General features: G+C 37.8%; 1 protein-coding gene and 1 long non-coding RNA gene across 10 annotated transcripts; both read right to left on the bottom strand.

Annotated features, from left to right (window-relative positions):
• Nucleotides 1-19,789: 19,789 nt before the first annotated feature.
• On the bottom strand, nucleotides 19,790-131,243 carry CHRM2 (cholinergic receptor muscarinic 2). 9 transcript variants are annotated; one of them, XM_068662684.1, is made up of 6 exons: nucleotides 130,387-130,712; nucleotides 47,053-47,173; nucleotides 31,932-32,153; nucleotides 31,186-31,256; nucleotides 27,263-28,698; nucleotides 19,790-24,015 (listed from the first exon to the last, which is right to left on the bottom strand). In XM_068662684.1, the coding sequence occupies exons 5-6, from the start codon at nucleotides 28,657-28,659 to the stop codon at nucleotides 23,991-23,993; spliced, it is 1,422 nt and encodes a 473-aa protein (XP_068518785.1). In that variant the 5' UTR covers nucleotides 28,660-28,698; nucleotides 31,186-31,256; nucleotides 31,932-32,153; nucleotides 47,053-47,173; nucleotides 130,387-130,712; the 3' UTR covers nucleotides 19,790-23,990. The 9 variants fall into 9 exon arrangements, with proteins under 9 accessions (XP_068518785.1, XP_068518767.1, XP_068518793.1 ...); XM_068662666.1 differs by lacking the exons at nucleotides 31,932-32,153; nucleotides 47,053-47,173 and adding an exon at nucleotides 130,730-131,243 and having other exon boundaries at nucleotides 130,387-130,561; XM_068662692.1 differs by lacking the exons at nucleotides 31,932-32,153; nucleotides 47,053-47,173 and adding an exon at nucleotides 130,873-131,243 and having other exon boundaries at nucleotides 130,387-130,561.
• A 56,951-nt stretch (nucleotides 131,244-188,194) lies between these two features.
• LOC137850254 (uncharacterized) lies at nucleotides 188,195-210,620 on the bottom strand. Its single transcript, XR_011092406.1, has 3 exons — nucleotides 210,586-210,620; nucleotides 192,327-192,467; nucleotides 188,195-188,631 (listed from the first exon to the last, which is right to left on the bottom strand). It is a non-coding gene; the product is annotated as an uncharacterized lncRNA (long non-coding RNA).
• Between the last annotated feature and the right edge of the window lie 50,755 nt (nucleotides 210,621-261,375).

Below are 261,375 nucleotides of genomic sequence, written 5' to 3'. Positions count from 1 at the left end.
CTCTAGTTTCCACACTGAGAAAATTCTTATTTAAATTGATAGGGAATTGACAACTCAGAGGTGACACAAGGAGACCCATAAAGCTACCTAGATGCAATACAGATAGTCAAGAATCAAGGAGAAGAGGAATTTAAGGCATATTGTATGATTTTAACTGACAGTATTCAAACAATTCCACCTTATTATTTCCTCTATCTCTCAAGGAAGTTGAAGTTCCCTGAAGCTCTAACAGTAGGCAAGAATGAATATAGTTCATTTGTCAATGTGTCAGTGACTATTTCAGGATAACCTGTAGAGTAGCTACAAATCCCAGATTTATTTCTCTGGTGAGGCAGTGAAAGTGGTTTTATTGCAGACAAACTGACACTGGAAACAAACTCTCTTTTTCCCTTGTAGCATTCCTATAGGCAGCAACAGTTTGCTTAAAAAAAAAAATAAAAAAATCACAACAGAACTGTGGGAGCCTCTGAAGGATTGTGTATAACTTCAAAGTTTCAGTGCATAACAGATAAACACTCATAAACTATCAGATACATTTCTTGTGCAAATGTAAGCCACTAAATGCACACTCACACAGTGTGCCCACATGTATATACATGTACAAATATGCTTACATACAAAATGTATATCAACATATAGACAATATCACCAATCCCATGTAAAATGAAGCCAAGGTATTTCTATTCCACTGTAACTATACAAGTACAAAAGCTTATTATATACTCAACTTCAGAATGTAATATCCAAAGAGGGAAGAATGATTAACCAAGTGTTAACCTCATACATTTATCATGTCAGTATTCAGGGCAACTTATTAACCTCAAGAGAGGATTAAAAAGGGGGGTAGTACATTATACAGACTTGGCAATTTCCTAGAGAGAAGGAAAGTGAGGAAGGGCTTAGCAAGCCCTTTCCTGGTAGATCCATGTAATTCATGATCTCCAGGAATGTAGAAGAGAGTTAGGAAAGACCTGGGACTTCCGGATCTGTTTCTTTTCCCCTGGAGCACACACCATTCCCAGGACAAGTGTAGCTGTAATTCTCTCATTTGCTCGAGAACCAGGGTCACTTATCAAGAGCAAACTGTTTCCCTGTGAGGAAAAAAAGTCCCTATTCTTCTCACATTTGGTAGGAATAAAATACTCCTAATAACCTGAAAAACTGCAGCTCACTCAGTTTAAAGAGATATTTTTATTTTATTTTTCAAGGGCCTTCTCTGTTATCTCCATGTCTTTGAATCTATCCACAGAGTAACAGAATGTGATTGTTTTCTAAATTCCTCTTGAAGTTTCATTAGATTTTGCTGGACCCTGCAACAAGATATGACAAATACTTATATAAGTGCACTTGTTTTTCTAAAGTTTATTTTCCTCTCCTCTGCTGCCTAGAGCTAATATTTGTTTTGTGTGCCAACATGTACAAGTATTAGTAGACTGTGCGTATGTACAGAGGGAGGTGACTACAGTTAAGTCCTAACTCTCCACATGTAAAGAGCAATATTTAAATTATTCTTGAAATCACAGGAAAAAAAAAGAAAAAAAATACTAGGGAGAAAGTGGTGTTTGTTAAAACCTTCTCCATTAAAGCCTACAAAGGAATTATCTATTACATCAGCCTCAATATTGATTGCATTTGTGATGCAATCACAAATTGTGATTTGTGAGTTGAAGCATTAACAATCAACCCCTTCAGCAACTTCTGTCAGGTGAAAATGGGGAATGCTGAAGTGAAGTTGTGGGGAGTATTTAAAATGTCTCGTGCTTGTGTGGTGCTTGGCTTCAGGAAGCCACCTGCTCCCAATACTTTCCTGAGACACACATGCATTACAAGAAGAAAAAAGTTCATGTTTATAGTCCCAATATCCCAATTTACCCATCTCCCTCTCACAGTGTACAGACAAAATGCAAAGTGAGCCAGAATCCAGTACCATCCCTGGGATCCAGGACATAAAATGGAAACTTTGAGTCCAAGTTTCTATTCGTCTATTTTACAATTAAACAAATAGGATTTAAAAGTTTTAAAGAGGTAAAATCTGGCTCTTTAGGCTTCATGTTTTCCATATTGGAACATAATTTAGTCATAGCAGTTCAAAAGGAATACAAAACAGACCCTATTTAGACATGACAGTAATTACATCTACCTGGTACAGACTTGAAAGCAAATTGAAAGTGTAAAGCAGAGCTGAGCGGCTCCTTGCCCTCCTGGACTGGGGGAAATTGGAAGCTGGACCCTTCTCTGCCTTTTCACTGAATTAACTGGGGATACAGCCCATGACAACATGACAATGTAAGGACATGTTATCGTCACAGGGATAATATATCTACATGTACCTTGGTGATTCACTATCAATTCTTTAATCAATCAAGAACTGATTTTATATTCAAAACTGAGCTTCTAAAATTTTCATGATTACTTAATGGAAGGGACAAAAGAAAAGCCGGCCAAAGCCTGTTGGCTATTTGGAATTTGAATATGCATAAATTTCCATTCACAATTAATGCAGCAGTGTGCTCTGGATGAAGAGCAAAATCACAGGTTTTGCCTGAAATGAATTTTAGATGACTTGGAGGCACCCTGTTTTGTACTTTGTCTACTTATGACATTAAAAGCCCAGAGGGATTCTAGAGGGGACATGTCTTGGATCCTTTATGCTAATTCAAAGTGAAATTCTCCTAGCTACACATTAGAAGCATTCGTTATATTAGGAATTTCTTTTAAAAAGTTAGTGTAATTTCTTTCTGCATTTTTTACTTAAAAATTCAAAGCCTTATTAGAGATGAATAGGGAATATATTTTAAGGTGGTTTTTTTATTTTTGGTTTTGTTTTGTTTTTTGTTTTTGCTTTTTTAATATGATACCGCAGATTTGCCAAGATAGCATTTCAGATAGGATGGATTTCTGGTCAAAGCAGCAGTAAATCACTGTTAGGGGTGGAACAAGATAAGAATAGGAACAGTAGTTTTTCATGAATGAGTAGCAATAGCTTAACTTTAATTAGTGTAACAGGAAGCTAGATAGCTGCAAAATTTTAGAGACAGAGGAGTTTGATCACAAAGCAGTGGGAAGATGTGTTTTATACCTTAGATTAAGATAAAGCACTACTGTAATATTTGATTACCCTATCTAAGATGTATAATGAATTATGTGAATAATTAAAATAAAATAAACACCATAATGGATAAGGTGTTCTCTTTTCACTAAGCTTGTTCTCATGTAAAGGTTTTCATCTATTGATATTTTAAAAGTACCCTTTTTGACTTTAGCTAATGATTGTAGGTAACCTCCGTAATATTTTCATCCTTATTAAGTCAATTTCTTTTAAAGGCAACTGTTGGCTGCATATCCTTTATATCTCTGTGTGACAGGATATGTACAAACTGTTATTTATTAGTCATTGCGTTGCATGTTTATAGTTTCAAACAAAAATTCTTTTTATCCACTGTTGTAGCTTGGGGTGGGTTGCTTGAACTCTCTTGATTCTCAGCTAATGTCAACATGTGAGAGAGGAAGAACCTATCTGGTTCATGTTCCCCTTTATGCATTTTTTTTACTTTTATTATTATTATTTTATGTACAAGGAATGTGCAGTATTGCCAAATGTATAACCTGATGGATATTGACATTATAGCTTGCTGTGTGGAGCTTGTGCTTGGGATGAAGCAAAATCCAAAGCAGCAGGGACCTGAGCCTGGTTCCTCTCCATCCTGTTCCAAGCTTTGAGCACAGTCTGTCTCATGTTACTGAATATCTTTAAGAGGTCTGGCTTTGAAACCAATATGAGAGGAAAACAAGTGGTAAAGATTCAGGTATTTTCTCAAAATACAATTCCTGCTTGATATTTATCTAGTCCCACGTATTTTGGTGATCAGGAGAGCATTGCCAGAGGAAAAGAACTACTGCCAGGCTGAATTCTACCCTCTGCTTAGCTCAATTGGACCAATCATTTCTATAATGCTTAGAAACAGCAACCAAGAGTTTTTTCAAATGGAAGGAGACCTGTATTCTTATTGCTAGTAAAAATCCACTACATTTTTTTCCACAGCCACCAGCTGTTCTCTGTGAAAGGTTGAAACAAGCTGCTTGAGTTCTTTGATTCACCTCAGCTGGAGGGTACTCTTCAGTTGTCATTCTCCACAGAAATCATAACAACTGGAAAAAGGTAAGCTAGTAGGTCTGTATGACTGCTTCCACTCTTCTGTTTCCATCTCAGCTTTCACAGGGTTAGCAGTATTTTACCCATGTTGTGTATTCACCCTAACTCATCCACTGTTCATTTTCTTCAGCTTCATCAGGACAAGTTTTTGTCTTTGTAAGGTGTTGCACAAAGGAGTCCATAAGCAACACTTCAGTGAAGGGAAAAAAAAAAAAAAAGGAAAATCAATTTTACAATTTTATCTGGTCTTGGAGCTGAAAACAGAGGTAAAGGGAATTTTAAAATGTTGTGAAGTCAATGGGGAGGTGGGAGGTGGGGGACAACTACAGATTGCTTTTGCCCAGAATAGTGTTCATGCTATCCTTTGAAGATTTACATCATTTGGGGATTGTTTTTCCCTCTTCCTCAAAAGTCTGGATCAGAGCTGTTAGCCATTGGAATCTAGTTAGCAGGACTTGTCCTCCCACACTCCTGATAGCTGTTCCTGGTGAGGATGAGTGAATTAAAAAACTGAAAGCACTAGAAATGTCAGAAATATACTATTTCTTGTGATATTTTAATGAGGTTGCAGCTTATGGTAATCAATAAATTCCCCACTCTGGAAACGAAAGGGGCTTATGTTAATCTGCCATGACACTGATTGTTTTTCCAGTATGAAATGGTGATGTGACTGCGTAGCTGTGCAACTACAACCACAGCTTGTGCCACCTTGTTGATGGAGGGCCTGGAGGCTCAGAGACAGGTTTGGGAAATGGGTGACAGAGAGCTACTGCTGTCCAATATGAGCTGTCTAGGTCTCTTTTAGGGACATTGTATTAAAGCTTCTCCCTTTGACCACAGATTTGTCTTCAGGGATATTAGAGCTTTTTGCATTTTCCTTTTGCATTTGCAGCGGTTTGTGAGGTCAGGAAGACACCTCATTTTTAAAACATGAAATTACAGTTAATGAGAGTCTTTCTCTGGAAATATATTTTTATGTGTATGTTAACTCTCTCCCTCAAATGTTGCTTTCATAAAAGCTGTCTGTTTTCACTGGAAATTGTATTGGTTTGTGTTTAGAAAGTTTAAAAAACACTAGGCTGGACTTTCATTATAGTTAAATGGTGAGAGTGTTGGCAGTTCAGGATTAAAACTTTTTAATTGCAGGATTTTAAACAAATTTCCCAAAGAACATCACTTTGAAATGTACAGTTGGACTGTACAAATAAGCAGGAACATATTTCAATAAGAAGTGGAAGCATGTAACTGGTAGAGACTGAGAGAGCCTGGATTATCTTTTAGTCACAACACTTGTATGTCCCAAACACATTGTCTTAATTATACATACAATGTTCTTTCATGCAGGGATATACCGTGCTCATTCAGGTAACGTGCAGGCCGTCCTCTATGGACCCTGGGAATGCTTTTGGGAGGTGAACGAATGGTAAAACAGAAAAGAAGTCTTATTGCTAAATGGCAAAAAAGATCTTTGCAGGTGGCTGTATTTCAAAGAAAAAATGTTTTTGATGTATATAAATGAAAAACAGGCAGAAAGATGTCTTCCGGATTGAAGGGGCAATTCAGGAGCCTCAGCAGTACACTAAAGGCTTCATGGATCACTCTCTCAAGAAAATTGAATCTCTTGTCTTGAGGTAAAAGTTGGGATGAGTAAATACCTTATGCATCCTGAGATAAATAGGAAAAACAGAGAGGAGTCCATTCAAGGTGATGGACTGCAAATAATCTATTATATGATTGTATCGAAAAGACAAACTCCAAAAGCAAACTTGTACATAAAAGGCATAGTCCTAAAAAACCACTTATGTACATCTTTGAAAATCTGTATTTTCTATGGGGTGAGTTGGGAATACAGCTTCACAAAGGACAAGCAAAACAGAAAAGACTCCTTTGAACATTGAATGGGACTAAGACAGTCACTTCAACAGTTCCTACCATTGTGGGAAGTTGCTCGCATTAGGAGGCTAGAACAAATACTAAAAAGCATCTCAAAAGTTAGCTAGTCATTAAAATAATAATATCCAATAATATCCAATAACATCCAGTCTGTGCTTCAGAAAAAGAAGAGACTGGCTCCCATGTGTTGTTGCGCCTGAAACAGTTCAGAACCGAATAATTCCTTTATCTGGAAGAGTTGTGCAGGACCTAGTTGAACTGTGAAGCTGGGTGCCTTTAGGCACAGATTTTTTTTTTTCTGTCTCTCTTTCTTTTTGCCTGAGGCCCAAGAATTACATCTGTATCTTGGGAAACACAGACATACCCCTCCCTCCCCTATTGCTCCCCCTCAACATACAAAATCTCCTGTCTGGACTGCCTTTTCACTGAGAGGGAAAAGGGCATGACTAGCTTTCAAATCTGTTTGTCTGTATGAGGAGCTGAAGCTGCAGGAGGCATGAACTGTATTAATGCCAATTTGCAGACGTAGAGAAGACTTTGGGAAGTGTAGGAGGCTCCACTTTTTTCAGAGCCCTGGTTTTCCTGGACAGATAGCTGGTAGGTAATTAGGGACTAAAAAACTTTTCACTGCAGTTTTCTGAGTTGCCTTCCTGTATGCAAGCAAGGAAGAATCTCCCCAGTTTTCTTATTTTTGTTCTTATTTTTGTTGCTCAACTCCCGCAGGCACATCTGCTGTGGAAATCTTTTCTCCAGCTGGAAGGATGAGACATATGGAAACTCTCCAAAGCTGTATGTCGATGTCAGTGTAGGGGGCTCAGCTGAACAACAAACATATTTTTTCAATACAGCTAAATGCAAGATCATTAATCTAGGAATGAAAACTCTATATCATATTTATGTAAGGAGAAGATTGTATTTTGAAAAGCATGATTGAGATAAAGGGCTGCAGGGTCAGGGTGGATATTCATTGCAACATGAGCTCTAAGGATGAGTAGTAGCAAGAAAAAAGTGTTTGTAGTCCTTGATTGTATAAACAGAGAAAGATCAATCAGAAGAGGTTCTGTTACCACTACGTGTGGCATGACTGAATACAGCTTTTGTATTTAAACCAAGACTATATAGAAAGCAAAGATTCTGTTCCACTTAATGTTTCAGGGTGTAACAATTCTTTTTAACCGTGCAAAACTGAAAGGGTTAGACTTCTGCATGCATGAAATGTGAGAAAACACATAGGAAGCCAAGCTAGCTGGAGATAAGCAGTGGCACTGCTCCCGTGGGCCACCATGGACTGAAATTCAAATGGCTGTATTCACCATGGGGTGATATGGGAACTAGGTACTTGATGTATGGTATGTTTGAGACTCCTCGGTGGTCACAAGCAGCAGCTGCCTACTTTTTCTGCCATGACAGAGCTCCTACAGAGGGACCTGGGCATGTCCATCCTGTCAGACAGCCACTCAAAAGGACAATCAAGATGATGGTGCCTCCTACCATGTCAGAGCTCAAGCTCTGTGGCATCTGCTCTACCTGGTTCAGATCAGGGATATGAACCTGAAATTTTTATGCCAGGAATGGTGCCAGGAGAAGGCTCTCACAGCACATTACAAATGACTGTTTTCTCAGTTTGGGTCTGCTGAGTTTTGAGTTGCAAAAACTGGAATAACTCCTCCAACTGGAGACAATCAACATAGAACACTAGAGTCAGTGATTGGGTCAATCCCTTGGATTATGGGAGTTAAAGATTCAAGATGCCTGCTTTGAACTGGGAGGATTTGAACATGTGTAAGCCATGTCCCTGAAAAATATTTTCATTGTTCATCTAATTCTAAGGCAGTTTAGAAATCTCAAGTAACTCAATGTTTCCATGAAAGTCAAAGCTTTACATAGAGAAAAGGTGTTTTAAATAAAACAGTATTTCCAATCAGCTCTACTTCACATTTTTATTCAAAAACAAAAACAAAACAAAAACATATTGGCAAACTGAAACGTCCAAAAAAGAGCTACAACAACTATTGGAGTCCTGAGAATCTTCTTTATTACAAATACTCATGACATTTAGTCTTTTCAGTTTATCTTTAAAGGTAAGTGGTGTCTGTTCACAGCAGATAAGTGCCTATATGTGGAGCAGATTTACTAGGAGACAACAATTTAACCTTCTGAAGGCATAAAAAATTGCAACAAGGCTCTCATGGCTGGAAGCTGAAGCTACTCAAATTCAGAACAGAAATCAATGTCAAATGTTTAAGATAAGGATAATCAATCTCTGAAGCACCTTTTAGAGAAATGGGTTGTATCTGCCAGCAACTGTAGTCATTAAACCAGGATTATTTTAGAACTGTTTCAAGATTCAACAAAAAGATATATATATTTTTTTCTTCCCTATAAAATAAGTTTTAATTCAACTTGAATTTCAGAACTTGCTTTAGGAATCACTTGATAGAACCCCATGGTCTGTCATATGCAGAAGGTCAGACAAGGTGATCATACTGCTATTTTTTTAGATAAAGTTTTGCAGTTACTTTTTCAGGCTCATAAATTACAGTGAATTATAATAAAAAATACTAGGTCAAACAAAAAGATTTCTCAATAGATTTCCCGTCAGAATCTATTTAAATGAAGCAAAGCTTTTTTTTTTTCCATTCCCTTCCTTAAGTTTTTTCACTTACTAAAATGTAATTTAGGTGATTTTTCAAAAATATTGCTTCCTTTTGACATTTTCATCAAAATATTTAAATTATTCAGTCTAAAACTTTGTCTTCCTTCTTGTCCAGATTAAACTTGTTTGAGAAACTTTACACAAATAGCTTGCTTGACTCAAATATTTATTTTTCACTCCTACACTGAAAATGTCTGTACCTTGTTTTCTGGGCTTGAATGACAGGACTTTGAGAAAAGACATCTGAACTCACTTTCTGGCACTTTCCCCCCTACTGAAGGGCATTCAGTCCCTGAACTTACATGCCAGCTTTCTCCCTTGAAGATTTGCTAAGTTGTAGTCTTAGTTCTACAGAGATGATGCCAGAAAATTGTAGATTCTTGTTTATATGGATGGTTGCAAGTTGTTTTTAGTATACAGTATCAAATTAGCACATTTATCAGAATGATAAAGGGAGATAAATAGCTGATGGGGCAAATAAGTATCACTTATTTCACATTCCTCACTGCTGGATGGAGTGGGAAAACTCACCAGTATTAGTGATGATTTCTGTAGAAGAAATATACATATTTTTTCCTGCCCAATTTTACTCTCTTTTCACTGAGATTTTATAGTACAATTCTAAAGGGTATGCTGAGATATACCTCTGCAACTTTCCCAAAGGTGAAAGAGATGACTTTTTTTTTTTTTTTTAAGTCCATTTTGTTTTCTTACTAAGCATGCTGTAGATGAGGAAAGCTCCCAGCAATATGCAGAGGTGAAGTACATAAAAACACAGAGATAGCATTCTGGAATGACATCTCTCACACACTGTTAAAAATATGTTTCTTTTGAACATCCCCTCATTTACTGTAAAATGCAAAGCTTACAAATGGATTAAGTTTCAAAGAAGATTCAGTACATGCTTTGGATTATCTGAGCTTCTGGCTGAACTGTTGTTATATTTCTAAAGTAAATAGTCCATCTAAACAAACACATTTTAGCTAGAAAACCACAGTAATCAACTAATCTCAATATATGCAAAATTTTGCATAGTTTGACTCTAGAAGAGAAAAAAGGTTCAAAAACCACCTTCTCTGGTTTTGTTATTTCACTTCAAATAGTACTAAAGGTCAACAGGCATATTATGACCCAAAACATAGTTTGAGTAAGGTTGCTGCCTACAAAGACATGAGTTCATGCTCATACGCAGCCTCTTATACATTGAGAGCATCACCACTGGCATCTCTGTGACTCCAGAAGCCTGTGTCCTTCAGCTGAAAGTGGTGGGTTATAACTAAGTTTTTCTCCAAGGTAAAAGCTGAAGGATGGGAAGAGAGGAAAAAGGAAGGGTGGCAGGGCTGGGGATGTTCAGGTGAGATCAATAGCTTAATTTTTATTCAACAAATGGGGCTGAGTGATGAAGCCTTAGTTGATTTGTTATCTCAGCTACCAGGCCTGATTCTGCTTGTAGTCCTTAATAGCTTTCTTTGTGCTCATGGTCAGCTGGGAAATGAGGTTATAAAGCTGTATATAAAATATCTCTCTTCTAGCTCTCTTCTAGGGCTGGAGAGCAGAACTCTTCTTGGATCCTGATCTGAAGAGCCTGATGCAGTGGACAGGTGGTGGAGCAGCCTGGGTGGCAGCCTGGGGTCCCCAGCTGGGAGAGCCACCTGTGAAACTCCTCCACAGGAATGCATTGCATTGCATTTCCCTCTAATTAAACAGCAGGCAACAATCATCTGCAGACTTAGACGCATTAGTAATGATGAGCATTGAAAGCAAGTGTATTCCCCCCCCTTCTTTTTCCTACTGCTATAATTACTCTGTTGGGTTTTAATTGCTCCCGTTATATGTCATAGATAGGAATGGATCTTCTGGGTTTTGGTCAGATGCAAACCTCTTAAACATCCATCTACCTCGTTAATAAAGTTCTTGGGTTAGAGACATAAAAGTAGCTGGGCACTGCAATGCCAGACATTTTTGTATGCTTCCCTTCAATGAAAGAGCCCTGAAGAAGAAAGAACCCATCTCCCTTTGTAAAGAGATGAGGGCCTTAGAGAGGGAGTCCTGAAAGCTTGCTTGCTGCAGAGGACCTGTTTTTCTCACTAGCTGGCAGTGAGGCAGTGTAGAAAAAAAGAAAGCTTAATAATATTGAATATTTTCTTCTATGTTGTGTTCACAGATGCAATTTTGCCCCAGCTTGCTCTCTGTTTCTTAGATTTAAAACAATACTTTAATGGCACAGGAATGCTTGCCTACCTCTAGAAGACCCTGGTTCGCATCCCTAACTGTCATGAAAAAAAAAGATTCAAGCATACATCTTCCATTTTGTTCTATAAGAATGATTGATCCAGATAAAACACTTCCGCTTATTGGACTAAACAAAGTTAGTCTAACCACATAGCCTTGTGGTTGGGGCACTGACAAGCAAGGGGGAAAGTAAGTGCTGGTTGATGTCCCAGCTAATATTGAGGCATCCACTGCTATCTGCTGCCCCATTTGAGTATCCTAATATCTTTATACGAAGGGATCACTGGGATCCAAAGTGTTTCTACTGAAAAGTAGGAGTGCTTCAGCTATGATATACAAGGAGACACTGCTGACGGTCTGGTCACTTGGCCAGTGTAGAGAATGGCTGGGAATCAGAGCCCTGCATCTCTCCAGGACACAGGAGCTGGGCTGGCATGCTCTGCCCAAGATAGGGAGGATGGGTCAAGGTGGGTCTTGCTGCTTTGCTGTGGTGTGGGCAGCAGAGACCAGCTGGTAGGTCTGCAGACAGACAGAGTGATACTTGCTTATGAGTTAATCCCAGCACAGCCTGGGGATGAACTGAGCCTTCTCATTCCGCACTCGGCAGGCTGAGGCAGTCTAGCAATGCAACTGCAAGTATTTAGGAACTAGGGGTGTTTTACCAGCACTCTGTTTAGTCTTCCACATACTGGGAGCCAGTGCCCAGCACTTGCATACTCAAAGTCCTTGCTCAGTTGCTGCCTAAGCTCCTTTAAGTAGTTTCTTTTTTCTCTATCATTTGGTATGACTGTTTCTCTGCCCTCATGGAAGAAAGTACGGGCATGCCGGGTAAGGTTTGTTACTTTACTGTATTATAATTCTTACTGAAACTTCTGCTCTGTTTGTTTATTATGTCAGAAGTGTGGGCACAGGGGAAATTAGACCTGTTTGGCATTACTGACTTCTGCTAAATATGCTTGCTCACTTTTTCCCCTTGCTGTGGGCTAGTGACCTGAAGTCAGTCACCCTTCCCTTTTTCCTTTGTTATCACAGACACAGCATGAGAAATGTGATAACACCAGGTTGGAAGTTACTTTACACTACAGAACATAGCTTAGATTGTTTAAAATAACTTGTTTATTACTAATACAAACAAGAAGGGGAAAAAAATCTCATCTTAGTTTTTCTGACATGACAATATTACGTCTATCCAACTCTTTTCTACCTGGCCTTAAAATTAAATAAATTTGCTCTGTGCTTTGCTACAATTACTTTAACATGCACCCAACAGTAAGATGTTAAATGAAGCAGTGAAAATGGGAAAGCACCTGTTTCCTCATACCTTCCTTCAAAGGTACACAACATTTTGGGATTTCCGGCCAGCAAACTGGTCTCATTCCTTCCTGGAGGTAATCTGGAGGGGCTCTGTGACCCTACAGAAAACTCCTGATTAAGACGCAGCAGCAGTCAACATCTGATTGCTTTGCGTGGGAGTTTTCAGTGAGACATCCTGAGAGCGTAATAACTTTTACAATTGATAGCACTTCTTAGAGCCCTTCTTGTTGTTATTTAATTGATTCCAGACTGGTGCTTGCTAAGAAAAATACTGTTTGTTGGGTCTTGAGCTGTTTATTATCCATTAATAACCACGTGGGTGGACAGCTGTATTGTGCTGATCAATACACAGAGCTGTTCTCCTGAGAGGGGTGCAAAGAATCTGGCACCCAGGCTGTGCAGAGAGGAAAGAACCCTTCTTGCCTTCCAAAGGTCCTTGACCTTGCTCAGGTGTCATAAAGCCTTGCAAGGGACAATTGCTGCTTGGAGTCTGGAGTGGCATGGGTGTACCAGGCACTAAGGAAAGGCTCAGCCACCTCCCCCCACTTGAGGAACAACACAAAAGTGAGACAGCAAACATCTGTGCTCTAGACTGGGAAAGAAAGATTGCTTTCCAGTGTTTTCCTGAAGTTTAGAATAACAGATTTCATTTTTGTTCTGTTTAAACCATACTCACTGCACAATTATGTTTAATACAGGTTTTAATATAAATATTGCAAAAATATTTATACTAAGGGAAAGGTAGTTTATACTTTAGCTTCTGTGCTTGCTTGTGTACAGTGTCCAGCATGTCAAAATCCCGGTCTTCAGCTTTTTAAGTGAGACTGAAAAGTATTTTCAGTTGTGTACATATATGTGTGTAAGTATACGAAGAAGTTATGTAAATATCAGACACTGAAATATGGAATTTCCAATTCATGGAGAACTCAGAAATTACTTTTCTGTTTTGTTTTGTTTAGGCTTAGAAAAAAAATAATTCTATAACTTCCCATGAAATGGGATATCCTGCAAAAAAATATGTGTTTAAAATTGTGTGTTATATGAAGCCTGACTCCCACTAACTTGTCATAACACCATATGGAAATATATACAAAAAAAATCATTGGATATATGATGAAATTGTGTTAAATGAAATTTTAATTTTTACTGATTTTTTTAATTTCTGGGTTTGTATTGCTTTTCTGAGTCATGTCACTAGAGGTATGACATTGAAATAAAAATTCACAGTAATACAATTTCCTGACAAATGTGTGGGTGAGATGTATTCAGAAACCGTTACTGGGCTCATATTTGGTCTGAGCTGAAGGTTAGTTTTGAATTTGTTTCACATGAACTGCTGACCTGATGAAAAATAACAGAAATGAAAGATAAAAACTATAGTCCTCCCTACCAAAGTTCTACATTTTCATCTAGGTTCTTCATTTAAGTACTTTGCTTGGGGGCAGCAGTAGTCACCACTATTAACATATTTTTTAATCAACAGATTGTGAACATGCTTAGCCACTAGGATCTAGCAATGATTTCAAAGCAGTGACCTAGACATGAGAGGTACTTTATCTCGTTAGAAGATAATCAGCACTTTCTGAGCCCCTTAGGAATTACTGTTTTATGATTAGGCCAATAAGTTAATGGAATATAAACCCCTTAGAAGAGGTAACTCTGAACAATAGGCAGAAGTTAATACAGCATGATATAGCTTTTGCAGCTGAAATTATTTTAAACTAAAGTCTCAGAGTTTATTCTGACAAATGAACAACCAAGGGTGGATTTTTTCTTTTTATCATTATATTCATTGCTTATAGCCATCACAGTCACAACCTAAGTGTCCAGTGTAATAGGAAGAACATCATCTTGTATGGAATTGAATCCAAATCTGTTAGATTTTTTGTCCCTTCTGCACAATTTGTAAAGGAGGGGAAGAAGGGAGGGAAGGATATGAATGGAAAATGTGTACAGAAACTTCCTTGCGTTTTGGGGTTTTGTCACATTAGTCACTTGCAATCAGATTATCAGTTTCCTTTGTAAGGCTTGTCTCATTTCACGTTAGTATTCATATGTAGTAATGTTATTGCAAAGTGACATTCCTAGCACAGTCAGTAAAATGCATGTTAATAAGGAGTGATGGAGAGAAGCTAATGTGTTGTGGATGTCAAATGGTGTTAGCAGAGAGGTGCTGCTCTGCCCTTTCCAGTTTGCATTGCACCAACCAGGAGTGGCAAAGACTGGAACATACTTGTTTTGTTCACTTCACCTGAAGAGCCTGTGTGTGGGGTGAGAAAAGCAACCATGTCAGCCATGAGCGATACAACCAGAGCAGGGCAAGAAGACTTTTAATATATCCTCAGGAAACTTATCTCAAAGGTGGCTCTGCTGTGCTCAAGAACATGCAAGGCTGGACATTGCAGCATCAGCAGTAGCCATTACAAAAACTGAATCCCCTCCCAGAGGGATGCAGACACTTCTGAATGCAGAGTAAAAGCATAAGTAATTAATTGTTATTTAATTTAATTAATTTTCCTTTATACATCCTTTGCAACATAATGGATTTCTCCCCTTTCCTCCAACCTCTAAATTTTATCCCATGTCTTGCACAGCCCAAATCCAAAGTAGTACATCTGAGATTGTGACTATAAGTGTGAGCACAAGTAATGAATTAATCATTAAGCAGCAATTTTCCCCACCATAATAGAAGTTATTGTAACTATTGTTACAGCTGTGTCTATAAAATCGCACAAAGACTGAAACACTGGGACCAATGCATACCTGTGTCAGGATTACTTTTGTTTAATGGAATCTGTTTGAAAGAAGGTTTTCCAAGCTAGTCCCCTTACCTCTCCCTATCTTTAATACAGGCAGAGACTACTCTATCCAAAGAAGACTTAAACCATTTTAATAAGGATCCTGTCCTAGAGAAAGTTATGTCTCTAAACTGCCTGTAGGAGTGTGCTTTACTATCAACATCTGAAGTGTGACTTACCTCATCGTCATTTCTTGCCTTTTGTAATTGTTCTATGCTGGCTTCATAGTTCTTTGCAAACACCATTGATTTTCCCTTTCTGACCTCTTCCGCTCTGAACTGTATCTGCTCAGGGATTAACACACATTTTAACCTTTATCTTTTAAAATATATATTCCTTCCTTTTGTACATAGTTTCTATTTACAGGGTCCAATGTTTTAGTGTAGTACTATGTTCATAATGTTCATAAATACATAAATGTTCATAAATACATAATTGTGCTGATTTTCTTTAGAGAACTTTGATGGACTTTTTAAAGAAAGTCTTATGGCAGTCTCTTAAGACAACTTGGACCTTTCCTAAAACTTTTCAAAATCAGGCAATACTTTGAAATTGACCCCCCAAACAAACAAACAAAAAATAATTTAAAAAATCAGAATTTTATAGTGGAAAAAGTTTCACTAAAACCAACCCCTTTATTTTGGACTTGTCTAAATCCAGGCTTCTCAGCATGATATGGGATCCAACACACAGAAGACATTTGCCCATCGTTGTGTACAATTGAATTTTTTTTTCCAAATGTGTCACAGAAAATATACCAACTAAAACCATTGAAACCATTGGAAACTTTTTATTTATTTATTTATTTATTTATTTATTTTTCCTGTTTAACATAACAAAATCTGTGATTTGATATCCATATATGAAATTTCACATCTACTATTTTAATAACTAAACCTGCATCCACTGAATTTTGTTCTCATCCTTACCATTGGCTCCTGGCAGGAGCGCTGAAGTCTAGTAGTTTAGCCCATGTTACCCCAAAAGACAGGTTGGCTGAAAGACCAAGGAGTTTTTTGTAATTTGTGCCCCAGAACGTGCCTTTCACAGAAAGAAGATCTTGCACCATGGTGCTGCTGGCATTCCTCTGGACCTATCAGTATTCACTTTTGCAAAGGGTGGTGAGCTGTATCTTCTGTGATGGAAGGATTTAACTTATTTGACCTTGCTCCGTTTGTTTTTTTTTTTTGTTTGTTTGTTTGTTTTTTAGGTTGGAGTTTTATCAGGAAGAATTTTATGAGGCTACAGATCTATTATTTCCATACTCACAGAAAATGATTTGGTGCAGCTACCACCAATAACACTTCCATTTATGAATATCACTGCTGGGCTGTATGCATTCAATCACCCCTGCTCAGTCCTGCTCCTGAGCATTTTTCAACAGCAGGTGAAATCGTAGTAGTGATTATGGTGGGAGGCAAGGAACTCCTTTGGTCTCTAAACTGCAATGAATTAACTCAAGAGCGTTTTGAGGCATTCTTCTTTGCCTCCTTCCCTCCCACATTGCTTCACATTTTTAAGCCAAAGGCTTTCCTTTCATAGTGATTTATTCAGCACCTTTAGCAACCTGTTAATGAGCGTGAAACCCACAGTTAGCTGAGACACTTCAGAGAAAAGAAAAAAAGGAAGAGGGGGCGGGGCGGAGAAAGGAGGGAGGAAAGAAAGAAGGAAGAAACAAAGGAGGGAAGAGGAAAGAAGGAAGAGAGCTATGATTAAGTACATAAGGAAAGGACTACTCTTTTTGCTCTGTTTCTTTGATATCTTTCTTGCTGCTTTTATTATTCCCCCTGGTTCTCTGTGTTGGTAGAAATGAAGTTGGCAAGCTCCATCGAGGAGAAGGCGGCAAAGTCCATATCCTGGCGCAGCCAAGTAGGTTCCCATGTCTAGACAGTGCATACAAAGGCTGGCAAAAGGCCAGAAACAGTTAATGGATTTACAAAATAGTAGCATTTCTCTGTATTGATTTTCTCGGGGTGTTTCCAGAACACAGTGAACAGAAAACAGTTATACTTCACAATCTTTTCTGCTAATAAAAGGCCTCAGAGAAAAACACTGAATAAAAACACTACTGGTCTGGGGAACGTCATCTGAAGTTCTCTCTCCAGAGGGGGGAGGATGAAGCCACTAGATATTACATTAACCATAATTACTGGCTATATAGAGAGGTTCAGATGGTGATATTTACTGTGACTGAGTGGGAGTCTATATTTTTAAAGAAAAAGGTAACCTCATCACAGCCCAGCAATGAAACAATTAACCTGAGTGACTTAGTCAGGGAGGTGAGCAGTTTGGCACCAACTATCCCCTTTTCCTTGTGTGTGATGAGTTTTCAAAATATGTGTGGTCAATGCATCCGAACCTTCTCTGAGAAGACAAACAACAGCTTCAGTGCTCTGGGTTTGCATGTACTCTTATCGTAGGCTTTATGTAATTTTAAATGAATTTAAAGCCTACATACAAATAAAAATAAAAAATAACAAAAAAGTACATTTTGGAAAAAAGGTGGGGTTGGATACTGCCCTCCAAAACATATAAAGAAGGGATTTAAGTCTTGGCCTGTCATGCTGCATTTCAAATAGGATTGGCAACTCTACCCATTTGGAAGTTAACCCTCATATTTGCAGAAACCTCTTCCATCTGTTACAGCTCTCACCATCAGCATCTTGAGGCCCCCCTGAAGCCATATGTTGGCAATTATAGATGGTATAATGTGTGTGTGAGAAAATTATTTGGACCAGAGTGATACACTGACAAATCAAGTTATGCATACGGTTCTGTGACATGCTGGTTAGCAAAGCAGGAACTGAAACTGGTAATCTGCTGGGTAGGAGATGGAATTGAATAGAAGAACTGGAATTGAACAGAAGAGATGATTCAGAATTAAATAAATGGTGGCTTGTAAAAAGAGTCCAAGTAATTATTTGAGTCTCTAGTTTGATCTTGACAAGTGTTTTCTGACCATTGGGATCTATGTGTGAAAGACCTGTAATAGTATTTTCCCACCTTGCAGCACTATCAGTAAAGTATATGGTTTGCAGAGTGCAAGAGATTTAAATACAAGAAAAGTGAATGAATATATTCAAACATAAATTTATCTGATTATTTTAAGAAAAACACAGATGAAAAAGTGGCTTTTCTGTCTTTCAGTGTAGAAAGATTATGGACAGCAAGATGGTGAAATGGGTGAACTTGAGCTTGGACTAAAGGAACAACAGAGGGAAGAGCAGTGGTGGGAAGTCTCAGACAGAGGGCAAAGATGGGTTTAAGGTCTTCATAAGATAGAAACAGTAAGAATATTAAAATATTTAAAAAGGATATATTTAAGAGGAGAATTGAACATCTTATTAAAATTAATTCTTTCTACTCTGGAGTTGATGAATTAATATCCCACCTGTAGCAGTTACCAAAGTCTGAAGTATCCTTACAGAGCTGATGTACCCACTATGCCCAAGAGACCCTCTCTTGATGACAGTCACAGAATCACAGAATCACAGAATTTCTAGGTTGGAAGAGACCTCAAGATCATCGAGTCCAACCTCTGACCTAACACTAACAGTCCCCACTAAACCATATCCCTAAGCTCTACAGCTAAACGTCTTTTAGAGACTTCCAGGGATGGTGACTCCACCACTTCCCTGGGCAGCCTGTTCCAATGTCTAACAACCCTTTTGGTAAAGAAGTTCTTCCTAACATCCAACCTAAAACTCCCCTGGCACAACTTAAGCCCATTCCCCCTCGTCCTGTCACCAGGCACGTGGGAGAATAGACCAACCCCCACCTCGCTACAGCCTCCTTTAAGGTATCTGTAAAGAGCGATGAGGTCGCCCCTGAGCCTCCTTTTCTCCAGGCTGAACAAGCCCAGCTCCCTCAGCCGCTCCTCGTAGGACTTGTTCTCCAGGCCCCTCACCAGCTTCGTCGCCCTTCTCCTCTGGACCCGCTCAAGCACCTCGATGTCCTTCTTGTAGCGAGGGGCCCAAAACTGAACACAGTACTTGAGGTGCGGCCTCTCAAATCACTTGTCAAATTACCAGACTGACTGTCCACCAAAAGCCCAATTTAGCTGGGCTGGAATGGTTTCCAGTCATTACCACTGTTTTTTTCTTCTACATCTGAACCCTGTTTTGTCCCATGTTGGGGGTGAGAGAGTGTTCTGAGACCCTGAGGAGCTAAATATATGCAGCCTATGTGCTTTATCCTGTTCCCAGATACTTGCTAGGATTGCCATGCAGCTAGGTTTGTATTCATAAAGTAACGGTAGATCAAAATATATTTGGGTGCTAGTGGTGCCATCTTCCCCCAAAATTCACTACAAACTTCTTTCATTTTGATTTCACAGGATGGGTACAAAAGAGTCATACCTATTCCCTTTCAATACTGTTAGATGGCAGAAATATATGGAGGAATGTCACCTTAGAGATCCTCATCAGATTACTGAGGAGATCTTGCAGTTAAAGGTAAAAATCTTCTATGGGAAGCAGAGTCACCAGAAGAGGTGAAGTGTATGGGAAAGAGAGATGTGGACAAAACAAGGACAAGTTAAGTACTTCTCTAGACATCTCATGAACTTCACACTTGTCAAGAAGACCAATGGAAAAGAAAGTTAGAATTATTCTTTTAATTACTACAGTCATTCACTGTTGTGGCTACTGTACGGAAACTATTTTTCTTCATTTGTTATGCCATTTTGCATTTCACAGGGTATTTCACTCAGTAAGAATAAAATAAAAGAAAACAAAACAGGTATTCCACATACAAAAACATTTTTATTATTGTTATAACTTGCTGTTTAATTTAATACTTAACTAGGAATACAACTCAGCAGAAGTACATACATATATATTGCATGTAATTTTAGTTGTGTCTTCAAGATATTTCAAACCTCTGTCCTTCATGAGTTGTTTTGGTGAAGCACCTTCTTCCTTCATCCTGCATAACATTTGAATGTTGCTGAATAAAACATATATTTTTCCTCCAAATGGAGTACAACATTACATCCAATTTCCCAGTTAATATGACTATCAAACTTTGCTTTCATTGTGTGAATGTTGTATATAATATGTATATATCTATACAGCATATAAATATATAATGTATATATATAGTCAAATTGGTCAGCTTTACACAGCTAACCATAAACTTGTGCTTATCTTATTTATATGAGATCAAATGTACAGCATCAAGAATTTGACCAGTCCCCGACTTGTAAGAACATCAGTTCCCAGTCTAACCATATGACTTTGGGTATCATATACATGCAATGCATTCCCTTCTTCTTTGCAGTATTTTTCACTTTTGAAGAAAAGAATGCAGTTATTTAAACTTTTTATTTTTAATATATATATATAAATGAATGACAGGTTTGCCATACCCTTAAGTTAAAAAAAAAATCTCAAGAAGAGATGAGGTTCTTCCTCATACATAGAGCTTGAAGAATAATTGGACATTCATTGAAGATATATTTACATTATAACCTAATCTGAATAGTAGTACACATACTGTATTATTTCTGTACATAGACAAGATATGCTGTTGGTCATGTTAAAACACACTTTCTAAAGGTATTTACAAACTGCTAGTCTCTAACTTACCAACCACCTCTGCAAAGTGCCACCAAAATTAAGGGACAATGTATAAGAAGGTCTGTTTATTGGAAACCATGGCACTCTCTCCAGTATTGTTTTTATTATTACTACCACTACTACAATGCTGTGCTTCAGAGAAGGGCTGTGTTTAGGGTAGAGGTGTAACGACAGAGCCTATGGTGGAGAAATATCTTCCCTTCTCCTGCAGCCTACATGAGCCAGGAAGGGTGGAAAAAAAAGCAATCCAACCATGACCCATCTATTCTTTTACAAAATTAGGGCATGCACTTTCTTTTGAGCTGCCAGGTGAACCTGTCCAAAAGCTAAAAACTCAGTGAAATCCTTCCTTCCCAAGTCCACTGTAATCATGACCTTACTGTCTCATACACCATCCACAGCTGGTTCTCTCAGAGAGTAAGAGCACTTTGGGGCATCTAAAAGAAGAAAGTTGCTATGTGCTTCTTTGCAAGTACTGTCCAAAGAAACCAAATCAAACCACCCCCCCGACTATTCCCCAAAACAACAAAAAACAACAAAACAAAAAGCCTACATAATAACTCTCTGTAAAAATAGGAAAAAGATGTAATTGCATCCCACCCAATTTCATCCCACCCAATTGCATTTTTGAGGTTAAAAAAAGCTTTGGAAGGGGAAAAGACACTTTTTTTTTTTTTTTTTTTTATTCAGTTGATACTGGAATGAAATACGTCTAACAAATCTACCCAGTATCCTGAAATATGAAACCCAGGAGGACTGATATGCATGTGTAAGCCACTAGTTTCTGTGATGTAGAAAAAGGGGCCATAGCAAAGGAAGAAAGCAAAAGTAAAGGAGAAATAATTGCATCGGCTGTGGTAAATGATTGATGTCTAACTCAGTCTTGCTATAATTACTTTCTTAGGCATGGTTTCTGAGTGAACACTCTGCTAGTAAGCTTGGGAATAAAAAGGGATTCAGTGGAAGGGAAGATTGCCTTACCATTGCACAAGGCATAAAATAAATCCATGCATGTTGCTTCTTGATATTCCACTATGAGAATATTCAGTCTTTGCTATCATCCACTGTTATTTCTCATACGGACATAATAAAACTGGGGAGGAAGAGAACTGAATTGGCTTTGTTTCATGTGAGGAATTTTCTTCTTTCCAAATCAAATCCCATGCAGAAAGAATTTATGAAACTTCTCACTCCACAGAGTATGTTGGACTTCAATGGAGAGAGATTTGCATGCTGGAGAAAGCAGTATTTTTGGTGGGATTAAATAATTTGAATACCAGCATTCACAGTGTCTTAAAAGTAAGAGAAACTGCACACCTGTAGCTAAAACACAGATGACAAATAGTAAAGAGAGGGAGAATGTAAGCATGTTTTTTTTTCAAGACTGTGTCAAAAGAGGAAAGAGGCAGGGCAATCAAAAAAGAAGCTACTGCAAATTGAGGACCATCTATCAGCTTCTCTCAGGGAAAGATTTTCTATAAATTAAAAAAAAAAAAAAAAAAGATTTCTTAGAAGTCTTTAATGATATGCAGGAAAGATAAATGGAATATTGTATAGAAATATATAATTTCATTAACAAGTGTTTCTAGACAAGTTGTATAAAAGATCTGTAGATCCAGAGGGGAAAAAAGGGAAAAATCTTTTTAGCTGATCAGTTTCTACTCTTTACCTTGCTGTCAACTGTGAGTACAGAGCCATCCAGGAGGAGAGATTTAAAAATATCTAAGGCTACTAGACTCTAGACCTGTCGGCAACCTCTCCCCCACTCCCCGACCCAGAGATGATTTTCCTGCTGTTTCTTTCACAATAGTTTGGCTTTGCACAGGAAGCATCCTGATTTGTCAAAAAAAAAATAAAGATGTTTAGGAATTTTTGTAAGGTTAGGGAAGGAAAACAATTCTTAGCATCATGTTTTCTGCCTCCCACCAACTGCATAATGCCAACCTTGCATCATAATGTGGCTGTGAGGATGCTTTAGAAACTTGGTCCTGCAAGGCCAGTACCAGAAATGGTTTTGGTAACAGGAGTGGCCAGGTGAGGTGCTGTTTTCTGAGAAGAAAAACTCAAGTTTTTCTTGAAGTGTGCCTCCTCAGTGACATTGGAGAAACCAGGTGTTCTCTACCCACGCAGCTGCCACATCAATAGGAATGCAGTGCAGCGATCAACATTAAAAAAAAATAAATCTGTGGAAGTGAGTTTAATAGCAAGCCTTACTGCAGCACAGGCAAGGGACGTGTTCAAATCCATCAGGAGATGAAACAAAACAAAGCAAAAAAGGGTCCATACTCTTCTGCCTCTTTCCGATTTGTGATGGTCAGGAGCAACTGTGACAACCGTTAAGTCTTCTTTCTCAATAGTGGGTGGGCTGTTCTCACTCCAACCACAAGAGGCCTCCTCTTGTCAACATGTTTTCTTCCACCAGAAAGATATAAAACAGGGATGATAGATTTAGCTGTTGCTTTTGTTCCCATTGCATTGTGGATAACCAACAACTGATCTCTGGGGTCCATTTGAAAACTCCTGCCCCCATGAGAATTTGAGAGGCAAACCAGAAAGAAAGAAAGACCTATAAGAAAGAAATGTGACCTATATAAATGTGTTTGTTGGCTTTGGACTATTTTTCATCAGGCAATGTTCAAACACTGCTGTCTCCAAATGAATCCCCATGATTTCTAATAAATCAAATGAAAAATCCAGACAAAACAGCTGACAAATTTTCCTCAGGTTTTGTACACACTGGAAAACAAATTTCTCAATATTGCTTCAGCTTCTTCTTTATCTCTCTCCCTTTTTGTTCTTCTTTTTCTTCTCTCTCTCATTCTCTCTTTTTTTTTTTTTTTTTTTTTTTTTCCTTTTTCTTTTTAACCACAGTCGTCTTTAAAACTCAGAGAAGGTGCCAGTTGGACTGACACATCTCTAGGCTGTTGTTCTCTACTTGGACAGAGAAAGAAGGGATGGCCCATGACAGAATGGTTCACCCCCAGTGGGCTGCCAATGGGACAAACCCTGCTGCAGCACAGATACTGTGGAGGATTGGGCCTTTTTGGTTTTAGCTGCTTCTGGAAAAGATTAAGAGGATGATAAGGAGAGGGTGAGAAGTGTTCGCTGCAGTATTTTTTTTTTCTTTCATGATTCATCCTCACATTTTTCTCAATTTCTATGTGAAACCAAAGTGGCCAGTGCAGCATACGGTGTAGATATGCTGCTGGGATCCTCTGGCCAAGCCCGGGATGAAGACGTGGCAGCACCAGCAGCGGAGCCACTAGGGGCCATAGGGTGGATGGGGCGCGGGTAACATCCAGGGAAGCCAGAAGAGGTACCCAGGGAGCGCTGCTCTTCGAAACCGACATCTACATCTTGCAGAACTATCTTTCAGAAGGGAAGTGAAACCTATTGAATGTTGTTTGGGACAGAAAGCAAAGAGATGAGAGCTTGAGAGATGTTCAAAAGGACAATTTCTTCTGTGGTCCTGAAAGATTATTCTCTGTTTTATCTTACTGAGCTATGACCAGCCACAGACCTGAGAAGTTCCCAGGCTCTGCCATCCTCTCTACCTTCAGGACAGGATACAGAAAGTCATTAGTATGAGCTGGCTCTGCAAATCCCACCTGCTGCCATCAAGCACAACGTAGACACAATAATCACATACAACATCTTGAGAGTTAGATGATTATTTTCCATGTATATAAAACATGTTGGTGTGTCTTTGCATGCCTGTCTGTACATGTGTAAGTACATTATTTCATGTATTTTTACATTTTCAATCAGATGAAAATGTTGATGTACCATAGAACAAGGTGGAAACACACAGGATTATGTCTCTTGCAAACATTTAAATATGCAATAATACACACACAAAGAAAGAATTTTGCCTTTCCAAAAGGATCAAAAGTATCAAAAGTGGGGGTGATTCTAAGGAAAAATTCCAGAAAACTTCACACTTGTCTGTCACTCTTTGTTTCATGAATGTTGGCCCCAAAATAAATCTGTTTCTGCATGGTGTGTTGAGTGTCATAATATCACATTAATTTTACACTTAACCTGTAGAAGGGTCCTCAGCTGTTGGAAAAATTCATCATTTATGAAAAAGTGAAAGCTTCAATGGAGAGAATAAATCATTTACACACCTGCTGGGAAATGGAAGCTATAAGGTGAAATAATAATCAAAACATTTTTCCCATTTTATGTGCCTGTGCTATTAATATCTTCATTACATTCTGAAAGGAACAGGTGAGTTTCTTTTGTGAAAATTTCTAAAGAAATGAGATTTAGAAAATTAACTCCCCCCCTCACCTGGATTTTTAACTCTCTAAGAGAATAAATGATGTAGAAATGATCATGTAACTCTTTCTCTTGACCTGTCTATGTAAGCCTAGTGGATTGAGTTTTGAAAGACAAGTTGCACTCAATTTTGCAAACCTTACCACTGAGTATTTTTTCCTTACAAGCAGTAAGTTGAAGTTTATGATAGCAAATGTGGCTCGATGTGAGTGAGGGTTGCAAAATTAGATCCTTGGCTGCATGGAGACACTTAGATGCATTAGGATGAAGTCACTAGATGTATAAAATCAATGAATGCATAGTAAGACGTATTAATCCTAAATTTAATGTGGCCTTAATTTACTGCAGTTTAATCTTCTTCATTTTCCATTTCTGCTAGGAACCTGTACTTTGAAACATTAAAATTGTCAGATTGCCAAAGTGCTTCAACACTCTCTTCCAATAAGCTTGTCAAATGTAAAACTTCAGCCTGCAAGATTAATTTTCCCACAATCTTGAATGCTTCTATTCTAAAGTGTATTTTGGAAGACTCTTATGTGTTAACATGAAATAACAAAATGCTTTAGTGTCTCAGTTGGTTGGTGGCTTTCACTCCAGAATACAATCTCTCAGAAGACTGTCTATGCAGCAAGCTACTTTTTGGATAACAGAGCATGTAGGTGTAACTTCACTAGTGCCTGGAAGTGAGAGTTACAAAGAAGGAGGTAACTGGAATATGTAACACTCACAGACAATATCTGTTTTCAGTAATCTGATATACTTTGACCTATCTACACAGTGCTCAGTTGTGCTACAATAAATGTCAAATATTGAAATAAAAAATTATTTGTCAGGTAGAAAGAATCTGGGTTTGAGTTGGTACAGAGTAACAGATAATATTTCAACATGGCTCTTACCAGCCCCTCTTCCAGACTATTTCAGTATCTGTTTTTTAGTAATTTCTGATTTCTTCTCTGCCTTTTTATTAGTATTATCCCTTGGCATATGGTGAAAATATTGCTCCTAGCTGGTACAAAAGGCGAAATAGCTAATATCTTTTCCACAAAGTAAACATCTTGTCCAGGATACACCTAGATAGGACCCTGGTTTCACACTAAGGTCTTAGGCAGAGCATGATCTATGCGGGCATATCAGTAAATCTCATTTTTTTCATCAGTAAGTGAATGAGAATCACCTTTTGGCTGGTCTAGAGCATAGTCATCTAATATCGACTATTCATTCTGTAGCACCTAAACATACATCCTCATCTGTACATCCAACTGTAAAGGATTTACATCCTTTAATCTCTATTTTCCTAGTAATAAGCTTGTTTCTATGCTTCAGCTGAGGCCCTTCATTTGGCCACCATCGTGGCTGATCTGATGAGACCTTTGAATTTACAACTTCTTTTGATATACAGTCTTTGCATCTTAAAGAAAGTACAAAAGGGAGGGGAAGGTTGATGGAGGTGAAAGACAAATCCATGGGCAGATTTCATATGACAAAAAAAGTGAACAAAATAGTCTCAGAAGCTTTGGTTTACATGGATGTTGAAACAATCCTGGGATTTAGCCATCTGGAAAGGATGTCTTTTTCCACTTTTATTTTTACTTGGTGGAGAGATCATGGGACAAAATCCCCTAGAAGGGGACAAGTAGCAGACTTTGATACAGATGTTAGGCAATGGTTACATGTTGAGCAGAATTATGCTTTCATAAATGATGCAGTTTTGGAAATGGGAGCATCATAAACAACATAAAATATCTTTCAGCATGATTTACATAACATTAAGGTTTTCAGATAACATAGACAAAAACTTTAGACAACCTTGAGCTTTGGAAACTTTTTGTTATGATTTGGGTTATGTAAAGTTCTTCCAAGCCTATATACTTCTTCCACATAGTTATTTTAAAAGTTACCTCATTTCTTTTCCATATATGAATACCTCTTAAACACACAGAAAAAAAAATAGATATTTTACACACAATGACAAAAAACAAAACAAAACAAAAAACACATAGATTCTAAAGCCCTTCTGCAAAATACTCTCAGAAAGTAACTGTGCCTCCAGACCATATACTTGAATAACTCCTCAAAACATCCCCATGTCCTCAAGATTTATTGTCAATAATTAAAAACAAAACAAAACAAAACAAAACAAAACAAAACAAAAAACACAAAACAGTTTTAAGTGTAGTTCTCAGGAGTGGAGCAGATGCCCCATCTCAATATTTCCACTAACATCCTGGATTGCACATTCCATAGTAGAGCATAAAGTGCTATGGCATTGTTATTTGTTTGCTTTATTATTTAATTTCAAAATTCTTCACCTTTTCTGTTATTCTTTTTATTCTTTTTATTATTTTATTATTTTTACCTTGTAGCTCCTATATTCTTGTAATGGCACATAAGAAGGTGCTTAAACGTCTTCTTGAAAGTAGCATTGCAGAGCGCATAACAAGCAGGGTTGATGGTGCTGTTGATATAACAGAGCCAGTAACCTATGGTCCATACAGTACCAGGGATGCAGGATGTGCAGAAACTGTTGATGAGCACCATCACGTTGTATGGGGTCCAGGTGATGATGAAGGCCAGCAGGATAGCCAGAATGGTCCTTGTTACTTTTTTCTCTCTAGAAGGAGGTGGTTTCTTTTTGGCAGGCTGCTTTGTCATCTTGACAATTTTCCGGGCTACACTATTCTGTTTTTCCTCTCCATTGGTGCCTACTATCTCCACGGTGGTGTTTGTGGGAGCACAACTGTCACCCTTTTGAGACTTCGTGACTATCCTGATGCATGTCAGCTTGGAGTTCTCGACTTTGAGATGGTCTTGGGAAGCAAAAGTCTGGCTGGCATCTTTGGCAGATTCATCCTCTTTCATGTTGGATGCAACCACACTGACTGAGGTGGAGTCATTGGAGCTGTCCTTCTCCTCCCCTTGAACACAGTTCTCCATCGCAGTTTCTCCAGTGGTTTTTCCGTTCTGAATTTTGTTGTGCTCCAATCCATCCCCACTGGTTGGGATGTTGTTATTGTTTGGTTTCACTATTTTACCTTGAACAAGGCTGGGGGAAACTGGATCCTGGTTTTGGGCAGCTTCTTTTTTCCCTTTCTTTATCCGACTCTTGCTGGCTCGAGAGATTTGCCAGTAAAGAACAGTCATGATGATAACAGGTAAATAGAAAGCTGCAATGGCAGTGCCAAAAGTGACAGCAGGGTTGGAAAAAAACTGGATATAGCAATCCTTGTCAGGGACAGTCCTTCCTCCTACTATGAACTGCCAGAAGAGGATTGCAGGGGCCCACAGGATGAAGGACAGCACCCACGCAGCTGCAATCATCATGCCTGCCATCTTAGTGGTCCGCTTTACAGGATATGTCAGAGGCTTGGTGACACAAAAGTATCTGTCAAAACTGATAATAAGGAGGTTCATTACAGAGGCATTGCTGACCACATAGTCAAGAGCCAGCCAGAGGTCACACACCACAGGCCCTAAGGGCCAGTAGCCTATCACAGTGTAGAGTGTATACAGGTTCATGGAAAAGATGCCAATGATCAAGTCTGCGCAGGCCAAGCTGAACAGGAAATAGTTGTTGACAGTCTGCAGGTGCCTGTTGACTTTGATTGACACCATGACCAGGATGTTCCCAATTATGGTGACTAAACTGAGAGATCCTGCTACCAGGACAATGAAGACCACCTCAACAGTTTTATAGGGGCTCTCCAGAGCCATCACATTTTCAGTGGAAGAGTTTATGTACGTTGAGTTATTCATTTCTGTGCTGCTAACAAGATACTCAATTATGACTTAATCCTGCAGAGGAAAGAAAAGAAAACATATACCAGTATGAAATCAGTCCCTTTACCTTTAGGAAATGGATTCCAGGAAAACTACTTGGAAGGAATTTAAAGGTAGAAGATTGAGTGCAGAAGGATCATTTTTCTCGTGCTAATGAAAACACATTGCAACATATAATATCCCCTTTGGAATAACATAGAAAAAAGGATTTCTGTAGAAGTGTGACAAAAGCACTATATTTGAATCCATGTCTAGATTTTTAAGTTGTACCATCCATTTTTCTCTTTGCCTAGTTATAAAACTAGGAATGACTTGAAAATTTTGTAACAAGATCTGCCTATTGATTCCTTCCCTACTAATATAAAAATTCAGTTTGCTCATTTCAAGCCACCTCCAAGTAAAAAAATAAAATAAAATAAAGATAAATACAGCCCTGAAGTCCTTATTCTTATAACCCAAGGTGAAGGTGTGATTTACCATGAGTTGAATCATGAGAAAGTGACTTATGGTTCCATCTTCCCTTCATGTTCCTGCTGGGTATGCTTTTTTAAGGTTCATGGAGCAAGTTCGTGTAATTTCTCTCTCTAATTTTCTTGCACTGTTGATACCTCTTTTTTTTTTTTCTTTTTTTTTCTTTTTTTTTTTTTTCCCATAATTTGCAAAGATTTTACCATTATGCCAAACTGAAGTTATTAGTCTTTTGATAAACAAAAAAGGGGCAGATCTATTAAAGTCAACAGAATTGGTAGACTGACCTCAGCTGTGGATCTGGCTGTCTAGATAGAGGTTTACAAATAATTTTTTCTTTTTCTTTCTCTCTCTTTTCTTTATTTTTTTTTTTAGTGAAATCAAAATGGTTTTGTACAGAATCACAGAATTGTCTAGGTTAGAAGAGACCTCAAGATCATCGAGTCCAACCTCTGACCTAACACTAACAAGTCCTCCACTAAACCATATCACTAAGCTCTACATCTAAATGTCTTTTAAAGAACTCCAGGGATGGTGACTCAACCACTTCCCTGGGAAGCCCATTCCAACCCTCTCAGTAAAGAAGTTCTTCCTAATATCCAACCTAAAAAACCCCTGGCACAACTTTAGCCCATTCCCCCTTGTCTGTCACCAGGCACAAATTCTTGATGCTTGCTCACTTGTACTTGCCTCATTTATTTATTTATTTTAAATCACAATATTTTTAATTTATATCACACAAAGCTATGACAAAAGGTATAAAATGGATAGCAGGGAAAGGGTAAAGAAAGAAACAGATAAAATCGGTTCTGTTCATACAGAACAACTGTATACCTAGCCCTGTATACCTATGGGCAGTCCTCAATAAATATTAATGAAAATACTAGCAATATATATTTGATAGAAGAACAACAAAACAGCAAATGCTTTTGCCTTAAGGATATGTACTATCCTTTTGTGCATCCCTTGGAAATCAATAGAATGCACTGGAATTGTACAGCCAGTCTCCTAGCTCTCATTATTTATGAGCTCTGCTCAAGGGATTATTGAGGCATGAAGGCCAGATGTGACAGAGAAGTTAGATTGTTTCTAATTGGAGTATTTTCCTTTTTTTTTTTTTTTTCCCACCCATAGGTTATCACTTCTTTAAGACTGAGATTCTAGAAGTGGGAGTACAATCTAATGAAGACTGGAAAAAAAAAATTATATTATGTTTGGCTCCTTTATACTTCAGGGAAATACTTCTCTGTTCTCTGTGACAAGCCTGTTGATGCACAGAAGTATATAATCCATGTCACTTGGAGCGAAGCATTTTCATTGTCATTTTAGAACTGCATACTTTCTTTCAGATGCAAAAGGAAAAAGATGATGTGAAATGTCAGCACAACAGCAAAAACCCTTTTGAACTCTAAGAAAAATAAGCAAGTCCATTTCTGTGGAAAAGTCAAGATGCTACACCAGGGTGAAGGTTCTCTGGTTGAGTGGACTTCATAATCTCACAATTTTTCCTTAAAGAGATATGACTGACAGAAGATAAGGCTTATGCATTTGTCTTTACTTTTAAAACAGATGAGATTTTTTAGCCAGTTCCATGGTGAGGTGGGCACATGATAAATATAGGAACATAAGGCTAGACAGACATTTTTTCCTACTAGTTAATCACAGGTATATCCCTAAAATCCTTGGGATGAGTTTCAAGGAAACAAAAAGCTGTGAGGAGAAATGCTTATTTAAATATGTGATTTGCAAGGTAAGACATTCCAAGGGGAATGCAGCAGAATTTATTCTTGGTACAAAAAATAGACATGAGAATACCCCAGACATCTTTAATCTATAGGACTGTCAGTTCAGCAATTCACCATATACTTTTCAGCCCCAGACTCACAGCTGAGCAGCTGGCTATCCAGCCAGATGTGTAAGCTATCAATTTTTGGGGACTTCTTCCAAATGTTTATGAACATTTTTGACCAAAAGCATTTTTGATGAAAAGATGAAATAACCCACAAAAACGTATTGATTTCAAAAATATTTCACCTGAAAAGAGTTTGTGATCCAGGGTTCGGCAGCTACCTCTGGTGACAGAGTGAGAGAGAGAGCAAGAGAAGCTGGAAAAAGAAGGGAAGAGGGTCAGAGAGAATCTGAGTAGAAAAAAAAATAAGCTTTATGATAAGAAGACAGATGTTTCTCTACAATTTCATTGTGACAAAATGTTAAGAATTTTGTTTTTATTCTGCTGGAGCACTAAAATTCATTTTAAAACCTTGAAACTTGTGAAATCAAATTACTACCTCCCAGTTAACTTTATTCCTAAATTTTCTCAGCTGAATTTTTTACCCAGTTTCAATGGAAATATTGGTAATTCCCCTGATTTTATTATCTGGGGTGCAAGGAGCTGAATGAGAGCTAAAACCTAGTTTTACTTGTCAAGAATAGAATTTCACTGTGTTCTTCTGAATGGAAGTAAAACAGAGGAATCCCTTTCCCAATTACTTCCTTTTGCATGAAGCTGTCCTGTCATAGGAAGACTGATGGTCCTGCACTGCAAATTAAATTGACTGCCATGGCTTTCCTAGGTATGGAAAAACACAGAGGTGAATTCTGCCATCACATATGACAGTAAAACATTTCTTTTCTTGTGTCAATATGTTTGTAAAGTGAATCACATTTTCCTGTGTATGCTCATGAGAACTTACAGAACATTTGATTTCAACCGACATCTCTCATCACTCTGTATAGAACTACCATTCTACACATATGAGCAGAGACAGGAATATTCTTACCTCCTAATGCAAGATGCCCTGAATCTGCTGGACTGTTTCCTGCTGGCCCCAGTAGGGTTTGAATCACACCTGTAAGGAGGTTTCTCTCCCTTACTGGGGCTGGGCCGCTTGCTCCCTCAGAACAGTACTGTAGAATATTTTTATTTTTGTCATGCCACGGAGTCCGTCTCTCATGCTGGAGAGGCAGTTGTTATGGGAACAGATGTTACTCATCAGGCAGACCTACAGGCAGAGGCATTTTAAGGTAATATGACCTCCCATTATGAGAAGTACCAGATCTTGTTCTTGAACAAACAGAGCTCTCTTCTGCAAGCCCATGGGTATTTCTATGAGTTGCACAATATGGCACTGACTCCCATGGGCTACCATAATTTATTCTTGTATACTAAGTGCATTCTTGCTAAACAGAGAATAGCCAGAAAAGGCAAGAAGCTTCTCTTGTGACCTGGAAAACAACCAAGTTCATTTTCTGAAATATATATTATAATATATGACTTTGTGGAATGTAAACACCATAATAATTGCATGGAAAATATCCAAGGCAGAGAAATCCACATATAAAAAAATTAATTGTTTGATATTTGATAAGTGGTTGGGAAACATTCTCAGTACAGTAGTTTCTCTTCTCTAAAGAGCTTTTTCGCACTGCTGAAAATTATTCCTGTCCTTTCTGTGGTTGGGGCTGGGGACAGAATGGGGGGATTTGGTGGGTTTCACAGAGTGTACACTTTTGACTGGTATGATGCCAGGTCTTTTTTACTGTTAGTGCCTTCCAGGACAGGCAGAAGCAGGGTACAGATGGTTTGACCTGGATCCCTATCCTCACTCAAAACACAGCCTAGGCTGGCACAGGCTGGAGTATACTTTCACAGAGCATGCTGGCAGCCATGGTCTGCTTCACAGTCCTTCATTTATCTCCCTAGCAGTCACTGGGAACAGCAAAACAAAGGTCTAGTGCATAAATTTATTTCTGTAAACCTTTTCATTGGAAATATGAACTGTGGTAAGGGTGAGGAACCAAAATGACGCCATTGGGGGTATTCAGACTAAAAAAGGGAAGGCAAAGGGAAGTGGTAAAAGCTAGATATCATCCTTCAGATTGTGAACTGCACACAGAAGGTACTTATCAATTACATCCTGCCGACTTGACTGTTTTCCACTTGCCCTGACAGGATCCATTCCCTTTAGTGCAGATGTATCTTGATGCAATCATTATAATTTTTTGTTGAGAACAAATCATCAACATCTGTCACAAAACAGACTATGGAGTTGTTTACACTGAAAAAAAATGACTGATACGCTATGGCTGTCAAGGTTTGTTAGATAAATCCTTCCTTTATGTTATGTTATGTTGCCAAGTTAAATATCATAAGGATTTAATGGCTTCTTTCAATCCTCTGAAAGTGTAAAAAGGTCAAGACATGAAAGAGGAAGCAAATAATCTATACCTGAAAATGATATTGAAGATTTAAATTGAATTACCCAGCAATCTATGTGCATTGTTACTTTAAGCATTTTTCAGCATTCAACTCTCAAACAAAAATAAAATATTTTCTAACTGTTATTCCCTTTTGATCCAGTTTGTCTCCAATCCAAACATATGCAAAACGGATTTTATTTTTGCTGTAGCAAGAAGAAAGTTTTGTATATTTCCCTGAGTTGATTTTGATTCTGAACTGCACTGGTTTTGATTCTAAATTCATTCTTGACTCCATTTAAAGCCACAGTGTGAAAAAAGAGAGAAACAAAAACCCGAAGCCCATGACAAATATACTATGCATGTTTGTCAGAATTTATTACAGACTTCAAGAGAAATGATAGATCTTGTCTGGGTTATTGGTAAAAAATACATTTCAGAAAATCCCCAAATATCAGAAGACTAATATCTTCACTGCATGGGTTACCTTCTGCAATCCATCTAAAACTAGAAACTGCTTTGGAAAATACTACTGCTTCTGTGTGGTCCTTCCTTCTAATTTTCATACACTTTTTTTTCCCCTCTCAATCAACAATCATCACATCCTAGCAGAAAAAAAAAAAAAAAAAAGATATTTTGTGGGACTGCCTGCATCTACTTTTCCCCATCTCATCCTAACGAGTGCTTCTGTGCATATCTTTAAACAATAAGGAAATCAGAGTCATGGAGCATTAACAAAAGCAAACTAATATTTTGTCAGTAACACAAAATAGCATAAATACTCCCCCAAAAGCAGTAGGGAATTTTACTTGAGTAGGTGGCAGTGTTGGCATCAACATTGCTGCCTCAGTGCTATTGTCAGGGCCTGAAGATTTGTACAACACTTAAACACATCTTGCTCACCGCTGTTCCAAGAGTCTAAAACTGGTGCATATAATGTCATAGGCCCAACTGGTTTGTATTCAGAATCACACAATGGAAAGTATAGGTAGCATACACAAAAATACAATTGCTCTAGTTTCAGGAAACAACTAAAAAGAAGCAATTTTTCCTCAAAGATCTGGATAACTATGTATTTCTACTAAATTTGTGCTGTTGTTACTATTACTATTGTGCTGATAGTCACCCAATGGTACTAAGACAATTACTCTATTATCTTCCTATAAGTATAGTTTTGGCTGTAGGTATGGCTTTATTTTTCAGGGCCTGGATAATCAAGAGAGTATTTGTTTTCTGTCTTTGGGCAGCTGACATTACTCCACTTTAAATCCTGAAACTTAATGCACTGTGCAAACCTGAAAAATAAACTTCACAGTCATGTTTTTATCTAACAGTTTCTGATTCACAAAAAGGGATTTTTACTTCCTGGACTAAAGACAGAGAGCTGAAACAAGGAAGGTTCAGGCTGGATGTTAGCAAAAGGTTCTTCGCTGAGAGGGTAATTGGGCATGGACTGGAACAGACTTCCAGGGCAGAGCCTGCCAGAGTTCCAGAAGTGTTTGGACAACACTCTCAGACACTTGGTCTGATTTTGGGGTGTTCCTGTGTAGAGGCAGGAGTTGGACTCAATGGTCCTTGTGGGTCCCTTACAACTTGGGATATTCTATGATTCTGTGACTAGAAGTGTGTGGTGGTTTTACCGTACTGGGCAGCTAAACCCCACAACCGCTCTCTCACTCCCCCTCCTTTAGATGAGGAGGGGGAGAAGTAAAGCAAAGAACAACTCACAGGTTGAGATAAGGATAATTTAATTAAAGGGAAATAATTATAATAATTAAATAAAGACTACCATGAACTAACAATTTAACTAAGGGGAAATAAAAAGGGAAAGGGGAAAGGGAGGGGAAAAAAGGAAAATAAAAAGAAGGGAGGAAAACAAACAAACAAAATAAATGAAGGCTATATGGAAGTGCAGAGGAAAGAAATTACTCTCTACTTCCCACAAATGAGCGATGATTGACCACGTCCTTGAAGCAAGGCCTCAACGCACGCAGCCGGTGTTCAAGAGGAGGACCGACCTCTTCCAAACGAGAGCCCACCCCCCCCCTCTTCTTCCTGTTTCCACCTTTTATTGCTGAGTGTGACACCACATGGTATGGAATATCCCTTTGATTGGTTTAGGCCAGCTGCCCTAGTGATGTTTCTCTCCTCACCTTTTGCCCACCCCCTAGGAGGGTTAGAGAAAGGCCTAATACTGTGCCACTGCTGCTCAGCAGCAGACACAACACTGGTGTGATAACACTGCTGTTCCAGCTACAAGTACAGAGTACGGCACTGTATGGGCTGCTGCTGGGAAAGTTAACATTCCAGCCAGACCCAATACAAAGTGCCGTCACTCAAGTGTCACCTTCTTCTTGCTAGGATTTTATATAAGTAATCCTTGGTCCCAAAGTGTGCAAAAAGCCAAGCCTTGTGGCAAAGATACGGCAAGGCTTTTCTCTGTGCTCCTGTGGAACTGTACCAAAGTACACATACATGTATATGATATGGTTGCCCATACAGTAAGAGGTACAGAGTACAGTAGTTCATTCCCTTTGAGTATCACCTTCAGTATTCTGCACCTCAACCTGGAAAAGCTATTTACACACTGGAGGGTATTTGCAGAAAAGCAATTGAAAATACTTCAATTTGTATTTGCTACATTTCAGGCAAGTAAATAGTTCAGATCCCTTTAGCTTTGAAAACTAAAAGGGACTTTTTTTTTTTTTTTCCAAGTAAGCTGGGGTGTGGGGAGCTGGAAATCTAGTTGTTGAGATCAATAGAAGTTTATAACACAGAAATCAGAGCACAAAGTCTCTGGAGTAAGAAAGACAATATGAATCTGTTTTTAAGGGGAAAGGAAGAGGTTACTGCTGTTATCCTCAGGTCCTTAACATTGTCTGGTTTCTGTGGCATTTCACCTGATGTTTACAGCAGTTGAAAATACAGTATCCTGGAACATGAGGCTGACACCTCAGTGCCTTCCAAATGGGTGTCACTACATGTCCAAAGTGAAGTAAGGAGTAAAAGAAGAAATGAAGAGAAGGAATGGGAAAACGTATTGGGAGCTTTATTAACATTATTTTCAGAACTCCTTTAGGGGGTTGGTTAGGCAAGAAAAAGCCCCTAGTGAACAGCCAGATGCCATGTCAACTGAGGATGGGGCAGGACTTGTAGGAATCTCACAACCCATAATGCCGGGCTGTGCAAAAAGAGATGCAGTTGTGTAACAATGATCCATAACTAAAAGCTATTTTTAAGCCCTCTCTGTATGATATCCATGCATAGCCTAGTCCACACCCCCAGTGCACATTGCCAATTAACTAGGGAACTGGGGTTCTCTACTTAAAGAGAGTGTTCAAAGTGTATCTGCAGCTGCAGAGAGCTACAGCTCTTTAACATACGTTTATATATAGGCAGTGTAAAGCTGAAACTGTGAATTGTATAGATCTCAGAAAATGTTATCCATCATTTGAGAGGTGGTATAACATGAATAAAGCATCTGAAAGTGGTGACTTCTTCATCCTCCATATAAAAGCATTCAGCAAGACTGCCCCCTGCAGTGTCCTTGTACTAAGATGTCACCACTCATCTCTAATCACTGAGTAAGGAAGTAAAAATTGAAACATAACAAAAAGCCTAAAGCTAAGAAATACGTCGATGTACCAGATGTCATATCAGCCAACTCCTGCAGTGGAAACTGTGCAATAACTCTGCTGATAATTGGCATCTTATGATAGTGAACCCCTCCTCTCCCATTCTCCTAGGTTCTGCCTGTTTGTGTTCATCATGTGCTTCAGGGTCTAGCTCAAAATGTGAATAAGAGACTAGAATATGCACTACACACAGACAATGAAACAAATACCTGGCATGGGGGGCTCATAAGGAAAAAAAAATAATAAAAAGATATTAACAAGTATCTGACAAATGTCAGAAAAAAATACATTATTTTTATTTTTTTTTTAATGTGGTCTGTCTACCTTCCTCATTTAATTTGTAACTTAAGCAGGTTTTTTCAAAGCAGCTGCCTACATTTGCTATCTACCTTTTGAAGCATCCCACTGCTCTCTCCAGAGGGTTGAGTTAAATGGATAGGATCTCCACCTAGAGGCACACAAAGGCAGCTACCACTCAAAGCAGTCATTTCCATCAGTAGTATGGACTCGGTATGTGCTGAAAAATTAGATGTAACTGAAGTATCTCAGGTGGAGAAGCCCCACATTTCATTACAATTTACATTCTATTACAATTTAAATTCTATTACAATATATATTTTATTATAAATAAGGATCAGAGATATATTTTGATAAAATTGGGAAACTATTAGAGTTTGATTTATTGTTAGTAGCAAACAGGCTGACTACTGAGGTATAATTAGACTGTGGTACCCACTACACAGACATATATGCTCAGGCCTGCACTTATGCACTACAACCAGTTTTATTTAGTCATCACTTTGAGCATGATTCAACTGCAGAGTAGGCTATAAAGAGTCCAGAAGAATTATTTCTCTTTCCCTTCCTGCACTGTACTACTGTTGGAATTTGACTGAAGTTCCTTACACCAGTCAATGCAAGCAAGGAAAATTTTATCTGACTACTACTATCTTCTTCAAGCACTTTGTTAAAATATCCATACCAGAATTCAGCCTAAAATTATAAATATTCATAGTCCTGAGAAAGGTTCCCTCGGTAAAAGAGTTGTTTTCTGTTAAGATTGAACTGGAGTTCATTAGATTCCAGAATTTATTCTCTGAAGGAACAGAGCCATTATAGGTAAGCTTTCTCTCTGCAGCCCAGTTTGAACTGGAGGCACAGCAGTTCATTATCTTCATATCAGCTATCATGCCTGTACTTTTAAATAGAAAAACCTTATGAGAGCTACACAAAGTTTCTGGGTGACAAGCAGCAAAGCTAGGGAAGAGGTGAGGGTTCAGAAGGCTGAGAGAAACAAGCTCATAATTTGTTCTGAATACCTGGAGCTAATGCATAACAGAAACGAATCCCTCCTTTAAAATTTATACAAGAAAAGAAAAAAAAAAAGAAAAGAAAAGAAAAGAAAAGAAAAGAAAAGAAAAGAAAAGAAAAGAAAAGAAAAGAAAAGAAAAGAAAAGAAAAAAGAAAAAAAGAGAAGAGAAGAGAAGAGAAGAGAAGAGAAGAGAAGAGAAGAGAAGAGAAGAGAAGAGAAGAGAAGAGAAGAGAAGAGAAGAGAAGAGAAAAGAGAAAAGAAAAGAGAAAAGAAAAGAAAAGAAAAGAAAAGAAAAGAAAAGAAAAGAAAAGAAAAGAAAAGAAAAGAAAAGAAAAGAAAAGAAAAGAAAAGAAAAGAAAAGAAAAGAAATGAAAAGAAAAGAAAAGAAAAGATTAAACGCTCTTTATGTTTGTGGGTGTTTGTTTTTTTTTTCATAGTTTGAAAGAGTTTTTTTCTGCCAAAGCCTGCAAAAATATTGATAATGAAAAAATAGTAAAGAATGATAAGACAGTAAATGGGGTCTATCAAAGAACTGCTGATTAAACCCCTCATCCTGCCAGTGTGTCCAGTAAAGATACTGTGACTGTGATTTCAGTGAATCTCTGCAAATCTCTCCAAGGTTTGGAGGTCCTTGTGGGACCCTGAATAAACTTATTTTATGTGTCTTAACAGTGGGAGTGGACAGTGGAGACTCTTACTGTTTGCTGCAAATTTTGCAACATTCAGCAGTGTCTCTGTCAGGAATATTAATATATTGTGGGCCCAAAGAGACTCTTACTGAAGTTAAAAACATAATAATAAATCTTTCTTTTTCCCTTGATTGGAAGTGGTGCTAGCATGCTGCTTTTATCAGTGATTTCCTTATTCACTCACTTAGATCTAGCAGGCTCACTTGTGAGATGTCTCTAGCTTATCCCAAAACCTTCTTTGGAAGTATCTTTGCTCAGCAAATGCCTTTTAGAGTTCTTATCAGTCCATTATGGTCACTCTTATATGAAGTACTCAAGAGCTTTAAAATCTAATCCCTTCAATTTCTGTGTCCATTAATCTAGGGCATTTTTACACATCTTCCATCTTACTTAACAGCTTACCTAAGACATAGATTAGAAGTATAGAGAAGAAAACTGACTCAAATATAAAAGGATTTGGCCCAAAATCTTTGCAAGAATTTAAGCATATATTATATTCTAGTTCAAACTTGTTTCTTAGAGGGCAACTAAATTTTTTATTTTTATTTTTTGGTCTGGATTTCTGCAGACCAATTTAAGGTAATGGTACTGAAATGGGAAAGTACATAATTAGTTCTATACCTTACCAGAAAAAAGTCATACTGAAATTCCCATAACAGAATCCATATTTCCATGTCCATTCTGCAGTCTGAGATTTTTTGTTTTGTTTTGTTTTGTTTTTGTTTTGTGAAAGAGATATAAGATCCAATACATACACAAGTTTGTGTTCCTCTCCTTTCTGGAAATATGGTAACAGTACTTACACTCATAGAATGCTTTAAAATCTCAGATGAAGTGCTTGATATAGCTAATTATAAACATAGTTGATCACAGCTATGCATGTTTACAGTGAGACTGCATGATCATCTCCCCTTTTGTGGACAGAGAACCTCAAAGATTAAATATTCTTTGCCAAGAGAGGCAATGTTTATTTAGAAATTTGTGTGTTTTTTTTTGTTTGTTGTTGTTGTTTTTTTTTTTTTTGTAGTTTTTATGTTCAGTTACTACATTATTATAAGCTCTCTAAGTCTCCGACTGTGTCACATTTCACTAAATGACTGCTACCTACTTTAATTACACTGGCCTGTTGCAGACTAATTGAATTTTTGCTCCACTACAGGTTTAAGAAATCCGTGTCTAATTCTAGCTCTGATGCATGGCTCCAGATATTGGTCTCAACACACTGCAGTTACACTTAACAAGGTAAAATACCTTAGCTTTGCCTATTAATAATTCACCATGGCATTAACAGAAGCCCCTATCTTATGTTAAACAATAATGTAATGTTTAACAAGGTTAACTTAATAACAGGAAACTGGGGGACTCGTCTCTGACCATGTACCTTCTGTTAAAATTATATTTAGCATCACTGGGCCAGGAAGACTGGAATGCATAAGAAAATAGTCTCAAGCTCTCTACTTATTTTGATTTTTAGAGAGACATTACGAAGCTTGATCATTTCAAACTTTGACCTCTTGCATGCTTTTAAAAACTAAAAAAAAAAAAAAAACAGGAACATTTGAAATGCAAGCTTTCAAAATTGCTAAATGTGACTATTTGAAAACAAAGCTATTCAAAGCCTGAGGGGTAATAACTAACACAGTATAGAGAAAAGCAGGCAATTATTGTGTAAATAGATTTGCAGATCTGCACTGTGAGGCATGAAAAGGTTTCACAGAAAACTATCCCCGAGTACTATGGCTTCAGCCTCTCTATCATGCAAAGCAGTAGTTTATGACTGCTAAGCCTGATACCCTATAACCCAGCCCCTGTCACAGGAGCTGCTTGGAAACAGGTATGTAGAAAAAAGTGATTTTCCACAGAGGATTTTGCACATTGCTCTTTTCACTTTAGAAAGGAAGACAAAGAGATACAGAGCTGCTACTGGGTCATGGTGATAAATGTAAATTACGTTCCTTCCACATCTCATTCTTATTCCAAGATGAGTTAAAAAACAAACCAACCAACCAAACAAACAAACAAAAACTTCTGACAAATTTTTTGATTTTGAAATTCAGGGATAGTGCTGTTATATTTTACTATAGGGCATACTTTACTTTCACGGCAGAAACACTATGTCAGCTTCACTAAGACTGTTGCTAGATTTACTTGACATGTATGAAGTCAATTGCTATCCCATTTCTGGTTTTGAGGATCTCAAACTGTTTTTATTAACATCCTGAAATTCCATAATTGTGCTGTAGGTTACTCACTCCTTTCCTTCAGCAGACTTATCTGCTGTTTTCTGCATGTTTGCCATCTCTGCTTCCTTACCTGAGATCAGCTTTCCACAGTGAACTTATCTGAGGAAGAAAAGACTACTCTTCTGCAATGTCACCACATGGCCCAGTTCATTCAATCTAATACCATCTTTCTTCAAAACTCTTTAAATCATTGCTTGATGGTAAAACAAGCTTATGGGAAATGAAATACTCTCTAGATAGGAGTACCATCTAGTAATATTCTTAGGGAACAATGTCCTCCATCAAACTGCTGATTCCCTGGGGTGTCATGTCTGAGATTAAATCCCTCCCATTGTGCCATGCAGCAGCAGAAGAATTGCTCAGTAAGAACTGCTGCATTGCAACATACCTCTGTGCAGCACAACCATATTTGATGGGCCTAAAGAAAGACCGACCAGGAAGTGTGGAGGAAGAGAAAATAAATGAAATGAAAACAAGAAAGAAATTATAGAAAAAAAAAAAAAAGCTGATGACCAGACTGAGCCGTGAATGCAGAAGAAAGGAAGTAAATGAAGAGAAAGCAAGAGTGACTGCAAGAGAAATGAAGAGTTCTGCAAGAGTGTTCACCTGGGCTCTTTGAAAAATATGAATGTATTTCTACAACCTCTGGATGTAGTGACAATTTACATGGTTTTCAGTTCTCCTGACAATTGCTATTTTTCAATGGAATAATTTTAATCTTTTCTGTTAGAACTGAAGTGAATAACAACACAAATGAATATTTCTAAAAATTTCTTTGAACACCAGTGCCCATTTTAACTCCTCACCTTCCTTTTCTCCAGAGAAAATAAAAGAAACCAAACAAACACATAATGTAAACCTCCTAAATAAAATACCCTCAATTCAGGGTATTGAATCAGGTCAATTTTAATTTTGTTTTGAACTGCTTCTTTGAAGTAGTGGAACATTTCCACACAAGTCTTATGAGGAGTAGCTAAGAGAACTGGGCTTGTTCAGTCTGGAGAAGAGGAGGTTCAGGGGAGAACTTATTGCTCTGTACAACCACCTGAAAGGAAGTTGTGGGGAGCTGGGCATAGACCAGGGAGGTGGTGGAGTCACCGTCCCTGGAGGTGTTGAAGGAAAAGTTGGATCTGGTGCTTAGGAACATGGTCTAGTGGGTGATATTGGTGGTATGGGGATGGTTGGACCAGATGGTCTTGGAGGTCTTTTCCAACCCTAATGATTCTATGGTTCTATGATTTCAAACAATAACAAAAATATTAAGAAAGTTTCACGCAGATTAAAAAAAAAACTTTTCTGCTTAGTTTCAGAAGCTGTGTTATTCCATGCCAGCCCATGGAGACATTGATGAGCAGTCCCTTATGTTTCTTGCTTATTGATCAAAAGTCTCAAAGCATTGAGTGACTTGAGGATCTGAAATCTCACCTCCAAAAGTCATTCAAACATTTCATTTCTTATATCCTGCTGTCATTTACTGAGACTTGATCACCATAATCTCTTTGGAGAATGAGGTTGAAATGATTTATTTAAAGTTAGACTTCATTCCCTAATTAGGAATAGTAATATATTCAGTTTTTCTATAGAGATGATTTTTCACTCTGTAGATTGCTATTGCTGTTTCCTATGCTGATATTTATGGTGTGGATATTAACTTACTTCCTTCTTTCCCTGTCATTCTTTTCTTGTTCAGTTCTGCAAAAAAGCCATGATTTTAGATCCAGGACCCCTGACAATCAATTCTGTGATGGGTCTGCCTCCAAAAGGTATGAGATTCAGATAATACCAGCAGGATTTAGGTATTTATCTCAAGGTAAAGCTTATTTCAGAGGGGCTGAAACCATTGCAAATTGCATTTTTTTTAGGATTTCTGTATTCTTGCTTGTGATCCCTTGTGAATACAAGTCATGCAAACATACAATGGAAAGAAATTACATGAAGTAAACAGTGAAGGAGATGTGTTACTGAACTCCTGGGACCCCTGGAGCCTGGTGTCCAGAACACTATGTCTCTGCTGTCTCAGATGAGTTGGCAGAGGCACAGCTCAGCACCACGGAACAGCTGCAGCTTTCCATAGAGTCACGTCCTGGGGATTTGAGTTGTCTTTGTGTCTCCATCCCTTCCCTGCCTGCTGTATTACTAAGTGCTGCCCCCACATCTCCTCTCCTCTCCTTAACATGGACACTTCTCCCTCAGATATGACTGTAGCCTACGTTCTGAGACAGACCCACATCACTCTTTTCTTGTAGCTTCCTTTTTTTTTTTTTTTTTTTCCTTTCATCCTAGTGCAGCACTTGGTTCCCCTTCAGCCTCTCTCACTTTTCTCATCATATTCTTTACTATTCTGCAGTTCAGATCAGTCTGTCACACTGTCATATTTTCTTAGGTTACACTGTATTGTTTTCCTCATCTTCTCGTTTTTCTTTAGCTTCTTCCTTTTGCTGGCAGTGCCCAGCTCCCATTCCTCTGAATAATTCCAAATGCAGAAAGGTGAGAGGGCTCATGCAGTCTTACAGAAACCTCCTAGAGGGTCTAGCAGGAATTGATGCTGTGATGACACACTATGGTGCTATCCTCCCACTTGAAATAAATATTGGGTGATGATGAGAATAAGTTCTTCCATACAGCTTATAGAAACTATCCTAACCTTTTTTTTTTTTTTTTTTTTTTTTTTTTCTGAATTTTGCAAGAAACTGTTACTTCAGGACTGACTGTTCCAAAATCATGAGAGCCAGTTTTGCTCCTTGTTTGATGACAATTAATACTAGAGCACTGTACCCTATATATTACTACCCTGTATGTTATGTAAGAGAAGTAATGGAAATTGTTTTGAATGAGAAATGCATCAGATCTGTGAGTGGAGCATCACATGTAGCCAGTCAAGACTGAGGTGCTCTGCCAAAACTTGTGTTTGACTCTGAAGTGAATCAGATCCATCTGAGAAGAAATTCTATTTAGTAAGTAAAAAGAATGGTGTATTGTGAGGTTAGATTGAAGGGTTTAATAATAGAACAGCAGAGAAGTGGCAATATTCAGTATTAGAAATGACAGTGCTGAGGGGAAAATAAAGTGGTATCCTTACCCAATTTATGTATATATAGTAAATAATTATATTAAATATAGAATGTATGTAATATATGTTCATTTTTTTCTCATAAGCAAATTACACCAACATAGCTGCTGTGCTCATTAGCAGTGATATGACCGGATGGGAAGGTAGAAACCGAATGTGAGGAATGAGAAGAACATCTACCTAATTTTTCTTTACAGAAATTTTTGTTTCTCAGCTTCTCTAAGAGTCTGAGACTGAACATAGCCTCAGTGACACCACACTGATTTGCAGATGTCATGTACCCCAGTCATATATGCTTTGTGGTAATCTTTTAGAAGTGTATGGCTTGGCTCAAAGGCACATTTCACAGCTTCTTGTTCTCAGTTACTCACATGATAAGACTGTGACTTCAAAGGGACATCTAAAGGAAATGTTTGGAGAAAAAAAGAGAAAGAATGTCTATTGTGTTGTGTCACCCCCCACCTTATTTTATTTTATTTTTTTCCAGTTCATGATATAACAGGCTTAGGATACTTTGGTATAGCTGCTTCTCAGTAGGTTATTTTTTCCTTCTTACTTGACAAAGAACACACACACAAAATTGATAGTCAGGGAGAAAACTGTGTGATCCTAATCCACAGGCAGTCATCTTAAAGTGGCTTGTCAAAGTGCAGGCAGGTGACTTTCATAGTATAAGCAGGTTCCTTGGGACAAGCTGGAATGATGTCCAAGGTAGTGACTCTCAGGCTTTTTCACATCAGGACTCATAAAGTAAATAAAGTCTCTGAGAGTTGTTGGTGTCCTTCCAGTCTTTAGGCAACATCTTAGAGATGATGTTTCCTCCTATTTCTAGGTGCAAATGATGTTCAGTTCTAATTCAGTCAATTTCAAAATTTTCAAGTTGTTATCCGTAATACCAATGTCCTTCACTTAAATGAAGTCCTAAATGGCTTTCATGGCTTTCATGAAATATCTCGAATATATATATATATAAATATTATATATATATATATATATATATATATATATATATTTTTTTTTTTTTGGGGGGGGGAGAGATAGGGGAAGGGGAAGACAGACAATATAAAAAACATACATACATTAGGATTAGATTTTTTATATATTTTTAATGAGTTTGGGATCTTTGTGTTTTAGTCTGAGAAATACCATACAATGATATTGAATGGTTGATACACAGAATGACACTGAATGGTTAAAACACAGACACTTTTGTTTGTAAGGAGAGGTAATAGAGAGGTTTACAGTCAGGTTAATGTTTAACCTCCTAGGCTTTTTAATGCTATGGTTAGAAAATGCCCTTTAAATTTAATTATCTGCTTCTTTACATTTACTATTTCACAAATGAACATTTTAAAATGTCAGTCATCTCTCTTTACAGACGTCTATAATAATTTTGTATCCACTCATAATGATGCTGGTCATCCTAAGTAAATGCCACTTAGCCCACCATGCCATTGACAGCATCATTTATTCTCTTCTTAATTGTCTGAGGTTTGCATAATCCAGACCATGTAATTCAAAGTATGCTTTCTTCTTTACCTCTCTACACATTATAAACAATTCAAATCTTAGCAGATTGTGATTTTTCATCTAAATGATGACCATTTTAATAAGCCAAGTAGTAAAACTCTTGGTAGCTATTTTATATTGTCCTGAGAAAATAATTATTCCAGAAAAAGATCTAAAGTAAAAGTTGATTCTATGCAGTTATTAATGTTTTGACAAATAGAAAAGAAATCTCCGGAAGTAACTTAGTTTGGATTCTGCATAAGATACAATATATTATCTGAATACCTCATCTTAATACCAGCTTAATAACCTGTTGCCGGTACATTTTCTATATTGTCATATCAGTTTCTTAGATATTTGGAAGAACATATAACATTATTATTATTACTATCATCATCATTATTGTTACTGTTGTTGTTGTTATTATTATTCCATGGGGGATTTTGTGAGGGTCTGCTGTTTCTGAAAACAGGTGCAACAGAAACATGAAAATGGCATTGGCTTGACTGTGTGATAAGGTTGGTCCTTACAGGAATAGATGGCAAGGAAATATTTATCAACACAGTATCCAATATTTATCAAAATGGTGTCCAACTTCCTGCTTCATGTTACCAGCTTACAGTCCATGCTGACTGTCATCATTAGCTAGGTGATCAATGGAGAATGACAGCACAACTAGGTAAAAAAAAAAATCCATGTCTTCCTAATTCTCATACTCCTGCATGAGATGATTCCTGGGGGCCTGGGAACCCTCTGCTGAGATGGAAAGGAAAGAAAGACTGGTACCATGGCTGCTTTATTTGCTCCAATGGTCTTGCTTATGTTTCTAAGACTTCACACAAGAGATGTCTCATTTATTCACAGAAGTTGGAAACAGGCAAATGTGGAAAAATACAGCACAATTCCTTACTTACACATTACAAAGAACTGCATTAATTCTCTCTTTTATTACCTTCATGGTAGGTATTACAAATACATAATCCATTTAGATCAAAGATAGCATAGTTGTATTATATTACATGTGCAAATAAGGTCAAGCACCCAAAAGATGGCTTTCCCAAATAACACTATTATTCCTGGTAACAAGATAAATGTCTTTTCTAGCTACTCCTGTTGGGTCTTGTGATTTACTTTATTTATGCCCCATACTTTTACACAATCTGTTTATAATGAAACATGGCAACACAGTTTGTGATTATTTTCAACTACTGATTTGGCAAAAAGACAAAGAGAACTGAACTCTTACATTTTTCCTGGGAAAATCTCTCCTTGCTGCCTTATAGTCTTCACAGGTGAAGGTGGTTTGATGCTCTACATCAATGGCTCAGTGCTCCAGACAGTGAGAAACTGATGCAATTTGACCTGAACTAAACAGAACCAATATGCTTTAAATTCCTGTATAAATACACATGGACTTCAAACTCAAATAGAAGTTTGAGTTTGAGGCATTCCATTGAATTTTTTATGTCCCTGTTGCCCACAGATTGAGATACCTTCTGTTCTTTCAATACTGGGAACGAGGATGATTTCTGAGAACAAGTAAATAGCAATCCAACGTATTCTGATACAAAGAGTGTATTGGTATTTGGCTAGGAATAACGGCAACATAGTAAAAGGAGGAAAAGTTCATGGCTTTCATACTAATGTTTGGTTTTCATAGTTATGTTTTGCAGTCTCCTGTGGTCAGAAAGTGGTTTAATCTGCCCGTGTTTGCTATTGTTGGTATAAAAGTCAAGCTTATAAAGTAAATGTGGATGGGTGAGCCAAAAGCTTTTATTTTACAAGGACATCTACAGGAAGTGATGAGGTGTTTCAGATTTTACTTTCTGCAAATGAAGCTCAGAAAGCAATGTTTGGGGCTTATAATCAAGCTGACACAGGTATTGATGATAAGGAATAACAAGAAGCTTAGTGCTTCATTTTAGATAAACCGTTCATATTTAGGATATGCACATATGACTGTCTTAAGCCGATGAACTCAAGAGCGCTCACGGCAATGTGTCATTTCTTGTTCCTGAACAGCCAAGACATGCTGTTTGGGGCTTCACCTCTTTCATCCCCTTGGGGCCCAAGAAAGGCAAGTAGAAAGTCTCCTGGGAGAAAAAACAGATGAAAGTTTTCTTTCATATAGAACATAAAAGAAAACTTGAATGAGAGATTGTTGTGAATAAGGTATGCTTGTCTCCCCCTGTCCAGGCAGTTTAAAATCAGGACTGAGGTTTAAAAAGTGTTTTGAATGTTTGTGAGTATATTTCTAAATGCTTTTGTCAGCTATGAAAGAATCATCCCACATGATTTGGCCTCACCACTTTGAGTGGGTAACAGTGTTCTGACTCTGATAGGTCTGTTTCCTTCAGAGTGAGACACTGGTGATACAAGGCAAGTGCTTGCAGGTGAAATTTCCTTATTTATAGAAGCCCTTTCTGTCTCCCTCACCAGGGCCAACAGGATCACTAACAAAGTCTGTTTCTGGCAGGCACCCTGCAGGGATATCTGTGGCCCAGAAGCTCTCTTGGTTTCCATGAAAATCACCCAAAAATGAACATCCATCTCCACCCAGGCACAGCCTTTCCTTGCCAGCTCAGTTCTTGAGACTGCAGTTAAGTACATCTTTCAGAATGTGGATTTACCCCTGTGTACTTTGCAACAGGAAGCCTTGGGGAAGGACCTCATTAACCAGATAGGCTCCTGTGTTCCATTCATTGAACTTCAAAGATTGGGTCTCATCCCTCCTGACATTAACATGGTTTGTCATTATCTTTGGGGCCAATGGGCACCTTCTGTCCTGTGGCTTTCTTTAGTACTTGCTAGCTTCTAATGCCTTAATTTGAACCAAGCATGGTATGATGAGCTACTGTGCAATTTCACTGAATTTATGAGTGAATTTCAGCTGGGATTGTCTCTTGTGCAGCTGGGCAGTGCCTTGCACAGCAAGTTCCTTACACTGTCTGAAGTCTTTTGCTATTACTGAAGTAACAATTAGAGAATAATAGTGTTCATAACTTGTAAGTCATAGCAAAGTTATACAAAGTGATGTAACCTACAAAAGAGTTTCATATGTACTTGTCTCAAACTACAAGTTTAATTATAGTTCTTAAAAACATCCATGACTTGTCTATTCAGAAGATACCTATGTGCCTGTTCCTCTCATAGGACACATGTAGAAAATCTGTGAACAAAGAGCAAATGCATCCTGATGTTAGAGATCTCTGGCATATATTTTTTTTGTTTGTTTGTGCTGTTGTTATTGTCATTGTTATTATTATTTATTTATTTATTTATTTATTTATTTTTCCCCACGTGGTGGGAAGATTCTTTCCTTCCTTCCTTCCTTCCTTCCTTCCTTCCTTCCTTCCTTCCTTCCTTCCTTCCTTCCTTCCTTCCTTCCTTCCTTCCTTCCTTCCTTCCTTCCTTCCTTCCTTCCTTCCTTCCTTCCTCTTACAGCCTTGTCATTTTTTTTCTTATTCTATTTTCTTGGCTATCTCCTCTTATCCATTTTTTTATTCAAAGACCTGCTATAACATCAATAGTGGCCATAGCTGCCCCAGAAAATACAAAAGGTGGTTACAGATAACAGCTATTAAAACAAATATTTTTCCTGCTTTCGTAAGAAGAACCTTTACAGCCAAAGATAGAAATTCAAAACCCCACAATTCCTGAAAAGTATGATCTGTGTGCATGTGTTTGTATGGAATGCAAATTTATATTCTGCTGTAGTTTTATAATTTTATAATTCCTTTTTGTCCTCTACTGATATATTTATTGATATAGTTTATCTGTGATGCATTGTTTTACTGTTTATATGTCTTCTTGTCATAATGAACAGAAGGGGATTTGGACAGAATTGTGAATATTAGACAAAGGATAACAAATCCAATGTATTCCAAATTATACTGGCTAATTAACAATAACCAGTGTTTCCATCAGAAAGTGCACACTTGTTGAGTGTGAAGCATCTCTGATGTCTGTTTCTCTGTATTGTTTATTTTTGAGATTCAGAGAATTAATCTGAGTCCTGTCTGTACCTAACAAAGCTCTCTTCATGAAAAAAAATACACAGTATTTGCTTGCATTAGATTCACCTAATCTAATCTGCAAACATGCTATTTTTGTACAAGTTTGTATTCTTAAAAATGAGTTAAATATCAGGGTGATTATGAAAACAGCAGCTGACAGGAGAATACTACAGAATTTTTGTGAAGTGAGTTGTGAATTTCTGCACATCAACATTGGCAATGAAAGCCTGCCTTGGAGAGTGCTGAGAGTAGGGGTCTACTGTATAGGCTACATTACTCATCCAAACACCAGTTTCAGAGTCTGAAGTCCCATGGTATATTGCCCTGAAAAAATCAATAAGTCAAAACCGCTGCGCATGCCAATAGCAAAACTTCTGTTGCTCTTGGTATGTTCAGGATTTTTCTACCAAAAAATAAACAAACAGACAAAGCAGAATCGGTATCTGTGGATAAGTCCTGGGTCATTGTTTTATTGGATCCAGAATTATATTCCTGTGTTCCTTACTGTAAACTACCCTGGGATCATGTTTTCTGTTCATCACTTAGTTAGGGGAAAAGTCTTTCTCTAGTACACTCTTTGTAACATTCATAGTGTTGAACCAAGCGCTTCCTGCTTCCGAAAGATAGCACTCCCCTTTCTCACCTTAGCATAAGGTCATACAAAACTACTGAGGGCCGTGACTGTTGTCAAGAAGTTGTCAGACATAAGTTCAGGCAAAACAAAACTGCAAAGCAGAAGGCTGGGTTGAGGGTTGAAGCTCAATGTGCTCCAGGGTATCCCAGAGCTGTAGATGCAGTCTACTTTGTAGGCTTCTTTTTTTCAAGGGTAGTTACTGGACAATGCTTGCCCACTTTTAAGCACCTGTTGCAGATCACCTGGCTGGCAATTGCAGTTTGTTTATGGTCAAATGGATCTCTAAGTATATAATCATTTTAAGTCATAAAGCAACGTGGAATCCTTAGCTGATAAAAGCATTTTGTGAATGACAGAGGATAGCAAAAACACCATAACAAAGGACATAATAATAACAAGAACAGACGTGATAAGCAGCAGAACAACTAAGGAATAAAATTCCATCTTTGTAATTCACCTGTTCTACGGAGAAGACAGGGAGAACAGACGCGCTTTTATAAATTGGGAATTAAAACTGAGGAATTAGCTGCAAGGATCAGAGCTACTGGAATTAAATGGAAATTTCTCATTTACTGCAAACAGAAGTGAGAAAAATTGCATAACTACCATGGGTAAATGTTTCTCTGAATTAAAATAAATAAATAAATAAATACTGAGTGAATTGGACAAAAGAACAAATAAATAACAGGAAAATATTCTGAACTCCTTCACCTCCCTCCTCCCCCCTCCTCCCCCCCCCCCCCAAAAAAAAAAAAAAAAAAAGCAGAAATAATATTCCCTGTAGTAGAAACAGATTCTGACTTTTCTTGTGTTCCTTTATGCTACCCCTGTGGTGTAAAGTAATGGAAAAGCTGCCAGGCAACTAAATATTCTTTCCCTGCTGGAAAATCTCTGGGTGGCATAGACCTGATGTTTAAAAAACACTTAAAAATATGAATAACTTCAAGATACCACAGGTGGCCACTTCTAATAGTTTAACACAAAGGGCACTAATTAAAGTCCTCTCTGTGTAAAAGGAAAGACACAAGGCAGTGGTATATATGTTTTACTCAAAATAAATGGAGACTACAGGAAATTTCTAAGACACTTGATGGATTGGAGATTGGGTTTTACACTTCAGTCACTGAACTAATACACAGCAGCAGAGGTAATGTAATATTCCCAGGGGCAGCTGTGCTTTGCTCTGCATCTAGCAGAGATGTCTAGTCCAAAAATGTTTTTGTCCTGTGGGAGATGCATCTTAGAAAGTAATTTGAGAGCAAGCCATAGGTAGGTCCAAAATCAGGAATGGAGGATATACCATTTGATATCCTGAAGAGCACAGCACATGAGGGAATGTTAAGGGGCTTGTTCAGCATAGAGGAGAGATGGCTTTAGGGTAACCTGATAGAAGCCTGCCAGTACCTACAGGAAAGTTACTGAAAAGGTGGAGCCAGACTTTTTACAGTGGTGCATGGTGGGATAATGAGAAATTGGGATAAGGTTTTAATGGGATTTAAGGAGAAATTCTTTCATCATGAGGACAGTAAAGCAGTGTACCAAGTTGCCTTGAGATGTACAGCCTAATCTCTGGAGTTTTTCAAGCTTAAATGAGTAAAATCCTGAGCATCCTGGTCTGAGTATGTCACTGACTTTGCTTTGAGCAGGAAGTAGGAAGTGGAGATCTCTAGATGCTTCTTCCACCTGAATTATTGCCTCTGTAGTTATGTGATTCTAAGATATGCTATGAAGTTCACAGGTACAATGAGTCAGGGAAGCAGGAACACATTTTGTCTTATTTAATATGGAGTCAGATAATACAAATGCAACCCACATGATTGTACATAAAACAGTCTAGGAATCTGACAAAAACATGCTACAGAGTAAAAATGAATCAGCATAATGCAGATCCTTGGCTTCTTACTCAGAGGGGACATAAAAATCAAGGCTCCCATAGTATTGGAGCTGCACTCTAACTGTTCCAGGGTTTTCTCAGAGGTACTTACCAGCCTTTAGCCTCCATTGCAGGATATATGCTAATTCCTAGGAGCTGAAGATAACAGATAGATCACAGAATCAGAAACAGTGTCTACTTGTCCTGATTTCCTTATCTCTGACCTGTTGTTGATTACCAGTTGCCTACTGCAACCAGTCTGAAAGAAAGGGACCCTCAGGATGGATATAAAGGCCCATGGAGGGTGATTTTAAGGAGCACAGATCAGACTCACAGATCTGCCTCACTTCCAGAATTTTCCTGGTGCAAGACACAATATGAGTGGGATATCTACAATGGCAGTGAATCCTTATGCTGGTGATCCTCAGCCACAAGAGTAACTCCTCAGGTACAACAGCTCACATTAATGTAAATTGTCTTTAAGCACAGGTGCAACAGACCCTACACTTGCCCTTAGCCCTTTTTTTCTTTCCTTGCCCTACTGCAAGTTAACATACATGTTGTAATAAAGCAAATGGGAAGTTTCTGAACTCTGCACTGTCTTCCAAACAAGCACTAGCTTATGTATAAACTACAGAAATGACTAATATAACAGGCCTAATGGGCTTACAGAATACTGGTGAATAGAATCAAACAGCCAACCCTCTCCATCTCTATTATATTATGTGTATCTTTTCCCTCCCTTCCAAATTACTTTTATCAGTAGCAATGACAGCTGTCCATCTCTGGCCCCAAACATACAAGCCTTGAAGGACCAGCTGTTTCCTCTCTAAGTATAATGGCCTTGACATGAATGCACTCTGCAATGATCATTTAGCTTAGATGCATTTTCCAGTGCAAAGGCTCATCACAGAACCATTGAGGTTGGTCACATACAGCTCAGCCACAGAGGCTTGCAGGAAAGTAGCCAGACTTCTTGTATTATCATCTCAACTGTTAACATGATTCTTCCGATTTTTATCCATCAACAAATTGAAAGAGGGTATACAGATTCACTCAATTTATATTGTAGTCCAAAAATGTTACAGACGTTCAGGGAATAGATACCTCCATAATTAGTTCAGCTCTAATTACACCAAGGGCAGATTAGAACTTTTTTTTTTTTTTTTTTTACAGAAATATAACCTGTAAAATACTTCAGAATGAAAGAACTTGCAGGGTGTCAGGACAGAACCATTATATTAGAAGGGATGATGATTAGAAGGCATTGACTACAATGACATAAAGCTTTGAAGGAACAAAGATTTTGAAACAAAAGCAAAGACAGGTTAAACTTGTCTGGAATTAGTTTCTGTCCCTGTTGGTTCAGCACATCACCTCTAAAACCAAAGTCACCTCAGGCACCCGAATACTAATGTCTATGGCAAGCAGCTTCTCCATTTCATTCCTCCTTCTGTCCATTTTATCTTTATCCCCCACTCTAAGTTTCTCTTGCAATTCAGACTTGAAAGATCTACAGGGCCTGGGTGGTTTCTCACTCAGAACTGCACAGTGCCAGGCAGAAGAGGTCTTCAAGACACTAGAACTTCATGGCATGCCACAGTTGAAGGTACTGGATGGAGTGGGAGGTATGTTCACTTTTTGTTTGTCTCTTTTCAGGCTTGACATCTAGTGAAATGGGCTTTCCTATTGATACACAAAGCCTCTGCTTGCTGAGATCTGGTGAGATTTTAGGACACATCTCTGATGGTAGGCATTACCATGCCTGCTTATGTAGGCATACATAACTTTTACTAAGGGAGGACAAAAATACTCAAAGATAAAGGAAAAAGCAGGGTTTGAGAAAGGAGTGAGGGAAGGTAAGAGGATTCATTTAACGCAGTGGAGCTGAGCTAAAACCTGGATCAAAGCCTTGAAATGATACAATGAAGTTGGTGTGAGTCTGGCAGAACTGGCTCAAGTAAGACTGTTAAATAAGAAGTGATTCATGCTTATCATTCTACTTCTCCTTCACCTTTATGAGTGAAAGGTAAGTGAGCCCTCATTCCATACTGCTATGTTCAGTGAAACAGTAAATAAGGAAGTGTTGAGCTTCACTTGTAATAACAAGAACTGGCAAGAGCCTGACAGATTTGCAATGTTTTCCCTACAAATGGCAACAAAAACCAAGAAGCCCCCTACTTCCATCTCCATAATCTCTTCAATCCTTACATACTAGTGCCTCACCTACTGTGAAATGAGAGACACAGGCACTTTGATAAATGGATTGTAAAGTTGTTGTTCTTCACTGTAGCTTCTTTAAACACCCTCGTATTCTTATCCAATATGCAGCTTTGTAACTTCTGCCTCAATTTAATTCCCAGTGAATCACCACAAGGGGAATTCAGTCCCCTGCAGAGAGGGTTGCTGCAGAGTTGTCTCTTTTCTCCCTGTCAGGGCAAAATTAGGCCAGTCACACAAAGTGTTTGATAAATTTACTGGAAGATAGAGCCTCACAAGTCTAGTTTTTAAAAATGAACTTCCAGCCTGTACCAGAGCTAGATTCTAGTATCTCTCAGCTTTTCTATGTGTTAGATATCTATTCTGCTTAAGCATTTCTGTAAGCACCATTGAATGATTACATACATTTTCAGATACATGTATAATTCAATAATATCTGGTCTTAAGCTTAAAAATAAACCTCGTGTCATCAGTGGATCTGCATATGATCAGAATCACATTTCAGACTGCCCCAAAGGACCTGTGTAACATATAGTATCTATAAAAGTGTAAAATGGACGTGTTCTGGGACATTTTCATTCAGTAAAAAAACATTGAGGAAGGGCATCAGAGGGAAGGCAATTTGGGTAAAAAAAAAAAAAAAAAAAAAAGACAGGAAAATTATCCTAGTTTTTCTAATCAGATTCTAAATGAAGACTTTTACCACATAACTGTGTTGTTTGTTTAATTCTCTTCTTAATATTTTAATTCATCTTTAAACTGTAGAACTAGCAAACAATATTTGCTTTCAGCTTTTTCTGAATAGCAAGAAAAGATTAATTTTGTGTATTTGCAGAAGAAGGCTAGTTAATTATTAAGTTTTAATTTTGAGGAGACATTTGAATATAATTGTAATAACAGACACTTGCAAACCCGGAGAAGATTTTTCTACCCGATGAAAGCACATCTCTGACAGTGTTTTAAGAGGTCAGCTCATGACTCATCCAGAAGACAATTTACCTCATTACTTTATGCAAGACTTTTCAATACTTTTTTTTTTTTTTTTTTTTTTTAATGAATCCTCCATAACATAGCAATGATGAAAACAAAGATTTAAATCTTTTTTATTTTAATTGTGTATTCACAGCTAATTCTATATGTTGTACAGGTATTTTAAAATGTAGTTTATTCTTAAAGCTTTTCCACTGCACTTTCATCCTTTGTCAAAATCGCTAATATGTATTTAAATAAATCTTATATTTCACTAAATACTTTTGAAATTGCCTGAGATATTCATATGAAGAATAAAAACAAACAAACAAACACTAAGGTACAACAATTGTATAAATTTTGATTTGAATGTTCCAGATAAGAAACTATAATGTTTTGCTATTCTGGTCCTGAAGAAAGGTAAAGATCATTGCCTCTAGAGGAGCTGCACCTATCCATACGTAGACAGAAACATGCAAGGGTAACCACCACCCTTCACCACCCAGAGTGTAAATGAATCTTGTCATACACTTCCACACCCCAGAAGGGGCTTATAGATTTAACACCTTGAAATCTTGATTTTGGATTTACCAGATCTCATTTATTTTGAGAAAGTGGTCTCTGCAGGGCATCTGCTGTGGGATAAAATGTCTTTCTATAACCTTAAGTGTTATCTAGAATGACAGCTTGCACAGGTGACTTTCTTTCATAGGAAAGCATCATGTGATCATCATGTGATCATTTTACCTGGCTTGCCTCTGTACTTTTATCACTGAAATGTTTGATCATAAATTATATTTGTTTGGAATGGTCTGGTGTATACTGAAATCTTTTTTTTTTTTTTTTTTTTTTTTTTTTTAACCAGTATTTTTATGAAGTATTCCTCCACTGCCTTCCTGACAAAGTTAAGTTTTCAGCTGCTATGCATAGTGTATGTGTCAAGCAGCCACTGGTGATGAAAGAATAGCATAAAAGATGAAGACAGGAACCTGATGGAAAGAGTGTGAAGAATGATTGTGTTTCTGTAGGGCAGAGAGAAGTTTGGGATGATTTAGTGCCAGATATGCAGTAAGGAGCCTGAACTTTTTGGAGGAGAGGAGCAAAGTTATGGTAAAGAGGTAAAGAGTGGTAATCTTGGCGTGAACAGAATAAAGAAATGGTAAGGAATATGCTAGATGACAGAAGAACCAAAGTAGGAATATAATAGAAGACAAAGAAATGAAAACAAAACAAAACAAAACAAAACAAAACAAAACCAAGAAATAGTGCAGTAAAGCAGAGCTGAAAGCTAGAGATGTTATGTTACATATCGCAGAAGAAACAGGTAGGGAAGAAAATAAAGAGTGAGACAAAGCTTTAAACTAGATTTTAAAACGATGTTATTTGTTTATGGCTAGTTCGTACAGCTAGCAGGGTATGCTGTTATTTTTGATTATAGAAAGGGTAGTGGATGATACTTGCACAGATAAACAAATGTTTAAGTCTTTCCCTTAAAATACAATAAAATAAAAATAATAAAAAAGTTAATCCCAACCCCCTAAATTATGTTATTATTATCAAGATAGTACAGTCAATTAAATAAATTAAGTATTTCTGGAATCAAAGCTACTTTCACATCCTTAAATCAGTCTATATGTAGACAGACACAGTGACATTGTGTTCTGCAGGTTTCCAATATGTTAATACTGAGGAACAGAGCAAACCCAAGGGAGCAAAATTTAGGTATACTGGAACTAGTACTGGGACAATAGCTGGTATTTATGTAACAAAACTCTAGGTCTATATCCAGTATGATGCTTGCATGGTAGAGACTATCAGGACCTAACTTCTCATCATTACTCATTCACAACATTTGCTGTCTTTTAGAAAAGATATTGCGAAGCATAATGAGCCACACAGAAGGAGAACAAAAATATCGTAAGGAATTTCTACTTTTCTTGATCAATTATAATATGTTTTGACAACACTGGGTTAGTAGTTTTTAACACAGATACCAGCTAGACTGTGTCATCATTAACACCTCTCTTTTGCTTCAAAAGATCTAGCAGGGAACACAGTTATGGAAAAACTCCCATGAATGTCTATACATTCTAACTCATTAATTCATCCATTTTCATAACTGGTCCTCTGATGACATTTGAAATAACTACTGAAAATATTCTAAACACATTTGCTTCCCTAAAGATTGTTTTATGCAAACTGCAGTATGTTCCATCATTTGTACCCAGTAAGCTGTGCACTGACTCTCTGTTCTGTCATTTGCTATCCTCCCTGGAGATTAGCAAAGAAAACGTATTTAGCATTTGAAGACTCCACAGGGCTGCTTTCAAAGTAGTTTTTTTTTTTTTTTTTTTTTTTTTTTTTTTTCTTTCTCATGGCCATTTTTTCTACTCACAAGAAAAATCTTTCCTTCTGGAGCAAACTTTTGAAACACATTCTGCATGATATTTGCCTTTCCTCTCAGTCTCTGCTTCCAATTTTGTAGACATTCAGGAAATAAAAAGGACAGTTCTGAGACCTGAATTACCGTGGTGGTTAAAAGGTGTTTAAGAATTGTCTTATCACATAGTTAGTGTTCTCTGGTTTCAGAGAGTTTTCCTTGCATTTATCTACTATTTCTGCAAATATTTGTACAAACATTCTGAAGAGCTCTCTGAGTCCAGCAAAAAGACCCTAAAACCAAGAACTCCTGTCTGTCTCTTGTAACTGATAGATGCCGTGTCTCTAGTTCCAGTCCTCCATAATTAACTAATGAACTAATTCCAATGAACTAAGGCAGCTTATTTATTTATTTATTTATTTATTTTCAAAATGATACTTGTGCCTTATATTTGTTGAACTTTCATATCATACCAGTTCTTTTCAGTTTTTCTACCTGTTACTGAAACAAGTAAACTGAGGCACCAGATATCTGAGGGAATCTATTACCTGCAACCTTCCATTATCTGCAAGCACATGGCTGCAGCATTCAGCAGTGCAAGTAGTGTTCTCTGATCACTGACCCACTCAGATCTTTGTCGCATCAAATAAAAAATGCCTGGTGGAAAACCATTAGGCTATTTCCTCCTTCCACCTCTGCAAGCCTTTCAGGTATTGTATGAGCCAGGGCTCTACCATTCCTTGCTCTCCTGTTATTGCTTGCCAGTCTACCAGACTGTGCTGGGAGTCTACCGACTGAAATTCCTCAACAAATCCACTGTCTACTTCTCATGTTATCTACTACTTAATATGTCAGAAGGATTTTAAACAGGTTGCCTTATCAAAGTGCTCTTTCACTTTGTGTTACATGTTCACATGTTCAAAAAATATTTGATTTCTGCATGGAAAAAAACTTATTGCACTTTTGTTTTAAAATCTTTTTTTTTTTTTTTCCTTTTTTTAAACACTTGGATTATTTCATTCCTTAACACTGTTATAAATACAAGAAATAGCAGACTATCAGGTTAATGTACATCTTAAATGGAGAAACTCACACCTTTACCTCATCCAGATACCTTTCTAGTAGCCTCACATGACTGTGTGACAGAGACTACTTTGTTTTGGTTAAAAGGATCTGGTATAAGTGCAGCTTCAGAAGGAACATAAAATGCATTAGAAACTCAATGAAGCAAGGGAAAAAGATAGAAACTGGATCACCAGACACCACAGTTTCTAATTTCATGGCAACACTGATGATGATATACTATGCGCAAGAGGGGAACATATATGGCAGGACATTGCAAGTGAGATGTGTGATGTATGTCAACTTAGAGATTTCCTTTCTGTTGGGAAGCATAACTAAGCCTACTACCTTTACCCTTTAAAATCACTTCTGCATTGAAGGTAACAGTGATGATAACTGCCTTATGGATATTTTCAAACTCGTGAAGGGTGAGAAATGAACAGTCTCCTTTTGTGATGTTTCATGAACCAACCCAGGGTTCTCTACTCTGGGATAATGAAAATAAATTATAAGAAATAAAGAAATAAAGAGTAAGGAAATTTGGAAGTTAAAGTGAAGAGAAATCCGGAAAAAGTCCTTGCCCATAGATAGAAATAAAAGCTATGCGTGTGGAATGTAATCATGACAGAGGAACACAAGCCTAGATATGTCAGTACACAGTTCAATATCTGTCTGCTAGCAACAGTTACTGGTTAATTACTGGAGAACAACAGAAGGATGGAAGAGAGAGGTTTTATAACTAGACTGGCTGAGTTCGGTAGTGGTACCTAACTTAGCAACCTAATCTTCAGTTTTATAATGTATAAAGATAAAGAGGTCCTTTCACAGAGATTTGTACTTCAGAGCTCTCAATTAACACCCTAAAGCCTTTATCTCCTCTCTCTTAGGGTTCTAACCCAAGGACCTCAGCTAGGTGTCTGAAGATGTGAAGCATGAATCCCCACCATGCCAGAAAAATAATTACAGAATGGTAGAATGGCTTGGGTTGGAAGGGACCTTAAAAATCACCTAGTTCCAACAACCCTGCAATGGAGATAGATGCCACCCACTAGATCAGGTTGCCTAGGACCTCATACAACCTGGCCTTTAACACGTCCAGGGATGGGGCAGCCACAACTTCTCTTAGAAACCTGTTCCAGTGCCTCACTGGAGTGAAGCACATATGAGTGAAGAATTTCCTCTTAACATGTAATCTAAATCTCCCCTCTTTTACTTTAAAACCAATTCCCCTTGTCCTATCATTTTCTGCATGAGCAAAAAGTTTCTCTTCATCCTTTTTATAACCCCCCTTTAAGTATTGAAAGGCTTCAATGAGGTCTCCCCCGAACCTCCACTTCTTCAGACTGAACATCCCCAGATCTCTCAGCCTTTCTTCATAGAAAAGGCGCTCCAGCCCTCTGATCAACTCCATCCAGGCCCTCTTCTGGACCTGGTTTACATCCTTCTTGTTCTGGGGGCCCCAGACTATGTCATTTAGTCTTTGCTATCCAGTTGTATCCTAGGGAGCATTTCAGGCTCTCATCTTTGTCTCATCTTCCTTCAACGACTTATTGTGCAACATCATCTGGAAGAAACTGACAGTCAATCAAGTATGTTATAAATACTTTGAAATGAATGGTGTAAACAATATGGCAATGACACTGACCAGCCAGCCTCCCTTGTGAAATGCTTTTTATTATGTTCAGCTGCAAGTGTCATTTCTCTAATGCTGATGATTTGTCTTGTGCTGGCTTGCAAATCATATCTGCATGCACTCATGGTCTCTTGGGGATAGAGAGACCAGCTCATGGCAAATAAACTGTGTCATAAAACTGCAAGGGTTCCCCTGTAATTTATTCACCCAACTTTTTGTTTTGTTGCTATGGAGGAGACAACTGCAACTGGATGTTCCTCAAACACATTGCCTTGGCATGTCAGGCTGCCATGCATCACTTGTTTGAGATGCTAGAGCAGTAGCAGAGGGACTAAGGGTAGGGAATAAAAACTATAATATAATCCAAACAGTGTGCAGTGGTGCCATAGTTGAAGGTAGATATGGGAAAATGAGCTTTAACTGCTGCTTAAGAGAGCAGTGTAAATTTGCTGGTATTCTATTAGTGTAGTAAGTTACACCAGGGATGGAGAAAGGTATATTTGTGTGTTTTGTGAGGGGCAGGGGAACAAACAAATGAGAAAAATTCAAGGCAATGCTGTAGAGGATAACAGTAGAAATTTCTATGAAAGCAGTTGCTCAATTTCTCACTCTGAGTCAAACTGAGGCAAGAGGTCAGTGAACACAGTGATGGCAGCTGTGGTGACAACTTAGTGTCTATTTCAATAAGAAGCGAAGTGACTTTGACCTGTTCAGTCTTTTGACATGAAGAAAAAATGCCTTGATTTTTAGTATTTAAACAAGTGCCTAGTTCTAGAAAGGTCAATAAACCTTTCTGGATAATGTATTTCAGAAACCCAAATCAAGCCATCTGTTTAATCTCAATTTCTAAAACAGATACTTCTAAAACTTCACAATATTTATATCTTTTAATCCTGGCACTACAGCAGGCAGAGGGTTTTTCCTATTTACTATAGCAGCTTTCCTTCTTCTTGTCTGTCTTTTGAATCATGAAAAGTTCCCTGTGAGAAAAGATTCAAACATCCCTCATTTCATACCCTGATTGAATTATGGTTTTCACTACCTCAAAAGTTAGCTTAAAAGCTCCCTGTTGTACAACAAGTAAGTGATCAAATAAGAAAATAAGTAATTTAACTAGAAAGGAAAGAAAAACTGCACCACAATATTTACCACAAAGTACGCTAAACAATTGTTTCCAATCTATATAGTGGCTTCACCAAGTTAATATACTTCTCTCTAAACATTCCAGATTGAAACGTTGTTCACCTCTTCTGCATCTACCAAGATTTATTTAGTTTACCTACTGAGAGATCAGAGACTGTCACTGTTTACCTTGGAGAAAAAAAAATATACACTGTGGTGTAGTGGTCACATGAAAGACACCCCGTGTCAGACAGAGGTCAAATTGAACATTTATTTTGCCCCATCCCTCCCAAACAGGGGGACTTTAGAGAAATTTGAAACTGCATGTATAAGAATGTGATACAAGAAGATGGATTTTCACATCCTGCACACACAGCTGCAGAGCTCACTGACACAAGACAGGTTGAACATATGTGCTCGTAATAGGTATATGCTAAATGATCATAATACAAGGTTGCAATGTGAAGGAGGAGATGTCATGTTGGCCTTCTAACTCACTCACCCGTGAGTGGATTTCAAGTTTTAGGATAATTTCTAAGCATTCTAACTTACATAGATTTTGTTTGTTTTTGTTTTTCATCTTTGTTTTATTTTGTTTTGTAATAGAAACTGTTCATCTCAGCATTTATTTAGGAGATTATGGTATCTCTGATAAGATTCTTTGAAGCACTATTGGACAGGACTAGAGAGAGGATTACAAAGTCATTGGGCAACACCTGTGTTCCCTTAGGCCAACAACACTGTTTGGCTAGCACAATGTGTGCTGGATCACCCATGACCATGCACATCTTTCAGCCTTCGTTACACCATTGGATTTCCCAAAGATGTAATTCTATGGAAAAAAATATACTTGCCCTCTGTATCCTTGAGTGCTCTAGGGACCTCAGAATGGTCTTACTATGAGGATGAGGAAAGAAGGCTTGAAGAAGGTAATGTACTGGCTTTGTAGCTAAGAGTACTTACACTGACATAATTGCAATTATCAAGAGCGCTGAAAGGATGTGTCCAATATATAATTTGAGGTAACGTTTGGCAATTTCAGTAATATGAATCATGAATCATTCATTAACTGAATAATGCTTTTTATTAGTTAACATTAATTTTAAGATGTTCTCTGTTATTTTATTGTGTAATTTAAGGTCACCAGCTTTATTTTATGTATATGGTCTGTTCTGAAAGTAGTAGGACTGACTTTTTCCTGGGCGAACGGGCAGACGAGAGTTGGTCTGCACGCACAGGATCAGTGGAGGGGGATATTGGGAATGCTGGGAAAAATCGGCAGTTGGCTGTCAGCCATTGAAGAGAGCAGGTTGCTTGTACTGTGAACACCTGTTGAAACGCCTCATAACGGAGAATCATGGAGCGTTTACTGGAGCAGCGATACGCGATCAAATTTTGTGTAAAGCTTGGTAAAACAGGCAAAGAGACTCACGACATGATTAAGGAGGACTACGGTGATGCAGCCATGGGTAGATTGGGTGTTTTTGAGTGGCACAAGCTGTTCTAAGAAGGTAGGGAAAGAGTGGAAGACGACGACCGCTCCAGACGCCCTTCGACCAGCAAGACCAATGAAAATGTGTCACAAGTGAAAAAGTTACTGAACCGTGATCGCAGGATGAGTATCAGAATGATTGCTGATGATTTGAACATTGCTCAAACCGAAGTTTTTGAGATGGTGAAAGAAAACTTAGCCATGAGGAAAGTGTGCATGAAGTTTGTGCCATGAGTGTTGTCAGAGGAGCAAAAGGCCAACCGGAAAACAATCTGCCAGGATCTTCTTCATCATGTGAATGAGGAGCCCGACTTTTTGGACAATGTAGTGACTGGTGACCAGACGTGGGTGTTTGAATACGACCCGGAGAGTAAGCGGCAGAGCACAGAACGACACACCCCTGCTTCCCCATGCCCCAAGAAAGCATGAATGATCAAATCCAAGCAAAAGTCCATGCTCATTTGCTGTTTTGATCAGCATGGAATCATCCACAAAGAGTTTGTACCACCCGGACGAACAGTTAATGCAGTTTTTTACGTGGAAGTCCTCACAAGACTGCAAAAATGCATTGCTCATGTCCGCCCAGCCATCGCCAACAACTGGCGACTACACCATGACAATGCGCCAAGCCACACAGCGTTCCACGTAGTGGAGTATCTTGCCCAGCACAAGGTGGCAACACTGCCTCAGCCCTCCTACAGCCCCAACTTGGCCCCGCCAGACTTCTTTCTATTCCCGAGAATAAAATCAATGCTCAATGGGAAACATCATACATCAGTAGAGGCACTTCAAGAGGCCGTGATGAGGGAGCTAAACAGCATTCCGGTCCAGGCATTCCTGGAGGTGTATGAAAACTGGAAAACTCATTGGCAGCAGTGTGTAGATGCAGAAGGGTGCTACTTTGAAAAATTCTAATTGTTTGTTCTATTCTCATGAATATTAAAAAAAAATAAAAAATGAGTCCTACTACTTTCAGAACAGACCATGTATGTTATAATTACATTGAGATTTATATACAATTCTCACTAAACACAAATACATTATTTGCTTTAGTTCAAACTGTTTTTATACTTGAAAAAGAGCCTGTGGGAATTGTGGAGTCTTACTGGTGCAGCCTGTGATGTCTTCCTTGTTTTATATGAAGTACCATTCCTTTGCTCACAGATCTGAGAGACTGAAAGCTAAGATATCAGAGGATGCAAAGTGCAAAGAGGATGCAAAGTTATTGATACATCTGCCTGCTTGATGTTTCATACCCTCTTTGGCTGTAAATTGGCATGCTGCATTAAAGATAGTAGAGTCTTACTGGCTTTAAAAAAGGTGACAATCTGGCTTTAAGCAAGTCTCTATTCCCCAGTCAGTAAATTTCCAGGCTGTCAGCACTCCTCCAGACACTGATAACTTCAAATTAATTGCAGTTCTTGCTGGTTGCTCAATCAAAGATTCCAAAGATTATGTGGCCCCAGAATATGTTCTCATTGTGTTGTAGCACAGAACAGAGGGGCTAAGGCAGAGGGGCTGATCATTTCAGAAGTCTGAACAGAGTATCTTTTTTCTGCATTGACTTAATTTCTATTTCTCTTCCAGCATATCCAAATAAATAATTGAGAAAGTTCCCTCTATTTTGTATAGTCTCATAGTTTCCATTTTAGTTGTATGTGATCTCTCTTTCTCCAGAGATAGTCAAACCCACACTTTGTCAACAGAGGAATGAAGGCAAAACTCCAGCTTCTCAAGAGAGCACTAAGACATCTTTAACTGCATAATAATTGATGCTTTTATGGAGTTCCAGATCATTTACTGATATCGAACACTTCAGTGGCTTAATCCTTCCTCACACAATGTGGAGACAAATAATAGCTTGATAGACTTCATCATTCACGAAAGGCAGAGCAAGCAAACCAGCATGAAAATATTTTAATTATATTTTGTCAGAAGGATATCACAGAACATGGAAACACTTTTCCTTCACTACTTTCATTTGGGGAATTTATACAAGTCTAAATTTGTTTATTATTAAAAATTGCACTTGGGTTTAAGGAGCAGGACTTCTAGGTGCTAAGAAAAAGAAGCAGGATAGGATCAAGTATAAGAATGAAGACTGACAGAACACCACAGACTTCTGACAGCAATTCATTGTCTGAGATCAGGCTTAGAAAGAAAAACCTCTTAGAAAACAGTAAGTATTATTGGAAAGAAAATGTTATATTTCATTAGCTCTGTTTTGTGCAAAATTAATATAGACTAAGAGTGTGCAGTAACACTGGATGAATACCAGAGGAAACACTTTATTACAGCAAAACTTTACATTAATTGATATTATCCAGACATCTAGATTTTCTCCAGACTTTTCTCCCTAGATTTCCCAAAATACACTTCTAAACGACAAACAGCCAGGGGTGCAAATATATGGCATCTGATATTGATTAAGAGTGCAGAAACACACACACAATATATATATATTTAACCAAAGAAAAAGGTTTGTCATAAATAAAATTTATTTGAGTTGAATGCGAGCTCTCTAAAGTCCACTGTGCTGCAATAGGTTTTGGACTGGGATCTTATGAACATTTGTATGATAAAATAAGGCATACTGCAAAACGAGTTTGCTGGTCATTAGAATGCTTAACTTTTGCTTCTGAACATATTATATATATATTTTTTTTAATGTGGTATAACATAGCACTTGTTAAGGGTCGTAAAAACTACGTTGTCTCCAGTGCAAACCTAGTATTGTTTTTACGCATGAGAATTTGTTACTGGTTATCTTCTAACAGTGTGTCATGGTAAGTGTTGTGACAGAGAATCACCAATATTAAACTGGGGCAAACAATATAAGCAATCTTTCTATCCTTCCTTCCTTCCTTCCTTCCTTCCTTCCTTCCTTCCTTCCTTCCTTCCTTCCTTCCTTCCTTCCTTCCTTCCTTCCTTCCTTCCTTCCTTCCTTCCTTCCTTCCTTCCTTCCTTCCTTCCTTCCTTCCTTCCTTCCTTCCTTCCTTCCTTCCCTCTGTCTCTCCCTCTCTCTCTCTTTTTTTTTTTTTTTTCCTTGCCAGTTTGTGTTACAGACTGTAGAGTCCCTGTACTGTTGAAGTGGATTGTATTGAAGGAATAAAGATAAGAAGTACTTAGCTGGCATTTGGTGCATGCTGGAAAAGGTCAATAGTTTGTTTGCCACCTTGGTTGCCATTGAATGTCTCAGACTGAGAATTAAATAAGGCATTTCCAAAAAGTGCTTAGAATTTGCTTTATTCTGTTGCCATGTAAAGCCTGTAACAAAGTGCTCTTGGCATTTATAGTAGCACAGTGGTGGCAGGACTGTCTTGAAATTCTTCCCATGTTAAAAGCTCTCCACATACTTTACTGAAAAGTATGAAGCCCTAGGTTTCCAGCCTGGTACCTTGTTTGACAATGATATGTCTTCTGTAATCAGCCTATTTCCAAAACATAAGAATGTACATTCCACGCAATCCATACAAACACAATCCTTTTTTAAATCTTGCCAAGCTTTTAGTATCAGTAAAATCCCTCTGCAGTGAGAAGCTCCAATTTAATTAAATGTTGCATGAAACTGTATTTCTTTTCCCCCGTTGTACATTTGCTGCCTATTAATGCATCCTGTATTATTGAACTCAAGGTAAACAGCCATCTCTCTTTGGTGTTCTTTAGGCAATTCATTTGTTTTTATAACTATCATGACTGATAGAACTCTCCTTTTTAGAGTCAGCTCTCCCAGCCTCTTCAATTCTTTCTTATACTGATGTGTTCCCTCAGTGCTTGTAGACACTAGGCAGTAATGCCTCCTGTTTCTGTTTTTATTTTATTTTTTCATTTCCTAAGGGCAAGAAAACTGAAAGCAAAAGTGAGAGGGCTAAAAACACTGTTGATGAAACACTTCACATTATGTTTTATTTATTTCCTCCCTCTTCAGTTTGTTGTTTCTTTTTTTGGACCACTCCTTGATAAAATGGACATCCTTAGTCATAAATTTCTTTCCCTAGCAAGGTTATTTTGATTTCAAAATCTGCCAATATACATGGACAGTCTCAGGTGGGTCTGTATTTAAAACCCTTGTATGTAATATAATTCATTTGGAGTACTTTGCAAACCTATGTATACTGTCTTCATTAACCTAATCATTGCCATCAGCTAATTTTGCCAACTTAACATTTCCCTTTATCTTATTGATTTTTGGGGGGTTCTTAATATCTGTAATTAATTAAGAGCAATTGATCCAGGAGGTAGTCTGACCTTATGCAGAGGTTCTATAATATTTTTATTTCTGTTGGCTTCCTGTCTTTTTGAGATTTTTCCTTAATGGGATGGGCTCTGGGCAGAGCTGAAAGACAGGTATGAGAAGTCCTTTGCTTATTCAGGACATACGTAAACCTAGTCTTAATGCAACATAAGGACATTTAGGTACTTCAAAGCCTGAATGCTGTAAAACTACACAGTGATCTGAATAGCTTCTCAGTCAGATAAATGTGGAAAATTAAGTTGTCTTCCTGTAAGGAATATTTATAATTTATTTTCAACCCACACTAATGAAATTTTGACATCCTAACTATTTCCACATAAAAGAAAGTGGAAAACAATCTCAAATTGTAAATATTTCACTGCAAAATGTTTATTCTTTTGATCAAAGAGAAGAATATTAATCTCAAAATGTTGATGTGTTTGATATTCCAAAATACATACAATATTTCTGACAAAGGTAAATATATGTATATATTTCTAATTACACATAAGATTATTTTCTTTGATATGTTGTACTAGAAAAATCCTATAACTGTTGCTGTCAGAAAAACACCTTTTTTTTAAAAAATAAAAATAAAAATAAAAATAAAAATAAAAATAAAAATAGAAATGGAAGGAACATCTTTGAGAGGATTCTCACTTGGTTTGTTAAAGCTACAGAGAACATTCATGCAAGCACTTTTCCTACAGCATGCCATGGAAGGGACATTTGGAGGAGATTTCCATTACAGAAAAGCAAAATGTTTTTATACACTAACACAGAAATTCACTTGATTTTATTTAAGCATTATTTTGGGCTAGGAATTAATGCTGACATTTTGGTCAACACTTTTTCTTAATTTTATCTAGTTTTCATTTTCATTAAAATACTTCTGATAAGTTATGATTTGCTGTTGTTGTTAATTTAATGCTGGGGAAAAGAACTGAGAATAAAATTATATTTAGATGTGGAAATGGAACCTATTACCCTGGTAATAGGAACTAAAAATCTGGTTTTGAGTAATAGGAACTAAAAATCTGGTTTTGAGTTCAGGTAAATATCTATAGAACTGGAGCATTTTTATTTATTTATTTATTTAAAAAAAGAGATTAAATTAAACATTTCAATTATATTGGTTTACATGGATGAGAGTTCTGCAGCAAAATAGGTGCCACCTTTTAGATTTCAAGCAAGCTTCGTCTCACTGCAGACACACAGTTTGCGGTGTACTAACTATTCAATGCAGGCTTGCCTACCTGGAGACATGCAGTAAGGCAAACTGAATCAGCTAACGTTGTGAATTAAAGTGTATTAAAAATCCTGGAGGTGTTCTCGTTCAAGTGTCAAGATGCTGTATGTCACCGCAGTTTAATCTTTCTCTGAGGAGGGCTTGTCCTCACTGAAGTGTTAACATAAGGTGCAACTCCAACATTGTTCTTGGCTGAACTTCTGCACACACAGAACAGACCCTACCATGAATTAAGCAGTGATTTAGATGCCTTTGCTGTGTTTTTCATTTGTGCTAGTGGATGAACTGTAGTGTCAGGTGTGTTACATATCTAGGTGTGACAGTTTGCTAATGGCTAGTGTGCAGTCTGCTGTACTGCAACAGAGTTGAATTAGCTTGTTTATCGCAGGCCTAGACAAAAGGTTGAGTAATGCTTATTTGCAAAACAGCAAGGGAGAATTCACCCACTCACTGCTAATCCCTGCACAGAACATGTCACTAGCCAATCTGTCCCCACAGCTTCAATGTTTGCAGCGTGACCATGTTTGCCCAGGGAATGCAAGCTTCAGAAGAGTCAAGCTGCCTCTGAGGGTACATACACATGACTGCAATTGAGTTACTGAAGCTTAACAAGTTACCTCTAATCAGTTGATGAGCTGTAACTCAATAAGCCACAGAGATTTTATTGCTTTTAATTGCATGTCTCCATCTTTGGTAACCTGAATTAACCTTGCACTAGCAATATTCCCTGAGAAAACACAATAATATATGTACAGAGGGACATGAACAGAAGGAGGGGGATTCATTTCTCCCAATTTCTGTTGTGTGAATTAGCTGGCTCATTGATGCAGTATTGTTCAGAGTCAAGGAAAGAGGAGCTTCTGGGAGGTGGCTCTGAGCACATAAATTAGGCGCTTGTTCTTGGTCTTTCTACTTTAATCACAGAAGCCATAAAATCATAGAATTATTTAGGCTGGGAAAGACCTCTAAATGACCAAATCCAAATGTAAGAAGGAAGAACAGTCAACCAATTCAGGCATGAATTCTTCCTTTTGATGTCATGCCTACATGAAATGCAAAGGGGCTTTGGAAGACATTGCCATATAGATGTTCTCTGCCAACAAGAGCCAATTGAGTTTTCCCCCAGAATTTGGTGTCTGGTGCCAGCCGAAGCTATGTATCTATATATTCAATGGTTCTCGTTTAATTACACTGACCTATTGCAGATGTTAGAAATTTAATATTTTAATTAAATATTGTACTTCCTTCAAAATCTTATATATCTATCTATTTGTTGGTTTATTAATCAGTCTTTCTAAATCTAGCCTGTAAAAATCTTAGGTGTTCCATATTTATTTTGATATCTAATATTGGGAGTGAATGTCCCCAGGTGAGGCACAGGGATTGCCCCACACTTGTGAGCAAGCAGAGCCCTCTGAGACAGAGGAAAGGGCGTTTTCATTTTGTAGTGATGAATTATAAATATTATGGAAATACAAAATATGTCAGATAAAGGAAAAAAGAATCATATGTAACTGAAGAATTTGACCACAAAGTAAGTTATAATTACTTTTTTTTTTCTTTCTTTCAGCTGCAGTTATTGCACTTTTAGATATTACCAAACTGCACAGTGAAATAACTTCAAAGGGACATTTAATTTTGAAAATTAACATTGGCTTTTCACACCTTTCCATTCTCTTGGGTTACCAAACCCAGTATTACATGTGTTTGTCTGCCTTGCTTCCATCCCCTTTCATTGTTTGTGTAATTGGAAGGAATAAGTACAACTGTGCTTTTTGTGGTTTGGTCTTAGTTGTTCTTACTGCTGACTGGGTAGAATATTGCTGTATATTACAGCTTAGAAAATCACTTGTATACAAAAGTTTTTCACAAATATATATTCTAAAAGCTCTTCTGTAAGTGTGTGGGATAAATGTGTTTAAATTTTTACATTTTGCAGCCAAGTTAAGGGAGGTTGGTGAAGGTTATAGAAATCTAGAATGGGTTAGAGGAATTTTAACAAGAACAGTGTAAGCATTTCCCTGCAAAGCTATACACACATGACATGTCTCTGACTGTTTCATAACATATTCAAAGCCTGATTCCTACCCATCATCTCTCATATCCATTTTATTTTATTATTTTATTTTATTTTATTTTATTTTATTTTATTTTATTTTATTTTATTTTATTTTATTTTATTTATCTTATCTTATCTTATCTTATCTTATCTTATCTTATCTTATCTTATCTTATCTTATTTTATTTTATTTTATTTTATTTTATTTTATTTTATTTTATTTTATTTTATTTTATTTTATTTATTTATTTTTCCAAATATGGAGCCTATTTAAACAAACTATACTTTCTAGTAAAAACTAGGTGAAATATTTAGTTCCTTTCTTATGCTCTGGGACATTTAGCAATTATCTCAGAAACTGAAGTCATATTTAATACAAATAGACAAGTTTGCCATAGATTACAAATGAAAAAATTGTAGACTTTTACAACTCGAGTCCCAAAGCCTCATTTTAGCTTTATCTTTGCGATAAAAAATCATATCTTTGAATATTTTGCCACTAGAGAAATGTCAGCTTTGTCAGCATAGGTAAAAAAGCTCCAGATACTTCAGAAACTAATGTCTCCCACTTCCCCCAATAAGAAATGAATTCATAATGTTTTATTATTACTATTATTTTTATGGTTCAAACTCAAGTTAAATTCTCCTTTATGGGAATTTTCTTGAGAGAAAACATTTTAAGTTGACCATCTATTGGGCTGCACAACTATTTTGTTCCCAAACCACAGTCTCCCCTGTTGCCTTTCTTTCCCACCTTAGAAAATTTCCACATAGAACATTACAAATGATAAAAATGTAGCACTGAAACAACTTCTACACAGATACTCAACAGTATGCCCTGAGGAGACAGATTCTTCTTTGGAGGTAAGTCCCTTCAATTCTACTTCCAGTGCACACTTGTTTACTGGGAGTAGATGCTGGGATTCATGATTTCTCTCCACAGGTTATCCTCGCTCCACTTTTAAAACCTCAAGTGCTCTTCCGCAGATATAAGAGCCTCAGGCTTACTTGGTCTGAGCCACGGAGGAATCCTGATTATACAGAACCAGATATTATATGTCAACAACAGGTATGGTAGGATGGAGGTGTATTTTTAACAATGAGCTACTAAACCGGTAAAGACTTCTAATTGAATTGCTGAAATCCTGCAAGGGAAGGCTAGTCAGTACAACACATTTCCTTCCAAAGCTGTCTTTCTGATCCTGATATTGCTCTTTTTAAAACCCGTTTTCATTTTCCTGACAGCAGTTCTACCCTCTAACTCTATTACTGCAGTTTCTCTTCATCAGTTATTCGAATTAAGCAGTTTGATTAAAATTCTTTGCTGTTAAGCTCCTGAGCTTTCAGCTGTGTAAGTGGAGGGAATACTGAAAGAATGAGAAGCTATTTCAGCCTCTAAATAAGTACCCTCTGTCTCATCTTGCTTGTACAGAAAGCAATGCACGTTCATTTTTCTATCCAGCACTCTTCAACATCTGAACTCTCTTTTGTCAGAGACCATACTGGAAATAAATTTTTGCTGGTCCCATTTTCTATAGTGTAAGTCTACAGTATCACAGCATTAGGTGGAATGACTCCTACCTCCTAGCACCAATTGCTGCTCTGGTATGTGCTGTGAATACCTGTTGGAACCATGAGTGTCCCCAGTGGGCACAAGGTGCCAAATTCCTAGAGGAAACCTAGAACTGGTATAAAGATATTCAGGCTCTAGAAGTGAACATCACTACAACTGTAGTCTGTCTTTGTGTCTATAGCATACAACATGTATTTTATATTGGTATTGTCTACATGAAAATAAAATACAATATAGCAACACAACACTGAAATAAAAGAGTGGTGAGCCAGGCTTCATACTTTGTAACTCAATTCACTCACATTTGCCCTTCAAGTATGTTTGTCTGTATGTATATATATCTACATTTGTATATACCGTGTGTGTTCGTGTTTTTGACTTTAGAGAGGAAATATATAGTTTATGAGTTTGAATACTTTATCCAGATAAAAATATGCTGAAGTTAAAGTTGGGATAATCTCTTTATACAAAATAATTATTTGTTATTTTTCTGTTGGGACCATTTGTTTGAGATGGGACCATAATCATTTTACCATACTTTCCTTTTTCCCTCTAGTTTAGGATGAGTCTCATTTTGTTCCTATATGACATGTTCATGTATCACCGGTAAAGATACCAGATAAGAGGATTAAAATATCTTTAATTTATAGTTCTTATATTTGAACAAAAAATACATTGTAAATATATAAATGTTAAAGACTGGTGTGAACTTAGGACACGAGCTTTAAAAAAAAAATATTTGTAGAATCACAGAATAGTTGAAGTTGGAAAGGACCTCTGGAGTTCGCTTGGCACACCCACCCTACTCAAGTAAGGTCATGTAGAGCAGGCTGAACATGAACATGCAATTGCACCCCCCCCCCCCCTTTTTTTTTTTGAGTTTGGGGGGTTTGGGGTTGAATTTGCAGGTTAACCTCAGAGTACTTAACTGAATTTATGTTGATGTTGACCACTTCTTGATATTTCTAAGAGTTCTTCCTCTGTTTTTAAAATAAATTCTGGTGAGAACAGTCATTATTTTGCTCTGCGGGTGTTTTTATGTATGGATAAATAACTAAGGGAAAAATGCACATATGAACTAAATCCTTTAATAATTGAAGATCAATGTAGTTTGAGCTTCAGGCTAATATTAAGTTTATTTCTCTTTTTGGATAAAACATTTATTCATTTCCACTGATCAAATGTCAATTTTTTTATTAAGACAAAACCTAAACTGAATGTGATTTTTTTTAATTTTTTTTTTATTTTTTTTTATTTTTCCTCCATAAGAAAAACTTTTCTGTGAGCCTTTCTTTTCCACAATTATTTTCTATGATTTCAGAAGGAGCTGCAATTCATTAATGTTTTGTATTCACAACCACAACTTTCTACAAGTTTCAGTTACTTACAGGTAACAAGTTCATAGCCAAACAATGATTCTAATAGAGAGTTTAATCTAAGCCCTGAATATATATAGACAGTACACTTGCTCCAAAAGTGAAGTAAGGTAGGGGAAAGGCATAGGAACTGACACTGTCTAGAAACTACATGATTGTCTTGACAGCGTTATTAACTTTTCAGAATCTAATGGAAGACAACAGGGTAAGGAGGTGCAGGATGACTGCAGATGATATTAAACACATCAAGAGTCTGGGAAGCACAGTTTTCAACATGTTGCTTGTCTAAACCGATGGTGTTACTTCTCATATCTGTTTCAGGACAAGTATCCCCTTCCTCTCTTTGGAATAAGAGATCTAGCAGGAGCAGGATATTTGAAGGGACAAAACAGCCATCCTTTAAGATTTTCAAGGCAAAATCATCAGCTAATACAAAGCAGTATAACTTTGTGGTTTTAATTCAGTTATGCATATATTACATTTTCTGAACACCTTGTCCTCGAATATTTGAAAAAAGAATCTTCACACAGATACACAGAATGGTATGTGTTGGAAGGGACCTCTGGAGGTCACCTGGTTCAACTCCTTGCTCCTGCAGGGCCACTCAGACCAGGTTGCCCAGGACCATGTCCAGACAGTTTATGAATATCTTCAAGGAGGCAGACTCCACAACTTCTCTGTGCAACTTGTTCTATTGCTTCCAATGCTTTCCTCTCCTAGTGAGTTTATCAGGGATGGAACAAAGGAAATATTACCGTCCTTAATAGAATTTACTTATTACAAGTAAGAAAGGGATAAAGTCATAGAGAGAGAGATTTTCTTCTTCACAATGCAATCTCTGTTGGGGAAAACAGCAGAGACGTGGTTACAGCACATGAATTAACATGGTTAGTCACAGACAAGTTGTATTTTAGCTTGCACTTGTCATCCCCTAAAGAACTTTCTGTGGCTGCAAGGCTGGCATAAAAGACATTTGTTGTATGTGTTTTCTCCTTGAAGTAGAGAAGGAAGGTGACAGATGCAAACTCCCATTGCAGTTAATTTGCACTGAGGAATTCCCTTTGGGTATGAGCAACAAGGACACAAGTCTTTTTCACAGGCAGTGTAAAGTAAAAGAAAAATAAGAAAACTTAGCTCTGAACTAAATTTTCCAAAGGAAAGCAGAGGAAGTTGATAACAGAATATGGTGTGGAGCCCAGTTTTGAAGATGAATCTAACATTCCTGCTCATGAAATTGGCCTTCCTCTTTATTGTATTTTTTATTATTTGCTCCTGGTTATGGGAGCACCCTTTCATTTCCCAAAACATTTTTTGTGCAAAATCAAAGAACACTTAAAACATTTTGTCAGTCAAAAATCAACCAAAACAAAAGGAACCAGATGTTGTAGGAATAAATCTTCAACACATTTAGAGATTTCTTAGCCACTACTATGTTTGTGCACAGATATTCTTCATTGCAGCTTCCTTTCAGTTTACAGGGACACAGATTTTAATTTCCACTGCATACTCTTCCTATCAATCTCTTGGCTTGTTTATGTCTGCTTGCATTTAAAAGGCTTAGACTCTTCTCTATGTAAATTCTTAAATTTCTTAGTTTCTCCTTTCCCCTCTAGTTCCACTCTTTGACCTTGTTATCAGATCAAGTTACTTCATGCATTCTTTACAGCTATCTGAAATACCATCACTAAAACCAAGTTTTTAGTATTTCACTTCCATATAAGGTAGGTCCTACAACACTATTTGTGTTGAAACATATGGACTTATTGTAAAGTAGATGACTCTTTCTGAATTTTAGTTTACCTGCATCTATTTACTGTAAAAAAGGTTTTGTGTCAGTCATGTTATTTACCAGCTGTCATAAGGAAACCATTCAGTTTGAGGGAAGCTTTGAAGGTCTCGATACTGTCTCATTGTGCACTGAAACAGAACTAGGACTCTTCAAACATTCCTACAGAAGTGAAACAGTGCCAAGATAGCTATTATCAGACCAGGATGCCTTTGATTCAGGAAGCATGCTAAGCATATTAACTATTTTTTCCATTATAATCTTAGCTGATGAAATTATGGGGCTATTATGTGACTCTGTGGAGTCACAGATAAAACACATTGTGAGCCACAAGGTATACTCCTTTTCAAGTATGAATATGTATGAGAACTGCAAAGTTATTTCACCAGACTATCAGAACCACTCACTGTACTTTGCATAGGAAATGATAGTAACAACACCACTGGGAGCACTCTTTCTTGTCCAGAAAGGTAGATTGTCTTCCTGCTATAAACATGGGAGGTCTTTGCCTATTAGTATGTTTCAAAAGATTTTGGTTCTTCATGTTGCAAAAATGACATGGCATCTAAGAAGTAACCTAGAGTCAAGTGGCAGTAGTTTGAGACTGTCAGAAGCTTGATCTGAGCTTAAATGGGGTGACGTAAGTACAGTTTTGTGTTATGTTTCATGCTGAAGGTGCCTCCCTGGGGCCAGGGTCAGGGACATTGCCAGAAAGCTTCCCAACCTGGTCTGCCCCTCTGACTATTATCCTCTTTTAATAGTCCAGGCTGGTAGTGATGACATTGAAGAGAGAAGCCTGAAGACCATCAAACGGGACTTTAGGGGACTAGAATGGTTAGTGGATGGAGTGGGAGTACAGGTGGTGTTTTTGTCCATCCTTATGGTATCAGGGATGGGTACAGAGAGGACACGGAAAGCCCACCTGATAAACAAGTGGCTCAGAGGCTGGTGCCAACACAGAAATATTTTTTTTTTGACCATGGGGCGCTTTATTCAGCACCCAGCCTGATGGCCACAGATGGGTCCCTATCTCTAAGGGGAAAATGGATCCTAGGCCAGGAGCTGGCAGGGCTTGTTGAGAGGGCTTTAAACTAGGTGAGAAGGGGGACAGGGCTGAAACAAGGCTTGTTAGAGCTGTGCCAGGGGGAACAATTTCAAGGCTGGGAGAGAAGGCAATGGGCCAACTGAAGTGCATCTACACTAATGCATGCAGCATGGGTAACAAACAGGAGGAGCTGGAAGCCATCATGCGGCAGGCAGGCTACAACTTGGTTGCCATCACAGAAACATGGTGGGACCACTCTCATGACTGAAGTGCTGCAATGTCTGGCTATAGGCTCTTCAGAAGGGACAGGCAGCACAAAGGTGTGGTGGTGTGGCTCTCTATATCAGAGAGAGTTTTGATGTCGCGGAACTTGAGGCTGGGAATGATAAGGTTGGGTCCCTATGGGTTAGGATCAGCGGGAAGGGCAACAAGGGAAGCATCCTGGTGGGGGTCTGCTATAGACCGCCGAATGAGGATGAGGAGACTGATGAGGAGTTCTACAGGCAGCTGGCAGAAGTTGCAAAATCGTCAGCGCTTGTTCTTGTGGGGGACTTCAACTTCCCAGATATATCCTGGAAGCACAACACAGCCCAGAGAAAGAAGTCTAGGAGGTTTCTGGAGAGTGTGGAAGACAGTTTCCTGACACAGATTAGTGAGCCTACCAGGAGAGGTGCCCCGCTGGACCTTCTGTTCACAAACAGAGAAGGACTGGTGGGAGATGTGGTGGTTGGAAACTGTCTTGGGCAGAGTGACCATGAAATGGTAGAGTTCTCCATTCTTAGAGAAGCCAGGAAGGGAATCAGTAAAAACGCTGTATTGGACTTCCGGAGGGCCGACTTTGAACTGTTCAGGACACTGGTTGGTAGAGTTCCTTGGGAGGCAGTTCTGAAGGGCAGAGGAGTCCAGGAAGGCTGGGTGCTCTTCAAGAAGGAAATCTTAGTGACGCAGGAACGGTCTGTCCCCATGTGCTCAAAGATGAGCTGGCGGGGAAGAGGACCGGCCTGGCTGAACGGAGAATTGTGGCTTGAGCTTAGCAGGAAAGAGAGGGTTTGCAATCTTTGGAAAAGAGGGCGGGCCACTTGGGAGGACTATAAGGATGTTGCAAGGCAGTGCAGGGACAAAATTAAGAAGGCCAAAGCTCATCTGGAGCTCCATCTGGCTACTGCCGTCAAAGACAACAAAAAATGTTTTTACAAATACATTAATGCAAAATGGAGGACTAAGGAGAATCTCCAGCTTTTACTAGATGCGGGGGGGGGGGCGGGGGGGGGGGAGGAGGAAGGGGAGAGGAAAGATAGGAAAAGGTGGAGGTTCTTAATGCTTTCTTTGCTTTAGTCTTTAGCGCCAAAACCAGTTACTCTCTGGATACCCAGTACCCTGAACTGGTGGAAGGGGATGGGGAGCAGAATGTGGCCCTCATTATCCATGAGGAAATGGTTGGTGACCTGCTATGGCACTTGGATGTATGCAAGTCAATGGGGCCAGATGTGATCCACCCAAGGATACTGAGAGAACTGGCGGAGAAGCTGCCCAAGCTACTATCCATCATTTATCAGCAGTCCTGGCTATCGGGGGAGGTCCCAGTCGACTGGCGACTAGCAAACATGATGCCCATCTACAAGAAGGGCTGGAGGGCAGACCCGGGGAACTATAGGCCTGTCAGTTTGACCTCAGTGCCAGGGAAGCTCATGGAGCAGATTATCTTGAGTGTCACCATGTGGCACTTGAAGAGCAACCAGGTGATCAGGCCCAGTCAGCATGGGTTTATGAAAGGCAGGTCCTGCTTGATGAACCTGATCTCCTTCTATGGCAAAGTGATGTGCTTGGTGGATGAGGAAAAGGCTGTGGATGTGGTCTACCTTGACTTCAGCAAGGCTTTTGACACCATTTCCCATAGCATTCTCCTCAAGAAACTGTCTGCTCGTGGCTAGGACTGGTGTACGCTTTGTTGGGTTAGAAACTGGCTGGATAGCTGAGCCCAAAGAGTCATGGTGAATGGAGTAAAATCCAGCTGGAGGCCAGTCACTAGTGGCGTTCCCCGGGGTTTGGTACTGGAGCCAGTCCTCTTTAATATCTTTATTGATGATCTGGATGAGGGGGTGGAGTGCACCCTCAGTAAGTTTGCAGATGACACCATGTGTAGATCTGCTCAAGGGTAGGAAGACTCTGCAGGAGGATCTGGATAGGCTGCACCAATGGGCTGAGGCCAACTGTATGAAGTTCAACAAGGCCAAGTACTGGGTCCTGCACCTGGGGCGCAACAACCCCAAGCAGAGCTACAGGCTGGGAGATGAGTGGTTGGAAAGCTGCCTGGCGGAGAAGGACCTGGGAGTACTGGTCAAGGCAGCTGAATATGAGCCAGCAGTGTGCTCATGTGGCCAAGAAGGCCAACAGCATCCTGGTTTGCATAAGAAGCAGTGTGGCCAGAAGGTCTAGGGAAGTGATTGTCCCCCTGTACTCGGCTCTGGTGAGGCTGCACCTCGAGTACTGTGTTCAGTTTTGGGCCCCTCGCTACAAGAAGGACATTGAGGTGCTTGAGTGAGTCCAGAGAAGGGTGACGAAGCTGGTGAGGGGTCTGGAGAATAAGTCTTACGAGGAGCAGCTGAGGGAGCTGGGTTTGTTCTTCCTGGAGAAAAGGAGGCTCAGGGGCGACCTCATCGCTCTCTATAGGTACCTTAAAGGAGGTGGTAGAGAAGTGAGGGTTGGTCTATTCTCCCATGTGTCTGGTAACGGGATGAGGGGGAACGAGCTAAAGTTGCGCCAGGGGTGTTTTAGGTTAGATATTAGGAAGAACTTCTTTACTGAGAGGGTTGTAAGGCATTGGAATGGGCTGCCCAGGGAGGTGGTCACCATCCCTGGAGGTCTTTAAAAGACGTTTAGATGTAGAGCTTAGTGATATGGTTTAGTGGAGGACTTGTTAGTGTTAGGTCAGAGGTTGGACTCGATGATCTTGAGGTCTCTTCCAACCTAGACAATTCTGTGATTCTGTGATTACAAAGAGAATAAGGAATGTGTAAGCCAAAATGTACAGAAATCCTATGGAAAATTGGATGTTCCAAGTTGCAGCATTCCCTAAAAGTGTTAGCAGAAATTTGGAAATTACAAAACCAAAGCCCTGGATGGCTTAAGGCCTGCATAAATTAAAACATTCTTTATTTGCCTTCTACTTGTTTTAATGATGTACTTTCTGAAGGCCACCAGAGGAACACAGAATGAGACTCAAACCATGGACCTCTCTGGCCATATTTGATTCATATTCTTATTCATATTTACAGGGAAGAGAAGAGCTGTACCATTGTTCTCTGGTGGACTACGATGGAAGATGAAATATTCCCAAGAAGAATATGCCACCAGTTTGCAGTTGTTTCCCTGAGAAAGAAACCCTGGGGTCAATGAGATATCTCATTGCCTGATTTAACTGCCTATATCACTGCAAATATCTGTTAAACTGCCTTTAGTTAAGGAGAAATAAAGAGGACGGTAATAAGAAGGAACATTTCCAAGCTCAACAGCACAGATGATATAATAGCAGAGCATGTTAAAGAGTCTGATTAAGCAAACTGGGTTGGATGATTTACCTATAACCTACTCAGTGAAAATTTTATGTTTATGTGCATGAGACAATATTAAGGTTAATCATCTGCAGTGCCTGTCCATAGAAAACATTTTTGTTTTGCATAGATACTTACATGTCTGTTCTTTAAAATTAAGAAACTGTAGAGTACAATCAAGGAAGAAGAATGAAAGTTCAGACTCTGCATTATATATTCAATAAAAAAAATAATTTTTAAAATTGGCACACGGTACTAATGAAACTGATAGAGTGTAAGGATGTAATCTCCTACACAAAGCTTACATTTTACTCTAGGGCATATCTTTACTCATAAGAAGCTTTGTGATACCTAACTGAAAGGAATTTTATAAATCAAAAGTGTTTCTACAGTATTACACTGGTCATTACAGATGCAAAATACTGAGCTACTCTTCCCGACTTCTGGATTTTTTGAAATCAACAAGCCAGGCATTTATGGCTAGTGTCATATTACTCAAGAAAAATATGATCAGAGGAACTGGCACAAATCACTTAAATTATAAAATTCAGTACAAGGCCAGACACTGTATCTGGTCAAAAAGAACAAATATATTATTTGGATTCTTGACAGGGTTAGAGAAATTGAGAAGTTTCACACAGCCCACAATAATCTCATTGTTTATGACAATCCTCAAATTCATTTCCATCTTACAAAGGCTTAAGCATTTGGAATTAATTAAGTGTCTATAACTAGTTAAGAGATATTTTGCAGCTTCTCTTGTCTTCATAAAAATGAATTTAATTATTGATATTCCTGCATGATTAATACTCTTTTTAGAAGAACAGCTATCTTGCAATAATATTTGAAATATTATTGTCTTTTGAAATATTAATTTATTGTATTTGAAATACTCACTGTCTTTGAAATATTCATTAGACATTAAGAATCAAAGAACACAGGAATGTAAGAAGAAACAAAGAGAAACCTGTATATTGCTATTATGCATAATCATCTGAAACTTTCAAAAAATATTTTGAAGTAATTTTCATATAGGGGTTACTGAAGGGTTTAATTTAATGGTTTAAGTGTATGTATGTAGGAATAAACAGAATTATTATATAGATTCCTATCTTAAAATCAAAAGAAACCCCAAACAAAACAACAACAAAACACTTTTTGATTTAAAAGATATTTGAAAAAAAAAATAAAAAATATTACGAACATATAAAGCAAAACTTCAGAGGAAAATCCACCACTGAATTTGATATAAATTAAAAACTCTTCTGCTTCTATTACATTTAAACTCTTCACCAAAACACAAAATTTAGGAATTTTTGTAATGCAGAATGATGACATTTGTTTTTCTTGTTAGGTCAGGGCATTTGAAGTCCCCTTCCAAACAATATATGAATAACAGAGAACTGTAAGAACACACGATGTATCATAATGTTCCCTGTGGAGGCTGTTTTTCCTGTATTACACAAATAATTTTTAACTGCTATGTCTTAAACACACATGCAGTGGTTGAACAGGAAGAAGTTATAAACGATAAACTACAAAAACAAGGAAGAAGTCAGGAACAATTTGTTCTTTAAGTCTTGTGCAACAGAATGTGACAGGATAGATGAATGTGGAGAAATTTGACAGCCAAGGATCCTTATACGGATTATGCCACATTTCAACCTTATTTAATGGACTTCTAGAAGCAGAGATTTGGTCCAACATACTAGTTTGTGTCACCCTCTCCATTACTGGCTTGTCTCTGAAATCATTAAGGGTGACCAGGCTGGTGTAGTTCAAAACAAGTTTCTGCCTGAGATTTCTGGAATAACAGTGCTTCATTCCAGCTGAATTATGCAGAGGGGCTTCATCTAAGCTGTTAAACTTCGCTGCCTGCATGCAGGAGGCTGAAGGCCAACTTTATGCAAAGCTTTGCACACTAGGTGACAGAAAAGTGTTTGTACCACAAAAGATATACTTTATATAAAGCTAAAGAAACAACCCTCTAAAGATGAGGTTTCATTATAAGCAAAGTGCAGTTCCTTTCTCCCTTTAGGTGTCTTCAAAAGTCATCAAAGAAAACGTGACTGTAATCAACACAAGCTTTAAGGATAGCAAAGAATTTCATTTTTAATGAATAATGACACCTGGAAAAAGTAGCTTTTAGCCATGCTCTAAGAGGGTGTTATGCTGCATCATAACTGAGCTCAATGTTTGTGGTCACAGACCCCTTTCTCAGGAAAGCTATGTGATTAAAGATCTAATTACATTGTTTTCCCTATACCTCGGCAGTATGCCCTGACCTGACATTAAAAGTCTAATTTGTTTAAGCAAATGAAAGATGTCTCTCCAAGCTAATTTATATTTGGCAACAGTGCTGGAGAATTTTTTCAAAGAAAGCATTGCTTTTCTCCTCTTGCCAGAGGCAGGTAAATGTGATGTGGGTGACAACCTGATTGTAGGTTGTGGGTTAAGAATGAGGTGGATGAGGCTAAGACATCATGAAAGCACAGGGGACAAAACAGCAGTAAGAAACATCACAAACCCTGCACCACCAACGTCAATATTTCAGGGCTACATGAAATTCAAGGTAAAAGGTTATTAGGATGAGCTGAATGCGGAATTTGAATGCCTCTTCCCTGAAAAAGTGATTTTCAAAAAGAAAAGAAGTTTAGGTTTTTGTTTGAGAGATTATGAGTGATATGAAATCAGGTTGTATGGCTGGCTGTTTTCCTCCTCCCTTCTTCACTAACAATAAATACAAGGAAAGTTTGTTAAATTCCATCATGACTTCTCTCTAATTGTGGCAGCTTGAATGTCTGCCAAAACCTCTGTTGGCAAAACTCCACTACACAGTTGGAGAAATCCACTGGTTATATGAGCAAAAATCTTGGATCATAATCAGATATATTCAGTCATAAAAAGATGTAATTGCAGTTTCTGAGGTTTACCTAGGGTGAGGGAAGTTATCAAAGCATAGTAATGTTGCCATGTTGTTCAAAGAAATAATGTTGCCTTTTTAGGTAAGAGTTTTCATATCTTTTGCCTATTAAAACTTTGTGGAGGCGAATAAATAAATAAATATATGAAAGTCAGAAAAAAAAAAAAAGTTTGTCCTTTTAATTTCATAAACTAGCACAGGACAAGGAGACCTTTCTGGAGGGAGAGAGAGGGAAATGTTAATTATTGTACTTAGAATTGGGAAATATCCCTCTTAAAAACAGAAATGTATCCATGAAAAAAAAGTCCTTCCATAATTTTGATATATGCTGAAAAAAAAAAAAAAAGAATTCTGTTTTAACTTAAGCTGAAATGCCAGCAATTATTTCAGCTGTACCATGAAGAAAATGTCTCATCTAGCTATATGGCATTTTTCAATATTAAAATTCAATAAAGAAAATGTTGGGTATCTGTAAATCGAAGGAGATAACGGGGATAAAAATATATTCCAAGTACTTTTTCTGCTATCCTTATATTACGTAACATCCTCTGAAAAGAAATAAACGTAAATAAGCGATATATTGTAGCTGTGTTTGCAGATGTAGAACCAAGTGTGTTTTGTTTGTTTTTTTTTGTTTGTTTTTAGGAAAATTTGGACTAGTTCTGTGCAAAGATACTTTGGAAGTTCTGACTGCATGACTACAATAAGACCCTGTTAGTGTCACTAAAAGGCACAGCACCTTGCACCAGCGTAAGACTGTTCCTGGAATGGTTATAATCATTTCACCTCCAGCTGATGATTTTCTGAATCATGTCAGCAACAGAAAAAGAGAAAAAAAAAATCAAAGCATGCCTGACTGTTTAAGGAAGTTGCAAGCTTAGAAGTACAGAAGCACGTTCTCAGGTCTCACAGATTTTCCAAAGACTAATACTCCATGACTAAGGAGTTGGGCTCATATGGAAATGTTACCCAAGTTTTGCACTAGAGTATAGCTGTTTTCCTTTAAACTGTAGTGTTAATCTAAAGAGGTTTCTAAAAGGAGAAAGTACAGCTAAGAATAGGCTCCAAAAAATGATATAACTGTATCACACCTCACTCCATGACACTTCTGAACTCTTTAGGACTGTGTTGCAGGCTGAGTTAGCTGCTGTGATAGTCATGCCCTGTCTAAGTAGGGATGTCCTCTGTACAATGCTTGAGCTACAGTAATGTTTTCTGCAGTAATTCAGTCAGATTATTTTGCTTCAGTATCTTTTAAAAATAAATAAATAAATAAATCACTGTTATACTCTTGTCTAACCAAAAGTCAAAACATATTTACCACACATCATCTACAAACCTAGAGAAAGAGATCACTTTTCCAAACATTGTTTGAAGTCTGTCTCTTGTATACAATGTTTTCTTCTATTTCCACCTCTTTTTTATTATTGACAACATCAGGCCAATATTTTTAAAGGGACCTTGTTTTGATCTGCCTAGCCTGAGACTGAACGAACGAACGTAACAAGTTTATCACTCTGAATCAACCATATGACTTTTGCATTAACTGACTGATGTTACTCGCTCAAACTTGAAAGGATGTTTCTCATCTAGACAGGCAACTCAATTAAAAGCCTCTTTCCTTGATAAATGTTTATGTGATTAAGACTCCTAAGAGAGGTTGTCCTTCAGCCTGTACTGTGGTTATCTGCTTACTGGTGGGGGCATTCAGCATAGCTAATGAACATGCTTACATCCTGTCTGGTAAAGAGATTCAGAAAAGAAAGAGACAGAAAAGAATGCTGTGAAGATCAGCTGAAAGGGTGTATGAAGATTACAGACTGAAAGCATAAGAAGTGCCGTAGAATATCCCAAGAATCATAGAATATCCTGAGTTGAGAGGGACCCATAAGGATCATCGAGTCCAACTCCTGACGTGGCAGTGGTTCCTTGCATTAGCTGGAATAGAAGACCTGAGAGCTATAGCTTGGCTTTAGGGATTGTCCCTGAACTAGCATTTATACCATGCTAGTCATGCAGTGCTGCTAAGCATGCAAAATCTTGTTATGCTGATAGTTATTTATGCCACGAGGCAGAGGATTTTGTTTCTTATTCAGCAGTCAAATAACTTTCATCAATACTAAACTACCTTGAAGAAGAAGTGCCTTTTCTTTAGTTAAAAATAAAAATAAAATAATTGTCACCTTCAGAATGTTAAAAGACAGTCAGTGTCTGCCTACTGAAGTCATCTTTTACAGGAGAAATGATGTGTCCTAGTCAGACAAACTATGGGGACCTGATCTTTTTTTATATCAAAACAATAGAGCGGAACTAGAAGCTAATAGAATGTTAAAGGCTATATAATGAATATATATACAATTGCAGTATAAAAATATTTTTTGTTGAAAGCCCCCTGTAGCTCCTGGAAGGGTTAAACTCAGGCTGTCCTGCAAAAAGTGGTACTTTATTCTGCAATTACATCTCTGGAAGTTTCTATGATTAATGAAACCTAACAGGAATCTGATGAGGTCACTGGTTGTGCCTTGATTGGTCTCCATCAGGGGTACAGACACTGAAATCACTGCGGGTCTCTGGGAGCACGGGATCTGAATTGCAATGAGTAGCTTTCCTATCCTGGCTGAATACTGGCATCTGAGTGCTTTTGCCTTGTAACTTGCTGGATGCCTCTAAGCTGTTTTGAGTACCTTCTGTGAAAACATATGTTCTTTCCCTATCTAAGGACTGAAACTTCAAGATAGAAGAGTGAAGGCAATGGGAAGAATATGATGGTAGAGAACTGAAAATGGAGAGAGAGGAAGAAAGGTAAAAGAGAAAAAGAAGAAAAAAGGAGAGGATGAAATACATGAAAAATGGAGATGAAAAGTGAAAACCAGGGAAAAAAAAATAAAAAGGAAAATGAGATGTTCTGTAGCTTTTACAGACATACATGTAGCACAAGCTTTCCTTGGAGGATTAGTCCAATTATTGTAGTTGGTGTTTAAAGCTTCAGAAGTCTCAGTCCATTTCTGGCCACACAGTATATGGAAGCAGTCTAAGATTAGTGAAATCCTTGTTCTTGTAATGTGAAGGAAGAAAGACTTCCACCTGTTCATAAACGAAGCCTAATATGATTTTTTTTTTGTCCCTTTGCCGTTTTTCAAACTAACAAAACTTTTTTTTTTTTAAACAAAACAAAACAAAACAAAACAAAACTGTTATAAACACATAATTAAATAACAGAGCTCTGTTATATATCTCTACTTTCATCAGATCAACATCAGTTCTACCTCAGGAAAGGTATACAGTAGATGTTGATAGAGGATATTGATGGAAGAATGAAATGCCATTAAAAACTTACTTTCTTGCTCTGCTTCAGGATGTTCTTGTTAATTCTAATGCTTTTAAGTACAATTGAGTGTAGTATCATTTTAACATCTGCTAACAACTCCAACAGAAGACTGCATCCTGCCCCCAGAGCACTTAGTAGTACTGTTTTCTATCTATAACTGATATGAACCAGCATATGACATACCATGCCACTGTGACACTGTGTTACACTACTATCCCTGCACTACACTGAGATGCAGTCCCATGGTGTTATCATGTTGTTTAGCTTAGTCCTGAAAATAAATGCTCTAAAGGTTACAGTTATAAATAGACCTGGTACTCTGCCTTATCATCTCTACAGCCTGAGCTGAGCCTGAGCATCTGGTACTTACACTGGAATCAGACTGATTGCTTATTCCCAACCTGCTAAAGCGTATCACAGCACTGCCACCAGGGCCCTGTCTTTTGCCAGCTGTATTAGAATTTGCATGTTTCATGTTCTGGAATCTGGCTGGATCCTGCCTTTACTAGATGGTGATATTGTTTTAACCAGCTCGATATGCATCTAATAAGTGTTTAGTGGTCAAACTCTTAAGGACAGGTTCAGTGACAGGCAGAACCACCCACTGCCTGTACTGTCAGATAACTAGAGCATCAACACAGCTCAGGTTTTCTGCCTGCTTTGCCTATGCCACAAATATGGAAATCCCAGGTTGCTGATGCTGTGGGAAAAAATAAAAGACACCTAAAACCAGTTACTCCCATAGTGGCAGTTCTTGACAGAAGCAGTAGCTACTCCCACTTTCCCAAGGCTCTCACCCTTTTTCTCCCTCTCCTAGTCATACATTTTTTCTCCACTTCATCTTAGCCCCTGTACTAGAGTAACAAATTTTGGTCTTAACTGGGAAGCCATGTACATTGCCACCATGTAGTTACACAGTTTATTTAAGGAGTACCAGAGCCTTGTTTCAACATCTACAGGTGGGGAGGGTAAAAGGAAACAAAAAAGATTTTGTATTACTACTATATACTATTTATATTCACATTATTTGCCTGATCTGCATATTAATTTTGCATGTGATGTTCTTGGAGAAACAATATCAAATAATTTTCCAAAATGGAGGCATAAATTGTCGCAGTATCTAAAATAGATTCCCACAAAATGTTGCTCTCCTCAGAAGCACCACTTAAGTGATTTAAATATGAAGACTGTTGTCAATGGACTAAAGGGAGACAAAGGACTGCAAATAAAGATGACATTTCTGTGATGTCTGATATGTGGAGAGACATCATCTAATGTGGCTCCTAGGAGTGCTGCTTGATTTAATTTTATTTAACATATTTATTAATTCAAAAGCACAAATAGCTTAGAATGAAACAATGTGAAAATTGGAAATAACAGAGCAGATGGGAAAATAATGCAAGTAGGCTTGAGCTTTGATTTGGGAAAACACTCAAGCAGTTACTTATTCAGGAAAACACTTAAAGTTACATGTCAAATTTTAGGAAAATATCTCTCAAACTGGCAGTGAACAGGATATTGATGGACAGCATTGTACAATGAGACAATTTTTTGTCATGTTTTCTGGTGTGTGCATTTCACCAAAGGAATGAGAGGACAGGAGGACTTATTTTCCCCTTAGCTATGAAATCTGACACTGTAAATTTGACTTAAAAGCCCGGATTACTATTAGGCATCTATTTAAACTCTTTCTTCAAGGGGATATTTTTTTGTGAGCTTTATTCTCAGGACATCTGGAGCCAGAACAGGAGAAAAGCAATACCAGTTTTCAAGTTTGAAGAAAAAAATATTTTTCTACTTTGTTGTTGTTGTTTGATACAAAAGCAGAAATAAAATGAGAAAAGAATATATTAAGAGAGGCCTGAGCATTAGGGAACATTAATGAGATAATATATTAAATTGTAATACAGATACTAAGGAACAGTGATTTAACACTCTCCTTAGAAAGATCAATTACAGAGGAAAAAGCAGTAGTAATTTTTCCACACTACTCTGAAGAATCCAACACTTGGACTTTCTGTTGGACTTCTTTCAGAGAGTCAGATGAAGTCAAACTACAGAGGGCTTCTCAAATATGACAATCCATCTATCCAAAGCCCTGGGAAATGCTAATGGCAATAGTCATATACTTATGACTATTTGTGGTGGTGTTCATCTCCTCTTACTATTATGAGGGATTAATTTTACCTCCTTCATAGGCCTTGATGACTAAGATGGATATCTATCTATATGATGGAGTGGATCTTGTTCTGCATGTGTCAGGGAAGGGGCTAGTATGACTAAAAGAAGGGAATGAGATGAAACCAAGAAAACTGAAAATGTGCATTCTTAGAGTCTGCTAAGAAGGCTTTGTGCCAAACTTGGAAGAGTGCATGAAATGGAACCTTTCATAGACCTCTCCTACATTGGACATATTTCAAATTATTTTTTTAGTGTTTTATATGTTTAAAGAGAAAGATCATTCACAGTCTTCAACAATATTAACAAGTGTATAAGAATGATAAACATCTAGAATAAGGATTAGAATTTAAAACAATCCAATACACTGAAAAAAAAAAAGTTTGAAATCAATAAGATAAAATTTAATAAAGACAAGGATGAAGTGTTATATAGAGGAAATGAAAAGCAGGTTCACAAATAGAAAATGGAGAATAATGGCCTTGTGGAGAAGATCTGAATATTAGTAAGACCAACATACATTGTTTCTATAAATAAATGAATTTAATTCTGTCCGTGAATGTGGTGGTAGTGGAGCAGTAAAAGTGAGAATAACAACAGCAACAAAATATGGTGTAGCTGTGATCAAGTTTGTGATTCATGTTGACATAGTCTGAGGAAGTTATTCATGGCATCATTCTGATATTCTAAAAATTAACTTAAATGACTTGCAGTCATTGGAAAAAAACAAAAAAACAAAACAAAACAAAAAACTCTACACAGGGCTCCCCATAATTTCTGAGCTGCTGGAAATATTATGGGATAGCATCTTAGCAACAGCAAATTGTCATTCTATTGATTGTAATGGAGCTGTGTCATGTAACAGTTACTGAGACTGATATTAGGACTGGCTAAGGATATAAAGCCTTTTGACTTAAAGTGATTTCTACTTATAGTCATTTATCTTTAGATAAAATCTAGAAATACAAGCATTCATCTATTTATGTTTTTAAATCAAGTCACTTTGTACTTTTACTGCACTGCCTTAATGCTTTTGCCAATATCAAATAAAGAGTTAAATGGGTCAAAGAGTAAAAGAAAATAATGTAAAACTTGCATAGATCTTTGGAATCTAAAGCCAGTTGCCAGTTCCAATACTTGTAAAATGCCACAGGGCATAACAAAGGTGAGTTATGCCCTATGACTTTTTTGTTCTTGTTCTCTCTTTTTCTCTCTCTTTTTTCTTTTTTTTTTTTTTTCTTTTTTTCTTTTTTTCTGACAGAACTTCTAAAATCATATTCATCTGGGCATTACACTCAAATATATACCCATTTTGGAAAGGCTATCATGAATACAAGGAATTCAAAACAATCATTCACAACAGGAGAACTGTGAACTCCAGAAATTGTTAGTATACATACATTAAGACAGTACATGAAACTTAACTACACTAAAAAGTTAAATCTGTCTGGCTTTGTAAGATGGAACTCACTTATTTTGGAAAGGAAAAAGACATTTTTTAAGTTTTTGTAATTCTTCAGTATTTTATATTATAGCAATTTTCTTTCAAGATAAACTAAAATGGCATGGAGAAAATACAGTCTGAAGTCTTAGCACTGAGGCAAACTTTAGTGTATTCAAGAGAAAAGATTGATAAAAATAGAGCCATACAAACTACTGGCCCAATTCAATAGCATTTAAAAAAAATCTGTAGCTTTTGAAAAGCCATTCCAAAAGGCCTTCCATCAGAAAAAGAAGTTAGAAATCTAAACTTCATTGCCAGAAATCATGTTCTTAGATGGATTTATTTTAAAATTAATATGTGATATATATTTATATATATTATTTAATAATTTGAAAGCTCACTTCTCGGTTGGAATAAATAACTCCTTAGACATATCAGACACTTTTATGCATAGGTAAATATAGTTATATCTGATAAACAATGAAAATTCAAATGCAGCATATCTTAATTTTATACAATAATGAGTTATGAAACAAAGTAAAAAAAAAAAAAAGAAAAAGAAAAATGCAAAATAAAAACCAAACAAACAAGCAAACAAACAAACAAAAAACACTAACACCACATCTTCTTCCATCTCCAGAAGATCAGTTTCCAAATTAAACATCTCAGAGGCACAGAGATCATTAAGTTGGAAAGGGGGTCTAAGATTACCAACAGCACAATCTCAGTTAGACATCAGTTATCTGCTTATTTCTGAAAATAATTTCCTCGTGGAGCTTTAATGTCCAGGGAACTAAGCTGTCTGGAGCTGAGCTGGAAGTGTCTGCTGGTTCAGCATCCAGAACAAGGGAAATTTTCTTTGGAACTTTGAATGCTCCTCTAGCAAGCACTGTGAATTAAACAGGAATTAGGTACTGCACTTTGGGTCATATCTTTATCTGATAGGGGGAATAAATAAATAAATAAATAAATAAATAAATAAATAAATAAATAAAAGCTAATCCAAACATGCACTTTCCTCTGTATCTTACAACTGAGACAGTACTTTAGCAAATACTGTGCAGGGTATTTGGATATGTTCCAGGTTTAAGGCTCCAGTTTATAAACATTTTATTATTACTTTTTTTTTTTTTTTTTCAGAAGCGGAAGTTACTGAAATGCTTGCCACTGTATAAATGTATAGCAAGTTCTTCATAGATACACCTAGACTTGCTGATAAAACTCCTGCAGAAATCAACTAATTTCCACTTAACACTTCTGCTGAAAAATTTAAAACCTCAAGAAATGTGGTGGGAAAAGAGAAGAACCAGCATGATCTCTTCTCTCCAAGTACCAAGGGAAAGATGTACATCCTGCACACCACCTGTTTCTTTGACAGTATCCTCTGGGAGCACTCCAACCTACCCGATAATAAAGTAAGCACTTGGCCTCACAAATTCCCGCTATCCATCATTATTTTCTGCTTAGGTTCTTCTCACAATTTAAGCAGTTAGGCAAGGCAAACCTTCCTCAGAAATCTATGTTTGCTGCCTAAAAGTGTATCCTTCTGTGTCAACATCCAAACAACAAAAATTCCTTACAGCTACTTGGGAATAAAATGTCTATAATGTAAACTCCAGTCCTAAAAAAAACAGATTGCTACGTCCCCAGTCAGCAAGCACAGAGACCTCTAAGGTGGAAGAGTTCTTTAGAAGTAAACCAGGCTTCTCCATTCCTATCAAAATCCATTCCTTTCTGAAGTAAGGAGACCTTCAGATGCCTGCAGGGACAAGCCATTAGAAAAAACAGCCTAACAAAGTTTCAGGGATGCAAGCCCTGTTATTTCCTTACTATGTAAAGCTTGAGTTAATCATGCTAGCATTTACACATTGACTTGATATGAGGCTTTTTGAAGGTACATAGAACAAATAGAAGCATTCACAAGAGATTTCAAGTCTTTTATCTCACACTAAAGATTGCTGGGTAAAATACAATGATGGATGGATATTCTGGCCTGATTTTTTGGTTTTTGAGCTGCCATTATTACCCATTGCCTGGTGGGCTAAAACCATCAGTATGTCTCAGTCAGTAAGGTGTTATGCCTATCACTCCTTGTTCTTCATTCTTCATCACAAACCTTATATCAAGGGCTATGGGAAGGTACTGCTCTTCAGGTGAAACAAATATTCACTGGGGCTTAGGGCAGGAAAGAGAAGGCATGCGAAGCAGTCTGAAGACTGCAAAGTCAGAAGACTGCAAAGCAGACAAACCCTGGTGAGATCTTATAGACTAGAAGCTTAACTTTTATGTGGTCTATAACACCTAATGGATGTCTTATTTCCATAACTAAACTGGAGTACCTCACTGGACCAAGTATATTTCAGTTGTGAAACTTCCCACTACAATCAAAAGACACCATCACAACTCTGTTGTGAAAGGCTTGGCATTTACTAAATAGTAAAGCTATTATTCATTTTCATTGACATTAGCAAGGGCTCTTAAAGTGCATAGAATTCTATGGCTATTATCAGGTAAAATGTCAATCCTCTATCCTGTGGTTAGAAAGCTTTCAAGCAAAAGGTTTTGTTTCCTTCTCAACATTACAAATGCAAGACAGAACTCACAGTTGGTGGCAATGAGATGAGAAGCAGCTCTAGAAACAAAGCACAGTTATAATAGGACTTTTTCTCCTCACTCAAAAGATTGGTAGTAACCACAATATCCACACTGTAAAAATAACAAGAGTAGGGTTCTAGTCCATATTTGCTGTTTTATGTGTAGTATTTGCTATAAACTTATTTGCTCAGAGTGCAAATAAAAAGACAGTCTGAGTGCTTGCAACCCCTGCAAACCCAGCCTCATTTCTAAAACCTCCTATAATAAGAGCACAGTGACTAAGATATAGCTGACAATTTTGCTGATGGTGCATACATCAGAACAGAGCACAGCTCATTCTTTCAGATTGTAATAGCTCTGCATTGCTAACAATAGCAAATCTTGGTTTGGTCAGTAAATGAAGCAAAAGTCTTCAAGGACACATACATAATGTGGATGAAGAAATGTTGTTTTTTTTTTTCACACTTTAGTTGCAGACTACATTTACTGTGTAGCATTATGTTTTGTTGTTCCTTTAGGGTAATGGTATTGCTCCATCACAGCCATCAAAAGCACTTGCTGAGGAATGCCTGTAATGAACATCTTTGAAACAGAGGAGTAACAAACCTCCTCTTGTACATCTTCAGGAAGGCAGCAGGCATGAGTAGACATGATTAGCTAAGGCTGGGAATTTAATGCAGGATCTCTACTGTTACCTAACCTTTAAAAGAGCAATCTGTGTCATGGATTCTGTAATAAGAAGTAGAAAGGAGCATACATGAGCAGGAGCATAGTCACGGCTATTTTCTGAACAGAAAACACAGCAATAAGATGGCTACTTTTCTAATGCAACTATAGAAAGAAAGGCAGAGCAATAATCCAAATTGTGAATACATTCTCTTCCTATTTAAAACTGGCTTTTCATCTTACTGAAGTCCTTCAAAAAGTGTTAATTTCCTTATCCAATAAAGTAATATTGAGCAACAAATAGAATTTTAATCTTCTCAGCAGTTCCAGCTGGAGGAAGAAGTCATTGCAGAGAACTCATCTTTATTTATGGTTTTTCTTTCCCTTCTGAAAATGATAATAATAATCCAGCATGAAAAAAAAAAAAATCTTTATAAATCAGATGCAAAATCTAGTACTGTCAGATCTTGCAATTTTAACATGAGTCATATATTCACTCTCCTCCTTTTCCTCCCCCCCCAGAAAAAGTCCTAGATCTGTGAATCAGGTAATGATAGTATCTAATATTTTGAAAGGAAGTTTCCATTCTTCATTCTGCTGTATCAAAGCATTCCAACATCTGGAAGGAATTGAGAACCACCAAAATGTTTTATTTTAAAAGATGCTTAGTAAGGGACAATCTTCGGCAAAACTAATTTTGAGAGGTTTCCCAGGCTGAAGTTAGGCTGATTTCAAATCTGATGTTTGTAAGACGCAATCAGAAAAGACCCTACCAATGCTAATATAAAACATAAATATTGTGTAAAAGTTCCTGTGTTGTTGTTTATTGTCCCGTGTGTGAAGTGGCTCATGCTTCTGGTGAAGAAAGACACTAAACCTTACTGTGGTGCTGGTTACATAACTTAAGACCTTTACTCTATAACCTGGAAGATGACAAGATTTCCTTCAGCTGATTCTACCTTTTCTCTCCATCTGTCTACAAGGAAAAGAGAGAAGAGGAAAAAAAAAAGGAATTCTAACCACTATTAAAGTGCTTTTCTGCTATTATGTTGAAAAGATTTAGAAGCATACTTCTTGCACTATTAAATTGACTTAGTCTGATGGATCACTTTTACAGTTTGGTGTACCCAGCTTTATATGGACCAGTTTCAGACAGATGCTGTACTATTTATTCAACAGTACCAGAAAGGAAAGGATGGATTTATAAACCTTATAAAATCAGTGGGTTGAAAAGGGCAACTTGATTAGTCAGTTTTTAGTATGCATTACACTTTGCAAACTAAACATGCCAGCTGGAAATACATAGCCTGCTAACGAATGTCCATATGCCATGTGATATCTTATAAACAATGAAAATGGTCATTTTTTTCCCCTTTAGTTAGAAATGTGATTTACTTTCTAAGTATGGTTACATTATTAACAGACCACTGCAATGAGACAGAGAGCAACTGGAGTTAAAGCTACAGCTATAACATGTGAATATCAGCTGTCATGGTGTATTGTAATTCAGCACAGTCTAAAAATAAAAAACATAAATAAGTGGGGAAAAAAAGCCCCAAACCCATAAAAGTTAGAGCTGAGTTTCTTAAAGAAACCTGAGGGAGTAGGAATACATTTTCTTTAGAAGGCAAGAGAAAAACAGAGGCAATCATTGCACCCTCTTGCACGTGTCTAGACAGATGGATACAGACAGACCTGAGCCCCTCTGTCTCAGTAAGATTCCACTCTGCTCCAGAATTTGTCTGAGGACAATGAAAGAAACATCACTGGGTGAACATTATTTTCAAAGCATCAGGAATCTGCTTGAGCTCAATCCACTCACACAGCCAGAATTTAACACAATGCATGACAAAGCTCTTTTGAATAAGTGGGAGCACTCATTTGTTCTTGATTAAAATGACTGTTTAATAATGATCTGGTGACTGCTAGTCTAGAAAGTTTCCTTTATGACATTAGGTCACCGACAGAAAAGTGACACCCCATGTGCTTTTTTGCTCTCCAACTGTTGCTGGCTAGTGGAACTATTGTACATTGCTTGGAGAGGGCTCTTACCCCTCTGTCAGCTCAGCAGTATGCTAATAGGGCACTTGACAGTGAGGAATACACTGTCTCTATCTCCCTGGTTATCAGCTTCCCTCTCTTCCCAGTCATTACCAAGAGCTTTAAGGGCTTGGGTGAAATAATACAACAAATGGATACTCAGCTGTGTATCCCATAGCAATTCATAACACAAGGAACAGCCTTAGCAAAACAGAGCAAGGTAGCTTGCAATTCCGTGGTAACTCGCAGCCATGTCACAATCAATACTGTATGATGCAGATGCATTGTTCATCTCTGAAAGTTTTTTTGCTTTGTTTTGTTTTGTGTGTTGTTGTTTTTTGTTTGTTTGTTTGTTTGTTTGTTTGTTTTCTCACTCCCCCTAAAGAAAAGAGGAAAGCCTTATGGAAAGCAAAAGGGGTCTAAAGGGGTCTGTGCAAAATCCATCACTTTTAAATTGCTCATCAGCAGCAGCCCAGATATATTTAAATTGCAGTTCAGTGCAGTATGCATACGGATACTTCCTGCTTTATAGGGTACTTGCTCATGTTTATTCTCTTCAAACCTCCTACTCAACCTCTCAAATAGAACTGCTGTGTAGTGAATACAGAATATATATAAATCCAGTAAACATGGGCTAAGTTTTACCATTGATGATTCCTGAGTGCAACAGTGATTTGCTGTAGTTCATTATCAACCTTCTTAAAGTGCCTTAGTGCTCCCAGGGACAACATGTGAATGATTCAACCACACCAATGTCTTTGAACGTCTGTCTTCTGCTCTGAGCTAATTCCCTTCTTCCAGAAAGACAACAACCGAGGAATCAGTATTGAACCAAACTAATGCATATAAATATTTGCTACCATGCAGAAGGCATGATCCTCCATAGGTATGTCTACACAGCTAGTTGAGAAGAGGCTTCAAAAATAGATACAAGGATGCCTATGACTTCAGAATTTTCCATCCACACTGGTGTTTATAACTCAAATATCCACTCTATATATGTAAAAAAATGTATTTCATATATCTTCTGGTGTTCTGGAAATGTAACATGCTCAGCCTCATCACATTCTGGTCTGTCTATATTACTTACACGAGAGTTTGAGTATGTCCAAAGGATGAGAATGAGTTTGGGATCATTCACATATTAATCTAAATCTATAATTAGTCTAAAATCATAGATTAATCTACGTATAAAGATCCTAACACCACTACAGGTAGCTGTGAATAGAAGGCAGGCATGTGCTTGAGAATAGGCTCATACCTGTTACTTTTTGATAGTGTAGGCATACCCTTTCAGAACATGCCAGATTTATTTGCTTTAGAAAAATATCCATATAATATTTTAATTTTGTCACAGAGGACATCATTTGCTCATTCAGCCTCTCCCTTTAACAGTGAATGGAAATTTACAACATTCACAGAAAAAAATCAAAGTCTATTTCAGAAGCAAGCATGCACGCATACACGTACATATGCTTGCTAACAATCTGGAAATTTCCTTATCTGTGTATCAGCTATATACATACATGTATGTCTATGTGTATTGATTGTATATTAGTCCTCAACAGAGAGATGGCTTGATCCTTCATGTCATTTGTAGAAAGCTTTTGGTTTTCTCCATGGGCAATTTCCTCCAAAATGTATGCAAACAATGCAGTCAGAAGTGCTCCAGAGGCAGACAGGGAAGTAACCTGGTAGCTGAGAAGATGTTATTGGCTTCCGCTGCTTGTGAACAGCTCAACAGCATGGAGTCCTCCAGGTTGGTGTATCTCTATAATCTTGACCCACCTGGAGATCCATGGTGTCGAACCATGAACTTATGAAGACAGCACTGCCTCCAGTGAGTGGGGGAGCTCCTCTTCATCCTCAGCATGCTGAAGAGTCCAGGACTTGATGAATCCTTTACCGTTTATTTTGTGACAGGCAAGCTTCTTTCTTTTACTAACCCTCTTCAAAGATTGTACAGCTTAATACATATGTGCAAGAAGTGTCATATGCCTTTCATTTCAGTGTATGATAAGTGGCAGTCACTTTACACTTTCCTTACTCAGTAGCTTCTCTGAAAATTGAAAAATCAAGGCAGAGACCCCCAGCAGGAATTACAACATTTCTGATTTCTTTCATGCGCTAAACGTATCTGAATAAATTTGATGGATGTCTGCTCTGCTTTGCAGGGATGCAGAAGAAAGTAAGAAATAATAATGAAAGGTGTTCTTGGTTTACCAGGAAAGCTTTATAAAGGAAGAAGATTTCACAGTTTGTCTCAGAGATGGTCAGATTCTTGTCTATGTGTTGAGCAAGAATCGTTCCAAACCCAAATCATGTATTTATTTCCTAGGAGGATTAGATGCTGTGAGAGAATGATGATGACTATCCAGTATAATTTCTTACCATTGCCAAATATGCAACCACAATGTCATAAACTGTTCTTTTGTTCCACTGACTGTACTTCTTTTTTTGTGTCCCTAATGAGACTTCTCTCCCAAGGTAGGGCTATTGTTTTCAAGCTTTCTGGCTTGCCTATTTCTTTCCTACAGCTTAGTTTTGATGTATAAATAATAAATGGCCAGCATGATGACTATAGGAGCTTTATATATATATAAAAAATAATAATAATAATAAAAAAGTTAAATCTTCTTCCTGTAAAAGTTTAGATAAATTAATTTCACTTAAAGACCAAATTTTAGTTGACTGCTTGACATTAATTAGCTTAGCTTTACAAAACCCCTGCAAGGCATTATATGAATTTTACAACATGCTATGCATTTTACAGATGGGTATGCTGAAGTCCACAGAGAAACTAAATGCCACTTTACTCTTTTATGCAAACAACTGACCGATGTGTTGATTAAATTGTGTGGTGATACACTCCTGGCAAGTCTTTAGCATGCTCCACCAGGGAGTGACAGCAGGACATTTTGAACAAATAGACATCTATTTTGGAACTCATCCCCCCCTACTGATTTTCAGCTTAAGTTTGTTAATTTTTCAGGCTGTGTGCAAAGGCAATCTGTTTAAGTTGTGCTCGTCTGTTAGTTTTTTTTTTTGTTTATTTGTTTGCTTAATGGGTAAAAGAAAATTAAAGAAAAATAATAACCCTAAGGCTTAATTCCTGGAGACATCATGCCTCACAGATATCTTTTGTGGTTATGGATACATGAGTGGAGAAACAAACCTTGACAAGTAACCTTAGGATAAGTTGTACAGCTGTACACAAACAAGTTGACTGCACATTGAAAAGCAGGCACTAGAAAGCCCTGATACATAAAAGTTGGCAAGTGGGTCAGCCATTCATTATTTTTTGACCTGAAACATCCTGAAACATTATTATTATTATTATTATTATTATTATTATTATTATTATTATTATTATTATTATTATTATTATTATTATTATTTTTCCCCTTTTTGGTGAGAAAAAAGCAGTCACCATTCACTCTTTCTATATAAAGACAGTGTGACAACCCTTCCTGTTAGGCAGAGAAATGGAGACAAGACTCCTCACACCTGCCTCACCAAGCAACCTGTCACAGGGAAGAAGCACACACACACAGACTGCTCAGTCTGTAAAATACTAGAAAACTCAGGAAATTATTATGCTGATCTCTTCTCTCTGGTGACCAGCAACAGGACACAAGGGAACAGCATGAAGCTGCATCAGGGGAGGTTCAGGATGGATATTAGGAGAAGGTTCTTTACTGAGACAGTAACTGGGCACTGGGACAGGTTCCCCAGGGAAGTGGTCACAGCACCAAACCTGCTGGAGTTCAAGAAGTGTTTGGACAATGCTCTCAGGCATATGGTCTGATTTTTGGGTGATCCTGTACTGAGCCAGGAGTTGGACTCAATGATCCTTGTGGGTCCCTTCCAAATTGGAATATTCTATGATTCTATGAAAAGTTTAAGATGAAATATTGTTTCCATTTAGATTCTTGTTCAATAACATAGTAAAAGTTACTCTCCTCATGTTTTTTTTTTTCCTAGATCTGTAGAAAAGTGTGTTATATTATAATTACAAGAAACCAGGATTTAACATTTGGCTTATATTATAAAACTTAAATGTTCTTTCTTGGGAATAATATAAAGAAAATATTTATCTTTGGTTTCTGCTTGTGTCAAATGTCATGGCTGGGGATGTATTCCAAGATATGCCTAATTATTCCTTTAATATGCCTAATTAATATGCCATATTCCTTTAATATGCCTAATTATACATAATAACTGCTAGCTGACTGATCACTGTCCATCTAAAATATTATGCAGAATTTGCTTCTATGGAAAAGGAGACAAAGGTCTTCTGTAGATCTCATAAGATAAACTCGTCTTAGTGTTTTTTCCCTCCTCAGAAGACAAACAAGAGTTTTAAGACAGTTTGCTCCTTCCAGAAGTATATTTTCTATTAGTTGGTTTTATTTTGGAGTAGAGAGTTCAGATGCACTAAATTCTCTTGTATTGCTGTAAAGTATCATCTGCAAAATACTAGGGCTCAACTATATATTATTGCAAAGTGTTTCAGTAATTGATTTAAAGTGATGTGAAGGACCTTCTCTAAAGAAGATTTTCTTTTATTTTTTTCTCTTATTCCTATAAATGGTTATGTTTTGGGTCTTTCTCTTTTAGCATTACACAGGCTGGATAAAACTGCCCCCAGAGACCACTAGTATCACCAGCAGTTAATTACCAGCAATTGTGTTTGACTTGGAAGTCTCTTCTCTCTAATGATAATGAGCTGGATTAAAGGAGATAAAAAACTGTTACCCTAATATAACTTGGGTAATTAAATTCCAATTTTTTAAATTCTACCTGGCATTGCAATGGGATACCATACTCTATTTTCTGTCCTTTGACAAAATGTAATTCTGCTAAATACTCTGAACCAGCTGGCATGTTTCAATCTAAAAGTGTACTGAATACAGTACAGTAGGGAGTTCCCAGTGTACTGAAATCCAATCATCTGGTAATATACTTTATTATTCCCTTAAGGTGATAGATAACATGAAAATATAAATCATTTCCAGCAGCATCCCACTAAACATAACAGAGCATCTAATTCAATTTTTGAAAGTGTTGAGCTCTAACAGTTCCAACTGAAGTCTATGAAAACAAGAGATTCCAAAATCTCATAAAATCAGCCCCATATGTTTCCCTAAAATGCTGCTGTGAAGACTCCTCTATAATTATTACCAGTATCATGAAGGATTGCAACACAGACAAGATAAAATTAGTGGTTAGGTTGTTTGTTTGTTTTTTAATAATCATTGCAGAAGTGAAAGTTACAGGGTGGATGTTACACATATAACATGAATGTTCTGTCAATTCAGGACATTTTCCACCTCTTTAGAGTAAGTAGTCCAAAGGACTTGTCAAATAAATTGGTTATCATTTTTTTATCATTGCTATTGAACTCTAATACAAAATTTCCGTCAATATCTGTGGTGAACTTGCTGCAAAGAAGATATTTACTTTATAAAGACACAGATTCTTCACAAGAGGAAAAAGGTCCTGTATTTCATAGGAGCTCTGTAGGCATGTCTCTGCTTGTTCATTTTATTTTGGAGTAAACTGTTGACTAATACTACCTGTCTACATAAATGCTAGATGAGGCCACCAGAACTGAAAGGAGACCTACTTTGTGTAAACAAGGTTTCACCCATGGAATCTGCTTGTGACCTGAGATTTCTGCCTAATGGGCAAAGCCAGCCAGGATTTATTTGATATGAACTGCATACCTTGTACTATTGAACTAATGAATAGTTGCTGATGGATATTGTATCTAGAGGGTATTTCCCTCTGCTGAGTCATATAGTTTTTGCAGTATGTCTAAAATGAAGTCATTTTTCTAAGGGCCAATATTTTTTTTTTTGAAGGCCAATAATGACTAGCACGCAGCTAAAATCTTTTTAAGGAACAATACAATCCATCATTTCAGACATGATTTTGACATTTTCCAATAACAGCAACTGACCATGCAAACCGCCTGTCCCCAAATACTGACATGTGACCTCTTCCATTAAACAGTTATAACCAATACTGAAATGATGAATTGTTTGGTCCCATTATTTTAATTGTCTTGTAAAACCAAGCAGCTATTTGGCAACATTGTGTCAGAAAACAAGAGAAAAGAGAGATCTGAAATAATTTCATGCACCCTGGGATGTGTAATTAAAGACCTCAGCATTGTGAAACAACTGCTTATCAAAAAGATCCATAGAAAGAGAAAAGAGAATTTAGGTCCTGAAGAGTACTAGATAGAGAGGTGTTCTAAAATATTACCAATGTGATTGTTATCCACAGAAAAATCAGAGGCTTCAGTCACGAGAGGAATTTGGGTGCAAAGAAGAGACTACTTATTTGTATCTAAGAGACAATATTGCTCCAGCCCATGGGTGGTCATTTCCTTTAGGGATTTAAATCAGACAACCTTTTGGAACAAAACAAAACAAAACAAAACAAAACAAAACAAAACAAAACAAAACAAAACAAAACAAAACAACAACAACACAAAGCAACAACAACAACAACAACTAGCTGTATCATTTTGTATTGAAAACAAATATCCTGCCTGGTAGGGGTCAGTTTCAAAAGCCTAACTCTTTGATGAGTTTAGTTTCTGCTGTGAGAAACATGGAATGTTAAATCTTGATCAAGAGGGACAAGGAACACCACTGTGTCTCTGGCCTTTTCAAGAGAGATTATCTTTCCTATTAAGATTTGTAACACTTTGCCAACCTCAACTTGCTTGTCATTTACTGAATTCAAGAAAATGATCCATCTCTGCGATTCTTGTATGGAAAAATTTCTAGCACAGCACAGGCCATTTTGCACACCAGAAGTCTGAACTTCAGATTCAAGGTAACTACAAGATATTTTAACAAAATGCACTCCATTACATGATCAAAAAAATTAACCTGGCAGAAAGAGTGCTTTTTTATAAACCTTCTATAGGAATACTACATTTTATAAATTTGTTTAGAGAGGACATCAATCCATATTGATGTCCTCTCTAATTGACAATTTTTCACAGTAAAAAAATGTTGTCGGAACAGCTAGCATTTCCACGAAGGTTCTGACCTCTTTTATAGAAAGTCATGATTTTGCCCAGAAAGCAAGTGGCTTTAACAATATGATTTTAATTGGTGGCTTTAGACTTCTGTTTATTGTGTTACTTTTGATTTTCTTAAATATTATTATTATTATTTATTATTATTATTGTCATTGTTACTGTTGTTGTTATCAAACTGTCCAAACAGATATGCTATCAGTAAGAAATTGGTGGAAGTGACAGGAAAGCAAGAGAACAGGTTACTCTCACTTGTGTCAGACTTGTGATTCTCCTATTTAGCCAAGCTCAGGAAATTAAGTTAATTTACAGAGGGGCATGCTGCTTCACCAGTGTCTGAAAGCTCCTAATTTCACCAAGTCTGCTATATATAATTCCTGACAGGTGGCAAAGAGAAAGAGCATTTCAGAAACAGAGGGTACCATCTTACTAGAACAAAGTCAACAAAACAAGGGGCAGTAGCTCTTTGAGTAAAAATCATATGCTGCTTACTACAGAATGCATGGAATGAAAAAATGGATGGGTAGAATATGGTGATCATTTTTCTTATTGATGGTACTGACCAAACAAAATAGAAAAATAAATACTTATCTAAAGAGAAATTTGTTCTTTCAAACAGAATTATTTCCAGCAAGTTGTTATTATTATTTGGAGACTTAATTGAAAATCCAGCTTTGGTTTGGCATATTTTTATTTTGGTTTTCCTATTTTGTAAAAATTTTGCCTAAAGATAAAGGGAAAAGACAGGCAGGCAGAGAAATGCTGTAGTTAGGCAGAGGATAAACTGATTAAAAGAGAAAATTAAATTACATTAAAGTGCTGTGATATGTTGCAGGACAAAAAGAAAAACAAAACAAAACTCGGGAAGAAGAAGGCATTTATTACTTTTTGCTTTGAGAAAAATTCGATCATTCTTCCTTGAAGATGAAACATTATTTTAACAGAACTAATTTTCCCAGTTAAACAGCTGGAAACTTGATTTCTTCTCTGACTGCTGAAGCTCCCAAGGAATATAATGGTTTTGGAATATGCTGTGAGAATATCAGAAGTAACTGGGTAGAACAGCCTGGTAGCACATTACATCCAGAAATTCAGAATACAACTCAGCTCAGTGTGCAACAACATAAAAAACAGACCACTGGTTCACTGGTTCTATAACTACAATGTTAGTTCCTAGAACTGTGTTGCAGAGAGTTAAGTAGTACCATAAAATATTTTGCATCTCATCACAAAGCAGGTATAGGACATCAAGAAATTTCAAGGTAATGACCTGAAACAGCAAACTCTTCAAAGATATTTTGATTATTTTTGCTCTTGTGAGGCTTTTTAATATCACAGGCTTTAGTTATTTTCTGGACAGACCCATACTTTCTGCTTTAATAAGGAGCAGGATAACATGTCACATAGAAGCTCCATGTACTGGCTGTCAGATAATATCCCTAAATACCACAAAGCAATTCTGGTCAGCAGAGGGCTCTCTGGAAATCTGTGTAGGTGTTTATATTGCCCACAAACTCCAGGTATTCTGAGAACTATTTTCCTTCTTCAGGCAAAAGAACAAACTACTTCTTCAATAATTTTAGGATAAACTGGCAGAGTTGTTCTCACTCTTTTAGGATAAAATAAAGCTATCTATAAGTAGCCACAGAAAGCAAAAATATTTTTATTCAAACATTGTCAACAAGGAAAACTCTCTTGAAAAACACTAATTATGCAGCAAGCAGGGCTTTACAATTAATCTTTTAATTTCTCCTATGACTTCCAGGACCTTCTTCAACAACAGTTGAAGAAAATCCACACACATATACAGAGGAAGAAAGAGAGGAGAGGAGAGGAGAGGAGAGGAGAGGAGAGGAGAGGAGAGGAGAGGAGAGGAGAGGAGAGGAGAGGAGAGGAGAGGAGAGGAGAGGAGAGGAGAGGAGAGGAGAGGAGAGGAGAGGAGAGGAGAGGAGAGGAGAGGAGAGGAGAGGAGAGGAGAGGAGAGGAGAGGAGAGGAGAGGAGAGGAGAGGAGAGGAGAGGAGAGGAGAGGAGAGGAGAGGAGAGGAGAGGAGAGGAGAGGAGAGGAGAGGAGAGGAGAGGAGAGGAGAGGAGAGGAGAGGAGAGGGGAGGAGAGGGGAGGAGAGGAGAGGAGAAGGAGATAGGTTTTATTTCTCCCTTTCCCTTTGCATCTGCTTATAAATACACACAAAAATATCTTTTGTTGTATGGAACATTAAGGCTTTATTAGACAAAAAAAAAAAAAAAAAAGACTGTGCTCTCCTTTATTTTCAAAGCAGCTTGGGATTTGAGAAGAACACCCCCATCTCAACAGCTTAAAAATGCTTCTTCTCACACCAGGATGGTGAAGACCATGACCAGGGAGGAATCACACTCTGTCAGCTCTGCAGTGGTAAAGTCTGAGCAGATAAGCCATTGATCTAAGTAGGCTAACACAGCAACACTCACAGAGGCAGCATGAGGTGGGTATAATATAAAAGGGCAGTCCAGAGAGCCTGGAAATACCCTGGACTCAAAAGCTTTGCTAAGGCAATGTGACATGAAGGGAGCAGACACATATATGTTCCTATATATATGGATATATATATAGGAACATATATATATATTCCAGGGCTCATTATAAAGTGCTTGATGTAGGAAACTTTTAAAGTCCTTCTGTCTAATTTAGTATTCACGGTATTGCTGCAATTGCAGCCACCACTGCAGAGTTGTTCTCTGGAGTTGTAAGGGTGTGGAAACAGGCAGGAAAAGGTTGTTCATCTGGAATCTGATGTCCTTGAAATAATTGATGTTACTTTTAGCACATAATGTGATGGAGACAGATTGCTTTTACACTCTTCTCATGTAGAGATATTTCTAAAAGGAATACAAATGAAAGTTCTATAACAGAGACTGCCACAACATCACAACCTCTGCTGTACAAATGACATGATGAACCTGCACCTTGGAGGTTAATAACATTAGAGGATTGGAGACTGGACTGTCTTTTCCAGCATCTACCTGTGGGTATAATGGAAGGGCATGATATAAAGTACAAAGGTAGTACATCTTTTCTGGGAACCAAAAAAAAAAACATAGTACTGGGATAAGTCTGTTTCAGTCAACTCATGTAGTAGGACCTGGAAAACTGAAAGGTTTGGTGGTGGTAGAAAAAAAAGGAAAACAAGAAAATGAAAAATAAGTTTGTATTGTACTTTCCAAAGTATATATTAAAAGTCAAAAATGCCAGCTACTTCATTCTGCCTTAGGACTCCTCATGTGACATTCATAACTTGCAAAAGATTAGGGGACAGGATCATGCTACTGTCTTCTATCTCATTCACTCTGCAAGATTGTTGCAGCTGAACCTACACCCATAGAGAAGATGTGAGGTAGGAAAGTAAAGAGAAAGTAGAGGGAGGAAAAAGGTGTAAAACTCCCTATGTATGAGTATAAAACAAAGCTCCTTAAAAAGTCTGGAAAAGAAACAGAAAACAGAGATGTAACAGATGAAATAAAAAACAAAAAGGGCAGTCTTTAGTAACTCATGTAACACATGCAAACTACTCATGAACCAGTCAAAAATGTAAGCTAGTTTAAAGAAAGACAACTGGGGTAAACAGGAAGACAGCTGATGAGCAAATGACTGACATCTAAGCAAAAAGAGTTTAAGAGGCAAATCAGAGGTTGACCCAAAGCACTGGGATGTTTCCACCCCTAATCTATTTATTGAAGAAAACAAGCATAGCTTGCTAACATGTCCTCGTTTCATCCAGGATAGAGTTAATTTCCCTCATAGTAGCTGGTATGGTGATGTGTTTTGGATTTAGGGTAAGTGGTGTTTCAGTTGTTGCAGAGCAGTGCTCACACAGAGCTAAGGCCTTTTCAGCTTCTTGTGCTGCTCTGCCAGAGAGGATGCTAGGGGTCTACAAGAAGCTGGGAGGGGACAGTCAGGAAAGCTGATTCAGACTGGCCCAAGGGATATTCCATGCCATATAATGTCATTCTGGACAATTAATATGGGGTGAGTGGCTAGAATGGTGGAGGACCACTGCTTGGGGACAGGCTGGGCATCAGTCAGCAGGTGGTGGGAAGTTGCATTGTGTTTCACTTACTTTGTACATCCTATAATTATTATTAATATCATCATCGTCGTTATTATTTCCTTTCCTTTTCTGTCCTATCAAACTGTCTTTATCTCAACCCATGAGCTTTTACTTTTTTTCCTGATTCTGTCCGCCATTACACTGGGGTGGAGGAGATGTGCAAACAGCTGTGTGGTGCTGAGCCTGGTTAAACCGCAACATAACACTGTTAATTTTCCGCTCACCTGGTTTGTCTGTGTGTTGTTGGAGCAATACAGTGGCTATCTCAAACTATGTCTTCTTAACGCATTCCTTTGTTTTCAAAATACATTCTCCATGAAATGATAGTGGGAAACATTTTGATGTTTCTATTTATTTTCCCATGATTTTTTTGCATAAAATCAAAATAAGAAAGGTGCCCGTTTCTCGTTTTAGCTCAGAACAAAATGACATAATTTATTGGTTTGGGATCAGGTTTAAAAAATAGTGTAGGCTAGATGACTTTTCTGGGACTATAATTTTATATATATATATATGGATGACCTTCTCTAGATCCTATAATGATTTTCTTTCAGCTGCAACTAGAAATTAGATTTTGAGACTGAGTTATTTCTTGAGAAAGCAGAGTTGATTGTTTCAGGCTCTCTCCCATCTTTCTCCTACCTAACTCCTGCTATTCAAGAGCTAGTGAGTTAGTAGAAACCGTAGACCAGTGACCTCATTAATAATATTTTATCCTCCCCACACCATGTGGATGTCTTTGGTTTTTGTCTACCACCCCGCTCCCCCCCCACCCCCCAAAAAAAAAAAAGTCTCAGACTAATGTCTCCAGTTCTGTGGTCTGTTCTGTTCATCTTTTGCAATGACATGTTCCTATTGGTATTGTTGTAAGCCAGCAATTCCTTTTCTTTGCCCCATTTCTCCCTGACCATTATTCAAAATGCCACTTTCCAGAACAGCAACACTGTCATCTCTTTGTGTTTTCATGCCTGTACCAAGGTGGGCATGTCCCACACCCAGTCTGACAACTGGCTGCCTGCCCACACACTCTCACTAGGTTTAGTGTAAGTGATGGTTTGCCAGACTTCTGTTTTCTCCTGCATTCACTAGTCACTCTGACTGAAATATATCACTCACAGAAACCCTGCTGCAGACTGTCATTTGAGCCCATTATTTAAGCTCAGTAGGATATAAACAGTTAGGATGTATTTGCTAATGCTCATGGGGAAAGGGAAAACATCGTGTAAGAAAATAACCTCAAAACACTGCCACTCCACCCCATGAAGTCCCCATATGGTGAGAGAAACTGAACCAAAAGACTATTTGAAGATCATCCCAGAGAATAATTTCCTTGTATTCAAAACCCCAATACAGGCCATTGCAAACATCTGTGACAATGGTTCATCCTTCACAAGTACTTATGTTTTTGCACCACTATTAACAGAAAGCCAGTCAATCTGCAGAATTTTCAACAGGAAAAAATTGAACGAGTGTTGCTTTCAAATTTATATACCCACCTTGCACAATCATATGGACAGCCCCACAGAAGTCTCAAAAAACTACTACTGCCCAAACTTAGACATACAGTTTTCAGGTTCAGGAAGTGTAGTTTTAGCCAATCAATTCAGTCTATTGTAGGAAAATCCCATGGCAGCCTATTCACACACACACACAATTAAATTACCTATTGTAGAGAAAATTACATGGCATTCTAAAAGTAAAAGAATCCAGGCAAATAAAGTATGTACTTTATTTTAGTAAAAATGATACTATTTTTTGGTCAGTTTCTTATTTTTTAGTAGGCTATAGCACAGAACTAACATGCATTTTTGTAAAATTGCCACTATCTCATAAAACATGTATGTTCTTATTATCTTCTGCTTTGCCTCCCCTAATTTGATCTCACACTGTTTGGTGTCTCCATATACACCTTGTACATTTTTGAGCTGGCACCAACATTTCTCAAAACAGTGTTAAACCAAAAAAGTGAGATTTAAAAATGTTACTAAGAAATTGAAGAAATTTAAATCAAGCAGCTGCAGCAAGAGGGAAAGAATGAGAAAATGAATAATTTTGAATTCTTAAGGAAAATATTAAGAATTTTTAAATCAATTGCTTTAATTAAGGCAGTTATTTTCTACTAGAATTTCTTAACTAATAGAAAATAAAATATTGTATTGAGAAGAGGTCTTTAAAAATAAATTTAGGAATAACTTTCCTGTGTTTTGGTGTTTTCCTTATTGATTTCTTATTAATACAAATAACTGTTACTTGTGCAGTTTAACTTTGATCTTTCTCTCCTATTAGGTGTTATCTAGTGCTTATACATCATAGTATATCTGAAAGGAAATAAAATCCCTCTGCTCTAAAATTCTTTCTTGTATGAGAGACAGCAGTAATTCTATAATAAATACAATAATAAGGAAGCATAATATGTAATGAAACACTAAAATGACTGAAAAAGAAAGAGACATACTGTAAAAAAGAAAGAAAGAAAAAAATTAAAAGACCAAACCTGATGTGGGAAGCTGTGGCTCTAGCTCAGTCAGTGAGTAAAAAGAGAAAAGGAAAAAATATGGACTAAAAAAAACCCTTAAATTAAGATCTGGACTCTTAGCAGTGATAAACATAGCTGATATTCTACTTTTTAATTCCATGTGGAGAGTGAGAACACATCTCAGGCATTATGTACACCAAACCTGATGAATTTTTTTGACGGTCATTTTTACCATGAGCTCTGAGTGTGGATGGGTCTATTCAAGACAACTACCTGGTCAATGCCATGTGGTCCTAAAACAACATTGTATCACTGCCTTAAAGTATCAAGATTAGACCATTTTTTTCTTTTTTAAAATATGGAATTAATATTTTGTGTTCCAATACTGGTTATTTAGTAAAAGTGCTATAACTGACAGGACTAGGAGACAAAACTTCAGCAACAGTGCAAGCCAGCGGAGCTCTGTTAACTATAGTGTCACCACACAAATGCATAATTAACCTACCCAGTCTGTTCATTACCTGCCTTTACAGTAAGCTGACACTGAATGCTAGCTGATTTTCTCAGGCTTGTGCATGTATATTTACACTATGCGTTTTCTAAAAATAATAATTCCTGTGCTATATCATTAAAAACCTTCCTTCACAGAGATGAAATATATGGGCGGGAAATGAGAATTGGATGTTGTTGTTTGGAGACAGGCACTGTTAATGCAAAGAAGCTCCTCATTCCCAGGTAAGGAGACAATCTCTGCAGTCCTCACTTAAACAAAGCTCTTAAACAAACTCCTGAAAATCTCCTACTGGCATCCGAGGGATACCTTGTGAGAGTTAGTCTCAAAATTCTGTCAACAGGAGAAAAACATTCACTGTACTTCAGGCTAAGGATGCTGAAGCTGCTTTAAAGACTTGAAAAGTATAACCAGAAGCATTTTACTATTTGCAGATCACAGGGAGAATAAGTCTTCACACTAATTTGTGAGCTATACTGCAAATGTTGATAAAATTATCTAAAGCTTCTAAATACCATGCACAAGTATACTGTGCAGGCTGTAGGAGCAGTGGGCCTAAAAGTTATAGTTGTTGTTAATATGAAGATCAATTACTGTTTTACACATAGGTATTAAAATAAATTTTAATATATATTTATTTTTATTTATTTGTTTGTTTGTTTATTTTTAACTCAAAAAAGGCACTGTGGAGGCTCTCAGTGAAAGTTCTTACCAAATAAAGGGCAGGCAATGAGGCAACCAGACTATTACTTTTTTTTTTTAACTCTTTATGTTCTAGGTATTTTGTTATTACCCTGTTGAAATCTGAATCTCACAGTGATAACTTGAAAACTTTCAGTTATCAAAACAAACAAACAAACAAACAAAACAACAAACAATATTGTGGACACGATAAGAAAAAGTTATTTTTTAAATACTGTCAAATGATGAAAAATATATTTAAAAATTCAGAACTGGATTATTTTGACCACTCATATGATTTGTTATTAGTGTCCAGATCTGACAGAAAAAAGAAGCAGTTGCCACTGAGAGCACAATGCATGGAAGTTCGCACCACAGTTTATCCTGCCTTTTGGCACAGGTAAATTTGTTCCCACCTCCACATACATCAGTAGGAGCTCCTGTGCAACCCCCAACTTCTCTCTTGTCATTTTACAATAAAGATACACAAGTATAAAAATATATTTTATGTGAAAAATGTGAAAACCTGTAAACATTAAATGCAAGTACAATGAGGAGATTTATAAAGAAAGTGGTTAGATGGTACTTATTTATTTCAGGTCAAGCTCTGCATCAGTCAGGCACTGGAAAATAAAAACAGCCTGTGACAGGCAATAACCTGTTCTGGTGGCACAATGGCCCTTATAATGAAGCTGCAATCACTCTTCTGATCTCCCACAGTTGTGTTTCTTTTTCTCCCTTTTTGAGGATCTGGCACTTCCAATCTATTCTAATTTTCATTATTCTAGGCTTTGATTTATGCTGCTTTGGATATTGTACATCTTGCCAGAGGAAGGAGGAGTCAAGGATTTGAGGTGGAGGATCTGACATGAGGGTGAGTTAACAGAGAATACCAGAGATTAAATTATTCTGATGGGTACACATTTAGCCTGTGTAACTCTGTAATTATACATAATATTTCTCTTTCAGTTCTGTCTGATATAAAAAACAAGGGAAAAAAATAATAGTAATAGTTATAATAAGAATAATAACACTTTAGAATAACACATTTTATGTTTAGAATAACATGTTGTTATTTTTAGTGTTATATATGATATTATTTTTATTATAAAATATAAAACATAACATGTTATTCTATAATAACAACAATAATAAATATTAATATTATAATTATACAATAATAATAAAAATAATTGTTAATATTGATACTTTTGTTGTTTTTGTTATAAAAACTCCATGCAAAAATATGGTCCAATACAAAGACCATGGTGCTGAATTTGTAGAATTGGGACATCTGGGTTCTGGTCCGTATGACATCAACATGACACCAGACAGTTTCTTCTTTATGCCTTTTGTTTATTCTTCTTTGTTAACAAAGTATGCCAAAAGATAAACAGATTCATTAAAAGTTATCTCAATTAAAATTTCTCTAACTGGGCTGAGACACCATTCCATCAATTTACAGGTTGCTGGTGTCCTGTGTGTATCTCATACTCCTTTTGGTCATTAATTTGTAAGGCCAAGGCATTTTTTAAAGTCTCCATGTAGGCAGAGATCACTGATGCCCCTATCCATGACTGCAATAATTACACATAAAACATATAGTAATTATTTATATTTCATGTTTCAAGAGAAAATTGTGCACTTTGCCCATCAATCATCTGTCTTTTCTTAAATGGAAGGATTCCTCTGAACTCTGACTTGGTAACTGGTGTAAAGGCAGACACACAGAGACTGGTATCAGCAGGAATTTTAGTCACAGATGGCATAGCAATATCTAGAGGTGATGTTTATTTTCATCTGACTGACCAACGCTTCTTAAAAGTGCTTTGCATTGCTTACTTCAGTAACAGCCCAGAGCCTGTCATCTCAGAACATAAAAGTCACTGAGTAAAATATCCCCTGTACAAATTTTCAAATGTGCTGCTCTGTGTTTTCAGCATACGTGATTAAATGTTATGTTTGAGAGAAGAGGTATTAAGAAATCTAGGCGAAAGACATCACAAAAGTTTTATCAGTCTTTGCTCAAACTGGATACTGTTTCATTCTGTCAGTGTTATACCAGATCTGGGGACCTTCACTCACAGGACGGAGCAGTTGATTTGGCATATATTTCTGGGGCAACTCTTCAGTACAATATACTACTCAGTATGAGTAAAAGAGCAGTAGCATCTGGCCCACAATGAGCAGAAGAGACAGCAGGTGCATATAAACAGTGATGTTAAATCAGCAGAAATGTCCTGAGGCTGGTAACTCTTTGCTTACATTGCAGGTCCAAAGAATTCAAGCAAGGGTCTGACAGAGCAGCCAGATGCTGAAGTAAAGGAAACCACAAGACAGAAAGTAACTTGCCAGGGAAGCCAGGCCTGTTTCAGGTTGGATTCACATACATTGTCTTAGAAATGCACATAGGTAAGCAGGATTGGACTTTTGCAGTGGGATAAACCCGCTGTCAGTGTGGAGGAGATGCCACACAACTTCTATCCTGTGTGGCAGTAGCCCTGGTGTAAGCAAAGAAAATATTTCCAAAGGCAGTTTCTGTTGCTGCCCACCATTGCCCATTACACAACATTGACCTGCAGCTGGTCTTAATGACTCTTGAGAATCATTTACTGTTAACTTTACATTTAAAAAGACAAATGGATGATGTGAAATAATGCCCTAGCTACCCTTAAACTTTTGTATAATGTGAGCACTAGAGGTATTGAACCAAAAGATCTTGTTGCAAGCCAGCATCAGGAAGAAGCTGAGGTATGGAGTCAGACATTTGCAATAATTATCTAACGTGGAAAAAAGGGACAATAAATACAAAAAATACAACAAATAATAAATACGACCTCTGTTGAACAGCCCATCCCTCTGTTTTTCTCCTTTCTCCAAGATCTGTCTGGTTTTATATCTGTCCCCTCGGCTATGCCACGCTTGTGCCCTTCCTAGCATAAAAAGGAACAGTTTCTGGACAGCTTAACTGTCTGTTCCACCATCTAGAGCACCTTTGGCTTTTGCTTATAAACACTGAGTCATTAAATTAGAGGTGAGAAGCTTTGTCACATGAGTTAGGTGAACACTCATGTGCCAAAAATACCAAATTCTCAATGCTGAACACAAAAAAAATGACTGAATCTTTTGACCTTGACATGAACATTGAAACTATTAATTAGACTGCTAAGCTTAGCCAGCACACTTGCAGATGGACAATTCAAAATTCAAAGGAAAAATATCCAGTGGACTAATTGTTGACAATTAACAAATTGTTCAGCACTGATTTTATTTTATTTTTTTTTTCAGGGATCTGAAAGCAGAAGAGAGCACGAGCTTTCTGATGGGAGCAGTGTCCAGTTATCACTCAGGACTGAGGGAACGCTTGTTCTCAGAAAAACCTGTCTTCACACAACTGTTTTGAGGCTATTAGAAAGCTTAAAAAAATCCTCCATCTTTTAGGTTAATGGGAATCAATAATTTACTGCCATTTTCCCACATAGAAGCCTACTAATTATGTCCCCATAATTACCATTTGTGTTGGCATTGCATTCCAGTACACCAAGCCTGATCAGATGACTTGCTTGCAAACAAATTTCTTCAGCATCACCCTGGAGAATGTCACAAGCTCAAAATGACCACACGGTAAGGCTGAGCAATGAGGACAGCAAACTGGAATATAAGGAAAATGTTTGGTTTTGTCCCAGATCTATTCTTTACCTATACCCTGACAACTTTTTGTATCCTGCATTTCCTTAGACTTACAGGTCAGAGGTAACAACCAGACAACCCCATGAAAGAAGATGACTTAAAAAATGTTCAGAACAGTAACACTATACAATGAATGTGTATAGCAAAACGGTACCTGTTAATGTGACCAGGGTTTTTCAGGTGATCATGTCAACGTGTCATTTGACATGATACGTTGACATGATCACCTAAACAACTTAAACATTGTGTCGTTTGATGACTGTCTGATCTGTTTCTTTTCAAAGAATAAGAAGTGCATGGTGGAAGGAAGAGGTTTATGGAAGAGGGAGAACTAAGAAAGAACCTGAATAAAAGAATCCTCTGTTTACAGGTTTCATTTGGATGGCAGCTGAAATTAAAGAAAGACTGAAACACAAGAAAGAAATTTGGAGAAGCTTTCCTCTCTCTTCTTCCCATCCTTCACTCACTTTCACTCATCGGTTTTGGTTACCAAAGTGTTGCATTGCCTAAATTAATAAATCTTTTACTTATTTTTTTTAAACAAAACAAAACGAAAAACGAACAAATAAACAAACAACAACACTGTTTCTTACAGTTAGATGTTTAATTGCAGCATTGATGTATTATGAAAAAAAAAAAAGTAAATGTGGAGCAACTTTAACAAAATCTACTCTTTGAAGAAACACTAAGAAAAGAATAATTTGATTTTCAGATTATTTCTTCAATTAAGCCCTTCATTCTTGTGTGTCAGATGGTATAATGAACTACGTATAAATAACAGTAATAGCAATTACATGACATGATCTGCTGTGTTGTGCAGAATGTGTTTTTATTTTTGTATGTGGACTTTTTTCTCCTTGAGGGGCTGTAGGTAGTAATTGCAACAAGTAACAAAAGAAAAAAAAAAATAAAAATTACATATAGGTATTTGTCACAGTTTTAGCTGGGATAAAGTTAATTTTCTTCACAGAAGCTCATATGATGTGGTGTTTTGGATTTTTGATGAAAATAGTGGTGATAACACTGATGTTTCAGCAATTGCAAAGCAGTGCTTACACAGAGCCAAAGACTCGTCAGCTTCTCATGCTGCTCCACCAGCGAGGAGACTAGGGGTGCACCAGGAGCTGGGAGGGGGCAGAGCCAGGACAGCGGGCCCTGGCTGGCCAGAAGGATATCCCACACCATGTGGTGTCATGCTCAGCAACAAAAGCTGGGATAAAGAAGGAGGAAGGGGGGGACATTTGGGGTGATGGCATTTTTCTTCCCAAGAAACTGTTCCATGTGCTGAGCCCTGCTTTCCTGGCAGTGGCTGAACTCCTTGGTTTGCTTTACTTGTGCATGTGGCTTTTGCTTTACCTAATAAACTGTTCTTGTCTCAGCCCATGAGTTCTTACACTTTTACCTTTACAATTGTCTTCCCCATCCCACCTGGGGAGAGCGAGCAGCTGTGTGGTGCTCAGCTGCCTGTCAGTGTTAAAACACAACAGTATTATATCAAATGCCAGGTATTCATGAGCTAAGCTGACTACAAAGGGTCTGGGCCCACACCTTTCAGCAAGCAGAACTGCGGGACTGAAATCAAAGCTGGGATGGCATATACATCATTTCCTATCAGAATGCAAATGACTATGTCATCATTTTTTAGATTTTCTTGGAGAGTGCTTACTTAAGTAAAGACCAGCTCTGGTTTTCTGTGCTGTGCAATTCACCTTGGAGTTTAAACTCAGCCCTTCTCCCTTTTCCTTTCAGTGCAAAGCAAAATAAGTAATGTTCTTACCTTCTAGCTAAGCAATTCTTCACAAAAAAAGTACAGGCATTCAAGTTGGGACCCTATCAGCAGCAGCACTGGAGAGACATCTTGGGTCTCTGCAACTGAGTGCAGATGGGTTTCTGGTGAGATCTTGCATTGTTTTAAAACATCTCCCACTCCTTTCATGCATTTCTCTTAAAGAACCTTCGAGACCCAGCTTGCCAGGCCCTGCTATCAGAGCAAACATGCTGCCAACTGACAAGGACTGGATTAGGCTGCTTCTGAGACTGCACTTTAAGCACACAGAGGGGTTGCTGTAGAGCAGCAAGAGGTCTGGCACTCAGGATACATAGTAATCTTCTCACATCATGGCAGGGAGGTTCGGGCTGAGCAAAAGACGGTATTCTTTAAAATGGCTGTTCCTGTACACACTAGGTGAGAACATGTGCTCTTTTAGTGTCCATAATGCAGCAAAATCAGAGTGGGGTGTGTGTAGCCTGAATATCTCCCTTACATACACCCATGGCTGATAGTTGCAGCATAGTAGAATGGGTTAAATCAGGATGCAGGAGAGAGTTGGCATGACGACTGCAGAAATCTTCTATGTGGCCTGTGCAATAACTAATCATTACACAATAAAGGGTAATAATTATTTCTTAATGCTGCAGTGCAGAAACGGGCTTCATAGCAAAGCACAGCAGGCTGAAGAGATGAGGTGCTCGCAAATTCAACAAAAATAAATTGGTTTGATCCCTATCACGGAAGTCTTAGTGGACCTTCAAAATGAATAAATGATTCATCTTTGCGTATTATTTCTTTTCTGTCTATGCAATCAAATGCAAAAATATCTTCCTTCCTGTCTGTTGTGTTTTTATTTGTCTTGCTTTCTGAAGGAGTAAGATGCAATAAGTGAAACATTTGTACTGAGCTCTTGTTAATAAATAAATAAATTAAATAAATATTAATTAAAACAACAACAACAACAAAAAATAAAACTAAAAACAGGAGACCATTTCTGTTTTCCTCCTTGTTGTCATCTCTGTGTTTTGTTAACATTTAGAGGGTTAGGAAAAAAGCTACCACTGCTACCACTTCTACCACTGCTACCACATCCTTTGAAAGAAAGAGATGAAGATTTTTGTTGTTGTTATTCTATCTACCACAGCTGGAATAAAAGTTAAATTACACTTTTTAACCTGTTAAGACATGCAATCAGAAATATCTACTACTCTCTTACAGGCATACTCAACACAGCATCTAAATGCAGGGAATGCATTTCTCTTTTGCTTTTGTGCTGTATATATTTTGCTATTATTCTTAGCATGGAATCACTACATCCCCAGCTGGTCTTGCCCACTGACCTGCAGTGAAAAAAAAAAAAAGAGAGAGAGAGAGAGAGAGTGGTGGTGGTAGGGGTCTAGGGGTGTAAGGGTTAGGGACTGGTTCTCTGGTTCTCATCCAAGTCACTAGCAGGAAAATCCTTTTGAGAGAGGAAGTGGCCAGCCAGGCTGTGATAAGAGCACATAAGAAGCAATGTTTGCAACAGCCTCTAGTGAGAGTGAGTCTTCAGAAACTGCACCCTTTGTTCAAAGCACATGGAGCCAATGCTTCTCCCCAAATAGAGGTACATTTGCACAAAGAACCTCAGATCGCTCCTTTCTCAAATAATGAAGTGGTCCTTCAGCTCCAGAGAAGTCCAAGGAAAAATCCCACTGACTTCTAGGATGTCAGTATATTACCTTGTCACATTTTTCCATTATAACAAAACTCTGTTGCTGGTTTGCACAGCTAAGAGACTTCAAAATTTTGCAGCCTGCCTTTCCCTCATATCTCTGTACCATCCTACCCAGGCTTCTGGGACAATGTTTTCAGAGCCCCTGGGACAGTATTTTCCCCTCATTGCTCTTGCACTGTTAATCTCATGCTGCTATCCTCATCATCTTACACCTGCACACCCTGATGGCCTTCCTGTGGTCAGCTCTCATGGGCAGTGATAGTTACCAGCCTGAGAATCAGCCCTTTTCCCACACTTTCATTCCATTTTAGATAAAGTTTTTAGTTTAGGCAAGTGACGGAATAATGTGCACATGAACATGAACAACTGACCATAGAGTCCCTGTCCCAATTAATGCACGCTCCAATCAACACCATCAGTAAGCAGTGACAGCCTCCCAGGGGCTTGAGTAGGACCTGGTGAAAGCCAGACAGCTACTGTGGGAAAAGTGTGGTGGGGGGAACCAGATGTTGCACATCAGAGGATGCCCAGCAGAGGTGTGAAAAGCCCAGTTACTCATCTTCCCGGCTAGCCACTGCTTGGAGAGCTTTCTTTTTCCCTTCTGTCTCTCTTCTTCCATTGTTCCCTGGTTTATTTTTCCCCTGCTTTTTTTTTTTTTTCTTTTTTTTTCACAGTTAGAGGCAATGAATGCCATCAGTAATGGACTCCTCTAGTAAATCTGCACATATGAACTATGTCAATATCAGTTTTGCAAAACAGCCACAGTGGGAAGGAATTTATAATATCTTAACATGCATCATGTGTTGTTTTACATTATTTATTTGGTTTATGTACTTATCAACAAATATGTGACAGTTTATGGGAATTGATAACTTACAGGCACGAAAGAATGTTAAACAGTGTTAAACTGCTAGAAACAGTGTTTTCCTGGCAAAACAAGGATGCATGTCCCCAAACTTAGCTTCTTTCCCTTCTCTCTCTTTTTTTTTTTTTTTTTTTTTTTTCCAGATTGGCTTGGAGAGTGCCACTGAAATATTCATCAAGAGAAAAATCCCAACTCACTGGGGCCTGCCATAACAGTATATCACCTATCTATAAAGTTGCCCACTAGTTTCTAAAACCCACAAAAACTGCCTCCAGAACAAAATGCATTGCTAATTTTTGTGGTGTGGGCCTGGCTCTCCTTTGCCTTCAGTGTTTTTCAGTCATCTATATGTATATAAAATAGCTTTGAAGTGTAGCCCAAGCAGAGCTACAGTATTTTACAGCCTTGTGGGTAACAAGGGAAGAAATTAGGTTCCAGATAGAATGGAACCAAGACCACATTTTCCTTGAGATTTATTTTGTTTTGCTTGTTAGAGATTTTGGCTTAAAGTTAAAAATATTGCACTTAAACTTGGATTGCTAAAACTGTAGCCAAAACCACACAGTAACAGCTCTATTTTTCAAGCAAGTAAAGCACCTAGAAATATTTTTTTTACAATTATTTAGTAAGAAATATGGGAGATTCTGCTATAATGAGTGGAAATCTTATTTTAACTCTGCTGTTGTGTGGGTTTCTTAATAAATGGAAAGCTTGACCTGCTCTTTTAAAGGTTGTTCAGCTTGCATTTAAGTTCATGCCTTTAGCTTGGCCCTTATTTGCAGTACAAAGCAATCCTGCATAGGTGGAAGAGCAATGTTGTGATTTGGATTGGACCGTGACCATGATGACAAAACCCTGACCTAGAATGCTTTGCAGTAATCCCCTGTCCCATTGCTTGCAGACATAAAAGACATTGACAAAGCAGAGATCATCTTCAGGAAGTGCCTCCTTTACCACATGTTCAGTCTTAGTTCTCTATGGTGTTTTTTTTTTTTGTTTTTTTTTTTTTTTTTGAGGACTCACTAGTTAAAAGACAATGGTCTAAATCCTGATATAGCACACAAAATGATACAGTTTTGAGGAAGGCTATGATTTTAGAGCTTTCAAGTGAAAAGGAAGAAGAAGAAATCATCTCTCTCTTTTGGCATTTGGGAGGCACAATTTCTTCTCTAACGAGATGAAAATTTATATACATGCAACTGCTGAAGGAGAATTTCTCTGTTATATTTATGGGGATGCAAAGGCCTCAGTGCCTGTCACATTCCTTATAATTTTTGGTGTATAAAGGCTGTTTGATCCATTTATTTTGTTGTTGTTGTTGTTGGAAAGAACAAACTGAATGAGAAGAGAGATTAAAACCTGAGCAGCAGCCACGTTTTCCCTTTGCAGACCCTCTGTTCCCCTACAAAGGGAACACAAGGACATTAGGCTGAAAGAAGTGTCTGCAAGGAGGTTATCTCAGGCTGTTTTATCAGTTACAGACAGTGGAGTAGGAATGTGCACTCTGTGGCTAGCATTGAGATCTGCCTGGAAACCACATGTATATTAAAATTCTCCTACTGTTACAATGAACAAATAAAACAGTATTTTTGAATGTATTTGTAGAAGGTATTTCTGGGGAGTCAGGTTAATTAAACTAATCTCCAAAGTGTCTTATGGCTGTTTAGATAAGCACCTAGCCAAGAAGGCAACAAATTACTGGTGAGCAGCAAAAGTAAAACAGTTTGAACATTATCCAATGAAGACAGCTACACTGAAAACTTGAAGTGATTCTTTGAGTTCGAGAGCAGCTGTCCCCAACCCGCTTGCCCATTGTCCTCTCTCAAAGGTGGCCTGCAGCAAAGAGCAGGATAAAAGAACAGGGATGCAGTGTTATCACCTCAGCATATTTTCCTTGGGTTAAAGCAATTAGAGGTATGAGGGGCTCTCTTTATTTGCATCACAGAGCTGTTAACAACATATTTTTTTCAGCACTCTGTCAAGTTTGAGAAAGAACTGTGTTAAGATAATTTTTATAAGTAATAAAAAGAAACCAAATGTTTGAAACGTTTATAATATGTTATATAAGTAAAAAATTATATATGTAATATAAGTAATAAAAATATAATTAAATTTGTAACATAAGTAATAAAAAGAAACCGAATGTTTGAAATATGTTACATCAATCATTCAATTCTTTCTATGGATGCTCAAATTTGGGTAAAGTTTCTCAGTGCAGACTGTTACATAGGTGTTGCCAAACTAAACAAAACTAAACATGGGCAGACAAAGTATATGAGAATGCAAACATTACTTTATACAATTTCTAGGTGAGAAGCTGAGTTTGTCCAAAGCCACATAATCAATCTGCAGTGAAACTAGGAATTCAGACTTCTCATGGTTGTCCAAAAGAGAAAATAACAATATTGTTCATCTCTTTCATTATGTGTCATTCCCACTCCCCTCTTGGATTTTTAAGAAAGTTTAAAGGAAATAATGTGGACTAGCAATTGTCAAATTTACCACTCAAAAGAATGACAACACTTGATTTGTCAGGGTTTTTCAAAACTGGATATTTTGCATTTCCTTGTGCTCCAAAGTATAGATGATATACAGTCTCACTCTGTGCTAAACAAAGAAAGATAGCTACAGTCTTTCTTCAGTCAAAGCAGACAAAATGGTTTTCCTCATCTTTGTTCTTTTGCCTTCATTGCTACTTTCCAATCATATACTTTTTTTTTTCTTTTTATTTTTTTTTTTTAGCCCTTTACTGAATTGCATTGCAAAATGTGAACAATGAATAATAACAGTAAGAGATTCCTTGTAGGGAACTGTTTCTGATGTCAAACCTTTCAGTAAAGGTCCTTACATTTACTCCCAGTGGCTAAGATTGTGAAAATGACTTGCAGACATCAGACATTTTAAATGAGAATTTAACAATGAACCCTTCATATGTTCTTTCAGTGACAACTAAGTGTGCTGGCTATCACAAATGTCAAAAGCAGAAGGGTAACTTATGTTACCTTCCTTCTTCCCTGCTTTTTCTTATATTTGAGAGCTTTTTATGTTTGGTTAAAGGAATGAACTTTAAAGCTAAGATGCCATGTTCATATTCTCACTACTAGGGCTCAAGGTCAAGCATGATAAGACATGGTATTGCCAGGTTAAATATAGCACTTTGGTGACGGTCTCCCTCTTTGTGTCACACATGTTCTGACAGATTTTGCCAGCTGAGAATTCACTGTTAGAAAAGTGAAATTAGTGTGGGTGAAACATACCAGCAACAGATCAGGAAATCAGTTTTCAGATTAATCTCAACATGGAAAAGCAGATAGCAGAGAAGACATCTTCCTGACTAGACCCCTTCTCATATTCCTCCAACATCCATGTTGAACAACAGTTCCAAAGTTCAGTGACAGTAAAATTGTCCATATGCTTACTTGCAAGCCCTTCCCCAAGGTTACTAGCACCAGCCCTCATCTGCTTTCATTTCCCACACATATATTAATCCACTTTCATGCAATATTATGTATGAAATGGAGTAGACTGAATTTCCCACCATGGCAGAATGCTGCTAGAAACATAGGAAAGTGAGAGGGTGAGGCAACTATTTTTTATACATTATATGGCCTATGTATAAATCAAAGTGTGAATCTACCACAGTGATGATGATGGAAATACTCAAGGACCTTGGATAATGGTGGAGGAGAAAAGAGTAACATTCCTGTCCACATACATATGTTGCTCAGTTCACGTGCCCTGCTCTCAAAGTCCGCTAACTCTGTTTTATGTCAGAAATGTGTACTGAGCTAAGGGATATAAAGAGAACCAACAGGTCCATACTATTTTTTTTGTGAACAACTCTGATGCAATGTATGATCTGAATGAGTTCATGGCATTGTAAACCCCACTTTGACAATTTTACACTTAACACTGACTATGCTGAAAACACAAAACTGAGAAAAGCCCCAGGACCACATCCAGCCATTAAACGTTACCTTCAATTTATTATTCTCTCTTCCCACCCTCACCTCAATACAATGAGAACTATTTTTTTCCCCTGTAAAACTGAACTTGTAAGTAACTTTATCCTTTTACTCCTCAACAAGATCTGAGGCAATTAGCTTTGGTAATCTTTTATTGTAGGGATTCTGAACATTTTAATTTGTCCTCTGTTCTAAAGAGAAACTTTTTGGATAATCAGCTCCTAAAAGCTCAGATTTCCAACACCCCAATGCAAAGAAAGCCCCCGTGGATGGAGTCTGTCTGCTTCTGTTTTCATGTGGCAGTACCACTGCCTAAGCTCAGTACCTGACTGCAGCAAGTAAATCCTCACATTGTCATGAGATCAGGAGGACTTATTCTCCCTACTGCAGGAAGCTGAGCCAAAGCCTACCTAAAGATAACAAGAGCTGCTCTCTGAACCCAGCAGGCTTTGTGTCAGACCACTGGAACTTGAGAAAGGTCAGACAGGAGGTCTGTGGCATGGTCAGGAGCTTGTCTACTTGGTCTCAATCCAATGTGCGGAACATAAAGCTTAATTTAAAAAGAATACACATTTTTTTAATTAAATCCTGCATTAGCATACTTTGCCCAGGAAACATGTGGGATATTTAATTAATTGAATGGAAAGAGATCAAAAAGACAACTAAGTAAAAAAAAAAAAATATATAGTAATTCTGGTTAACTTCACCCACTTGTACAGTGGTAGGTCAACTGGTACAAATGGATTAGGAAAAAAATAATCTAGGTGATTTCTAGAATAACTGTAATACATAACAGTACACGTTCTTAACATAGGCTTAAGTAGCTGAAGAAGTGATGCAGTCAAGCCACCAAATAGTAATGAACTTATTACTATATTAAAAGAGCGATGTCAAAACTGAGATTAATTAGAGAATCATTTTAAAAAGTACTGTAGGTAGAAACAGAATAGGAAAAAAAAAAAAGGAATAGTGGAAGAAAAAGTAAAGTGCATAAAATTCAAATCAACAGAGATATTAACGGTGTTTCTGATTCAAGGAAATCATGCAGAAAACAGACTGAAAGTAAAGAGAGGAAAAAAACAAAACTGTTTTGAAATGTTAAGATCCAATACATTGTTTGAACCAAGCAACGAGCTTTCAGGAAATTACACTTCAGCTCTGCTGAAGTCCCTGGCTAAGGGAGGGAAATCTAAATAATAAATAAATAAATAAATAAATAAATAAATAAACAAATAAATAAAGCCAGTTGTAAATGAAGATGGCAAAGGATGCATGGACAAGAGTTGGCATATGTATAGGGGCCGCTAGAGGATATTTTTGAAGGGTTTTAAATTCACACAGTTTGGGATGGAAACAATGAGACCTGTTAGACATACTTGTAACGGGAACAATTAATGGCCGAAAGGATGTTGCAGAAGTTCTGAATGATCCGTTTGGGTAAAGTATCCCCAAAACAGATACTGTGCCAATGTCCACACTGGACCTATTTTTTTATTTTTTATTTTTTCAAGACAAGAAAGGATGAGAGCTGCCAGAATGTGAAATGTTGAAAGGGGAACAAACTGATAAACTAAACAGCAACGTGTCACAAAGACCTCATGGTTATATATGCAAGGGTTTGGAAGGCATTTGGAAATGAAGTGGATGAGCTGATAGCAAAAATGTGCAAGCTGTTATTGAAGTCAGATATACTACAGAAGGATTAGAGAGTGAGAGCTAGCATACCTATCTTTAGGACAAGCACTGAAGTGGTCATAGGTATTATATATGCAAAAGTCTTATTTCAATTCCAGATACATTTATTGAAACTAATAAAAACTGGAATTACCTACAGCAGAGGAAAAAAAAAACAGTTTATTTCAATAAAATGTTGTGCCTTCTACACATTCTGTGAAGTATCAAGCTAATAGATCAGGAAATATAACCTGATAAATATATATGTATATATGTATGTATGTATGTATATGAGAAATTTCTTTTGAAGAAATTACATCATTGTAGAAATAGTTTATTACTACTTGTTGGAAATTGTCTAAGAGATACAAAGCAGGAACTACACATGAACAATCATTTTTCACTGTAAAAGATTAACAACTGGGTTGTCTATGATTCTATATCAGGTATAATTTCTTTACTGAAATTGCTGCTGTTAGAAAAAAAGAGTAAAGATGGAAGCATTTCAGAATGTGTTAATTAAGTTGGGTGAACTTGAGCATTCTGATAGCAAGTGGAAATAAGTGTCGGCTGATATAGAACACACACAAGTGGAGTAAAAAATAAGAAACTTTCCTAGATCCAAAACCATCTCTGACAATTCATGGAAGAATCTTGGTATAACTACAGACAACCCAGTTATAAATTTTTCTCAGTCACAATGGTAGTCAACAAAACAAAACAAAAATTAAAAAAAATAATATTTACTGTACAGATGGAGTAAAAAATAATAGTCCTCACCTAGAAAATAATGTCCACTTTGGCCAATACACCACCAGAAATGGAGATGGAAGAATTGGCAGTATTTAAGACATGCAAAATGACAGAAAAGCTTGAAATTGTCTAGGTAAGAGAAGAAAAGAACAAGAGGGTTCGTGACTGAGGAAACGAATGGCACCTATACAATGAACTGGGTTCTGCTATTGGCATTTCCACATCATATAACAGAAAGATAAGGATAATATTGAAATATGACTAATTTAAATAGATCAAAGGTTATCTGAAGTGTGGTTTTCCCAAGAAAATGTGTAATTAACCTACTGAACTCTCTCCTACATGCTATTACTAAGGTAGCAAGATTGCTGGGAGGCAAAACCAGATTAGCTGTTTATCTGGCCAGTGAGAATATCTGCAGTTCATTCAGAACTGCTAGAGGTTTCCATTTGATGAGGAAGGTGGATATCTGTTTTCATGTGGAAGTGGTCTCTGGGCTGTGAGCAACCACAAACTGGTAGGTATTAAGATAGCATTTTAATTAAGGACAGTAAATTTATCTAGGGAAGCATTTCCTGCACCTTCTTCTGAGGTATGTCATAATAGGCACAGATACAGACATAATACTGGACAAGATAAAACACCCGCCTGATCCAATGCTGCAGTCATTATGTTCTAATATTCTTTAACTAGATGACTGATGCCTTTTTGAATAGGAAAATAATGAGTAATGATAACAAATAACACCATTTCCATTAATTATTCATGCTAACATTCATGAAACTTTAGAGATGTATGAACATTTTCATGAATAAATCATTGGTTACTTGCTTGCACGAAATGACCTCCATAGTAGAATGAGCTTGCTGCCACTATTCATGAACAAATTTGTGAATCATTTTTAATATATGACCACTTTACTTTCTAATTGACTAAATATGAGACAGATGAGTATAAAATAGACTTCAGTATTTGAAAATGCAACTGCTGACTGTAACAGAAACTACTGCTGGCTGCAACAGAAACTTATTGTTTCCTACTGATAAGTTTTGCTAATTTTTATTTCTTCCATGCTGGAAAGAATTCAAGAAATGAAGGGTCTGATCTTCATAGTTTGAAGATCAAACTATGATCTTCATAGTTTGAAGATCAGACTGTCCCCCATGAAAGCAAAAGAGTTTTACATGTTCAGACTACCCTAGAATCCTGACCCAGAGAAATTACTAAGCAAGATAATTCTTTTAAATAACTAGGTTTATTTTATCTCCTTGGTTGCCAGCACTAATTGTCACAGTGATTCAGAAGAAAGATCTATGAAGATACTTTTGTGTTGTTCCACCTCTTTTTACCCACACCTGCCCATAGTTTACTCAGTGCTTTTTTTTAAGAGGGTGAGGAAAACTCTTGGAGTCTCTGGTTTACAGAAATTCTCACCTCTCTCTGTTGTGGCTTCTCTTACAGATCTTTATTGCCATCATTTTCAGAAGTGTTCCATCTTATTCCCAATGTCCATTATCACATTGCATATCCCTTTTGGCAATCAGACTCAGCTCTGTTCAATGAACAGCTGTCAAAACACTGGAATATTCTAATTACAACACTTACTATGTTTCTATGAAAGTCAGATTCTGAGCTCCATTGCACTAGAATAAAACAGAAGTAATTAAAGCCAAGGGAGTCACCCTTGATTTACAGGGATATAAATAAATCAGAGTCTAGGCCATGGAGTCGAAAGAGATGCTGGGATCAGAGGACCATCTCATCAAAAGGAAACAGGCAGAAAGCTTTCAGCAAAACAGCTGGCCCTAAATGATGGTACGCTTCATTTTTTTCATTATCATATTCTTAAAAAATGAATACATAAAGCACATGGACTACTGAAATCCCACTGTGCATTTAAGTTTCACTGGCAAGCATTCTGTAGGAAGTACTTGATAGAAATGAGATAAAACTCACTTCACTCTGCAACATTCTCTTGGGACTTAAAATCATGTTATATGAGAAATGTCTCTTTGAAACATCTGCTGATATGTATCTTTCTGTATAGGGAATAGACAGTGTCAGATATAGGTAATGATACAGCTTTAAAGGTAGGATAAACAGTCCAAAATAACTAGCAGCTCCACAGGCTAAAGCATTTTACTAGGAAACAAGCTCAGGGGTCATGGGAAATGGGCAAAGCCTTTTAAGACAATTCAAGGGGTGTCCTCATCTTTTAATTCTGTCCACTTGTTTAGGGAAATGTAGGAGGGCAGTGAGATAATTCACTAAGCATCCCTCACTCAGTGTGGTAGGGAGGGCTAGGTAATGCAATCTACTAAATACAGGAAGTTGGTGTTCAGCTGGTGGGATGAGGACAGCAGAGTAGTTAACTCTTGGATTTTCTTGGACAGCGACAGCTCAAGCCCAAGAAATGCTTTGGAGATTTTGGGAAAACTTGGCAAAAGCTGTCTGTCAAAATATAGAATCTGGTAAAGATGTGTTAACTGTCTTATTTAGATACAACTTTTTTTTTTTTTTTTTTCCCAGTTCTCTGTGCTCAGTCCTCCGTGTAGCCTGTTTCTTAGAGAAGGGAATCCACTTTTAGATTTAACAAGCATGGGCCCCTTCAGCTTTTCTTATCCTGATTACTATTACCCACCCATCCAAAGATCCCACAGAAGGTCATGGCAGCATTTTCACAAGTGGGTAATCCTTTTCCCTGCCTTCAAATCTCTGAAAATTAACTGCAAATTGCTGCAAGTTGTGAAGCTCAGTCAGAAAAGTCCAAAAACTGTGAATTAATGACTAGATATAGGCTCTAATTTCTTCCTACCAGTTTAACTCGTGTCATGGAACTTTCAGTGTTAGGCTGTGGGTGACTGAACCAGGATCAGCTGAATCCCAACATGCCTTCTTTTGCAGCTTGGGATTTAGAATAGGGAAGAGAAGGCTGGAAACAGACACTAGGTGGAATGTTCCTACCTCATACCACTCGTTTCTTTCTGTCCCCTCTAATTTTCTATCAAGCCTTGCATTCCCTGTGCCCGCGGGTGGTCTCCCTTGCCTGCCTCTGGCACTAGAGGGCGTGGAGATCTGGGCTTTGGGCCAGAAATCCAACTCTCCACGGATCACTACTTTCCCTTAAATTGAACTCAACTTTCAAAGAGGTTTTGATTTCACAGAAGGGGAATCTGCTTCATTATTACTAGTTTGTCTGCCTTTCCCATGCTGCATTGCTATGGAAACGGGACCAGAATATAAGTCTTTTGCATGTAGGTCATGATATTACTGGAGAAGAGGAATCCTGGGTGAATGGGTGAGTGGGTTACAGGAGCAATATGGGGCAGAGTAAACATCTGGGACTATATCAACAACAGTAGGGGAGTTCATAGTAGATGTCCCGAGAAGACTACTGAATTAGACACATAAAGGGTGAAAGATCCAAGCATGCTGAGCAACTGAGACAGAAAACACACACAGGGACTCAGTCCAGAGGTGGAAAACAAAATGACAGAAGGACATGGGACTGAACATGCAGGCAAAATAATGCTTTTTTTTTTTTTTTTCATAGATACATTTATTCAGTGATGGCCATGGTTTCTCCCTTCTTCTATCTTGATCTCCCTCCCAGGCAGTAGCATGGCACAACACTGCTTCCTACCACCTCACCAGGAGACTGCTGACCACGGGTGGTCCAGATCTCCCCAGGTTCTGGCCAGATGCAGAGTTACAACTGTTTGGGTATGAGTTATCACCTAAGTTGTTTTGCCCTCACCCCAAAACAACTGAACTGGGCCTAGCCCATACCCACTTGCCATGTACTAAGCCTCTTTCCCAGGTGGACTGCAATGCAGAAATCATGGGGTGACTTAGACCAGGGCAGAAAGAGTGCCTCAGCAGGGCATGTGCTTGCCAAATCAGTGAGCCCACAGCACATCTTTTTGCTCTCCTGATGCAAAAGCAAACAAGGCTGCTTTTGCAATCCAGAGGTCCTGCAAAGGGGAAGCTCAACCGAAGTTATAATCAAAAAGAGCCTAAAGGAGAGAGCATACTCTGCGCAGCATAACACGGTTTATAGACGAGTCATCGAAAGCGTCTGGTGTCATAAACTGTATAATTGAGGCTGGCACGTATTTAGACAGGAGCTGAGATTGCAGGCGATGCAATACCATAAAAGCAGACAGTGTGCCTACTTCTGATCTCCCCTATTAACCTTCCTCATTGCTGGTCTTTTTTTTTTTTTTTTTTTAGCTGCAAAAGCATGCTGTTAAACAGAGGTTGGCCCTTCTCCTTTATTCCCTTATGCAAAGTGAAGATCTTTTTCAAGTGAAGGAGCAACCGACATGCGAAAGCACACTGGCTGACACATAAGTGGGGAGACAAGCTATTTTGACTAAATTCTCCTTTCTCTAAAGGAACTTTAACACATGAAAAAAAGTAGGATAAAAAATAGATCTTACAAGGTGAGGGGAGAGTCTTTCCTCCTTTCCCCACCGAAGGGATGGAGGACTCACCCGTCGGCCCGTGGGAAGGAGTTACAAGCCCGGCGGCTCCCGCAGGCTCCCCGGGTCCCTGACAGCGTCTCCGTGCAGCTGGCAGCGGGGCCGTGCTACGGGGAGAGAAGGCGCCCACTGGGAGCACCTCTCCGGCGGGGCACGGGCCTTTGCAGCAGTCCGGAAAGAACTTTTCCCCCTCAGAGCCTCCGAAATGACTTGATTTGGATGGCGAGACCAGGACGTCGGTGCCCCGGAGCCGATTCTGGAAGGCAGTTGTTTTTTGTTTTTTGTTTTTTTCTCCCGCTGCCTGAGCTGAGCTCGCTCCTTCTGGCCAACAGCACCCACCCGGAGCCGGAGGCACGGAAAAGGAGACGGGAGGCACGGCCGGGACCGGCTGAGCCCTTCCAGCTGCTCAACCAGGCCGGGGGATCGGGGCGAGAAGGATCCGACCCTGGCATCCTCCCCGCCTCCCCCGGCGCCACCTGCCACTGGAGCCTAGGGGCACCGAATCAGAGAAGCGGGGTCGGAACCGGGGAACCCCCCTGCCTTCCCCGCCTCCGGGGCCGTCCGAGCCCGTGCTCCCCCTCCTCAAGGCAGGAACAGAGACCTGAGGCCGCGGAGATGGGCGCTGAGCCCGGGCAGGTGCACGCTCCCCGGGAGGGATGCTGGGGGCGAGGGACCGCACTGACACGGCCGAAGCCCCCTTCCCGTACAGCCCTTACCCCGTATGGATCCCGGCAGGGCAGGGATGCCCCCGGCTCCGGCTCTGCCCTCCCACCCGCCCGCCAGCCCTCTCCGAGGGCAGGCTCGGCTCCCTGAGCACGGCTCCGCTCCGGGCGCCCGGGGACATTTTGCAGGAGTCGCCAACAAATATGTGACATCGGGATTTGGGAAGGGGAGCCCGGGAGACGTCCCTGTGTCGGAATGCAGCGTTTACACATAAAGCCCTTGGACAGCGCTTGGAAAATGTGAAGATCTCTCCAAATCAGGTTACTGCGTCTCTCCTTCCCCGCTATACCATGCTCTATACCATGCCTGCCTCGATTCCGGGATAAGTATCGCAACCGTAACTCAACAGAGGAAGGCTTTTTGCCTTCTCTCTTCTCGCTGCCATCCCCAGGTGACCCGCACCGCGATGGACCCTTTCAGCAAAAGTTTCCCCGCGTTTTGTTATGTTCTTTCTATCAGGAAGCAAAACGTAAGCTCGTTTCTTGGACATTATTTTCTTGGCGGGAGCTTTCCTCTGACAACAGCAGATGAAATCGTAGGTGCGGCGAAGAAGGGGAGGAGGGTGGAAGACGAGAAATAAAAGGGGGGGGAAAGACTAAAAAAAAAATTAAAAAAAAATGGAAAGAACAAGAAAATGAAGGAAAAAAAAAAAAGCGTCAATAAAAAAGCAAAGATTTCCTACCTGTGCTCCAATCACCAGAAGTTGCATCCCATCCCGCTGCAAGCGGCTCGTTGCGAGCGGCGACTGCGGAGTGGCCCCGGCTCTGGCGGCGGAGGCATGCGGGCTGCGCGCATCAGAGCCCGGAGGCAGCCGCTTTATCTTTCTCTTCCATATCTTCCAAGAGGAGGGAGGGGGGCTGGGGTGGGGGAAAGACGGATTACTTGGTGCTGTGATAATGGGGGGAAAGAATAACAGTTGGAAAGCTTTAAACGAGAGGTGGCATTGTCCGGGTTGATGGAGTTTTTGTCGCTCCCTCGCTCGCTCTCTCCCTCCCACACGCCCAGGCACACACATATACACTCACACCCTCCGTGGCACCGGCCCCTGGGAGTCTCTGCTTCAGCTCAGCCAAGTTGAACTTTCAGATATATATATATATACGCACACGTATGTATGCATATATATACGTAGAGCGACACTAAACCTATCTTAACGGCTTCGACAAACCTGGAAAAATTAAAAATAGCGGATGCTGGGACTCGTAAGTGAGTTGGTAATAATTCATACGTCCCCCAGCCCTCCTAAGGAAATGAGGACAAGCTGCCACCTTCATGGGGGTGGTGGCGAGGGAGGGGAACGGGGCGCCTAGGGGAGCATCTCGAGTGGATGTCCTCGCCGGGGGCAGCGGCTGTGGGTCTGCTCGCTGCCCACCGGTGCGTGGTGTGTGCGGGGAGGGGGGGTGAGCGCGAAGTGGGCTCGATTAGCTGCAATGGGCAGGCAATTTCTGCAGAGAACATTTACAATTTTCTTTCAATATGACAGGATTAGTTGCTGTTGAAGGCTCTCCTCCAATAAGATCGGCACTGCTCTCTGATTTGGTGGCTTTGCTGAATAGAAATTACTGGTTCTTGTTATCTCTCAACACACTCTCCCCTCTTCCTCATCAGACACTCCCCTCGTCCTCATCAGAAGTCTTTATCCACAATTTGCACATCAGAACTGATTTTTTTTTTTTCGGTTACCTCTTCCACATCTTTCCCCGCAACGCCTTCTCAATTCCATGATAGCTGTAAGTCTCAAGCGATATATGGCAGCAGAAAGAGATACAGGTTTTACATTATTGCAGTTACTGGAGTCTCCCCTCACTGTGGAGAACACATTGCTACACTAAATCCAGTTTAGTTTTTTAAACTGATTATCGTGCTTAAATATTCATGGGATGTTGCTCCCCCGGCACAATGACAAACGAATTAGAGGAAAGAGATAGATTTTGCGAACAACGGTTAATTCTCCTTGGGTGTAAAACATTCCCTTTTAATTAATAGTCATTAGGCTGAGAAGTATTTACTTTGCTTAAGGGAACTTGCCAGTTTTAATGGAAATAATCTAGATATAAAGATCTTTTGGTTTGCTTAGTCTTTGTTTGCAGCTCTTCTGGACTGGAATTGATTTGTGGTCCGGGGTGGTGCTTTGTTCCTTGGAGTCAGGGCTGTCAGGGTGGCAAAGAGAATAGGGGTCTCAACTGATCTATTGTGTGAAGAATAATAGGGGAGAAGTGGAGAAAGAAGAGGAGAGAAGGAGACACTTTATGAAGGTGACCCCAGCTTCTGTCTGGGTGCTGCGTGCCCTGCCTTCCCCAGCCCAGCTTCCTTCATGAAGGGTCACCGGATCCACTGCCCAATCACTCCCTTTCTCTTCAAAAGACACTTCACTTTGCAGAAGTTATTTCTTGGCCTGGGCTTCCCCCAGAGAGAAAAGCTGCCTATACTATTTGCATACATTCAGCTATTGTTCCTGGAAGGACCTCAAGGATGGTTTTACCCATGGGGAGAGTGGTGTGCTTTCAGGGTAGCAGGACTCAGGTAGTAGTCTGCTGGGCCCTGGGATGAGTATTTCTCCTGCCCTGGGTGGCAGAGCTAATTCATAGGCAAGGAGCTCTGAGTTTTGGAGGAGCACATGCTTCAGTGTTACAGAAGTCTGTGTTTCTCTGCCTGAGAGAACTTTCAGAAGGTATAGATGTTGGATCACTTATAGCTCTTCAGAAACATCAGCAGAGCTGGCTCCTGACCTCTGCACCTATTTTTCTTATCTTTGCAGAATGTTTTGCCTGGACTTCACTGCTGTGGGGTCACCTTAGATGAGATTTCTGCCAGGAAGGGAACCTGGAATTGGCACTGGGAGGTTTGAAGCAAGCTGCAGGCAGGCTGAGGCCCTGTGGGACTGCTCCTCCAGGACAGAGTACGGCCACCCGCACAGCTCAGCCTCCCTTAAGCCTCCCACAGGCTGTCTCTGAGACCTTGGCACTTGAATGAATATTTTAACATTCATTAAGCAGGATCACCATCAGCTTTAAAAGGGACAATGTCCACCTCCTCATCCCCTTGTTGTTATTATTGTTCTTATTATTTTTCCCTCCCAGAGAAGTTGCTGGTGTTTGAACAGGTTGATTCCCGGAGATTTAATTAGAGCTCAATAACAGCCTGCACGGGTCAGCCCCTCCCAGAGCGAGGAGAAGGGAGGGGCGGCAGCACACGGTGGCAGCACAAGCACCCTGGCAGCACACGGTGCCCTTTGGGACTGTCCCTCGTTTCGTCGCAAAGAGGGGGCACAAGGCTTCGGCACTGCCCTCTTCCAGCACCTCGCCGCTTCCCACGGTCGTAGGGCAGGCGGGAGATAGCGTCGGGATGGGGACGGGGCAGGAGACGGGGATGGGGACGGGGCAGGAGATGGGGATGGGGACAGGCACGGCTCTACCCAGCTGCAGGGGGCCCCCCAGTGCCACGCTGCTCAGAGTCGTGCGGGCTCTCGGCTGCAGAGCTGGAGGGCACCCTCCGCCGCTGCAAGCGTCTGCTACGCCGGGAAGCATCTCCCTTCCCCGTACGCATGCCCCCAACCCCCGTCCGCCAAAATCTCCCATGGGAATAAAAGGCTGGTGCTGAAAACCTTGCCGTGTGCCGCCCCCTCCCTTGCCTTGTCTGCAGCCCTCCTGGGGAGAATGAAAATTTCAGTCACCCTCCCGGAGAAGCGTGGTGTGCGCAGGGCTGCCTCCCTGCGCCCCCGGAGCCGTGCTCATAATCTCAGCAGCTACATCTTGATGGCACCCGGTGACTCCGTGGTAGGCAGCGCCTTTAAGTTTGACAAAGCATCTGTTACCGGCTCTTCGTTTTAGAGCACTAAGCGTTAGACACACCTCCTAAGGGAGAAAAAAAAAATGCTGCTCCTAAGCTTAAAGAGTTTAAAACGCATATCCCACCCCGCTCATGCGAGTCTTTTACAGTCTGCTAAACAGCTGTAGAGATAAATCCATCGGAAAATCACTGAACAAAGCACTTAGCCCTTTGCTTTCAGAGAAAAAGGAAAGTGCATGAGGAAGTCAGTATTTGCTAATGATGATCCCCTTTTGCTGAGGGACCGAGAGACACTGCCTGGGAGGGGAAGCAAAGATAGCAGCTTTCAGCAAAGAGATTTCCAAAAGAAATTGCTTCCATATCCAGTGATGCCAAGGGATCTCTAGTGAGACTTCGCTGCAGGCCATGTCCCTGCCTTTAGCTCCACTTGTCGCAGAGAGCCCCTTTGCCAGGTGCAGAGCTGCCTCATAGTGGTAAACTCCTGGAGAACAAACACCGAGGGTGTCACAGTTTGGGTGGGTGAGGGTGTCCCCGGGGATCACTGGCACAGCGATCCTTTCTATTTTACTCGAGGGGTGTGGTACATCTTCTGTATGCCTGGAGACCAAAAAGACATCTTCAGAGCATCAAGGTCCCCTCAAGAGCCAGGGATGCTCCCGGGGGGCTGGGAACAAAACATCCGAGGCAAATCCCAAGGGAAAGAAACAGTTCCAAGAGCACAGCAACAGGTCAGAAACCCCCTTTTTTTTTTTTTTTTTTTTTTTTTTTTCTGCTCCTCTAGGCAAGCAGTCACTGTCACATTTATTTGGGACACCATTTCCTTGGAGTTTTTGCCAACAGTTTCAGGCCAAGGGGATTGGGAAGAGCAGGGAGAAGCCCTAATCTCTCCATGAAATAAGAGATGCCTGAAAGTAGCGACTTGACCTAAGGTGGTTAAAGGCCCAAAGTGAGAGCAGGAGAGAATGGCAGTCACCCAGCAGGGACCACAGCTGCTGCCCCTGACCCCTCCTGAGGACTCCAGTTTCAGCAGCACTCACCATGACCTGTCATGCTCTTCTGCTGCTATTTAGCCCTCTTTGGGGCTTCCACACTAATTTGCTTCCAGTGTTGTAACAAACAGCTGATTTGAATGGTTTTGCACATGGGCGAGGCAGGCATATGACAGGTGATTAGCAAATGCTGGGGAGAAACACACCAGCCTAGCAAATAATTTTGACAGTGTGGACCACAGAGCTAGAAGTAAAGAAGTAAAAAGCCCAAACTGAGGCAACAGCAAGCCAGGCTGCATGCAAATAAATCACCAATAGATGCTTACCAGCAGAAATTAAATGAGTTAAACAAACTGACGGTCAACCCTTTAACAGAAAAGGGCATGTAATCACTTAACTGTGTCCAAAGCAGTGAATCTGTAGGAGTATTATAAAACACAGTTAGGATCTGCCAGGGGAAAGCACTGAAACATTGACATATTGCAGCTTCAAGATCACTAGTGCTAGGGAACTAAGAGCATCCTTGTTTCTCCTTCCCAGGAGAAACCTCTGCTCCCTTCAACACAGCTAGAAAGGAAGTGTGTTGTTTTCACAGTCCAGCAACATCAAGTACTGACTTACTAACAAAAAAACATCAAGGTCTTATTTCACTTTTCTCTGCACAATGATGGTGTTTTCTGAGTTCCTTTGAGTCTGAAAGCCTGACATACCAGGAATTATTTAGAACAGACCACTCTGATGAAATTGAAATTCCCTGCAGGTTGAGGCGAGGGTCAGAGTCTAATTTTCAAAGCCAAACTGATTCCCTCCCATGCAGGGCTGGTAGGTGGCAAACTGGAAAATCAAATCTACTGCTTTATTAAGGTTAAACACAGTATTTGGAAGAACATCCCATTATGCATAATAAAGCTGAGGGGGCATATTTTAAGGTAAACATGCAAGTAATTTGTCTACCAATAAGGCCATAGAAATTGCAGATCTGCACTTTTGTGTGTAGGAATAAATGCTATTTGCAAATGTTTCAGAATTCCAGGTGAGCGAGTAAGCTTATAGCTTAGATCGGAAAGCTGTTTCAGAACAATCTGCAAAATGTGTTTGCTGGTAATCTTTCTCATTTTTGTTCAGTCCTGGAAAGACAGCTACTGAAAATGAAGAGAGTATGTTCACAGCTGTTGGAAATACTTCTGAGTACTGACAGATGTGTCGAAGGAGAAAGCAGACAACAAAGAAGTACATAAAAGCATACGACCTCAATTTATGATATGGGAGCTAAATAATATTAAAAAGGAGGCAATCAGTCGTACAATTATGTTTATAACAAGATATGCTTTATTGCAGTGACACAAGATTCTTAAAAGGTCAAGAGTTAAATGAAATACTCTCCAAAGTGTGTGCATGTGTGTGGGGAGGTGGATAGGGGAGCATCAACAGCATAAAAGTTTTCCTTGACCTTAAACATAAAAGAACAGAATGTACTTGAATGGAACCTCGGGGCTTTTTAGCTTGAATTGTCTCTGATTGGGAAAAAATGAAAATAAAAAAATCCTGCACCAGGCAGAACTGCGGGAGTCGCCCGAGGAGCACGGAGACGCCTCCTGCAGTACCTTGGAGAGTGTCCGGCACGCCGCGAGAAGTGTCTGTGTCTGTGTGTCTGTGTGTCTGTGTGTCTGTGTGTCCGTGTGTCTGTGTGCCTGTGTGTCAGGGTGCACACACACACCCCTGTGTACATATGGCTGTTACTTGTGTACGTTTGCAGCTGTTTAAGTAAATGCAAACCAGCTATCAACTGCACATCTGGAGTGTTGTTCTTTGAGGTCCCATCTGCTGTTTTTAATGCTGTATCCCTTGGAAGATGACTACTTGCAGCAAGCTGGAGAGGGCTGCTTCCATGCATTGCATATACTCATTAGCTGTAACCAGTGGCTTGAACTGAGGAGAATTTCACTGTGTTCTTTACAACTGTTAGGGAAGACTGAAAATACACCAATGAACACAGTAATCTGAACCTTGGGACTAATAGTTCCTTTCAGTCCAGGCTTCAAGTCAGTAGCTATGTAATTGCAAAACATATCAGTGGAACTTTTCTGCACAATCTGAGTCACTAGAAACCTGTGCACTTCACTCACATTATACACAGGGATAGAGTATGCTCACAGGAAGGCAGGTGTCAGGCAGGCCTTGCACTTTTTATTTTAATTAGCTAGGAAAAGACCAAAGGGTATTTCAAATGCAAGCTTTTATCAGATAAGCTAGATCCTGCCAAAGTTATGTGTAGAACTCTGGGTACTCCTAGGAAGTGCTGAGGACTGCTGGACCTGTGTACAGTTTTAAAGAGGGTCACAGTTCTGTGGGAAATATTTACACAACAATATTATTTAATGAAGAAACTCAAGATTGCCTGCCTTCCCTAGGCATGAATTTGAGGGCTCTGGTTGCCCCTTTAAGTAGTTTAAGCCCAGGAACCAGCTCTCCTGCAGTGTAAGTCTTTAGGTATTTCCCTTTTGTACTGGGACTCTGTCACAGAGCTTGTGCAAAGTAGCTCTAGTGCTGATAGTACTTACCCAAACACATGAAGAGTGAACGGCTGTTTGAAGTCCATCCAAAACCTAGGAATCCTGAAACAGAATTGCTGAAATTTGAGTTTCCAAATATATTATCCCACTACTTCTGCAGGTAGCTCAAACCCATCCTGCTGGAAAATACAAACAGGAAAATGAATGAAATTCTTCTGGGGTAGTGGGAATTGTAACTCACATATCCTAGGTTCACAATGAGCATTTTGCCTTGAGATGTTCATTTTCTTTGTATTTTTCCTCTTGAAACTGTTCTATTTTTTGCCTATTTTGTCACTTATTGAAGCAGTGACACTTATAGGAAACTTGAAACTTCATTGCCTGTTTAAATGGCTTAACTGCTTAGTGATCTCATATACTCAGCTGGGATCAGAATTCAAAAAATAATAATAATAAAGCTTATTTTAAAAGCAGACATAACTATAACCTTCTATTAGTTATGTCAGATAACACTTTCTTCTTAGTGCCTGATGAGCTGTTGATTTGAATCAGAGTGAAAGGAATCCCATTTGTCATATGTGCTGAGGCAAATGTCATGGTCAGGAACAATACCACACTGTCTTATACTTCTTTCAACCAATGGTAGTGACACAAGTGACACACTCACCAAAGCTTTGAGAGATGGAAGTGTTTCTGTAATGAAGCTCAAAATTGTCTAATTTGTTCTCCTATGGAGAAGGGCTTACTGGCTCAGATGAAGCTCTGTGTTGTTGTGGATGCTCTCCTTTCAGTACCCAAAATGGTATCTCCCCAGTCACTGGAGAGCATTGTGTGGTGTGCCAGATCTGAAAGAGTCAGCCTGGAAATTTCAGTATCACAGTCCACCACCCTCCTCTGTAGATGCGACCTTAGAAACAGATCTTTTTTTTTTTTTTTTTTTTTTTTTTTATCTTTGCTCTTCAGACTGAGTTCCACGTTTGTTGTCTCTACAATTTTCACTTATTTTCCTTTACAGCTGGAATTTCTTTAAAAATCTTTGGTGCTATTCAGACTCACAGAGCTAAGGAAATGAAAAAAAAATCCCAATCTGTAGACTGGCAATACAGCAGTCTTTCTCCAACAATGACAAGAATCAGGTGTTTCTATAGAAAGAGTAAAGTATTATCTACCATAAATGAGAGGTAATCTGTTTCCTCTATGAAGTCTCCTAATCACAGGGGTTTAGAGATGCATAAATTCTCCTGCATGTTTTTTGTTGTATTTTCTACTGTTTATCTTAGCATTAGCTACTATAGCTTAGAATATTGCAGATATGTCTAGAAATGCCCTGTTCTTCTCTGCACTTTGTGAAGTTTTCAATCTCAAGGTCATCCTTGACTTGAGAACTACTGTGTAATTATATGTTCTACAGTTCAATTAACTTTGTGAAAAATGTATTTTCTGTTATCAGTTTTGAAGTTGATACCCTTTAATTCAACTGATGGCTGCCACTATGTTTTTGTATCTCAAGTGGCAAGAAAAACAATTTCCCATCTACATATTGGGATTATTAATTGGATCTTTTCTTTACTTGTATTCTTTCCTATACATGGTCTTTCTTAGGATAAGGACTCCTTTTTCTCCTTCTTTTCTTTTCTTTTCTTTTCTTTTCTTTTCTTTTCTTTTCTTTTCTTTTCTTTTCTTTTCTTTTCTTTTCTTTTCTTTTCTTTTCTTTTCTTTTCTTTTCTTTTCTTTTCTTTTCTTTTCTTTTCTTTTCTTTTCTTTTCTTTTCTTTTCTTTTCTTTTCTTTTCTTTCTTTTCTTTTCTTTTCTTTTCTTTTCTTTTCTTTTCTTTTCTTTTCTTTTCTTTTCTTTTCTTTTCTTTTCTTTTCTTTTCTTTTCTTTTCTTTTCTTTTCTTTTCTTTTCTTTTCTTTTCTTTTCTTTTCTTTTCTTTTCTTTTCTTTTCTTTTCTTTTCTTTTCTTTTCTTTTCTTTTCTTTTCTTTTCTTTTCTTTTCTTTTCTTTTCTTTTCTCCCTCTCTGTTCCACTGACGGTCTCTGTTGTGTTTTTGTTGTTTTCTCCATACTTCATGGTGATTATTTTTCCCTCTCTGATCCTCCTCTGTTACCTTTCTTGAGGCAAAGTTATTTTATAGCTTGCATAATTCCAGATGAAACCACACCAGTCAGATAGATGGTTCTAATACGTTCTAATATGATTACTTTATATTATTTCATAAACCATTGTAAACCTTTTTGTTTAAGATCCTTCTGCCTTATTTGTTTTATTGAACAATGAGTACATCTTTGCTAACCTGCCTGGAATTATATCCATGTCATTGGTATGTTTAACTGAAAAACTTCAGCAAATTATATCATCATATATTTTTTCTCTTCCCAAGCATCTACTTCTTTGTATTTATCATCAATGATCTTCATTCATTGTGCTTTTGTTCAGCCACCAAGTTTATTAAATGTATACTTCTTTCTTCACTTTTACTGTTACTTCCAGTCCAATACAAAACACCTTCTCAATTCACTGAACTACTTTTTGAGTCTCCTTTGTCAGAAGTAATATGTAAACACTTTTATTACTAATGGTTAAGTGCTATATTCTAACTCTCATTTCCTTTATTGTAGTATATTATTCCTCTCTTATCTGCTTATTCTTTGAAAGAAAAATAAAACTCCACCAAATGCAGTTATTTAGTCTTTCCATTTTTCTTTCTTCTAGCACCTGCAAGAAGTACAACTAACCTGTAAGTTAGTTGTACTAACTTACCTGCTGTATAGCTACAGATTCTCAATCTTTAATTGAGAATCAAGAAAACATTGATAAGTTACCATCACATATTCCACAACTCACTTCTTTGCTCTTAAATGCTCTTCTATTTCTGTGCAATTTTAAATTGTAGTCAATAACAAATCCCCATAAAATTAATTTTATTTTTTTTTTTTCCCCTCCATCTTCATTACTGTCACAGAAAGAACTTAAATATTGTCCTAAGAATGCTGGAGAATTTAATTTTGTACTTTATTGAAAACTGCACACTATTCCCATCTATCAGGGGTGAATTATGTCTAAGAGACAGGATAATAAGACATTCTTTGTTTCCTTATATTGTTTTAGATTATTTCCTGACAATAAGATATGTTTAATAATGTAAAAATTAGTAAAAATGGCAAAATTAGTAAAAATAACAACAATTCCAAGTACAGTTTGAATCAGCAGACATAGAATGTATGGATCTTCTGGAACTATTTGCACTTCCTAAAATTACTTATTTTTACATATCTGCACAGCAACCCATTGGCTGAATTGCTTTGCAAGGAAAGGAACAGACTCTTGAGTAGATATGACAACAGCTTTGTAGCTCAGTCTGGTATTAATTCAAGCATAAGCAGCCTCTCTAATATGCCTTTTAAATTAGTAGTAAGGTTTTGGCTGAAGTTCTATATTGCTGCAATGATTATTAAGAGCAATGAATCATGTGTGGCCAAGTTCAACCAGCAAACCAAATGAGCTCTGGAGCACTCCAGAAATGTGTCATAAATGGCACACTTTTGATATTGTTTGGTGACCTCGGAAGACTCTACATCACAATATATGGTAATCTTACACAGAAATGGAGGCCTGGATCTGACAATGTCCCATTACTGTATGAACCTTTAGAATGAGTAATAGCTAAAATCTACTTATTTTCATACATTCTTTCACCTTCTAAGTTATCAGTGTGGGTTTCTGCTAGGTCAAAACAGTGTTTTTTCTTCAAATCAACTTGTCTACAAGCAATATCAAATTACCATAATTTTCACACTTCCTCACTGTACCACACACATTTTAATGACTTAATACCTTTGCTAGGAGCAATTCCTTCTTGCACCACTTGTAGACCCAAAAAATAATGTAGCAGATCTTTCTATAAGCTCTATGGGGAGTAGAAAGTATATGGGTTGGTTTGTTTGTTTGCTTTCTCCACAGCTGATAGAAAGAACCTTTTTGACACTAATGACAATTTTATGTTGAAGTAAATCTAATGATATTTAATCATGGCTGACTCTGAATATTTATGTCAGTGTTTTTCAGCACCTTTAAAAAAAAAAGTCACTACCTGATGTAAACTTAAGAAAGTATGCAGACTACTAATATTATACTCCTGATTTGTCTCTTCAGGGAACAATGAAACTTAGCCCCTTGAACTGCCTAGCTCAGTGTGTTATTCCAAGTGATTGTATCTATTTAATTTTGCATGACTGCTTCTGAAACATTATAGCTACCATTAAAGTTAAACCTGTGCACAGCAACCGACCCAAGAAAAAAGGATATTTTTATAAGTTTTGGGGGAGAGTTTTTTTCTCTCGTATTTCTATATGAAAGACAATCCTAGGTCTGTGCATACTGATCACTTTTGTAACACCCAGGGAAGTTCTGTGATGATTCCCAACGGTCGAATCAGGATACCAGTGTAAGAAAACACTTAAGTGACTACTCAATGTTCAGCACAAAATTGTCAATTTAAAGGTTAAGAGTTCTTCAGTTGTTCTCCTGGAAGGCATGTTTAATTCTGAACTGGACCTCAGGGACTAAAGAACAAGTTCAGGAGTCAGGGTTATTGCTTTAATGAATCACTTAAACTCCAGTCTTCAAAACACTGCCTTCTAGAATAGGTATACAGTATCTAGGCTCCAAAGATAAGACTGCTCTGTTGAACTGTTGAATGTTTAAAATGAGTGTGACTGTCATGCAGTAGAGAATCAGGGCTTTTAGATTTCAAGTTAATTGTTAAAAAGCTGAAGCACTTACAAAATATAGACTACAACCTGTCTTGGCTTTGCTTTCTAATCTATAAAATCACTACTGTACTTACCTCCCTCAGAGAACAGTTATGAGACATTATTAATTAAAGTCTGTCAAGTAACACATCAAAAGGTACAAGTGGAAAAGGTGCTGCAGCACAAATTATTAAGAAAGCAGAAACCAGGTAAATATCTATTTAATTTGATGCATGAGCTATTTGTTCCTCCTACTTATGCCACTGATTCAACAGTTAAACTTTATATACTTAAATATTCATGAAAGATCCAAGTTAGATTCAAGCACAATTAACAGTGCACCTCTGTGCTGGTATCTCATTGAATGAGGGTCCATGTACTGTACCAGTAACTAGAAAAATCAATAATGTTGCTTGGACTGTTCTTTAAAATCTATGAAACAAAACAAAAGAAAACAAAACAAAAACAAAACAAAAGAACAACAAAAAAACAAAAAATATCTATAGTTTATCCTCTGTGTACTACTTTTTTTTTTTTTTTTCCAAATATTTCTCTATATTAATGTATTTGTGAATATCAACATGTTTTATATATATATATATATATATATATATATATATTTTTTTTTTTTTTTTCTGACTGTTTTCTACTTCTGGTCTATGTTGATCACAATCTCCTTCTGTGATAATGTCGTCTGCTTAGTGGATGAACGGAAAAAGTGGTTGCAATCTTTCTGGATTTTATGGATTTTAGTAAGGCTTTTGATATTGTCCTTCATGGAGATCTTATGGACAAATTATCCAGCTGTGAGATAAACAGGTTGACATTACACTGGGTAATGAACTAGCTCAGAGGTAGAGCTCAAAGCATTGTAGTGAATGGGGCTACTTCTTTCTATCAGACGGTCACTAGTGATGTTCCCCAGAGCTCAATTCTAGGGCCAGTTCTGTTCAGCATTTTCATCAATGATTTTGATGCAGGAGTGGAATGCCCCATCAGCAAGTTTGCTGATACTAAATTGGGAGGTGTTGTTGATTCCCTAGAGGGATGAGAGACCTTGCAGTAGGATCTAAACATATTGGAATGTTGGGCAATCATCAATGTCATGAAGATCAACAATGGAAAATGTTGTTTGCTGCACCTAGGATGGAGTATTGCCAGACACAGGTACTTACTGGGAAATGAGTGGCTGGAGAGCAGCTCAGCAGACAAGAATCTGGGGTTTCTAGTCAACAGCAGGCTCAATGTGAGCCAGCAGTGTATCCTGGCAGTCAAAAGGACAAGATTAATTGTGAGGTGTATTAAACATAGCATAGCCATCCTGTCAAAAGAGGTGGTATTCCTGTTATATTTAGCATTGGTGCAGCCTCATCTTGAATATTGTGTTCAGCTCTGGTTTCCACAATATACCTGAAAGATAAGATGCTCAAAAAGATCCAGAGGGGGCAACAGAGCTGGTAAAAGGGCTGGATAGCATGTCCTGTGAGAAGAGGCCAAGGACACTAGGGTTTTCTAGCCTGGAGAAGAGAAGGCTAGAGGCATCCTCATTGCTCTCTACAACTTCCTGAGGAGGGGAAGTGAAGAATGAGCTACAGGTCTCAGTAACCAATAGGACGTGAAGGAATGGCACAAAGCTGTGACAGGAGAGGTTCATACTGGACATTAGGAAAAATTTATTTACTGTAAGTGTGGTCAAACACTAGAACAGGCTTCCTAGAGAGGTGTTTGATGCCTCATGCCTGTCAGTGCTCAAGAGGCACTTGGACAATTCAGTCATTAATATGCTTTGACTTTTGATCCATTAGCCCTGAAGGGGTCAGACAGTTGGACTGCATGATCTCTGAAAGTCACTTGCAATGGAACTATTGTATTCTAAATGATCTTTATATCAAACTCAGGATTTTATACACCTATTATTTGCACTAAGCCTAAACAAAATATGTTGGAGAACCAAGACTAAAATCTCTTTCTTTCCAGACAGGTAAACATATACAGAATAGGTAGAGCGGAAATTCTAATCTTAAATCAATTTCTGGGCCTCTGAAGGATAAACTGGCAGGTATAATACTGCAAAATAGACTGGTTTGTACCATATTAATTTGTGGACTGCATGGCCCATGGCCTTGAACCTGATACTTGGGCTTTTCTGTAGAAGTTTAAGACCTAAGATTCACAGAAGATATTTCAGTCATCAGGCAGCTGTAGTAATTTTAATAAGAAACCATAGGAAGAATGACACATTGAACTCATTCTTTCTGGCAATTTATATATCACTAGGTTAGGCTTTGGCATCCGTGTATGCCTATGGGTATGGATTTGGGACTTTATTTGTGTTAAAAATTCATTGTTGATATTTTAAAATCTAGCAAAAATTAAGTTGTTATAAGACAGTGTTGTTCATCGAAGATTGCTGTCATTGAAAAAAATAAAGAGTAATACAGATTAGTTTTCTTTTGGACAAAAAAAGGTAAATGACACTGAAGCCATCTGAGGACATGTTAACAGTCTGTGGCAGCTCATGGAAGAATGGCTACATAGGGAGTCACAGTTAGATGAATTCAGAAAGGACTAGGCAACATTCATGTGTGAGTCTGTTGTAGAAATTAGAGCTGTTCAGAGAATGGTAATTTCATTTAACACCTATCAGTGTTCCATGACTTATTTCTGTTCTGCACTGGAAAGATGAAAACAATGAAAAAAAGTTTCTTATTCTGAGAGCCTTGTGTCAAAACATCAACTTGTGATTCTAAGAAGTCAGCCATTCAGGAGGAAGAGGGAGGAAGGCTTTTCTCCCTAATCAATAGAGACCAGAAAGATTTAGGTTCTTAAAACCATCTCCTTAATTTTATGGTGATCAGCTAACTGGCATCTTTTCAGCTACTTTTGTTCACAGAAGAAGTTAAATAATCTTCTTATCTGTCCAGTTCCTCTCATGCTGCATGATGAACATGGATGTGGGATGTTTTATATCTGACATATTTTTTGTGGTCTGAACACTTATTCCCTTTTTGTCTTTTACAAGATTTATTCCACCTCTTTCCTCAACACAATGAATTTTCATGACCTCTTTGCTGAGTAGCATTTTTATCTGGACATCCTTTATTTAAGAACCCACCATCCAGGATTTAAAAAAGAATTTGCTGGTGGCATTGTTAGAGTCTCAAGATCCTTGTGCCTCTCTGGATCTCTGAATGGCCAGCCTCCTCTTTTCTCTGGGATAAAGATTCTCAAAAACAATCAGGTTCAAGCATGGTTTCAAAGAACTATGCTAGAATGAACTAATTGACCCTGCCTGAATTAAATATTAGGCAGCTTGTGTTTGCATCTCCGCTATACTGGGCATAGAAACCATTTAAGTAATATTTGCTCCTAATTTTAACCCATTAGGCCATACAACTTCTCAAAATAGCAACCACAGAATGACATTTGCTCTGAGAACCATTGTCAACAAGCTGACTGGTTCCACAGTTAGTGACTGTATTATATCCCTGACCTTGCTAGTGCAGTGTGTACTGCTGTTTACTAAAGTTTACAACTGTTAGGCAGGCTACACAACACTTAGGCGGGAGCTACAAAGCAATTCAGCATCAAAACATCCATTACTAGTGCACTGAGAAAGGATATCATTCCCACAAACGTTTCCGAGAGAAAATGGTAATTCTGGAAAATACAGCACAGCACAGGGCAGCAATCACTTGAAGTGATAAAGCATTCTGTGCTTCCATGTGAGTATTTGGGAGTAGAGGCAGAACTCACCACTGATTTCCAACAGAGAGAACCTATTTATGAACATGTTCAGACCTATCCAGTCTGTTCTTCCTGTTGTATAGTTACTGTTTACCTCACTGAGTTACATCCTTTCTAATAGGCAGTATCATTACAGTGGCTCACTCTCATATACAGTGAAAGACAGCAAGAAACAATCACCTGTTGTTTTTATTAAGATCAGCTCAGCTCTGAGAGAGTAGCAGAGGAGGTATTATGTTCTCTGCCAGATCTAGTCAAACTGTCATATGGAACATTTTTTCTGCGTTGATATTTTTCTGTTTAACTATTATGGTCTGCTTTTTAGGTTACTAATAAAAATAACACTAATAACAGTAATAATGCTAACGTCCATGTCACCGTCTGCAACTTCAGTAACATGCCCCTACAGATGAAGAAACCAACACCCTCCACTCTGAAACTCTTAGGAATTTATTTATTATTTTTATTTTTTTATCCTAGGGGACTGTAGATCTACTAATTAAATGGGTAAATGGCATTGATTCAAGAACACAACTCTTTTTAAGAAAGAAAAAAACTATGAAAATCAACAGTCTACTTAGTCACAGTACATTCAAACCTTATTAAATTGTTATTGTTGTAATAAGGACATGATAAACTTATGTATAGAATTCATTTGACAGAATGACTGAGAGATGTCCGTCTCTATTGTGAGAAATTACTGGATCTTCCTGCCTCCATCTGTATCCTTCCCCAGTTCCTCTTCCATGTATTGCTGAATGTCTGATGTCTAGATGTCTAGACTATAAGATTATAAGGCAGAAGTTTTCAAACTTTTGTATTTTATGTATCCTAAAAATAATAATAATAATAAAATCCTAATGGAACTGCAAATACAATACTAGTGAGAACAGATTCGGGTTTGAAGCTATATTTCTTGCATTCCATAGAAATAGACAAAGTATCTCCAGGGGGGCTGTGGACCTGAACCTTAAAAACAGAGGCATAAAAGATGAGTTTTCTGTACCTTGAGGCTACAGCCAAGAAAAATTTTGGTTGTTATCTGATCAGTAGAGATTTTGGGTTTGAGAAAGCTGTTCTGGTAGTATGAATGTAAGACTGTGGTAGCAAGATATATTTTGTAGAAGAGAGTAGATGCAGTCTGACACATAATGGAAAAAGAGAAAAACACTATTTTTATACTTAGGAGTGTAATAAGGCTTTTTTTTTTTTTTTTTTTTTTTTTAAGTTGGCAGTAGCATGTCTCAATGTCTCAATGCAGACAATGGGCAATAACATAATATACAAAGTTTCTTCTCTTTATTTTGAAGAGTAGAGCCTAAGACTCTGCTGAAAGAAAAAGTACACTCTCCATTGTGACTCTCCCTTCAGAAAAATATAGGGAAGTTGAATGCATGCATGCATAGTATTTTAACAGGTTGCACGACTAACACTTGATTAATGTAGTGTGTATTCACTCTTAATTTTTTTATTTTTTTTATATATATATATTTACAGATCTCAGGAGGATATTAGTAACAACAGCAGCTTAGAAACAACTCAGTGACTGTATTGCCCTCAGAATATGGCTCTTTGCCATGGTGAAATAGATTTATGAAAAAGACAATATGTATTGTTCCTATTTTGGCATATGTCTGAATATAAAAAGGCATTACTTGCATTTGTTTTTCAGAAAGAGGCCACACTACAAGATTAAATATGACTACAGCTCAATGGAAATTAAAGATGAGATTGAGGTACTCAATCATTGTTTATATTTGAAATCAAATTTATATAAATAATTCTAGTCTTATTTAATAATGGCTTCAGAGGAGCAAATTAAAGCATTGATGGGTCCTTGGACAAAATCATTGTGGGATCTGTCTATGGGTATCCATACATATACAACTAGGTGTCTGCATGAAGAAGGAGACTATCTATCTATCTATCTATCTATCTATCTACCTACCTACCTACCTACCTACCTACCTATAATCTATCTATTTGATTTCATCTAACAGTAAGTATATTTTGTGTCTTAAGGTCTTCTACACTTTTCCTAGTTCTGAATTGCTCTTGACTTTTCAGAACACATTTCTGAGGTTGGAACTTGTCTGAAGATCCCTTGTGAATTTCATAGGAAATTTAAAGTGTCCATGGGAAAGCAGTGCAAACAGTATGAACTTAAGGTAAAAGGAAACAGTAGTGAGGACATGCAGTGACTGGCACGTTTTCAGAAGATACTATCTCCAGCTCTTATGGCACTGCTCAAAAATGCCATTTGGCATGCTGGATACTTCTAGAATAATTTTCTATGTGCCATAACCAATTCAGATATTGTAACAGCTCAGGTGAGTGAAGGGGAAAGACTTATTGAAGATTTATTCTTAACAAAAATGTTTCTTCATCTGCCAGAAAGATCTTTCCTACTGAACTTACCAGTCAACTCATAAAATCCTAAAGTAGCCCATGATTAACTAGTAGGATGCTCCCATTCATTGGAACAACTACAGTTTTGGATTAAAGTAGTTTAAATATTGTGCACCTCTCACGGGTTGCACAGAAATAAAATAAGAAAATAAATAAATAAATAAATAAATAAATAAATAAAAAAATAAAAAAAAAGAAAATCTGCAGAGCACACATTCAGGAGTGTTCCAACTAAAATAGTGCTAAATTATATCTAATAAGGATTAGTCCTTTTCTTGCATCTTGCTAAAATACAAAAGGTATAGCCTCCCACAGTGAGTGAAAAACATCATTGGGTTGCTGAAGAGGAAAGTGGTTTCCATATGAGAGATGTCATCTTTACTTTCATTTCTTTCTGTGTGGTAGAAATGAAAGCACACTAACAGAGCTTCATGATCTACTGCCTTCTCCCTCTGTCTTAGCAGGTGATTTTAAAATGCTAAAGTGTCCAGTGATTTACTAGGTCCAGATGTCAGCCCTCAGAAAATAAAAATATTTCAACCAGCTGCAAGTTCTGCTGGAGGAATGCTGTTCCTAGGAGCATAGCCTTGATGGATGAACTGCTGCTGGCAATGGTGAATGGGTACAAAGCCCCTTAGGGAAGCACGCTACTGCTCATACCCTCACAGCAACTCTATGTCATAGAGGTATAATAGCTTCTATTTGGAAACTAATGGCTCCAGCTAGGATACACTTAAAATCTGTGCTTGAGGAAACAGTATCAACAGACACCATTTCAGTTATTTACCCTCACGGTAAATCTCACAACAGTTCAGAAAATTTTGACTTTGCATACACAGACCAGAGACTGGGGGGGTTTCTAGAACTCAGCAATTGCATGATCAGGAAAACTTTTGTGGCCTTTTCCCTAGGAGGAATGTGCTTTAATTTCAGGGGTCTACAGGCATCTTAAATAATATTTGCTTCACTGAATTAGATGTGCTAACAGAAACTTCCATGACACCTCCTAAGGAAGCAATGGGAAGGAATTTGAAAATTGACTGTTCATTAAAAGTAGTAAAGATGTTGTCCATGCCTACCGTGCATGCTTAATTACACTTGGCTTGAGCATATATGGCCATGAGTAAGGTGCACTGGAACACTGGAATCAACTGTTTGATACATTTATAACAGTTTCCTGGGAATTCCAGAAAGGGCATCAACACCTCACCCCAAATGCAAAGGGTCAAAGTGGCCTTTTTTTTTTTTTTCTTTCCTTTCTCTTTTAGGTTTTAATTATTTCTGGTATGTTAGATATTTATCTCCCAATGGATTAATTTGTTTGAAGCAGCTACTGAATGTTCCCAACGTCTTGCTGAGAATTCTCTGATGAATGAGTGTAAAACTTCTAAAGTTTGTACTAAAGGGCAGATCAATTTAAGAGGCTCTTAGTTGTGTGTCTGAGGAAATGTGTTGGGCCAATTTCATTCTAGTTTTTAAAACAGAATCAGAAATTGAAAGGAAATAAAGCAATTTTATTATCGAAGAATGAAAGCAAACATACCAAGCATAATTTCTCTGCTAGTTGCACTGGTTTTGCTCCAGGGCAGCTCCATAATAATTTTAAATAAATTATTTTGAGTTATTGCTAGTATTAGTGCAAGAAGAATCATGAGCTTTTGTCTGAGAAGATTGTAATAAGAAGTGCTTAATACTTGCCATACAAAATATTTGATGTAGTTTCAAACAAATTCTTAAGACACATTTGGTTCCTCCATTTTAGATTCTTAATTGTATCCACTGTTACTTTGATTTGCAAGAACATTTTTGCAAATTGCAAACATCTTATGCAGGTTCATGAAAATAATTCTAACATGCTGGACTGTACAATGGGAATTTACCCTTTTAGACTTTTACCCTTTTGAAAATTCTTTCACTTTGCCTCTTCATAAAAGCTCAATTCCTTCAAATACACAGGACAAAAATCACTGTATACAGTGATCATATTTTTATTGAATATAAATCATAAGAAAGACAAATAATCAATGATTAAATAAAAATAGAAACGTATGTACTGCTGAAAGTCTAATGTGTTTGGATAAATTCTTCAAATATATAGGTATATAGTAGGGATAGTTCTGTGTGTTGAGAGATGTGTGTTTCTTGTACTTGCTGTCATATCATTACTTACATGGACAGCTAAACAGCGTGGAAAGTCATTTGCAAGAGAGATGATCCCTGCACAAATTCAAAGCATTCCTGGAAATGAAACTGAAGGAAGGGGTATTCTGTTCAGAGAGAGAGAAAAACAAAACAAAACAAAACAAACAAACAAAAAAACCCCACTGTTGATCTGAAAAAATAATAATAATAGCAAACAATATTTGTTTGTCTGTTTGTTTTATTTTGCAGATACAGAGCAATATTTATCATACAGCAATAATGTGACAGACCTGTATCAACTTTTGGTGAATTTGTGGTCAGATGGTCAAATCCTGTCTCAGTTAATGTGAATTGTAAAGGTGTCATTGATTTATATAGGGCCAGCTTCTCATCCATAGTCATGGAAAATCCACTTTTTTTTTTTTAATTATTATTATTATTTTTTAGTTTTGCAGCAAAAGATTACTTTTGGCTCTGTTTCCAAATACAAGAGATAAATAGTTTTCTTTAGTAGCAGTATTTTTATATTTGTTTTGCATAGACATATTTTGGTACATAGAAAAAACAACTTTTCTATTTCTAATCCCACAGTGCATCATTCATACCAGGAGGGCTTAACATTTATATCTTTTTAGCAGTGTCACCATGTTTACTCTATTTTTACTCAGAATATTGCTACAAACTTTTCATGGAATTTGACTCACATTTTCAGAGCAGTAAAGTCACCAAGGAAAGCTGTTCACTTTACTGTGAAAAAAAAAAAATATATATATATATATATATATATATAAATGCCACATTTTTAGAATTCTTTTATTTTGTGGGGGAAAAAAAAAAAGAAAGAAACAAACAAGCAAACAAAAACTCTCCACTTTAGATTACTAATTAATCTTGTAAATCCAGGTATACGATGATAAAAGCTGGTCAAAAGTATTCATATTACAGACATTACTCTTGAGTTAGTCTGGGAAAGAAACTGCAAGTGCTTACTAATCACAGTTCTCATTAAGTAGTTTCTAGCAGTAAATTTCAGTATATGGCAGCTCCACACATAGCTGGCTTTATTTGCATATCATTTGTTCATAGTGTATGTGAATATTTTTTTAAGTCATGTGGTAAAGTTTCTTTTCCTTGATTAAATTAATGAACATGTTAGGTTTGGCAAATGATGCACAAGAAATAGGAAATAGGAGAGTGAACACTTTTGTTTGTATAAAAAGATCCTTTTTTCATGTTTGAATAGATATTTAAGCAATGCACAGCTAGAACTCAAGCATCCATGTGAAATGCATGAAGGACAAGAGAAGCAAATGTTACAGAACTCAGAAGCTTTTAATAAATAGATTGAATTATTTGGATGCTGTTTATATAGCCTGTGAACAGATCTAACACAGAGCTGCCTAGACCAAGAAAACAGAGTTAAGAACACTAGAAAGATCTCTTCTTATAGTTGCTGTTAACATATCTGGTGTCACAATATCCACACCTCTTCCCAAATATCAGAACTTTCCCTGAGGAAGTGGGATTGCTGTCATTGTTGGCGTAGAGCTGAAACTCTTATTTCCTTTAAGGAAATAAGCTCTTGAGAATGACTTTTGAGAGGCTGGGAGAATGCTGTAGAAAAGCATGAAGTTAAATAATGCTCATAATGTTGAAAAGGATGCGAGAGTTTCTATGGATGTTGGGTTATTTTAATATTTCTATATTTCAGGTAGGAGTCTGTGTCAAAATGCCAGATCTGCACATCCTTCGGTCTGAGATAAATATGGTTTTAGAGCCAAATATTGTTGCCAGGTCTTAGTGCCAGTCATCTAGGGTAGTGACTCATTATTAATATGCCCAGGGTAAATGAAGACTTTATAGAGGTGTGAGAATATTGATCCAGTACTTCCATGGCAGTACAGGTCCAGTACTGCCAATGGAATGACTTGCTCCCAAGAGTTTTAAATGAGACCATTCAAACTGGATTCCTGGGGATATTACTAATACCCCATTATATGCCTTGGGCCTTGCAGAAATGTAGCCTTCTGTCTACTTGACAAAGCACAGAGGTTTCTGACAGAAATATCTAACCTGATATTTGTATGTAGCTTAAATTCCAGTAGCTACTTACAGTGAAATATGCTGGAAACTGAGCTATGTTCTTGGAGATATCTCAAACAGATCAGTGATACTGTAATGCCATTTGCTCATGCTTTGTATTTATTTATTTAAAAGGACACACTAAAACCTACCTCTTTAATAAAAGAGGTTGAAGCAGCAACCCATGGCATCAGGAAGGCAGGAGGTATTTGCAGAAAGTGCATCAACTTTGCTGTTTCTGTTTGGTATGCAAAAAACATATCCATAACACCAAAATCTTCCAGCAGGAAAATAACTCAACAGAAAAACTATTTAAGAGAAAATTGTTAACAATTAATTGGATGCTTCAGAGCTCAGGTTCCAGATGTGGGTATAATGGCATTGAAAGCTGAATTTACAGAAGCAAATAATTAAATCTGAAAGCTATTATTTTTAAAATGCACAAATAAAGATGCCAACATCAGAAAGACATGGAAAAAACAATAGTTGCTTCTGCTTTTCAGTCTACACTTCTCTACTGTAAGGGCTGCAAATAAATAAACACAGAATTTTTCAAAAGGACTCATCCATTTCTGGGGTGATGCTAGGTCATTTGATGAAGATTGTTGATCAAATGAATTACATATAAATATGTACCATAATTCTAAAATATGTAAAATATATAGAAATATAAGAGAACAAGATGAAAGAAGGAGTGGAGATGGACACAATTTCATCATTAAAGAGCCATATTAAGGTTTAGGTCCTGACACTTTAATAAAAATATGTATATTGTTTTCTAAAGCATTTTAAAAGCTACCAATGAATACTGACACAGCAATAACTATTTTTAATAAAATAACTTGGAAGCACACTACTGAATTGTGGGGGCTTTATTAGCATTGATAATAAACAAGTCATTGACTTGTATGACTTCATAACGATTTATTATCCTTTAATAAACTATTTAGAAATAGTTTATTAACAAAACCATAACAGAATTGGACCTTAATGGAAAAATGCAACCAGTGAAATATTCAGACTACAAATTAAATGAAAAATAAAAACAAAATAAAAACACAAAATAAAAGAAATCCTCAGATAGTACGAATTAATCAGAGTCCATTTAAGTCAGGTGAGGTGGAGCAGTTAATGTCAGATGATTATGTACTTCTACAAATTTAAGTCTTCTGTCCTCTCATTAACTATATAAAAGCTAGAGATCTTAATGCACTGAACTGTACAAAACCTTTGCATAGTGAAAAATGCATTATTTTTTTTCTGGTATTACAAAAGGAATTTGGAGGTGTGAAGAGGTTAAGTGGTTTGTAAAGGTCATAAACCAAATAAGTGGCCAAGCCAGGAATAGATCTGGTATGTCATAACTCCTGTACGGTAACCACAGAACCATCTGGCTTGTCAGAATAAATTCACATTTAATTTTATGATGTTCTAAGGGCAAACAAAAATGTCAGCATAGGTTAAATGTCATCTAATAATTTGTCCTCATGGCAGTTCATCCATAACGAGCAATTTTATAGCTCTATTTCTTATTTGTTGCATCATTATTTCTGTTACATGATTCTTGAAACAAAACAAAACACCACCTTTGTACTTGAATGCAAATTCAGGTGTAGTGCTGATTAGGCTGTGCTTTGTCTGGAGCCTTTTCTTGATCTGTTCCACTGCTGCCCAAGCAACACTGAATGTGAATATCAGATCACTTGCCATTAAGGATCTTTCATTTGTTAAATGAAAATTACCCTGGGAAAGAAAGCCCACCTGATTTTTATTGAAAACAGTTCTAACTTGAAGTTCTGTTGGGTTGGGCCCCTCTCCAGCACAGACATGAGTGAGTGAGACATGCTGTCTGTAGGAAACAGAACCACTCAACCACATCAGGACCCAGTACCGACCAACTCATAGGGATGTCTCTCATTTATCTTGGCTTTGTTTGGATTTGAGCTACAAATCCTAAACTCCTTTGTTAATAGCAGACTCTTTCCCCACCTCTTCCCTGTTGCTGTCTCCTCTCATGTTGCTCTCCAGCACCACTTAGTACAACTAGCTGGATCTTTTCACCAGCCCTTAGCTGAGGAGTCAGCTTTCATAGCTGGCTAACTCTTACAACTCTTACCCTCTCTACATTAAAACAATAAATCTCAGAGCATGTTTTGCTGAGATATCCTCTTTGGTTGTAATTTGGCCTTTTACTCCTTTTTACTTTGGCCTTTACTCCTACACTTTCCTCTCTATAAATGTTACCTTGATGTTATTATTATTTTTTTTTAACATATATATATTTTAAAATTCCCTGAGCACCTTAGAACATCTCATTGCAGAATATGAAAGTGGCCATAACACATTCTGTAATATTAACAGTGCAGGAAAGGCAGTAGATAAAATTAAGGGAGCAGAACTTCAGACATTGTGACTAAGTTACAGTAACCCAAAGTTACAATGACTTGCCCCAGCTGAGGACCTGACTTAAAATAAACAGTAACAGCAGGCCTCTGGACTAAGGTGACCTTACTTCTTTTTTATTGTGAAGCTTAGACAAAAACTGTATATGATTTCTCAAGGAAGGGAGAGAACTGCAGACTTTTGTTGAGACAAGTTATCCTCACATATGCCAATCACATCCTGCCCAAGTGATAATTACCATACAGTATGAGAATGTACCTGTAATCACAAAGTGAATTAAACATATAAATAAGTTTCATGCAGGTAATTGCAGGCAAAATGAGAAAAAAAAAGAGAGAGAGCACAAGAGAGAAACAGAAAGGTAAAATGAAAATTAGAAAATTAGAATTTGATGAAAGGTTTTGAAGATTTTCTACCTTAATTGATAACTTATATTCATAGTTATGTAATTAGTGGAAAAAAAAAAGAATTGGAATGGAAATGAAAATAATAATTTTTAAGATATATTTTTAAATTAGTCTTCCTGCCTACCTTTGCTGTAGCTTTGTAATTACTCATCTGGGTTTTTGCAGTTGACCAGAAGGACAAGATTCATTCTCAACTTTCATTCTCATCTGCAATCTTTTTTTTTTTTTTTTATAAGACCTTTTGAAAATTTATTAAAGGCTTGGCACCATTTCCTGCTGTAGATAACTGTGCTGTGGCCAGCATTCTGGGCCTAAAGTCTTCCAGGTGACTGTTATGCTTTGGAGACACTGGAACCTCCACCACATCTCCTAAATATGACTTTCAGGAAGAGGGAAAGGACTTTTCCTTCTCATCTGTTCCTTGGTGCTTATTTACAGAGTCCAACCTTCTAGGTCATTCAAATGAAGCCTGTGGTACTGCTATATCTGCAAGTTAACAAATCTCACTGCCAGAGCCTCCTGCTACTTTCTTCTTTCTTGTGCCCTGCAGTGTGACTATGCACTTTGATTCTGCCAGGCCATAAACCCCTTAGAATTACTTAACATTCTTTTTCTTGTTTTCTTTGTGTGACCTCCATTTCAAGGCTTCATCTTTTCTTTGAGGCAGCCAGGACAGGCTTGATTTCAGACTCTACCAAACACACAGATTTAGTAGCATGAAGTCATCACTGCTCAACTAATAAGAGGTACATGCTGTAAACTCTGATAAAAAACATTTCTAGGACACTTGGTGGGCTTTAGCAATCCAAAGAGAGCAATATAGGGAGTATGAAACAACCAAATTGTCTTAACTAGAAATTGAGTTGTTAAAATTTGCATTCTTCACAAGTGAGTTGAAATCAGAAAGTGTATGAATGTGTGGGTGTATGTATATTTTTCTATATTTTGGCAAGTGATTTCTCCAAGGGGGCTACCAAAGGGAAGAAAATAAAATAAAATAAATAAAAGAAAAAAAAATAAAAGAAAAAAGAACATACATAGCTCTAGCACACACTTAGCTTAACAGTCTATCAATAATGCAAGACAACTTTTTTTTTTTTTTTTTGGAGCTTCCTTCTTATGAACTGTATCCCAAAATGCTTTACAAGTTTAAATAATACAAGACCACGGATATTACATTGTATAAATTACAGACAAACATGGCACAATATTGATGTCTGTAGAATACATTAAAGGCAGATAAAGGCCAATAACAGAGAGAAGAGAGTGAAAGAAATTAAGAGGTGCAGGCAGGGGAATGGAGAGATGTTTGCAGATGAGATCCAAAAAGAGACAGAGAGTTGATGAGGCAGAGATACTGGAAGGTTGTTCCAGATGGTAAGAGATTGTAATCAGCGACAGAGACGAGGCTTGTGTTAAGCAAGCAGGGGGAAGAGGCAAATGAGAGGAACACAAGGTCTGGAATGCATTAATAAGGCAAGCACTTCACAGCCTGTGCCTGAGATGGATGGGAGGCTCGGGGATTCCTCTGGAAATGGAAGAGATATGAACCAGTAGGTTTGGTACAAGAAGTACAAGAGAGCGGACAGCATTTCCTTGGCAGCATTGCTGCCAAAAAATGCAAAAACCTGAGAGAAGATCTATATTTAAATAAAATAAATGTGGAATTTGATGGGAAAGAAAAAGTAATAGTCTGTCTTCAGATATAATTTATTTACTAGCTCCAGGTGCAGATCCAAAAGAGGTAGATACAAACAACAACTAATTCCCCTTAAATTTTAAAGGCTGTTCATCTGGTGTGGTTCTTCAAATTCCCTTGTTATCTCTGTTGTGCCTCTGGGCTACTCTTGTTAGTGGTTTCCCTATGATAGTGTGTTGCCTACTGGATAGTAAATGTATTCTGGACATTTAGTATTATATAAACAACTTGATAATTATCATCAGCATTTTAAAGGGCAACACATGTTGAATATATGAATCTAGGTGTGCACAATGGACTTGTATTCACAAATATGACTAATATCTTCAGGCTTATGTTTTTCATTGACTGTTTCTGCAGGTGTAAAGCTAAAGAATGTTAAAAATTGGGTAGTTTTTTTTTTTTTTTTCTAACCTGTGAACCCTGACCTCACTATGACTCCCAACTCCCCCTCCCTCCCCTCCCCCCCCCCCCCCCCCCCCCTTTTATTTTTTTTTTTTGGCTTATAATACTAACTGTTGTACATTTGATTTGATCTTCACTCTGTCCTGATGGGATTATATCTGAACACTAAAGAATATTTCAGCCCTGTGATCAAAGGGTAATGGTATGGCGTATCACAGAGTCTGAGGCTGAGATCTTAAGATTTTTTTTTTTCCAGAAGTAGTAAGGTGCAAACATTCCTGTGCTACTTCCTTCAGTTCATCCTTACACCCAAGCTCAACAGGAGGTTATTTCTGTTCAAGAGAAGAACTTGAGAAGAGTTTAAAAGTGAATTAGTTTACCTAAGCAAATACTTAGAGAAATAGAATAGCTTCTCTGACAGCTGGTCTGGGTGCCAGTCTGGTGTTCACTAAGATCAAAGATGTTACTATTATGAAGCCAAAAGGCTTTAAATTAAGCCTTTGGTTTTGAATCAAAATAGAAAAGAAATCTTCTAACATTTAAGAAATTGTTAACAAAATACTCCCCAAATTTTCAGACAACAAACCAAACCTAGACTAACTGATCAACTTACTTGTTTTTCTACAGTAGGTTCAGAGATTACTCATCTGCTATTCTCAGACTGTTGTAAATGTAAAAGTAAGGCAAGGAATCATGTCAAAATGTACTGCAAGAAGATGAAAGTGAACAAAAGGAACAAGATTCCAACTGATCTTCAGGACCCCACCATGGCATTAGGTGCACGTAATCTGCACCAAAATGATTCTTTGTTTTGTCAGACACTTGAGCTTTAATGAGACTTTAGCTATACAGGTAAAACTGCTATTGCTGGGCCAGATACTTTTCAAGTGATTTTCCTAAAAAATATAGTAATTCTCTGGCAAAATTAATTTCCAAAGAAACAGCCAAAGTGTGGTAATCTTTTGAAAGTCTGTCTCCCTGTCTTCTTCCCTCCACTCCTCATACAGCAGTTGTCCATTTTATGGACAATTAGTTTTGTTTCCAAACCATGTGTAATAATTACTTGCAAAGTGTTAATGACTGACTCTTATTGAAGAAATCAGTAATACTAGCATTGATTTTTATCTAACAAAGAGAAAAAGAATAAACGTGCAATAGTCTATGTCATTTTTCCCGTATGTTTTAAAGCCAAACTGATAAAAATAAAGGAGGTATCTGATGCAGGTTTCATGCATGTGCAGGGAAATATTTCAGGTAATATAGAGATGTAAATATCTATCAGGGACATGTTAGGGAATGTCCACCTTGCAAAACTATATTTGTGTTTGCTTTTCTTTAAAATGACTTGAATGTGAATCTAAAATAACAGTTAGCTTGAATTCCCAGATCTACAAGCAGCACTCTGGCAAGAGCCATGCGCCTTGTAGTATTTCTTAAATAGTGTTTAACTTGGATTCTGTCAGGCAATGGGAAAGACAAATGGAAGAAATCAAATGAACCTTAGATGTTCGGCCACTAACTGAGGTTTCAGAATCCCTGATCAAGATGTGGAGGTCTTCTAATAATCAATTCTAAAAAGTAGAAGCAATGTCTGAAGTTACATAAATTAAATAAATAATTTTTTTTTTTTTTGAAAAAGAAGGCTAGTATGGTTCTGATGTTTAATTGATTTGGCATAAACAAACTATCTAAGCCAAAAGCCTGGTATAGCTCTAAAAAGTCTTCAGGTGTTGTTGTGTATGGATAACATATTAATCTGAGCCTTTGGACAGCTGGTTTCCACTTATTAGTGGAATTATGGATAATGATGTGCAAACCAAGGCCATAGCCTGCTACTCAGAGGATATAGAGGATTACTTTGTCCTGGTTTTTCTAGCATGATCACAGTAAGTTTAGGAAGAACATAAATTCTCCTTACTTGTGAATTTTACCTTACACAGACAACCCAGTAAATATCAAATCACGGCTTGAAGTGCACTTAGACTCTGAAAGTAGGATATAAACAAGACTTGATATCTACATTATTTCATGAGGGACTACTAATTTTGTCGAGGTATGTATTAAATATTCTGAGATCATTCTTTTCAGAACTATTTCCACACAGGAGCATTACAGTGATGAAAATGTAAGGAAACTACTGCTAAGCAGAACAGGTTGGTACACTGGAGAAGAATTCAGAGGATCTACACAATATTGAGCAAATCACAGTATTGCCCGCTTTTCCTTCCCATCTGAATGTCTATATTCTACAGGGATAATTAAACTGATCTGATATCTAAAGCACTTTGGAAAGCATTATCCAAAAACTCCATAACAAAAAGTGAATGTGATCACAAATGTTGAAAGTTGCATTTTGGGAAGAAAAAAAATGTTTCAGACTTTAAATATAGACCCATAAATTACTAGGCAAGTATTTGCAGAATTTTCCATCAAGGTCTTCAAGTGCATTTATGCAAGGAATTGGTTTATTTTCAATGAGGTTGTCAGAAATAAGTGTCACGAATACTCAGGGAGACATTGTACAATATCTCTGGGACAAAGTAACTGTTTGCTGCTGCCAAAATGAGAAGGTTCTACTCCATGCCCTGCATTTAATTGCTTCTCTCCCCCATCACACATTTTATTGTGGCAACTAACACTTGTGAGCTGCCTCAATTTGTAAAATAAAATAAAATAAAATAAAATAAAATAAAATAAAAAATTTTGCAAACTAGCACATGAGAAAAACTCTTGAGCCTGGAGTGTTTTCTGCTGGATTAGTGTGTTTTTTGAGATGAAATAAGGTCCGGCAAAGATCTAAAAATAGAACTATAAGTATGTTCTCATTAGTATAGGGAGGGGAGAGGCTAATTGTTTTTCTTTTTTATGGAGGTAGAGTTTCAGTTCAGCTTTCATCACATGACTTCATTCTTATTCACATCACAATGTAAAATGCTAGCCTTGTACATGGTGAAGCTGTAATTTTGAAACTTGTTCACAGACACAAGAAGGGTCTTATCACTGGTCACCAGAGAGCAGAGATCAGTGCCTGCCAAGATCATGCTCCCCTCATGAGGAAGCTGTAGGCTGCCATGAGGCCTCTCCTCAGTCTCCTCTTCTCTAGGCTGAACAGACTACTTCAGCTGATCCTTGTACATCTTCTCCTATGGACCCTTCACCATCTGTGTTATTCTCCTTTGAACACTCACTAATACTTTTACGTTACCTTCTGTTGTGGTACCCAAAACTGCACACACTGCTTGAGGTAAGTCTACACCAGTGGAAAAGCTGTAACAGTGAGGTCCAGATGGATATTAGGAAGTTTCTTCACAGAGAGGGTGGTTGGGCACTGGGATAGGCTCCCTAGGGAAGTGGTCAAAGCACCAAACCTGCCAGAATTCAAGAAGTGTTTGGACAATGGTCTCAGATTTATGGCTTAATTTTTAGGTAGTCCTGTGTAGAGCTAGGAGCTGGGCTTGATGATCCTTGTGTGTCCTTTCCAGCTCAGGATATTCTATGATTCTGTTAGTGCTGCTAGGAGACCAACAATCTTGTTGAATTCAATCTATCAGCTTTGTTTTATCCTGTTTTTTTTTTGTTTTTTTTTTTTTTTTCTCCTATTTTTTTTCCTGATATATCTATCCTCTTTGAGCCATTTGAAGTATACCATACAGACCTGAAAATAAACAGCAGGGAGAAAAGCTAACTTGCAGGAAGATGGAAGAAGTACATCCATGTCTTCTATAGTCTCCACAGGAGTAGGCTGACTCAGAAGTGACACATTTTTGACTCAAGAATAGAATATTTACATTATGTGTTTCAAGGATATTATAAACATCAAACTAAAGGCAGACCAAGTCAGTCCATGTTAACACTCCTACCTGAACAGGATCCAGCTGTGAGGAACCTAGCTGACTGAATCATCATTAGCTACCGGAGCTCACAATGCTTCAGGGCAATGTTAAGCCTGGAAAAAGAATAGCTTGACGTGGCAGAAAGAATTCCAACTCCAATCCTGAATTCGTGTCCATTAAAAGCAAATATTCAACCTTAAAACACAAATGAAGATCAAAAAGGAGACCAAACAAAAGCAGTAGCATCAACAGCTTCCCATAACCCTTTATAGCTCCCTGGAGTGATTACATCCTATTTACTTCCACTTCTTGCAGCTCTGTTATTATATTCTGCCACAGGGAGGAAAAACAACAACAGCAACAACAACAACAGCAACAAAAACTCCTTAATTATCCTTCCATGCTTTTTGCCAGCCAGGCCCCATGTCCTGGATTGAAATCAATGTTAATGGCTTTTTAGACTCCAGTATAGATATGTTTTTTAATTGATGTCTCCTCTTCCTCCCGCTGACCCAATTCTCATTTTCATTATATTCAAAAATACATTGATGATCCACTCAGATCTGATCAATTATTTTAGCTCCTTTCTGCAATAACTAAATTTAATAGTGCTTTGCTGGCACAATTTAATTACTGGCACAAACATCTGAAATTTGTGAACAACAGCTGAGCTGCAGTGACAGAAAGCAGGTGGTCTGGTGGCTGTTAGGATCCAAGTGGCAAGCAAACCAAAACAATGCAGGCTACTGGGTAGACTCATTACTACAACTCTGCTGTTTGAACCTTTTCCTTATCCATCAGCTGTAATCTTTATTTTGTCTGACAGAGCAATAATCATTACAGCCCGCCTCTGTGTGACTATTTATAGTTACGGAGAAGGCACATACTTAAGGAATTACCAGTCTAGGAAAGAAGGAATGGAGCAAAACTAGAATAGGTGTCTAGAATGACAGTAAAATGATTTGTGAAACTGGAGGTAAAACATACAGAGAACAGATGTACAAAGATTTCCCTGTAAACAGATAGTGAAGAAAGCACTCCAAGGGTCATTGCAGCTAAATAAGTTTCAATTTCTACTTCATTATGCTTTGTGACTATTTTCTGATGGCCATTGAGGGTGGAGCCTATGCTGCCATGATTTCATTCATTATAGTGCCCTTTTTATAATTTTACCTTCTATGGAAACTGATGTTGGTAAGAACTGGATTGTTCTGTTGCCTCTCTTTTTTCATCAAGTTTGGTTGAAATTAATCAGTAGTTTCAATAGTAAATATATGGGGGGGTGAGGATGTGGAGATTGCTGGAAACCTATACAAAGCATGACTGAAAGCATGAGACTTGTTTGTGTAGGTTTCAAATCTTCAAAAGGTTTCAGGAAATGATGAAAAGGGTTTGAACAGATAGCTAACGAATAATATAGGAACATGTTTTTGGGGTGCTTTGCCTTTTCATGCAAAGCAAGAGATTGAGTGATAAAGTCAAAAGGACTGCCAATTCAAAATGGGTAAATGCAATGGATATTTTTATGTATATAGAGATATATAGCATATACAAATATCCATATAACCATATATATGGATAAATAAATAATATATCTATCTAATGGATAGATACTATCAAACAACAGTTATTTAACCCTTGATCCTCACTGTATTTGGAGAGAGGTAGGGAATAGCTTTTTCTCAAAATAAAATACTAGGCAGTTACAGTTGGTAGTGTGAAGGAAACAAAGTTCTTCAAAATCATATCATAATATTTCCTGCAGTTTTGTTTCTTACATGGTCCTGACACTACCAGACATGGATTTACCAGGGTGGTTTCCACTGTGTTAGCACTGCCTCTTGTCCTGTTTCATGCAAAGCAGTATCGTGTTTCAATAGTGCCTCTTCTATGAGCACTGTGGCCCTATGCAGCTGTGCTCACCTGCCATTGGGCCCACCTGCCGTTGTGTGTGTGTTTTTTGTTTTGTTTTGTTTTGTGTGACAGACAGGAAGGCAAGGTCACTGAGATGATTTGATTCCCCTGATTTCTCCAGACCCAAGAAGTTCTGAGTGTTGCTAGCCCTCCAGCCCTCCACCTGCTTTTCCCTGGATAGTAATGCAATGAATCACATTCCCCAAGAATAGAAATATCCAAATGAAAATCATGTAGGAGTCTTATGAAAGATCTTATTTGCCATCAATACCAGGCAGAAAAGCAGGAGAATTCATTCCCGCCAGGTCTTTCCAACAAAGTTTGCTGACTACTGGAATAGGAATGCAGCCCACTAGAAGAGAAAACAATTTCATTAAAAGACTTCCTTTTATTCCACGATATGCTTTAAAAAAAAATAATTGTTACTGTTACTAATGGATTCAGAAAATGTAACTAAGGCTCAGGATGAGTTTATACCAGGTGTTGTCTAAGTACAGGACAAAAAATACCTGTTACCTAATCCAAGCAGTTTGTAGTCTGCTACAGGAGACAAGAGGTGAATTCAGAAAGACAAGGAAGCAGAAGGAAGCCCTGAGACAGCACTGTGACAATGTCATAAACAGTAGCTTCAATATAAAAGTCAGTTTGTTTTATTTTTATTTTGGCTTGATTGTTCTGTTGTTCACTTGGGATCTAACAGAGGATTTCTGGATAGCCATTTCAAAGTTTAGGAGATTATATGGGAGGAGACATTCATTTGTCTGAAGCATTAATAAAAAACTTTCTAGCTAAGTTTCTTCTCCCTTTATTGTTCATTTTTTAAGATTCCCATCCTTAATCTGGATTATTCTAGACTGAAGAAAAAGTCCACACATCAAAAATTCATCAAAATTGGTTCACTCATTGCAGCTGAGGAGGGCAAAAATCTGATTTATTAGTATTTTTTTTTTAATCTGGAATTTAAAAACCAGTAACACTCATGGCGGATGCAGAACCCAAGTCAAGGGTACAACACAGGAATACAATGATGGCTACTAAATGGAATAGAATAGTCATCAGAAAAAAAAAATAAATCAATATTATTAAAATGAAATTCAGATACCTGAATGGAAGTTTTGCCATAACCTTTGTGCATTTGAAAAAAATGAGGGGATGTTGCCAGTTGTTTGTGTACTGTTCAGCATTGCCTTTGGAGACAAGATGTCCTTGCTTGAGGAGATTTTATACATCAAATTCATGTTTCAAGCCACTAAAGATGAAGAGGTAATCAAGGATGCTAATGGTCACAGTGAGGTGTGATAAATCTGGACAAAAGTGGTGGTTGTGGGCAATAAATCCAGCAACCTACTGGGTCTGGCTTAGAGCCACTTGAGACAGGCTTATTGCCAGCAGTTTTGAAGGTGAGTGTAAAATGAAGCATTCTCCAAGTTAATAACACTCATATAATGAATATAATCTTTTATTAGTGCACGATATCTATGACCAACGCAAAATTAGTCTGCCTGAGTGCATGAACACGTGTGTTTGGATGGAGATCTGGAGAGAGACAAATAGGGTAATAAATGCACCTGCAGGCTTTTATTTTTCCTCTCTTGGCTTCTTCATTCCTTGTTCAGCAGCTATATTTAAGAGATGAAGAAAAGGCTGAGGTGCTTAATGCCTTCTTTGCCTCAGTCTTTAGCGGCAAGAGCAGTTGTTCTCTAGATACCCATTACCCTTAGCTGGTGGAAGGGGATGGGAAGCAGGATGTGGCACTCACAATCCACAAGGAAATGGCTGACGACCTGCTACAGAGCTTAGATGTACACAAGTTGATGGGGTCGGATGGGATCCACCCAAGGGTACTGAGAGAACTGGCAGAAGAGCTGGCCAAACCGCTTTCCATCATTTATCAACAGTCCTGGTTATCAGGGGATGTCCCAGTAGACTGGCGGCTAGAAGATGTGACACCCATCTACAAGAAAGGCTGAAAGGTAGACCCGGGAAACTATATGCCTGTTAGTTTGACCTCGGTGCCAGGGAAGCTAATGGAGCAGATTATCTTGAGAGTCATCACGTGACACTTGCAGGGCAACCGGGTGATCAGGCGCAGTCAGCATGGGTTTATGAAAGGCAGGTCCTGCTTGACAAACCTGATCTCCTTCTATGACAAAGTGATGTGCTTGGTGGATGAGGGAAAGGCTGTGGATGTGGTCTACCTTGACTTCAGTATGGCTTTTGACACCATTTCCCATAGCATTCTCCTTGAGAAACTGGCTGCTCTTGGCTTGGACTGGCATACGCTTTGTTGGGTTAGAAACTGGCTGGATAGTCGGGCCCAAAGAGTCATGGTGAATTGAGTTAAACCCAGTTGGAAGCTGGTCACTAATGGAATCTCCCAGAGCTCAGTATTGGGGCCAGTTCTCTTTAATATCTTTATCGATGATCTGGAGGAGGGGATCGAGTGCACCCTCAGTAAGTTTGCAGACGACACCAAGTTAGGTGCATGTGTTGTTCTGCTTGAGGGTAGGAAGGTTCTTCAGGAGGATCTGGATAGGCTGGACTGATGGGTTGAGGACAACTGTATGAAGTTCAACAAGGCCAAGTACTGGGTCCTGCACCTGGGTCGCAACAACCCCAAGCAGCACTACAGACTAGGAGATGAGTGGTTAGAAAGCTGCTTATCAGAGAAAGACCTGGGAGTGTTGGTTGATAGTTGGCTGAATATGAGCCAGCAGTGTGCTCAGGTGGCCAAGAAGGCCAGCGGCATCCTGGCTTGCATAAGAAGCAGTGTGGCTAGCAGGGCTCAGGAAGTGATTGTCCCCCGTACTTGGCTCTGGTGAGGCCGCACCTCGAGTACTGTGTTCAGTTTTGGGCTCCTCGCTACAAGATGCTTGAGCGAGTCCAGAGAAGGGCAACAAATCTGGTGAGGGGTCTGGAGAATAAGTTTTATGAGGAGTAGATGAGGGAGCTTGGATTTTTCACTCTGGAAAAGAGGAGGCTCAGGGGCAACCTTATTGCACTCTACCTTAAGGAGGCTGTAGCGAGGTGGGGTTTGGTCTATTCTCCCACGTGCCTGGTGACAGGACAAGGGAGAATGGGCTAAAGTTGCACCAGGGGAGGTTTAGGTTGGATATTAGGAAGAACTTCTTTACTGAAGGGGTTGTTAGGCATTGGAAAGGGGTTGTTAGGCATTCACCATTGGATGTGAATGCCTAACCACTTCGTGGTTGAGTCACCATCCCTGGAGGTCTTTAAAAGACGTTTAGATGTAGAGCTTAGGGATGTGGTTTAGAGGAGGACTTGTCAGTGTTAGGTCATAGGTTGGACTTGGTGATCTTGGAGGTGTCTTTCAACCTAGATGATTCTGTGATTCTCAGAAGGCTGTTTAGTCTTGAATCTGTGGTGTCTCATCACAAGATTATATAGTTCTACACTGTTGGCAGTGGGTGGAATTTGGCCATATTAGGATCAAGTACTGGGGCAAATTGAGGAGGTCGTGTACTAGGGGTAGTTTGGAAACCAGTGGCACATAAATAAGCACATTCCTCTAGGCTGAAGGCAATTGTGCTTATAACAATGGCTGAAGGCAATTGTGCTTATAACAATCAGTGTTGACTTTCAACACTGAGCTGAAGTTGGGAAATCACTGAATTTGTGATCTTCATTTTCAAGGATAAGTAACTCCTTCTCTATCGCTAGAGAACATTTGGGCACTATACAACCTGTGCAAGAGCAGCAGAAAGTTCTGCCAACACATGTGCGCACAACAAGACTAGGATCTCCTGAGGATCCTTCAAGAAATCCTCAAGGTAGTTTGGTGCTTAGCATGCCATGACAGACTAAAGAGTCATGGAAGGTTTGTACAGGGTGATTGCAGGAGAGACATTGTCCTTGTTTCCTGACAAACTTGCTGATGTTGGTCAGGGGAGGAGGAGAAGAAAAAATTGGATTTTGTAAAACCAAATCCAAAGCTTTGTTCTAAAAAACCCTTTGTAGGATAGCAGGGTTCGAATGCTGAATATAAATTTCTGTTGTGGTGCAACTAGAAGTCTCATGGAGCCATAGGCTCATTCCATCTCTACTGATTGTGTAAGTCTTACTGTTGCTGTGCTGTGATGAGAAGATACCCATTCACATGGGTGTGTAGATGCCTCACTTTCCTACTCTCCAAAGATAGCCTTCTGTCTGACATGGGGCTCACAGTATCTCAGGAGTGCAATTCTCTTAGTGATCTCTTTAAGTGCTCTGTGGCCAGGGCAGCAATGGCTTCCTGCCCCCCAAATTGGAGTGGTCATCATGTTGTAGGCCTTCTTCAATTTTTGATGTTGTTTTTAATTTTTAACCTACATTAGTGTTAATGTGGTGACAACTGAGCAACAGTTTCCTAATTCACGTGACTCTTTTGGAAAGATTTGATGTTTTTACCTCATACATATAGTGCTGTGAATTAGTCCTCTTCTGAGATTCAAAGTCCACCATGTTACCAACCGCTGAAGAGTGGATTAAGTGTCATGTTACTATAAGTGACAAAACTGCACATCCTACATGTGTTGAGGAATTTATGTAGTAGGACATTATACAAGATGATGCAGAAAGAAAAATAAACCAAAATCAAAACCATCCAACCGACCAACCAGACAAACAAACAGAAAACAAAGACACCTTGAATGCAATTCTAAGGGGCACTAATGCACTTTACATGAAGAAAGCTTCTTAGTGAGAAGGTTTCTGGGCCATTGGAAATCATTACCATAGTGATATATCTGTCAATTCATAGAACAATTTATAGGTAAATAATTATTATTTACATATCTCTCACATCTTTATTCTCCCTCATTAACAGCAGTGTAAATCAACTGGTTAATGAGATTACAATAATATAAATGAAAAAGAATGTGATCTGGGATTTCCAGGGTAGGAATGCTGGACATCTAACCTCCTGTTGAAGGAGTATGATCTTCTAATTAAATACTTGCTTCTAAAGTAGAGTAAAACACTGCATATGTTTAGAAAGGATCTTGGCATTCTGGAAGCATAGCTAAAAAGGTGAATGTCTGTAATGGACAGATAAAAATGGTCAAATGACTTCAGCTTTTCAACTGGGTTTTTGAACCACAGAAAGTGATTAATTAATCCACAGGCTACTAAGGATACTACAAGTGAGATCAATGGAGATAAGTAAAAGGTTTTAATGGTGGCATTTTTAATGATTCCCAGCTGCAACAGCTACAGGAGAAAGTGGGAAAAGATACACATTAGCAGACCAATGAAGATGTTTGGGGGACTTAATCACTTCAGTATTAATGCCACTTTCCCTTTTGCCCTGGAGAAGCATGCTGGCAGCAAAGGGAAACCCCAGTAGTTAAGATTGGAAGAAGATCTGGCTGATAAAGTTAGCTGTACTTTTTCAGTCTTGTCTGAACTGAGCTGTTAGTGGGACAGGTGGAATAGCAGCAGGGTCAAACAGCCTTTGAGATGACAGGATCAAGCCATCCCTCTAAGAACCATTGTTTAGGATCTCTGCAGGTAGGCATATGTTGCTGCAATATTTATATGAGGGTGAGGGCCAAGCTTTTCTTTAAATAAAATTATACTTGCGTCTGTGAAATAATGACATGCGTCTAGGACCTGAGGCACTAAGTGTGGCTCTGTATCATCTGAATCTTAGTTTATTTCTAAGGAAAACTAAGGACAGCTTACTGCAAGCAGGAAATTTCCAACATTTTATTGTTGACATACTCGGGGATAACTGGTTTGTTTGTTTTCTTCCACACCTACATTCTTCCAAGAGAATCAGTACTTAGGAAGCTGAACTAAACATCAGATGGAGTAAGCCCCCTGGGAAACAGTTTTAACAATTCATAACAGAGGATTGTTAAATGAGACCTTTGTTTGATTTTTATTTCTACAGTTTTTCCTTTTTTTTTTTTTTTTTTTTTTTTTTTTTTTACTGGACAGGCTTCATGTTTTTAATATCCCCAGTCAGAATTAGGAAGGCTGCTTCAAGAACCTCATTAGCATTCACTTTGGCAGCATACAATAGGATCTTACAGCTGCCCTCTGCAGTATTTACCAAGGCAGATGCAAGACTTGTTATCAGAATGCTAATAAAGCAGAGAACTGCCATATCTCGCAGTCTGAGAGGGAACTTTCAAAGCCTATGATGTCTCTTTCAAGTCTCAGTGTTTCCCAATTATTATCATTGGACCCTACTATGATTGTACATGTGCATTTTGCTTTGTTTGATGTGACATTTATATGCGTGCATTCATTTCCAACAGTTGCTCTCTGTCTAGCACTACTTAAGCCTTCTAGTTTTCAATTTAGTTAGACAGATAATCTGTTTCTTAGAAGATGGAGACATCTAATTCTACGTGTAAATTATTTTATCATGTGGAAAGCCTAAGAAACACACTAAATAGTGTCTTTTTTTTTTGTCTTTTTTTTTTTTTTTTTTTCAGAAATGACTGAAGTCATCAGGGATATAATAAAGGTGGAAAAAAGGGACAAAATGGATAGATAGGCAAACATTAGGCACATCCAGATGTAAATTCTCTTTCCTGGTATGATCATTCTTTGTTTTTGGGACAGTCTTCCAAGATTACAGTTGGTACAGATAAGGAAATATAATGACATTTCACCTGTTTCATGCCATACATAAAACAAAGATTTCAAACAGTGTGTCAGTATATTTTTTATGTTTTATTTTTAACATGGTACAAGAGATTCTGGCCTACCATCACAAATGGCATTCACTTCACAAATAATACTTAAGAACAAAATCAAATTATGTAATTTTTAAATTCACCTATCAGAGAGTGATCTCCTTTGGAAAGAACTTTGTAGAAGTTAGATAGTATTTAGAAAAGGACTACCTATCTCAAAAAAAAAAAAATCTTTATAAGAAATAGAATCATTTTTTTTCAAGTCCACTTTTCTGAATACATGCAGTTGGGCCATGACTCCTCCAAACAATTTGGGAAATCCACCAGATCAACATGGTTATTGCTGACCTTGCAATCAAAATGACACTGGGAAGACAAAGATGTGAATTCTATTGTAATGTCGAAACCACGAGGGACAAATATTTTACTGAAGTAGTTAGTAACAAGCCTCACACATCCACATCCACGTATATATAAACAAAACAAAGAGAAAATTGCTTAGTGCTAGGGAAACAGCATATATTAATTTCATATCAGATTAGGAGTGGGCTCTAATAACAAAATGCGTGTTGGAGACCAAACTCTTCCAAATACTTTGTTGCAATATGAGTATATCAGATCTAACCTCTAAAAAGAATTGTAGAGATCTGCCACTTTAATCCTTTGACTATACTTGTACAGATAATCATACCAATTATATCTTATTGAATTGAACTGAATTGAGGAATGAATCATTGGTTGCAAGCCAGATCCTAGTGTGCAGGTGTCCACTTCAAATAAAATATCTCTATAACATTTTGGCATCATACCACATTTTCCTTGTGCGAGTATAACCTGTCAACAGAAGACAGCTTATGACTTAAGGAAAAAAAACTATATATATATATATATACATATATATATAAAATTTATGTGAATTTATGTGTTAATATTATAAATTAAATTATTATTAATATATATTATATAAATATTATATATACATATACATATACACACATATATATATATATATATATATATATATATATATATATATATGATTATATATATATACATATTGGTCATGGGGAGATAAGAGCAAAACATGAAGTTAACCCGCTCCAAGCCCTCAAGGTGTTATTTGCTTCAACTTGTTTTAACTGAAATCCCACTGAAATCAATGGGGGCTTTCTGTTGCCTTTTGTGTGGATTGTTGTGTCCATTCTTAGACACAGCCCTTCTAAACAGAGCCATGCTAGAATTTAGCAATGTGTGTCTTCCAGAAAGCTAATAATTTGAACAACCAGATAAGCTGAGTGAGAATGGCACCTGAAATAGCCACAGCCAGTGACTTCTAATAAAGCTATTCATGTAAACTGTACATTTAGAGAAGCAAAATTCCCAATGTACTACAGCTGTAGTCTGGTCTTCCCAATTGGATGAATGTAATGTTAGACATAGATTAAAGGCTTACAGACTGGCTGCAAAGAACGTTTCATGGTACTTTATAGATAAAACAGCACATCTAAGTATACAGTGTAATTGGACGCCATTTCTACCAGTGATGAGTTCAGTTTGCAGAGAGAGGAAGTGTTTTTATTAAGGAAGTGTAAAACTGTCTTTGAATAATCTCTTCTGCGGAAGTTAAATAACAACTCTAGAAGGGAAACTTCTCCTTTATAATCTCTAACTTGTAATTTTGTAATTCAAAGTAATTTTAACACTAAATTAAAGACTAAATTTCTGATTCACATGTCAACTGAAAACAACAACAACAACCAAACAAAAAAACCACCACCCTTAAAATCTCAAAATGGTTATAACATGCTGTGGTGGTTTTACTCAGCTGGGCAGCTAAACTCCACCACAGTCACTCTCTCACTCCACCTCCTTAAGGGGAAAGGGGGAGAAAATAGAACGGAAACAGCTCAGGGGTTGAGGACTGAGATCACTCTACAATTATCATCACAAAAACAGACTCAGCATAGGAAGATTAAGGTAATTTATCACCTACTACTAACAAGAAAGAGCAGTGAGAAACTCCAAACAAACTAAAAACACTTCCCCCCCCCCTCCCCTCCCCATCTACCCTCTCCTATGTCCTGTCCCCAGGTTTTGCAGAGGAACAGGGAATGGTGTCTGTTGTGAATCCCTAACACTTTGTCGCTCCTTCACAGTCACTCTCTGCCCCTGCCCCAGTGTGATGGCCCTCCCACAGGATGCCATTCTTCCTGAATTGATCCTGCAGGGGCTTCCCACAGGCAACAGCTCTTTGAGAACTGCTCCAGCATGGCTCTGTACCACAGGGTCCATCGCCCAGGAGCAAGCTGCCCCAGCATGGGTCCCAGAAGGGCAGCAGCTCCCCCCAGACCCCCTGCTCCTGCGTGGGCTCCTCTCCATGGGCTGCAGCTCTGGCCCGGGACCTGCTCCTGCGGGGGCTCTCCATGGGCCGCAGCCTCCTCCAGGCCACATCCACCTGCTCCACTGGGGGCTCCTCCACCCATGGGGGGGCTGCAGCGTGGAGATCTGCTCCATGTGGGACCCATGGGCTGCAGGGGGACAGCCTGCTCCACAAGGGGCCTCTCCACAGGCCACGGGGGAACTGCTGCTGCCTGCCTGGAGCACCTCCTGCCGCACTGACCTTGGGGTTTTGCAGGGCTGGTTCTCACTCTTTGCTCTCACTGTGGCACAGCAGGTTTTTTCCCTTTCCTAAATATGCTCTCACAGAGGCACAAACAACCTCTATTAATGGCTCATCTCAGGGTATTGGCAGGTCTTTATTGGAGCCTGCTGGAAATGGCTCTTATCTAGCATGGGGCAGCTCCTGGACTCCTCACAGAGGCCACCCTTACAACCCCCTGCTACCGAAACCTTGCCACGTAAACCCAATACACATGCTTCAAAGTTCTCTAATGAAATGTGACAATGAGCTGCATGAAATTACACTAAAACAATTTTTTAAAAAAATAATAGTTAAAAAGAAAATAACAATAATTTCAATTTTGTATTCGGTTGTTGAAGTTTCTGAACCAGGGATGGGAAGTATTTTAAAGTTAACATTATCTGAAAAGTGCTATGCAGATACTTCTGAGGACCAGTATTACCTCTAGAAAAATGTATTTGGAAGCAAACAACTAGTCATTAGTGGGATTTCAATGGTTAGCACCAGATTCGTCTACTACTGAGTAGGCTACAAGCTGTCTTGCTTGAACCAGATCCACTTCCACTCACTCCTCATTCATCATGCTACATTCTCATTGCTTTCAGAATGTACTTAGTAATTATGCTGGTGTGAGCACAGAATTTGCATCAAAGGGGCTATTTATGAAGGAAAGTACTAATTGCACCATCCCTAGACATAATAGAACTATAGTGACCTCATAAAAAGATCCAGTCTATGGAAACAGCCAGGAACACTCTCATTGTGACCAGCATGTAAGTCCATCTGTGCCTTTGATGCACCCAGTTGGCCACAGACATCTTCTGTTCAAGATAACCTCATGAACTCTGGTTCTCTGCATTCAAAAAAAAGAAACAAAACAGAACCAATCAAAAACAAAAACAAAAACAAAAATAAAAACAAACCAGCAAACCTGTTGTGTTTACTAAGTCATTTTCAGTAGTCTAAGATGTAGTTTTTTGTTTGTTTGTTTTTTTTGTTTGTTTTGTGGAAAGCTATTTCTACTTGCCACAGTCACTGGTTGAGGTATCTGACTTGATTTCAAATGGTCATTGAGGGGAAGCCTACCACTGGGGATATGGACAAGGAACAAACCTTATTATCGCAAGTACCCTGAGGATACAGTGAAGGGAACTAGAATTAGAAACTTCTTTAACATGACTCGCTTTTGGTTATTACTGATGATGACTCCTGCTTAGTGATGCTAAGGCTTTTTTTTTTTTATTATTATTTATTTATTTTTTTTAAGCAAATAATGCTTGTTTTTAAAAGCATTAATTATTCTCAATTTTTGTATACCTACAGGTAGGCTGTTTTTCAGCTACCTTTTATGAGGTATTATTTAGAAAATAATCTAAAACTTCAGTTTCTTTGCTGCTTGAACAGACAGTTGACAGCATATAAACCTAAGTCTTGAGGAGGCTGAGAAATTTTGTGTCTGCCTCGGGGAATTAGAACACCAAACCAAAGATGCCTGCAATGGCCAAAAGATGAGAATTCTTGAACTTGACTTGAAATAAATAGGCTTAGGGCAGCCCATTCAAAGCCATTAGTTTGTATGAAGTATTGAACAGCACTTGCCAGAGGGACAGGCAGGAATCTCAACAGTTTCCTCAAGTTTGAGTTTAGGGCTTTCAGCAATGAAAATAAGAGGCAGCCTGAGTACAGGTTAAGAAGCAACGGAAATGCAATTTACAATGGGGTTTCATGCATAAATGTAGAGTACAGATACTTGCTTTTACAAACAATATGGAAAAATGATCCAGGAAAACTTCAAAAGATTCAGGATTGTGTCATTCATTTGTTCCACACAAAGATGGTAGGCACCTCCCATTTTATAGAAGGAATGAATGAGACACAGAGAAGCCAGGTAACTTAACCCAGCAAGAGAAGAGAAGAGTTTTTCCTTCTTTAGGGCTGTACTGCTTTTGTAAGCCCACAGACAGCCATTTGTACCTGTTTGTGTATCTTTTTCCATCCAGGCAGAGGTCTCCAGAAGATATGCATAATCTGAGCATGAGACAAGTTCTAAGCGAAGCCCGAATAAGGAAAGTAATTGCTTATCACCCCAGAGGCAATGCAGTGAAAAGAAAGGAAATATTTAACATACTGGAAAGAAGAGGAAAAAGCCAAATGTTGCTTTCCTAATTAAGACAGGTTGGTAAGACTATCAAAATATATAAATTCTTCCCACAATTTCATCTTTTTCATTTCAATAGCCAAAAAATAATAATTTAAGTAATTACAAATTATCACTGTTTCATTTAGTTAAGCAAATAACAACAACAACAACAACAAAAATTGGAGGCTCTTTTCAGTGCATTTTGAGGCATCACTTGAGGATAAGCAATGAAATTTTTTTTTGTTGCCAGAGTAATAACAGCTACAGACAACATATAAGTACCAACCACATTAGCTTCTCTATTAATTGGTGTCTTAACTGCCAACATTAATATTCTGGACTTTACTAGCAAAGTGTTTGCACTGGCTAAATGGTACATTGCATGATCAGAAAGACACAAGTGTGTTTGTTGTCAATAAAGAAAAAAGGGAAGGAAGGAAGGAAGGAAGGAAGGAAGGAAGGAAGGAAGGAAGGAAGGAAGGAAGGAAGGAAGGAAGGAAGGAAGGAAGGAAGGAAGGAAGGAAGGAAGGAAGGAAGGAAGGAAGGAAGGAAGGAAGGGAAGAAAAAGGTAAATACAATCTGTCTTCTGCCTAATGAGAAAAGCAGGGCATGAATCTGAATTTCCTGAAAATGATTAATGTGTAGGTAGTACTAAATACCTTTTTTTTTTTTTTTTTTTAATATCTTGGAGTCTATGTAGGCTGAAGTATCAAATGTATTGATACTTCAGAGAAACAGGGAAACAGTTTTCAATTTCATTTACTTAATGGTTTATAGATTAATTGAGTTCCAAACAGACCTGGACAGTAGTCAGTAAACCTTCAATATGTCGTCCTGCCTATACCATGTTTTACTCAAATCCTTTGGAGATGGCAGAGCATAGCTGCTGCACACTCAGGTCTCACCTTCTTAGGGAGCTGCAGGGATATGTGACAGTCTGGATCTTGGTATGCAGAGCACAAAGGAATAAGCAGAAATGAGAAAATGGTAATTGATATAAAGACAATGTATCATCCAGGTGCATAGATGACTTAAAATATATGGATTTTATATAAAGGCCACATCATTGTTAGCCAAATCACTTCCTTTCCTACATTTCTTCTTTTTTCTCTGCTACTTATAAAAAAAAACAAGTGACTGCAGCCCCAAGTTAAGGCATACAGAATTCAGCAGCAAAGTCCTTTTGGACCTCCTTGATCACTGGATTTGTATTAAAAATATCCTCCTTTAAAAATTATATATGTATATGTATATATAGTAATTTCATAGAGATTGCTATTCTGTCATATAGTTTCACCTTACACCAACAAGCTTTATGTCCATTTAAGTGCTGTTTTTCTTCCCACAACTGACATAAAAGAAGAAAGCCAGCTTCCACTCCTTATCTGTGCTTTAGTAATTTAGCAGAAACATGACTGTATTCCCTAATCTAGGCTAAATTCATGCCACATTATGATCCAATGTTATTACTGGAAATGTCACTTAAGCTTGGAACCTTGTAATGGAGAAAAACTTGAGTGAGAAGGGTTGTTGGAGGAGATGAAGAGGTTTCACTTATGAACATCCCACTGATTACAAGAAAAAGACTGCATTTGTTAGCAACAAACAAGGTGTGCTTGAGTGGAAGATCATTTAGATTCGTTAAGACCTCTTTATCTTCCCCAGAAAAGCTCTTACACTCAGGTGCTTTGGTCAGTGTGGGATTTATCACACAGGAAAGCAACTGCTGACGGTAGGCTGCATAGAGTTTTTCAGTGTTAACAGCTTTTCCTTTAAGCAGGTGTTTCAAGCTAATGAATTTCAAAAAGAGAAAAATATATTAAATTCAACCCAAAGAACTGAGTTTCTGGATGTATTTGCAAGGCTCATCATGACTGTTAGCCAGCAAAGAGCAGCAAAAAACTTCCACACTCAGAAATTCTAGGGGACATGTGTTTATTTATATTAGAAACAGGTGGGAAGAGAAATACAGGCTCCAAAACACAAATATACTCTCTGCTTATTTGCAATACTTCTCCTTGGTATAGCAAAGATACCTTTGTCAAAGACAGGTGTTTTACTAAAATGCACAACTGCTCTTTTTATTTGTTTGTGAAAATGCTATCTCCTTTGGTGCCAGGTTCAACTGTACAAATGCAAAATTCAGAAGTTTTAATTATGTCCCCATGTTTGAAAAGCGCATTTTATAAGGTCACATATTATGGAACTGAACAACTAACAAGTACCTAAGGCGGGGCCTGTGTCTATGACAGAACTACATTTTGCCCTGTTATTGTTCACTGTAAGTAGGCACAGCAGCAGCTCTTGCATTCTCCTAAAGACTGGCATATACTTACCCAAAAGACGTGCCCCTATCATCTTCAAAATCTTTTAATTTTATAAATAGCAAACAGAAACTTGGCAGTTTGTCTGTTCTCTGCCTGATGCATATACCTTAGGGCTTATGCAGGATCAATTCACACATGCAGAGACGAGCATTTTCAAGTCAGATTATGTTTTATTTTTTATATATATTCCACTTATTTTAACGGTCTCAAAGCATCCAGGTAAAGGTCTGACATGAAAGTCAAAGGTGTCTCAGTTTCTGCTGAAACTCAGGTCTATCATCTTCATGTCCTACTTGAACTTTCTTTCTGCTTACCCTGTATATTTTTGCTGCTACAATTCAGCTTCAGCAATCCTGTATGTCCCACAATTGTATGAATTAGCAGATATTGGTGAAAAAAATATATATATATACATATATATATGTATACATGTATATACATATATATATATGTATACATATATATATATACATGTATACATATACATGTATATATTTGATTTATTTTTTTTTCCATCTTTGAAGGAAGCTCAGGACTGCCCTAATTGAAGGAGAACAGAACTTTTCAGAAATACCTGAAGAAATAGTGTGATAGTCTGAATAGTCTGAAGAATTGCTTTCCTCATAGAGTTTCTTTGGAAAGAAACATGAAAAAAATCTCATATTTTCAACTCAATTTTCAGCATTTTAGCTGAAAAAAGTTAGTTTAGTTTTAAGTTATAGTTTTTTTTTTTAGTTTTCAAATCTTACTTTTTATTATTTATTTATTTATTTATTTACTTCTTTTCTAAAGCTTATAAAAAAGCAAGGGATTGCAACATTTTTGGTCTGAGATTTTATGAAGAGGGTAGAGATGGACTACAATGCTTGATCCTTTCTTCTAAATCTCTGTCTGATCAGAGGAGACCTACCTCATCCTTCTCCAACTTTTTTTTTTTTTTTTTTAATGTCTGTTGAAGTCTGTTACGAAAGGCCAATTATCCAAATCATAGAATCATAGAATCATAGAATGGCTGAGGTTGGAAGGGACCTTAAAGATAATCTCATTCCAATCCCCCTGCAATGGGGATGGATGCCACCCACTAGAACACATTGCCCAGGACCTCATCCAGCCTGGCCTTGACCATCTCCAAGAGATAGGGCATCCATCTCTAGGTTGGCAAACCAGTCTAGGCAACCTGTTCCAGTGTCTTACCACCCTCCGAGTAAAGAATTTCCTCCTAACCTCTCATCTAAATCTCCCCTCTTTTAATTTAAAACCATTCCCCCTTGTCCTGACATTATCTGACTGATCAAAAACTTGCTCTACATCTTTTTTATAAGTCCCCTTTAAGTATTGAAAAGCTGCAATCTGTTCACCCCAGCACCTTCTCTTCTTTAGGCTGATCAGCCCCAACTTTCTCAGCCTTTCTTCATAGGATAGGTTCTCCAGCCCTCTGATCATCTTTGTGGCCCTCATCTGGACCCATTCTAAAACATCCATATCCTTTGTCTGCTGGGGTCTCCCAGATTTGGGCTCAGTACTTCAAGTAGGGCCTCACAAGGGCAGAGTAGAGGGCAACAATCACCTTCCTTGTCCTGCTGGCCACTCAGGTTTTGATGCAGCCCAGGATGCAGTTGGCCTTCTGTGCTGCAAGCTTGCACTGCTGGCTCATGTCAAACTTTTCACCCACTAGAACTCCCAAATCTTTCTCTGCAGGGCTGCTCTCAGTCTGTACTCATGTCTGGGATTGTCCTGACCCAAGAGCAGCACCTTGCACTTGGCCTTGTTGAACCTCATTAGGTGCACGAGTCTACTTCTCAAGCTTGTCCAGATCCCTTTAGATGGCATCCTTTCCTTCTGTTGTATCAATTGCACCACTCAGTTTAGTGTCATCTACAGACTTGCTGAGGATGCAGTTGATCTCCCTGTCTTTGTCATTGATAAAGATATAAACATTATTGGTCCCAGGACAGATCCCTGAGGGATTACCACTTGTCACCAGCCTCCACCTGGACATAGAGACATTGACCACCACTCTCTGGCTGTGACCTTCAAGCCAACTCTTTATTCACTGAATGATCCACCCATCAAATCCATATCTCTCTATTTTGGAGATCAGGATGTCATGTGGGACCATGTCAAAGGCCTTACAGAAGTACAGGTAGATGACATTGGTTGTTCTTTCCTTGTCAACTGATGCAGTCAATCCATCATAGAAGACCACCAGATTTGCCCTTGGTGAAGCCATGCTAGCTATCTTGGATCATCTCTTTGTCTTTCATGTGCCTTGACTTTGCTTCCAGGAGGATCTTTTCCATAATCTTACCAGGCACAGAGTTGAGGCTCACCAGTCTATAGTTCCCTGGGTCTTCCTTTTCACTCTTTTTGAAAATGGGAGTAATGTTTTCATTTTTTTTCCAGTCACCAGGGACTTCATCTGACTTTCAGGATTTTTCAGATATGATGGAGAGAGGCTTGGCAACTACATCAGCCAATTTCTTCAGGACCCTGGGATGCATGTCATCAGGCCCCATCCAGAATGCAGATGTAACTTAATTGTTAACATTTTCACAATTTACAAAAGCTGGCTAGTACCAGTCACATTAGTTTGGTACCAGCCTTTTCACCTTCACTGGGTAAAAAGGTGAAATAAATTCCCCAATAAACTCAACAAAAGAAATGCAGAAAGCTAAATACTTCAGTCCCTGTACTTTATTTAGAGATGTGACTAAAATGTGAGAACAACTAAGGACTTCAAGTTTTAGCCTAGGACAGAATGTTTTCTGCTGCATCATTTTCATTTTGGACTCAGCAAGAGCACAATTGCCTATCGATTAGTAGATATCCACTATAGAGGATTCAATAGGTGTTTTTGCATATGCTGACTCCTAAATGCAGAAAACTGAGCTAAGATAAAGGAAATTAACACAGCCTTTCCCTATGTAGCCTTCCTTTTTTTATTATTTATTTTCTTTTCTGACGAAATGACTGCATATTGTACTGCTCTAAATTGCTTAAGAAAACAAACAAAAAAAACAAACAAAACAAGAGTATATGGTAAATTATATCAAATTTATGACAAATATGTATGATTATGAGTTATTTGTATTATAATATTTTTAGTGATATCAGCATCTTTGCATCAGGCAACTTTAGACTCAGCTATATTTGGAAAACAAGAGAGTTCTGGCTTTGAAATACTTACAATCAACATAGACAAGCTAGGAAAATAGATGAATAAAAGAACTCATCACCATCTAAAGACAGAGGCATGAAGTGAAGGGGGTAGAAAGTAATGTGGCTGACATTATGGGGAAAACAAATACAAAAGCTGAGAATTGACAGAAGTATTAGTCCTCTATTTCAAAGGAATTTCCATTGCAAAATAAGTATCTAGAAATGTAGAGAAGGAAGAACAGAGCTGTTTGAGGCCATCCATTAAGTTTCTGGAATAGCATTAAGTGAGTAAATTTAAATGAATATAGTTTATGTTGACTGCATTTAATGAACATTACCATTCATTGGTTCAAAAATATTCCATAATATCTTGTGCAAATATTTTTGAAATTCTTGGCATTAATAACTTTTGATCAGCAATTAATTTGTGAAAATGACTACGACAGTATGAAATTAGAACAAATAAACCCATTAATTCTATTCGAGTCTGTAGTTTAGTTGTTTTTACTTCTTCTGACAATGATATGAGCCACACTTCATCCTTGAATGCTGCATGTGTAAAACAACAGAAGTGATTGGTATTAGAAATACTAACCATGAAGCCAGTCCTGTGTAGTTTGTAACAGAAACAAAAACTATAGGTACTTAAATAACATTTTCCCTAAGGAAGTAGGAAAGATCATCATCAGGATACTTCTCTTTCTGTGTAATTGCTCTCTGTTCTTTTCTTAATTGTGTTTCAAGTATTTCATTATGCAAGAAAACAATTATTTGTTCTTTACTCTCATGCAGGAATACAACAAGACTTTTCTACTCTAGTCAGCTATTAGACTAAGTGCAATATCTAAATCTATAATATAATCTATCAATATCATGGAATATCTAAATAGGAAGTCTTGTCACATTTATAGAATCATAGAATGGTTTGAGTTGGAAAGGACCTCAAAGATCATCTAGTTCCAACCCCCCTGTCATGAGCAGGGACACCTTTCACTAGAACAGATTGCTCTAAGCCCCATCCAACCTGGCCTTAAAGACTTACAAGGGATGGGGCATCCACAGTGCCTCGCAACTTTCATAGTAAAGAATATCTAACTTATATCCAATCTAAACCTACCCTTTTTTTAGTTTAAAGCCCTTACCCCTTGTCCTGTCACTACACTCCCTGAGAAAGACACTCTCCCCTTCTTTCCTCTAAACCCCCTTTAAGTACTGAAAGGCAACTGTAAGGTCACCCTGGAGCTTTCTCTTCTGTCCATCTCTTTCAGCCTTTCTTCATAGAAGAGGTACTCCAGCCCTCTGATCATCCTTGTGGCTTTCCTCTCAATCTGCTCTAACAGGTACATACCCTTCTTGCATTGGGGTCCCCAGAGATGAGCATAGTACTCCAGATGAGGTCTCATGAGAGTGGAGTAGAAGAAAGAATCACCTCCCTTGACCTGCTCGTGACACTTCTTTTGGTGCAGCCCAGGATATGAATAGCTTTCTGGGCTGCAAGTTCACATTGCTACTTTATGTTGAGTTTCTTGTCAACCAACACCCTCAAGTCCTTCTCATTGGGGCTGCTTTCAATCAATTTTCTGCCCAGACTGTATCTGTGCTTGAGATTGCCCTGGCCCAGATGCAAGATCTTGTGCGTGGCCTTGTTGAACCTCATACTGTTCACATAGGCCCAGCTATCAAGCCTGTCTGGGTCCTTCTCTCTAGCAACCCTCCTCTTCAGCATGTCAACTGCACCACTCAGCTTGGTGTTGTCCTCAAACTTGTTCAGGTTGCACTCAATCCCATTGTCCACATTGTCAACAATGATGCTTCACTAGCTCCTTTCATAGGCTTCATAGATGCTTCACTTTTAAATAATGAAGGCATTACATTTGATGGTGTTGATGGTCTACTATACCACAGAGATCCTTGAAACTATGAATAAAAACTTGTCTGAGGAAAATTGGGTGAAATGTATACTTCAGGCAAAAAGGCAAAATAGGAGAGAAGGTAGGAAAAGAGTATGAGTTGGGAAATCAACCATGAAAAAATGAGAAAGTAGAAAAAGTGGGAAGTGATAGAAACAAACCAAGACCTTATCTCTGGCAGGTAAGAGAATAAATGGAGCAAGCAGATGGAGAAATCTGTGTTTTTACATGTTCAGACCCCAGATTTTTATGATGCACTCAGGCATCCATGTTTGTGTCTCCCAAATTACATTTAAAGAACTCATATTTAAAAAAATATTCAGAAATACTCGCAGTTTACAGTGTGTGGGCCCCACTCTATGATTATTTTGAAACCTGACTTACTTTTTGGCATCAAGGATAGACAAAACCATCATTATTGTTAAGCTCATCTCTACAGACCATCTGGTCTGTCTAGCATCCCATCTGTCTTTGCTGTTCTCAGGGCTGCACATTGGCAGAGTAAATCTCTGAGGGTAGTCTTGGAAAGCATGTTGAAGTTTTTCAGCAAGAAAGGTGCTGCTGGCTCAGGATAAACTCATCATATTTTATTTTACATTATTACTGTTTGTACATCTGATAGGCCTTCAAACTGCCACTGCTGTAACTCTTCTTCCTTAGTAATTCTTGACCAACAGACAGAGCTGGAAAGATAACACGTTGCTCTCTCAGTGTAGTGAGAAGTAGAACATATCCTTCCCTCTTTGCTAATTCACATGAAGATTTTAGCTTTAATTACAAGAGCAGGGAAACAAACAAACAAACAAACCTCAGTATTTGATGTGGATACCAGTTGTAGGAGCTGGCAAGAGGATAACCATAAACTAATCAGTTTCAATTAATGCAGAATCTCATTCAATTATACTTGTTTCTTTCCACAACATTGGACTCATGGAACTTCAGCATATGGTTATTTGCCTCCCCTGTAGACATCAAGATGTTTATAGATCAGAAAGCACATTATTGTCAATCTGTTACTGGAGATAGATTTTTTTCTTTCTTTTTTTTTTAATAATTCAAAATACCTATAGTAGCATCCCAAGAAAAAGAAAAAACAAAAGCAAAAACAAAATATTATGTTTTTTATAGCTTGTCCCTGATTACTGTTGCTAGAAATGAAGGCACTAGGAGAACTGTTATCATGACTCTAACATGAAACTGCAATCTATGTATGGAGAAAAGGTTAGTATTACAGCTCAAGTCTTCAGACGGTAAATTGTTTTACAGCACTTCAATCTAGGATTTGATCATTTCATTTTATTTTCTAAATGTGGGTCTTTTCCTTTCATTATTTAATTTTCAGGATTTTAAATATAATGAACTCATACTTCATACAGAGAACAACCTTTTGAAGGTAAGATTTTGCAGTCTTAACAGTCGCTGTAATCTACATATATTTAATGAAAATCATCACCTTTCTCATTTGTTTCATACTTTTCTATGTAAACATCATTCATAGCCTGTGACCTTCTGTTGCTTGTACAGTTCATCTCTAAAACATAGGCAGGAGACCGCAACCTCTGTAGAAAACAAAGGATCAATCAACATGGCATGACCTTGATTGTTCTCAGAAAACAAAAATGTAATCTGTTCAAATCTCTCAGTGTCTGCTGGGCAAAACTGATGGAAACTTCAAGTGTATGATGGTGTTCTCATCTTGTAAACTCACCTGCCCCAGGCAACGCACACTGACAACCCTGTGTGCACTGAGATAAGAAACAAAGTAAAGTTGTGGAAAAAAAACAAACCGAACCAAAACAAAACAAAAAACTCTATTGAGTTACACATTATAAAGGCATAGGGAATTTGTCAATTTGTAGAACATTGTATGAGAATTACACTCCGTCTACAGAGCTGGTAAATGCTAGTCTTACTGCTTCATTGCAAGGCGTGACAAGAATTCAAAGAGAGCAAATATTTCGTTTAGTGATACCAGAGGTCATAACAAACTTTAGGGAGGTTGAAATGATAATGGTGACCTGACTCCACAGGGAGGAGACCGAAAGAGAAGAATACAGTGTACATTATGCAAAAGAAATTCTCTCTTATGAAAAACCCAGGGAGCTGGAAACAGAATGAGATAAAGAATTGCCTGCATATTTGAGACTTTAGTTAAGACAGCCATGTTATCCATACTGTAAGACTCAGTATTCATTCTCAGAATATTGTTGTATGGAATGCCATAGTTAAGCATGCAATAGAAGATGTAGACATTTAGTATGCAGCCCATACTGGAAAATAAATATGTATGTTGAGGAAGAGAAGACATAAGTCACTAAGAAGTAGTTTTCACTTTTATTACTGTTCTGAGGAGTTTCTGTGCCTATCAGATAATAAAAAAGCTTCAAAATAGAGAGCATTTTGTCTTCTTTGCTGGAAGATAAATTATTAGCTTCTAACTAACATTACATGTTAGTTACTCACTAACATTACATGGGGTGCCTAATCACTATCTGGTACTACCTAGCTATTGTTCTAGATGGCTTCTGTAGAACAGAAAAAAAAAAGAAAAAAAGAAAAAAAAAAGTGAAGGCAACAAACCCTTTAGTGCATCAGCTTATGAAAAGAAAGGGTAAATGTGAATCACATCACTCTGCAGAGCCACAAATTACAAATAGCTGTATTGCAGAAAAGGAAAGGTTTTCTGACTTCCAAGTATGGCTAGGGCACTTACATTTTGCACTTCAGCAACCTTACCAACACTGATGTCCAGGGACTTGCCTCTGCAAAATATCAGATCTGGTAGCTCATACACAAAATAAAAACATCAGTTTTCTTCTGTGAAAGCTCATTAAAGATATCAATACAATGTATTATTTTAGTAATCTGGTGAATACATACTATAATATTATCCTTTGTGGTTATTCTGAATTCTTCATCCTTATATTCAATACCAAGTATTTAAAAAGAAATAGTGCTTTTGGATTTACGTATTTTCTTTCAGGTTCTATTTAACAAATACAGCCATGAAGAATAAGAAGCAGCACTCCAGCACTCCTGAGCTCATTTTGATGTCCAAGTTCATCCTTACCTAATTTTAGATTATTCTTGGTTGGATGCCAGTCTTCTGTTCTTAATAATCCAGCAGAGGAAAAGAAGAAACTTCAGAAGCAGTTCAGTTCTAATGTAATTTGTCTTCAGTGGAAAAATATACATGCTGAAATGCTCATTTACCAATATATGATGGACTTTCTTTTCCTTGCCTAATCAACTGCCATGAATTAACTTTTATATACCACTAAGATGTTATAAGGATAGGGGTGAGATTTCACTAGTGGTGTAAATGGAGATATCATTCAAGGCAAGGCAAAAACACATAGAAGAAAAAAAAAACAACTAATGGCGTAATGAGGCAGAAAAGTAATAGGGCAAGGATGTTAAGTTTGATGATAAAATAGAACATGGATTCATTCAGAAGTTGTGCTCAGAGAACTGAAAGAGGAGATGAAACAGATGAATTTTATGCTAAAATCGGGAAGATGCAATAAAGGAGTGTAGAAAGACTGTCTGTCCCAGAAGAGCAAATTTCTGCTGTTATCAGACAGATTTTCATTGTGGTTGCAATAAAAGATTCCTACTTAAGAATGTAACTTGAGTGCACCAAGTCCTTGACAGCAAAAGATGACCCCCATCCCCACTGCATGTGTCATCTGAGCAGACAAGCAGAGAGAGAGGTGATAATCCTTTCTAAAAGAAAATGGGAAAGAAGTCAGGGAGAGACTCAGCTGCAGTTTTTAAAGGGAACTAATGGCATGTACACATGCTCTTTGATGCTTTTTTATGACTTGGATGCAGAAGCTATCTTTCCCACACCTTGACCCATGCCTGAAATTTGAGGACATTGTGTGTTTTCCTTGTTTCCTTCTTACAAAATGGACTGCTGTGTTGGCATTATGGACATAAGGAGATCTAGAGTGTGGTGTTTTGTTTTATTTTTTTTTTATTTTTTCCATGTGAAATCCCAATTCACAGAGGGGATGTTAAGCTGGTTACCTTCAGTTTAGGATGAGAAGGCATCCATATTTCAGCTAATGTGTTTTTTAAACTTTTTAGTAAGATTCTGAATGTGTTAAGACTGGTCATGATTTTGATGTTTATACTGACCTACTAACATCTTGCTGAAGTATGCCATGAAGTTCACAGACCACTGTAAATATATTTTCAGATAACAACTTTCATTGTTGACTGACCAGTAAAACAAAGATGGAAGACTTTTGATTCCTAAGTTTTTGATGCATCATTTATACTACCTTGTAATGTTTTGGAGAGTCTCTGAATCTACACCCTAATTGTGTAACGAATCTGGATATCTGTATAGAAAATGCCAGTTGTTCGAAGACTAGAATAAATGCCAGTGAATTGAAAACTTGCAAGCTGTGAGGTTTTAATCCAAATCATAAAGTGATAAGGTACTTTGAAAATGCTAAGGTATTATCCCTGTAAGAATCCTTCAGAATTAAACAGGTTATGTTAAACACTTATATGTAACACATCCAGAAATCAAGCAAGAAACTTCAACCAAGTAAATTGAAATGAGGCTGAAAAACTCACATAACTTTTGATGAGATATAGAGTTTGGAGACCTTATTTCCAATGGTCAGATGTCATTGTTTTGAAGGTAGTCATTCAAATATTCAGGTTTGGCTTTTCTAGTGACCAAACCTGCTTCCCTTTCTCCCTGGAATTTCTCCTTTTATTGGTAGTGTTTGTATGAGTAGGCCACATAAACACTGAATGAAACCTGGCATGTTCCTGAATTATAGGTTCAGGTTGAAATGGTGAGAGATTATAAAAAAGTGTAGGGTTAGGAGGGTCTGGATGAATAATGTACTAGAACTTTTTTTTTTTTTTTAAAAGAGATGACACATTTTAAACCTTGAAAAAAAAAAACAAAACCCTAATGGATGATTTTAATTCCTTTGTATTTAGTATTTTTGACTTATAGCCTAGACTTGAAACTGTTTTTTTTGTTTGTTTTGTATTTTGTTTTTTCCTCCCTGCAAGATTGCTATGGTGTTATACCTAGTTTATTAAATTATAATGTTTTATATTTTTTTTCTTCTACACAAATTCTCCTCATTTCTCAGGTTTCACGTTTGCAGAATGGCCGTGACTTCCCACGTAAAGTGCTTTGAGATCTATGCAAGAAAAAGTAGTAAGAGGTGGCAGTCATGACTACAGAAGTAAAATATCTTTCAGAGGCTGTGAGCTATAATTAAATGAGAAGGGCCCAAGGGCACTCCCTTATGGATACTTATCCAACTTTTAAATAGAAAAGTTGACAATACCAAATATTTTGTGTCCAAGAGAACAAAAAAGAAAATAATAAAAAAAAATCATCGCCTTCTCCAACACTAGAATATTATTATTATTAGTTCCATGATACAATTGTCTTTGATACTGTGTTTTGCATGCATTGCATAAGCTAAACAATAAAAAAGTGCTTTGAGGCAAAATCTAGTAAGAAGTACTGGCCTGAAGGAACAACAGAAAAACAACAACTCTTTACAGACTGATAACTTATATGAGACTGAACAGTGGAGAAAAATGAACAAGGAAAATAAGAGCAAGTCAGGTGAACAGCTCAGCCTGTCAAATAGTAATAGAAATTAAAAAGTTACATAGAACACTTTGAATTACAAAATGACAATGACTTTTGCCAAGATGATCAGTGATATTATTTCTGATAGTAAAATAATGCTCCCATACTGGCTACAGGATCTGTGGAATAAGGTGAGTGAAATAAATTTTGTCACTGTCTTTTTTATTTTCATTTATCTATTTACTTTATTTATTTTATTTATTTTAATTTCTTTATTTAGGATTACTGGTGGATACTGAGCTGCTGCTTTTAACCATGGGGAGAAGAATCAATGCTTTAAAGAAAAGGTAAAAGACAGTTTTGTATAAACATATAGACAGATAGAATAATAATAATAATAATTAAAAAAGTCTATTTAGCTGACATTGAACACAGACATATTTCCCCTTATTTCTAGATGATAAATGAATGAGAAGACTGGAGATTGACTCTGATTGAAAGTCACAGTCAGCCACAGTCCAGAGTCTACAAAATTCCATCCTCTTTGAACAAAGCCAGTGTCAGCTCTGGGGACATTTGTCTCCTGAAGAGTTGTTAATATTAAGCCATGTTAACATAGTCATTGATTATTCCATCCATTTTCTAGGGAACAGAACCAATTAAGCAAAATCATTTCTCAGGAACCCCAGCTGATTTAAGCTGTTATGGCACCACTGATACTAATAGAGTTATGCTGAGTTGCCTAGGTTCTCCCCCAAAAACCTTGATAGTTTATGTGAAGAACTGTTGCTAAGCAGAATATAGGCCAAATGTTAAACAAATGTATATCCAAACAAATGTGTCCAAACCATTCCTTTCCGTCTCTTCAGGCAGAGTTTCAGAACGGATTCTTAATAATCTGTCCAGAATAAAGTACATCAGTGGTACTAAAAGCTGAGGCAACCTAAAGGTAAAGAATACTTTTTGCAAGTTCTGACAAACTCTCCCATTTACTTAAAATTAATGACAATATCAATTACAAAGGAAGACTTGCCTTGCCATTTATTTATTTGTTTGTTTATTTGATGAGATATTGTTTAATTAGCCTCAGGGAGATACAAGATAAGTTTCAAATACAGAGAATTCCATCTTAAATATGGTAGGAGGTTTTAAATGACCAAAATGAACCTTCACATCAGGTCAAGCTGAAGCCTGATGTGTTTTTTTTTTTTTTTTTTTTAGTTCAGCTCATCATAGTACAACAGACAACTTGGATACATAGTACTTCTTCAGAATAAATACAAGAAAAAGACTGTTCCTAGTACGAAGTGTTTACACAGCTTCCAGGCCCAGACTGAATGTTCTTCTTATAGTAATCTTCTTATAGTAGAATGACACTGATGGCTCGTTTTCATTTACATTTATTTGGTCATCAGGAAGATGCTGAAATTAATGCCTGCACTTATGAAGAAGAGAGGAGAATAATTAGTTCTACATGGGACAGGACAAGCATAAAGGTTCTGCTCTTAGCATACCCTAGGTGATTTCATCACTACTGGTGAATTGGCAGATAGTTTAACAGGAAGCAGAAAAACATCCAACCATGGTTGTGTCCCAGTAAAATTACTTCATAGCAAGTGAGTTTGCAGTTGTATTTCAATACTAGCTTAAATATTTGGGTTTCAAAATGCCTCTCCCAAACAAACTAACTAACAAAAACAATGATTTTTTTACTAGTACAAAATGATGATCATGCTAAATCTAACTGTTATTTCCCTTATGTAACATATTTTCTTTCTCATTAAAATAAACTGAATTTTATCATTGGGATCTGCAGATTGCTTTTGAGGGTGTGTGATGTTCCTTGCTGTGACAGACAGCTCTCCGCTGTTGCAGATCTGCAGAGGTGGAGCCTAGGAAGCATTCTAAAAAATATTTTCTTTTAATTCTGAAATGTGCTATGATTTTGTATCTCCATCTGTTCATGATCCATTTCACTTTGGAGATGATCATTTTGCCAAAGCCAGCAAGACTTCCACATCCTCACTTTCATAGTCTTCAGTCAGTAAGTGGCATATCACTAATTGTCAGAAGAATTTTAAACAGGCATGAAACCTTTTGGAAAAACAGCATTTTTATTTTTATTTTTATTTTTTTATTTTAACCAAGACTGAAGACAGTGAGGACTGAGGGCATACCTGATGCTGACTACATTTCACTTTGTTGGAGCTTGGTATACTGGCATAAATTGCTGGTAAGCTGTCATCATTCAAGATCTGCCACTCAGCTGTCATTGAATGGCAATATCATAGAGTCAGCAAGGTTTTATGATTATTACTGGAAGGTGATAATCCAGATACTTGGTACCCTTCATCTACAGAATGGGAAAAAAAAAAAAAAAAAAAGTAAAAAAAGAAATTCTGAACCATTTTGCTGGAACATACTGTTTTTGTATTTTACTGCAGATACCTTAGAGAAAAGAGGACTCAATTGAGAATGAAATAATTGCATTCAACTTTTTACTGTATTGGTAGTTTTGGAAGAATTCTGCATTCTTCATGCATTCTGGCACCCATAATTGACTGATTAAAGATTACATTTTTGTTGTATCGTCTAAAAGTGTGACTGATTCCCAGCTTTTCCTGAATGATCAGATAGACTCAGCTAGAAGCACTGAAGAGAGAGCAAACTTAGACCCTTAAAGGAGGGAGATATACACATTTTTTATTCTTTTATGTCTCAAAATTACATTCATTTCATGACACCTGTGAGAAAATGTAGCACTGACACTTGACTCTATGACAAATCTGATTATTAAGATATTCATGCTGCCATTTGTTTGGATTACCAATGAATTATCATACTGGAATAGAAATTGTTGGGAATAAAGAATGTCTTAAAACAGATTGAATTTTGCTTACAAATTATGTCAATTTTATCTCTCAGAAAATGTGATTGCACCTGATACCCAGGAAACATTTCAGATGGGGCTCCCTCTCTGTACTGAGGAGACTTTCAGAAGGGTAAGACAGATACTGGTCTACTTTCAGGTTTAAAAGTTAGTGTTTTAACCATTGTGCCAGGTTTGTTCTTTGCAGTTAGGTATTTTCTTTTGGGAAAGGAATTGGGAAGACCAAGGGGCAGTACAGCTTTTTATACACATTTACTGTCTTTCAGAATGAAAACTCATGTCAAGAGTGACAGCCTCTTTGCATTTCCTCAATGATGAAATAGAAGAAACATTAATAAATTGAGAAACCATCTATCCAGCTACTCATGATGACAGCATGCTTCATCACCCCTCTGTAATTTATATTTTTTAACAAGAATTTTAAAAATAGTCAATTTTATTTTATTTTATATCACAGGGATAACATTCTAAAACCTACAGTTTACACATAGTCTAACATAAGGCAGTTTTATGAGTTCAGCAGTCCTGCAAGATGTGTGGACTAATTCCACAGGCAAATCTGTTGTTTTTACAGGAACTGGTCAGGCACATTTATTTGTGAAATTGAAAATTGAAAGATAAAATCCTTTTTTTCCCGTAAGATTTAGTTAGTACACATCATATGTTTTGTGTTTTTTTTTGATAGTAAGGCTTAGTTAGTGTTCCAACTTTCTCATGCTTGTTGCTGACCTATGGTTAAAGGCACCATCCAAGCAGCAAGCTTCAAACAGATCCCAAATACCTCTATAACACAGAGGATCTGGAATAAGAACAGGTCTTCAATAAACCTTTATATGGAGTCATATGCCACATACACTTATGAGGCTGAAATTCACTAATTTATTTTATGAGCAGGCAAAGAACAAGTATTAAATACTGCTAGAATGAGACAGTAATGGGGCTGTGGATGTCCTCTGTGAGACACAGTTTACACATCATGCCTGTGACTATTTTCAGGAACAAAACTAATACCCCTTCTCTTACACTGGAAAAATATATCTAGCTCTAGCTTGTCTCTGGCACCATGTTAATGCTTTAATTGCACTGTGAAAAGGGCACTGTGCTTTCCAAAGAAGGCATATGTTTTATACATACAGCACCAACACTGTGGTCTGATTCTTTGCCATCTAGATAAATCCATGTGACTGGGCTAAAATTAGGACTGCATGAAATGTTATACTGAAACCATATTTTTAATGTTACACCACAGCTTTGTCAGTTTGAAAACATTACTCTCTAAAAAAAACCAAGATATTTAGTTGAATTTTCACCAGACAATGAAAACATTTGTTTCCAGTTCCTGATGGGGTTGCATCATGAGTAAACTTCAATGCATGAAGGAACAAGAGGGCAGAAAAGGGGCACAGGCATCCTGAAACAAACTGTGCTGAAGGGCTGCAGCTTTTCAGCTGCATTAATGTAAATCTCCAAGTAAATGCAAAATCTCTGATGCTTTGAATGTTCACATGGATTTTAGACTTGCTGTGACTTAAATAATAATAAAAAAAAAATCAGTGATGACATATTAGAATTTTCTTTCTTATTTGTATGTGTTCCTGGCTATGAATGTTTTCTCCCCAGATTGCGTCAAAAGTTTTAGGTTAGATGTTAGGAAGAGCTTCTTTACTGAAAGGGTTGTGAGGCATTGGAACAGGCTGCCCAGGGAGGTGGTGGAGTCACCATCCCTGGAAGTCTTCAAAAGACGTTTAGATGTAGAGCTTAGGGATATGGTTTAGTGGGGACTGTTAGTGTTAGGTTAGAGGTTGGACTCAATGATCTTGAGGTCTCTTCCAACCTAGAAATTCTGTGATTCTGTGAAAATGTATGTCCTCCCAAAGACAGTATTTCTGTGGGCATTTATATATGTATGTTTTTAAAGGATCTGTAAAGATTGAAGCAGTGACACTCTAAATGAGGTACCCCTTTACTTTCTTCGTATACTAGAAGTAAACAGACATGAACTTTGTCTTTGGAAGACAGCTTAGTCCTACAGTGCTACATCACTTGTTTGCTTATCAGAACTGTCACTGGTTTTTCTTCCATTCTCCCGGAGGCCTGTTTATGAGTTTCTGCTTGTTTTACTGAATATGTGAGGAGCATCACAGGTGACCAGTGAACAGAAAGGCTAATCACACCAATGTCTCTACATCATGCACCTCTGAGATTCTTCTAAGCACTGCTACATTTCAGAGCTCTGTTGCTTTACCTGTAGAGGGAATGAAGGATGAAAGGATCAGTCAATCTTGTCATGTCCACTTTGAATGAGAAAAGACGGGTCTCTGGTGTCATGAACACACAAAAGATGGTTGATACTGCTGGACAATCAGCAACACCCTGTTTCTCCAAGCTGCCAGAGAGGAGCAGAGAAGTTTATACTAAAGTTACCACCTACACACTAAGTCCTGAGACACATGCAGAAGAGCTGGTTCTTCTGATCACCATATTATATGAACATCTGTCTACAGGTAAATATTACAAAAAAAAAAAAAAAAAGAGAAGACTGAGGAGTTAATGCTAAGTATGAGTTGGCTCTAAGTAGAAAGCAGTAACAGTAGGTAAAATTTCTTTTATTTCATTCATAATGCTGTGAAAATGCATAGTACCTCTCCAGCACCTATCAGTCATCATGTAAGTCAACTCTCTTCACTGCCTTGTGATCCATACTGAAGTGCACTGTTTACTTCCTAGTATGCTCTTAGAGAATGTGTACTGAAGAAACAAGGAACTAATCACTGCTATTCTTTGTAACTAATATAAAGCTTACCCTTACTACAGGATCTTATAGAGCTAGTAAACACGATTACTTGGATTTTAACTACTTCTTTTACCTATTATTTTTCATTAGTGATTCAAGGAAGTCTGAATGGAAGTGGGAGCACACTTATGGATTTCTCTGATGGCATCACATTGGAAACTACCAATATTGATAAGGTTTGGCATATTTTAAAAAGCAATGGTTGCCCTTGTTAACTGGAATAATAGAAATGGATTGAAATGCTAACACTGCAAAGTATACAAGCATATGCAGAAGAGCTTATACTATGAATTTTGGCTACAAGCTGTGTCTTTTCAACTGGAACCACAAGAAGGAAAAAAATGGGCACACTGGTTGATTAAGGTCTGGCTCTAAGCCAGCAATGTGATGTAGCTCTGAAATGGACATTTGTTTGTAAGTGCTGGGGAATAGTTAGCAAAGATGCATACCACTGGGAAAACAATGGTGGAATTGTGTCCAATGAGTGTCACCTGCACAGGAAGTTTCAGTATGAGCTCAAATGAATGGGGTTTGTTGTGTAAGCATAAAAAAAAAATAAAAAAAAAATCTGATAGAATTTATTCTATCATAAGAAAGTGGGTGAACTGGGATTTTCAGCTTACCATACTGGTTGTTGATAGAAGATATAACTATTTTTAAGTGTAGTGTGTTCAAAATAAGTTAAAAAGGGCTTGCTATTTGAGCTTAAAAGTTATAGTAGTACAAGAGCAGGCGAAGATAAATTGCCAGTGAGTAGATCCAGGTTACTTTTAAAGTCTTGTTAAGCAAAGGAAGAGAGATTCAAGAAAACTTTTCCTAGAGGAGCAGGGCAGGTAAACACCTTATTCTTTCAAAAGTCGAGAGAATTACTGTGGCTCCAACTGCCTCAGAAAGGAGGAAGTGAACTTCTAGACCCCTCCAAAATCAGCTATCTTTGGTCTTATTCATGGAGGTCAATACGCAATAAAAACTTCATTAAGATGGGATGGGAGATATACATCTGTCTTTAGGGGATGGCAGCATATTAATGGTAACCTGTTTAGTGGTGGTATTCTGTGCTTCTGCAGCATTCAACATGACTTTGCAGCGAATAGCTAAGTGTTTTCATTCATGCTCTGTCTCCCACAGAAGATTCTAAACATTTTCTGTGGCAGTGGTGGTGGATGTGGATTCACAGACAAACATCTGATCAGCCACTGTAGGAACTTCCTAACAATATTAACTTAATCCAAATAATCATGAGTGACTGAATTTGTTTTTTGCAGGAGTGCTCAATGCAATCTTAACACTGACTTTTTGCTCTGATGTTAGCTGTGGTAGCAGCAGTACTTGTTTTGAGTACGAGTCCTCATTCTTACTTATCTGCATATAAGATAAGATGTTTTTACTACAAGAAGGACATTGAGGTGCTGGAGCATGTCCAAATAAGGACAATGAAGCTGGTGAAATGTCTCGAAAACAAGTCTTACAAAGAGCAGCTAAGGGAGCTAGGGTTGTTTAGCTTGAAGAAAAGAAAGCTCAAGGGAGACCTTACTGCACTTTACAGTTACCTTAAAGGAGGCTGTAGCAAGGTGGGGATCAGGCTTTTTACCCAAGCACCAAGTGATGATGGGAAATGGCTTCAAGTTACACCAGGGGAGGTTTAGGTTGGGTATTAGGAGAAATTTCTTTACTGAAAGGGTTGTGCGACATTGAGATAGAGTGCCCAGGGAAGTGGTTGAGTCACCACCCCTGAAGGTCTTAGAGAAACATGTAGACATACATGTAGAATGTAGTAGCATGGTTTAGTGGCGGACTTTAGTACCAGGTTAAAGGTTGGACTAGATGATCTAAGTTGTCTTTTCCAACCTGAATGATTCTATGATTTTAATAGTGCCATAGGCACATTGTAACTGGTCTAGCCTCATAACAACAGATACAAGTTCTATGAACACATTTCAACTAGAATGGCTAATTTACAGTGGGAGAGTATTATGTACCACTATTATCTTTCATTCAGTACCACAAGGGGTCATAAACCAGCATTTACTACATTACAAGGTGTGTGACTTTCAGTCTGGAAGCAACACGGTCACTGCTGTAATAAAAAAAAAAATCCTGGATCCTAACTCAGAAGAGTAACAGGAGACACATTAGCCTGGAAAGCATTTACTCAGAAATAATGTTTGGTGTAAATAAAGAACAATAAGAGCATGTAGGATCTTATATTCTCTAGATGTTTCTATTAACAATCTGATATTATGGGTAATGTAACAAAACAAAAGTATTTGTCAAAGTAAGTGAGAAAAGATTAAATAGCAAATAGCTGAAAATTCACCTAGCTCGAAGACTCAATTTCTATGGTAGCTTGACTCCAAAGTAGTACCCTTTCCTTATTAAGGAGACATAGTAATGCATGAAGTATTTCTATTTGAAACAAAATCACTATACAGAATAATGCAAATATAAAGAAGTTCCTTCCTAAACTCTTACTTCTGATCATGTATAACATATTTGTCCTATTTAAATCAGTAGCAGGATTTCTGCTTAGAAAGCACAATTACTATTATCGATTTTTCACACTTGGATGGCATCCAAGTTTTTTATTTGCAGTATGGCAATTATTTAGGGACAGAATTTAACAAAAATTAGCACTATCTAGCATATCTTTCTTGTACTGTAAATTTCACTTTGCAAAAATAATCTGTAAATTACATTCTAATCCTTTAAATACCGTGCTTTGTAACGCAAACATGTGAATTTGAATGGTCTGCTACTATTTCCTCGATGACAAGTAAACAGCCATTGACATTCACACAGTCATGTTTTACAGATAAACCCGAGAAGAGAGGAAAAGAGAAGAATTATTCCATAAAGTTTTCATTCTAAAGTCAGTCCTAAACACGTTGAAAGAGTAGATGAGAAAACACACTGTGCTGTATAATATTTTCTGTTTGGCATTTTTCAAGGAGTGCAGCTCTTTCCTTTCTGTTACTGATTGCAAAATCTCATACCTGTATGCCATAGACCTTTGCCAGCAGACTTTTTCATACTGTTAATAGAATTTTCTCTTTTCACATTCAACTTTATAGCTTCTGTGTGGCTTCCTGCTTCCTGAAGATTAATATAATCCATTTGAGTGTTTTCTCCAGATTCTCATCATGTTAAATTCTTGTTCCAGTCTCTGATTCTAAGTAGTTATTGTTCAGTTATTTCAGAGAACCTTCTTCCTTTCTTCCAAGGCTATTACAAATGCAGCTTCACTCCCTAAGGAAGGCAGTGTCATCATATTACATTTTATATGTAATAGAAACAATTATTTATATGTAATATAAACAATTAAAAAGGACATAACTGAAGTAACAAACTGTTACTTCAAATGTAAGTATAGAAAGCATGGGGATTGTAGAAGACAGTGCCATCATACCAAGTGTATCATCTTCCTGTGTTTCACTGAATTTCTTTGAATTGCATTTGATGTTCTTTGTTTGTCTTTTTATTGCTATTATTACTTTGTTTGTAAGTGTTAAATGCAGTGACTATTTTACTACTTTTAATATTATGGAACCAACACAGTCCTAGAAGGCTAAGCTGGATTCAGTTTTGATTCACACACTATTGATAAACCTGTCAGCTCAGTTCTGACTACAGGACACCTATTTCTGATGATGGAGAAAGATAGAAGTTCAATTTCCCACTCTGTTTTGGGTTTGCTGCACTGATATTACATTTTGATTTGAAAAATTAGCATTGCTGAGGTGGAAGCCTTTATGAAACACAGTGCTTGTGAAAACCAACATTCAACTGACGTGTGTCATTCTTAGTTAATTTAAAAACCTTTATAATGACACTTTTATTTAGGTTGGATCACTAGCTTGCAGATAAGATGTATGACAGAAGCAATTAGATTTGTCAAAGAGGGAGAAGAAGACCCCAGCAGTACAGTTATTTACTTATTTCTGGCTTTTTGTGGGAGGTCCACGGGAAGCAAACAACTTGGCATTACAAAACACCCCTGGTTCTGTCAAGTACACTGCCTGACATTAGTTATATGTTAGCATAATGTACTTTTATTAATAGGTACATAGAAGGTTGTTGTGAAACAAGCAAGCGAGAAAGCTCATGTTGCTACTTGCTCCAGCTAAGAGACAAGAATGTAGCTGAGAGGAGAAAAAACAAAATAAAACAAAACAAAACAAAAACAAACAAAAAAAACAACACACACACACAAACAAAACAGAAAGACATCAGAATGATGAAGGATGTTCAGAAATGTAGATTCATGATTATAATGTAGCTGGTATCTAAGGAGAAGAAACAAAGAGGCATGGCATGGAGGAAATGGCACTTCATTTATCATGGCTTCTCATAAAAGTGGAAAAGCATTCCCACAGCAGCTTCCTGATGGTAAAGAGCATCACATGATGTAAGAGCCGTTACAAACAGAGGTCCTGCATATTACAAGGAAAAGAAGTTATTGAGCCATGCTTTGAATCTACAAAGCAACAAACACTCTCCACAGATAACCCTCAGTGAGACACCATTCACGTTCCTTGGTAGATTTAATAACACAAGTGTCCAAACAAAGCTGGATTCAAATGAAAGAATGGATTGAGGAAACTCTGTCCTGGCAGAAGTGAGGCTTGCTTGAATATACCTCTAGTCAAAGAGCTGAATTGTTCATTACTTGAGGGAAAATTTTCACCTCTCAATTAAGAGTGTAGTGAAATTATTAGTGTATTATTTTTGTCTCTTTAGAACCCTGTAAATGCTGTAAATAGGTGCTTAACTTCCATATGATCTAGTGATCTCATTCATACCTGGTTGGGTAATCAAATAGAGTCATATGAGGGTCAGACACTGGCAAATCACAGTCTTTCTCTGTGAATGTCATGTCTGTCCCAGGCCAAGCTGATGTCCTTGGGACTTGGTCTTCACATGGGATTTCCTGAGCTTTAACTTGGACTGGCTAGGGAAGACATGGCAGTGTTATAGGTCATAGTGCACACCACCTCCATTGGTGGTTACAGTCAGTCTGCATTTAGTAAGCAGTACAGGGAACCTGAAAACAGCTGATGGCATTGGGTAAAAAATCCTTGTTATGATAAACAGCTGGCAAAGAGATTATAGGAGACACATTCCTGGAATAATTACCACCCATCTTTCAGAGCCACCTCACTAATTGATTTTCCCCGTAACTCCAAAATGTTTCGTATTCCCTCTTTTATGCCCCCAAGACTCCATTTCTTCCTATCAATCACCTTCTGGAAGCAGTTGTGACAATGTTGTTAGATGGTAACAAGCTGAAGCAACCACAGCACAGTGAAAACTTGAGGACAATGTAAATAAAATTAATTGAGCTTAATTTCAAGCCAGACAGCTGTGAGGTTATTGTACCTTGTATGTAAGGTCACAGTACCATTGTATGTCTTCACAAAAGACAGCAGTACAAACTTCTACTTAAATCTTCAGATGAAGTCACTGCAGAATTTACAAGTTGTAGGAATATAAAGACAAAGAATCCAGATTCCAGGTGGTGAACTGATTGCTTGCCAGAGAAAGCCTGAATTCATTAAATGACTTAGCTAAAATATTTGGTAAACTGAAAACAAACCTGAATTCAACCACTGCTTGTTGGATATCATTTTTCAGTATACTGAAACTCACAGAAATCCCAATTAGTATGCCAAACAGTTTGGAATGTGCTGATGGAAACAGGTGTATTTCAAGTTCTAGTGCAACAAGGGAGATAAATCACAATATGCAGGTCAATTCTAAGGGTTACTGGTGATGTGGTTCCCAGTAGCTTGAGTCTTAATGTTAAAGTGTTAAAATGTTAGCAGCAAATCACTGGATTGCAGCATGGAAAATTCTGGATATCTAACTGTCGTTTCACAGAACATGGTCTGCCTTGTACCAGAATTGTTTGTTTTAGTAATTATCTTTTTCACCTTGACTTCAGTAACATCTGCAGTTATTATTGGTATTTCTAAAAGATGAGATTATTTATTTTTCACCAGCCACTAGGAGCTAAAGAATTGAACTCACCAATTAAAGGCTTTTAACAGCTGGATGCTTCCTAAATGCTTAGCAGAAACATTAATGACTTTCCAGGAGGAAAAAAAAAAAAATCCTCACAAATTTGAAGAGGGCTGTGCTTCTCAAAAGCAATGGATGAGAAACTTGTTGAAAGTGGAGAAAAAGAAACAGTTTAAATTATACATTGTTCTGCTTTCAGACAGCCAGAGCAATTAACTTTTTATGATTAAATGCATGGCCCCATTTCCCCCTGTACTAATTATTCCCAGGAGTGGGTGGTGAGACTGTTTACAGTCCATCTCATTCCCTTTACACTAATACTCTACAGTAACTGGATGATCTCCAACATACAGAAGTCATTAGCCGGTGGCCTAAAGGAGTAGTGCACAAACCATGTCTCATGCACTGCTATGTAATACTGACAACCATCCTGAGAAAGTAAAGGGCAGCTCATGACCAACACACACTGTGTTCCCAAAAGTAGGTCCTGTGGCAGTCACCAGCCAGCAGTTTGTGGTACTTTGCAAGCTGTCTGAAATGGCTCTGCTCTTGACTTACCTTTATTTTTGAGTTTTGCATCTATCCAATACTAGGTTCAGAAACACAAGTACCATCCATCATGTGGGGTATTCACTCTCTACAGAGCAAATAGAAAGAAGAAAGCTACTTTTTCAATGTTTTGCTTTCATTAGTGCTCAATAGCCAAGAAGGTACTTGTCCCTTTCTGCAGAAAGTAGTGCAACTCCACCTGGGCTTACCTCATAGGAAGTTTGTTACATCTCTTATCTTCTGGAATAAGGGAAGAATGTTAAAGCTTCATGTCTTACTGTGATTACTAACCCAGAATTTCAGACAACCTTTTAGGTCCAGAATGACCTCTAAGGAGTGCCTTGACTAAAGGTTTTAATTATGCTCAATATTTCCTGGGAAGACAAGCTAGAGACACCCCAGAATATGTTTAATATGGTCCTTGAGGTGGTCTATAGATATGTATTGAAGCAGAAATTTCTGATGAAACTCCAGGGCCAGTCAGGCTTTGAACAAACAGATCTTACCTTAACATGTAAAAGATATACTTTTCAGTGCCATTTGCCAAACTGACCAGGAAGGGGATCCAATTCCATAAATACTGATTAGCTACAAAACTGATATTTACAACCTGATTTGTACTGGGGAATGTATTCTGGCTAATCTCTGTTTAACTATTCTGTCTTCATCCTTTCTGGTCTGATAATAATAAGCTCTTCGCTGATTAATATTCCAACCTCTTAAATATGCAAGAGCTATCTAATTTTCTGCTCCTGTGTATCTAAGCAGACATAGCATGTTAATGAAATGATTTGTCATCAACTAGTATTTATGGTGTGTTTCCCCCAAATATGCTTTCAAGTACATATTATGGAAAGTTCCCTACTCCCACCCCATTCCATTTAAAATATGTATTTTAAACTATTCCCAGTTCTCTGTTCTAGTAGAATGTTCTGATCTCTGTGATCAAAGGTAAAACACTATATGAAAACTCCAAGATTTCTCTATGGCTTCCCTCAAGTTGACTTTTTGTTTGCCAGTGATCTCTGCTGTGATTTTAAAATAATATTTCTGTGCTGTTGTAATCATAAACATCATCACAGGACCAGGTTGCATGAATGTAACTAAATATCTAAGCTAAACACCACAGACTAGAATAAAGTGAATTATGCACAGAGAATACAACTAAAGATTTTGTCAATACTACAAGGACTTGAAGTTGATTACATAATACAGAACAAAATGTCACTTACTTTGTATATCTATTACCAAATTATCTTGGAATGTACTTACTTTTTAAAGAATTTTGACCCTTTAGATCATTAGCTTTCATTTTAACATTACCTTTTAATTTTAAAATGAGACTCAGAACAAACAACAAAGAATAGCCAACCAACAAGCAAAACCACAGCACAATGGCTCCAATTCTGAATTCTGAATTTTTTCTGAATTTTCTGATTTTTACTCATTAAGTAACCAGTCAAAGTGCCACTGATTAACACAGTCAATCTGAGTGTAGCCCTACACTTAAATTTCAATACAATAAAAAAAGGAAGAAAAGAAACAAAATGTTAGGAAAGAAGTAGGAGGGGAGAATTTTATTCTGATATTTACTATCTGTAGTACTTAAAGTTTTCAGATTCCTTTTGTTAACCAAAAAATCAGAAAGTATTACTTTCAGATGAAATAGTGTTCTGTTTAGAGGCTGGGGATTTTCAGCTATCTTCATAAAATAAATTAATTTTTAAACAAAGCAGATTCCAAAGTGTAAGACATATTTTACACCATAAATGTCAAAACAAAACACTTGGCATATCTAATGACAAACATCCTACATGCAACTTGTTTGAAGGTGAAGAGAACTGCTTGGACAAATTCAGCAGTCTACATTTCCCCTCTCTTCAGTGAGGAAACTCCTCATTGTAATTACTGGTCCTGTTCTTATGATTTTAGTCTTGAGAAACTCCACAGACTAAGAACTTGAAAGGTCATAGGGAGCAAGTATAACATGGTGGGAAAAGAATCAGAATAGGCTAATGCAGGAAGAGATGTTGCAGCAATGAAAGAAAGTACAGTTCTTGCTTGATTTCTTTTTTTTTTTTTTTTTTTTTGAATCAGATGAGGAGTATTTTTTTTTTCTTAATTTGTATTTCTGAGGTCTTTCTACCAAAGTAAACTATCAATTAGCACACAAAAACATTTAGGAACCTTGTATTAAGTAAATTTCAAAAACTGAAATGAAAAAGCACCTCCCTCAGTTCCAGCTTAAACCTGTGTTCCCCAGTTTAGGTGAGTGAGTGAGTCTTATTTGGAGGAAAAAGAAACCAGACTAGACTTGAAATGTAATTTCAACCTCTGTTGTGTAGTGACTCCATCATGTGTATGGCCCATGGAGAACATTTTGCTGGTATACAACAGGAACAACAAATAATAATAGCAGTCACAAGCTTCTCTGCCAAATTTCAAGATCTGGGAAGAGCTTGTTCCAAAGGACCATGTTTCCTTTCCAGCTTTCTGTAGTGAACAACTAATTCAGAAAGATCATTCCTATACAGTCATGCAGAATGCAGAAAGTGTCTCTGCTTTATTACCTTCTCTTTCCTGTTACTCTTGGCCCTACAAACAAGATGACGGTAGAAGCTTGTTGTAAAAGCCTTCAGTAATTTATGCTAAATTCACCAGTAAGGGTGCTCATATATATAAATAAATGCATAACTGAAGAAGTTGCAACTCTCCTTATATTGGCTACTGTTATCAGAAGTCTAAAGTGAAGTCATGCACAGCATGCCTTATTCTCTAGGTGCTTAGACTTCTTGAGGAAGCCCCAGTGATAGGAGAGTACAAGTACAGAAATGGACATAGATACAAGGTCCAACTAAACACGTTTTAAGCATGCTAATTATCAGCTACATATGCTGAATGAATATTACGTTGCCTGGTTTCATGGCTCAATAAAAGATTCATAAATTCAGAATAGAACCATACACATGTATGTACTGCACATTGGTCTTATATTTGGTCTCTTGTCTGCGGGAAAAGATGGAATGCAAAGTTATTTGCATAACATCATTTAAAACAATTTGGTTAGAGAAATGCCATTAGCTTGCAATCGCCATAAGGAATGCACTTGGAGTGTCTTGCCTGCTCAAGTTGTTACAGGTAGAATGACAGTGTCTCTTTCTAAAACTGTAGTATACCGATGGTTCTTCCATTCTTTTGAAGATATTTCATGGACATTTTCCCATTTTGTTTCATATAACCTAAGATGAGCTATCAAGCCACATCTTGTAAAGTATCTAATATTTTAAGTGAATAATAATAATTAAAAATGTTCCAAATGAAATCCAACACACAAAACTGTCTGAAACTGGACTGGACATTTTCATTTTCAGACAATCTATGCACCAAGATGTTATAATTGGCTTTTCAGTCCAGGCTTTCATGTAATACACTTCTTGAATAGTCATTTTGTTAAGAGCAAATATTCTGAAACAAGCTGAGGAATTCAAAAGTTTTTACTATAAACATCCATATTTTCCTATAAATTTCAAGCCAGAGGGGCTGGATTTTAATGGAATTTGAGAGTCTAAACAGATTTGAGTTCAGATGCTTATAAACTATTGCACAAAGGGATTAAATGGAACTTAATAGTGTAAAAGCCATCTGCGTAAAAGTGAACCTCTGTTCATCTAAAAAAGAGTTAAATTACAGAGGAAAATATGTCATTGAAATAACCCTGATGAGTCAAGACATGCCATAACAGTAGAAAGCTTTTGACTGTTGGTGTCATGAAATACAGCACATCAGAGCAAATTGTTCAGCAGTAGAAAGGGTAGCCTATGTGCTGACGACACAGTAGCTGTCTCAGATCAGTTCTGTGCCTTGAGAAATGCACTCTTCCTTCCTTCTAAGCTTGAGAACATTAAAATGTCAGTGCTGCTTTTTAGATGTAGAATAAGTTTCTGGCCACCTGTATTCATTAAGAAGAGTGACAAGAACAATTATACATGACCTTTCTGGAGGGTAATAAAAATAACTTTTAGAAATAACCAAATAGTTGTTTACCAATAAATTACAGCATAACAAGAACCATATGTTAAGGGGAAAATATTCTCCTAGCAATATACAATGGGAAAGGTGCCTATTAGGGTATCAGTCAACATGAAGTGGGAGTCTGTATTTCAATACCAAAGCATGAATGGGAGAGAGACTTTGAAGTATTTTATTGTTTTCACTTCAGATAGGAAAGTGAAATGGAAAAGTAAAATATAATAAAAGAGATCTGCTGAATTCTAAATTTACTTTCACACATTAAGGATTTGTCTTACTTCCCTTTGGTTCAGCTGCTGTACTTTTAGGACACCTTGAATTCTCAAACATCAGGAAATTTCTACAGTTGCCCACATTAAGCTGATCAGTAAAGCAGTCTCTAGGGATTGGCCATGTAGTGATGAAAAGTAATGTCAGCTCAGATATAAGATTTTGATACTAGGATTATTTGGATAATTGGATGTAGCCTGGGAGATATTTCTTGTATATATATATTTTAGTTTTGTTTGGTCTTCAAATGTTGCTTTGCTCTTAAAAAAAAAAAAAAAAAAAGTCAACCTGAGTTCTGTGTTTGTTATCTCTTGCTAACTCCCTTAGCAACTTGTCTAGCTGGGAGTAGGGGAATGATTTTCCTGGCTGTCAGTTCTGCAAACATCCTGGGTTTTAAAAGTCTAGCTGCATTTTGTCTACCTTGTTCATCATCTCCAGTAATAAAGATTCTATGTGCCATAAAACTCGTGTAATCCTGAACTGTCCATTTGTGACTGAAAGCAGACTCTATCTTCATCACTTGAAATTAATTAACAATTCTCTTGAAGACAGATTTCTCAGATGAAAAATCCAGCCTTTGTTTCCTCATCTCTAGGCTATGTCTCCTGTGTTAAAAGAAACAATAACTTTTGTCCATAAAAATAAATGCTGTTTTGAATACACAAAATAAATAGATTTTTAAATCATTGTAACTTAATCTTTTCACAAAGCTGAACCATGGCCATAAGCCATGTAAGCCTTAAGCCTAAGTGTAAAGTTATCTTGTAGTCAGATGACCTGTTCTGTAACAGCATTATACTGCTTTTGCTGAATTTTTTAGTAGTTCTTATCTAGTAGCAGCTTTAATGTCTATGTAAACAGCAGGCTTGAAAACAAAGTAACATTTACTGTCAAGCTGTTTTCCAACACAAATCAATTATTATTCCATTTATAAATAATGACAGACACTAGAAATAGAAGCTTGGTTCATTAACTATATTTATTTTTTCTTGCCATGCACCTGCATGTGGGTTACTGTCAAGTTACTCACGATCACCTATTGTGCTTTTGATACTAAATTATACGGCTCAGAGATGACTCCAGTTTTCAGGGTTCATGGAAGTAAGAGAAATCCTAATTCAAAAGGAAATCAGACAGTGGGGTAAAAAATGTTTCTCTGTTGAATGTAACATAGAACCCCCACAAGATAATCATAGTTCATGGAAGAGATTTGTCTCTCTGCAGTGCTATGTGATGAAGATTGCCCCAGAAAAGTGGACTAGGGTGCATTCAGGAGCAGTACTGGGGTTGCATACAGATGTTAAAGAAAATTTTCATTAAAATCGGTAAAAACATAGACTAGTCAAACAATCTCAGTGCATTTGTTACTGTCTTCCTTTCAGCACAGAAGGTCTATCTTAACTCCAGACTAAGTATTTTTTAGAAAGGAATCCAGGAATAAGTGTTTAGTACACATGTGAATTTTAGCTCTTATAACTGTTATCTGGAAATTCATAGGTTCTTGAAGAAAAACACCAGATAACTTCACCCACAATTTTAGAATGTAAAATTTCAGTTTGAGCCCAAGTAGTAAGGACAACAGATCTGGTTTGGAAAGTCAGAAAATGTGCCTAATTTCATATTATTTTTGTACCCACTTTGTAAGAACAATAGACAGCTGTAGAGAGTCAGATTGAAGGTCTGTTTAGCCCCTCAAAATGTCTGTAGCTTTACCTAGCCATGGATAGTAAAGGAAAATCATAAAGGAAAATCTTAAGAACAAGCGAGGCATACATTTCTTTCTTATTTATTGGCCCAGAAACAATCATACATGTTATCAGAAAGCTCCTAAACCAGAGGAGCTACCTCTAGGTTTAATAAAACTTTCTTAAAATAGGGTGGGAAACAAAATTATATAACTTAGGTTACATTTTCCTTGTGATTATTTCAATTGATGGCCTCTTAATTGTGTGTTATCTAAAACAGTGAATAATAGTTCCTCATTTATCATCTCCTTGTCACCGATAACTTCAGACACATATCCTACCCTGTTTAATTATCTCTCTTCTTTTTTATGTAGATGAGTCCTTGCTTATTTAATCTCCATGAAATGGAAGCCAGCATAATTTTGATGACTCTTATCACCTCTCTCTGCACCTTTACTAGTTCTGTTGCATCTTTTTTTCCCTCAAGACCTTGTAACCAGAAGTGCATGTGTTTTTTCATGATTTGAGCACAGTGTGGTTCTATATTATGACACAGCTTCTGTTTTTTTTTTTTTTTTTATTTCTTCTCTAGTATTTTTTTTAACTCATTACTGAATGATGAACTGATATTTTCGTAATATTATCTTCTACAACTCTGAGATGCTTTTCAATAGATTGAAGTCCACCAGTATGCACTTAGGGCAGCCTTTCTCTGAAATACTCAGCATCCAATTTCCTCTGCCATTTATGTGCCCAATCTTTCAGTATTGTAAGCTGGTTCTGCTACTCTACACAGTCATTTTATCACCTCACTTAACTTAGTGCCATCAGATTTTTGCCAACTCATTCTATATTTTTTTTGCCAGATAACTACAAGAACAAGATACAGCATGGGCTTCAAAACAGGTCCCTCTGAGGTTCCATAGATGATACCCATGTTCTCTGAAACCTCAAAGTATTTCAGTCCTCCCTTTCTTTCCTAGCCTGACAGCAGTTATTAAATCATTGGGAGGACTTCCCCCCTTTTCCCTCGACAGTTTATTCTCTCCGTTAGCTTTCTGAGAAGGAGCTGTTTGACAAAACCCATTGCACAATATCAAGTAAATCATATTTGTCTGCAGCACATTGTGGAAACATCTCATTGATTTGTGAAGCATATCTGCCTGCAATGAAAATCAGGTTGATTTGTTCCCATTATTGTATAAAAAGGAAAGTGTTTTGCTGAATTGGATCTTCTCCTACAAAGGTCTGCAAACTTAGATTTCCTTTAAAAGGAAGCCACTCTTTCCTTCACATGCCTGTTCCCTGCAGAAAGCTGGAACAATTGTATAAGCACACATCACTGAAGAAACTTTGTTATCACTGGTATCACAGATCTCAGTGAAGAAGTTTTGGTCACAGTTTTTTTTTATTTTTTTTTAAATAGACCTTGAGTTGTAAAGGACTGCACATCTGAAACACGTGAGGTTTTTTCTCTGCAGAAGGATGGGATATACATGCCTACTCTAAAGATCTCCTCAATTAGATAAACTGAACATTCAAGCTCACTAGCTGTAGCTGATTGTTTCATATTTGCATAATAATTTTTTAAACAGTGCTAATTTGCTGCCTAATGAATCTGTAAAATTTCTTCCAGATGACGCTAATGCATCACAGCATCAGCACAGCACTTTTATTTCCTTCTTATTTGAAAGTTGTTCCATTGTGCAACCAGTGTTACATGCTGTAATGATCAGAGGGGACTGAAGTATTATCAGCAATAATTTCTGCAGGGAATTTGCCCTTTTACCATACGTCAACACCCCATAAACATTCCTTGTAGGTAATCACTAAGTCTAGTGTTCTAGTACTGAAAACACTAAGTACTGGGCATAAACTTTATTTATGTCATGCTCAACATTTGACTACTTATCTGCTAGTTAGCTGAGGTTGGCTTTCCAAGTACTGGTCATGTCTGTATTTTTTGTTTTCTTTAGGCTCTTATCATGCAGGCTGCATGCAGAAGAGGGCTTGCTGGATGTTAGCATTAGTCAGATGCCTCATTGCATCCAAGGACTGGCCTCAGACCACAACAAAGTCATTTGTAAGTTCAGGACAGTGACACCACAGATGGTAACCAGTTTCCAATCTAGAAAATACCGTTTGTAAATGTTTTTAAAGTTAAAATTTCTTAGAAGTGCGAGCTCACAATAAACCCAGATGTCATTAATTTTTGAAAGAATTAATTTTCATCCAACTTATGAAACTTCCTGTCTCTATCAGCTCTCCCATGAAAGACTTGTAGCTATATATAAGGAAAAAAAAAATACACAAAACAACAACACAAACAAAAAAACACATTTGGGTTATTTCAAATCTTTTGAATCTTTTCCTTCTTTGGGTCACCAGACCTTGACAGGTCACCACTTTCAGAAGAGTCTGAATATACACTAATTTTTTGGTTTTCAAATTCACATAAAGTAACTGAATTGTTCAAATTTGTATGAAGAAATCCATAAAGGACTTGTCCATTGATTAACTGTTTTCATGTCTTGACGATTCCTTTGAGGAATCTTTGTTTCTCTTGCATCATATCAAATATTGACTTGATAATGAAAACACAGGTATGTAAACATACTCTGGGCTTCTCTCCACACTGCTCTAAAGACTACAAAACACAATTGTATGACAAATGCAGTTATTCCACCTACCTCAAATCCTCTCTTCAGTTACAATTGGATTAACTATTCTTTTTCAGCCTAAATCAGAACTCATTTTTCTTGCCATATGCAATGGCACAGAACAGAGATATCTGCAGAGAAGGAACTAATCTGACTTTTAGTCTTTGTGTGTATGTGTGAGCTAAATCCTGCCTAAAACAATGTTATTACTTCTAACAATCATCTTTATGGTGTTAAAACTTAAATAACTCAGATTCTTGACGATAGTCTTTAATTCAATAGAGCTGAATGAGAAAACTCAGTCTCTAAATAATTTACAGTCAAAATAAACCTTAAAAAAAACAGAGAGGAGAAAGAGGGTGAAATTAAAAGATTAGCAATATACGTTGTGTTCGTACACCTCAGTGACGCTTCTTATTACACACTGTCACAGTTTTGTCTGTGGTAGAGTTAATTTTCTTCATAGAGGCTCACATATGAAAATAGTGTTGATAACACTGATATTTCAGTTGAGTCAGAGCAGTGCTTACACATAGCCAAGGACTTGCCAGCTTCTTGTGCTGCCCCACCAGTGAGGAGGCTGGGGGTGCACCAGGACCTGGGAGCCACGACAGCTGGCCCAGATTGGCACAAGGGATATCCCATGACACGTGGCTTTATGATCAGCAACAAAAGCTGGGGTAAAGAAGGAGGGGGGGGGGAGGGGGACACGACAAATTTTGGGGTGATAGAGTTTGTCTTCCCAATGAACTGTTCTGCATCTTGAGCCCTGCTTTCCTGGCACTGGCTGAACTCCTGCCTGCTGATGGGAAGCAGTGACCAAATTCCTTGGTTTGTTTTGCTTGTGCATGTGGCTTTTGCTTTACCTAAACTGTCTTTATCTCAGCCCATGAGTTCTTGTACTTTTAACTTTCTAATTCTCTTCCCCATCCTGTCTGGAGAGAGTGAGCAAGTAGCTGCATGGTACTCAGCTGCCTGCCGGGGTTAAACCACAACACACACACACAGACATATACAGTAATTTACTTAAATTACAGTGTGAGGTTTTGTTGTCTGAATATTTTATTATTATTATTATTTATTTTAAATTTCAAGCCATTCATTCTACAACCCTCACTTCCCATTCATGCCTCTTCTCTCTCCATCCCTCTCCAGAATAAAAAAAGGCAAACTACAAAACAACCAAGACAGCTTGATTGAAGGATGAGCCATGAAAGAGAATGAATGCTATCTTGGAAAAGATAATCATTGTAGAAGCATTAAGGAAGCCTTAGAATTAGTCTTCTAGCTATGAGAAGTTTACCAGAAAGATGGAACCAGGTCCTACACTAGGGAGGAGAGTGAAAGACAGATCTCCTAAGTTAATACAGGAGAGACCAACCCTCGATATTATACAGGTTTTTCATTATGAGCATAATCATTGGAAAAAAAAAAAAAAAAAAAAGGCTGAACACAGAATTTGCAGTATATCTATCCTCGGAATTTTGAAACCCAACTTGATCAAGCCCTGAACAAGCTGCACTAAGCAATACATTAGACTAGAGACCACCCCCAGTCCTTTCCCATCTGAATTATCTTGTCAAAAGCCAATGAGAGCTTTAGAAGTCACAGCTGCACAGATCTGCAATGTGACTTAAGTTCTCACACCCAAGACTTACAAAAATATTAATCATGCAGAACAGAATAATCTCTAAAGAGTCAGGTTCTTAAAATATAAAAAGCAAACAAACAATCCAACCCTGACAAAATCTCAAACAAAGAGACACTGAAATACTACATTCAGAAATTTAGGGTCCTCAATACCATTTTCAAATATTTATTTTAATGTAACATATTCAATTATTTATCTTAATGTAAGACTACAAGTAGTACTTACATTAAGTTTTTTTTTTTTTTTAAAAAAAAGAATGTCACAAGGACTGTAACAGTAGGTATACAGAAATAAACAGGTAACAATTACTGCTGTTGGCAATGTTTATTGCTTTTTTTTTTTTTATATTGATGTTAAAAATGTTTCAAATACAATTAATCATATATGAGAGAGTAGGGATTGTTACTTATTTTAAGCAGATGTTTTCTGTAAAACTAGACCCCACTTCTACTTTTTAGTGACATGCCACTTGGTTAGCCTGGCAGTTTTGTGAATGATAAGGAACACGTACAGTCAGCCTTCTTCTCTTACATTATATCTTTCTCATATATATTATAACCACAAAAAAAGTGTTTTTGTTTGATGAAAACGGTACCTTGAAACTTTGCTAGATGTTTACTGGAGAAGTATTGTGCTTCTTCAGAAGCAATAAAAAAAAAAGTTTGACATCAGTAGTAACTGCTTAAGATTAACTCCTCCCAAGTTTACCGATGCAGACCATTCTAAGTAATAGCCTTGGCACAAGCTGTATTCAACAGAACCAGCTGACTATCACTCCCTTCTCTCTCTACAACACAAGTCATTTACAAGCCATTTAAAAAGGAAATTGTAAGGAAAACGCACCAGACCTGAAATGCAGCAGCCCAAATCTTCAGAGGCTATCAGCATCCCTCTACTGAAGTCAGTAGATTTACCATGATTTATATGAGATGAAAATCTGGTTCAGCCCCTGTGAGCAGCTGTTTCTAGCCTACCTTAATACCATTTGCATTGAATTGCTTATCCTTATTGCTTTTAGAGTAATATGAAGAAAGAGAGATTTGAAAAAGTCATGGTCATTGTTTATTGCTTTTTTCTCTGCAGCTGGTTAATTAGTTTATAGTGGTTTTGTTTGTTTGTTTGGTTTGTTTTTTATTTTATGCTGTTCTGGGAGGAGCAGAGGTACATTAAGCTAACACTGATCTTTTAATTATGAAGTGTAACTAAGAACAAAACAAATAAACAAAAACACCTAATCTCAGTGACAAGCAAGGAACAGAAGCTGTTATTTTATAAGGATTATAATCCTTATTTTATAATTAAAATTTGATGAGGGCTACCAGATTATCAACAAGGTTATCCATTGGCAGAAACCCACATGTACACATACAAGCACTCTTGTAGTTTCCTGTGAACTTCAGAGGCAAAGGGCAGAAGGTATAGGTAAAAAGAGAAAGCAACCAACCCTTCTCTCAGACAGATGCAATATTCTCTGATACACAGATGTGACAATTGGAGTCATGATTAAAAGGCAGCTTGGCCATTGTCAGAGCTAGAGAATGAGATGGACAAGATCTAAGGCTCTAAATTGTTTAGAAATGTCATTCCATTTCTCGGAGGCATCCACTGAACAGGGTTTCTCCAACAAGGAATGCCACACATTTGATTTTCAGAATTTTTCAGTAGTTTGCAGCTGCTATCAAAAGCCCACCTCAGTCCTCCACCCAACCTGCTTAGAAGTCACTTCTCAGTGGACAGTGAAGGAATGGTCCCCATCACACTCTCCCACGACCAAGTTTCTCTCGGTTCTCAGATCCTTTGACAGGTTTTTCAGCTCAGGGCAGGGGTAAGCAGGTGAGACTCAGTGGATAGTGTTTTAAAAGTTGGCACACACATCCTCATGCTTAGTTTTGCTTAAAATTTAGGACTACAAATTCTAGAACCACTCACAATCAGTACAGATTTTCTAATTTGAAGTGAAGTAAGAAAGTATATGTGAGGTTTCATCCCTTTCTCTTCCTTAAATCCAATATTAGATTATCCTTGTAAATGTAACTATCACTCTAGGAGCATAGACTCACTACAAGCTATAGACTGATGGCCTTGCCTGAGTCTTCTTGCTCATCTTATTGAAAGGCTGTTCAACATTTCTTTCTCTTTGCAAAACACAAACCTGTCTGAGGTTTACAAAAGCAGAACTGCTGCTCTTTCATCACATTTATAGAGGAAAGCACAGCTAGAGGTCCACAGAGTGAAAATCTGCTGACTTCACACCCCATCAGACAGGATCCTTGCTGCAATAACTCCACTACCACACCTTGCTGTCATTTTGCATGTAAGGGAACAGTAGCTTTATACAGACTTACATGTAACTTATCAACATGGGGAGATTTACATATGGGTTAGTGAACATGAACTCTTGGTAAAGGATACAGTTCTGGTTTTGTTTTCAAACTGAGATTTTGTCACTGTTGTACTGCACCAGGAGCTGTAATCTTAAAAAGAAGCTTGTTTCTGTCCATATCTGCTTGCACAAAACCTATAAAAGGACAAGATGTGCACAAATTAAAGCAAATAGCATAATTATTATTTATTATTATTATTATTACATTAATATTAATATTTCTTCTAATGTCAGATCTCTTTCACAATTACAGGGTATTTTTAAAGTGAGGTTCAATTTTATCAAGTTGTCTTTGCAAACTGCTCAGAGAAGATCATCTGAATGTACGTTGTATGCATAGTATTGTCAGAAGGGAAAATCTAAATGATTTGGAATTGTACTGTGAAAAATAGTTTATCTTTCAAAGTGTAAAAAATTTTCACTATTTAAAGAGTGCAATTTAAGAGTGCATATAGTCTTCCCTTTTATAACATGAAGTCATTTTATTTCTTCCTCTGTTTTCCTCAGCAGCGATCAACAAGTCAAGTATGTAAAGTCTTTAGAATTCATTTAATGCACGTTCTGGAAAAGTTATAGAGAAAACTAGACTGTATATCTACTTGTCATAAATTTAGGGTGACAGCTAAAGAAGCACAATGTTTCAAAGGACTGCATTTGAGCAGTGCTCTGTATGTCATTGGAAATTACTGCTAGCTATATAAAACCTATACATTAACTCCTTTCCACAACCAGAAAGGCTTATTCAGGTTTTATTGGTGCACCTAAAAGAGCAAAATATTTTTGTTCCTTTGGTCAGTCAACTTTAATAATATCTTTTCCATATTAGAAATAGGAAGAGGTTCCTGTCTCTGATAGGAATGACAAGACGGAATCAGACAGAACAGGATTCATCTTGGCTCACTTTTTGCCATCTGAAAGTTACATGTGTCCAGGCTCCATCTATAGCCAAGCCAGTGTGAGATATGTTCATCTGATTCGTGTCAGTATGGAACAGTGCTAGGGCCGCATGGTATGATGAATGTGACCATATACATTCTGTCTTATATACCCTTGTATAACCACAAGTCTAAGAAAAACAGAGTGGTTAATGTATATAATTCTTGTATCTTGCAAAGGAATGATTTAGCAATTTGTGTCAATAGAGAGCTTGAAGGGAAATGTATTTGTAGACTTTTTCTTGAAGTCTCTGATATCTGGGGGGTTTCAGAATAACTGCTAATTATTATGACTATTGCATGAGACACTATGCAAGTCTCTGCTATCTGGCCAGGAGATTAAGGAGACGGGGAGAGCTGAAAAACAACTAAAAGACAAAGCTTGCAGGGGATGTTGCACAAGTCTCTGACATACAGCCAAGTTGGACAAAGGAGAAGGACAAGAGGGAGGAAGACTATGAGCCTTCAGCACAAGAGATCCCCAGAGGGACCACCGGAGACTGATACGCATGCTCCAGTAGGAAGGTTTGGATTCCAGAAACTAATTATAATAACCCTGTTTTTTTTAGAAGTAGTAATGAATATGTATCAGCCTAGGAGCATAAAAATCAGCTGCTTGATGTAACTGGTGTGTGTCTTGGTGAAGTAGAGACTCCTGGCGCACCCAGCACTGTTTGCTTACCTCTATTCCTTTAATAAATTTTAAACTTTGATCATAGTCCTATTTTGAAGACTGAGCCATTTATTACACTAGGAGCACAGGAATCTTCTGAAGAAAGCACATCCCATCTATCACAGACAACATGTGAGGAGAGAGTGAACTGTCAGCCTGCAACTCTTGTCTGCCTCCGTTGGTCACAGACAGAATTTAGTCACCTCAGCAACCCTTCGGATAACTGAAAGCAAGTGAGATGAAACACCTTCCCAGATATGCCTTTGATCCACTAGTCTGTTTCTTATAACCAGATGCTACCTGGTATGCACATTGGATTTTTTTTTTTTTTCCTAATTCTGTTACACTGAAAAATAATTTTCCTTATAAAATGACCATTCAATTCCAAATGGAATGGAATCACCCTTAGCTCAAAAGACAAGATGATGTTTCTAGAGAAAGCTCAATAAAACTCATTAGGTTCATTAACCTGCTTCCTTACCCCCAACCCCAAATAAATAAATAAATAAATAGCTATTAGGAACTAAAAGTCTGCTCTCTTGAACAGTTTGGGGCCATTTTTAATTTCATTATGCTTTTTTTCATAACCTTTTCCTGCATACATTCTTTGTGAACATTATTAAGAAATTAAATCAAATGATTATGTACATTTTTTTTTTTTTACTCCTGTTAATCAATTTCAATAATCTATTTAAGAATTTTAAAAAGGCATGAAAAATAATGGAAACAACTTTTTGCTAAACATTTAATTGTGAAAATACTGCACGTGTTTAAAGATAAAGTCTCTTAGTTCTAAAAATTCAACTGTCTCTAATAAATTATTTTTCCTAAATTTTATGCCAGTGACACTTAGAATAAATGACTTATCTTACTGTTTTTTTTAATAAAGAAGATGGAATTATTCTGGTTCATTTACAGACTTTATTAAGAAGCAGATGAATTTCTGTAACTTCTGCCAAAAATGGGCTTTCAGGAAAACTAAGAGATAAATACACCCCTGAAAATGTAATGATACTTTTATCCATCACTCCCCTCTTCACCATACCAATTGGATTACCTCAGAGTTGCTTCTGCAGCCATTCAAATTGGTAAATGATCATCATACGGCTTTTCTTCTGAACAGTTCGAATTCTATAGGGATTCTGGAGATGTTGTAGAATTAGATTTAGATTAGAAAAGGTGTACTTTTTCTTGTGTATAAAGAATAAATAACCTTTTTTTAGAAATAATAATATTTCTATAAGTAATTTAAATACTTTACAAAGTATTTTTGCATCTAAACTCAATCTTTCTGAAGCCACAGTGTAGACATGTTTACAAATACCACTGTATGCCTATTGCATTATGACCCTAAGAGGTGAGCCTCTTGAGCTTCCAGTGAGAGGACCCTGTCAAGATTTTTGAAAAAATTCTGCAGGTTTTTAAATCATTTTGGGACTAATTGTACCTTTAAATTCATCTGTAAATTGGGGATAACATTTTTTATCTAACTGATAAGTTATAGGCAGCTTACTGTAGGGACTGTCTGTCACTGGGGGCATGCAGTGCTCTCAGGCTGTGTTTTGCAGTCTTCTGCCATCACTAGAAATAACAGCAGCAGTAATTAATAGTAACAATATCAGTAACACATTGCTGCTGCATAGAAAGTGCAGACAGGTTAGGTTTCATTGTGCTGGCATTAGTATAAAAATATTTAGATTTGTTTTAGAAACATGGGTTTAAATTTCTCAGTCCCAACAAAGTCTTTAAGAACTTGTGAGGGGAGAACACGATGTACAGGCCCTCTTTGAAGGTGAGCAGACAAACAAGCAGTTTCTTGCTGTGTTGCCAGAAGGCATATTTATTATTTATTCTTCTCCTGTGCCCAATTCATTTTTCAACACCAATTAAAAGCTTATTCCTGTCTCCAAGTCCAAAATACCTTGGGCTTCAGCCATTCAGAGTATTCTTTGTGTTTTGTCCACCTCTTTGTTCTGCAAAGAGGACCATCAGCCTGCTCACTGCAAATCCTGAATAAAGACATCATCAGGCTATATTTTTCAAAAAGTTTCCATTTTCTGAGGAGGGTAATGAAGGCAACCAGCATTACAGAGCGACCTTTGTGCCTAATAAAGTAAATCTCTATACATTAAGCAAAATGAAATGATGATGCTGCATTGTCAATTCTCTGATTTACTCAGTTGCTCCAATAGTTTTTTAAACACAATGTCTTGTAATTTCATTTTAGATGCTTGAAAGTTGTGACTGCTTTTCTTTTTCCAGCTACTGTTAATTCTGCTTGGCACTGATGGTTTTCATCTTCATTTGGGTATCAGTCTGGCCTATGAAGTCAACCTGTTTCTGGAAAACAAGTTTGTCAGTTAAATATTGTTGCAAAGCAGGACCTGCACTAGTCATTTCAATGGCCCAGGGAAAATGCATATGTTCAAGTCATAGCTAACCCTGTCAATAAGTCAGAAACCACTGGTCCAACGTGGTACTGAGCTCAGCCCAACCCTAGTTGAGCCATGGAGCAGGACAGTACCACTGCAGGGTCTACAGCAGACATACCAGGTGTGCAGAATGGTGTGCTTTGTCTGGTGGGCCTAGAGAAAAATAATAAATAGTTTAAATTTCCTAATTCTGGCACATATCTTCTCCCATGCAGGAAACTTGCAGAGAAAGGACTGAAAAGGCTTCAGAGCTTTCCTTGCAGAGCTCTGCAGAGCTGCTGTCTTGGGTGCAAACCAAACACCGCAGAGAGTTTACATTTATTGACACTCTGGGACATGCAAGGACCCCATCTGGAAAAAAAGTGAATAGCAAGTTCCATGAGCATTTTCAATATTTCCCCTCTTGCAACTGGCAATAACTCTGAGGTTTCAAATCTCTGCTTTGCCATAGATTACATCTATGACTCCTGTGACTTTAGCAAGCAGGTATTTACTGGCACTGGGAAGCCCCTGTATTGATCTTAGCTCCCCGTACTTGTTTGCACGCCCCAGATATTGTAGACTGTCTGTCTCTCTGGCTTATTCCTCCTACATGTGACATCCAGCTAACAGACCTGCTGACCCCTGGTAGGCAGGCTCTTGAAGCAAGATAGAATGGGTATTTCTCTTTGTCTGTAGATTAGGGACATGGCCCTACTAACTCATGTGACCTGGCCACAGCAATAGTCAAGAGAAAAGGGACACAAGATAGAAGAGGAACCATCAAGAGGTCCATTGGCATGGCAAGATTTTTAATGTGGGTAGTCCTGCCCCTTCACATGCTACCATCACTATGTTGTCTTCTCAGACAAATTCTGCAACCTTTTGTCTTATAACTTACATGGATACTGTGAAATCATGAATCACAACTGCAAAGTACTTCTCTGCAGGAATAACAGGAATTATTTACATATTGTAGAACAAATGAAGGAAGGAAGGAAGGAAGGAAGGAAGGAAGGAAGGAAGGAAGGAAGGAAGGAAGGAAGGAAGGAAGGAAGGATGGATCAAGATCACCTGGTTATCTTCATAAGGGTGAAATATCAGCCAACAGACTAAATTGTGAAGGCAAAAACTCTACAGCTGTATTGCCAGGCAGCACAAGGCTTGGCACAGAATTCTGCAGAAGCATAACAGCTCCCATGTTCATTGTAAGACTATAATTAATGATTAATACTCATCCAGGCCCAGCTTCTTTTCCCACACCCGCTATGTGGATTGCTCTCATAGGAGCTGCTGGCATAGTAGCACTTTTGATGCCAAGAGGAGTTCCCCATATAAATAAAGAAGAAAGCAAAGATTCACGCTGAGAATGAAATGAGGTAACCTGACAGAGGATTTTAGCTCTCCATCAACCACAGCACACCATATATGTGGGATAGCTCACACAAAGAGAAAGGTACATAGCTGAATTGTATCCATTGCTGAATTCTTATTCTAACTTGAACTTTTAATTTTTTGGTAAAGTAATAGAAGCCAATCATTTATAGGAAATTTCTTTGTGACAGTTTAATTTGGGCATAATGTGGAATTGATTTTGAAAAGCAGCAGATGATATAGGAATGCAAACATTCATCAGCTTTTCTAAGGAATATCGAGACAAGAAAATAAAAAAGGAAGGAGGAGGTACATATATAGACATGATTATAAACTGAAGACTACATTTAATTTCCCAGTATCTGTCTAAGGGATGTCTAATGACACTCAATTTAAACATTATTTTCTGAGAGATCTAGACAAAAGGAGAAAGATTTACCATAGGTTATTTAACTTCTTAGTTTTCTTCTTAGAAGATATGTAGCAACCATTTGTAGACTTTTCTGCATCTTGTTAACTTTGAAATAATTGTGTATCTATGAGATTGACAAGTGCTATGAAAAAGGCAAGAGGATGAAGTGACTAGGAAAAATATCTTTGCTCCTAGGATTGCTTTGTGAGATACCACCTTTTGGTACCTTCCCTGATCTCAGGGCAGATTTTTTTAATAGGTTCTTTTTAACCAGGGTTGCAGCAAAATACAGATTTCCAAACTGGATGCCATGGAAACAAGTTGCTCATTAAGCCCCCCTAGCAATCCCTTGTCCCCTTTTTACATTGTTAGAGCTAAGGATGACAATGTGTATAGACTCAAAATGTTGTTTCCTTCAGTTAAATTTGGCGGTCTGTTACTGTGCAAGGATTTCTTGCTATTGGAGATTAAGAAGAACCACATTTTCCTTCCTTTCAGACAACATTTGGGCAGTTGAATGCCTGGGAGCCACCAAAAAACAAGCAAACAAACAAACAAAACAAACAAACAAACAAACAAACAAAAAAAAAAACAGAGAGCAAAGGACACTATAAAAGTTTTAAAGCTGTGAGACAAGACCCAAAGTACAATCTGACGCTACTTAAACAGATAGGAAGGTTTAAAACAACCAACAGCAACAACAAAAACCATCCAAACCTTGTGATGACTTATGTTTGGGTGCAAAAATCTGTAATGTTTTCATTATAAAGATTGCAAAACATGTTTGGTTTGTATATTGTCAACAAGGAAACAAATTCTCCTCAAACACAGAAACTGTAGGGTTAAGATCATGTATAAATTCTTGTTACCTCTAAAGAAACTTTACCTCATTCATAATAAGGGTACAGTCAGCACTTGGACTCAATTTCAGGATTTCTAAATAAACAGGACACCCAGGAGGGTTTGTGCCTCTCCTCTTTCTTCCTACTGGAAGGACTTAATGTTAATATTCAGTATCTTCCAGTAAAATGCCCTGCTCTGAAATTTTTAAGATATATCTGTACAATACTAGGCTCGCTCAGAATAACTGGATCCTGGAAGCCAACAAGACTACCAGGCACAGGTCTGAAACTCAACTTGCCAATAGAGTTTCCTCACAGTCTTATGTTCACTACTGTCTTAAGATAAATCTGAGTGAAAAAAACTTCTGTGTCAAAACAAAGTGAATAAAAGGTCTAGAGGGTCTTATATTCTATCCCCCTTCAAATTGCGTTCCCTTACACCCCCTTGATTAGTCTGTGTTTGTCTACTCCTTTCTCCATGTCTTTATTTTCTCTGAAGAAGGCCTTCCTAAATTTCCCAACTCCAGGTAGGGACTTAATTTAACTCCAGGGGTTGCTGCACTGTTTTGCATCCTGAGATTAATGGTCCTAACCCTAGAATCACATTTCTCTATTGCTTAGGTCTCAGGAACTTTGCAGGGACTTATTTGCCCTGTGCCTTGCATTTATTTTTTCTTCCCCAGCTAAGGTGGAGCTTCTGCCAATCTCTCCCATGCAGACAACATGGTGAAAGTGAAGGTGCCTAGGACCTCCACTGATATGGGCAGGCATAGCCCTATAGATTTCAGAAAAGCTTAAATAAGTTATATGGACCCAAATAATTCTAATGATTAAAAAAAGCCACTTTGATAACTGTCACTTAGAAATGCTGCTCCTACCACTACTACTACTACAAATAACAACAATAACAATAACAATGATAAAATCCCACAACTTTTGCTGACATTCATTGGTGACTGAAGCAAACCATCTGAACTCAAAGCCAAACGAGATAGTAAAGAAGGTCAGCAATTGGGCCAGGAAACAGTAACAAAGATATCACTGATGGAGATTATGTCATCAGGTAAGTATAATCTGTTTGGAGATAATCAGTGTTTACAGTACAGAAGTGAGCCTGTGTGGATTTTGGTTTGGAATATTTCATTACTTATATAGCTTTAAGCTATAATAAAAAATAATAATACTTTTCACTTGCATAGTACTTTCATCCTTGGATTTAATCTCAAAGCACTTTATAGACATTAATTAAGACTTCTACCCCCATGAATCGCGTATTATATTATTGTTATTATATATATATATATTTTAATAAAAAAAAAGAAGTTAAGTGGTTCACCCAAGGTCACCTCCATCATGAACAAGAGGACTGTCATCTGAGATGCTGTCTCTGAGCTATAAGAGAAGATGGGATGTTCTGGGGAGGATAAAGTAATATTGCTGCCTCTCTTTGATGTCCACCTGTATCAGAGATGGAAATGTACTGTCTTAGCAATGTGTCTGTTGTTAGGCATACATGGATAAAAAACAGTTTTGTGAGCAATAGAACTAATTAAACCTGATTTCCTTCAGAAGTTTGTGCTAGGTTTCTCTGCTCCAAGTTTTTCTTAAGACTAGCATATTCATAATCTGATGCATATTTATTAATGTCTAATTTATGCTGAGATTACTTTCCAACCTTCCTATCAGTGAGGGATATTTATTTGGGTCTTTTTTCTCCACTCAGGAAAATGTGTTGACTTCAGATGAGGACAGCATGCACTTTCCACATCACCCTGACTGTTTTAGAGCTCATTTGCTCAAGAATCAGGTATGCTGAAGAGTAACACTTTTTTCTCCTCTGACTCTTTTTGCCTGCAAGAGATGGATTGTAGCAGAGTGAGGGGGAAAAAAATAGAAAGCACTTACTCTTTTGCAGGATAAACAAAACAGAAGGCAACATAGAATCATAGAATCATAGAAACACAAGGTTGGAAAGGACCTACAAGATCATCTAGTCCAACCATCCTCCTACCACCGATACTGCCAACTAAGCTACTAAATCATATCTCATAGCACCTTTTCCAGGCGCTTCCTGAAAACTGCGAGGGATGGTGACTCCACCGCCTCATCTCCAAGAAAACTCTGCCTATCTCTTCTGGCAACAGAGATATTCTCTTTTGGTTTCCATTCTTGTTGGGTGAAGAAAATAAAATCCTCTAATTAGTTTCCTCAGTAGTTTTAAAGCTGGTAGACTAAAATGTAACAGAAAAAGATAAATGAGTTCACAGTCACAAACTGATTGATAGGAGACTGTCAATGTCTCATACTGAAGAGACTTAAGGACTAATTGAAAACTCTTTGAAACTCATTTAAGGTTTTCCATCATTGTCATCAGGCTTTGGATTGGTTCCCTGATGGGAATGAAGCAAAAATAACATTTAGGGGAAGGAGGTTATTTTTGTGTGTGTGTGTGTGTGTTTTTTTCTCCTCAGGTTGAAATGGTTTTATTTCCTTCTTAGCAATATAAAATATGTAGTAAGTGTATGCGTATGCCCAATCAACTGTTTTGGTTGACCTTTGTGATCACTTTTCATGCATGGTTACATACGTGATATAACAAAACAATTTTCTTTTTCTTCAGTTTTTGTGAACTTAGAATTATGATGAGTGTGTGCTTAAACAAAAGAAAGATTAAACATTTTTGCTAAATGTGGAGGCCAAAATTAATTATCTGTTGAAATTTACAAGAATCATACATACAAAGAATTTCTAATAAACTACCACACTTGGGCTTTGAATTCTCCATTTTTATAATAAAAAACAGAGAATGTAGCTGTGAAGTTACATAGATGAAAATAAATTTTCACATTGAATACAGACAGAATTTTCTGATTCCCTGTGTGTAACTCATATACATGCACATCTTTTTACAGAGTTTTGAAGTACGGGGTAGAGTATAAGATTTTCTCAACTAGACATTCAGGAGTCTCCTAATTAAGACTTCTCTGACAAGCATGTGACAGCTGCTCTGTATCCCCAGACCTTGTCCCCAGTTCCCCAGTGCTGTATACCTGTCTCTGTCTAATTCAGTGGTGAAACGATCCCTGAACATAAAATACTTGAGATACAAAGGATGAAATAGCCACTGATATAACATATTTCATTGTTCTTTTACTACCCAAAGCCACTTCTAGCCACTTCAGGTGACAATTGCCAAGACCAAAAAAAAAAATAAATAAAAATAACACAATATTACTAATATATCTATGAAAAGTCAAGCATGGTAATCTCATTTCAGAAAATTCCATCTTTGCTTAATATTATAAATGCCACAAAAACACGATGGTCAGTCTCACGAAATAGAAAATAAATCATAAAAAAATTAAGACATTTCTTTGTAAAAGACTTATATATATATAATATATAAATTTATATATATACATATACATATATATGTATATATATATACTTTTGTATAGATATATACACTTTGGAAAAATAGTCCCCGAAATGTACAGCTGGCAAGAGGGTCTGACGGTTTCATAAACACTTTTTTTCTAATTGTTATCAATATTGACTTAACACAAAGTACCATTTAAGGAAATGTCACCCCCGAAATATAATAGATACATTGGCTTTGTTTCCTTTATACTGCTTAACGTTTTAACATGCAGAGCAGAAATATGATTTATTTCATTTTCCATGTAATTTTAAACAATTCACATGAAGTTCAACTGTCATGGTCCTTTCAAGTGAATACTGTACTTAGGGAATGACTTCACCATAATTATGTGCAATGGGAGAGGGGATGATGAGGTACCTGTGCAGTGACAAAAGCAATGGTTTTGTCATTAAGCAGCAGATTCTGGACTTGAAAGACACTGTCCTGATTAGAACAATCAAGTTAACAACAGGAGGATGTTCCAAAAGTTCAACTCCTCAGCCAAAAGAAACAACCAGAAGCTAAGAGGCCTTAGCATTTTCTCTTGGCCTCAGATCAGCAAAGCACTTAAATACTTCTAAATACTTTTGTCAATGATTCTATTTGTTTACTTAATGCTGGACATCTGCTGAATCGCCACATTGGATCATTATCTTCATAGATGTTTTTTCAGGAAGGACTTGGCTGGTCAAGGCAGACCTCAGTCAGGACATCAATGTGACTTTGCCAAAGACTGTTGTCAAGCATGTGCCCACTTGACGTCTTTGTCTATTTCACCAAGTAATTCTGTGTGACAATAACAAAGTAGTAGGTAGATGTAGCTAGCCCATACTGAGCTCCTCACATGTCCGCTGTCTGCAGACTTATGCTTTAGACTAGATTTAGTCTGAACCCCTAGACTTAAAGTCACCATTGAAGAAGTGGTTTAAAACAGTCCAAAGGACCAGGTCCTATTTTGGACTGTCCTGCCTTGTAGGAGCAAGCTTCATTTTGTGAAATGTTGAAGCAAAGCTTCTGGATGCAGTTCATACAGGTCAGGCAGTTCAAGTAGATGAAACTGTGATAGAGGTATAAAAAGAAGAAGAGGGAACTGCATTTGGAAACAACACCTTGAACCTCCCTGGTCTACAATGAAATTACTCTGGCATGCACTTAAATGTCAGAGAGAGAATCAGAGGGAATTTTCTAATCAGGTACCTCTTTGACTTAATTTCCAACCTGTTGTACTTCGCTTTATCTATCTTTGTGAGAGAAATCTTGCCTGAAATTTCCCAAGAGGTCTAAAAAAGATGACAGAAGCTACTGAAAGGCTGCAGGATATGGAAGCCAACTCTTTTTGGAAACTCCAGCTTGGACTGAAAATATCTTAGCAAAGGTATTTTTCTCATCCTGTGTATGTACAGATCTTGCCATACTGAGAACCCTTCACCAATCCTTTGTTTTAGACTTTTTGGTAATCTCAGTTGAAGGAAATTGCTGCAAAAATAGGACACGTGAGTCAAAACAATATTTGCAGAATGCATCCGTTTTCTTAAAATATGTTTTGTTGTTATTTTTTTTTAATCTACAATCTCAAATTCAGCTGTTTTTTTTTTTTTTTTTTTTTTTTTGAAACCTCTATTTGTTTTGTCAAAGAGTTATTTTTTTTCAGCTGCAGAGTGATGAATTCTAAGGAACTCTTGTTGTATGACTTACTGTAAATTAATAAATCATAAGAGTAATTTATTAGGAATAGAGTCCATTTGCAGAAAATTATTATTCTGTAGTCTTCCTTAGGCAGGCAGGCTGTCAGTTATTGAACAGTGACCTAATACTCATCTCTCACTTCTGCTGCAAAGATGGAATTCTCAGATCTATTTTTATGAATAAATAACAGCAAAATATATTTAAGAACATGGTTTAAAGTTCATACCCTAGTTCTTAATAATTTTCTGTGTTTTTGAGATACATGTTAACACAATGAAATGGAAGTCATTTCAAATTTTCCTGTAGAAATTTGAGTGTTACTAAATTGTTTTATCTTCATAAAGCATTTGCATATACTATTCCTTATGAGTACATGAATTTGAGTGTACCTACATATACCTACATGTGTATACCTATATTCATACATATATGTCTATGTATGCATATCAGAGTTATATGCATGTAACTACTGTTTCTGAATGACTTCATTATTAAAAAAATAAAGTTCACTGATGGTTTTAAAGAGTTTGTACATTACCACTGGGGTGGAAAAGCTCACCCTAAATACTAAATCCAGAAATGTCTAGTAATATTGGACAGACTTATAAAAACAATAACAACAATAAAACCAGGTGATTTGAAAAGAAATACGGCTTATAATCATCATTACTTAGATATTTCATATCTTACTAATAGCCATGAAAGAGTGTAAGATATGCATGTGATATTCTTATTTATAAGTCTGGAATTCATCCATGTTAAGACAAAACTTTATTTAACTTTATCTTATTACCTAGGTCACAGATAAGACTAATATTGAATTTACTGATCCTGGACCTGAAACAGCTGCTATCATTGGAACTAATCTCATTGCCTGAATAGAATGAACCAAGTTCAGTTTCTGTAAGCTTTTGTATATGCATTTATATGACCATACTTTTTATTTATCTATTTATTTATTTATCTTTCTGACATCAGTGATTTGTGTGCAGAATTAATTCTCTGGTGTATGCAGAATTAATTCTCTGGCATACTTTACAGTGGAGCGTAATCTTAAATTGTTTACTAGGCTACTGGATTTTCATCTACCAGAGGCTTAAACACAGAGATACCATCAGTTACAGAAATGCAATAGTGCCATGTTAGAAAGAATACATGTTGATCTTACCCATACTCAGCATTCTGCTTCCAAATCTTGCAAACTCCTAAATAAGGGAGTAGTGAAAACAGTGGCTTTAAGGTATTATGGAAAATGAGATTGCAAAAAACATCTCTCTCAGAAAACTTCTCTCTCAGATGAATTATGATAATATTTTTATGACATTCATTGATAGTTCTTGGACCAGAGTATAAACTGGTAGACAAACTTATTGGGTTGCTTGCCCAGAATATTGTGGTTAACAAACACAAATGGGAGATAATGATTGTAAATCCACCACTGTACATACGCTGCAGGAATCTCTCTTTCTGCAGTAATACTTGTTGGGAGGAAAGTTATAAGAAGAATTACACTGACATTAGACACTCATTTTTATTTTTGTTCTTGTCATGCCTATTGTTGTTTACATTCATCAAATAGTTAGGGAATGGAAATCACATTTTGAAAAACCTCACATTTTGAAAAACATCACATTTTGAAATAACTCTTGGTGGGTTTTTATTTAACAGAATCATTTTATTGTCAATGTTACCACAAAGGACCTGAAAAGTTTAATTTACAGCAATAAACAAAACAAAACAAAACAAAAATAATAAAATAAATAGAATAGAATAGAATAGAATAGAATAGAATAGAATAGAATAGAATAGAATAGAATAGAATAGAATAGAATAGAATAGAATAATAATAAATTCAGAGTTTTGAAAAAGACTTTTTCATTCTCAGACAAAGTAATTTCCAAAAAGGTAAATAGCTTTATCCCCACTTAGTCCAGCTAAAGTTTCATTGAAATCAAGAAAAGGTCTGAACATTTATGAGATGGAGATGAATAACTGTATCAAAAATACAAATATTTATAAAAGTGAAAGACATTTCATGGGGAATCAGCAACACATAAGTGTTGTGCACAAGCATTAAGCAATCAATGCATATTAGCAATTAATAAAATAACTTTCATAAAAAATGTATAAAAACAATTACCCAAATAATAGAAGCAAGAATTAAATGCTACAAAGTTTAGGTATGTCAGAAAGAAAGTTGAAGCAGTACGTAGGGTCTGAGAAGAAACAGAAATTGGCTGAGCCAAAGAGTTGCAAAGGGCTTATGCAGACAGAACTGTGAAGAAGCTTCTTATGCCATTAACAATGACTTCTGTATGGAGGATGGCAGTGGAAAAAAGAGGACCAATCAGTCTCCTTGAAGAGGCCATGAGTCTGACACAGTGATTCTAAATGCTTGTGGTACAAGGTCAATTCTGATGGTCTGCTCAGTGGTCCAAACACTGTAGTACTGGCTGCTGATGTCAGACATATCCACAGCCCTGGGGCCTGGACAGTCCCTGCCACTGCCTGATGGCATGAATGGGAAGAGGTCCCATCAGCTGTGCTGTGTATATTTCACTACTTACCCCTCAGCCTTGATACTGTTACAGGTCTATAACAGAAAACACAGAATGCTGGGTTTGGCCAGCAAACTCAATTCGCTGTTCGGCATCTCTATTTCATTGAGCTGCTACCTAAGTGCAATGTGATTCATAATCCATCTGAATATGAGAGGGAACTTTACTGTGTGGGTGACAGAGCACTGAAACAGGTTGCCCAGAGTGGTTGTGGAGTCTCCTTCTCTGGAGATATTCAAAACCCACCTGGATGCCATCCTGCACAACGTGCTCTAGGTGATCCTGCTCATCAGGGGGGTTGGACTAGATGATCTTCAGAGGTCCCTTCCAACTTCAACCATTCTGTGATTCTGTAATTCTTTGATAATGTTTGCTGAAGAATAATGAAATGAGAGGTTAGAACATATTGCCAAACAGGACTGGGTTACCTTGGCAGCGCTACCTGGTAGTGAACTTGGAAAAGTAATTAATGGAATATTTAATTTTACCTGAATTGAATGTCATACGGGTGAAGACTTAATCAGACACTCACGAAGTGGTAAAGCTTTTAGAGTCAGACTTTATGTAGATGTCTACATTTCTGAACTTTGAGATATTTTTTTCTTTTTTCCTCCTTCTTGCAGAAATATGCACAATGCAACTCTTGCTCACTAAGTTCTTCTGTCTTTCCAAATGTATCATTTTCATCTGTTTCTTGAGTATGGTCCTGCTCAAATGCCTCCAGACACTAAATATAACCAAGACTCAATCATCTATAAAAGATATGATGTCTTCAGAAGAAAAATTGCACTTCATGTACACTTTCCTAGCCAGTTGTGAAATCCGGAATGGCAATAGATTGGAAATGTTTGTGACCCTTTACTACTTTGCTTGTGGTGTTAATGTAAGGTAAAAGGTAAAATTTTTACATCTCAAATGTAAAAATTTCCAGTCTCTAAAGCCTGGTCTAAACCTTTACCAAACTGTTGGGAGCTTTGTGGCCTTTTGATTCAAGATGGAAATATCATGAGAAATATCACTTGGAAATATCACTTTTCTCATGATAAACCTACAAGTTTGAATTTGTGTATATGCAAATATGCATATGCGTACATATATAAATTCTGATCTTTTTTAAATAAGCTTAGCTGAATGTGTTACTAGTAATGAGTAAAAGTTTTAGGAAGAAGTCCAAGTTCATCCAAAACAGCTCAGTAGTGTTTCATTCAAACCCATTTAAAACTTGAATTTTTCTGCTTTTTACCACAGAGACATTCATAGATAATATCCTCTTGGATAATCAAATGCAAACTACTGTATTAAATTAACTCGACCTTAATAATCAGAAGGCCCCAGAAGTGAATCAAAGAGAACAAGGTGTTAAGCACAGTGAAATGAAGGGAAACAGAACAAAATTAAAGAACAAAGAACAGATAAGTAAAATATAACAATTTGGTGTTATTTATACAAAGCTCTCAGAAACCCGTATCTTGTAGGTTAAGGCTGAAATCAATTTATCTGTATTTGGACATGCCTCACAGTGTCAACAGGAGCCAGGAACATGGGGAATCTAGAAACACTTGCACAATAATTGACAATAGCCTTAACAGAACTGCCCAGCCAGCCCTGGTTCAGCATGAGCTCTGGCCATCACAGCAAGCCCTGAGAGAAATTTAAGTCAATAGAGAACAAACCATGTGATGCATGTGATTTTGGTTTGTGCAGAGCTGCATCTTTTTGCCTCTGAATTCTGTAATGTCCCCAGAGAACAAGTGTGCTGCTGAAGGAATCAAATGAGGTCACACCAAGGTGTCTGGCACTGACCAAGCAAATAATACTGAATGAGCAAATAAAGAAATTTTGTTGTACTTGAAAGTTATTTTATTTGAAGAATTACACCATTGCTGGCATGGGTTGGAAAACTAAGAGGTATCAGCTGGCACAACTCTATTGATTCTTGTTTATACACCATTGAGGTCTGTCTCAGTATCTCTAAGGGTCATTGAAAATTAAAAGACCATTAGCTGGTCTTCTGGTGGGATATAATCCCTGATTTAATAGAATATTGTGTACATATGAATATAACATAAGATTGTTTTTTATTATTTTATTTTATTTTATTTTATTTATTTTATTTTATTTTATTTTATTTTATTTTATTTTATTTTATTTTATTTTATTTTATTTTATTTTATTTTATTTTGTTTATCTTGAGTGAGTTTCCTGGTGTAGCTCAGTAGTTTAGTTTCTAAGAGTTTAGTTTCCAAGGAAATCCTACATCAAAAATTTCATTCAATTTTTGAAAATGTGTTTATGACAATGAAGTTAGCTGAGATACCAACCTCAGAATTCAGAAAACTGTATGATGACATGCTGTTATCCTATTGATAGCAGTAGAGCTTAAGCTGCCATTGAAAGTTAAATATATACTTAAGCATTGGAAAAATAATGATTAAAAATAAAAAGCATTATAGACTTTGATGTCTGACTGACTACTTGTTTCGGTAGCATGAGGTTCGTAGGCACCTTTCTTGGCCAAGTTACATGGTTGAAATATCTTACATTCTTTTCCAGATGCTACATAAATTTAATTGCCCAAATTTATTTAAGCATTCAGTAGAACAGCAAAAACAGACAAAAGAAAGCAAAGAGATTTCAAACTACAAATTTGTCTTTGTTAGTCACAAAAGCATTCATTAATACTTCTTCAAACAGATATCAGTCCAACAGTCTAACAGCTATCAGACTATCAGCTTCTTAGGTACAAACAATAGAGGCTAAAGTTGCAGAACTTTTTGTTTTGAATAGATGAAATGAATATAGACTTGTTAAGTCATCTGCTCTTTGGTAACTTGGTCATTTGATTTTGCACTCAGGAGCATAGAACTTTTTTTCTGGGAGGTAAAAATTGTTTTAGACTAAGCTTCAAATTCTTTTGTGATGGTGTGACTCTTTCATACTGTTTTACATTTTGAAGAATAGGTCCATGTTTTACAGAAGGACAATTTGCAATTTTCAACAGACAAAATTAAAGTCGGTATATTAAAGAGAAGGATCCAACATATAGCTTTGGTTTTACTGCAGGAGATATCTATGATGTATTTTTTTTTTTTTTTTAAGGCAAGTGATTAGAAAATCCTGACATACAGTTTATTAAAATAATCTTAAGAAGTTTTGAATGCAGTTTGAAGAAGAATTCCCAGAAGTACCTTCTTACAAGGAAGAGAGAAGAGTATATGACCCATTTATCACAAAAACATTCCTAAAAAGTGCTTAGCTTCACTAAATTCTTCAAGCGTCATTCCCTCAAAACAAGGATATGGAGTGATATATTCAAAAGGACTAGGATATTAAATTAAAATTACTATTCTCAGGCTATTTTCAATGAATTTAAAAATTAATGTATTATTGCTATTAAAAAATAATAACAACAAAAGAGATCAAAATGTGGCAATGAAAAACATCTGTCTCTGGTGTCATGTGAATACTGAGTCAAAACTGGAATAGATCACTTATTCCCAGTGAGAATATCTATCCCACTGGTCTGTAAAATATATTTCCTAGAAATTCATGTACTTATTTCATGCTTGGAAAGATACATAAAATCTCATAAAAGTGCTATGAGGGTATAAACAACCAAAAAAGTGTTGTGACAGAGGAAGTCTGCAGATTAATGATTAACCAAGCAAGATTTTTGCTTGCATGGGAAGGATGCTAAGGCTTTTTTGTTCAAGGGGTGTTGAAAAAGCAAGGATGGAAAAGAAGCTTATAAAGAGAAAAAATTACTGATGGGCAAAGAATGGAAAGTAAGGAAACAAAGACTGGTATTCCTGATATTGCAGCTCCAAAGAACTGTTCAGGAAATGGTGTAACACAGATAATTTCAGAGATTGAAAAAGGAGGGGGAATGCTTTATTGTTCAATCGTGCAACTGAAGTTTGTGCAGAAATATTGTAGAATACAATGTTTGGAACTGTAACTCAGCTCTTGCATTACAGAAAAATCACTGCATGGTGCTGCCAGTCTCTCCTTTGCTTGCCATGGTCATCATAGCTGTGGAGGATCTATTCAGTGTCACTTCAAAAAAAGATGGTTGAAAAGATTGTGGGTTGTTTTCCTTAATGATAAAAACAACACCACTCTACACTTTCGAGTACAGAAAAACACCTGTCACTCTCCCTGGGGGAGTGAGGGAGGTGACAATGGTAAATTGAATCAAAACCACAGAGTCTGAGAGGAAACATTTATGAAAAATGCCAGTTCTAGACTGGAGTTTTAGTCCCAGAGCTCTAGAGTCTAACGGGATCTGGAGAGAGAGCAAAGTTCATTTTGCTTCATTCTTCTTCAGCACAGTAAATTACTACAGTCACAAAGAGGAGATGCTTTTGTCATGCTCTTCCAGTTCCTGAGGGGATCCACAGTCAAGGAACATTACCTTAGCCCTTGTGAAGCTTGTATAGCTCATTTGATCTATAAAAAGCTTTACAAGCATAACTCACTGGCAAGAAACTATAATCACTTCTATGCTACCCACAAAGAAGACTGATGCTGCAGGTTTAGTGATGATATTGAGGTCTGCTCTGAACACCTGAGTCAAAACTGAAACAACACAGAGATCTGATTTACTTACAAAGTAAGTAGATAGATAAGCTACCTCTCTGGACATGATTTGGTCTGATTTTTGGATTTTGGGAAAAGGAAAGAGAGAAAGAGAAAGAGAAAGAACAAAAGAAAAAGAAAAAGAAAAAGAAAAAGAAAAAGAAAAAGAAAAAGAAAAAGAAAAAGAAAAAGAAAAAGAAAAAGAAGAAAAAGAAAAAGAAAAAGAAGAAAAAGAAAAAGAAAAAGAAAAAGAAAAAGAAAAAGAAAAAGAAAAAGAAAAAGAAAAAGAAAAAGAAAAAGAAAAAGAAAAAGAAAAAGAAAAAGAAAAAGAAAAAGAAAGAGAAAACAAACAATAGAAATTCTATCTGATAATACTGGGACATACCTGCTACAGTCAGTTTATATGCCAGGAATACAGAGAACTTCATCATGATTTCCAGAACTTCATCATGATTTTCCTAACTGGACTTACTGGGTTCATCTTCTAAGTCCCCTACTTCTCTGGGGAATGGTACTAATACACTCTAATAGTTAACCTCGTTAAAAACATATTATACCTGTGGCAATGTAATATATTCCTTCAAGTTTTTAGACTCTTTCTGTTGTGGAATAATTCAATATATCTGCAGTATAAGTAATATGCATGAGGTATCCTTGACTGAACTAACTCAGGTAAGAAGGCTGTGAGGCTGCAGTTGCAAAGATGCAGAGTAATGAAACAAGGATTTACATGTTAAAAGACCTCCATAAACATTTAGGTTCCACATAGGAAACATGGGTACAATTTTGTGAGAATATTTTCCAGTAAAAGAAGAGTCAAGATCAACAATCCCCATCATTTTAATGCATATCTATCTCTTAGTGGGACATCGTGATACAGAGCAGGTGGATTGGTTAAATTCAGAATGCTGTTAGATGCCTATAAGGCATAAATAGTGGTTTAGTCACTTGAAGAGCTCAATAGGCTCAGAAGTCACAGCTCCCAATCATTCACCCTGGGACAGTACTTATTTCATTATGGATCTGTACCAGAGGACTATTGTACATTGCATTTGTTGTATGGTCAGTCTTTCTCTTCAATCGACAAAATCCCACGTGAGTCTCTGTGTACACTGCAAATAAATACACACTTTTTTTCAGATTTCTGTACTTCACAGACTTGGGAGGATTTCTGAGATACTTTTTGAAATAAATGATTATTCTACCTCACTATCATTTCACATACCATGGTCAGACCAGGTTTGTGAATCCTCCTTTTGACATCAGATATCTTCCTGAGGCAACAACCCTTTATTCCTTCCTTGAAAAGTTTAGTGTTGCATCCATGATATTATTTCCCTACAGCATATCATTCTCTGTTTTTATTCTGACTGGTCTCTGCCTCCTTTTTTACTTTTATGTTGATTGTGTCATTAAACTCAGATCTTTCACAGTAAGTAGTATGCTCCTTTTCTCACTACAGCTAATAGCAGAACATGCTTACTACAATTGTGTAGGTTCAGATCATTCTGGCTGCCTTTTCTAAATGACTGTGCAATTTTCCCTTATTCTGCTGCTCATTAACCATGCTGTCGAACAAGTCTGCTGTTGTGTTACAAACTGGGGATCTTACAGTGGGAGTGACTGTGGGGATTCAGTACCAGAAAAGATGTGACAAAAAGAATCTACATATCCAATACAGAATAATTGTTCCCAAGGTAACTGTAAATCTGGGCCAGGGAACATAGTTTTGAAAGGTACTACTGACATTTGTAGAATAGTTGCTATAAAATATCATAGTCAATTTCACTTTAAAATTGCTATGATGGTTCATGTCAAATGAGGAAGTACCCCTGAATTTATGAGGAAAATGTAACCCATATTCTTCAGCACATTTCAAGAAACAGGAGAGCTAGCAATTTAAATGTTAATTAATTTTTTTAAATGCTATTAAAATTAAAAAATATATATATATATTTTTAAGTGTAGTTCAGAAACCCATATTAAAAGAGAAATATACAATGTCTTTAAACCGACAAGTCTGTATGTCTTTGAATACATCCCTTTTCCCTAACATCTCGTGATCAGATACAACGTACAAAACATTATAAATTTTCTATTCAAAAGTTCAAGGGCAGGGACCTGATTTGTATACATCTTCACCTTTCCAGGGAGGAAACAGAGCATTTTAAAACTGGGGTCCAGATTTTGTTAGGTCTGTTCTTTGGTCTTTTATCTAGTCTTTAACCAGCTTTAATAAATGTTGTTTTATTTGTAGGAGCAGCATGGGAAAATTGGCAGATGAACCTTGAATTGATATGGTGGACCAAATAGATCTCAGGCTTTTTTCTCCTTCTCTTCCACTGCTGAATGCCCAGCTCAAGTCTGTGGCAGGCACGTACGTACAGCGCAGGCTGTGATGTGCTGCAGGATGCAGAGCCTTGAAGCATGAAAAAAGTTGATTGAAATGAAAGCTATGATAATCACGCTTTCATCTAAACATCCTAGTGGGGCTTTGCAGGATGGCTGTGTGGCTGGATGGCTGTGTGCAGAAGGTCAAGAGTGGCTAATATTAGGACACACTAAATGACACCTCTTAAACAACTGCCATTGTGTTTCAGAGACGTGTCAGTGATGGCAGGCACAAAAAGCATATATTGGATATCAGGAATTCATCACTGTAGCAAGTGAAGACAAACAAATATTGGACAGAACCAAGCCATAAAAGCCATGCTCAGTCTCAGAAATTGTGCTTCAGTTATTCAGGAAAACCATCTAGTAGGGATTTCAAGGTAAATGCTCATCTCTTTTAAGTCAACAAAATTTTTCCTCTGTAAAAACAGACACTTCAAACTTATGACTTGAAGAAAAGACTGAAGCAGGTTGAATCCTGAATCAAGTTTATATAAAAAGTTAAAAAACTTTGATAAAGCATGAGAGTTTTCTGATCACTATATTTATTGTTGTTGTTTTAATTATTTTCATTTTTTCTTCAGTTTCCCAGACAGCTTGTCTTGATTTTATGTCCTACTGAAACATCCGAAAAAAAAATATTAAAATGAAGTATATTTTAATAGTACAGGATATCTATGTTTAAAAATATTATCTGAATATACAATGGCAAACAGGACTTTTTTATTGGCTTTTTAAACAACCAATCTGTTTTAACAAATACAGAACAAAAAGAGTGAAGACAATCAGTACCTTTTGTTTGATAGGAACAAAGGAAATGTCAGGCCAAAGGATTAGTCTTTTCCAGAAAGTTATAAGCATCTGAAAAGAGGGTTTATAATGAATGTGCCTCTTCAACCAGAACAAGCACACAGTGACTGCAGAGCTATCATAATGCAACATACCGTTCCAGTGGGAAATAAACACACATCAAGAAATCTTATTATTTCTATGACTATGCTACAACATGAGTAATTTTAATGAGTATAACAGCAACTGCTTTCCTACAGTTACTCTGTGGGCATTCTTCTAATACAAGGTACAGTGGGATCCAAGCCCTTTCAGACTTCTTTGGGCATAGAAGACATGTAAGTGGGAGATTCCCTTGAAATTTCTATAGCAATTCAGGTCACTTCTGCCATGTCCCTTCAGCCGTTCCACTAAGTGTTTACATGGAGCTACAATGGCTTCAGTTCTCTGCAATATATTTTGTGTTCTGTGTAAAGGGCACTGCTGTTTTATTCTCTTCATTTCTTCAGACACCAACATTGACTCCAGGTCTCCATCCAGCAACATAAATCACATGTAATTCTATTAAGACTGTGGTTAGGACTGATGTTTTCAAGCCTAAAGTACCTAAATGTGCCCTTCTGGGTTAGTCCAACAAAGTTTCATGTCATTTCTTACTTAATGGGGACTACTAAAAACCCCAAGGACATTTGTGCTGGGGACCCTTTAGCTGTAACTTTCAGACAATAAACTTCCAAAAAATGTCAAACTCATAAAACTGTAAATAGGCACAACATGTCATTTCCCCATGTTTCGTAAGTTATACTTTGATCACTTCAAAAGTATTAGGAACAGATTATCAGTTGTAGTAAATCATTATAGTTCAGTTGTAGCCAAATAAAGTTTTCTTTCTTATGTTCAAAATGATCTGACCCAGAAAAGTGTATAGTAGTTATTTCCCCAACTTGTCTAAGGAGGAAACTCTTTCCCCATATCTCATGAAATATTTTTATATATCTTCTAAAGAATTTTCCCTCCACATAGTGAGTAACATGCTTCCTTGATCCTGATGATTTTATTCATTAACTTTTCTCATTTTAATATTTTTCTTGGTTTAATTAACTTTTTAGATATTCCCATTCAATTACTATGCTTTTCTAATATGAAAATTGTCATGTACTTGAATGTTGTGTGACTTAGAATGGCAACATTTCCTTCTGTAGGTAAAAAAATCAAGGAGTTCATGGTAAGATGTAAACTTGTCCCAAAGTACATATTCAAGATCTATTTCCATAATTCAGGAGATAAAGAAAAAAAAAAAAAGTTCTGAATACACAGAAGATTCCTGCTTAAAAGTAATCCATGAAGACAACTAGAGTGGGTTTTATGATGATCAGAAATCAGGATCCTTCACAAACTCAAACAAGCCTGGCTTTCAATCCATGTCCTGAGACAGCCATGTCCTGCTTTCAGGCTTTCCTGAATGAATCAGAAAGTGCAAGCATGCTGCCACATTTTATCTCTGGACCTGCAGGATTGTTTCGTCTTAGCAGAGCTTTAAGAGGGCCACAAGGTACAACCTGCCCCTATTTCCCAGCTGTAACCAATTGCTATCCCCATTTCCTTTATGACCACAAGTGTTTGTGAGTTACTTTTTTATGTATCTTTCATACACAATATCTGCATGCAATAAAAAATATTAGACTCCAAAAGTGAAATATGCTGGCAGTCCAGAAAAAAATACTCTGATAACAATATCACTTTAAAAGAAAAGAAAAATGATGAGTGTAAAAGGGATAGATAAAAATCATGAAAACTGACTAGCTTTACTGCTCCAGAAAATGGGATTAGAGTAAGAAGTTAAGGATCAAAAATAGGACTTGGGAAGAGGAGGGTCAAGATATTCTTATTTTGGTAATGAGACTTTAACTTCTCTTTGGGTAGGTGTTCTGAAGTAAAATCCATAGAAAATTAAGCCAAGGAGAAGCAACCTAGTTCACACTCAGCTCTCACAATTAAGACTAGTGACAAGTGACTCTAGAATACCTGCCACCATTTCAGCTACTGCAGAACATGTGGTACAGCAAAGCCTTGAGAGGGTGGCTGGGATTATGGAGGATATCACCCTTCTCAAATCACAGACACAGGAAGACAAATGAGAGCAGTACGTCTACAAAGCTATTGGCTCAGACTGAACATTCTTCCATGCTCCAAAGAGACTCTGAATTGACTGCTAGCAGGGTTCTTTCCTGCTCAGAAAGAAGTTAAACTAAACAGCATGACTCAGCTGAGAGATTGTGTAACCTGCACGGTTCCAGGTAATAAAATAAAATAATAATAATAATAAAAAGGCTGGATTAGTGCATTTGATACCTTGTGCAAGTATTGCCATGTGCTTTATAAAGTAATGAATTTGATGCTTGAATAGTCCACTAGCTCTGAAGCCAAATCATTGCTTGACTTATCTTCCACTCTTTTTAAACTTGCCATGGGATCTTTAATTTCTGCATGGGCAACCAAACAAATCCTTAATTTAATATTTCCTCTGAAGAACTTGACATCTTATAGTGCAGCAGCTACCCCTACCACCCCCAACACTGCACTGCACTATCTGCACTGGTGATATGCACCATCAACTGAATCCAATGTGGTCTCAGCCAGGAGTAAAAGTGACTAAGCTATGGTAGCTCTAGAAATAACAGTTTACTGGCTGCACCTCCACTATGTTAGTGCTAACACAAATTCTGTCTCTTCCAAACTTTCAGATAAAAAAGAATTTCAGATCAAAACATTTGTTGCTTATGACAGCTCAAAAGAACTTTGTAGCCACTGTCTGGGAGCTGATGGTTTTGAGCTCTTTCTCAATATTCAACACAACATTTTGATTTCTTTCATCTAGAGATTCCTGGATCCACTTTATCTGAGACCTACTAATACTTTTGGTTATATGTATTCAGCAGTTATTTGAATTCATTGAATAAAAGAGGAAATTTATAATCCTACTAATGGGAAAGAAAGGGATTCTGATTTGACAAGGAGAACTGGAAATGCATCTGTACTTTATCCTTGCATACCCTCTCAGAGAATCAAGATATTTTGTCATATACTACTTTGAATCAGGTCTAGAGTAAGCTTCTTAAATATAGAGTTCAGGGAGTCCATGAGAAATTGAACGATTTCTCAGTTCCACGGGATTTTGCTCAGAAGCTGCACAATAGGGATTTGGAGCAAACTTTCAGAGGTAATTAAGCAATTGGAAAGTAAGCAACTAAATATCCTTAAAACTTGCCTCATATACTGATGAAGAAAAAAAAAAAATCTGTTCCTTTGCACTATTGTTTTTTTTTTAGCTCTGTAACCTCAAAAAACATTGAGTTTGGCAGTGACATATGGAAAGTATCTAGCACTTGGCAAGACCAGACCACAGATTTACCTAACCTGTGTTTTCCTACTGTTCTATCTTGGGGCTCTCACCAGCGAAGTGTCATGCTGAATGACACAAGAGACTGATGGCTGAGACCAGCCCTTCTCTTCTTTGCCCAGTAGTTGTTCTTTGTACATAAGTCACACAAAGACCTTGTGATTGTTAGGGATTCTGGGTTTTGATACAAGTATAATCTTCATGCAAACAGCAAAAGTAATAGAGGTGTCCAATGTTACCTTTCTCCAGGGTTTCTCTACATATTCCTCCTGGGGACATTGTTCCTACTATTTATTTATTTGTTTATTTATTTATGTTTGGTCAAAAAAGGTGAATTTTTCACTTCAGCAGGATATCTCTTAATATTGCATTGGCATAAAGTTTTCCTAATGGTACATCTTAATGTCATCTACAGTACATCTCACAGAGGTCAAGATAGCTGTACATGATGAAATATGAACAAAGAAAAGGATTTCTTGCAAAACACTGAATAACTTTCAGTACAACTAAGAAATAAGCATGATGGAAAAATCACAATAATCACTGTGACTGCTGTTGTAGTGATAGCAGTAATAATGTGCCAAAAAGAAATAAAAGAGCCAAACTTGATTGAAGATAGATTTGTGTCCCTTTTTCCACAACTGTATCAATTATATATTTTGAAAACTTGGTAAACTCCAGGGGGCCCATTACAGAGTGTGGGAAGATTTAGAGGACAATTCCAGTTATTTTTCCAAGACGTGCTAATTTTTGAAAGTATTTGAGTTAGCTGCCCGTTGAAACTTAAATGCTTCAAGATATTTATCCCTTACATTTTATTTTATTTTTTGGTCACTTTAATGAATTATACTACTCAATGCTACTTAGACTCTGACCATTTCCATATATCTTTTTTTTTTTTTTTTTTTTTTCTTCCACATCCTTTGCCCCAAACTGTATACAGTAATCAAAATAATACTTTACCAATACCAAAAGAAGGATTATCTCCGATGGCTTGCAACAAATACTCTTTCTTAAGATTTTCTTGCAGTTCTCCCTTTTTACAACATTGTTAAGTGGAATTTAAGTTAATGAAATGCTCTTTCCAGAATCTCATTCCCCACTCCACATTTTGGCAGATAATTACTCCTAAGTATAGATAATTGTATCAGTCCTTAATGAATGGACTATAATTTTCCTCTAATTTGTCAAAAGCATTATGAATTTTGTCCCTGACTTCTGATGTGCCCGTAGCTCTCCCTAATTTGATGTCCTCCAATTTATATGATCTATGCCATCACTCTGTATGCAAATAAAAATAGGGATCAGCATCAGGTTCAAGACAGATTTCTGCAGAAATCTACTTGGTAATTACTCTCCAAGTACAGGTCTTCATGAACTTTCTAACTTACCTTAGAAGACATGCAAGCCTGACTGCCTGAATTTCATATAAGACTCAGTTATCTATTTAATTCTCCTTTAAACAAAAATCTGTATCTTGTCATAGTCAGTTATAGCTTGATTTCTCTCCTTAACTTGTTCTTCACAAACACATATGGGCCATTAGCCTTGTCTCTTATAACTTAAATGCTTATGAATCCAATCACAACTCTCAGAAATGTTGAACCAAGTGACTTCTCCAAGGTCAAAGAGTGAGTCAATTATTACCACAAAGGTTAAATTTAGGGAAGTCCAGATGTTAATCTTGTTAATCACAGACCTTGCCTGTTTCAGGGTGCATATAATAGAATACAGTAGAATGGAGTAGAATAGAGTGCAATGGAACAGAGTGGCTCAGTTGGAAGAAACCTACAAAGATCAACAAATCCAGCAGCCTGACCACTTCAGGGGTAACTAAAAGTTAAAGCATGTTATTGAGAGCATTGACAAAATGCCTCTTGAACATAAAGTACCAAAGACCTTACTAGATAGCCTGTTTCAGTGTTTGACCACCCTCAGTGAAGAATCTTTTCCTAATGTCCAGTCTGAACCTCTCCTGACACAGCTTTGTACTGTTCCCTTGCATTCTGTCATCAGTTACCAGGGAGAAGAGACTGACACCTCACCCTCCGCTTCCCCTCCTCACAACGTTGTAGAAAGCAATGAGGTCCCCTCTCAGCCTCCTTTTCTCCAACCTAGACAAACCAAGTATCCTCAGACTCTCCTCAAAGGAGAGTATCTGCTTTTTTAATAGTATCTGGTCAAGGACCTTTTCAAGGACAGCAAAGAGTTAATAAGAAAGGGAGGAAGTGCTGGAAACTAAACCTGGTCAGTTGTACTCATTGATAAGTAAAGCAACATCATATGAGAATGTTCCAGGAAAAACAACATGGACTTTGCAGCTGAATCAATTGTGAAACAGGGAAGTGGGGAGGGGCCTTGACAGGGAGGGTGCAGAAATTGCAGATCTCTGTATACTCTTTGGAGGGTGTGCAGGGGAAGGGGTAGTGGGAAGAACAACGAGTGGGATAGGTAAAATAAATAAATAAATAATAATAATAATAAAAATAAAAGTATAAAAGGGCTTGTTGTATAAAAGGAGGCTGGTAGGTACATTTGTCTATCTGAGCCCTGTGCTTGATCACAAAAGATTGCCCTAACCTCACTAAATCTTTTCTTAGGTATCTCTCTGCATAGTCACACTCTCTCTATGAGTGTGTGAGTGCTGCAAGGACTATGTGCCAGCTACTGGCAAGACCAATGAGTGTGTGAATTAAGGTTGGGGCCCAGTCTTGGAGTCAGGTTGGGGAAGGGCACCCTTGGTCTATGGTGCCAGCTACTGGAGTGTGTGTGTCTTGGTGCCAGGCACTGATGGAATGGGTGTGTGTGAGAGGACTTGGTGCTAGCTACTGGAATCAGAATGGGAGCATAGGCCCATGGACTGTGGTGCCAGCTACTAGAGCGAGTTGGGCACTAACATCACATCCTGGAGGAAGTGGGGTCTTCTACTCCCAGCCATGCTGTGAAACTGGTGTGTGTTCCAAAGCCAGCTCCTGGGGGTACCCATGTGAGTGAGGTGAGTGTAGGGCTCTGCACCGGCAGCTAGAGCAGGGCTACAGGTCACAGCCCATGTGCTTGGTGTTGACTCCTAGGAGAGGCCGAGTGTATTTCCCAACCTGCTGTGCATGGGTATCTGCTAGCAAACTTTAATCTGGAGTAGCTGGAAAGTTTGCAACCCATGAATTGGTAAGAGAGCCCAGGATCCAGATTTTAAATTAATGTTTTAATTTATTGACTTTCTAGATAAATGTCAAAATTTTTGCTTTCCATGATCAGGAATCATGAACAACATGAAGAAAAACAATAATTAACAGAACTTCAGAGAAAGACTAGTCTTAACAAACATACAAGCACAGTGAAATGGGTTTTGTTTGTCAAAAAAATATAATTATCAGGAATTTTATTTTGGTCAGGTCTAATAAGATTTAAAGCTTATACATTTTAGTTTTCTTCAACATAAGAGTTTAGGCTTGGTTGGAGTTTGGGCATAGAAATCAGATTCTTCTTCTTCTCTTTCTCTCTCTCTCTCTTTTTTTTTTTTTTTTTTTTTTTTTTTTTTCCCAAGCCAGTTCTCTCATTTGCAGTAAAAAAGCAGATCTTTTCACTCCAGATGTTTAAATTTGCTGTGACTACAACAAACTGAAGTGCAGTTCTCAGAGTAACTGCCAGTACAGCACACATTTTTTTTTTGTAAAATAGAGGAGAAAAAAGGAATGACTTGAAGCTGAGGTGAAAAGGGGAAAGTCAACAGCAGTAACCCATGCACTGTGGAAAGAATGCTAGTTTCATTTCAGTTGAGACATATTTTCTCCCAGGATGAAAGTGGCCTCAGTTCAACATTTGGCAGCTTTGGAGCAAATGTGACATTTCTTCTGCAGCTGCTTAATCTGTTCTTATTGCTGAAGCTCTAAATGCTGAAGATATGTATGTATGGGACTATGCATTAGGAAAAGGAAAGAAGTGTCAGTAATTTGTTAATCAGAATTTCTTTGAAAAGCAATTTCTTATGCTTGTATTTGCTGCGGAGAGCTGGTTTTAAAATTTGTCTTTTATTACAAGTTCCCTGGACTAACGTGGGCAAAAAGAGAGTGTTTCAGGGAACACTGATCTGCATTATGCCATTAGCAAGCATTTGCTTTCACATTGCATGAAATAACCTAGTTACTGTCTTAGAGAAAATGTGCAGTTGCATTTTTACTTTGAAAGGAGAACCACATTAAAAAACATTCAAGAAAAAGGAGGAAAGACATGTTTTATTCCCAACCATTAGTAACTGTGTATATTTTTGTAGTGCAACAGGAAATATAAATAAGTGATTATGACCAAACAAAAGCCTTTCAGTGCATTAGTCCTAATTTTTTTAATTGGCATATCAATACATCATATAGTTATTCATACACTTGAAGAGCTACTGCTAATAATATGTGTTCCTATAAGCTAGAATATTTTACTTATTGAGGATTTATATTTTAAACAGCAAACCCATATATGAGGAGAAAAAACAAAGAAACACATGCTTTCTGATACACTCATTACTTCCCGGTGGTAATTATTAGCTGTGGTATCAAGATAGGATTGTGAACTGCAAATTCATTTTAGAAGGTTAACAATTAGAAAGCATGACAGTGTGTCTATTTTCACAAGGTTATTGTGTCTGGACAGTTAGAAATGATGGGAGAAAGAATCGTAAACAAACAACCCATGTGCCTGGTGACAGGACGAGGGGGAATGGGCTTAAGTTGCACCAGGGGAGTTTTAGGTTGGATCTTAGGAAGAACTTCTTTACCGAAAGGGTTGTTAGACGTTGGAACAGGCTGCCCAGGGAAGTGGTGGAGTCACCATCCCTGGAAGTCTTTAGAAGATGTTTAGATGTAGAGCTTAGGGTTTAGTGGGGACTGTTAGTGTTAGGTCAGAGGTTGGACTTGATGATCTTGAGGCCTCATCCAACCTAGAAATTCTGTGATTCTGTGATTCTGTGAAACAAACAAAAAAACACCAAATATTATACACTATCAGAACTAGTTCACTTTCTGTTAAAATACTCAGTCATTTATGGGGGTAGTTACTAAAATGTAAAGACATTGTTCTCAGCTGATGGAAGTCAATGGGATTACTGCAATTTACACTAGCTTAGTGTGTGGATCTATATATACAATTAAATACACCCTTCCTGAATAACAATAGTAATTTCACTGCAAACTCTGCAATGTGTAGCAATTAGTGCAAGAGACCATGACTCAAACCTCCTGAGATCTATTCTGAGCTGAGCTAGTCCTGCAGACGCCAACCTGTGTATGTGTGAGGATAGCTTTCAGAAATGCTGAACACCTACGACCCCAGCTGAAGTCAAAAGGAACTGAAGAGCAGGAATGCCTGTGGGAAAATCAGGTCTTAATTTCCTTACAGCTCTCTGCTGCCTGTAAACACAACCCCATCATTCTCTGCCTTCTGGGGTTCACTGTTTGTTTGCTTGTTTGGAGGGTTTTCCTGTCATTCATTCATTCAAATCTAATGGTTTATTCCAAGAAAACAACACCCCAAAAATGTGAAGAGGATGTACTGGAATTATTTTGTATAAGAACAATATTATTTGTGGAAAACAAAACCAAAACCAAAACAACTAAAAAGTAAAAGCAGATTTCACTGTAGCAAGAGAATACTTCACAGAATGTAATTATTGTGTTCTTGTAAAGAATGGTGAGAACTTATCAAATGATCATATTTAATTAGATTTTTTTTTCTCAGGTTCACGTGTAAGTGCTATTTTGAAAATGTGATACTATGATACAACATTGGCTTTCCTAGGACTGGTTTTAAGAGAGTCATTTTCTCTATAAAGTGCCCATCAAAGCAGTTCTGCAAAAATACAGGCCTGGATCAGCTAGAAAACCACTACATCTTGATGTCAAGATGCTGTGTTGATATGTCATGGGGTTTAAGTCTATATTTGTGCTTCATTCAGCCAACAGTAGACAACAAGCACTGATTTTCTTGAATAGTTATTATACATATTTTAAGCAGCCACAGAATGAAGTGCTACAGAAACAATTTTCCTTCTCTACCCTTGGGGGCTTGCAGTGCTGTATCCAGGTTAACAGCTATTGAATATCTGGTAGAGGGAGGAAGACACAGCATCTGGGAATTTTCAAGAAACTGTTTCAGAAATAATAAATAAATAAGATCCCTACACAAATCCCTAGACAAAATTTCTTCTCTTAACTGTCCCCTAACAGCCCTACTATCCTTCCGTGGAAAATCTTTTTAGTTTTACAAAGCCAGATGATGAAGATTGTGCAAATGAGCCAAATTACACTGGCAGATTAATTGGGCATTTTTTTTAGTATGTGAAAATCTAGCAAGACTTGGATTTTTATTTATTTATTTATTTATTTATTTATTTATTTATTTATTTATTTATTGGGCGGGAAATGGGATGTGCTAGAATTAACAGACCTGATTTCTATCCCAGGCTCTGCAGATGATTTATTTTCTGTCTGACTCGGCACACTTCTGTTTCTCACCTTATTCAGATTCTAAAGGGAAAATCCAAAACCTCAGTGCTCTCAGAGATGCTTAGTGAACATCAGCAAAATGCTGGACATGCTAGAATAGTGTAAAAAAAGATCTTGCATGTTGCAGGAGATCCTCTCTAAACCCAGGTCTAGGTATCAGCCCAATGGAGGAAGCCAGTATGACAACACATCCAGTCAGTGCCATACTTTCAAAAGATAAACATCATAAAAATATGAACATGAAGTCCATCCCCCTTGATCATGGGTTACTAATTGTGAATGCCCAGAAGGAAGTCCTAGCTGCATATGTGTCTGGGATTTTTATAATTATTCTCACTAACATCAAATTTCAGCTCAGCCTGTGTACAACCTTTTTACTTATCTTAATGCTTCTTGCTCCCTTCCCTCCTGTCACCCAGTCTGTACGTATAGCCAGGGTTGCCCCATCCCAGGTGTAGGACCTGGCATTTGCTTTTGTTAAGCTGCATGTGGCTGGTGATCACCCAGCTCTCCAATCTGTCCAGATGTCTCTGCAAGACCCTTCTACTCTCAGCTGAGTCCACAACTCCTCCAAGTTTGGTGTTGTTGGCAAATTTGCTCAAAACACCTTCTAGTCCTACATCCAAATCATTTATAAAGACATTGAAGAGGACTTGCCCTAAAATGGAGCCTTGAGGAACCCCACTAGTGACCATCCACCAGCTGGATGTTGTCCCATTTACCACAACCCTTTGAGCGCTGCCCGTCAGCCAATTGTAATTGTAACACCCATCATATGATGTTTTTGTTTAGTTGTATGCTGGACATTTTGTCCAGTAGGACCTATGGGAAACCGTGCCAAACGCTTTGCTGAAGTACAGAAAGATCACATCAGCTGGTTTCCCTTCATTGGCTAGGTGGGTGATCTTATCATAAAAGGAAATCAAATTTGTTAGGCAAGACGTATCCCTCATAAACCCATGTTAGCTGGGACCAATGACTCCATTGTCCCCCACGTGTGCTTCAATAACTTTGAGGATCATCTTCTCCATAATTTTACCAGGCACTGACATGAGACTGACAGGCCTGTAATTGCTAGGGCCTTCTTTCTTAACCTTCTTGAAAATTGGTAAAACATTTGCCAGCTTCCAGTCTACTGGGACCTCTCCAGATTCCCTAGATAACTGAAAAATAATTGAGACATCAGGCAGCTCTTTAAGCACCCTGGGATGAATTCCATCTGGACCCATGTACTTGTAAGGAGCAGAAAATCCCGCACACATTCAGGGACTGCTGGGAGTTTGTCATTCCCACCGTCACGGTCCTCCAGCTCAGGGCACCCTGGGTCCCGAAGACGATCATCAGTGTTGAAGACAGAGGTGGAGAAGACATTAAACGTTTCTGCTTTGCCTATGTCATTGTCTGTGAGGAGACCTTCCCCATCAAGTAGCAGGCCTATGTTTTCTTTGGTTCTCTTTTTTCTGTTCACGTATCTAAAAAAACCTTTTTTTTTATTGTCTCCCACAGACTTTGCCAGCTTCAACTCTAGTTGGACTTTGGCCACACAAATTTGACTTGCTGAGGCGATCGGCTCCAGGGCAGATGCGTTCTGCAGCAGAGCAGGGGATCGGACAGGCAGGGCTAATTTTTCCGGCACCAAGCCCACTTGAGGGAGCTGCCAGGACCCGGCAGCCCTCGTGAGGGAGGTGAACGAGGCAAGAAGGAGGTGTAGGTGGAACCAGCAGTGCCCCCTCCCCAGCTATTCATAAGCTGCCCCTAGGGAGCGCGAGTGACCAGGAGCGCCGTGACCAGGACGGGCAAACAGGGTGTGGCACGTCAGAAGGGAGAGGCATGGCAGTTAGCATGGCAGTTCGCACAGGAAGGGCAGAGCGCTCCCCCCTGCCCGTACAAACACCTCCACTGATGGCGGTCTACTGTTAGTTCAGCTGCAATAGTGTACACCAGGCACAGTGTGCTCTCCAGGAAGTCTGTACACACCCAGACTGACTGCCTGTTCAAAACTGCAGCAGTTCAGGTCTCCGGGTGCAGGGAGTGCCTGAGCCTGTTGCTACCACCTGCAGGGGGCAAAGAAACTGTGTGTGTGAGGTGCAAGCAGGTGGATGTTCTGGTCCGCCTCGTGGCAGAACTCAAGGAGGAGGTTGAGAGGTTGAGGGATATCAGAGAGATTGAGTGCGAGATAGACTTGTGGAGTGACTCCCTGCACGGCCTGAAAAACAGGCTCTGGGGTGAGACACACCAAATGGGGGTGGACCCCCTGCCCTGTTGCTGTCGGGCAGAGGCAGGGGACCTAGGAGTTGAGGAGGAATGGAAACAGGTCCCTGCTCGACATCGCAGGCAATGCCCTCCCCCACCGGCCCCACCTTCCCAGGTGCCCTTACGCAACGGGTTTGAGGCTCTGGAGCTTGAGAGACCGGTAGGTGAGGATGAGGTAGAAAGTCTACCCAGGAGGATGCCTAGGGCGAGGAAGTTGACTCCACGCCTCAGGACTGCCTCCACCAGGACAGAAAGAAGGGTGATTGTTGTGGGTGACTCCCTTCTCAGGGGAACAGAGAGACCTATTTGTCAGCCTGACCCTACCCGTAGGGAAGTCTACTGACTCCCTGGGGCCAGGGTCAGGGATGTTGCCAGGATGCTTCCCAATCTGGTTCACCCCTCTGACTATTATCCTCTTTTAATAGTCCAGGCTGGCAGTGATGACATTGAAGAGAGAAGCCTGAAGACCATCAAACAGGACTTTAGGGGACTGGGACGGTTAGTGGTTGGAGTGGGAGTTACAAGTGGTGTTTTTGTCCATTCCTGTGGTGGCAGGGAGGCGTACAGAGTGGACATGGAAAGCCCACCTGATAAACACATGGCTCAGAGGCTAGTGCCAACACAGAAATTTTGTTCTTTTTGACCATGGGGCTCTTTACTTGGCACCTGACCTGATGGCTGCAGATGGGTCCCTATCTCTAAGGGGAAAATGGATCCTGGGCCAGGAGCTGGCAGGGCTCATTGAGAGGGCTTTAAACTAGGTGAGAAGGGGGACAGGGCTGAAACAAGGCTTGTTAGAGCTGTGCCTGGGGGAACAATTTCAAGGCTGGGAGAGAAGGCAATGGGCCAACTGAAGTGCATCTACACTAATGCACGCAGCATAGGTAACAAACAGGAGGAGCTGGAAGCCATCATGCGGCAGGCAGGCTACGACTTGATTGCCATCACAGAAACATGGTGCGACCACTCTCATGACTGAAGTGCTGCAATGTCTGGCTATAGGCTCTTCAGAAGGGACAGGCAGCACAAAGGTGTGGTGGTGTGGCTCTCTATATCAGAGAGAGTTTTGATGTCGCGGAACTTGAGGCTGGGAATGATAAGGTTGGGTCCCTATGGGTTAGGATCAGCGGGAAGGGCAACAAGGGAAGCATCCTGGTGGGGGTCTGCTATAGATCGCCGAATGAAGATGAGGAGACTGATGAGGAGTTCTACAGGCTGCTGGCAGAAGTTGCAAAATCGTCAGCGCTTGTTCTTGTGGGGGACTTCAACTTCCCAGATATATCCTGGAAGCACAACACAGCCCAGAGAAAGCAGTCTAGGAGGTTTCTGGAGAGTGTGGAAGATAGCTTCCTGACATAGCTGGTTAGTGAGCCTTCCAGGGGAGGTGCCCTTCTAGACCTTCTCTGCACAAACAGAGAATGACTGGTGGGAGATGTGGTGGCTGAAAACTGTCTTGGGCAGAGTGACCATGAAATGGTAGAGTTTTCCATTCTTAGAGAAGCCAGGAAGGGGACCAGTAAAAACGCTGTATTGGACTTCCAGAGGGCCGACTTTGAACTGTTCAGGACACTGGTTGGTAAAGTCCCTTGGGAGGCAGTTCTGAAGGGCAGAGGAGTCCAGGAAGGCTGGGTACTCTTCAAGAAGGAAATCCTAATGACGCAGGAGCGGTCTGTCCCCATGTGCCCAAAGACGAGCTGGCAGGGAAGAGGACCAGCCTGGCTGAACAGAGAATTGTGGCTTGAGCTTAGCAGGAAAGAGAGGGTTTACAATCTTTGGAAAAGAGGGTGGGCCACTTGGGAGGGCTATAAGGATGTTGCGAGGCAGTTCAGGGACAAAATTAGAAAGGTCAAAGCTCATCTGGAGCTCCATCTGGCTACTGCCGTCAAAGATAACAAAAATGTTTTTACAAATGCATTAATGCAAAACGGAGGACTAAGGAGAATCTCCAGCCATTACTGGATGCCGGGGGGAACTTAGTTATGAAAGATGAGGAAAAGGTGGAAGTTCTTAATGCTTTCTTTGCCTCAGTCTTCAGCGGCAAAACCAGTTGCTCTCTGGATACCCAGTACCCTGAACTGGTGGAAGGGGATGGGGAGCAGAATGTGGCCCTCATTATCCATGAGGAAATGGTTGGCGTTCTGCTACGGCACTTGGACGTACGCAAGTCGATGGGGCCAGATGGGGTCCACCCAAGGATACAGACAGAACTGGCAGAGGAGCTGGCCAAGCCACTATACATCAGTTATCAGCAGTCCTGGCTATCAGGGGTGGTCCCAGTCGACTGGGACCCAAAAGGTCAATGTTGGGATTGATTTCAATAGTTCTATTTACAAGTATAAAGTCAAGCACCTATACAGCTTGTTCAGTCCTTTATGCTATATCCAGCTTTACCATTTTCTCTACCCAATTTATTAAATGACTAGATTTCTGTTGGAGACACAGTTTTGCTTTTTATCTAGGTTGTTTCAGTTTCTAATTAAGGGAAGAATCAACTTTTTTTTTTTTTTTTTTTTTTTTACCTCAGCCATGCAGGTTGCACACCATGAACAGCTCTGTAATAACAACCACGCTTCAGTACCTTTCTGGTCAGGAGAGATGCCCCAGTTGCATTTAGTGAGATTGAGAAAAATGCACAGAAGTACCAATAAGTTCAACAACCAAAAGAGTGGAGCTGCAAGAATAAACGTAGATCTTGGCACAAGGGCACATGCATCAGTCCCTCATAATTTTTTTTAACAGTTAGAAACCACTTAATATGTGCACAACCATTGCTCTGAATAGCAGCAATAGCTAAAACAGTGTTCACAAGTACTCTCTCTCTCATGAGTGATGTCTTTCACTTATTTGCCAGTGGCTTTTATCATGGTTCTCCAAGATATACAAGATCCACTTTGGGTAACAGCAGCAACACTTTGCCCTCCAGCACAGAAAGTCTCAGCTTTTCTCAGCTCCCTGCAGCCCCCACCAGCAGCCCAAGCAAACAGCATTAATGAGCCAGGAAAGTGTAGGAAGGTGACCGTACCTGTCTGCAAATCCCACCAGTAATCACCTCTTGGAACCGAAGAACAGCAGCTGGCAGAGGGGAAAATCTCCTGAGCTAGTCACGGTCTAAAGGACATAGCTGAGCGATGAAAGGAACAAAGTCATTGAAGGGATTTGCTCCATGCAGTGGTTAGGCAGTTCAGCTGCTGATCATTGTATTGGAAACAGATGTCATAATATTATGTTCACTTCAAGAGAACATAATGATTAAAACATTTTCAGTAATTAGGAGATTTAGCTAGAGGCAATAAACCAGGTGATCTGCACTGCAATTAGGACTGAAAAAGGTAGTGTTCTCCTTTACTCTCTTTTTTTTTTTTTTTTTTTTTATGCAAAGCAGTGTTCAGAAATGACTCAGTCCTTCCTTTTCACTATTAGTCTACAAGTGAAATAACCTTCTGGGATAGGTGGGTGCTGGACCTGTCAAGGAAAGATGTATATAGGTGCTATTTTCAAAACTTAAAGGAAATGGGCCAAAGCATCCTCAGATGATTTAAATCAGAGGTTTGTTGTTTTGTTGCTGTTGTTCTTTTACTTATTTTTGGCGAAGTTTATAAAACATTACCTACATTCCCCAGCTAAGGATTTGTCTCATTATATGCAAGCTGAAAGTGAAATGTTTCTGGGTTAGAATAGGCACTTACAATGTCTTTACAGAGATGCAGATGACTGCACAAGGTAAGGAGTAGTGAAGAATAAACCCTTAGTTAAAAGGATGTTTGGAAGTACTGCTTAAAGATGGCTTATCTCTGTCCATACTTACAGATTAAACAGAGTGCAAAATAATTTTACTGTAGTCATGTTTTCGCTTGTTTTAAACATAGCTCAAAACCAAATTTTAAAGCCCACAGAAAGCACAGACTTTTGGAATCTGACCAACAACAGGATTTAACTAAAATCTCTTCCAGACCTCATTTTTTAACCCCTCACTCTCAGAGCAATAGGAGTACTATTGATAATTTCAGTTGTAAAAAAGAATATATATATTAAAAAAATGTTTATGTTGAATTATAGACTCTCCCTGGAAATTAAGCCTCAAGGAAAACTCAAATAGATGTTTTAGATTATGAAAAGAACTTCACAGAAGAACACATATTAAGTCATGAAGTCATCAACCTCCCTCTCTTCACAGAAATATTCTAGAGAATGTTCATAATGGTGTGGCCATAATATATCTTCGGTGGATCCAAAACAGTTCAAAAACTGTTATTAATGTCAGAATTATCAGAACTGAATTACAGCCAAACTAGGAAGACTTACTACTTGGGAATTGAGAAGATAAATTCCACTTTTGTAAATTGCATAACAGAATGGACAAGGCGCATATGAACATGAGGGTAAATGGCAAGCTGTGAGAAGTTCCCAACCCCTGAAAGGATAGAATTCAAATTCAAAATTATCTTGAGATATTAGTTTAAACTTAGTACAGTTTAAGAAACAAACAAAGAACAACACAAGTTCTAAATATTCAAAAATCACTAAAGCACAAGTAGAAATGAGAAATGCCTGACCACACAGAAAACAATCAAACAAAACAATAATAACAGCAAAATCATGGCTTATAATGATCCCAAACAGAGTCCAAAAAAAAAAATAAAAATGTCATAATAGAGAAAATAACCATTGTTCTGAAATGTATAAGTAAAAAAAAATATATTGGACCCGTACCAGTAGTAAAGAGACTTCAGGTAAAATATGATGTCCTGTTCTAGGACAGCATTTCAGGAAAACTGTAGGCAAACTGGAGAGACTCCTGAGGCCGTCAACAAATCTCATGAGAAGTTCAGGAGCCATAGCCTGGGGGCGAGTGGGGAGATCAGGTGTGTTTGACTCAGGAAACAGAATTCTGCAGCTGGAGGTAATGAAAAATTTCATTAAATCCATAAAGCTTACTCTAAAGTTGGCTATGATTGATTTGTTCCTTGTTTTCACTTGAAAACATATTTGTTATGGAGAGGAAAACCTGGAAGCAAACCCTTGCTGAAAATTTCTTTTTTCACTTGAATGCTTATAGCTCTGAAAAGCTGAGATAGAGCTGTTTGGGAATCAGGGAAAAACTCTTAAAGTTTTCAATTTACTTTCACCTTTATTTTTTCTCTTATTCCAGTGATGATTTTCACTAAAAGATCGAAATAAGAAATAAAAATTCACCACCACCACCCAAACTATCTATATTACGGCTATGTCACAGTAAAATCAGACAACATTTTATTGTCTGAAAATTTAGAAATAATAATGAGAAGTCAAACTTTTCATCAGTTAAAAGACTTTACAGTGTTGTCCAGATGTAGTGGTCACACTAAAAATTATAATTCCCCTTATGCCTCATTGAAGAAGATAAAAATTTAAATTGTTAGGGTAGTGGGATCATAAGGAAATCCAACCTTTGCCCCTAGGTTTTAAAAAATAAACAAGTTAAACAGTTCATTTCTATTATTATCTACTCTAAGTAGCCAAAGACAAACTTCAAATTAACTTTTTATCAGTGGAAAATCCATTTACAACTTACTTTTATTTCTGTTCCATTTCCACATGAGGACAAAAAAACAATGAACTACAGCTGCATCATCAAATCGAATATTTGTGGGAGTACCTGTGACGAATTACCACATATTAGGAGATATGCCATTTTTTCCAGTTGGGCCTTACCACAAACATCAGGCTTTTCAGACTTTCAAATATGGTTATATAAGAAAGAGAAATCTATTTTTCTGGCCCATTCTTCAAATATCTCAAGTCACACACAGGTTCGGGGAAGGTGAACTTTAATCTTCCATCCCATTTAGGCAAGTAATGGAGCCTTTGCTCTGCTACCTTCCCCACGCTAAACAATACAAAGGCTTGTTTGTGTAACTACAAATGAGGGTGGCGTGGGTGTGGTGCAGGATTGCATCCTCCTACCAGCAGTAGACTGGGCAGGATCTGCAGAAAGGAAACTTGTTTTGAACTTCAAACTATAGAATTCCACTTTTTTTTTTTTTTTTTTTCTCCTGTTAGATGGAAGGGACCATATTCTTCTGTTTTGTTACATCCTCTAGAAGAAAGAGAATAGCTTCTCAGGGGAAAAATAAAAAATCAAGCAAATTGTATTTTCCAATGAAAATAGCTTTTTTTAAAAAAAATAAAAAATAAAAAATACTCTATAAACATTAGCTAATTAGCCACAGCATGTATCTTGAAGATCAGCAAGTACTGTCAGCTCTATTTAAGAGACAGTACAGTAAAAACATGAAATAAGTTCCTTGTTGAAATCTACATAGAGAATAAGTGGAAGAATCAACTTATTCATCTGAAGATTTCACTGTCTTTTGAGTAATTCACTAGGCAGCAGGGCTCCTTCAAAGTAAGACAGCATGTGTAACACTAGTGAAAGCATTTAAACTCAGTATTCAGTACAGTATTCTGCTATAGAAAATCTATAACTGGAGTACTAATGCTGGCATCACTGAAAATTATAATCCCCTCTGCATAGAAAAGCAGGATATAAGAGTGGAGATGCTAGAGGAGAGAAAGAGCATGGGGAGGGAAAGAGCATGGGGAACTCCAGCACTTTGTCTTCTGGATTTAAGCAAAGCAAGTGACATTTCCTGAGAGTGCTTTCCAAAAGCTTACAATTGACACATTGTGTGAGAAATCATTGTTACATAGGTGGCAAAGAGAAGCTCTCCCACATCCTATTGTGCACAGATGATGTGGCAGTATTTGAACAAATTATTTATAGACTGCAAGATACACCCAGAGCTTTCTCCAGCATCTGGGCTGAATTCCAGTTCTGTCTTGATGGTTAAGAAAAATTATCTCTGACAGCCCCTGAACTACAGTGTGAGAACAAATAAGCAGGGATCAGTGAGTGCATGCAAGAAATACCCCTTGCACAACATCTTCAGGTTTGCAGAAGCACCTGCAAATATAGAGGAAGGTGGTGATCAAAAATTTCCCTTTTGTGTTCACTTGGAGTAATGTTGTTTTGTGCTTGAGAGCAAGGAGACACTAAATAGAATCTTTCCTGATGCTTTACACAAAATCACCAGCACTGTGAAGAACTTGATGTTTTTTTCAAAGGTTTTATTAAAAATGACATTTCTGTTCAGCAACAAATTCTGAAAAGTGACTTTTCTCAGCTAACAATCCTAGACAATTATCCTGTCAGGACCAGACCTAAATATGGAAAGCAAGTAGCTTCACAACAGCTTCTTGGGAAGATTTCTGAAGAGAATAAACATAAGAACCTGTTGGCTTCAGGCTCCTCAAGTACCAGAGGAGGAGCCAGTGAAGTCCTAAAGAGAAACATTGAAATGAATACATTTAAAAAAGAGTATGTACTATTAGCAATTTTCCAGCCATATTAAGTTTTAAAAAATGTTTAGTGAAACTGTATTTATTTGCTTTGCTTAGTAGTCAACTCTTGAGTAGAAAATAGCCAGTGCAGTGTCATAGAAGTGTGGGGTCCTTTTAAAAAACTTCCTTTACAGGTTTCTCTGAAGCTAATTGGATACTGGAGTCACCTGATTTATTCTAGATGTTTGTTTTCTAGAAGGTTACCTCTAGCAGAAAAGGCTTTATTCTTAACCCTGAAATAAATAGTTTTAGCAAAGATATGCTGGTATTTCCTGATGGTGTGGTTTAGTGTTTTTTTATTTTTTATTTTTTTTAATTTTTGTTTTTGGACAGAAAACACTGATTTGATTCAATTAAAATTCTATGTAGGAATGTACCTATTTCAATGAAAGTGTCCTCAGGAAAGAATTGTTTTGGTGGAAGATAATGTTTCTAGAAAAAATCAGAGAGACTCAAGGTATAATTGCCAACATAGACTGTTCACTTGAGTTTTGATGATTCTGTTTCAAGATCTGCAATTCTCCTACCTCCAAGGAACTGATAAATCACAAGGCTACAGAGTGTCCATTTCTTTCTTTCTTGTTAAAGCAGATACATTTTAATGAATGATTAAACATTCATTTGTTTGAAGAAAGACTGATTTCTTATCAGAGTGAAGGGGGCACTCACTCAGCTGAGCTACTGGAGATCTGTTTTCATGAACTTGGTCTGTCTGATTCACGGCAGTGAATAGAAGTTTTTTCTTTTTTATTTCACAAAATTTATTCAATGCAGGGAAAAAAAGAGAGAGAAAAAAAAGAGAAAAAGAGGGAAAAGGGGAAAGAGAAAGAAAGAGAAATAGGGAGAGAAAGGGAGGGAGGGAGGGAGGGAGGAAGGAAGGAAGGAAGGAAGGAAGGAAGGAAGGAAGGAAGGAAGGAAGTCAAATATTCTACATGTTGCTGCTTCATCCTTTGTGTGCGTTTGTATTGCCCCTGCAGCACCAGCTCTGGGAGCTGCACTCAAGAGGTGGTGTGTGGCTACCCTGATGCACCTTGCAGCAGGTGGTGGTGGCTTCTTTTTGAATTCCAGCTTTCTTTGATCTTCTCATGCTGAAAAGCCTTGCTAGCCTTCTGTCTGTGAACACACCACTGACTGGACATCACTGAGGAATGGCGTCCATGCAGCTTAACAAATACTAAGGGTGGGAACTGTTAATGAAGCCCCAGTAATGACATAACAGTGTTAGTTGAGTGTCCCCCATATAAGAAAAACAGACAGAGAGTTGCTCCTTCATGACTGCACAATTTAATTTAGGTCTTGAGCAGAGGTGGATATTTTTATTTTTTGGATCATCTCTGGAATTCTAGGAGCTAAAGAACATTCCTGCATTTTCTTCTTCAGTTAGGTAACTTTCACCATTTCTAGTATCAAATGCTAAGGTTTGACATCCAAAGGGAATAAGAAGTGCCACAAAATCATAGCAGCAGCTGTCAGTTATGAGATCAAAAGGTAAAGTATATATGGATATCAGTTTTGCTGACTACAGGAACTTTATGCCATGTTAAGGCTTCTTTGAAGTTAATAAGAGCAAGTGAATAAGCTCTAATGGCTGTGCCTAAATAATGACAATAGGTGTTTTACATCCACTATGAAATGTCTGCATAGCGTTCTCTCTTCTTCCTGCAGTCATTTAAAAGACATCTTGTTATACCATATTATCAGAAAGAAGAATTGCAAAAAGGCATTGCAAAAAACAGTTTTTGTTTCTTTGTTCAGTACATTCAGTACTTGATGTAACACCAGTCACTGCCTGAAAACTTTGTCTCTGCAAGATGCATTAGTGCAATATATGCTTGCTATCTGACTGTTGCCAGTCAGCATGATTGGTGCAGTCTATAGTCATGTCTTAACTGTGAAGGAAGAAAATATGGGAAGCCATGTGCAAGGGGGGTCATCTAAGAGTGGAAGCCAGACCTCTCTTTTCTGATGGACTGTCACTCTGGAACAACCTTTACCCTTCATAAATATACTAATTTGGTGTCAAAGATGCACAGTGATGAGATTGTTATTGCCTCCTTTGCTGGATGTAGGAGACAGGAAAAGCAGGAGAACCTGCTAGTAATTCAGTGAAAAGTCCAAATTCATTGTAATAATCTCTGAAAAGAAAACTCAACCATCAATATAGTAATGCAGTAACACTGGAATTGCCCAGGTGTGGTAGTGGAGAAAAGATATACATGCACAAACAAGGAGAACATGAATCAAAGTACAAAAGTTGCTGTTCATTCCCATGTACCCAAATCTAGTGAGAGCCCAGAACCATTGGCACGTGGAGGTATAAACACAGGGGATACTTTGTTCTTGCTTCTCACAGACAGAATCTAGGAAGCTCACAGAGTACCAGTCATATGGAAACCTCACTCTTGCCCTAGTTACAAAATCAGCAAGAGTTTTGAATGTTCCCCCCACATCTCAAAGAAAAAGCTTTGGAACCTGTGATTCAGAGTATCATTATTTATGATACATAAATATGTTTCCTACTATTTTTTCACTGTGGAGCATAAGTATTGACATTGAACATTGACTTTAACAGTTATTTACTAATTCAAATGTAAAACGTATTTTGGTATTACTCTGAGTTTTGAGTGGATGTGGAAGCTCTAACAAAATCAGATACAAGCTTTAAGATACTCTGGACATTTGGAGCCAGTCTGGCATGAGATCTATGCTGCATCCCAGGGCTGGTCCTGATTGTCAGCGCTTTCATACCTCTCCAGTACTGATTAATGTCTTTTACTTTAAACTTTTTATTTGTTTCTTTGTTTGTGTTTTTTGTTTGTTTGTTTGTTTTAAAATGATGTGTTTAATCCAAGGACAAGAAGACTGTACCTTCATTTTGATTTTTTACTTTTCTATTAAAAGTTTACATAATTTCCTTAATCTATAGCATTATGCATGTATTACACAGTTACAAACCTATATTATTTCACTTTTTTAGCAGAGAGGCATTAATGGCAATGTCAAGTTTTACCAGAGTATGTGCTTATGCGGGTTTAATAGATGTCAGGGCCAGGAAAGCACATCACAATCTGCAAGTCTGACCTCCTCCTAACACAAGCTATTGGATTGCCCTTTATTAATTCCCTTTTCACATCCATGAATTCTCCTTGAACTAGAATACCTCTTTGAGGAAAACAAACAAGAAAACAAATAATCTTATACGCATTTTTAATGATGCCAAATGTATTACCTGCATCAAAAAAAAAAAAAAAAAAAAAAAGTCCTGCTTTTGCAAACAACCCAGCATAAGATAAAAATATCTTACACAACATAAGAAAAAAAAAAAAAGAATAAGAATCCCAAATTGCTAATATAACCAACTTACTTGTAGCTTGTTTTTGATGAGCTAAATAGATTAAGTTCTGAAGACATGCTTCTAATGCTTCTAACTTATTCATCTTCTCATTAATATTCTCTAAACCCTCCACAGCTTCTGAAATTCCCTTTTTAAACTGTGGGACATAAACAGATATCATGCACCAATAGCAGACACATCGGTGCCAATTACAAGAAAGAACGTAAATTCACCTGTTCAGGACTTCCCCAATTGCACATTTCAAAATGATGGCAACCATTTTGACCACTATTGTTATACTGGAAACAGATGAACAGAAAATTCTTCATAATAAAACTCAATTCCTTATGAATGTTTCATATGATAAGATCTATTTAGCAATGATGAATTGAAGCTTCCTGTTATGAAAGATATCATAGAATCATATCATAAAATTGTTGAGGTAGGAAAAGACTTCCAAGATCATCTGGTCCAAACATACCTCTACCCACTAGTATCACTCACTAAACCATGTCCTTAAGCGCCACATCCAACCTTTCCTTAAACACCCCCGGGGTGGTGACTCCGCCACCTTCCTGGGCAGCCTATTCCAACTCCAGATGACATTTCTGAGAAGAAATGTCTTGTAATTTCCAACCTAAACCTCCCCTAGCACAACTTGAGGCCATTTCCTTTAGTCCTATTGCTAATTATCTGTGAGAAGAGGCTGGCCCCCTGTTTTCTTTTCAACTATCCCCCTTTTGGGTAGTTGTAGAGTTCAATAAGGTCTCCCCTGAACCTCCTCTTCTCCAGACTAAACCACCCCAGTTTCCCCTGCTGCTCCTCATAGGACTTTTGTTCCAGGCCTTTCACCAGCTTTGTACCCCTCCTCTGGACACACTGCAGGGCCTCGATGTCCTTCTTTTACTGAGAGGCCCCAAACTGAACACAGTTCTTGAGGTGCAGCCTCACCAGAGCAGAGTACAAGGGAACTCCTGGCTACACTTCCTGATACAAAACAGGATTCCATTGGCCTTCTTGGCCACCTGGGCACACTGCCAGCTCATGTTCAGGCGAGCATTGACAAACACCCCCAGATCCTTTTCCTCTGCACAGCTTGAAATTACTTCAAAATATTCTAACAGATTTTGCTTCTTAGTTTTTTGCCACCTCATAGTGAGCATCTCATCTTAATATTTTCTATAGTCAACTATATTTAGTCGTTGTTTTATTTATCATTCATCTTCTCTCACCTGAAAATTTTATTAATATGAGTTAAGGATATCTTTCAAGATTATGTCAGAAGACTTAAATACAAGACAAAAATGTTAAATACACTAAGCAAAGAGCCAAATCCTACAGGACTGGAGTACAAACACAGCAGCTGGGAAACAATTTCTGTTTCTAAAAATATTTTGAAACAATTATTTAAGCAGGTTTTGATTCATTTACAGTTTAGCATGTTGGTTTTATACTATTTCAATCGATTAATCAAGGAGTTTTATCAAGAAGTTTTTAATCAAGAATTCTGATTTATTTTCTTTTTCTTTTTTTTTTTTTTTTATTTACCCCTTTTCAAAAATTTTTAAACAGCATCTTTCTGTGAGAGACTGGTTTGAAAAAAATATATGTTCATTGAATGAAAAGTCAATAGATGTTAGCAACTGAGATTATGTTTCACCTGCTACTGCTGGTGATTTGAATTTTGAAAGAAACAGTAGCTCTTTTACAGTTCTTTTGGGGTAACTTTTTTTTTTTTTTTTCACATACTAAAATGGATATTTCTGTCTTGCAAGGAATAAATTGAATAAATATTTTCATCCTCCATCAATTAAGTCAATAAATTGTGTGCACAAGGGTATTCATTTTTCAGATAACAAGAAATGTTCTGTTTTTTTTGTTTGTTTTTTTTTGTTTGTTTGTTTGTTTTTTCAAAACAGGTCAAACTTAAACAATTCTCTTAGCACTGTCAGCATCACAGTTCTGTTTCATTACATCTTGCATGAATTTGGAGATTTAATCAATTGAATCATATTGATTTAATGATTTTATATATATATATTAATGTGGTTATTATATTACTTCACTTTTAATTAGCTTAGTGTTATGAAGAAATTAATATGGAGGATTAAGTCTATTTGATTGCTCACTCTTTATAGTAGAGTACATTAAAAGATAGACAGATCACATTTGTCAAATCCAGTTGAAGAAAGATTCAGGAACTCTGTGAGCTCATGTAATCTTGTGTAAGTAACCTCCAGATCAAGTGAGGATTCATATAATCCGGAGCAAGGAATCTGCAAGTCACAGAGGTCTCTTTGCAGATGATTCTTCACAAGAGGCACTGTGAGCAGATCACCTAATGCTGAGGTCATAGCTTTAAGGGCAATGGCAAATATTGGATATGAACCGGTGAAATGCTCCTATTTCCAGACCTTGCTCGTATTCACTTGGATGCTAGTGATGTTCTTGTTGCAAATAACTGCTCTGTCAAGTAATTTTGGACAGTGAAAATTCCAACCCAGAAGCAGGATCTGAAGCACTAATGATTCTTGGAATATTACCCTGCCTTCATACTGTACGTTTGTGGATGCACAGATCTAGTGTCATCAACTCTTCCAACCACCCTGTGGCATTGGAAAGCAGTAATACTGTCATCATAGACCCACAAAATAAGGGGCAGCCAAATAAATGTATGCTCTGCTCTGTTTTATTGCTTATGTAAAGCAGCCCTGATAGCAAAATGGGAAAGAAACTCTATTTGCTCCACTGTCTAATCAGGAAACTGCTCTTTTAATGAATGTATTGTTCAGCTCAGAGTACTTCTATTGAATTGCATTTTCTAGCCCCAGTAACACTGTCTCTCATCATGTAAATCAAATGGTGTTTTCCTTAGCTTCTGACAGTTATAAAATACCGCTGCTTGTCAAATGCAAAGACAAATTACCTTGTCTTGCTTCTGGTCTTATTTATAGAACAAGAGAGTGAGTTATTGCAGCCCTGAGGCCTACTGGCTCTGGGTCACACCTTTGATCACATCGATGTCTTTTTGCTGTATAGTAAGTTGAACTATGAAACAAGATGGATTTTTAAGTCTCAAGATGGAAATCAGATAAAATGCCAATTTGCTTTAAAATTCTTAAGAATGAGATTTCAGCTGTAGACTACAGGAGAGAGTGATCAGCAGGATTTTTGGGAAGAGGGGAAGAAGGTGTTTTGCCACAGTCTTTTCAGTCATTTAAAGCTAAATATCTAGTGTAAATGGAAGTTTGGGACACCTGGAGAGACAGCAATCTCTAATGTGCAGGAGACTCCCAGTTTGAGTTTGGTAGGTGTTTAGATAAATAGGATAAATCACTCTCTGAAGCTGTGTCTCTCCCTGTAAACTGTAAACAAGATTTAGACAATCTGATTGTTGAACAGCATCTACTTTTGATGTCACTGAGATTATATAGGAGGGCCATTTCAACAGATTTTTACCTTTCACAGCCCTGTTGAATACAGGTGAGATGCAGACAAATACTCTCGTGGCTGCTATCCCAGTCCACCACATGTACACAAGAGAGAGAGAGAAATGGTTGTGTGAACAAACAGAATTGCAGCAGCCAGATCACCACAACTCTGTTTTTAGGGACCCCTCTCTCAATTATGGCCCGAAACAAGTTATGATTTGAACTACCAAGTTCCTGACTGTCTTTTTAATTGAATTCAGTGATTTTCAGAATAATCTCTACAATGGCTTTCATAGAGAAAATAAACAATATTTGCTCCTCAATATATGGTGTATCACTGCACTCTCCTGTACATCAGTGAGAACGTGATATACTATATAAAGAAAACATGATCTGTATTGATATCTTTTAAACAAAATAATAAATTATATAAAAACAAAACAAAACACTCATTTCTTCTCTGAATTATGACATTCTTGGAGCAGGGACAGCTTTCTTTAAATATTTAACATGTTCTTCAAACATATAATATGATGCTATAAATTAACATTTGTCTTCAGACCCCTTTCCTATGAAAGGAAAGACCTACCAGAAATTCATAAAACACTGAAAGGTCACAGAGCAAAGCATTACTCCATCAAAGAGAACTCACACATGGACAAATATAGAAACTGGCAAAGGAGCTGCGTCTTCCTACTGCAAAGCCAACATGGAATAAGGTCCGTGCAAAAAGGGTGAGAACTCTTAGTTGCAGCTCTGATCTGCTTGAAAGCAAGGTGGATGAAAATAAATCAGTCTATGCACACTATTTAGCTACTGAAATGTGAGATAAGGCTGGTGTATGACGAAGAGCTTTCAAGGCATTGAATAGCTGCTTGTGCTTAAAATCTTGCCAT

The sequence above is a fragment of the Anas acuta genome, chromosome 1 (assembly GCF_963932015.1).
Source record: "Anas acuta chromosome 1, bAnaAcu1.1, whole genome shotgun sequence".
In the NCBI taxonomy this organism is placed as follows: domain Eukaryota; kingdom Metazoa; phylum Chordata; class Aves; order Anseriformes; family Anatidae; genus Anas; species Anas acuta.
Note: the sequence above shows the minus strand (reverse complement) of the source record. Positions and strands in the feature narration are given on the sequence as shown.

Coding starts and splice junctions, on each gene's coding strand:
- CHRM2 (XM_068662666.1), bottom strand. CDS start 28,659: ATGAATAACTCAACGTACATAAACTCTTCCACTGAAAATGTGATGGCT. Junction 24,016..27,262: donor AAGAATATAGGAGCTACAAG/GTAAAAATAATA, acceptor AACATTCAATAG/GTTTCACTTCCCTTCTGAAA.